A 222,793-nucleotide genomic window follows, 5' to 3' on the forward strand; every position below is an offset into this window, starting at 1 on the left:
AGCCTGAAACTGGTCCCCATGCTCCACCCTAATTCTAGGGGGAGGGGCCCGCAAAGCTGTTGGGATGGTCTGCCCAGGAGGGACAGGGGTGAGGGACCCCTGAGTCCCGCAGATTGGCACCCAGTTCACAGACTACAGTATGTTGGGTGAAAGCGAGCTCTCCCTGTGTGTCATCATAGGTTATGTGGATACAGATTCTAAACACTGCAGGCATGAATGTACAGGCATGTGTTATATATGTGGAGGTATGTGCTCTGGGCTCTAGGTACACCACATGTGTGCACATGCGTATCCAGGCATGTGCACGTTGGGTTGGTCTGCACACCACACAGGGGGTCCACGACTAAGTGCATGTCTGTGCCCAAGGTGAGCAGTAATGTACACTGAATGATCAGGCCCAGCTCCGGCTCCCTGTGCAGACCTGCCATCTCTGGGTTGTGGCCAAACCCTCAAGCACTCAGCAGAGGTTCAACTGTGGTTTTAAGCCACCACCCAGAATGGGGGAAGGGGTGCCGAGGTACCCATCAGGACACACTTAAGATAGTTTGCATCTGATTTACATTCTGTCCAGGGCCCTGAAGGTGGAGAGGGGTCCCGTGGGTCCCAAGGCAAGCTGTCCCAACAGGCTCTCAGGGCCCAGGGGACTGGGGGTGGAGCTGGCTGCACAGCCCTGCGCTGGGGCAGGAAACGAGAGCGGGGAAGGGGGAGGCCACAGCCGGTGGAGGCAAGGCGGGTGCAGGGTGTGTGGGGAGGGAGGGAGGTGCCAGCACTCCAGCCCTGAGGCCCTGCTGGCCCCTGGGCGGAGGCCCAGCTCCGGCTCCCAGGAATGGACCTCGTGGACCCCGACATATTTAATAGGGACCCTCGGGACCACTACGACCTGCTGCAGCGGCTGGGTGGTGGCACCTATGGAGAAGTCTTCAAGGTGAGGACCCCCTTCCTTCTCCATCACCCTCCAACCAGTGGCCTTTGTGGTGAAGCCCAAGAAGGGGAGGGGATGAGAGAGGGCCCCAGTCTTTGATGCTGGCTCAGGCATGCTGAAGAGGAATTCGGGGGAATGGAGACGGCCTGACTGTCAACTTCCCTTTTACAAGGCTCGAGACAAGGTGACGGGGGACCTGGTGGCATTGAAGATGGTGAAGATGGAGCCTGGTGAGGAGAGGTCCCAAGAGATCCTTCCCCACACCCCACCCCAACTTCCTAGTACACTGGGCTCGCCCGCATACTCCTTCCCTGCAGTGGGATTTTCTCTCCTGGGCCTCTTTGCAGATGATGATGTTTCCACACTGCAGAAGGAAATCCTCATCTTGAAAACTTGCCGGCACGCCAACATTGTGGCCTACCACGGGAGTTACCTCTGGTGATGAGCCTAAGACCTGCCCCCATCCCAGGACCCCCATTCCTGACCAGGGTACCCCCTACCCTCTTATCCTGGGCGCTCCTTTTAACTGAGTTACCCCTAACTTAATCCCCAGCCCAAAGTTCTACATTTCTCACTGGAACACCCCCTAATCTAACCTTCATTCAGAACTCCCATTTCTGACCAGGGGTCCCCAAATCGACCTCTTCATAGTAACCAAATCTGAAACTAAGTTCCCTAAAACTAACCTTTCATCCTGTGCTTTGGTTCCCCCAATTTCACTCTCTCCTCTTTTAATATGAACCCCTGAATTACCTGTCCCCCCACATTAATACCCCAGATGCCCCAATAATGACTCTGTCCCTCAGACCTGGCATCCTGGGCCTCTGTGTCCCCTTAACTTCCTCAACCTCTGAGATCTCTACCCTATCTCCTACGTTAGCATGGGACAGCAGAGGGTGCCCTAGGTCAGGAGCCAAAGACGTGGGTTTGAGTCCAGTTGATCTGAACATACATTTCCTCTTTGAGCCTCAACTTCCCCATCTATAAAATGGAAGTGGGATAATTTCACTCTGTGGGCAAGAAAAGTTAGAGATGACTGCTGTTACGTTAAAAGATCAGAGCCCTGGCTGGTTTGGCTCAATTGGTTCGAGCATCCTCCCGTGCACTGGTCATGGGTGCAATTCCTGGTCAGGACACATGTCTGGGTTGCGATTTAGTCCCTGGCCAGGGGTCAGGGCACATGTGGTGGTGGTGGTGGTGGGGGCAACTGATCAATGTTTCCCTCTTTCTCTCTCTCTCTCTTTCTCTCTCTCTCTCTCTCTCTCTCTCTCTATATATATATATATATATATATATATATGTCCTTTTCCCCCTCTGTAAAAGTCAGTGAATATACCCTCTGGTGAAGATTAAAAAACCCAAATATGTCAGAACAAGACAATGAGCCAGGGGCTGTCCAATAAATAATAATTTATCACTGCTATTATTATTATTACTACTGTTGAACTGTTGTAGGCTGCAAAAGCTCTGGATCTGCATGGAATTCTGTGGGGCTGGTTCTCTTCAGGACATCTACCAAGGTGAGAGCAGGGCAAGGGACCCAGGCAGCCCCTGCCCCTCCAATCCACCTCTCCTGTCTGTCTGTGTTTGTGGGTCCTGTAACTGTTTATTCTGGTCTATATTTTACATAGTGAGCCCCCCCCCCCCCGGGCCCTTGGCCCTGGGCCCTCCCCACCAGGACCTGACAGCCCCAATCTGTCTGCATGCAATGATCTCCTCTACTTCCCTCTCCCAGCTTCCTCTGTGCCTGCATTTTCTCACCAAGGTCTATTCGTGTTTGAGTATTTCTGCATTTCTGGCTCATAGGAGGTGCCCACATTTTCATTGAACGAGTGATTCTCTCATCCTGCTTTCACTCTCTTGGAGAATTTTTTTATTTTATTTTTATTTATTTGTCTATTTTTCTCTTGGAGAATTTGAGGGTAGGGTGGAGTAGCCTGTGATCACCTCTCGACTTCTGATGCCCACTTCTCTCTTTCACCATCTCCCTGTCTCCCTCCATGCCAACACCTCAAGTGTTAGAAAAGGAAGGACTCCATTAAGAAGTCCTCGGGGAGGAAACTGAGGCCCACAGAGAAGAAATGACTCAGACAGCAAGACTGTCAGACCTGGTCTCTGTCTGCCTTTCTCTGTTGCTCCCTCTCCACTCTGTGTCTCTCTTTCTCAATATGTCTGTCTTCCCACTTTTTGGTCTCTGACCATCTTTCTTTCTCTGTCTCACTTTGGATCTATTCCCGCTTCTCTGTCTGTCTGTCTGTCTCTGTCTCTCTGCCTTTCCTCATTTTGCAAAGTCCCATCACCCCCTGCTCAGAGCCCTCCCAGAGCCTCCATTTCCCTCTGAAAATCCCAAGCTCCTCATCGTGACCCATCAGTCTGACACCACTGCACCCCATGCTGAACGGCCTCATCTCGTCTCCCTGAGGCTCCACTCACTTTGCTGCTTTCTAGACCTTCCAGGCACCTCCCACCTCCGAGCTCTGCACTGGCTTTTGTCCCCCCTCCAAGCAGGACTGCTCACATCTTCATCCTGTCACCTTCACAGAGTGGCCTTTGTTGACCAGCCTGAGTAAAATGTCGTAGCCTTCCCACACGTTTCCTGTTCATTCTTTCTTGCTTTTTCTTATTATTTATTAGCATCTTGCGTACTGTATATTTTACCTCCTTATCTGGTTTACTGTTGGCCTTCCCCGCTGGAATGCTCTCTCTGTGAGGGTAGGGATCTGTGTTTCTCATCCACAGCTGTGTCCCCAGCACCTGCCACACAGTAAACACACAGTAAATGTCTGTTGAATGAATCTCTGTCTCCATCTGGTTTCTGGTTCCCTGCTGCCTCTCTCTGTTGCTGACCACCCATTGGTCTCCCCTCCCACTTGTCTCATCCTGTGCCTGTATCCCACTCCTCACATGGTACCCCCTCAGCCAGTTTGGGCGGGGACCAGGAGCTCTTGGGCCAGGTTTCCTAATTCCCAGACAACATTGTGCTGGGGTGACCTTTGCAGTGACAGGCTCCCTGTCAGAGCTCCAGATCAGCTATGTCTGCCGAGAAGTTCTCCAGGTGAGGAGAGGCCTGGGTGGGGGCAGGTCCCTGCTCCAGCCCCCAGGCTCTCACAGCCTCCTTGTTTACCCCCCTCCCCAGGGACTGGCCTATCTGCACTCACAGAAGAAGATACACCGGGACATTAAGGTGGTCTAGGGGCAAAAAGGTGGCCTTGGGAGGGGCAGGAGATGGGAGTGGTATTTGGAGGGCTTAGGGTGATATTGAGCTGTAGAGCCAAGGGGTAGAGGCTAGGGGTGGTGGTCTCTAATCTCTCCTCTGTCCCCAGGGAGCCAACATCCTCATCAATGACTCTGGGGAGGTCAGACTGGGTAAGTGTGGCTGGGGGTTAAGGAGGTGGACTGGCTAGGGGCCCGAGAGGACCCTAGGTCACTGTCTCTCCCTCTGCCTCCAGCTGACTTTGGTATCTCAGCTCAGATCGGGGCAACGCTGGCTCGACGCCTCTCTTTCATTGGGACACCTTACTGGTGAGGGGTGCCTGGCAGGCAGCTAGGGGTAGAGTGAGGGGCAGCAGTACCCCCTCCCCCCATTCCCATCTCTGAGACTCTTCTGGCTCCTTCTCCCAGCCTCTGCCTTGCTCTGTTGAATATTCTATCTTCCCTTCAGCTCTCTCTCTTGAGTTTTCCCTTTAGTTAGTGTTTGTGTTGATTTTTATCCTGATCTCTCCCTATCTGTCTTAGTGTGGCCCTGTCTCTGTTCCTATCTCTCTCACTCTGTCTCTCTCAGTCTGTTTCCCATCTGTCTCTTTCTCTCCATCTTTGATTCTCTGCACCTGGTTCTCTCTATTTTCCATTCTCCTCTCTCTTTTTGTATCTCTTCTCCCCCTGCTCCCCACACCACTCCTCCCACTCCCCTCCCCCTCCTTTATGTCACCCCTGGCTCTTGAGGGTCTCTGCCCCCAGGATGGCTCCAGAAGTGGCTGCCGTTGCCCTGAAGGGGGGATACAATGAGCTGTGTGACATCTGGTCTCTGGGCATCACAGCCATAGAACTAGCAGAGCTACAGCCACCACTCTTTGATGTGCACCCTCTCAGGTAAGCAGGTGTCACTGCCCCCCCACCCCCCAGGGCCCAGCCCTGACTCTAAGCACCCCCACCAGCCTGTTTCCCCGCATCAAGATTCCCCTATAGGAGAGCCTCCATTTCCTGCAAACCCAGTCTGAGACCCCCAAGGATCCCCTCAACTCAGAAAGCCTTTTCTTCAGTCCTCCACACCAGGAACCCCCAACTCAGGGATCCCCATCTTGAGCCTCCCTCTGCGACTCCATAGCTCTATAATGTGAACTGTGGTGTCCCCTGGAAGTGGCAACCCAGTGCATAGTCAAACCTAAGCCTCGTTCTCATTCTGCCCCTCACTTGCTCTCTGATGACTTCAGTGCTATTGAGGGTCCCACTGGCCCCCACTGGGAGTCTGAACTCCACGTACTCTCCTTATTCTTGTAGAGTTCTCTTCCTCATGACCAAGAGTGGCTATCAGCCTCCCCGGCTAAAGGAAAAAGGCAAATGGTAGGATGAGGTGATGAGAGGGAGGGCAGAGCCGGGGTTGATGGTCTGGTGGGTCTCTGGTCCCCTCACCCCAGAACTTGGCTTCTTTCTTCCAAGGTCTGCTGCCTTCCACAACTTTGTTAAAGTCTCCCTCACCAAGAACGCCAAGAAACGACCCAGCGCCACCAAGATGCTCAGTGTAAACCGCCCCTCCCCCAAACCCTCCCCAGACTCTCACCCCAGAATTCCCCAGGGCCACATGGCTCTCTAGAACATTGATGGTTTAGTTCCACAGAACCCCATGGCCCTCTCAGAGTCCCTAGTCCTTCAGAATTCCCCCACGATGCCCCCTAAGACCCTCCAACTTGTAACCAAACCCTTTTCCAAGATACCTTGAGTTGTTAAAACTCACAAATTTCCAAGAGCCTCAACACCCATTCCTGGGTGCACACTGGAATGGAATTCTCTGAGCCCCACACCAGGATCCTTGAATTATTTTAGTATCTTCAGACACCTCAGCATTCTCTGGTCTTCTGCCAGTTCCCAGAGTTTCCTGCTTTCTCCCTCTGTTCCCCTAGGCAGGCTCTCCAGCCCCGTTCCAACCTCTCCCTTCACACCAGCTGTCTGCCTGCTGACACCCTCCTCTCCTCCCCCAGCATCAACTGGTATCCCAGCCAGGGCTAAATAGAGGCCTGATCCTGGATCTTCTTGACAAACTGAGGAACCCAGGGAAGGGGACTCCTGTTGGTGAGACTGAAGATGAGGAGCCTGAGGTGAGGGGTCCTGGCAGACAGAAGCCCTGGAACCTCCCAGCCTTTGCTCAGGCCAGGCCGCCTGCCTGGAGTGACTTCCTGCTGCTGCTCTTGCAAGGACAAATGGGAGGGAGGATGGTGGGCTTGGCACAGGGCTGGGGGCACAGAGGTTATGGGAGGGTCAGGGGCTCCAGGCTGGGCCCACAGGGTGGTGGGGCTGCTGGAAGGGAGTGGCCTGACACAGCTGCCACTCTGCCCAGCCACCCCCTGCCATCCCTCGGCGGATCAAATCCACCCACCGATCCAGCTCGCTGGGGATTCCAGATGCAGATTGTTGTCGTGAGTAGAGAGGCCTCAAACTTGGGAACACTTGACCCTGTAATAGATCCAAGAGACCCCCTTCACTCCTACATCACTCATCACTTCCAAACAGACCCTCAGAGACCCCATCACCCTCTCACTCACAAGAGACCCCAGAGAACCTCATTACTACCTGACCTACAAGGTGACTCTAGAGGCCCCACTGCTCTGACCTGCAAACAGACCCCTTCAGCCTTCCCATTACCACCCTGACTCCCAAAGAGACCTCAGAAATATGGCAGACCCTGATACCCAGTGGAACCTGAAATGGAACACTCTATCACTACCTTAGCCCCTGTCTCCCTAATCCCAAACCTTGATACCCAAGTGAGACCCCTGCAAACCAAGATACTTTCCTTTAAGTAACAGCTCCAATCCCAAGGTGCCGACCCCAAACTCCACAATTTTAGTCTATTTCTGAATCCATCTCCCCAGCTCACTGTGTGTTACCTCACCTCCCACCCCCAACTTCCAGGACGGCACATGGAATTCAGGAAGCTCAGAGCAATGGAGTCCAGACCTGCAGCTGACACTGTGAGATGCCCCTTCCCCCATCTGTCTGGCCCCAAACACCCTCCCTTTCACCTAGGCCAGTGGTCGGCAAACTGCGGGCGTGCATGTACAGTGCGGTTGAAACTTCGTGGCCCATGCACAGAAGTCGGTATTTTGTGGAAGAGCCACACTCAAGGGGCCAAAGAGCCACATGTGGCTCGCGAGCGGCAGTTTGCCGACCACTGACCTAGGCTACTGCTGACCCTTTACTATTCCACAGGCTCTCTTACAGCCCCCTGAAGACTTCAGGAGCAGCAGTCCTAGGTCAGGGACCCTAAGGCTGGGAGGGGAGGGGGTTAGGATATATGTGGGAACTACCTGAGGCTTATGCCTGTCACTCCTCAGGAGGCACCTGTCGGAGTCTGATGATGACTACGATGACGTGGACATGTAAGAGAGGCTGGGCCCTCAGCTCCTCAGGCCCTCACCCAGCCCCTGCCTTCCTGCAGCCCCTGCCTTGTTTCTACTTTGACCCCTACCTCAGCCCCTACTTTCTTTCCGCCACTCACCCCTGACCCCTGACTGGGCCCTCAGTGGAGCCTCTACCTTCCTTCACTCCCAACCTATGACCCCAACCTGACTCCCAGCCCGGCCCCCACTCTCCTTCATTGATGTTTCTATCTCTCCCTAGCCCCACCCAAACTCAGCCCTTCAACTTCCTTCACCTCAGACCCTTGACTCCCAAGCCCACCTTCCTTCCAACTTTTTATAGGACTTTTGATCTGACTCCCAACTTCAGCCATCGCCTGCCCTCAACCCCAGTTCCTTCCAGAATGTCCTGCTCCAGCCTGGGCTCTTTCCCCATCTATCCGGCTCAGCCCTGGACCCTCTGCCACCTCCCAGCCCCCAGCTCCTCCCAGACGTTGCTCCAACCTCCAGATTTCAACTGCAGCCCCAACCCTCAACCACAGGCCTTCATCTTTCCTCATCTCACAAAACCTGACTGGACCTTGGCCCCTGGGAATTTTCCCCATGTTAGACTAGACCCTGGGCCCCAGATCCCAACCTCAACCCCAGCCATCAGCTCCCAGCCCACAGGCCCAGTGTCAGCCTCAGGGCTCCCATCATGTCTGTAATGGGCTCACATGTGGCACTAGGAACCATGTGGAAACCTAACCCCCAGGAGCTCAGATGATCTGTGTCGTAGGTGGCTATGAAGATTTAGACTTGATGCCTTGTCAGCACTTGATCTCCAAAGTTGCTGTTGTTATTGTCATCATGATTATTATTTAAAATATATATATATATATATGTGTGTGTGTATATATACATATATACATATATATATGTATATATATGTATATATATATATTGATTTCAGAGAGGAAGGGAGAGGAGACAGAGATATAGAAACATCAATGAGAGAGAATCATTGATCGGCTGTCTCCTGCACATCCCCTACTGGGGATTGAACTCACAACCCGGGCATGTGCCCTGACTGGAATCAAACCATGACCTCCTGGTTCATAGGTCAGTGCTCAACCACTGAGCCACACAGGCTGGGCTGTCATCATGATTATTAATTAGTCCTTTAGTCCTCAGCTCCATCACAGACCGAGTCACCCCTGACCCTTCTGACCTCAGACATGCAGCCCCAAACCACTCCATCCTTGTTTCCCACACTCCTACCTGCTTACCCTGTCTTTGTGTTTCAGCCCTACCCCTTCAGAGGACACACCTCCTCCACTACCCCCCAAGGTAAGGTCTTAGTCAAGAGCTGGGGGGCTGGGGGCCAGGAGGTTAGAGTCCTTAGATGCTGGGATACCGGGCATTCTAGGGCTGTAGCCTGGGACACCAGGTCCTTTGAAATCTGGGAGATGGGACAATGAGCATATTGGGGTATGGGAGTGGCATTCATGAATCCACAGGTGTGCCTCAAAATATTTAGCCTGATGGACACTGGTCAGTAGCTGGTTACCCAGCATTAATCCTTTAGTTGCTGGAGTGTATTGATGGGGTGGGGATGGAGGGGAAAGTTGGAGTGGTGGTAGGAAGTTGTGGGAAGGGTCAGAGCTATGACCACATTTCCATTGTAGCCTAGGCAGGGTTGGGATGGCAGGGTGCCCTCTCTCTTTGAGATCATCTAATATACTACCTGCCCCACTTTTCTGTCTCCAAAGCCCAAGTTCCGTTCTCCATCGGATGAGGGTTCGGGGGGACCTGGGGAGGAGGGGCAGCTGAGCCCGGGGGTGCTGGTCCGGTGTGCCAGTGGGCCTCCCCCACGCACCCCCCATGTTGGACCTCCCCCAGCCACCAGGAGTCCCCATCTAACTGCCCATTCAGGTAACAGGGCAGGATAGGGTGGGAGGTGGGTAGGGGTGGGGGAGCTTTGGGGACTGATTATTTCCCATCCTGTCTCAGAGCCCTCACTCTGGAACCCAACCCCTCAGCAGTCTGACCAGCCCCCACTGTTGCCCCCCAAGAAGGAAAAGATGAAGAGAAAGGTGAGGACAGCTATGCTGAGGACTCACACCTCTAGATGGGCCTGGGGATGCTGGGTGGGGTGGGGGTGGGAAGACTAATAATGATATGTGACATTTGTGGAGCAGTTCCTCTGTGCCAGATACTGACCTCATGTCTTTACATGGTGTAAACCTTAACAGATAGAGGTAGATATTGTCTCCCATTTCACAGAGGGGAAACTGAGGTAGAGAGGGTTCTGTAGCCTGCCAAGGTCATAAACCTTTGGAGAGGCAGAGAGGCAGAATCTGAACCCTGGCACTCTTGCTCCAGAGCTTTAACCATTGCACTTTCTGTCCACTCCTTCTTTTTGCTGGATCTCCTGCTCTGCTCCCCATGACCTGCCCAGGGATGTGCCCTTCTTGTAAAGTTGTTCAATGGCTGCCCCCTCCGGATCCACAGCACAGCCGCCTGGACACACCCCTCCACCAAGGGTGGGCATTCAGGAGGGTAACAGGGAACATGGCGGGATGGGGAGGGACCATAATGGAAGGTACAAAGTCAGGGACCAGGGAGGGTCTTAATAGGGTGCAGAGTGGCCAAGCTGAGGCAGAGACAGAGCCTGGAGCTACAGTGGGATTTGGGGATCAAAGATGGTTGGCTTAAAGATGAGTTTGAGAGCGAAAACTAGCAGTATTAGGGGTTGGGGACCATGAGTATTAGATACAGCAGAAAGGTCAAAGTTTGGGATACAAGATGGGGGACAGTTGGACCCCATTAACTCCATTAACCTCAGTTGGAGACTAATGGTAAAGAGACTAAGATCAGCATTTTGGGATTAGGAGTTTTGGGGATTAGATTATAGCAGAAAGGGATAGAGTTTGGGGATCAAAGATGTAGAGACAAGGTCAGTGAGAGGTTAAAGAAAAAGCATTGAGTTTGGGGAGTGTCACGCAGAACAGAAAAAGCCATATTATATTTAAGAGGGCCTGAGTTTGAGGATCAAAGCTGAGACAGGATTAGCCTTCAGGGACCAGAACTAGGGAGGAAAAAAAGAGGAACAGAATTTAGAAGGCTGTTTGGAGAGGCATGTCTAATGTTTGGTCAGCACTGAGGGGACAGAGGGTCAGGATTTGTGGGGCAGAGATGGGAGAACCACCAGAATGTGGGAAGTCAGAGGAAGGTGTGAATGAGACCAGTTAGAGGGATCGGATCGGGGTTTCAGTTCAGATTTGGGGACAGGCCGGGAGTATTGATGTGGGGGTGAGAGTTAGAGAGCTGAGGGTCAGGGCTGGGAAACAGGTGCCAGTGTTTGGGATCAGACAGGTGGGGTTTGGGAGGTCCCCCAGGATAAGGCAGGTCCCAGTGTCCTTGTGTCTTTCCCCCAAGATCAGCACCTGATCCTAGGGGCAGAGGAAGGCATTTTCATCTTGAACCGGAATGATCAGGAGGCCACGCTGGAGATGGTGAAGGACAGCTCCCAGGGTGGGCTGCGGGCGGGGCTGGAGCTGGGGATGGCTGAGGTCCAACAGGAGCGTCTCCCCCACTCTCTGCAGCTCTTTCCTAGCCGGACGACCTGGGTGTACTCCATCAACAATGTCCTCATGTCTCTCTCAGGTCTGGCTATCAGGGATCGGGGGGTAATGGGAAGGGTGGGATCAGAAGCTAAGGGGTTGAGTGTCAGTGGGTTGGGAGGTAGACGGGCACAGCTGATAAAAGCCTAGACTCCCCTTCACAGAGCCTGAGGTTCAATCCCAGTCACTCTCACTTGGGGCAGGAGACATCTGCTCCCTGAGTCTGTTTGCCCATCTCCCAGTCCCCACCTCTCAAGTCAGTTTTGAGGGAATTTCTACAATAAGTTAGTCTTTACCGTTCTTTGATGTTCAGAGGACAATTAGAACTTAGCCCACACTACTAAAATAGAGTGAGCAAGTTATAGATTAAAATTTGTTTTAATTTTATAAACACTTTGTGTAAAGAATTTCTAATTTGTGGGCTGTCATTGTTTTATAAACACTTTGTGTAAAATAATTTCTAATTTGTGGGGAATCTCCAAACCAAATAGGATTCATGAGCTAATTAATATCTGTGATGATAAACTTAAAAGTTTCTAGATAGGTTTCTTCTTAAACTTTGCAATGTGTATAACTTCATCTGGCTAGTTAAGTGTCCATAGTTCTTATGTGACTACAAGCACCAAAGGGCAAGGAACGTATTTCTTTTACTTGTCACTGTTACCAATGCCAACACAGTGCCTGACTTATAGTGGGTGTTTAAAACATGCTAGGTGAGCCCTGCTCGCATAGCTCAGTGGTTGAGCATCAACCTATGAACCAGGAGGTCATGGTTCAATTCTCGGTCAGGGTACATACTCTGGTTGCTGGCTCAATCCCCTGTGTGGGGTGTGCAGGAGGCAGCCAATCAATGATTCTCTCTCGTCATTGATGTGTGTCTCTCTCTTCTCCCTTCCTCTCTGAAATCAATAAAAAATATATGTAAAAAAAAAAACACATGTTAGGTGAAAAGTGCTTAAGGCTTCAAGGTTTGTGAATTTCAGAGAACGTGATGGGGCGAGAGCCCCTTCCCCACTCCGGAAAGGTGGGAATGTCCAGTGTCCTGTAACTGCCTGCTTCCTGTGTATACACCCACTGCAGGAAAGACCCCCCACCTGTATTCTCATAGCATCCTGGGCCTGCTGGAAAGGAAAGAGACCAGAGCAGGAAGCCCCATCTCTCACATTAGTCCTCACCGGCTACTCGCAAGGTACGAGCCCCCAGTGGCACCTCAGACCCCCATAATCCCCCCTCCCTGCCTACCTTCCATTCCCACATACCTTCTTCTGCAGGAAAAACATGGTCTCCACCAAGATCCAGGACACCAAAGGCTGCCAAGCGTGCTGTGTGGGTGAGAGAAAACCCCTGAGGGGCAGGGAGGGGCTGGACTCGGCCAGGGGCGGGGTTGGGGCCCGCACACACCCTAGGGGTTTGCAGAGTTAAGGCAGGCTGTCCAGAGCCTGGAAAAAATGTGTGGCCTTTCGGGGAGCGGAAAAGCGGGGAGAAGATGGACTCTATCATGTCCTTACCCTCCCCCACAGCGGAGGGCTCCAGCTCCGGGGGCCCCTTCCTGTGTGGGGCATTGGAGACCTCTGTGGTCCTGCTTCAGTGGTACCAGCCCATGAACAAGTTCCTGCTGATCCGGGTAGGGAGCCGTAGAGGCTGGCTTCTGCGGAGACTTCCATGAAACCCCATTTCCACTCAAGGCCTCGTCCCAGTCTCCCCCAAGGTTCTGCCCATCGGCCTGCCTGCCGTGGGTCCGGGTGCGAGTGTCTCCTTCTGAGGGCTTCCTATCCTTAAATTCTGCCCCTCACCCCTGGCCTCATTATACTTCAGGCCCAGTGCCCTTCCCCACCTCTGCCCTCAGGGGACCCCGTGCAGGTCCTTGGAACCTCTGAGACTTCGCTGCCTTTGAGGCCACGCTCCTGGGGGTGGGTGGGGTGGGGGACCCCGTCTTTCTGTCACCAGAGCACCACGCCCCCAAGCGGAAGCCACGACGACCTGAGAGTACATCCATCCATTTCTAAGGAGGCACCACCGAACCCCCTGAGACCTCGCCCCCTGACATTTCTAGATTTGGCACCTCCCAAGACAGCCCCATGTCCTTCAAGGCCCCCCCCTCGCCCCCCGCCACACGCCTCCTCTGAGCCCGTTCCCCCGCGCCCCGCAGCAGGTGCTGTTCCCGCTGCCCACGCCCTTGCCCGTGTTCGCGCTGCTGACGGGGCCGGGCTCCGAGCTGCCCGCCGTGTGCATCGGCGTGAGCCCGGGGCGGCCGCCGAAGTCCGTGCTCTTCCACACCGTGCGCTTCGGCGCGCTGTCCTGCTGGCTGGGCGAGATGAGCACCAGTGAGCGGGGCGGGGCGGGGCGGGGCGGGCGGCCGGGGCGGCGGGGCTTACAGAGCCCGCCCGGCTGGGAAGGGGACGGAGCCCGGCGGGGCGCGGGGCGCGGGGCGCGGGGCGCGGGGCGCGGGGCGCGGGGCGCGGGGCGCGGGAGGAAGGCGGTAGACGCCGCGGGGGAGACGGAGGACCGCGCCGGGCCGCTCTGGAGCGGGTTCAGCCTGCTTGCGTGGAAACGGAGCGGGTCTAAGGAGAGGCGGGTGCCACGAATGGGCCCGCGAACCTCCACCTCTCCGACAGAGCACAAGGGACCAGTCCAGGTGACCCAGGTGGAGGAAGACAAAGTTATGGTGTTGATGGACGGTAAGGGCCCCCTTTCTCCTGGCCCCCGTCTTGTTTGCTCCTCACGCTGAACTTACTGTCCAGTTCCTCGGCAACTAGCCTTCCACGCCCCGCCCTTAAAGCTCTCTTTTTATCCCTTCTAGGGTCCCTGAAGCTGGTGACTGCAGAGGGAGCCCCAGTCAGGGGGCTTCGAACCCCGGAGATCCCCATGACGGAAGCTGTGGAGGCTGTGGGTACGTGGAGGTTGGGAAGTCCGGGGTCCAGCGTGGAGGCTCAAGTGATACCCAAGAGTAACAGGCACTCTTTCCTCCCAGCGATGGTCGGAGGGCGGCTCCAGGCCTTCTGGAAGCACGGAGTGCAGGTGTGGGCTCTGGGCTCTGACCAGGTAAGCGTCTCCATCCCAAGCCCCACAGCCTTACCTCCTCTCTCACTCACCTCACTCACGAGATGGACCAGGGGATCCGAGTCAGGTGTGCAGTCCTGAGGAGAAGCGTCCTCCAGGCTCAGTTCAGACTGGTTCCCGGCTCTACCCCAGGGTCTCTGTGTCCAGAGCTCATCCCAGGCCATGTGTGACCTTGTGCAAAGGACTTTGCTTCTCTCTTAGCCTCAGCGTCCCAACTATAAAATAGGGGTCACTGTGGAGATATATGGGTGGTTAGGAGTATGGACCAGACTGCCTGGGTTGGAATCGAGCTGAGTCACCTTAGGCAAATGACTTAACCTTCCTGTGCCTTTCCTCATTTGGAAGATGGGGCAAAAATGGTGCTTAACTCATAGACCACTGTGTGTCAGAACCTGCCCATACATGTTTGTGTTTTATTTAATCTTCATGATCACTTATCAGGTAGGAACTGTGATTTCACAGGTTAGTAATCTGAGGCACAGAGAGGTTAAGTAACTTGCTTGAGGTCACACAACTGGTGAGTGATATTAGCAAGAACGATTATTTGTGGATCTGAGGCTGGGAGTTCAGAGAACTCCCTCCTGTTTTCTTTAAGGGAGAGGGAGGAGTATTCTAGATACTGACACACATCTTCTCCCCCAGCTGCTTCAGGAGCTGAGAGACCCCACCCTCACCTTCCGTCTGCTTGGCTCCCCCAGGTATGGACTTGGGGAAGGGGTTAGAGGACCTGGGAGGGGAGCTTCTGATGTGGAGAGGGCATCCTGAGGTGTTCTTGGCCACCTGAATCTTTAGCCTAGACATTCTCTCCCCTGGTCCCTGTTTCCATCTCTTCCCCCCAATAGTCCATTAATTTTTGCCTGACTATGAGGGTGTAACTTGCAGACGTGGTGCCTATTTACCCATAAATTCTTCAGTGTGTGTTTACTAAATCAAGCAAGGACCTGCGCTTACAAACCACAATGCAGCCTTCAAAATCAAGAAAATATGGAGACATCACTACCTTCTAATCCACACACCCATTAAAGTCTCACTAGTTGTACCAGTGATATTCCTAATAACCAAAAAATAATACTATTGGGGGGGGGGGGTCCCGAATACAATCCAGGATGATGAGTTGCATTATTTAGGAGTCTTCTTTCTTTTCTTTTCTTTTTCTTTTTTTTTTTTTTTTTTTTTTTGTTAATCCCACCTGAGGATATTTTTCCCATAGATTTTTAAAATATATATTTTTTTATTGATTTCAGAGAGGGAGAGAAAGATAGAAACATCAATGAGGAGAGAGAATGATGGATTGGTTGCCTCCTGCATGCCCCCCACTGGGGACCGAGCCCGCAACTCAGGCTGTGCCCTTGATCAGAATTGAACCCAGGACCCTTCAGTCTGCAGGCTGACGCTCTATCCACTGAGCAACACCAGCTAGGGCCCCAGAGATTTTTTAGAGAGTGGAAAGGACAGAGGGAGGGAGAGAGAGAAACAAACATTGATGTCAGAGAGACACATAGATTGGTTGCCTCCAGCACATGTCCAAAGGGGTCTGGGATCAAACCTGAAACCCAGGTATGTGCCCTTCAAGGATCCAGAGTCAAACCTGCGAGCCTTCGGGACTCAGGCTGACGCTCTAACCACTGAGAAACACTGGACAGGGCAGGAATCATGTTTCTTTAGTCTTTAGCCTGGAACAGTTAGTTCTTCAGACTTCCTTTGTTTTTCATGATCTTGATTGATGCTTTTGAAAAGAGTGCAGGAAAATTGTTTTACAGAATGTCCCTCAGTATCACTGAAGTGATGGTGTGCCTGTCTCACGGCGTCATATCAGGAGGCACATGTCAGTTTGTCTTATGACTGATGATGTTATCTTTGATCATTTGGTTAAGGTGTACAGTCAGCCACATTTTTCCACTATCAAGTTACTCTTTTTTTCCCTTTCTGTTAATAAGTACAGAAGTCCCCCACCCCATTACCTGTGGGGATATGTTCCAAGACCCTCAGTCCTGAAACTGTGGATATGTACTGAGCCCTATATGTATTATGTTTTTTCCTATACACACATTCCTATAACAAAGTTTAATTTATAAATTAGGCACAGTAAGAGATAACAACAATAATTAATAAACTAGAACAATTACCATAATATAGAATAATAAAAATAATGTGAATGTGGTCTCTCTCAAAATATCTTGTACTGTACTCAGCCTTTTTCTCATGATGATATGAGATGATACAATGCCTATGTGATGGGAAGAAGTGAGGTGAATGATGTAAGCATTGTGATGTAGCATTAGGCTACTGTAAGGGTTCTTTGAACATAAGCACTGAGATACCAAAACAGTCGATCTGATAACTGAGATGGCTAAGTGACTGATGGCAGGCTAGCAAATACAACTTGGGTAAGCTAGACAGAGAGAGATGACCCACTTTGGGTAGGACAGAGTGGTACAGCACCAGATTAAATCATGCTACTTAGAACAACATGCAATTTAAAACATATGAATTGTTTATTTCTGGAATTTTCCATTTAATTTTTTTGGACTGCTGTTGACCTCGGGTAACAGACCTTGGAAAGCAAAACTGTGGATGGGGGGAGGAGAGACTACTTTATCTTTTTGGGTGATGTGTTGAGACTGTGTAAATATACTCTTTCTTATTAAGACTTTCATTGACTAGTTTTAGCAGCTATTGATTTTTTTAAAGTTTTATTTATTGATTTTAGAGGAAGAGGGAGACAGCGATTTGTTGTTCCACTTGTGCATTCATTGGTTGCCTCTTTTTTTAAAAAAAAATATTTTTTAATTGATTTCAGAGAGGAAGGGAGAGGGAGAGAAAGAAACATTAATGATGAGAGAGAATCATTGATTGGCTGCCTCCTGCATGTCCTCCACTGGGGATTGAGCCTGCAACCCAGGCATGTGCCCTGACCAGGAATTGAACCATGACCTTTTGGTTCATAGGTCGATGCTCAACCACTGAGCCACCACAGCTGGGCCATTGATTGCTTCTTATATGTGCCCTGACCAGAGATTGAACCTTCAACCTTGGCCTACCAGGATGACACTCTAACCAACTGAGCTATCCGGGCAGGACTATAGATGATTTTTGCCTGAATATATTATTAGGATGGTTACTAACTGGTGATTTGTCTATTTCTATCATTCTGTCTACATTTATTTTTTTTAAAGATTTTTTAATTGATTTTTTTGAGAGAGAGGGAGAGAGAGAGAGAGAAACATCGATGTGAGAGCAATACATGGATTGGTTGTCTCCTATAAGCACACTCCTGGGAATTGAGCCAGAAACCCAGGCACATGCCTTGACCAGCAATCCACCTTTAGGTGCATGGGACAACCAACTGAGCCACACTGGCCAGGAGATTCCTTCTATACTTAGTTGGAATTCTACTGTAGGGAAAAGCTGTCCCTTCTCTGCTATTTATGTGTATGTTTGTATGTATTGCAGCATAGTCTCATGGATTTCCATTTTATTCTATGGACTAGAGGCCTGGTGCACAAATTCATGCACCAGTGGGGTCCCTCCGCCTGGCCTACAGGATCAGGCTGAAGCCAGATCTCCAAGATCTCTTGAGGGGTCCCAGATTTTGAGAGGGCACAGGCCAGGCCGAAGGACCCCACCAGTGCATGATCAGGGCCAGGGAGGGACGTGGGAGGTTGGCCAGCCATGGGAGGTTGGCTGTGGGAATGCACTGACCACCAGGGGGCAGCTCCTATGTTGAGCATCTGCCCCCTGGTGGTCAGTGTGCATCATAGTGACTGGTTGACTGGTCGTTCAGTCATTCGGTCACTTAGTCTTTTATATATAGAGATTATCATTTTTTTAAAAAAATATATTTTATTGATTTTTTACGGAGAGGAAGGGAGAGGGATAGAGAGTTAGAAACATTGATCAGCTGCCTCCTGCACACACACCCCTGGGGATGTGCCCGCAACCAAGGTACATGCCCTTGACTGGAATCGAACCTGGGACCCTTGCATCTGTAGGCCGATGCTCTATCCACTGAGCCAAACCGGTTAGGGCTAGAGATTATCATTTATTTTAAGGTACAGATACTCTCAGATGTAGCCAGTGAGAGCCTCTTCAAAGATCTTCTGTGACGTTTTTGACATGCCTGAGGGGTCTTTTAATTTCCAAACATGAATTTGTCACTCCCCCTGTCTAAAACCCTCCTGTGACACCCTAGCCACTTGGGCTCAGTGGATAGAGTGTCGGCCTGTGGACTGAAAGGTCCCAGGTTCAATTCCAGTCAAAGGCACATGCTCGGGATGTGGGCTCGATCCCCAGTGGTGGGTGTGCAGGAAGCAGCAGATCAGTGATTCTCTCACCATTGATGTTTCTGTTTCTCTCTCCCTCTCCCTTCCTCTCTGAAATCAATAAAAATATATTTTAAAAAATAAAATAAAAAATAAAATCCTCCTGTGGCTTCAAGATAAATACCCAGTTCTGGCCACAGCCCACAAGACCATGACTTCTGCAGCCAACCCCCAGGCCCTCTCCACCACAAGGCCTTTGCACAGGCTCTCTCTCCAGAACACTCTTCCCTGTCTTTTCACCAAGTTCCCTCCTAAGCTTTGGATAGGATCCCCTATCCATTCTTTGGAGGCACCTTGGCTGACCCCTGGGCTAGGTATCCCTGCTGTGTGCCATGCTTCTTTGCACTCATGTAATTCCCTGATTCATGTTGGTCTCCTGCTCTAAATTAATCTCCCCGAGTTCAGGGACCATGTCTGCTCGTTCACTGCTACCGGCCATCATTATGCAGGCACAGCCTCTATTAATTTCTCTGTGAATGAATGAATGAACGAACAAATGCCGTGCCCCAGCCGGTTTGGCTCAATGGATAGAGCATTGGCTTGCAGACCAAAGGGTCCCAGGTTCAATTCTGGTCAAGGGCATATATCTCGGTTGCAGGCTACTTCCCAGCCCAGGCCCTCGTCGGGCATGTGCAGAAGGCAGCCAATCGATGTGTTTCTCTCAAATCAGTAATTCTCTCTGTCTTTCCCTCTCTCTTCCACTCTCTCTAAAAAAAAAAAATCAATGGAAAAATATCCTCGGGTGAGAATTAAAATAACATCAACACAAAAAAACAAAACAAATGCCTGAACTGACTTCTCTCTTCCCCAGGCCTGTGGTGGTGGAGACACGCCCAGCAGATGATCCTACTGCTCCCAGCAACCTCTACATTCAGGAATGAGTCCCTGGGGGTGTTAGGAACCATTCCCTGCACCCTCCTTCCCAACAGACACTCATTAGTGGTCATGACATGCTCCTTTACCCCAATAAACATGACTTCAGCCTCTGCTGTCATTTTGTTTTTCTGGGGTTGTGGGAGGACAGAATTTCTGGATGCCCCCTTCCCAATGTCAACAATCCAGCACAAGGATGTCAGGGGTGTAGCAGAGATTTTATTTCTCCAGTACATGGTTACCCTCCCCCCAGGGGCCTTGTGGGGAGGAGCCGGTGGGCTAAGGGGCTTGCTGTGAGAGTAAGGCACTTGAGGCGGGGGTGAAGGGCCAGCTGGGGGTGACTCAGTTAAGCTGGTCCTCATACTGCTTGCGGAAACAATCGCCAGCTGGGAAGAAATCCCAGCATCTCTCTTGGTACATCTTCCACACGTAGGACTCCTAGGGTTGGGGGATAGGGAAGAGAAGGTTGGTCACATCTTCAAACACTTGATATTGATAAGAGCTTCTTACTGATACCTGCTGATTGATTTTATATTAAAACTCTCCTTGTCCTGCCATTAATACCCCCTTACCTGACCCGTGTGTTCTGTCTCATCCTTGTTTATCAGGTACATCAGGAAAAACCTGGGGACGGGAGTGCAGCAGTAGACAGGTCAGGTACATCCTTACCTTCTCCTGATTGGCTGGCTGGGAATCCACTCACATGGACACCATACCCACTTCCCTAACTGGTCAAGGCCAGTATCCCACCCCTGACAGTCAGTGACCACGCCCCATCCTTCTCATTGGCCAGTGGGTCCACACTCACATGTAATTGGCCAGGTTGTGCTCCTCTAGTGTGTGAGTCTCAAACCCGTGGGGTGTGGTATCAAAGTAATCACTGCCAATGCCACAGATGAAGCACTTGGTCTGTGGGTGGTGAGAGACAGAGTCGAGGCCCAATCAACTCTCCAGGGTCCTATAATCCCTTTGGGTCGCCCCCAGACAAGACCTACCTCCATATCTTCCTTCACTTGTTCTTGCTGGTCTCGGAGCTCACCAAAAGCATCAATGATCAGACCTGGAAGGCAGGGCGCAAGTCAGTGCCCAACCTCTGACCCAGTTCTGGCTACCCACCTCTGAATCACCCATCTCCCATTACCCTAATCTCACCCTGCTTCCTAAAAATACTAACACCTAGTGTTTATTGAGCACTTATGGGCCAGACACTTAACACCTATGAATTGACTTAATTCTCACAACAATATGAGCGTCTTATCAATAATATCTCCATTTTACAAATGGAGAAACCGATGTCCAGAGAGGTGACTTGCCCCTAATCTGACAGTAAGGAGAGGCAGAGCCAGGACATGGACCCAAGCAGATGGATTCTGGGCTGGGCACTCAAAGGAGCTAGTCTGCCTTTAGGCACCGGGCCCCACTCCCACAACCCCTACCAGCACTGACCCTGGATGATGGCCAGCAGGATGACGATGACAAAGAAGAAGAAGGTGATGTCGAAGACCACTCGGTACAGCTCGTATTCATCACCTGCTGGGTCCTCAATCTCGTCCCCAATGCCCCCACCAGCGCGGACACCCACATACATGTGAAACAAGTAACACTGCGGGGAGAGCGTGAGAGCACATTGGTCACACATCTGATCGTTCAGCATTCACCGAGCACCTACATGGCCTGGGCCAGTGGGGCAGGAGTCATGGCAACGACTGAGACAACCCTGGACTCTGCCCTCACAGGGCTCACAAACATGCCACCAGATAGTGACAGCCAAGAAATGGCTGGGCTATGATGGGGAAGCACAGGAAGAGGAGTCAGGGCTGGGATGAGGGAGACACAGTGTGATCAGAGGAGATGGGGAAGCACAGGAAGAGGAGTCAGGGCTGGGATGAGGGAGACACAGTGTGATCAGAGGAGATGGGGAAGCACAGGAAGCTTTGAAACTTGAAAGCCTGGGTGAGCAGGTGCAGCTGCCTGGAAGAGGGGCATATGTGAGCTGGGACATGAAGCAGGTGTTAGGTGGGAGACAGTGTTCCAGGCAGAGAAAACCACACGTGCTACGTCACCACTGGGGGAGAAAGAATATATTTCGCTCCTGTGAGGAACTGAAAGAGTGAACGTTCAGTGAGGCTAGAAAATAGAGATCCCGTGAGCAAGAGCAGGGAGAGAGATGAGGCTCAATCAATGGTCAGGGAGGGCTTTCTGTAGGAGGCAGCATTTAAGTGGAAAAAATAGGTGTTAAGTGAAGAGGTGTGTGTGCACATAGGGCCAGGGTGGGAGGCAGAGAGAACATCAGAAGCAAAAAGCTTCTGATGAAAACACATGGTCTTAGGGGAAGTGAAAGAAGGACCAGGCAGCCAGAGAGCAAAAGGCAAGAAAGACTGTGGTTAGACTCAGGCAACACTAGCTTTTCCCTGGCTTTGTAAGCCATAGCGAGAGGATTTGGTTTCATCCACCTGGCATTAGAAAGCCACAAGAAGATTCTGTGCAGAACCGGGAACATCATCTGTCTAGACCAGGGGTGGGCAAACTTTTTGACTCGAGGGCCACAATGGGTTCTTAAACTGGACCGGAGGGCCGGAACAAAAGCATGGATGGAGTGTTTGTGTGAACTAATATAAATTCAAAGTAAACATCATTACATAAAAGGGTACGGTCTTTTTTTTTTTTAGTTTTATTCATTTCAAACGGGCCAGATCCGGCCCGCGGGCCGTAGTTTGCCCACGGCTGGTCTAGACCTTGGGAGAGACTTCACACTTGTTATTTCTTTGTCCCCAGGAAGTGAGAGAACCTAGTTGTCTTGGGTAAAAGCTAAGGCCAGTGACTATGATGGGAACAAGGCTATGAGTGGCAAGACCGGGTCTGGTGGGGTCTCAAATGTCAGGCTGAGGAGCTGGACTGTGTCCTGAGAGCATGGTGCCAGATTATCTCAGATAAAAGCCCGAGATGATTCTTTCAACTGTGCCCCATGCCTCTGGTAGATTAAACTCAATTTAGGTTATAACCTCCATTATTATAACAGGAGAGAAAACAGAAATGGGTGGCATGCTGGTACTTTGGTGAAACTTCTAATTGTAGATAACGATGGCAGTAGCTAACACTTAAGTAATCCTTAACACACGCCAGGCACTATTCTCAGGTATTTAAATCTACGATTGTCACAGAGCACCACTGGGTCCTAAAAGCAACCCTAGGCTGTAGATACTGTTACTGTATATTCTCATTTGACAGGTGGGGACCCCAGAGCATGGGGAGGTTGAGTAGCTTGCCCATGATCACATGGCTTGGAACACTTTGCCTGAGTGCCTCTCCAATAAGAAAAGTTATAAAAACTCAAATAATAGTACACCAGAGGTTGACACCTACTGAGTATTGAGTGTGTGCCCAGTACTATTCAAAGTACCTCACAAGCATCAGCTCACTGAACCCTCACAGTGAATCTATGAGGCAGGGCCCATTTTATTATTAAACCCCTTTACAGAGGGGAAAACTAAAAGTCAGGGAAGGTTAAGTCACTGGCCCAAGAGCGTTGGAGGGAGGGGCTTACTGTCATCATGTCATCGCACTTCATGTCGGGCTCGTCCTCATCCTCGCTCTTGTTGTAGAACTTGCGGAAGAAGTTGAAGGCCACCACAGTGTACAGGTAAACCACCACTGCCAGCAGGCCGACCGTCATCACCAGCTGGGGACAGGCAGGGGCAGGTCAGCGCCATGCTCAGCTTGCCTCTCCCCATGCCCAGCCTTCCCCATTCTCACTTAGGTTCAGCCCATGTGCCCCACTCCCCGGGTCCTACTACCCACACCCACCCTGGCTTGGTGGCCTAGCCTTGCCCCTCAATCCTCCACCCCTACACAGACTGCTAAACTGGTCCCTGCCAGGATCACACGCCTCCTTCAGGTCCTCTCCACACCTGTTTCCCATTGTGGGTGACGGAGGAGAGGATGGTGCGCAGGGTCTTGACTCCCATGGCAATATCCAGGAGGTGGGCAGCAAAGAAGAAGTTGTTGTAGTGTCCCAGGAGGGACATCACCATGTACCAGCCCAGGTACAGGAAAGACTGTGGGCACACAGGATCGGGGTCAGGGAGCATGCAGGGATTTGTGGGGAGCACTCTGGGAAATAGGACACCCAGGGGGCCTGCCTGGGGACATTTAAGAGGGTTGGGAGTGTTCTGGGGGTCAGGTGCCATCTCTAGCTGGGCGGGGTCGGGGGGGGGGCGCTTGGAGGTTCAGGAGCACTCTGGTTGAGGAGCCATCCTGGGGAAAGTTGGGGATCCTTCTGCAGAAGGATATAGTCTGGAAATTAAACAGCCTCTGGGTGACAAGGAACCTTGGGAATGTCAGAGGTTCTCCTAGGATCAGAGGTGCGCAGGGGCTCAGGAGTCGGTCCCTGGCCAGGAATACCTAGGGGTGGAGCCCCCAATGCTACTAGGGCCATTTTCCTGCAGGTCCCTCCCCGGCTACTGCCCTTCCTTACATTGTCTGTAAAGATGACCCCAAACTTCCAGATCTGGTACTTGATGTCAATGGACATGAGCCTATGCAGGGTGAAGAGAAGAGGGATGGCTAGATGCCTGAGGGTCCGACCCTGGCCACCCCCCTGCATACCCCAGGCCTGCGTGGTGCTATCCCAGGCTCACCAGGTAAGCAGCCCCGGTGGTGGTTCAGGCTTGCGCTCATGGTGGACTGTGATCTCCAGCGAGGCCAGATCCATGCCCAGCAGTTCGGCGATTCGCTCCCGCCCATAGATGTCCCCGTGCTTGTCCAGGACCTGCACAGAGGAATGTGGGGCCATGCAGACACAGTTGGAGTGGGGGAGGGCCTTGGCTGGCATAGGGAGTTCTGGGGACACTCAGAACTTTGTGTGGTAAATCAGGGGTACATTTTTCTAGGGAGAAGGGCCAGAGTTTTCTTTGTATCCTCAGGGGAGGGTCCAACAGTAATAAAAGCCAGTTGATTCATTAACCAAAGTAATTAGGATAATTTTTTAAAAGATATACAGTATTTTATTTTATTTTAAATATATTTTTAATGATTTCAGAGAGGAAGGGAGAGGGAGAGAGAGATGGAAACATCAATGATGAGAGAGAATCATTGACTGGCTGCCTCCTGCATGCCCCCTACTGGGGATTGAGCCTGCAACCCAGGCATGTGCCCTTGACCAGAATCGAACCCAGGACCTTTCAGTCCACAGGCCGGCGCTCTAGTCACTGAGCCAAACCAGCTAGCGCTTTTTAAATTAGGATAATTTCTTATTTTTAGGTAGGTAGGTAGGCAGGCAAGGAGTTGTATATAATTAGGCCCCTTGTTATCTATAAACTTATCTCCTCAACTCACTCCCTCACTCTGCTGCAGATACCAGCCTCCTCACAGCTCCTCAAATGCGCCAGGCACACTCCTGCCTCAGGCCTTTGCACTGCTGCCCCCTCCTCCTGGATTCTTCCCCCAGATTACCACTTGGCTCATTCTCTCAGATCCCTATTATTAGGTGCCCTTTCCTGACCACCCTACATGAAAGAGCAACCACTTCTCTGAAAAAGAGCAACCTTTTTTCTTCTATATCACTTATCACAACTTGAATGCTATAAATGTGTTCATCAAATGTCTTTCCAACTACAGTATCAGAATTACTGTTGTGTTTACTGCTGAATTCTAGGTCTCTAAAATAGTTTTTGGTATGCAGTAGGTGAGCATTGGTATGCAGTATGAACACTTGTTAAGTGAATAAATGAGGGTAACAGCCAGATACTGCTCACATAGGTCATGTAATCTTTACAACTACTCTATGGAGTCGACCCTATTGTTACCTCACTCTGAATATGAGGGAAACTGGGGCATAGAAAGGAGTAGGGCATACAGCTAGGAGTAGAAAAAGCAGGCATCTGGCTCGAATCTGTATGCTTAAGAGCAGTTCCTCCTTTGAAAGTAACATTTATGAAGTACTTACTCTGTGCCAGGCACTATGCTATGCTCATTACCTGCATCTCATTTGTGAGAGGGAGGGGTGCTTATCATGCTCATTTCCAAATGGGCAAACTGAGGTGCTCCTTGTCCAAGGTCACATACAGAGCAAGTCCTTGATAGGGCTGGGATGGCCTGGTGGCAGCAAGGGACCCAGCCTGGAAGGCCCTGCCACGCCCCCCCCCCCCCCCCCATGCCATCTCACCTTCCGCTTGACAAACTTGTCCCAGTAGTTGCTGGGGAAAGACCTGTCAAGAGAGATAGACCACAAGGTGTCAGGGCAGGAGGGAATAGGAGCCACTAGCCAGTCTAAGGTGGTTTGGAATCCCAATGTTTTTCTTACAGGGGACCCCACACTCTCACTTGGGGTCCGGCTCTGAAGACCCAGGCCTGAAGTTTGTCTCAGGCCAACCATTACCCCCACTGGTGTCTTTTGGTGGAGCCCAAGTGAGGCCAGGAGCTGCATTCAGAGCCTAGGTGTACAAAACCCTTGTCGGCACTCAGGTGGGGAGGACTCCCAGCCAGCAACCTGGTCCTGCTCCAGCTCCGGGGAGGAGCGCTGTGCTTTCTCACACCGTTTTATGTCAAGTTATTTGATGATTCTGGCCCTATATTGACCAGTTTTCTGATGGATATGTCGATGCCCTAGCATCCTACAAAGATAACCATTTTTTGTGTGTGTGTGGTGGTGGGTGGAGGGAGCTATATCATGAATCCATGGGTTTAGACTTACTTGATGTGTTTCAATTCATGGCACTTCCTATTCTCATTGATGCTCAAATTGTCCCTAATATGTCGAGGGGAGCTCCTTCTAGCTGGTGGCAGAGTCCTTTCAGCACAGCACCTTTTTTCATCAAGTACATCCTTGCTCTCTGACACATTGTGCATTTACCTGTCCCAGCCCTGAAATCTGCCACTTCTTCGAGGAGCTTGGTTCCTTTTTGTGGGAAATGGCATTTAGAAGTCAAGGTCTTGAGCAGATACTTTTTTTAGAGTTTTTTAAAATTTATTTAATCCTCACCCGAGGATATTTTTCCCATTGATTTTTTTTAGAGAGGCGTGGAAGAGAGAGGGAAAGACAGAGAGAAACATCAATGTGAGAGAAACACATCGATTGGTTGCCTCCTGCATGCGCCCTGGAGCCTACAACCAACGCAGGCTTGACTGGAATCGAACCCGGAACTCTTGGGTCCGAATGCCAGTGCCCTATCCGCAGAGCCAAACGGGCTAGGGCGAGCAAATACTATTTTAAACAAGTGTTCCTCTGTCTTTTTGTTAAGCGTGTGTACTTGAATGTGGTTTCGATGGTGACATTGAGAGTGAAGGATGTGATTGGTGTGGCTTCCCTCCTTCCTCACACCACCCATACTAGGCAGGACCCCATAATAAAATAACTTCCCACCTTTCCCTAGAACTCACCCTGCCTCAGAAACTATATTAACTCATTTCATAGTTACAAGATTTTTTGAGGTCAATGTTATTTATCCCCACTTTACAAATGAAGAAACTGAGGCACAGAGAGGCTAAGTGACTTGACATAGAATTCCCAGCTAGGGTGTGGCCAACCCAAGGTTTAAATCCGACCTGATGTTCTTATTCTAGAGACATTTCCCCTCGCCCAAGCCCCATGTAGGCACGTGAAATGGGACTCCATTTGGGGGGAAATGGAATGGGCAGGCGTGCACATTGGGAGTCCACAGTTCCAGCACATTCCCCTCACGCACTCTCATTCCCTCTCTGAGCCCAGTTTAAAAACCAAATGACTTGCCGAAACCGGTTTGGCTCAGTGGATAGAGCGTTGGCCTGCGGACTGAAAGGTCCCAGGTTCGATTCCGGTCAAGGGCATGTACCTGGGTTGCGGGCATATCCCCAGGAGGAGATGTGCAGGAGGCAGCTGATCGATATTTCTCTCTCATCGATGTTTCTGACTATCTCTCTCCCTTCCTCTCTGTAAAAAATCAATAAAAAAATATATTAAAAAAAACAAAACAAAACAAAAACAAACAAAAAAAAACAACCAAATGACTTCACATTTCCCCCTCATAGCACCTGGGTGAGAATCCCACATGGGGGCAGGGTTTAAAATGCAAGTTCCTGGGCTCCTCTGCAGACTTCCTAAACCAGTATCTCCAAGGCCAGGGCCCAGGAGTCTCCATATGTCACCAACAGGTGCTTTAGTGCAGAGGAAATGTGTCTGCATTACAGAGAGGAAGACCAAGGCTTGGGGAGAATGAGTGAGGCTGGCAGTGACGGAAACCCTGGTCTTTTGAGGAGGCGAGGACTGGGGTAGAAACCTAGCTCTGCTCCCCCCATCCACCTGGAGGTGGGGACTGGGCCCTTACGGTGTGTTAAGCACCAGTCGGTCCCACTGCCCCTTCACATCGTCGTCCTCAGGCTGCTCAGTGATGTAGAGGCCGTCAAATTCCAGCTTCCGGGCCAGCTCCTTCTCCCGCTTAAAGATGACCAGGGGCACCTAGATTGTGCAGGGAGGCAAAGGGGCTGGTGTCAGGCACCTCAGGAGACCACAGCCTCCGCAGGTGCCAGGAGATCTGGTTGGAGCCTGTGTGAGCCCCTACACCAGAGTGAACAGGGTAGTGATGGGGAAGCGTGGGCAAAGGGGTCAGCGCTGGGACGGGAGAAAGATGGGAGAGCCCAGTTGTGGTGCCCAATGCAGCCTGCGGCTTCCCAAGGGAGGGAGGTGTGAACTCAGATCTTAAGGATGAATAAAACAGAGGCAGGTGGAAGGAGGTAGAAGTGGGGCAAAGCATTCCAGGGCAGAGGGACAGCATATGCAAAAGTTCTAAGCCAAAAGAACTCTGTTCATCCAATTATTAAAATAGATCTTATGGAATCCAAATTGAAACTCTCATAACATTGCTTATGGGGCATAGTTGATGTCAGACTCCACATTCCCACTAGCACTCATGTTACGACTGAGACCTCACAGATCTTATTTCACCAACTGACTAACATACAGAAAATATTCCAAATTTTAAAAACCTGCCTCTTGATCCAGAGATTAACACAGTCATAGTACCTGGCTTCTCAGCTATGACCTGCATTAGTTCCCAGTTTGAAGACCCCAACCCTGTACCCATCCCCCAGCCCTTACCCCAACACCAGGACCCCTCTGTCCCACCTACAGTGTAAGATCCCACGGCCTGCCCCAGGTCCTCTCAGCCAGTGTCCCCTTCCCCTCAGTACACAGCCCCTGCTCAGGAGCACGGTCATGGCCCACCTTGAGGCAGTTGTAGCCAATGATGCAGAGAAAGGCCACCAGTGTGTGCAGCAGGCTCAGGCAACGCAGGGCAGGCTCCATGTAGCCCGTGCTCTCCTCCAGGAAGTAATACACCATATTCTCATCCTCGTCGCCCTCTGCTTCTTCACCGACTCCTGAGCCCCAGCCAGAGCCACCACCAGACCCTGTGCCTGCCAGGTCCCCAGCTGCTGAGCCTTCCAAGTCATCCTCCCCTGGCGGGGAGTCTGAGACCTGAAGGGGAGCAGAGGTCAGTCACAGGCACCTGGTCTGCCATTACCAGATCCCACTAACAAAACAAACAGCCTCCATTTCTGAGATTGTATTGGGCCCCTGTCAGAGACAGTAGGGGAAAGGACTGTCAATCAAGATCAAGGGGTGGGCCCAGAACCCTAGCTAGCAAATCAAACTATGCCCTGGGAATCTCACTATTGAACCAAGTGACAGGAGGAATAAAACAGAGTGGATCATCTTGGAGCCTTAAAGAGACTGACCACTAATATTTACACTAATACTAAAATTAGTAGTAGCTGACATTTACACAGTTGTTTCTGTATGCCGGGTACTGTTCTAAGTCATGCAACTAGTGAGTGGTAGAGCCAGGATTCACTCTCACAGAAGCTGCCTGTGTGGCTCAATGTGAACCAGGAGGTCACAGTGTGATTCCCGGTCAGGGCATATGCCGCCAGGGTTGTAGGTTCGATCCCCAGTGTGGGGCATGCAAGAGGAAGCCAATCAATGATTCTCTCTCATCATCGATGTTTCTCTCTCTCTCTCCCTTCTTCTCTGAAATAAAAGTCTGACAGAAGCCATGCTCTGATCACTCTGCTAGATGCCTCTTTGTCCTGGTATGTAGATCCCTGGCAAGCCCCGGAGGATCCCTTTGTCCTTCAGGAGGCCTGGTTCTTAACCCTTTCCTTCCATTCCATGAGCTTCCCATTTCTTCCTCCTCCAAATTTCTCTCTAGGTTATGTGAAAGCCAAGAAGTTTAACTGAATCAATGGGTGTTGCAGAGACAAAGGCCTGCAGCTAGGGGCACGGGACAGACAAATGGCGGAGCTGAGCATGGGACCCCAAACTGGCTCCCTGTTCTAACTCCTACAGGCATGCAGGCACCTGTCCAGATGGACCCACACACTCACACTCACCCCCAGTGGGTCCCAAGATCCAGGTGTTCAGCCTGAACATTTCTGGGAACCCCAGGCCCAACACCTTGTTGCTGGTGAACTGCAGTGACCCTGCGAACTTGTTAGAGGCTGAGCCTCCCACCCCACAGCCCAGATCCTCCTGGCCCCTCATGACCAGCACCTTATAAAACAGCAAGATGAAGTTGATGGCAAATGCCAAGAAGAGGGCAAGGAATCGCAGGGTGTAAAAGTTCCGGGAGAGGTAGTTCTATGATGAGGAGAGAAAGAGAAAGAGAACTCACAGGCCACGCTCTTCCCATAACACAAGTACCCGAGTCCTCAACATTTGGTCCCACAACCTCTTATTTTTTGAGTGCTTACTGTGTATCAAGACCTGGGGGCTAAGAGCTTTATTTGCATGAACTTATTTAATTCTCACCACACCCTATGAAGTGGGCACTGCTGATACGCCCACTCTACAGATGAGGAAAAGGAGTCTCAGGGAGATGAGATGCCTTGCTCTAGGTCACAGCCAAGAAGTGAGATGTGGGATTTGGAACCAGGCAGTCAAGCTCCCAACCACTGCTGCTTCCCGTGTGAGGTTACCCTGTCTGCTTTACCTCAGGCAGAGCACACCTACTTCCATCTCTCCCTTTTTTCTCTCTCCACCATCCTCTCCATCCCTCATTCTTCCCACAAACCCTCACTAAACCACCTCTGTCCAGCATGTCTCCCTTAGCCCCTGATGCCAGGCTGGTCCTGGGAGAGGAGACAGGAGGTGGAGCCCTGGGCCCTCCCTACCAAATTCCCTCCCTCCTTCCTGCCTGGATGAGATGAATTGTCCCCCCATAGGAGTAGCTGGGGCTGGGATGATGGGCTCCAACCTGAAGGCTGTCAGCCAAGAAATAGGCCATGGCAGGAAGAACATTGCCTTGGTGGGATTTAGCTCCAGACAGAGGATTTAACTCCAGAATGGTGGTGGGATACCTAAGCAGGTGGCCCCAGATGAGCAACGGGGTGGAGTTTGGAATAAGGATTATGAGCAGGGCGAGGCAGAAGAGCCAAGTGGGAACCACCTAAAAATGCTGTCCTGTGCTCAGGTCCTGGCTCTATTGGGGACATCTCTGCCCTCTTGCCAGCCTGGCTTTCACTCAAGAACAAGGCGGACAGGGGAGGTGGTGTGAAGAGGAAGTTGCAGCATGCTGGGTCCTTACCAAGAACTTCACCCTCTGCACTTCCAGTTCTCCCCAGAATTCCAGGCCCCCACCTCTGGTGTCCTCCTTCTTTGAATGGGGTGGAGGAGGTGCTGTCTTCTTGGGGGGGTCTGGTGGAGGCTCGGGGACTTCTTCCTTCTCCCCGTTCTCAGCACTGCAAGGCAGGACAGAGTAAGGAGGTACCTGGGCAATTCCTTCCTTCCTTCCTTCCTTCCTTCCTTCCTTCCTTCCTTCCTAGCCATGTACTGGGGGCCCACCCCCATTCCTGGCCCAGGTTGAGATAGTATTGGGAACATTCTGATGAGACAACCTCAGGTCCTGTCCTCATGGCCTCCAGTCCAATGGAGTACAGATTTGTCACCAGACAGTGGCAACCCAGTGTGGTCGGGGCTGGCATGATGGAAGCTCAGAGGATTGTGGGAGCCCCGAGGAGACATTCCTTCAACTTAGGGATGTGACGGCAAATTAGGCTTGAGCCAAAATTCAGAAGATGAGGAAGACTGAGGTGAAGCACGCGGGAAGGTGTTCTGGGCAGAGGCCCATACCCCCAAAGGCTTGGGGGTACAAGAGGAGCATTCATTTCTCTCCTCCCTTTCACAGAGCCCCTCCTCTGGGCTGGGAGATGCTGAGGACACAGGGTAACCAGGACAGCTGCCTGGCTCGGGCCCGACCTCAGAAAGCTCTCAGCCCAGGAGGGTGGCAATGATGGAGGCTGGGCCCTTTGGGTCCAAGGCCACTCACTCAGCTTTCTCGGGCTCCGGCTCAGGTTCTGGCTCTGGTTCTGGAGGCAGCTCCTCTTCTTCTCCATCCACCTGGCAGCAGGGAAAGCATCAGAGTCCCGAGCCCCCATCCCTGAGTGCCTCTCAGTGCTGACCTGCCTGCTCACCTCTGTGGCCCTTCGTGGTCATTTCCTTGGGGCCATCTAAGTTTCACAATGCCCCCACTAGAAGTAAGAGGGATTAGGACTCCCGTTTTACGGAGGGGAAACGGAGGCTCCGAGAGGCGGGACACCTTGCTCAAGCACCCTGCAGGGTCAGGCTGACACCAGGGTCAGGCTGTCAGGAGAGAGGCAATGGTAGCGGCCCCGCGCTTTGGCCGAAGGCCCCTCACTCAGCTTTGTAGGGCTCCAGCTCTCCCCCCGCCTTTCCCATTCCCTTGACAACCACACCCAGGGGCGTCATAGCACCAAGGACTGAGGACCCCCACAACCATCTGTGTCTCTGAGGGTCTCTGCCGGTGTCCCTGACCCCATCTCGGCTGTTTGTAATTTCTGGTCCTGTTTCCCCTCAAGTTTCCTCTCGGGGGCTCTCGCTCTCTGTGGCTGCAGATATCGTTTTCTTTGTCTCTCCCAGAAACAGCACCTTTTTCCATCGGGAGCCTCTCTCCAGGCCTCCGCCTCCGAGTCCATTTCTCCGTCTCTGTGCGCGCCCCCCTCTCTCCTGCTTCTCTCTGCGCACCCCCGTGTCTGAGTCTCCCCTCCGGTCCCTCCTGACCCCCCCTCTCCCAGCCCACCCGCCCCTCCCCCGCCTGCACTCTCACCCCCAGCTTCCTCTTGATGATGGGGGAGCCCTCTGGCGTGGGTGGATCCACCGGCGTCGTGTCACCCATGTCCCCGAGGCCTCCCGGGGCCCCTTCGAGCCGGAAGGGGCCCCGTTCAGCCACGGCCCCGGCCCCGTCGGCGCCTCCCGGGCCGGCCTCGTGCGCGGCCCCTTCCTCGCCGGTGCCCTCCGCGGCGTCGCCAGCGCCCTCGCCCTCACCCTCGCCGTCGGCTTCGTCGCCAGGCCCGGCCGGCTGCTCGCCGTGCACCTCGTCGCCCGTGGGGTCGGGCATGCCGGCCAGCAGCTCGGTCACCGTCACCTTCTTGGCCCCCTCGACGAGACCGCCGCCGAAGAGCGAGCCCCAGAGCAGGCACAGCGCGCCCGCCGCCAGCCCCGCGCCCGCCGCCCCCGCGCGCGCCACCGCCGCCCAGAGCAGGGAGCCCGCCGCCGCCGCCGCCTCCCGCGCCGTCAGCCGCCGCAGCCGCCGCACGCGCCGCCGCAGGCCCCGGTAGCTGAGGCCGCGCAGGGCCCGAGACAGCGCCGCCGCCACGCGCGCCGCCGCGCCCGCCGCCGCCGGCCCCGCCGCGCCCTCGGGCCCCGCCGCGCCCTCCTCGGCGCCCTCGCCGGTCTCGGCCGCGCCCTCCTCGTCGTCCTCCTCGGGCTCGCCCTCGGGCTCCGAGATCTGCGCGGCGATCTGCATCTCGAAGATGGTGTCCTCGCAGAAGCTGACGAAGAGCTCCATCTTCTCGGACTCGCCGCCCTCGTTCACCACGTCGAAGATGAACTGGCGCTTGGACTCCTTCACCTGCGGGGCAGGTGGGGACCAGGGGTCAGCAGAGCAGCTCCGCTCTGCGCGGCCACTAAGGGCAACATTAGTGATTTTATACTTACATTTTAATAATTTAAAGCAAAGTTAATAATTTTCGTTAATAGTAAGCGCATGTAATGCTCGCTGTAGCTTCTCTTGTAAAAACTTCAACAAGGCCAGGCCCTGTTCCAAGCATCTGACATATATTATCTTATTTAATCCTCACAAACAACTCCTGGGGGCTCTTATCCCCATTTTACAGATGAGGAAATGGAGGCCCAGAAGGTCACCACGCGCTGCGGTGACAGTGACGCTGCTGAGAGGTGGCAGACGTGGGATTGGAATTCCCAACAAGCTGGCTGCGGAATCTATGACTTCAGCCTCTTTGGGAGACAGCTTAGTGCTCGAACACAAAGGTTCCACAGTCAGCCTGCCTGGCTTCAAATCCCAGTTCTGCCACCGAGTAGCTGGGTGATTTCCATGTAACTCTCTGGGCCTCAGCTTCCCCCTCTCTAACTTGGGGGACAATAGTAGGACTTACATTACAGGGTTGGTGTGATGGTTAGATGAGTTAAAGGATGCCGAAGGGTTAGAACAGCAGCTGGCGCCTCATCCATGCCACACAGTGTTCGCTATTACACTGCTGAGGAATGCCCACGCCAGCAGGGGAAAGTGCGACGGGAAGGGTGAGCAGGTGCAAGTGCATGTTCGGAGGAACACAGTAAGGGAATGCGTGTCATGGGGGGAGCATGAGACAGGCAAAGGGAAGGGCGGAGCTCCCAGAGCATGGACAGGCTATGAAGGGCCAGAGCTTCCGGTGGATGCAAGGATGTGGCCGACATCCAGGTGCAAGGATGGTGCAACCACTTTTAGCTAGACTAGTGGGGGGGGGGGGGGGGAGGGCGGGGCCGGGGGGAGCATGCAATGGTGCCTCAGAGGACATAGTGTGAAACTTTTGAGGGTTCCTGGACTGTGTGAAGGAGCTGATGTGCAAGAGCCTTGTGAGAGCACTAGGAATTAAGGGAGGAATTGGGTGTGCGGAGGGCATGGTGGCATGGAAGACTGGGAAATATGTGACCATGTGGGGTTCATTGTACATGTGGAGATGGGCACATGGGGCAGGCATGCAAGGGACTGAGGCCGAAACAGGGGTGGGGAGAGTGCTGGTGTGGGAAGGGCCTACAATTCATAGGGTCAGTGTATGTGAAGCAGGTATAAACGTGCAAGTGGGCCCCAGGAGTCAGTGTAAGGGCCCAGGACATGAAAACAGGGCTCAGTGTGGGACATGAGCCCAGCTGTGCATGAGCCAGGTGTCCACTGGGGAGACATGGAGGGCCTGGTTGTTGAGGAGGTTGTGGAGGTATAAGCTTCATGGGCTATAAGTGGGAAAGGGTGTGCAAGAGCATGTGGAGGAGTATGCAGGTGCCTCGGGGCATCTGAGGAACAAAGTGGAAGCGTGAGTTTAAGGGGCATGCAGGGGGTACGCACGCAGGCTGGTGTGCAATGTGTGTGTGAGCAGGAGGTCCACTGGGACAACAGGGCACAGCTGGGGACTGAGGGTGTGTGAGGGGCATGTGGGAGTGAGAGAGAGTGAATGATAGGAACCACATGCAAGCTAAGTGTGTCAGGTGGGCTGGAGGTGTTCTAGGGCCACGTGAGTGTACTCTTGGGGTAAGTGACATGAAAACTTTTGGGTTGGGCATAGGAGGGGCTGAGACAGGGCCAAGAAGTAGGCCTGGTCACTAAGGACATGTGGAGGCTCTTATGGGGGTTTGAAAGGGTCGTCCAAGTGTGCATGGGTGATTATGAGTGTGCCAGGCTACAGTGAGGGCATGTGGGAGGTGAATGGACAACCATATGGCATGCCAGCACTGCATCCTCCAAGTGAGTGTGTAAGAGATGTGTACCTACATGTGGGACCAGAATAACTGGGATGGGCATTGTGTGCTGGGACCTGTGGGCACATATGGTGGCTGGTGAGGGCTAGGCTAGCATATCATGGCCCCCAGAACTCCCAAAGTGAGTGTGCAAAAATGTGGGCATGGATAGAGGCCAGGGCCAAAAGAGGGCAAACTGGTGTCTGCTGGGAAGGTGAGCAAGGGAGGTGGGTTCCAGTAGATGAAGGTGTGGGCTTGGCTGCATCAGGACTAAGGGCTCCCAGGATAAGTGTGCAAATGGTATGCATAGTGTGCTAGCACCACAGTGAGGGCACACAGACTCTGCTTCACATACTAGGGGTGTGCATCTTTGTGTGCGCCAAGGCTGCAGAGAGGTGGACAAGGGGGAACTGAGGGTGTACAAGGGCACTGCAGGACCCATAAAATGTGTGCAAAAGGATGGGCATGGGCTTGTACGAGCAGAGCAAAGGCCCACCAGGGTCTTCAGACCAGATGTACAAAGCATGCATAGCCCTGCGTGGAGTCCAAGGGTGAGAGGAGCGTGACCCCCAACCCGGGGAGCCAGCACGCAGGTCCTCTGACCTGGGGCATCTCCCACTGGGTGCGGTTGGTCTCTGAGATCTCGAAGTAGATGCGCTCGATGCGGCGAGAGGCGCCCATGATCTCGATGCGGCCCAGGTAGGGCCGGAAGTACTCCAGGATGCTGTCGGCCAGCTCCAGGAAGTTGCGCAGGCGCGGGTCGTGCGGCACATGCTCTGACAGGTCGATCAGCAGCACCGCCACGTTGAAGCCGATTTCGCGGGCTGGCTCCTGGAAGCGGTTGGCGAACTCCTCACAGTTGATCATCTCGTTTTCATCGGCTTCAGAGCACGACAGCAGGAACTGGATTTCCGGACTGCTGAACTGCTTCTGGCTGTCCATGGCCTGGGTGTGGGCAGGGGTGGGGAAGAGGTCAGAGGGGTGGCCTGGGAGCCTCAATGCTCTTCTTAAAACAACTATGGACTTTTCATGAAGACAAAAGGATCCAGAATCATATCACCAGCACCCAAGGCTGGCACTCACATGTTGGCACTGGCATGGCTGTACAGCCATTAAAATATTAAAATGCTGTTTTTCCACGAAGGTGAGCCACCATCCATTGTAAGATACATCCTATTTCACAGATTGTAAGATGTGAACTGATGAAACGAAGCACATGCTGCCCCGCGCTCCCTTTGTGCTATCCTGGTGTGCCCTTCCAGGCCACTCTCCCCCCTACCTTCTCCCCCCTGCCCCTGCCTGATGGCCCCATGGCCTGCTCCGTAGGCTCTCTTGGTCCTCTGACTGTAGGTGGAGGATGGAGCTGTGGCCTTTCTTGCCCTGGCTCCCTCCCTGTGCTGGCTGTGCCCCTTGCTCCACGGTGAGTCCTACAGCCCTGTCCACACAGCTCCTCTGTCTCCAAGTTAGGTAGCTACTCGTTCCCCCAGGCCAGCCCCCTGATTAATACTTGCCTCAACCTCTGTCCCTTTCCCAAGTGCCCCTCCCACATTTCCAGCAACTAAATAATTGACACCTGATGCATGGAGGCCTCTGAATTTCACCTGGTAACAAAGAGTCATATGCCCATCACCCAGGGTTAACAAATGCTCATGAGGAGATATTTTTCAAATACTACATTTTTTTTTACATATTTTAGAACTAAAACATTACAGGTCTGATTGGAGTCCTATCTGATATCCTTCTCTGGATCCACCTTGCACCCAAGGTACGCACTATCCTAAACATGTGTCAATACTTTTACTACCTATATCCCAACATTTTTCTACAAAAAAAAATATATACAGTATCCTGTGCATTTTTTAAATTTAAAGGATCGTGTAATTTGAAACTTGCTTTTTTTCACTCAATTGTATGTTTTCTTTTCTTTTTTTCTTTTTCTTGTTAATCCTCATCTGATGATATTTTTCCATTGATTTTTAGGGAGAGTAGAAGAGAGAGGGGAAAATAAAGAGAAACATCAATGTGAGAGAAACACATCAATTGGTTGCCTCCTGCATGAGCCCTGACCAGGGCCTGGGGGGCGGGGGAGAAGCCTGCCACCAACGTACGTGCCCTTGACCAGAATTGAACTCAGGACCCTTTGGTCCGCAGGCCAATGCTCTACCCACTGAGCCAAACCAGCTAGGCCAACTATACGTTTTCTAGATCTATCCATGTTGATATCTAGATCAAATGAATTTATTTCATTGCAGTATTCCTGTGTTAGAAAAATAATACTCTTGATTCTCCTGATGACGGACATTGAGGTTGTTTCCAATGTTTTACTTTGCAGGCAACACTTAGATTGAATATTCTGGTGCTGATCTCCTATGCAAGAGGCTCTCTAAGGCAGTTTTTCAAATGTTTTGACTGCACCCACAGTAAGAACACATTTTAATAAAAAAGAGGTTTCATGACACAGTTTTGACTTTCACTGTGCAACTCACTCTGTAATGTTCTATTTTATTTCTAAAGATGTTGGTCATGACTTAACTAAACTAATTTCATGATCCACAGGTAGGTTGCCACATGCAGTTTGAGAAATGCTGCTCTGGGTATGAACAAAAGCGAAATTATCTATCTCTAAAAAGTGCTTTGTAGTCAAGAACTTTGCAAAATGCTTTCTAAATGAGTAACATGCTTTGCAAATCATGAAGGGCTCTAGAAACCGCAAAATGTGGAGACATAATCACACAGGAACTCCTCACCTTCTACCCTCACTCCACAGAACTATCTCCTCCCTTTATGATGCAGTGTGACATTGTCCCCTTAAAAGTGCCCCCCTGCCCACTGGGGGCCTGGAACTCCATCCCCTCCATTCAGTCCTGGACTCTGCTCTTGTGATTTGCTGCTCTCTCTTTGTCATCCATTTGCCCACTCCCTTCTTTTGAAATGCCTTCTTCTCTGACTATTGTCAGTTTCCTGTGTTGAAGTATTCTTCTCTTTCAGATCCCAAAAGTTGGGCGACTCCAGGCCTGGAATTTGCATCATTTTCTTTAAATATACACTCTCTATGGAGAGGTCCAAGGCTCTGGATGTCACCTCACACCACTGATGGCCAAGTCTGCATCCCAGCCCTGACTGCTCTCCAGAATCCAAACACAGCTGAAACCCTACCTGACAACTCTTTGTGGATCTGTACCCCAAATTGGAAATGGCCAAAACTGAACTTTTGATTTCAAAACCTATCCTCCCACAGTCTTACCCATCTCAGGAGTCATCCTTGATTCCTCTCTTTTATCTCACCACCCACACCTGACCCATCAGCAAATCTGTCAGCTCTGCTTTCGACAGATCTAGGATCCATACACTTTTCCCCCCTTAATGGACCTCATCCACTCCCCCTCCCCCCGCCATTGTCTTCCATTGGACCATCACAGCAACCTCCTTCCTGGTCTCCCTCTTCCCCATCTGTTCCCAAAGTCTGTCCCCTACACACAGGTGACGGGACCCTGGAAACATCTGAGTCAGGTCACATTCCCGCCCCCGCCATCCTCCCCGTCCTTCCTCTCAGAATCCTCCCTTGGCTCCACCTCATTTAACTTAATAGTCAAAGTTCTCCCTGCAGCCAACTAGGCCCTGCATATCTGCCCCCTTCACCTCTCAGACTTTATTTCTTCCTCTTTTGCCATCAACAGCTCTCTCCAGCCACAAGGCCTCCTTTGCATCCCTCTGTTCCCACCTTTCAGCTTGCTGTCTCCTTCACCTGGGATGCTACAACCTTCCCACCCCACCCCCACCCATCTTCACATGGTACCTTTCAGCTTTTGCTTCAGTATTCTCTTCTAGAAAAACCTTCCTGAACCATGCAGATTACAGGATTTACTTAGACCATACTCTCTTATGGCTGGGCATAACTGTTACAATTTTTTTTTAAATTTAAAAGTCCCTTCTAAGAATCCTGAACTTGTTTTTTAAACCATAAAGAAATGTAAGCCTGCCGAAACCGGTTTGGCTCAGTGGATAGAGCGTCGGCCTGCAGACTGAAGGGTCCCAGGTTCGATTCCGGTCAAGGGCATGTACCTGGGTTGCGGGCACATCCCCAAGGGGTGTGCAGGAGGCAGCTGATCGATGTTTCTCTCTCATTGATGTTTCTAACTCTCTATCTCTCTCCCTTCCTCTCTGTAAAAAATCAATAAAATATATTAAAAAAAAAAAAAAAAAAAAAAAGAAATGTAAGCCTGACTGGTGTGGCTCAGTGGTTGAGTGTGAACCTACGAACCAGGAGGTCACGATTTGATTTCCAGTCAGGGCACATGCCTGGGTTTCAGGCTTGATCCCAGGGTGGGGCATGTGGGAGGCAGAAGATCAATGATTCTCTCTCATCACTGATGTTTCTATCTCTCTCTCCCTCTCCCTTCCTCTCTGAAATCAACAAAAAAATCTTTAAAAAAATAAAAAAATAAACTGAAAAGCACATTGTAAAAATATGAAGATTTGTGAAGAGTTCAGAAAACCACATAAAGCTTGGTAAATGCTCAAAAGTTTAGAAATGAGAAGATGGCCATTCCGTAATCTCTAATGAACTCATGTGTCTGAGCATTGACACGAGGGCTGCTGATATCACAAAAGAGGAGGCCTGGACAGGATGTGCCTCCTGATAGGCAGATTCAGCACCACAAAAAACAAACAAAAGCAAACAGAAATAAAAATTCCACACCTAAAAGACTGATCGAGCTTCTTGATCCAAGTCCAAGTCTACAGGAAACATAGGGGACACAGGAACACAGTAAGTATCACGACAAAGTTGCATCAGCAAGATCCACACTGTGGGAAACTACACGCACAGCACTGTCTAATGGTAGCCACGAGCCACATGTAACTACTGAGCATTTGGATCGTAGCTGCAGCAAACTGAGATATGCTCAAAGTGTAAACAATATATACTGGATCTTGAAGACTTACTTTGAAAAAAAGAATGTAAAATATTTAATAATTTTCAAATTGAATATATGTTGAAATCATATTTTGGATACATTAGGTTAAAAAAACATATTGTTAAAAATAGCCTGGCCAGTGTGGCTCAGTGGTTGAGTGTAAACCCAGGAACCAAGAGATCACAGGTTGATTCCCAGTCAGGGCACATGTCCTGGTTGTGGGTTGCATCCTCGTAGGGGGCGTGCAGGAGGCAGCCAATTAAATTTTCTCATGGATGTTTCTATCCCTTTCTTTTCCTCTCTCTCTAAAAATCAATAAAACCTATTTAAAAAAATAATTTCATGTGCCCTAGCCGGTATTGAGCATTGGTTGAGTGTCAGCTCACCCACTGAAAAGTTATAGGTTCGATTTCAGTCAACGGCACATACCTAGGTTGCAGGTTTGATCCCTGGCCCCAGTCTCGGGACGCATGGGGGAGGCAACCGACCAATGTGTCTCTCTCTCATCTCCCCCCCCCCTCTCTCTCTCCCCACCTCCCTTCCACTCTCTGTAAAAATCAATGGAAAAATATTCTTGAGTGAAGATTAAAATAATAATAATTTCACAAGTTTCTTTTTCCTTTTTCTAAAGCATAGGTACTAGAAATTTTAAATTATACATATTGCTCACATTGTACTTCTGCCAGACTTCTACAGGACCTGGGTCTCCAGGAGATAAAGTGCCCAAAAAACCCCCCCAAAAAACCAAAAGTGATGGAGGGAAGCAGTAGATTTAAAGAAATGTCAACCAGCCCCGCCAGCATGACTCAGCAGTTGAGCTTTGACCTATGTACCAGGAGTCTGATTCTTAGTCAGGGTACATGCCTGGGTTGCGGGCTTGATCTCCAGTGTGAGGTGTGTGGGAGGCAGCCAGATCAGTGATTCTGTCTCATCCTTGATGTTTCTATCTCTCTCTTCTTCTCCCTTCCTCTCTGAAATCAATAAAAATATATTTACAAAAAAAAAAAAGAAGAAGAAATATCAATCAATTGCAATAGGTGGGCCTTGTTTGGATCCTGATTCAAAGAAGTTACAAAAATTATATGTGATATTTATGAGATTTGGATATTTGAACACCAACTAGATGTTTGATGATTTAAAGAATTGCAAATATTTTTTGGTTTTAGTTTTGGTTGGGGGTGATAATGACACTGTGGCTTGTTAAATTAAAAAAAAAAAAGCCTACAATTCCATTTATGTGAAGTGTCCAGAATAGGCAAATCTATAAAGACAGGAAGGAGATTAGTGGTGCCTGGGTGGGGGAAATGGGAAGTGACTGCCAAAGGGTATGGGTTTCTTTTGGAAGGTGATTAAAATGTTGTAAAATTAGAGTGTAGGGATGCTTGCACAATTCTGTGAATATACTAAAAAAAAAAAAAAATCATTGAATTGTACATTTTAAATGGGTGAATTTTATGGTGTGTGAATTATATTCCTACAAAGATACTTTTAAAAAGAAATTTTTAAATTTAGAGATACATTCAAAAATATTTGCAGATCAAAAAATAAAGAAAACCCCAAAACAGTACTGACCAAGAATAAATTAGTAGCTTTTAATGTGTTTTCAACTACCAAACAGGGCTTTCCAAACTAAAGCAAAAGTTTGGAACCTGCAAAGTGCTTATTAATGGCGATGTGTCTTGCAAACTGTCAAGAACTCCGTCAACCATGAAGAACTTGGGAAACCATAAAACAATGCTATATAGTTTTTTTTAAATATATTTTATTGATTTTTTACAGAGAGGAAGGGAGAGAGATAGAGAGTTAGAAACATCGATGAGAGAGAAACATCGATCAGTTGCTTCCTGCACTCCCTCTACTGGAGATGTGCCCACAACCAAGATACATGCCCTTGACCGGAATCAAACCTGGGACCCTTCAGTCCACAGGCCAACATTCTCTCCATTGAGCCAAACCGGTTAGGGCTGCTATATAGTTTTAATGCAGATTTATATATGAATGGAGATGCAGAAATAAAAAACTGAAGAGTGGATAATAGTGGCAGCCTTTGGAGAGGTGGGATGAGAACAGAATTGGGGACAAAGGTGACCTCAATCATAGCTGTAAGTTCTGAGTTTCTTTACAAGAGAAATGTATTCCTGTATTATCTATTTCATTAAAAATTTTAAATTATTTTCTACATAAAAGTTAAGAATTTTAAATTATTGTCTACATAAAGTTAAATATTCTGCATGACCAAAAAACAACAACAATAACATAAGCAAAGTCAAAAGACAAAGTGATGAACTTGAAAAAATAGGTGCAACTCCTATTACTAACAAAGTTATAATAAGTTAATATATAAAAGCTCCTAGAAATCAAGAATAAAAGTACCAACACCCCAAAAGAAAAATAAGCCAAGGGCATCATCATTTCACTGAACAACTAACATGAAAGAAATAACCTGAAAAGATGATTAACTGCTCCCATAACAGGAGAAATGTGAATTAAAACTGCAATGCACTACCATTTTTTACTTATCAGATTGGCAAAAATCCAAATATTTGACAATGAGGTCTGGTGGTGAGTTTGTGGGGAAACAGGCACTCTCACATGATGTTATGAGAGGGAAGATGGATGGCAAAATCTGTCCAAATGACAAATGCATTTACCCTTTAACCAAGCAATCCTGTTTTTGGAAGTTTATCCTTAGATATAGCTGCACATACAGAATGATGTGTGTACAAGGGTATGGTTGTAGCCAGCATTGCAAATGGACCGCGGGGGCCTTCCTCAGCACACTTACTTCCATCTCCTAGAAATCGACAATGTCTGTGCTATAAACTGCACCTTGGTAAAGTGCACAGCTGACTACAGAGTGTGTTGTAATAGCAAAGGCCTGCGAACAAAGCAAATGTCCATCAGCAGGGAATGACCAATAACACCTAACGCACACAAAGTGGAGTACTGGGCACCTGTAAAAAATAATAAGGGGACTCCCTGTGTCTCCAGAATACATTAAGTGACATACACTAATGGATGTAGTTCAGAAAAAGGAGGGAAATAATATTTGGAAAAATGAAGGAAGGATACAAAAGAAATTAATGCTACTTACAGCAGTGGGAGTGGGGGAAGGTCAGGTTGAGAAAGACGTGAGAATGAGACCTCCCACTTCATATCTTGTTATATTTTACATTTAAATGTTTTCAAATTTATTTCACAGAGGGGAAGGAAGAGAGGGAGTGGGGGGAGGGAGAAAGAAACACTGATCAGCATGGCTCAGTGGTTGAGCATCAATCTATGAACCAGGAGGTCATGGTCCGATTTTCCGTCAGGGCATGTGTCCAGTTTGCAGCTCGATCCCCAGTGTGGGGTGTGCAGGAGGCAGCCAATCAATGGTTCTCTCTCATCACTGATGTTTCTATCTCTCTCCTTCTCCCTTCCTCTCTGAAATCAATAAAAATATATTTAAAAAAAGAAAAGAAACACCAATCAGTTGCTTCCTATATATGCCCTGACTGGGTATCAAACCCACAATCTTTTGGTGTACCTGACGATGGCTCCAATCAATTGAGCCTCCTGGCCAGGGCATACTTGTTAGGTCAGAGCCCAGGATCGGATACATGCAGACATGTGATGAGATAATGGACCCTCCCTGGAATTTCTAACAGATCAGTGTGCCAGACACAGATACCGGCTCCTCTCTGGAATCCACACGACCCTCACACAGATACTGACTCCTTCCTGAATACCCCTGTTGGCCCCCTGTGGCGGGAGCTTCCTCAGCTCCTGTCCCCGCCCCTCACCCAACCGCAGTATAAAAAAAGCGCCCCCCTCCCTGTTGGCGCGAATCCACTGGTCCTGTCTTTGGGGTTTGTGGGTCACCCGGGGACGCAGAATAAAACCTTTCCTTTTCTTTCTTTTCTGATTGACTCGACTCTCTTTATTTCCTACACCGCCTCCTGAGCCACCTAACCTAACAATATTGACCAAGAATAAATTAGACAGAAAGTATATTTTTAATCATGTGAATATATTAGTCATTTAAAAATAAAACCAATGTACTTTTAAAGTTACAGATTATTTGTAACTTTGTGAAACAGAGGTACTGAGCTACAAAAATGTTGTGTATATGCCATCAAATCCTGTGATTTGTAAAGCCCTGAACAGTCTGGAGGGGACTTGACCCATTTTTTAAAACTCATAACTGAAAGTCTGTAAAACTAACCTCTCCCTATTCCCCGCTCCACTCACTTTTCTATTCTTGGTTTCTGTTTCTGTAAGTTTGACTTACTATTATTGTTTTTAGATTCCAAATGTGAGTGATATCATGTGGTATTTGTCTTTCTCTAACTGGCTTATTTAACTTCGTATAATGCCCTCCAGGTTCATTCTTGTTGACACAAATGACAGGACTTCCTTTTTTAAAGAAGGCTGAATAATATTCCATTGTGTGTCGGTATATGTATCTCCATTGACATTTGTCCTTCATTCACTTATCCATTGACAGATACTTAGGTTGTTTCCCTATCATGGCTATTGTGAATATGCTGCAATAAATGTAGGGTACAGGTATCTGAAATAATGGTTTCAGTTCCTTTGGATATTTACTCAGAAGTGGGATTGCTGGATCATATGATAGTTCTATTTTTAATTTTTTGAGGAACCTCCATACTGTTCTCCATAATGACTGTACCAATTTACATTCTCACCACCATGGAAAAAAGTTCCTTTTCCCCCACATTCTTGCCACACTTGTCATCTCGTCTTTTTTTTTTTTTAATACTTTCATTGATTTCAGAGAGGAAGGGAAAGAGAGAGACAGAAACATCAATGATGAGAGAAAATCATCTATCAGCTGCCTCCTGCACGCCCCCACTGGGGATGGAGCCCACAATCCGGGCGTGTGCCCTGACCGAGAATCGAACCTGATTGCCTGGTTCATTGGTCAACGCTCAACCACGAGCCGCGCTGCCCGGGCTCATCTATTGTCTTTTTGATGATAGCCATTTTGACAGGTGTGAAGAGGTTCTGATTTGCAGTCATCAGAGGATGACTAGTGATGGTGAGCACCTTATAATGTACCTATATGTCCTCTTCGGGGAAAATGTCTATTTAGGTCCTTTGCCTATTTTTAAAAAAATATATTTTATTGATTTTTTACAGAGAGGACGGGAGAGAAATAGAGAGTTAGAAACATCGATCAGCTGCCTCCTGCACACCCCCTACTGGAGATGTGCCCACAACCAAGGTACATGCCCTTGGCCGGAATTGAACCTGGGACCCTTCAGTCCGCAGTCCGATGCTCTATCCACTGAGCCAAACCGGTTAGGGTTCCTTTGCCTATTTTAAAATTGGGTTACTGGTTTTATTGCTTTTTAAATTTTTTTTTAATTTAAAAACACCATCAGTTCCTCTTTTCTCAGTATTACTTTTCTTTTTTCAGTTTTTTTTATTTCAAGAAAAATGATTTTAAATATAATAATGTAACATGCAGTAAACCTTAATATTTCTTTTTTTTTTTAGCAGAAAAATCACTTTTTAAAAATTGATTTTTTACAGAGAGGAAGGGAGAGGGATAGAGAGTTAAAAACATTGATGAGAGAGAAACATCGATCAGCTGCCTCCTGCACACACCCCACTGGGGGCATGTCCGCAACCAAGGTACATGCCCTTGACTGGAATCACACCCAGGACCCTTCAGTCCACAGGCTGACGCTCTATCCACTGAGCCAAACCGGTCAGGACAAACCTTAATATTTCAAGAAAAAATCTTAAAATATAATAATGTTACATGCAGTAAACATTGATATCTCAAGAAAAATGATTTTAAATATGATAATGTTGCATGCAATAAACACCAATTATTCAAGAAAAATGATCTTACATATAATAATATTACATGGAATAAACATTAATATTTCAAGAATAAAAGGATTTTAAGTATAATAATATTACCAAAACCATACTAACATAGTATGATATCACAAAAGTTGTAGGAAATATTAAAAATCTGCAAATAACAGGATTGTTTCTATTATACTCTAGAATATTTCCCCCTCTGGCTCTATTTTTGTTCATCAGTTTATGTTGTTCATTACATTCCACAAGTGAGTGAGGTCATATGATATTTATCTTTCTCCAACTGGCTTATTTCGCTTACAGCGGTTCTCAACCTGTGGGTCGCAACCCCTGAAAATACATCCTGCATATCAGATATTTACATTACGATTCATAACAGTAGCAAAATTACAGTTATGAAGTAGCAACAAAATAATTTTATGGTTGGGGGTCACCACAACATGAGGAACTATATTAAAGGGTCGCGGCATTAGGAAGGTTGAGAACCACTGGCTTAGCATGATGCTCTCCAGATTCATCCATGCTGTTGCAAATGGTAAGAATTCCTTCTTTTTTATAGCAGCATAGTATTCCATTGTGTAGATGTACCACAGTTTTCTAATCCACTCATCTGCGGATGGGCACTTAGGCTGTTTCCAAATCTTAGCTATTGTAAATTTTGCTGCTATGAACATAGGGGTGCATATGTCCTTTGTGATTGGTGTTTCTGGTTTCTTGGAATATATTCCTAGAAGTGGGATCACAGGGTCAAATGGGAGTTCCATTTTTAGTTTTTTGAGGAAACTCCATACTGTCTTCCTTAGTGGCTGCACCAGTCTGCATTCCCACCAGCAGTGCACGAGTGTTCCTTTTTCTCCACATCCTCTCCAGCACTTGTCGTTTGTTTTTTTTTTTTTTTTTTTTTTTTTTTTTTTTTTTTTTTTTCTTTTAAGTCCTTAGACATTCAGTCTTTATTGCTTTATAAAGTCTGCTCGGGGCACAGATGAAATGAAACTGGTGAGATTTTGCTCTGTCCATTCTGCAAATCCCATCACACAATTTGCATCTGCGATGCAACTTGCATTCAGAAGCGGCAAGTCACCCTGCAACAGGCACCGGAGGCCAGCGCTGGGAGGCACGGGAGAGGAGGTGACTGGGAGACTGGACAGAGAGCCCTCTCAGGGGCTGGTGGGAGAAGAAGGTTCTTGATTAAAGACCAGTCCAGGGAAGCAGCCGTGGCTTTCTATAACCTCCACTTGCAACCAGGAATTTTTGAAAATTATGCACAGTTCATTTCCCTCCAGCCCTGTAATAAAATCTATGCAATATGTAAATAGCAGAGTTTCTAATGTGGAAGCCATAACCGTCACCTGCTCTATTTAATTATTGGAACACAATGATTTTTCCCCCCCACAGCTGAATCGCTACACTAATAGGAATATTACCCCGATGGACAAACTCACTCCCCAGACCAATACATTTTAGGCTTTTATGCTGATTTCATGAAATAAATGTGAGTCATTTGGAGTTCACACCAGAAAGCAAGGAGTTCTGCAGTGTAGGCAGCAGTGTGACTCTGAACTTCAGGCTGGAGAAAACCCTTCCCTTGTTAAGAAAAGGAATCGGACCTCTTCAGATTGAGTTGTAAAACTAAAACAGATGGAAGTAGCACATCCCCTCGACCCCCCCCCCCCCCCCCCCCCCCCACGCACACACACACGTGCAGGCAAGCATGACTCGTTCTCTTCTCTAATGAACTCATTTATTCCTGAAGTGCAAGGGTGACTTAACTCATGCTGGCTTATATGCAAATGACAAGCGGTAGCTGGTTCCTTTTTTGTGAGGAGAGAACAGACCAGACCCCCTCATGGGGTGGCATTACCAGGTCCAACTGGGAAAAGCTGCTCCCAAGGTGCACAACCTGGTGAACTTGGCTTTCAGCTGCTGGCCTCCATGGGGGGCAGGGAGAGGGGTGGCAGCTTCAGGTTCCAGAGAGACTGGGCTAAAGGGCTGCCTCTCACTTAAGTTCCTTATGATACTGCCAGTCCTGCCAGGATGTTGTGTAGCAACTGTGTTCATAGAAAGTGGATGTAAATGGATCCGTGGGTTACTGCGTGCGCATTGCTGATCAGCATAATGGAGCTCCGTTGTGGCCGGGTCTGTACGGATGGACAGTCTACTTGTCACATGAGACCCTGCCTGCAAAAGAGCGCTGCCAACGCTGCTGCGCTTTGCAAACCATAAAACGCTACAGACACACGGGTTTGCAGCCATCAGGGGCTGTGCTGATGAATCACCGAGGGGCAGAGCGTGGACGACAGGAAAACCCAGGGTGCTCTCAGACATGGCGCGAGTTAGGCTTGAAATCAGAAATGAGCCTGAGATTTACTGATTTTATGAGAGGGAATAAATGCTTGGCGACAGAGGGGGGTCGTGGATGAGGGCTGTTAATAGCTTGCTAGGAAAATGCACATCGTGTTGCCTGCCATCTAGTGGCGGGAGACTCCCATTGCAATTCCCTCCAGACCCTGGGAAATGACTTCCAGATAGTCTCTGAGGAGGGCGGGCAGATGCAGGAGGCGCTGTCAGAGGGAGCTCACTGCGGTGAGCGAGAGAGGGCGGCTGTCATCGCGGCCTCGCTGGAGCACTTGTCGTTTGTTGATGATAACCATCTGACAGGTGTGAGATGGTACCTCATTGTTGTCTTGATTTGCATCTCTCGAATGATTAGTGATTTTGAGCATCCTATATAATAAAAGGCTAATATGCAAATAGACCAAATGGCGGAACAACCGAACAACTGGTCGCTATGATGTGCACTGACCACCAGGGGGTGTGTGTGGAACATGGTGGGCATTGGCTCCAGCAGGATGGTGGAGCAGGTGAGCAGGGGCACCAGACCAAGGTGAGGCACCAGTCGCTGTCATTGGGGCGAGCCCCTGGTGGTTACTAAAAATTTTTTGCTCCCACACACTGTGGTCCTGCTTGGTGCTTGCACCTGTTGCCGGCGCTGGCCCCACTCACACCCACTGCCAGCACCGGAGCTGCTGCTCACACCCGCTGCCGGTGCCTGACACTGGTCACGATCACTTGGCGCCATCAGCGGGTGCGAGTGGTGGCTGCTGGCTCTGATTGCCCCTGAGAGCTTCTCCACCTCCCCTGCGCCTGAGGGGTGATCAGGGCAGCAGCCACTACTTGCATCCACTGATGGCGCCGGTACCGTTTGCACTTGCTGTTGGCGCCGGTCCCCAATTGCACCGTGCTGTCAGTGGGTGCAAGCGGGGCCAGCATGGTCAGCGCATGGGAGCGGTGGCAGCCGGAGAGGGGCTGCTGGCAGACAGGAGAACGGGGGCCATGGTGGGAGGAGCTGGATAGGGCCACTGAGGATGGGCTGAGACCCGTCCCTGTGCCTACTGCAGCCTTGCAGCCCACAGTTCCTTTCAAGGTGCACAAATTTGTGCACTGGGCCTCTAGTGTTTTCATATATCTTTTGGCCTTCTTTATGTTCTCTTTTGAAAAGTGTCTATTTAGGTCCCTTGCCCATTTTTTGATTGGATTGTTTATCTTCCTTTTGTTAAGTAGTATGAGTTCCCTGTAAATGTTGGAGATTAAACCCTTATTGGAGATAACATTGGCAAATATGTTCGCCCATGCAGTAGATGTTCTTGTTGTTTTGTTGATGGTTCTTTTGCTGTGCAGAAGCTTTTTAGTTTGATGTAGTCCATTTGTTTATTTTCTCTTTAGTTTCCATTGCCCTAGGAGCTTCGACATATGTCTGCTATTTTGCTGCCTTGTAAATTTTTATGGTTTCCCATCTTACGTTTAAGTCCTTTATCCATTTTGAGTTTAATTTCTGTGTATGGTGCAAGTTGGTGGTATAGTTTCATTTTTTTTTGCATGTATCTGTCCAATTTTCCCAACACCATTTATTGAAAAGACCATCTTGACCCCATTGTATGCTCTTGCCTCCTTTGTCAAATATTAATTGAGCATAATGTCTTGGGTTGATTTCTGGGTTCTCTGTTTGGTTCCGTTGGTCTATATGTCTGTTCTTGTGCCAGTACCAGGCAATTTTGGGAACATTGGCTTTGTAATAAAGCTTGATATCTGGTATTGTGATCCCTCCAACTTTGTTCTCCTTTCTCGGGATTGCTGCAACTATTTGGGGTCTTTTTTTTTTCCAGATGAATTTTTGGAGAGTTTGTTCTAGGTCTGTGAAATATTCTGTTGGTATCTTAATGGGGATTACATTGAATCTATAGATTGCTTTAGGTTGTATGGACATTTTAATGATGTTGATTCTACTAATCCATGAACACGGTATATTCTTCCATTTGTTTATGTCTTCCTCTATCTCTTTTTTCAATGTCCTGTAGTTTTCCGAGTATACGTCTTTTACCTCCTTAGTTAAGTTTATTCCTAGGTATCTTAATTTTTTCGGTGCAATGGTAAATGGGATTGTTTTTTTTAATTTCTCTTTCTGTGAGTTCATTATTGGTGTATAAAAAAGCCATAGATTTCTGGGTGTTAATTTTGTATCCTGCTACATTGCCAAATTCATTTATTAAGTCTAGTAGTTTTTTGAGGGAGTCTTCGGGGTTTTCTATGTACAATATTATGTCATCTGCAAATAATGACAATTTTACTTCTTCTTTTCCAATTTGGATGCCTTTTATTTCTTCTTCTTGTCTAATCACTATGGCTAGCACTTCCAGTACTATGTCGAACAGGAGTGGTGAAAGTGAACATTCCTGTCTTGTTCCTGTTCTTAGGAGAAATGGTTTTAGTTTTTGCCTATTGACTATGATGTTGGCTGTAGGTTTGTCATATATGGCCTTTATCATGTTGAGATGTGCACCCTCTATACTCACTTTGCTGAGAGTTTTTATCAAAAATCGGTATTGGATTTTGTCAAATGTTTTTTCTGTATCTATAGATATGATCGTATGATTTTTGTCTTTCATTTTGTTTATGTGATGTATCACCATTATTGATCTGCAAATATTGTACCAGCCTTGCATCCCTAGAATAAACCCTTCTTGATCATGGCGTATGACCTTTTTAATATATTGCTGGATGCGTTTTGCTAATATTTTGTTGAGGATTTTAGCATCTGTGTTCATCAGGAATATTGGCCTGTAATTCTCTTCCTTTGTAGTTTATCTGGTTTTGGAATTAGGATAATGCTGGCCTCATAAAAAGAGTTTGTAAGTGTTCCTTCCTCTTGCATTTTCTGAAGTAGTTTGAAGAGTATTGGTGTTAGTTCTGCTTTGAAAGTTTGGAAAAACTCCCCTCTGTCCAGACCTGGGCTTTTGTTTGGTGGGAGTTTTTTTATTACTGCTTCTATTTCTTCATTTGTTATTGACCTATTCGGGTTTTTTATTCTTCCAGATTCAGTTTGGGGAGATTTTATTTTTCTAGGAATTTGTCTATTTTATCCACATTGTCCAGCTTGTTGGCATATAGTTGTTCATAGTATTTTTTCACAATCCTTTGTATTTCTGTGGTGTCTGTGGTTACTTTTCCACTTTCATTTCTGATTTTATTTATTTGGGTCCTCTCTCTTTGTTTCTTGATGAGTCTGGCTAATGGCTTATCAATTTTGTTTATCCTTTCAAAGAACCAGCTCTTGGTTTTCATTGATTTTTTTGTATAGTGTTCTTAGTCTCTATGTTATTTATTTCTGCTCTAATCTTTATTATTTCCTTCCTTCTACTTACTCTGGGCTTTTCTTGTTGTTCTCTTTCTAGTTCTTTATGTTGTAGGGTTAAATAGTTTATTGCTGATTTTTCTTGTTTTTTGAGGTATGCCATTAGTGCTATGAACTTCCCTCTCAGGACTGCTTTTGTGGTGCTCCAGAGATTTTGGGTTGTTGTGTGTTCATTTTCATTTGTTTCCAGGACGTTTTTTATTTCTTTCTTGATCTCGTTGGTAACCCATTCATTGTTTAATAACATGCTATTTAGCCTCCATGTATTTGAATGTTTTTGAGTGTTTTTACTGTAGTTGATTTCTAATTTCATTCCACTGTGATCTGAGAAGATGCTTGGTATGATTTCAATCTTCTTGAACTTGCAGAGACTTACAAGTTTTGTGTCCTAACATGTGGTCTATCTTTGTAAATGATCCATGTGCACTTGAGAAGAATGTATATTCTGCTGCATTGGGGTGAAATGTTCTATAAACGTCTATTAACCCTTTGCGGTCATTTGTCTACTCTCAGCCACCAAAACTTTTTTACCGTTCCGGTCGTATGTCTGCTCTCAGCCACCACAGCAAGGAACCATACGAATCTTAACTCTATTCATTCATTTATCAGTTCATAATTTCTCTGAAAGCTCTTAAGTGTCTAAGTGACCTTGTCACGAACCAAAACATTGCCCCGACAAATCGGAGATATCGAAACTCAATATAAACAAATGCGGTCGTTCCACACTCGCCATGCAAAATACCGTGGCAAGTCAGTCGCCTTTTGAGAGTGAAGAAATCGACAAGCTTCGGAGATACTTCACAGAATTTCAAATAAAGCTTTACAAATTACGTTTAACTGTAATTAGGCATTCTCACTTGTTAAGATATCTCAAAATAATACTCCAAAATGGCAAAAAGAAAGTTACCGAAAGAAAGTATACTGCGAATCTGAAAGTAACGATGAAGAGTTTTATTTTGGCACCTTAAATACTGACTCTGATGTAGAAAGTGATAACGTTTGTAGTGATTCTACTAGTAGTGACGTAGTTCCAAAAAAGAATTAATAAATCTTGTTTATCCTTCATAATCTTGCATGTTATGTATCACTGCTCTTTCAATGGAAATTAATTCCGACCAGTACAACACCCATGTCCAAATTTAATACGACTGCAAAGGGTTAAATTCATCTGATTCAGTGTGTCCTTTACAGGTAGAGTCTGTTTCCTTGTTAAGTTTTTGTATGGAAGATCTGTCCAGGGAAGTCAGAGTGGTGTTAAAGTCCCCTATCATGACTGTATTGTTGTCAACCTCTCTGTTAAAGTCCTCTAGAAGTTTTTTTAATGTATTTTTAGATGCACCTATATTGGGTGCATATATGATTATCAGGGTTATATCCTCTTGTTAGATCAATCACTTAAGTATTATGTAGTGACCTTTGTTATCTCTTCTGATAGCCTTCATTTTGAAGTCTATTTTGTTGGATATAATATTGCTACTCCAGCTTTTTTTTCTTTTCCATTTGCATGGAAAATTTTTTTCCATCCCTTCACTTTCATCCTGTGTGAGTCTTTTGTTTTGAGGTGGGTCTCTTGTAGACCGCATATAGTTGGGCCATGTTTTTGTATCCATTCAGCTACCCTACACCTTTTGATTGGAACATTTAATGCATTTATATTTAGGGTTATTATTGAGAGGTACTTATTACAGCCATTTTAATTATGTATGGCTAGATTTTTCTCTCTGTTTCTTCTTCTCAGCAATCGCTTACAGCAATTCATTTAGCCTTTCTTGTAATGCTGACTTGGTGGTGATGAACTCTTTCAGCGTTTTTGTTTTTTGTTTTTTTTGTGTGTGTTTTTTTTTTTTTTGCCTGGAAGCTCTTTATTTGACTGTCTATTTTAAATGATAACCTTGCTGGATATAGTAATCTTGGTCTCAGATCCTTGCTTTTCATTACCTTGAGTACTTCATGCCATTCCCTTCTGGCCTGTAAAGTTTCTGATGAGAAATCAAGTGTCAGCCTATGAGAACTCCTTTGTAGGTAACAATTTTCTCTTGCTGCCTTTAAGATTCTCTCTTTGTCTTTAATTTTGGGCATTTTAATTATGATGTGTCTGGGTGTGGGTCTGTTTGGGTTCTTCTTGTTTGGGGTTCTCTGTGCCTCCTGAATTTGTGTGACTTTTTGCTTTTTACCAGGTTAGGGAAGTTTTCTACCATTATTTCTTCAAACACCTCTATTCCTTTCTCCCTTTCTGCCTCTTCCAGCTCACCTGCTATTCTAATACTGTTAGGTTTCACAATGTCTCACAGCTCTCTTAAGCTGTCCTCCTATTTTTTAATTGTTTTTTCTTTTTGGTTCTCTAATTGAGTGACATTTTCAACTCTGTCTTCTAATTCACTGATTCGATCCTCAGCTTCCCCTAATCTGCTGTGTATTCCTTCCAATGTGTTATTTGTGTTATGTCATTCTTTATCTCAGACTGTTCTTTTTTCATAGTTACTATATTTTTTTTCATACTGTTGAACATTTTTACCATCATTACTCTAAACTCTGTTTTAGATACATTTCTTATCTCTGTTTCATTTATCTCTTCTTCTGGAGAATTCTCTAGTTCTTTTATTGGGGTTTGTTTCCTTGTTTCCTCATTTTGTTGTCTGTTTGGGTTTGTGACTATGTATTAGGTAGATCCTTTACACCAGTGGTCGCCAATCTTTTGGACCTCTTGGACTGCCAGTGGTCTGCGGATCACCAGTTCGTGACCACTACTCTACACCTCTTAATCTCTAGTGCAGGACAGTGTTAAAGGCTGTTTCTAAATAATTGGATCAGGCAAAGACTTAGAGGCTTCCAGAGACTGTCTCTATATACAGACTAATAGGATTCCGACTTGAATTGCACCCAGGTAATCGTCCTCAGGTGCAGTGAGAGTTTTTTCAACAGGGTGGGGCAGTTGCTTCTGTCTGGAGGCTAATTGTTACTTTTAATCTCTTAAGTGGCCTCAGGGCAAGGTGTTTTCCAATAGGGTGTGTTGACTGTCTTTCCCCCAGGCAAGGCAAATGTCTATGAGGAAAAATGTTCTCCGCTGTGTGAGGGAATGACTCAGCCCAGGAAACTTGGGGTGTCTGCCTTCTGAGCTCTACCCCCCGAATCCCCAGTACTGGGTTCTGCTCTCACAGCTCCAGTCCACTTCACCCTCCCTCTGCCAGAGCACAAGGTGGGTGGCTCCACATGGAATTTTTTTGCATTAGCCCTTCAAAAGGTGCCCGAACTTTGAGCTGCCACTCCCTGGCAGACAGCACCCCACTGCTTTTCACAGCTAGATGTTATATGCTCAGTTTGGTCTCTGCTGTGGAGCCCAGCCTCGGGATTAGATCCCAGAGTTCTCAGTGGCATCCCACCACAGCTGAGATATCTCTCCTGGACTTCAGGTGCTGTCTGTGGGTGCTAGGCCAGCTTTTTCACACCTTCGCCCCTCCTACCAGTCTATGTGGTCTCCATCTTCGGTTCTTGGGTATCAGGGTTCTCTCCTGTGAGTTTTCTGTTTATTATTGAGGAAACCTTTCCTTATTTCAGTTGTAATTCCAGCTTTTTCCTGGGAGCATGTCCATGCAGCCTGGTTTTATTGCTTTTGAGTTGTTTGAATATTTTGTATGTTAACCCTTCAACAGATCTGTTGTTTGCAAATATTTGTTCCCATTCCATACAGCTGGGATAGGTTGCCTTTTCATTTTATTGATGGTTTCCTTTGCCAAGCAGAATCCTTTTTATGTTATGAATGATTTGCACTTTAGCTTCTGCTTAGTGCTTTTTGGTTCTCTTGAGCCCCCACTGACCCTGCCAGGAACTGGCACCTGGGAGGTGCTCACTGACTATTTATCGGACTAGATCAATGGATGGATGAATCCAGAGGCAGTCAGCTCTGGAGCTAGACTTTCTAAGTTCTAATCCCAGCTTTGTCACTTATTTTCTGTGTGATCTTAAGAACATTACTTCACCCCCCCGTGCCTCAGTTTCCACTTATGCAAAATGGTAATAAAAAGAGTCCTTCCCACATAAGGTTGATATACGGGTTAAATGAACTACAGTTGACCCTTGAACAACAGAGGGATTTCAGGCCCGACCCCCCAGTTGAAAATCCATGTATAACTTTTGACCCCTCAAAAGCTTCAGTCATCCCTTGGTATCCATGGGGGATTGGTTCCAGCACCCCCTACAGAAACCAAGCTCCTTGAGTATTCACGTGCTGTATAAATGGTACAGAACAATATATACAGCTGGTCCTCAGCATCTGCAGATTCCCAGCCATAGCTGGCCGATCTGTGGCTGTGAAACCTGGGGAAAGGGAGAGCTGATTGCATATTTATTGGAAAAAACCCGCATATAAGTGGACCTGTGCAATTTAAACCTGTGTTGTGCAAGGGTTAGCTGTAATTCATTTACACACGGGACCTGGCACAGTGTGAGAACATGATAAATGTTAGCTCTTCTTCCTCCTAAAGGTAGAGAGCTCAGGGGCAGGAACATTTAAGAGGCTGTGTGGGATTGGCAGGGAAGGTGGGGGTCCCAGGAATGTGTGGCACAGATACCCAGGGAAGCAGGCAGACATTGCTGGGGGAGGAAATGGCTGACTGTGGCAAATGCTGCCACTATAAGTCAGAGTAGAGATTCAGAGGTGAAGAGGTCACTGATGATCTTGGTCAGGATAGTTTCAGAGGAGTGACAGGGACAGAAGCCAGCAAGCCCTGAATCAGGGAAGGAAGGGGAGGTGAGGAAGGAGTGAGCGAGGGCAGACAGCTCTTGGGAGGAGTGGCTGAGATGGGAGGAGAGATGCAGGGAGGTTCCAAGTGTGAGGCATTTTATTTTAACTCAGGAAACCCTGACCTTATTTATTTATTTTTAATTTTGAGCAGTCTTTTAAAATTGTTTTTTTGGTGTTTTTTTTTAGAGAGAGAGGAGGAGAGAGGGAGAGATAGAAACATCTATGTGAGAAACAATGATTGGTTGCTTCCTGTATGTACCCCAACCGAGGATGGAACCCACAGCCTGGATATGTGACCTGACCTGGAATCGAACCCGAGACCCTTCAGTCCTTGGGGTGACGCTCTGACCACTGAGCCAAACCTGCCAGGACTGATTATCTGTATTGATTGTAACGCCTAGAATAAAAGAAGCAATGATATAAGAAGATAGATACACAGGTAGATAGATAGATAGATAGATGAGTAAATAAGCAGAGAAGAAGGAAAAACTCTTCCGTATGGTAAAATGGCACCTAATAAAGGTAAAGGGTATGGTGAAATTAGAGAACCAACACATGTCAACTACCATAGTAATAATTGTTTGAGGGAAGAATCATCAATGGATGCTAACTCTAGAGGGTGAACAAGATATTTGCATAGCTTCATAGCTGGTCCTCACACGATATTGAAAGGAATGATAGTCTTTTTACAGTGGAGACCCTGGTAAACACCACCTTAACCAAGGAAGTCAAGCTAATACCACAGTAATGGGAAGGACTAATATCATGTACCTCCTGATACAATGCACTGAGAAGGACACATCATGTCTATGACATTCCTGCCAAAGATGTGTAACCTGAATTGAATTATGGTGAAAACTCAGACAAACCGACACTGAGGGACATTGTATATCACAACTAGCCTTTGTTCTTCAAAAATGTCAAGGTCATGAAAGACAAAGACAGACCGAGGATTGGTTCCAAACTGAAGGAGGCTGAAGGGACAGGATGCCTAAATGCAATCCCTGATCCTGGATTGATCCTTGACAGGGAAGAAAAATGAATGAAAACTGAATAAGCCCTGTAGGGAGCGGCGTTACACCAGTGTTAGCTGCCTGATTTGCATAATTGTTCTGTGGTTGTGTAAGGTAATGAACACGTTCTCAGGAGATACACACTAAGGTATTTAGAGGTCAAGGGGAATCATAATAGAGCAGATGTGGTAAAAAGTTAACATTTGCCTGACAGGCATGGCTCAGTGGCTGAGTGTCAATCTATGAACCAGGAGGTCACAGTTCAGTTCCTGAACAGGGCACATGCTCAGGTTGGGGGTTCGATCCTCAGCGTGCAGGAGGCAGCCAATCAATGATTCTCTCTCATCATTGATGTTTCTATCTTTCTCTTCCTTCCTCTCTGAAATCAATAAAAAACTATTTTTTAAAAAGTTAATATTTGGGCAATCTGGAGGAAGTATATTCAGGAATTCAATGTACTGTTTTTGCAACCTCTCTATAAACTTGAAATCATTTCAAAATAAAAAGTTAACAAAATGGTGATGGAAATGATTTGGCAGAAATAGTAGTACCAGTGTACCTCACTTTATTGCACTTTGCAGATACTGGTTTTTTCATAAGTTGAAGGTAAGACCTTCTACCAGCAAAAGATAATGACTTGTGCCCAGCCAGTGTGGCTCAGGGGTTGAGCTTTGACCCATGAGCCAGGAGGTCACAGTTCGGTTCCTGGTCAGGACTCGATCCCCCTCACCCCCGTGGGGGGGCATGTAGGAGGCAGCTGATTGATGATTCTCTCATCATTGATGTTTCTATATCTCTCTTCCTCTCCCTTCCTCTCTCTAAAATCAATTTTAAAAAAGAAAGATTATGACTTGCTAAAGGCTCAGATGATAGTTAGCAATGTTTTAGCAACAAAGTATTTTTAAAATAAGGTAGGTATATTGTTTTTTAGACATAATGCTACTGTACACTTGACCAACTACAGTACAGTGTAAACATAACTTTTATATGCACTGGCAAACTAAAAAAGTTGTGACTCGCTTTATTGTGATATTAAATTTATTGCTGTGGTCTATAACCAAACTGGCAATATCTCCAACATATGCCTGTAAACATAGTAGCTAACACCTTTTGAGTGCTCCTGTGTTCCAGGCACTGTCCACCCTCCCAGCAGTCCTGTCAGATAGTTAATGTTATTATCTCAGCCCCATTTCACAGAGGAGGAAACTGAGGCTCAGAGTGGACAAGTGACTTAGCTGGGTTTACATAGGGAGAGAGAGAGGATATAGCTGGGATGGAGTTGACCAGAGGGAAATGAGTGGGCTCCTGGATGAAGCTGATTTCTGCATTTCCCTCCTAATAATGGTTCTCATTTGTGTTACTATATTTCACCTTGAAAACAATCCCAAGGGTGGTTGTATCTCATTTCACAAATAAGGAAACTGAGGCTTGCAGAGAAGTCTCTTGCCCAAGGCAGGCAGCCAGGAAGGATATGACTGGCACTCGGCACCCCCACCCAGCCACTTTCCAGCACTCACCTTCTGGAAGTCCTTCTTGGAAATGAGGCCACGAGGATCCGTGACATAGTCCTGGAAGGCTTCTGAGCCCACGATGTCCTTGAGTTTCAGGAACATGTCAAAGAACTTGAGGATCATCTCCACGTTGGATGAGGATTCCACCAGCATGTCCACCATCTGCCGGGCAATCATGCCGTTCACCACGTTCCCTGTAGACAGCCCCAGGTCAGTGTGGCCCAGCAGAGCCTCCTTTCTGGAGTCCCATGGCTTGCTTCCCTCTCCAGCTCAAGAGCTCCCCGTAGCTCCCCAGGACCCACTGTGCTGGTGGAAGCTTCCTTGGCCAGCACCCAAGCCTCCCCTTCAAGGGCATGGGTCACTTCCTGATCTCAATCAGCATCATGTGCCATCAGTAATGCAAGGGAACACTCATATATTCCAGATTCAACAATTGTTTACATTTTACCACATTTGCTTTTTTGCTTTATACTCTTCCCCCTCTCTTTTCCCCCTGAACCATTTGAGAGTAAGTTGCAGGCACAAGGCCTTTCCACACTAAACATTTCAGTGGATATGTCCTAAAAGACATATATAATCATAGCACAGTAACCAAAAGCTGAAGATTTAACTGACAGAATTCAGCTTTTAATTCAGTCCAGCTAGTTTTTGCCATGTGAGACTGTGAACCCAGGGTCACCAGATCTTTCAACTTTTCAAGAAAAGCTGGAAATCTGATGTTTAAAGGAACCTGATTTTTAAAATTACTGCTTAGTTACCAAAAAACCTGCAACTCTGTAAGAGGATTAATCATTACAACATTGTAGTGAAATATTTTTTAAAACTTGAATATCTATCAATAGGAGTGTGGTTAAATGAATCACTGTAACCCACACAGTGCAGTACTGTGCAGCCATATAAATGAACGAGGACACTCTTTATGACCTCTATAGAAAACAGACTGTCTACTAGTTAAATTGTTTTATTAATCAATAATAAGTTATAGGTGTTTGTTTATTTTTTATTTTATTATCATTATTTTTAATCCTCACTGGAGGATATGCTTAGAGAGAGGGAGAGAGAGAAACATTGATATATAGAGAAATATCCATTGGTTGCCTTCTGTACGTGCCCAAATGGGGACTGAACCTGCAACCCCGATATGTGCCCTGACTGAGAATCGTGCACAGGATGATAAACAGCTGTGCCACTCTGGCTGGGCAATTATGGTTGTTTTTAAGTCTACTAAGTTGTAGAATGCTTGTTAGGCTGCAAAATATAACTGATACATTTAGAAACTAAATAAATATTAGGTACATACATTTTTGAAAAGTGTCCAGGCCACCTACTTTATTAAGATTTTTCTGGAGATTCAATAAACTAATGTATGTACAGTCAGGACCTGGCACATGGTAAGTTCTCAACAAATGTCTGCTGAGCTTGTTAATGTGACTCCTTAATCAACCCATTGATACTGACAATATCAGATGAGGTTGAAGGTTAGGGTCTCCTGGGTCTCAGAAGGCCATGCTCAGGCTGGTCTGCAGTTTTGTAGCTGCCTTCCCTGCCCCGAGTGTGTACCTTCCAGCAGTGACAGCAGCATCACCACCATGTCCTTCTGCAGGTCCAGCAGCTCCTTCAGCAGCTCGATTTGGCTCGAGTCCTAGAGACCCCACACCACAACCATATGAGGACGGGTCTCTGAAGAGACACCTCCCCCATCTCTGGCTGCTTCTGTGCCTCCTCACCACCCAGCAGGGCCTAAGACATCTTTTTCCTCCCCTCTTACCTCCGAGGGGACCCGAGTCCAGACATGTTCCTCGGAAGCAGGGGAAAGGGTAGAGAGACAAAAGTGTGGGGATGGGATTGACATTTGGGGGGAAACAGGCCCAACAGGTGATATGTAGGGGCAAGGGCTGGCAGACAAGGACTGGGAGGAGTATGGGGCTTGGAGAGCAGACACTTGGGGTTGAGACAGACAGAAACAGGCAGGGGCAAGTACTGGGTCAGAGACACAAAGAAGGGATGGGAGTATCTGAAGGGATGGGAGCTCAGCACTGCCTCTGGCTATGATGGGTGCAAGGCACATGGTTAGTGAATGAATGTGTGATGGAAAAGGTGGGACTCTGGGTTCAGGAAGAAAGCTGGAAGATACAGCCATGTGCTCTCTGGTAAGCTATTTGGGAACAATGTAAGGACATACTGCCTCCCCTGTTACAGTGCCTTATGTAAAGCCCAGAAAAGCTTCCAACATGGTCAAAGTTCTGCCTCATGGTCCATATTTGTATAGGTTGAGCTACATAAAACTGCCAATATTCGACCATTTTGACCCACAAAGTGGTAACTTCATATGGCTCTACCTAATAAAATGGAGGATGGGGAGGATAGCAGAGAAATGGGACACAAGGCTCCTTCTACCCCAATGTTAGTTCTAAAGTTGCCTATTCTAACCCTAACACATTTCCACAGTTCCAAAGCTCTGTATTCTGACTCTGAGATTATAACAATTCCAGGATCTCGAGATCCTGAGATGGGTGGGTATCTGTGGTGTGTGCCTGCTCAGAATCCAGGCCTTATTTTTCTTAATTCCACTCTCAGAGCATGTGAGGCTAACTCCATCTTCTTGGTTCTAGGGTTGAGTATAAGACCAGGTCTGGCCAATCAAAGCCTTCTTTCTCCTGACCCTGCTGATTGGTTCAGGGTGGGCATGTGACCCAATAACCCAATCAGAGAAAATTGTAGTTCTTTTCCAGGGCTCCCATGAAAAAGGGGCTCTCTTCCCTCTGGAGTTGTTAGTGGGATGCTCAGAAGCCTAGGGCACCATTTTTCCCAACCCCTGGGGAGAGCCTGCTTGAGAATGAAGCCAGACAAGAGAGACATTTCTGCTGACATCACTTTAGGCCTTGGAACTGTGATGGGAACTGATAAATTATTTTTCCCTGTAAGCCACTACTTTGCATTGGGTGTCTGGCCTTTGCAACCTGACCCTATGAATTAATTCTGCAGGGTCTAAAACTCTGCACTATGATACCATCAGTCTCTAGAATTTTAAGATTACACCAACATTCGACTTCAACTGCACCGGCACTGAGCAATTGCATTTCAAAATTTAACTCCTTTCAAAAAGTCGAATGACACCAGACAGGGTTTATGCCAGCACCTGTGGCACCTTTGAGTAGATTAGAAAAAGGCTTCCCTTCCTCAAGACTCTTCCTGGTGGGAAATTATAATATACAGAATACTTTACTGCCATCTGCTGGAAAACGATTGTAACATACACTGATGTATGTCATGGCTAGGATGTGGGTGGTGCCCCTTCAGAAGTTGAGCCCAGGTGTAGTGTTTGCCTATGGCTGCTATGAGTCTGTTTACCAGACAGAAGCAGAGCAAATGCACTGACAAGGCCGCAAAGTGGAGGGAGAGGTGGGAAAAGGGGAGCACGAAGATTCTGGAGATGGGAGATGGACATTACATCCAGGATGGCCACGATGGGCGTCATACGCCGCAGGCCGACTAAAGAAGGAAAACACTCCTCCAGCCCCAGGCCCTCATCTAGAAGCCTGCGGGTACCCTATTCCTGGGGCTGTTTGAAATGATGACCTCATCAGAGAGAAAAGAACACCAACCAATCACAAAAGAGCTCCGGCCAGAGGGGGCGGGACCAAACGTCAGACCAATGGAAGTATGGATAGGAAACCAACTGATTGGTGGTGGCAAAGGCAGAGGCGGGGTCAAGCAGAGAGCTAATCCGGGAGGAAGATGGATTTAGCCTCTGGGAGGGAACCAGCCTGGAACATGCCGGGAGCACTGGGGTGAGAAAGGGAGCCGGGATGGGGGGGCGGGGCGGCGGACTTGTAAACGGGCCAGTTGGGCTCCCTGAAGCAGTTGGAGGAAAAACTGAGGGGCGAACCTGAGCTAGCTTCATCATCATGTGGGCAAACACGTGCAGGAATCCCACCACGGCGTCCCAGAGGCGGCTGTGCGCCAGGCTCTGCTGGTTCCCGGTGCAGGGGCCCTGCAGGCAGAGGACTGCGTGAGGCCCGGCGCGGCGCGGGTCCGACTTCCCCGCCGGGTCCCAGCCGGCGGCCCTACCTGGATGTACTCAGTGAGGCTGTTGAACACCTGCTTAGCCACCGACATGGCCTTGGAAAAGTTCCTCTTGCCCTGCTCCTCAATGACATCCTTGCCAGAGTAGTACCAGTAGAAATCGCTGATGGACTCCTGGGGGGCCGACAGAGGGTGAGCGGATGCTGGGCCGACGATGGCCCCCAGTCCCCGACCCAGGTCACGCCTGGTTACCCTCACATCCTCACCTGCAGCCGCAGGAGGTAGTCCACCGTGCAGATGATGATGTTAATAGTGGTCGTGTTCCCTGTCTGCGTCCGTAGGTAGTTTTGGAAATCTAAGAAAATTAAAAGTCATTTATTTATTGAGAATCTACCATGTGCTCAGGGAAGTGGACAGTGAGTCATTAATTAATTAATTAATTAATTAATGCATAAGTGTTTAAGTAGAGTGCCTATTGTATGTTGAGGCATGTAATCACTAATAACTTTATCAAGTACCTACTGTGTGGCAGAGAAGATGGAGGATAACCTACTCATTTATGTAACAAATACTTGTTGAGGGCCTACAACATGCAAGATGTGGTAGAGGGTCGTTTATTCATTGGTTACTTTCCAAAATACGGTTCTGGAGCATCTACAGTGTAGCAGGGTAAGTGGAGATTTAGTCCTCCATTTGTTTCCAAAATGGTTTTTAAATGTCTCAATGTGCTGGGAGAGATGGAACATTGGTTATTATGTATTTATTTATCCAACGAATATTTATTGAGCACCTACAAAAGCCAGAGGAAATAAGCATCTGTAATTTCTTTGCTCATTAACTCAATATATACTTATTGAGCATCTATATATATAAAAGGCTAAGTGATCAACCGTCCGTCCGTCCGACCGACCAGCCGGCTGGCCAGTACATATGATGCACACTGGTAATTTAAAAATAAACATTGACTTGTGCATGCACGATACATATAAAGCTCTCACTGGTGCCAATCACACAAGTGTGTTTCGATCTGTCATTGTTTTTTTTTTTTTTTTTTTTTTTTTAATTCAATTTTCTTTAATAACCAAGCATTGAAAACTTTACAAAATGTCCATTAAATTTGTTAAGGTTCTTTTCCTTTTTCCCCTCTATGGGTCTAAGCATGGGTGGGACTTTTGTAGATGCATCTACTTTTACTCCAAGGGGCACATGTCGATCTGTCATTGTTGATGGTGAATTTGGTTGATACTTCTATTATAGAGAAAGGGCGAATAACGATATTAAAATATTTCTTCTAATTAATTTCCTTTTAATGTGCACAAATCTGTGCACCGGGCCACTAGTATACTATCTGCTAGTGGGAGATGAAGATTGACCACTTATTCTTCGATGCTACAAATTTACAAGCCTTTATTATGTGCCAGGCACTGTTCTAGGCCCTAGGGATATAGCAGTAAAAGAAAACAAAGGCCCTGCCCTTGTGAAGTTTAGATTCTCATGTAGTAATTTTCAGTATTTTCTCACTGCAATCTATGGTAGGAAATCCATTTTCCATTGAGACCCAGAACATGTGTTTAATCTGAAATTATATCCACATATACCTGAAACAGAAGTTTCACATACTCTTACTATGTGCTGTGCATTCTGATACTTTGTCTCGATAACTATAAGGAATTCTGATCTCAACCCACTAAATCTGTCATTTTCAACCTCTCAATCTTGGCTGCACATTAGAGTCACCCTAAGGCATTTTTAAAAATCCAAATGCTCAGGCCCCACCCTAGACCAATTAACTGAGAATGTGGGGGGAGGGGGTGAAACCTGGGCTCTAGTATTTTTTAAGGCTCCCCAGGCATACCAATGTGCAATTAGGATGAGAACCTCTATGATAAACTGATTCACAACCTCTGGTGAGTTGGTTCCCACTATTTAAAAACCTTGTTCTAAGGCAGAAACTATGTTGATAGTAACTATTAAAGCTGAGTGATGGGTACTTGGGGGTTTACTAGACCATTCTCTACTTCAGTGTGTGGTAATAATAATAATATTATTAATAATAATAATACACTGTTCATTGGTGGCAGGAGTGGTGGTGGGGAATACTGGGCAGAATGATCATGGTTGTGATGGGGAAACCCAGAGGGACAATAGGAGCCCAGAGGAGATGCCTGGCCCAGCCTGGATAATCAAAGAAGGCTGGAGGAGGGGACCTCTGAGCTGAGACCTGAAGATAAGTAGGAGTTGGTTGTATGAATTCCCAGCTGTGTGACCTCAGACAAGTTACTGAACCTCTCTGTGTGGTACAGACTTGCCCGTTTCCCATCAGTAACACGGCGGTCACATTTATTAGTCTACCTGAGCTATTGAATAGTTTTAATACTTGAGCATACATAAAGGAGTTGGATAGCACTGGTACATAAGTGCTCGATGAATGTTAAGCTGTTCTTAAAAGGCCTTAAAGAAAGTGCTGAGGCTAAGAGCTGCCCTTGGGAGTGGTGATTCTCAAAGTGTGACCCTGGACCAGTAGCATCAGCACCTCCTGGGACCCTGTTAGATATTCACATTCCTGGGCTCCACCCCAGAACTACTAACTCAGAAATCCTGGGTGAGGCCCAGAAACCTGTATTTAACAAGGCCTCCAGCTGATTCTCAGGCACGCTTAAGTTTGAGAACCACCTATTTGCCAAATGACCAAACACGGGGTTCAGTGAAGTCCTTTCAATGTTGATAGCAATGTCATGTTGCACAGGATGGCTTTAACAGCCCTTGAAAGGTATTTTTCCCCCCAAAGTCTTACTTCTCCCCTGACTTTCCTATAATCACTTCACAATCACTGTATCAGGTGAAATGTCCATTTTGCCTGGTTTCACATTATAAAGTATACTAAAATATTCAAGATTTTATAAGCAGGTTTCTCATCAACCCTGTTTGCTAACTCCTTTGTGTTCATTTACATCGGACCATATGCATAAATGGTTAGATATACAGCACTCTACACTCATAAAGAACTCTGAGAACGCTGTCATAGACATGAGCAAATAAGAGACAAACCTTTTATCTTCTTTGAATTGTACTGAATACTCAAGACATGCAACGCATCTGAGATTTCAAATACTTATTTGATTGGGCTGGTTTATGAATCCAAGAATTTAGGCGGAGGACTGGATCACAAATTTACTGGGAGAGAGAAATCCCACCCATAAGAATGTTTTCACCTCCAAAAAGTGATAGACCCAGGGAATAAAATTCATTTTTAACACCAAAGACTGATTCCACTTTAGTTGAATTTAAAGAAAGGAAATCCTAGTTGTGTGGCAGAAGAGTATTTAATAAACGTTGAAGAATAGTTGTAGCCCTAAGAGCTTTAGAGAATGTAAAGCAATAGGTCATGCTTTATCCTTTGTTGAAAAGAGTGAAGATTAGAGATATTTACAAATCAGTTACCTTAGAGAGCACTAGCCAAGTAGGGTGCAGGTTCTATGGAAGTTAGACTTATAATTACTCCCATTCTTGTCATGAAGGCTAATTTCTGGGCAGTCTGTGGTTTCATAATCACCTGTTAAGCATTACAACCACAACCTTGAGACTAAAATGACTTTGGGTGGAATGTTTGTTGAACAGAGTTTGGGCTGTCCCTTTAATGTTATAAGCTATGTGTGCCACAAGGGGTTTTATTTTCTGCCTGACTATGTGTTTAACTTGCTGGTCACCCTTGAACCAGGACAAATGTGAAAACTCTCGCTTAAGTTAGGAAAGAATCTGTAGTTATTCCTTCTGGCAAAGCATTTTTATAAGAAAAATTAATAAGCAATTATAATAGATTCATTGAAAAATGCCATGTGATTCTTCCCCTTTTACAGAGCCCAAGTATGGAAATCCATAACATTTACTCAACTTTGAAATGACTGTGGAAAAATGGCAAGTAGCTAATTGCTCATTTGGGCAAATTGATTTTTGGCCAAATTGGTTTCTGATAGATTGCTTTTGGGGACTTGGACTGGCCAGGAAGTGAATTTCTGCCTAGATTCCAGAAATTCAAGAGAGATTTAGGTAGGTGGGTGGATTGAGTGTGACCCTGGCTGAAAGTAAATGATGGACAATGGGATCAAGGATAGGTAGTGAGGCCATCACTGATAAGGGAGGAGGGAACTGGAGATTAACTCAGGCAACTCTTCCAGATTGTCCCCAAACCTCACTTCCTCTCCACTCCACCCACCCCTCCTTCTCACCATTATTATGCCCCTCACAGAGCAATTGCAGGAATCGGAATAGGTCTTGGGTGAATTCATCATCTGCCATGACCTTCTCTCCTGGGTAGAGAAAGGGGCAGGGCCCAGAAGGGGTGAGGTGCGCCAGAACATGGTACACCTGCACACGGCCCATGCACACTGCACACACATGCGCAAAGCATAGGGGGGTGGGGTGGGGAGGAGCAGCCATCACTTCAAAGACACTGTGAGGGCCATGGACACCCATGACACCAGGAGTCCTGATTTCAGAATCTGACAGCTGATGTAGACCTGATGGGCCCTGAGTCATGAAGCTGGGGCCTTGAGTGTCTTTCTACAACATCAGTGTCTCTCTGATGTCATCACTATGTGACATCCGGGGGTGTCTGCCTGATCCAGTAAAGGTTCAAGCAACTGGCACCTCCCTCAGCACTCCTCCAGGGCCAAAGGGTTAATGGATTATGGGGGTTGGGATCACTTTCACACAAAGGCTCAGAGCAGAAAGGGATAGGACTGAAACAGGCTCAGATGCCTTGAAAGCAGCCAATCCAGGAGAAGCAGGATGTGTGTGTGTGTGTGTGTGTGTGTGTGTGTGTGTGTGTGTGTGTACATGGGCCAATCAGAACAGGCATCTGAAATAAGCCCATCAAGAAGGGCTGTCTGTAGGGGAGGCCAAAGAGGGGAGGCCAGGGCCAATCAGAGCAGGCACAGAGGTTGCACACACACCAGTCAGAATGGAAGCTAGGAGCAACCAATCTGGTTGGTGGATGGGAACTGCAGGCCCCACCAATGTGGGATGGGGTCATGGTGCAGAGAGCAGGGTGGGTGGGAATGGGGATCACCCCATCCTGGGGCTGTGAATCTGGGTCAGGAAGTCTGAGAACATCCATCTGGAAAGGAACATTTGCCATCTTCTCTAGCTTCTACTTTACAGATGGGGAAACTGAGGCCAATGGAAAGTAAGTGAGTGGCTAATGTGGGACTTGAATCTTGGTCTCGGAACCCTGTTCTCAATACTTTCCCCAGGTACAGTGACCCAAGAAAGAATTCTCCCTCCCTGGATGTCCCAGATCCTCAGCCCCCAGGTGAAGGGGGTGATGGGGGTAAGAAGGGAGGGGTGGCAGAGTAGCACAGCAAGGGGAATAGGCTGGGGAAATTACCGTTCTGGCGGTTGATGACTGGGGCAGCCAACAGGATGGGAGAAGGAAGCAGGAAAAAAGAGGGAAAAAAGAGACAGAAGGAGATAGAGACAGAAAAACACACAGTGACACAAGGCCAGGGACGAAGACACAGACATGGAAAAAGAAATAACCCACGCAGAAAGAGCGATAAGGATACAGAAGGAAGCCAGGAAGAGAGTAGGAATGATGGTAAAGGCATTGGGACAGAAAGGAGAGGAAGAGAAAGAGAGATGGACAGGTAGAGGTGGAAAGTCAGGAGGCAAGGATCAGGGCAGAAAGGTTAAACACATCACAACACGGCAAAGAGGAGACTTGATTAACCCGGATTAGGGACATTAATGAGAGAACAGCAACCAGGGCGGGAGACTTGGGGCTTGTGGAAGGCAGGTCCATGTGGTGATAGGTGAGAGAACACAGGACATAAGGGCACCCAAGGGTGGAGATCATGGGGAGGGAGACCCTGGGGGGAATGGGCAGGACTGGGCACCACTGCATGGGCAGGGGAGGGGAGACCTGGGGGTGCTCTTGGAGAGGGAGTGTCTTGGAGGAAGGGAGCCCTGGGCAGTGTTGGGTGAGGGGGCAGATCCTGAAGGAAAAAGAAATTCCATGGAGAGGGAGCCCAAGAGAGGGCCTCACCAGTTCCGTCCTCGTTCACCATGCCCAGCCCTTCTGCCTTGTTCTGTCTCTCGAACGCATTGAGATCCAGGACGCTGAGGCGAAGAAAGGAAAGATGGGAAGATGTGCTTCGGTCCTCTTCCAGAGCCCTGCAGCACCCCCGCCCCCCGCCACACACACACACACACACACACACACACACACACACACACACACACAGCGGTGGGTGAAGAGCCATGGGGAACCACGAATGAGCAGAGGTCAAGAGGAAGTAGGAGCTGAGATTTGGCAGAAGCTGTGAAGTAATACGGGGTAAGGACGAAATGTGTCCCAGCTGAAGTCAGGAGGGTACAGAAACCACCAGTCAGCAAAAGCTTCAGAGGGTCAACATCAAGAGGAGAACACAGGCAGATAGTCACAGTCACGTTAATAGGGGTCATTAGTGAGAGCCCAGATTCCCGCTGTGGGTGCCCCTTGGATTCTCAACAGCCTTCCAGTTCCACCTGCCTGCATCCATGGGGTGGCGTTTTGCCTTCCTTATTGTTGCACATGAATTCTTATAATAAACTCCCTAACGTTTGAGCTAGTCTGAATGGATCTCTTCCTGGAACCAAGAGAGTGGAACTAGAACTAGAAGTGGTAGCAGGAGTAGGGGCACAGTGGCACCAAACAGTTTCACTAAAAGATAGACACTAGAGCCTACCTGCATGTCTGCATCAGCGCCTGGATACTCTGGAAGAAGCCAACTTCCTTCTTGTCCTTCAGATAATCTAGCATTTTCTGCAGAGGGGGCGGCAGGACAGGGAGAACTGGTAGTCACACAGGAACCTACTACCCTTCTTAGCCCTCCTCCCAAGTCCCTTCTCCTGCTACCTGCTGCACATCAGCATTGCCCCCATTTAGGATGGAGATGCCCAGCTTCAGGGTGGAGGACACCATGGCTCCTGTCTCTCCTGGGGGGTGAGGGGGGGGGGAACAGGGGATAAAAGATGGTCCACTTAGTTTGGGAGCAGCGTTCTCCATCCACCAGAAAACAGCCAATGCAGGGGATGTGAGAGAAAGGGTTGGGGGAGTGTGGAAGTGTGATAGTGACGGAAGATGAGCAAGAAATCACAAGGCAAGTGAAACATGCAAGGGCTGGTGTGTGTGTGCAAACCACAGGCATGCAGGGTGGGAGAGTGCCGCCGGGTCCACAGGAAGTGTGGGCTGGGGAGAGTGAAAACAGGATGACTGTGCTCAGGAGGAGCCGGATGCTTGTGGAGGGCACCTTTGCAGGCACTGATCATCTGCAGCACCATCTCCGCCGCCCCTCGGTTGTGCAGCCGTGCCTGCTGGTACAGGAGCCTCTGCTTCTCCATCTCTTTCTCCTGGGGCAGAGCCAGGCCCATGGTGCCAAGTGAGTCCAGGCTCACCAGCCTAGCCTTTCCCTCCTCCCCCCACCCCCACAGCCCTGTCCCTCACCCCTGTGCTCCCTGCTCCAGTCACTGGCTCGTTCCTTCAACTCATAACCTCCTCTATCTCTTGGGGCTGAAATCTTAGATTTGTTCCTGGCACCTAGTGCAGGCCTGGGCATGGTGCCGTCTTAACCTGGGCCCACAGGCCTTCAAGGGGTCAATGGGTAAAATCTGGGAAGTCTGGGAACTCGAATGAGGAAAAAAGTTGTATGTTTACTACCCTCTAACTGAAATGTAGCACTTCTTTCCATTATGGATGAGGCCATAAAACATAGCATAAGAATCACAGATGAGCCCTAGCCAGTTTGGCACAGTGGGTAGAGCATCGGTCTGCAGTCACGGGTTCAACTCTGGTCAAGGGCATGTACCTCAGTTGCAGGCTCGATCCCTGGCCCCCCTGTCAGGGCGAGTACAGGCGGCAACCAATCAATGTGTCTCTCTCACATTGATATTTCTCTCTGTGTCTCCCCCTCCCTTTCACTCTCTCTAAAAAATCAATGGAAAATATCCTCAGGTGAGGATTAACAACAACAAAAAGAATCACAGATGTTTCCATGTCACATTTTTGTAGACATCTCAGAATATTGTTTTATTCATCACTACTTATCACTTACAGTAGCTATTGGACCCACTGTTAGATCTTATTTGATAGATTAATAAAGAAGGGCAGATATTAGTATATCACAAATTTTTAATGTAATATTTTGATAACTACTTCCATATGCTTATTTCCTTTCTTATGAATTCATTTTCTGCATTTAAAAACCTAATTGTGAGAAAGGCTTCACCAGATGCCAAAAGGAATTCTGCCTTAGTGATGAATAGGTGGGTTAATCGCATGTTTACTAGCTCTTTCTCACCACATGGCCTTTGCAAATGCTGTTTCCTTACCTGAAACACCTTTCTCCTTTCTTCAACTGGCACACCCCTACTCAGACATCCCTTCCTCTGAGAAGCCTTCCTGCCACCCTTCAACGCTGGCGGGGGGAGCACCGTGGGTGGGCTACCACAGCCCCTGAACTCACCCCTGGGTGCTCTGCTTTCCCAGCCCTGACCCCCCTGCCTGAGCTTCCCTCTTCACCACCGTGAATACTCTGTGCTGTTACTGTCTGTGATGCACCTGTCTCCCCAGTGGACTGACTTGGTCACTCCTGTGTCCCCAGCATCACCCAGCCCAGGGCCTGGCTCATAGCATTGCTCTGTGAGTGTATGCTGAATGAATGAGGATGACTGAAGTCAGGGTCCCCCATCCCGTCCTCCAGCTCCTCCTGATCCCACCTACCTCAAATGAAACCTCAACCTCTTCTTCAGCTTCGCCGTTCTCCCCTCCCTCCTCCAGGTGACAGCTCTGAGGATGGGGCGTAAGTTAGGAATGATGGGGAACAGAGGAGATCCTCAGTCCACCCCCAGCCCTTTCAGTGGACAGGCATTGCAGCTGAGGAGAAGGGGACCTGCCCTGGATAGGGGCAGGGCCTCACCTTTGCCATGATATCAGCATACGCCATGTACAGGTAATCCTCATCCAGTTTGCTGAGGAAGTAATTGGAGAGATAGTCAGGCCCCAGTGGAGAGGACCCCCATCTTATAGCAGCTTCCAGATTTCCTTTGGAAAGCCAGCCCTCCCCATGCTCAGCCTGTGTGGTTCACTCAGGGTAAATTGGCCATTGCAGAGTGGGCCTGTGATGAAGACTGAGCCAATCAGTACTTTTTTTCTGCTTGGCCACAGTAACAGGCTAGAGATGGCCCAGTGGGACTCATTTGGGGAATTTTGCTGAAGCTATTGGTAGAGTTGTTCCCTTTCCACTGGGGTTGCTAAAATGGTGTGATGGAAGCCTGGAGTTTCTGGGTCCATCTTACCACCCTGAACAACTATGACCAGCCACTTTATCCTTGGGTCGTCTCAATACTACTACTACTACTACCACTACTACTAGCAATGGCCAAGACCTATTGTTTACCCTACGTTAATCCCTGTTCTAAGTGATATATATATATACATTCTCACAATAATCTTATTAGGTAGGTGTATTTTTCCAGTGAGGAAACTGAGGCTCAAAGATCCTTCTTGGCCAAAATCACACAGCTTCTACTAGGGCTCAAACCTGGATAGTCTAACTCCAGAGTCATCGCTTTCCCAGGACACTAAACTTCCCAGCCTCCCTTGCTGCTTTGGTAGCCTGATGCCAGATTCTGGCCAATGAGATATGTGCAGAAGCCCACCAAGGAGGGCTTCTCTCCTTGGATAAAAAGATCTTGGCCTTCCATAGAGGAAAAAAATTCTCTTCCCTTCTTTCTGCCTGGCATGTGGTCATGTCTGGAAGTTTAGCATCCATTTTGTGACCACAAGACAGAAGCTCAGAATGGCAGTCCAGAAAGCCTGAGCCAGCCTGTCAGCCTGAATGACTCTGTGACTGTCATTGTGTCACTGCCTAGCCCTGGGCTTTCTACCTCCCAACTTCCTGTTATGTGAGAAAAATAAATCTCTGTGCTGCCATTTCCTTGTCCACAAAAAGGAGTTGATAATAGTGTCTATCTTACAGTGTCAAGATAAATGAGAGAATATAGATGTCAAGTGCTTAGCATGGTGCCTACACATAAGCACTTGATAAATGTCACCTGTTAGCAGCAGCACCATTACTTTAGTCATTTATTCCCAAGACTGTCATTAGCCCATATGCAGCTTTTGTGTTAATTAGAAAAAGAACCCCCTTCCATACTTCCCTCGGTTGGAAATTTGTCATAATTTACTGATTTGTTCCTACAGTATACTGATTTTGTTTGAGCAGATACTTTCTTCTAAAAATGTCAAAATCAATATTGCCTGAGATGTGAAACCTTCAAAGATGCCCTTGTGAGTGCTCTGCCTGACAGTGGTACATGGTGGCCCTGCCTATCCTGGTAAAGTGACATTGAGAGATCAGCTCCCCCAGGACACAGAAGGTCTCTCTTGAGAAACAGGGAGGTTGCTGGGGGCAGGGAGGTAGTGGGTTCTTTTCCCAAGACCTATGAAGGGTCCTCACCTCTTTTCAGTCAAGGCGGTGCGGCTAAAGTGCAGGACCAGTTGGTGCAGGGGGTCTGGCTTCTTCTCCTCCACTTCTTCCTCTTCCTCCTCCTGCTCCCCAGCTTTCTGGGGGAAGGAGTGGGGTTGGGGAAGGGGCTTCCAGAGTCCCGTCCTGTCTCCTCCATAACCCTGACGGGCTGGATGTTTTTCTCACATGCCCCACATCCTGCACCCTTCCCTGATTCTGTTCAAGCCAGAGGCACCTTTCTCATACCTCTCAGTGTGAAGGGTGACCCCTGGAGATGTGCAACAGGCAGGGTCAGCCCCAGCCCTATCCAGCTCTGCCCCCACACTCCCAGGCAGGCCCCAGCTCACTGAAAGGTCATCTATCATGCGGTCCTCAAAACTGTGGTCTTCAGTCAGGATCCATGTGGCCTTGTACCTCTCCAGGAACATGTTGCTTGCCCGGTGCCTGCAAGGGAAGTGTGTGGAGTGACAGTGGGACCTTCTCTCCTCCGCTTCCTCTGACCTCCCACAAAGCTGCCCCACCAACCATTCCCGAAGAGCCCAACATACTGGCCCTCCATCCCCTGCCCTCTCAGCCACCCTTTCTTCGAGGTCCCTTTAGCTCCCCTCCGCCCTGGGTGTCTTACGTGGGCAGGTTGTACAGGGGGGTCATGCGGAAACAGGCAACGACCGCCCTCCGGCGCTGCTTGGACAAGAGCTTGTGCCACACAGCCTTCTTGGACTTGTAAGGGTGCTCGACCTGGGGGCAGAACAATGTCATGTCCCCAGACTCTGCCCCTGGCCTGATTCCCACTTCCAGCCTGAGTAAAACTGCCCATCTGTGCCCAGGTCCGACTAACAGGGCCGAAGAAACACTTTGGTTCCACTGACAGAGTCAAGGTTCTAACCTGGTCTCTGCTTCCAGACCAAAATTTCTCTCCTAGGCCCCACCAACAGACCGAGGGTCTCTACCCAGGCTCCGCCCCTAATTCCAAGGCCCTTCCCAGGAGTCAAGTAGTCTCCATAAGGCCCCACTACCTGAACCAAAGTTCTGTCCTGGGCCCAAGATTGAGCGCACTGATTCAAGTTTCCATTCTAAGCCTCAATTTATTTATTTATTTATTTATTTATTTATTTATTTATTTATTTATTTATTTATAATTCACCTTAACATTAGACTTAGAAAAAAAAATTAAAAAAATGTTTTTTATTGATTTCAGAAAGAGGAAGTGAGAGGGAGAGACATCAATGATGAGAGAGACTCATCCATCGGCTACTTCATGCATTTCCCCTACTGGGGATCGAGCCCTCAACTGGGACATGTGCCCTGACAGGGAATCAAACTGTGACATCCTGGTTCATGGGACCAAGATGGCAGCACTTACATATGTAAGTGCCTGTACCCACTGCTTCCCACACCCACATGAAATTACACCTAAAATACAGAACAATCATCATCCAGAACCTCCTGAAATCTGGCTGAATGAAAGTTTTACAACTAGAGAAGTAAAGAAGAAAGCACCCTGAGACTGGTAGGTGGGGTGGTGGCACGGATCAGGTTGGACCAACACCCATGTGTGTGGATTTTTTAATTGGGTGGGAGATCATCTTTGCGGAGGCTCCCCGTAAGGAGCAAGGGGTCCCAGCCCCACACCAGACTCCAAGCCCAAGCTCCCAGAGCTGGGAAAAGAAGTCCCCAAAACTATGGGCTATGAAAACCAGCAGGGATTGGGACTCAGTAACACAGAGGCTGCTGAAGACCCAGCTGATCCTCTTAAAGTGCCTGCCTGCACACGAATTGAACTTACAAGACCCTACTTCCTCTGAGCTCCAGCACCAAGATAAGTCTCTAGGGGACACAGACACATATGGGAAGGAACTGGATTGTCTGGCATCAGGGCAGGAACTCAGAGGTGGCTTTCTCCCAGTCAGAGGTGCTAACAGGGGTCATTGTTCCTGTGTTGGGACCTCCTCAGTTGCATGGCTGACTGACAGCCAAATATGTTTGCTCCATCACCCTGTTGATTCCCTGAGACCCCCACCCCATCCAAATTTCAGCCCCACCCAACCTTTGTGCAGTTGCTTTTGCATATGAATGGCCTGTCTTTGCTCAGGCTTCAGACTTTGCTAAAATCTCTCAAACAAGCTTCAATAGGGTCAGGGAGCCCCAAACATATCAGTAAAAGCCCAACACCCAGCACTAGCACCAGCCTGCCTTGCTGCACAGCTGAGCCTCGCTTGGACACTTCCAAAACGGATACAAATAGGGGGAATCTGCAGATAGGTGGCCCCAGGCAGTGGTTGACTTTGCACCTCCCTAGAGACCAAAGAGCCAGTACACCCAGTGGTCAGTGTCAGACCATACCAGATTACAACTCTGTGCATCCATAAGCGACACACTCAAGGGGCAGACTCAGTGAGCACCAAAGTCCCACTAAAGCAAGTCCTGCTCCTTAGGGGTGTCTCCTGCACAGCAGCTCTTCTATTGTAGCCATAGCTGGTCCTCACAGCCAATTGGCCTGGAGGTCTATTCCTCCCAATGACACCAACAGAAATCAAGGTTCAACTACAACAAGACTGTGCACAAGCCCACAAAGGGGCACACCTAAAGTGCCCAGCTCAGGTGACTGGGGAAGCTAAGCCACTGGGCCCTATAGGACACCTACTACACAAGACCACTCTATCAACTCAAGGAGACATAGCAGCTCTACCCAATACATAGAAACAAACACAGGGAAGCAGCCAAAATGCGGAGACAAAGAAACATGCCAACAATGAAAGAAATGGAAGGAAGCAAACTACTGGATATAGAATTCAAAGCCATGTTATAAGGTTAGTCAAGAGTTTTCTGAGACCTTCAAGGAACTTAGTGATACTTTCAAGGATCTCAGTGAGAATGCCAAAAAGCAAACAAACAAACAAAAAAAGGAAATGAACCAGTCAGAAATTGAGCATACACTGGCTGAAATAAGGAATAATATATAGGGATTCAACAGTAGAGTAGAGGATCCCGAGAATCAGATCAATGATTTGAAATATGAGGAAGCAAAAACACCCAATCAGAAGAGCAACAAGAAAAAAGAATCCAAAAATATGAAGATAGTATAAGGAGCCTCTGGGAAAATTTCAAGTGTACCAATATTTGCATTATGGGTGCTAGAAGAAGAAAGAAGCAAGATATTGAAAACCTATTTGAAGAAATAATGACAGAAAACTTCCCCTACCTGGTGAAAGAAATAGACTTACAAGTCCAGGAAGCACAGAGAATCCCAAACAAGGGAACCCAAAGAGGCCCCACCCAAGACACATCTTATTAAAATGCCAAGGGCTAAAGAGAGAATCTTAAAAGCAGCAAGAGAAAAACAGTTAACTACAAGGGAGTGCCCATAGGACTGTCAGCTGTTTTCTCAACAGAAACTAAGCAGGCTATAAGGGAGTGGCAAGAAATATTCAAAGTGATGAGTAGCAAGGACCTCCAACCAAGATTACTCTACCCAGCAAAGCTCTCATTTAGACCTGAAGGTCAGTTAAAGAGCTTCACAGATAAGAAAAAGCTAAAGGAGTTCATCACCACCAACCCAGTATTACATGAAATGTTGAAGGGTATTTTTAAACAAGAGGAAGAAGAAAAAGAAAAAGATAAAAATATGAACAATAAAAAGGCAATCCTATATAATAAAAGGCTAATATGCAAATCGACTGAACGGCAGAATGACCGGTTACTGTGACTTGCACTGACCACCAGGGGGCAGACGCTCAACACAGAGGCTGCCCCCTGGTGGTCAGTGCACTCCCACAAGGGGAGCACCGCTCGGCCAGAAGCCAGGCTCACGGCCAGAAGCCCTGTGGGGAGTGGGCCTATACCAGCAGTCAGACATCCCCTGAGGGCTCCTGAACTGCGAGAGGGTGCAGGCCCGGCTGAGGAACCCCCCACCCCAGAGCACAAATTTTGTGCACCGGGCCTCTAGTAAATACATATCTGTCAACAATTGAATCTAAAAATCAAAATAAACAAATAAGAAATCTAATGAACAGAATAAACTGATGAATAAAATAGAATCAGAGGCATGGGAATGGAACAGACTGAAGATTCTCAGAGGGAAGGCAGGAAGGGCGTGGGAAGAGATTAAACAAAGATCTTATATGCATACTAGAGGCCCGGTGCATGAATATGTGCACGGGTGGGGTCACTCAGCCTAGCTGGCGATCGGGGCCAATTGAGGCCATGAGAGGTTTGCTGGTGGGGGGAGGGGCCGAGGGAGGTTGGCTGGCTGGGGGGAGAGCTGGGGCTGCAGGAAGTTTGGCTGGTGGCCCAATCAGGGTCATTGGGGCTGGCAGGCTGGAGGGAGGGACTGCAGGAGGTTGGCTGGCCACAGGAGGTTGGTTGTAGGAGTGCACTGACCACCAGGGGGCAGCTCCTGTGTTGAGCATCTGCCCCCTGATGGTCAGTGCATGTTATATCAACTGGTCGACCGATGGTTCCGTTGCTTAGGCTTTTATATGTATAGATATGCATTACCTATGGACACAGACAATAGGGTGGTGAAGACCTGGGGCAGGGTGGGGACTGGGTGGAGGGGGGTAATGGGGGGAAAAAGAGGGACATCTATAATAATCTTAACAATAAAGATTAATTTTTAAAAAAAGGCTCAACCACTGGGCCCCTACTGGCTGTGCCTAAGCCTCGATTTAAACTCGATTCCACAGAAGCTCCACCCACAGACCCAAGACCACCCCTTGCCCCTCCTCCCCCAAAAGCCCAGGTACACCCTCAGGCCCCGCCCACAAACGTAAGGCCCGCCCCTTGTCCGGCCTGGAGATCATAGCTCGGCAACTCAGCAGTAAGACCCCGCTGGCCGCCCACCTGCTCCAGGTGGTAGAGCACCGCAGACACTTCCTGGACTCTGCGCACGATCTTTTCAGGGTCGTCCGCGTCCTCCTCGCGGCCTGGGAGGCCCCGGTACAGGGCCATCTGCCATCGCAGAGAAGGGGAGCCCTCCACCTGAGAGGAGGAAGAACAGTGGGCTGGAGTGAGCCTGTCCGCAAGGCCCTCCCTCGGCCGGCTTCTGGCTTCTGGCGGGGTGGGGCGGGGTGGGGTGGGGAATGGCCCTGCGCTACTGGGCCCCGTTCAATCCGGTGGGAAGTGAGTACAAGTTAAGGTCCCGCTTTCGATGCCTGGTACACAGTAAGTGCGCATAAGTTGGCTCTTTTTGTTGCTGGTATCCCAATGTGCAGATTAAGGAGGCCTACCTTTCCTTGAAGGTGAAGATTGTTATGCAGAAATTCCCGGACCTCCTCATCTGTGTCTTTCTGGGGGGAAACATGGCCAGACTGGGTCACTCCGGAGGGCTCAGCGCCCTCCTTGACCCGTAACCCTTCCCCTTCTAGGCCTGTCATCCCAGCAACTGGTGGGAGGCTTGTGTAGGGAGGATGGGTGAGAAACTTGAAAGGAATCAGAGATCAGGAGTGATCAGAGGGGGAGTCCTAGAGGCCACAGAGGCACCTTGAAGAGACAGTAAAGATTAGAAGGGCCTCGTGGGGGTGTGAGAGGAGGTAGAAGGTGACAGGATAGCCTCAAAGGTCAAATAAGACCACAGAGGGATTATTGGACGTCAGAGGAGGGTCCGAGTGGGACTGCAAGTAAGTGGGAAATGGATAGGGTGTATTTACTCAGATGGGGTGAAGGAGGTTATAAGGAAAATGGCTAGGTTAGTAGAGGTCATGGGAGATCAGGTATATCAACCAAGTCATGGGTAGGGTTTACACAGGCCAAAGGAGGGGTCAGTAGTGTGGGGGTTCCTTAGAGTCCCAGGAGAAGGGGGCCCTCAAGGACCAAGTTGAGGGGTCAAAGAGTTCTTTGGGGTCTTGGCAGGACTCAGCAAGGTCCTAGGAGGAGCCCGAGGTCCTGAGGGAAAGATACCAGGGGAGGTCAGTGGGGGTAGTAAGTTATAAGGTTACTTAGCAGGGTCCTGGGGGAGGTTTTAGAGGTCTCGGGATAGGATCCTCTTAGGTTCTTGTGGTGAATAGGATCAGGGGTGAGGGAGGGTGTTATTCCATACAAGCGGTAAGTGGGGTCCTGGGAGGCCTCCTTTAAGTTCCAGAGGGCTTAGAGTTCAGGGGCAGGGTCAATTGATCCTGTGGATTCTTGGAACCTCAGATTGTTCATAGACCTGGGGAAGGGGCCATTAGGATTCTGCAGGGCTACTTAGGGTCACAGGTGCTCACTGGGCCCCTGAGAGTTTTGAGGGGTTTAGCTGGGCGTCAAGAGAGTCCAGAGGGAGGGTCCAGCATCGTCCTAAGGGAAAGAGGTGATGAGCTAGAGAGCTCAATGGAGACCAAGAGGTTCAGGGGAAGGCCAGTGGGATCATGAGGGGCTCATTGCTCATTGCTCCCGAGGAGTTTAGGGAGGTCCTGGTGGGGGGCTCAGAGGAGTCTCAGGGGTGCTAATGGTATCTTGGGTGGGGTCCTCAGGGTCATAATGGGTTTGGCATGGTCCTGGGGAGGGTGTTCAGTTGGATCCCTAAAGGCTCAATGTGGTCCTTCTAGGCCTGTCAACCCAGCAGCTGGTGGAAGGCTTATGTGGGGAGGATCGGAGAGGGTCTTAGTAGTATTTCTGGATTTCAGTGGGGTCCCAGGTAGGGTCCTTAGGTCCTAGGGCTCTGGCAGTTTCTTGAGTGGGGTCCTTAACATCCTAGGGGGTCCAGTGAGTCCTCAGGGTCCTAGAGAAGGATTCAGTAGGGTCCTAACGGAGGGCTCCCAGTGGGCTCCTGGGGTCTTGGGGGCTTGGTGTAGGGTGCTGAGTGGGATCCTGGCAGGTTCCCAGAATGGGGTCCGGCAGGCACCAAAGCATAGCGGGTCTTGGCCAGTGCAATGAGGTCCTGGTCAGTGGGTGCACACATGTTCAGGCCGATAGGCAGCATCTTCTTGAGTGTGGCCACAATCAGCGATGTCTGCACAGAGTACCGGTCCCCCCTGCGCTTCTTCTTGGTGCGTTCCTGGTCTGAGCCACCTGACTGTGGGGACATGGGGCTCAGCACCAGCATGAATGCCAGCCCAGCCCCATGCTTGGTTCCCACCCCAACAGCCATTGCCCCAGTTACCACCCCAGTCCTTGCTGTTCTTTCACCAGATGCCCAGCCTTGACCCTCCTAACCCCAACCCCTATCCCAGATTCCTAACTCTGTCCCAAACCCTTACAGATTCCCCCAAATTCCAGGCCTTTCTCAACCTCTGGAGGTCTTCTCCCAAAATCCCCTGAGAACTCTCAGTACAACATCCCTCCAAAAAAACATGCACAGCCCCACACTTCATATCTCAAGACTGAGTTCCCAAGGATGAAACAAAGATGAGACAAGAGAAGTTGGAAGAAAAAGAGAGACACTGAGAGACTGAGATGGACAAGAAAACAGGAAGAGAGAAGATGCCAGAGAGATCCAAAAAGATCTGGGAACAGAAACATGGGCATGGAGTCCCATAGCCATGTTCTGAGCCTTGGTGCAGACCTATGGTCAGGACCACCCCAGTCATGCCAATGAGAAACCCGGGTGACAAGCTTTGGCCAGAGCCATATCCACACCAGCTCGAAATATGGAGGCTGTACATGCATCTGAGTCCTTGCAGAGTGCTGGGCCAGGGGCCACAGGCCAAATGCCATCAGCAGCTCAAAAGGATAAGACTGTTGACCAAGGTCACATAGCCAACTGCCAGAGTCAGGATTCTAACCCAAGTCTCTCTCATTCCAGAGCCCAAGTCTTAAACTCAGCATGCACGTGCCTGTCCCACCCTCATTCCCATTCCTCACAGCCTCAGCCCACAATGGACCTTAGCCCACAATGCTTTGATGCTTTGGGGAAAGCTGAGAGGTGGGTTTTTTCTTTTTTTTTTTTTCAACGAAAGTTAAGAAAAAAAAAAAGTAAATTTGCTCAAAGCTGAGGGTTGGGAAGGGAATGGATGATTGGGGACAGAGAGGAATGGGGAGAGAAAGAGGATGGTAGCTGGGAGCCAAGGATGAGGGGTGGGGAATAGGGACAGGGGTTTTCTGGAGGGGTGCAGATGCTGGGGTTTGTGGGGAAGAAGGTATTAGCCAAGAGTCATGCGGAAGGTTCCAGATGAGGGGCTGACCTGTACGTCTCCTGCCTGTTTCATCAGATGGCAGACAGAGACAAAAAGGGTTACCCCAGTCCCTCAGAGAACCCCAGACCTAATTCCAAGTTTACCTAACCCAAGCTCTCTGCCCACTGGACATGCATCCCCTTGTAGGGCATTCCCAGACTTTGACTCAGGGTGGGTGGGTTTGTCCTTTAGATTGAACCCTGTAGAGGGCAGTTCTGAGAGGAATAAGGGGAGAGGAGCGGGGACCTGGGATAATGGGGATAGGAGGAAGGAAATGCAAGATGAGAGGGGACAAAGCTGTGAGGGCTGCAGGGAATGTGACCAGGACAGGGCAGCCGGCTGGATGAGGAGGGGCAGGTAGGAAGCCCTTGGGTGTTCCCTCCTTCCCTGCTAAGGCCACCTCCCAGAGCAAAGCACCCACCTTGGCCATTTTGCTCTTGTTGTCGGCAGTCAGAAACGACATGTTGTTGATCTCATTCTGGACCACGAAATTCTGCTCCTCACGCTTGAAGTTCTGGTGGCAGAGGCAGTACTGGGGTCAGGCAGGGTGGGGGGAGGGCATCTCAGGGCAGCAGCTTCTCAGGTATGAAGAGGAGCAGGGAGTGAGCAGGAACTTACGTGGGACTTGCACCAGTAGATAAAGATCTCGCCCACCATCCTGAACAGCTCTTCAGCGTTGGGATTGGGCTCCGTCAGCCAGTGCGCCCTGGGCAGCAGGGAAGGGGCTGGTGAGGGATGGGGTGAGACACCCAGGAGGGGGGCTACACAAGAGATCTTAGGGGAGAGGGTCAGGGGGACCAGGAGACTCCAAAGGGAGGGGTGGAATTTTCTAGGTAATCTGGCCATTCAGATTATTTAAAGTTGATAAATGACCATTCCTTTACAAGCTTTTTTTCTTTCTCTATTGAAATGTAACATGCACAGTGCTGGTGATGCTCAGCGTAGGGAGGACAATGGCTGGGAATCCCCTTTGTTCCCTGGGTGTGAGGACAGCCCTGGAGTCACCACCACAGGGACCTTTAGCTCTGCTTTGTCCTGGAGGGAGGGAGGGATCGCAGGGAGGAGGGCAGACAGGGACATTTTTAAAGCCAGGAAAGAGCTGAGCCTTTGGGTTCGCTTTTTTACTCTTGGAGCGAAATTGTGTAAGATAATGACACATAACTTTCCCACCCTAAATTATTTCAGCTCTGTCAGTAGCTGATGCAGGATTCAGTCTGTAACTGTTTTATCCCATACTTTAGCTGTAGGTGGGAGTGTTCTCTCCTGCAGAGCAGGCACTGGGAGCAGAATAATAGGCCCATTAATTATAAATTTATGCTTTACGGTTTTTTAAATCTGGGTTTTTTATGTTCCCTCGGAAAATTTAAGAGTTTTTTTAAATGTAAACCTAAAGCAATCAAAAGTTTCTACTTAAACTTTGTTTGCAACTCCTTGAATCAGAAGATTGAATTTATAGTTAAATGCACTATCGAGATTTTTTAATGAGGCAAATAAATTTTTTCTACAGTTAAAAAAAGAAATATAACATGCATATAAAGTGTCAACTTGATGAAATATCACAAAGTGAACACACTTGTGTAACCAACCACCACCCAACTCAAGAAATAGAACATTTTCAGTCCCCAGAACTACCCTTGTGTCCCTCCCAGCCACTCCCACTTCCTTCCTCTTGAAAAAATGACCCTTATCTTGACTTACAGACCATGAATTATTTTTGTCTCTTCTTGAACGTTATATAAATAGATGATAGGATATGTAATATTTTTTATTTTATTTTCCTGGCTTCTTTTATTCAACCTGATGTTTGTGGGCTTTATCAATGTTGTGTGTTGTGACTTTATTCATTTGAATTATTGTGTAATATTCCACTGCGTGAATATACCACAATTTACTTGTTCAAACTGTTTGACCCAGCTCGCCCACTCCTAGGAATCTGCCCTATAGCAGTACCCACTGGTGATCAAAAAGGTGGATGTGCAAGGATGCATCCAGCATGCATACCACCACTTCCTTTTCTGCTCCCAGGACAACCTTAAAATCTTTCCCAACAAGGATGGAACTGGAGTTGAAACTCATTTACTATCCCTGAATTAGCCTGCACGTAGGAGTCAATAATTGTTTAAACAGTTTCTGAATTTAGAGAGACATTAGCAGTTGGTTGATACCTGCCCTTGCCCTTTTATTAAAGATCTATGTTTCTGGGGGAATGAGACTGGTCACATCTGGACTATCTTTCTTCTCCCAATGACAGAGAAAGGCCTAATGATTGGGCTTTGCTGCACAAATATCAGCCACCTCATCTACCCAAGCCTGGAGGCCTAGTGCTGGAGAGAAAAGCAGGGCTCCTTGTAGCTGACATTGCAACCTTACAGGGGCTCAGATTCAGGAGGGGCAAAGGGGCAGGAAGGGAGCAAATCCAGTGGGTTGGATTTTGTTGAGCCAGAAGCAATGGGGTTGGAGTCAGTAGGTTGGGTGAGAATGGCAAGAAGTTTGTAGCAAGTCAGAAGGGATTCAGGAAAGCCAGAGGTTAGGCTGAGGTATATGGGGGGACAATGGGGACATGCTGACCTGTTGTTGTCCACGTAGCGGATGAGCAGTGGATAGAGGGCATACAGGTCCCGGCAGAGCACAGAGAACTCATCCCGCACGAGGAGCTCACCCTCCTCGGCTTCTGCCTTGGCCTCCAGGCGCAGCTGCTCCTCCTCGGCCACCACCTTCCCCGCCCGCTTGCGCAGACGCCCAATGGTTGGGATAAAGTGTGAGTGCAGGAGCTCCGGCCGGGCCCGGCTCACAATGGGCTGGGCAAACACTGCAGGAGCAAAGTGGGGACACTCATTGCTGGCCAGCCTCTAACTCCAGAATCTGACCTATGACCTCCGTTCCCATCCCATGACTCCTCTGACCCAGCAGCTATCATTGACCCCAGCCTGACCCTGGCTTCTGACTCCAGCATTTATCTCTAATCCCACTTCTGACTTTGGGCCGTGACCTGTAACATAGTCCCTGAATCCTGATCCCAACCATCACCCGTAACCTGAACCTGTGATCCCAGCCTAACACATGTGCCTGACCTGTGACCCCAACTGATATCTTACCCTAGCCTGTAACCTCTCACCCGTCTTTAACCTCTGACCTGGTCCCTACCTAGACTCTTCCTCACTACATGATTTCTCACTATGGCTTCTTACCCCAGCCTTTGGCCTCTGATCCTGGCCTCCGATTCCAGCCCCAACCTCTGGTTTGAACCAATTTTTGACATAGAACTTCTAAACCAGGTATCCCAACCCTTTAAGGACTAATGTCTTGACCTCTTACCTATAACCCATCCTTATCAGGAACCTCATCCTCTGACCATTTGCATAAGGCTTCTGACCCTGTTCCTAAATCCTGATCTAACCCACTCCCAGGTTCCAGAAATTCAGAATCCAGCCTGGAGGACTCCCCGGACTCATCCTTTCAGCCCTGAGCCTCTCACCCCTTGTGATGACCCTTGACCTTCAATCCCGAAAAAACCTAGACTCTGACTCCTCCCAACTCCCAGGAGACCATGGAGCCTGGGATCTCCCTCTCAGACCGTTAGATCAAGGGGCCCCAGCCCTCCGAAGCTTAGTGCCCCCCAGACCCACCAGCAAGCCGTTTCATCCACGAGGCCTCGTCAATGCCCAGGTTATTGACGATGATTCGAAGGATATTCCCCAACAGGGAGTTGAGGTGGTCAGAGGTGACAGCTGTGCAGGGTGGGAGGACCCCAGCGGGCAGGGTGGGTGGGGGCACCTCAGGCCCGCGCTCCCACCAGCGGGGCAGGTAGCTGCACAGCATGGGAAGGGTGATCTCGATGACATGTGGCATCTCTGTGTAGCGGGCCCCCGACTCGGCCAGCCCCCCGATGTCTGCCATGAGCCGCTCCAGCACCGGGATGTCAGGACACATCTCCTCCACGCTGTTGGGGAGCCCCAAGACTGGGGTGCAGGGAGGGATCAGGGCATGCCAACCCATCACCCTCAGACCTCAGTGTCCACACCACATACTAGGGTCCACCATAAGCCCTGGGATTCCCCAATCTGGAGCACACCCAAGCTTGGGAATCCTCAGTCCCTCAGAGCCCAGATGGGGCCACATTGCTCCCAATGTGGACTGGAACCCTGACAGCTGCCCTAGCCCCACACAACTTACTGGCCCTCTCCCGGGGAGACTTGGTGGTGTACACTGAGTAGGCATTATACTCGTTCAGCTGAGGTTCCAGAAACGCCACAGGCATGGCCGCTGCCAGGCGGGCCAGGCACTCCCCGAGGGCTGGCCGTAGCCTGAAAGAGGATGCTCCTTAGCTCCCATGTCCTTCGCCTGGACCTAGGTCCCAGCCCCAGCCTCCACAGAAGGGACTCTCCCCAGAACCCTTTGAAGCAGAGTGCTGCTCACCGGTGGGCACAGATATGGCCTTTTTCTCAGGCTTCTTGAATGCCCTCTTGCTCCACCTGTGCTCTTGGCTCAGGAGAGCCCACATGAGCACTGCCAGGGCCCTCCCAGTGCCCCAATGTGCTATGGCTCCTGTGTGCTACCCTCGTTTCTGCAAGCCCCTTGTCAGGGCAAGCTTGTTCTTCAGCAAAGAACACCCTGGCATCTGGGCCAGCAAGAGCCTGGTCATCCCCCCACCCCACTCAGCCCCCAACCCCAGCGTGGAGGCCTCCATTTCCTTTGCTGGCCTTCACCTGAGTGCCCTCATGTGGCCTCCTTGGGGAACTGCATCTGCCACAAAGTGCGGCTGTTGAAGACTTTGAACATCTCCCCTGCTTTTCACTCACCCCCAATCTTTTCTTGCGCCCTCCCCTCTCTGAGGCCCCAGAGTGCTCATTCCAGCCCCAAACTGTGATTGTTCCTTCTTACTTTTCCACATAAGAGTTTCTGGTTGTTCCCAGAGAGTAGATGCTGCACAGTGTTCGGTAGCATGAGACCTGGACGTCATCCACTGAGAGAGAGAGAACGAGGGTGGAGGATCTGCCCACACCAGTGCCCCAAACCCCTCCCTTATATCCAAATGGTGGGTAAGAGCAGGGGCTGGAGAGCTGCCTGCCATTTACTAGTTTTGTGACTTGAGCAAATACCACTCTCTTGGCCTGTTTTCCTATCTGTAAAATGGAGATAATTATAGTATCTTCCTCATGAGGGTTATTGTGAGGATAAAACCAGTTAATACTTGGAAAGCAATTAAAACAAGGCAAACAGCAGACACTCGATAGAGGACTCATGGAGGTCTTTGATGATAGTGATGGATACTTTCCAGAAAAATGCAAACACACATGCAATCCTGGCTAGAATTTTAGGTTAGCCACCCATCCTCTTTGGATGGTCAGGTTAAGAATCTCAAATGTTCACAAATGTCACAAGGCAAAAAGCGGGCAGGGGGACTGTCCTAGATTGAAAAGAGACTATAAAGCCATGAGAGAAACATCACTGGATTCTGAACTTCTAAAAAATCAAAGGCATTTTGAGAGTAATAGGGAAACTTAGATATAGTCAGGTTAGGGGTGATTCTGATATGTGGTTATGTGAGAGAAGGTTCTTACTTAGGAGATACAAGCTGAATATTCAGGGATGGGATGTCACTATGTGTGCAACTCATAGTCGAAAGCTCAGAAAAGTCTGCAGATCCTTTCATCCGTAAAGTGAAAGGTAAAGCAAATGGGGCAAGTTCTTAACAATTCTCTTCTGTTGACGTTTCTGTATAGTATTAAAATTTCCAAGTAAAATGGAAATCCCCATCCAAGTTCTACTTTCCTTACTAGGGTTTCTAAAAAATGTTTTATTGATTTTAGAGATACAGGAATGGAGAGGGAGATAGAAGCATTGATGAGAGAAACATCAACATTGATTGATCGGCTCCCCCCTGCAGGGATCGAGGCCCTTGGTAGAATAAACATGGCAGACACTGCTAATTGACTCCCAGCACCTGTTCTTACCTACTATCTGTACTTCTCTTCTTCCTAGACCTCCAAAATGTAGCTCTACACATGGCCTCCAAGAATAAAGGCTACTTTCCCAGCCTCCTTTGCAGAAACATGGGCCACATGCTAAGTTCTGGCTGATGGGACTGATGTAAGCAGGAGTGATTCAGACCACTTGTAAGTTGTTCCTTTAAAGTAATTGAAGTGCCCTCCTCTTTGCTTTTTCTCCTCTCCTACTGGCTAGAATAAGAATGTAATGGTGTGCTATCTTGGACCATGTGGATAAAGGCAATATTTCAGAGACAGCAGAGCAACAAAATGAAGGGAACCTGGAGTCCTGACATTATGATCCACTTACAAATAGACTGTTACACAGGACAAAAATATAATTCCATCTCGCTTAAGCTATGTGATTTAGGCTCTGTTGATAGAGCTGCTGAAGTCATCCTAATTAACTCATTCTGTTACCTACTAATTTACTGACTGCACACTTTTCTTATGGCAATAAATCCACTCAATAAATACACATTTAAACACCTGATGATTCTATTGGGCACACAGGGACGGGTGATGTTGGCTGAATTGCCCCCCCTCCTCCCCACTTAGGGTCAGTAGTCCTTACGGATGACATCATCTCCAAACTGGTGCTGGGCGATGTGCTGGAAGAGGGTGGTGAGGACGGGCAGCAGGGCCACCGTGGTGTAGGTGAGGTTCTGGCCCACACCCTTCACCTGTGTGCGCGCCTGTGACACCTTGCCCAGCCTCAGGTTCTCTACCATCTTCTCGATGTCCTCTGAGGCACTCTCAAAGAAGGAACGGAGGCCAGCCTTCACGATCTCAGGGCCTGACTTCATCACCGTCCTAGGAGGGAAGTGGGGGCACCCAGTTCTAGAGTATGAGAGTTTAGATTTCAGAGAATCTAGGAGTGGGCACCATGACCTGTAGCCCTACCTGGCATCCAGGGAGCGTGCCAGGATGTGAAGACAGTTGACAACAGCTGGGGCATCCGTCCCTGAGGGATGAAGACGAGTTTGGGTGAAGGAAGGACTACAGGACAGTACCTGCATCTACATCAGTGGTTCTCAACCTGTGGGTCGCGACCCCTTTGGCGGTCGAACGACCCTTTCACAGGGGTCGCCTAAGACCATCCTGCACATTACGATTCATAACAGTAGCAACATTACAGTTATGAAGAAGCAACGAAAATAATTTTATGGTTGGGTCACAACATGAGGAACTGTATTTAAAGGGCCAGAAGGTTGAGAACCACTGATCTACATCCACCCCAAATTACATCTCCGCACCCCCACTCAGACTCCCATAGGCTTCCGTTCTTCCCTATCCAGGCCCTGACCACCCCCGTCCCCTTCCTGACCCTCCACCATCCAGGCCCTGACCCCTCAGGCCTTCACTCTCTGGTGATGAGCCTGTTTTCCCTGTCCTGGCCTGTGAGCTCCATGAGGGCAGGGCCCAGGACTGTCCCAGTCACTGCCCCCAGGTCTACCTAGTCCATGTAGGGTCGAGGGGAAGAACACAGTAAAGGTTGTTCAAATTAAGGCATGAACCTGGGCCATACTTCTTCAGGGTGGGGTTGGTAATGAGGGGAAGAGAGGGAATATTAAGAAGAAGGGCGTAGGGAGCAAAGTTACTTACCAAAGAGAGAGACGCGGTGACGAACAAGAGCAGCAAGCTTGCAGAAGAGGCTAATGATAGAGAAAGGACAGGGGAAACAGGGTGCAAAGACTCCAAGGGGACAAGGGCAGTGATGACACAGTTAGAGGAGGCAGGCATAGGGCGAGGGACAGAGACAGCCACGAGGAGATAGGATGATGGGGAAGAAAAAGAAGAAGACAGGAGGGGTGGGGAGGGGCAGAGATGAGTCAGCTTGAAAGTAACTGGCAATAACTGGCATGTTGGGGCGGAGTGGGCAACAAATTCATCCCAGTTTGCCTGAAAGCCCCATGTCCTGGGAAACACCTCGGTCTCGGGCACAACAGGACAGTTGGTCACCCTGCCCTTTAATTGCCTCTGCAGATGGAGGTAGTCAGTGCCCAGCCCCCAGGACAGAGCCCCTAAGGTCCACAGTAGGAGCATAAGGTCCAGGATTACAATGCTGTGAGGCCACGGGGCTGGGTCAGAGGTCAAAGGGCAGCCCACCTGGTGATCATTTCCTTCTCCTTATTGGAGGCATGGCCACCACTGCCCAGCACTTTGGCCGGAGTGGACAAGAAATACAGGCAGTGGTTGGTGAAATACTGGTTGATCAAAGGGAGCAGGATCTGAAGAGTGAGGGGGAAGAGATGAGTGTGACTGAGTGAAGGGCGGAGAGAGTCTATCCAGTTCCCAGCCTCCTCCAGCTTCTGAGCCCACCTCTCACCTTGGCAAAGAACTTAATCTCCTGTTCGTGCGGGGACTTTTCTACTCGTCCACTGCTGACCACAGCCTCTGAGGGGAGCAAAAAGGGGTCATGGTGGATTCAAGGCTAGTGAACTCAGGGTGTTCTGATGGGACAGAGTTTGGAGAGGATGGGAGATAAATTCTTCACATGAAGTCACCTTGTTGGCTCTGAAATAAAACTCTCTCTCCTACCTTTCATCTGCTGCCCTAACTCTTTGCTCAAACCCTTCTTGAGGCTGAGAATGGGGCAGGGCCATGGAACATCCCCCTCCTCTCCTATCACAAGCCCTTTTCTTCCTGAACATCAATACTGGCACTGAGTAAATTTGAAATAAACGAAACAAGAGGTCAATATTAAAATGGAAATCAATTTCAAATGTAATAATAATGGTGACAGTAATAATTAATACTATTAAAATAATAATGCTGACCATAATTATTATAGACTTGCTATTTCTTGGCACTGTGAGAAACATCCTTGTACCATCTCCTCCCACTTTGGAGGTCTGTGTACAGTGCGCTCTCACTTAACATCCTCCTTAGGTTCTTGGAAACTGCAACTTTAAGCAAAACAATGAATAAGGACACCGACTTGGCCATAGGCTAATTGATATAAACAAGAGTTAAGTTCCTCTGGCATATTTCTCATCACCAAACTTCTAAATAAAGACCCCGAACACTGCCAATATTAAACTTTGAACTGGATGTGAGCTCTACATACATTTAAGAAAGCACTCCATGAGCTGCCCCTGCCACCTCTCTGGCCCCATTTCCTCTCACTCTCTCCCTCAGTCACTCTGGTGCAGCCAAACAGACCTAATATTCATAGAAGGGGCCTCTCAGAGTCTTTGCCCTGGCTGTTCCCCTGCCTGGAATACTCTCCCCAGATGTCCACACGGCCCCTTCCCCAGTTCCTTCAAGGTCTTCGTGAATACTCCCCTCTGCACATGCCTTAGCTGGCTCTATTGTAGTCTTTCCCCCATCGCATTAATCACCTTCTAACACACGAAGTGATTTAGTTATTTCTGACATTAATTGTCTGAATCCAGGACAGGAATCTGTCCGTCTTGCTCACTGTTTAGTCTCAACACCTTTAACACTGTCTGGCACAGGAATTATATGAGGGAGGAAGGAGACACGCGTGACCCGGCTCCCAGGTAGGGCAGGCATCAGGGAGGGACTTCTCCGCACCCAGGTGGGCGATAAACTCCTGGGAAATGTCCATCCAGCGTAGCAACTGCTGCAGGAAGCCAAAGGCGAACCGTTTCTCAATGGAAGATGTATCCAGCTCCATGTCTTTAAGGCCTCTGCGTGGATGAGTGAAGGGAAGGGTCAGCTTAGACCCAGAACGCCCTGGTTCCCTTCTTGCGCTCCGACTCTGCTCCCGCAGGCCCTGCTTCTGCGGGTTCTGCCTCACCCCAGGTCCCTGGAGTTTCCAGCTCCTCCCTGGACTAGAGCTGCTTCTTACCCCAAGCCCCACCTTTTTAACACCCCTCCCCTCTGGCTCCACCTCATTTGTCACTCTCCACCCTCTTAGCTTTCTCCCCCTTTCTGGTCCCGCCCCCACTCTCCAGACCCCACCCTCTTAGCCTCTTCCCTTCTTTGGCCCTGTTTCCCCTACACTGGCCTCAGTTCTCCCAGCCGCTGCCCTGTGGGTTCTGCCTCTCTTCCCCACTGCTCTCAGGTCTGGCTCCCAGCCCATGTACCTGGTGACTGCATAGCCATTCATCTGCAGGAACTTCAGCAGCTCCTGGGCCTTCTCTCTATCTCGTGCTTTCTCCTTGGCAGTGAGAGTGTCGTAGGGGACCAGCAGAGGGTGGGTCCCACCACCTGGGGTGGCAAAGACCAGAAGTCAGGGGGCTGGGAGGGACCCAGGCCACTCTCATTGAAGTGGTTTCTGCAGTTGAAGGCTTATATAATTACTAGAGGCCTGACGTACGAAATTCTTGCATGGGTAGGGTCCCTATGCTTGACTAGAGATTAGGGCCAATCTGTGGGGCAACCAGCTGGCCTCTGCCTTGGTTGGCCTGGGGCCTGCGGGCTGGGGGCAGCTCCTGTATTGAGCCTCTGCCCCCTGGTGGTCAGTGTGCATCATAGCAACCGGTAGTTCAGTCGATTTGCATATTAGGCTTTAATTATATAGAATAGTAATAAAGACAGAGATAAAAATGACCAAAACATTGCTTTTGGATGTTCTTCACATCCTCACCACAAACCTAACGTAGTAAATGCTATTATCCTCGCTGCACAAAAACAGAAACAAAGGTTCAAGGGGATGAGAGCAATTGCGGCAGATGGAAGTCACACAGCCCTGACACAGGCCCTGATGTCCAGAGCCTATGACGAGGGGACGGTGGAGAAGGGGGCTCTGTGCAGGGGCGACGGGGCCTCTCACCCTTGGCTTCCAGCTCCTGCTTCTTCTTCCGCCCCCATGTGTTGTGGTAATTTTCCGCCAGCTGTTCTGCCATAGCCTGGGTGTGGATGCGAGAGTCAAGGCCCAGACTCAGAGGGTGTCCTCCCCACCCAAACAGACACCTCCACGCCCAAAAAGAAAAGATGAGGGGGTCTCACCTGCAGCTCCCGGGACAGGGTAACTCCGCTGAGGTCGGGTGGTTGGGGGTTGTAGCCTTCTCTCGGATCATAGGTCTGGGAGGACAAGGGAGAAATGGGGGGCTTGGTGGGTTAGCAGGAAGCCCATGCCCCAACCCAATCTAACCCCCCTCACCGGGCCCTAGACCCCTGCTCTGCACCCTCTTCTTAAGGCCCTGCCTCTAAGCCACCCCCTACTTTCTATTCTGCTGTCTCCTTTCCTGGGCCTTCTCCTGCACCTCATTGTGGGCCTTCCTCCTAACCCCACTCCACCTCCTGCCTGGCCTCACCCTCTCCTGGCCCTGCCCCTTATTCTAGCCACTCACCACCCCCTCAATGCCCAGCCCTCCACCCCGGTCCAGCCTCCACCTGGGCACTTTGGGAGATCTTCCTTGTTTTCTTCTTCTCCGTCTTCTCCTCCTCACCCTCCCTGGCTTTCTCTATGGTCCATTCCCAGGCAATCATGGCTTTCAAGGACTCCTTGATGGGCCATCGATAAATCTCTTTGTCCTGGGGTTGATAGGAGAAAACGGAGTTGGTGGAATGGGGTGAGAGGGAAGTGGAGGTAAGAGGCCCTGGCTTAGCTTCCCTGGCTTCCAGTGTCCCAAAAAAGGGAAAGCCCCAGCACGTGGCTAGGAAGTGGTCCAGTTGAATTTGAACGTAGGTCTCTTCCCTGCTCTGTTACAGAGCTTTCCGAACACACTCTCATTGTCCCATGTTTCACAGGAGACTCAGAGAAGTTAAGGATGGTAAAGGAATCAAACCCAGTCTCTCCGACTCTTCCAGAAGGAACACTAAGAGTCCTGGGTTTAGGGGAGGCAGCCAAGTTCAAGGAAAGGCACAGTCCATGGAGAGGGATCCAGCTAGATCCAAGCCTCTGAAGCAGACTCACTCCTTCCTGAACCCCCAAACTTAGAGGTTTCATTTTGGACCCCCGACATTGGGCCCCAAGGCTTGGTCACCTTCTCTGAAAAGGTCTTATATGGCCTCAGCATGGGGTGGGTCTTCAGCTCCTCATCTACGTTCTCCCCATACGACCAGTTATTCTGGATCTGGAGGTGAAAAGGGTTGGGTGGAGGCAGTGTTACCACACAGCTGAGGGTAGGAGCAAGATGAGGGGTAAACAGCAGCTTGGGGTACACAGAGAGGAAACCCTGGAGGGTTGTGGGTCTCAGGAAGGGTTAAGTGTCTCAGAAAAGCTGATGTTTTGGGGCAGGGGTAGGAGCTGCTGGGAAGGGGAGGACCCTGATGCCAACCTTGTCGAAGGCCCACTTCTCGTGTGTGTACTCTGCGAACTTGTTAATGAAGGAGTCCAGCTTCTCTGGGATGATCACACTATGAGGGGGACAGGGTCAGCAGGTGTTGGGGCTGGCCCTTCCTTCCACCTCTGACAGTCACATCTACTTCTCTTTGCCCCGCACCCCACCCTCTCCTCCCACCAGCCTCACTTGAGGGTTTCCACAGGCCGAGGATCAAAGTTGCCTTCAGCATCCACGGTGGCCTTTTTCTCAGCCTTGGACGAGTATGAGGCATCCACGTAGTCAGGGGGCAGGGCCCCTGCGATGGCACACAGACAAGGCATAGCTATGCGGTACAGCTCTGGGTCATACTTCTAGGGATTGCAAGGACAGGGGTGTCACTGCAGGCCTGGCTGAGCCTGCAGTTCCTGGAGTCCAAGGACCTCTAATTTATCCCTGCCATCAGTCACCCTCCTCCCTGAGCCCACAAACATGAATTACGAAACCCAAGCCTCAGTCCCATCTGGACCCGCAAGCCATCCTATGTAACCTTCTCCAAGCCCCCAAATTAGAGGCCCATCCCATCTTCCATGACACCCAAATCAGAGGTCCAACTCATGGATTCTCTTTGATCCAAAGGACCTCCCTCCCTGAACCCCACATTTGGAGATTTCATCCTGAATCTCAACTTTGGACTCCACCCCTTCCAAACAGGCTCTGTTCAGGGTCCCCAGGTGCCCAGACCTTGTGTGCCAGTGAATCAAAGATGCCCCAGAAGAGTTTCCTTGTGAGGTGCAGCTCTTCCTCTGAAGTAATGCCGAAGTTGGCCCAGCCTGTGGGTAGGCAGTAGTACTTCCAACAGCGCTCATAGTGGTTGGTAAGAAGCTGGATGGGAGAAAGGAAGAGGCAAGTGAATGAGGGGGCGGAAGAAGTTGGCAGGCAAATGAAAGTCCTGGGAGGCCCAGGGCTGCCAGTGCTTTTACATTTTGAAGGAGGTGTGGGTTATGTAAATAGTGCCAATGAGGGGAATAGTATGCTTATTGGGGAGTGGTTCTGCACAGTTTATTGTACAAATTTAGCATTCTAATTTAGAGTCAGGATGGGCATTAAAGCAGAGCTGGATTTGTCTGGTATTGTTTTACACAAATAATCCGTGAGTAGTGTTATGTATGAGTAAATGGAAACATGGATGCAGTGGTTTGCTCTTACATCAATTGTCATGTGGAATAGAAACACTAGCAGCACTCCATACAAATATATAGTAATTGTGAAGAGGGCCCCCACATTTAATATGCAAATTTGAAATAGGGGCTGATTTAGATGTATTATGCAAAATAGTCAAGACATCCGAGTTGGAGGTATCTCCTTATGAAAACTGGCATGGAGCCCCGCCGCATGGCTCAGTGGTTGAGCATCAACCTATGAACCAGGAGGTCATGATTTGATTCCTGGTCAGGGCACATGCCCAGGTTGCAGGCTCAGTCCCCAGTGTGGGGCGTGCAGGAGGCAGCTGATCAATGATTCTCTCTCATCATTGATGTTTCTCTCTCTCTCTCCCTCTTCCTTCCTCTCTGAAATCAATAAAAATATGTTTTAAAAAAAACTAGCATGGAAATAGAAAATAATAATAGGAAAGACTGCAAAGATTCAAAATAGCTGTGGAACTGTTTATTAAAATAAATGTACTCATTTGAATAGTAGAAGGCTGGTGGTCTGGGCATAAGAATAAACATGCTAATTAGGAAAAGCAGTGTGTCCCATGCAAATATATGTTAATTTATGTGAGGGTTGGCTCAATGTTAGGGAAATTAAACTTTAATTAGAGAGTGTTAGAGGCACCAATGACACAAAGTGAATATTCTGGGAACCCCAGTATGCAAATGAAAATGCTAAAGAATGGCTTCATAGCTGCAGTTTAACTGGCCTGCGGGGTGTTGATGCAAATGAGCCCCATAGTCCGAGTGCAGAGCGAGCGGTGGGCGGGGCATGGAAATGAGCGAGCTAAAGAGCGTCTGCCCTCACCTTGAGCGGCATCTTCGCGAACTCATTAAGGATGGGCACGTCGAACACCAGGCGCCGCAGCAGGTGCTGCAGCATGGACGGGCGGATGTACCTGGGAGGACATTCAGCGGGCGGTGGGCTCTCACCTGGAAGCCCACCCCACCCCACCCCACAGCCCCACCCTGCCCCGTCCCGGGCCGCCTACTTGCAGAGCGCCATGAGGCAGTCCTCGATGACGTCACGCTGCGCTTTGGTGAGGGAGCGGCCCCGGGACAGGCGGTACACGGTGTGCAGCATGGAGTCCACCATGATGGCGCGGTGCTCGGTTCCCGCAAAGAGCGGCGCACACTTGGTGATGAGCGGCAGCACCGCCAGGCACAGGTATCTGTTCAGCGCCAGCGCCATCTCAGTAGTGCTGAACGTGGCCTGGAACGCAGAGTGGGGACTTCAGTCCTCTGTGGCTCCTGGGGTTGCCCTGGCACTCGCGCTGGACAGCTCTGAGCAAATGACCCAGGCTTCTGATCTTTCCTCCAAACCTGCTCCTCCTAGTCTCTACTCTCTTACAAAAGTGGAGAAGCCAATTAATGAACACTCATTACCCAGACTTAACATATATTTGCATTCTGCAGTTTTCACCTTGGGCATGTTTATTTCTTCTAACCCCACCTTTTTTCCTGTGATATTTTCATGCAACACTCAGCCTATACCATTTTATCCCAAAATACTTAAATATGTATCTCCATTCAGACAAGAAGTTCTATTTAACACTCTATGCTGCCATTATCACACCTCACAGAATTAACAATCCTATATAATAAAAGGGTAATATGCAAATGGACCCTAATAGAGGAAGACCAGTTGCTATGATGTGCACTGACCACCAGGAAGCAGACGCTCAATGCAGGAGCTGCCCCCTAGTGGTCTGTGCGCTCCTACAGGGGGAGCTCCACTCAGCCACAAGCCAGGCTGAAGGCTGTGAGTGCAGTGGTGGTGCAGGAGCCTCTCCTGCCTCCATGGCAGCACTAAGGACATCCGACTAACAGCTTAGGCCCGCTCCCTGGGGGAAGTGGGCCCAAGCCATTAGTCGGACATCCCCTGAGAGCTCTCGGGATGCCAGAGGGATGCTTGACTGCCAGCTTAGGCCTGATTCCCTGGGGGAGCAGGCCTAAGCTGGCAGGTGGACATCCCCTGAGGGGTCCTGAACTGCGAGAGGGCAAGGCCAGGATGAAGTACCACCCCGAGTGCATGAATTTTTGTGCACTGGCCTAGTGTCTTCATATTCATTATCAGCTTTCTCCACTTGTCTCAAAAGTTGCTTTGCATTTAGCTGAGATTGTTTGGATCAGGGCTCCAGGAAGGTCAACATACTATGTTTAGCTGATGGGTCTCGGGTCTTTTCATCTGCAGCGGTCCCTTTTCCTTCCCCGCTTTAAAGCTGTTTATTTGCTGAAGTAACTGAGTCATTAGTCCAGTGGAATCTCTTACTGATCACTTTGGCTGACCACTTCCTGGTGGTGTCAGTTAACTTGTTCCTTTGCCCCAGTATTTCTGACAAGCTGATGGTTATAGATTCAAGTTCCTGTATTCCTCTTCCCAATTAATGGCCAAGAGTTATTTCTCCCATCTTAAAGAAGAGCCTTCTTTTGACCAAGGTCACCCCTCCAGCACATCGCCATTTTTCTGCCTCCTTTCTTACCAACTTGTGTAAAAACTGTCAACACTCATTGTCCCACATAATTCACCCCCCAGACTCCTTAAACTCTCTCCAGTAAGGCTTTTGCCCCACCACCTTGTTGAAACTGTCAAGATCATCAGTGACCTCCATCTGGCCAAACCAGTGGTCAGTTCTCAGTCCTCATTGTACTTGGCCTTGGTAACTGTTATTAGTACTATTGTTGTGCACAGGTCTTTGTGTCTCCATGATGCTGAACCATCTCTGAGAATGATTATTTCTTATAACCTGAGGTGTTGGAGATTTCCACCCTGCCCCTTTCCCAGAATTCAGTTTTTCTTGGTTTTGTCTTCTATCTTGATGGTGGGGGAGGGAGGGTCAGGAAAGCTACACAATTTCAGAACACACTATTCCCACTGAAGTAGGGAGGTTGGCCAGGCTGCTCACCGTGTCCAGTGAGGCAGCTGCCCTCATGTCGGGCAAGAATCCCACGTCCAGCACATGCAACAAGAAGTCCTGGTTCTCAATGCCATACACACGGTCCAGGAAGAGCACCATGGATGCCTTGTGGTCTGGCACAAAGGATGCGGACATCTTTGGCTGTACCAGAGCCCCATCTGTGGACAAGGACTTAGGGGGTCAGAGATGCCCTTCAAACCTACCCTCCCCAGCATCACTCCCTTGCTGAGTCCCACCCCCTCACACCTTTGCCCAGGGTGGGGATCTGCAGTGGGAGGCTGATGATGCCCACGAGGTCATCCAGGGGCACAAGGGAGCGCAGGATGGCACGGATCCGCAGGGCCTCACCCTTGCCGGCTTGGATTAGCTGGAGGGGAGAGAGGAGCATATCATTGGGAAACTCATGACCCATTTGGCAATACCCCACTCTATCCCTTCCTGACCCACTGGAGCAGAAATCCTTCTCATGGGGATAACTCAGGGGTCAAGAATACACAGCCCTGACCCCAGCCTGTGTGTCTCCACAGCAGCCTTGACTACCCTGTGTTCTCACTATCTGGTCTCCCCTCACTGGACAGGGAGCTCTGGGAGAGTGAAGTCTGGGGCTATCTTGGTCACTGGTGTGTCCCCAGCATTGCCTAACTCAGGACCAATGTTGAATGCCTGAATGAAGCGTTTAAGGCCATGCACGCCCCTCGGTCTTTGGTTCTCACATGCATCTCTGGTGCACAGCGTCCAAGAAGATCAATCAAGGCAGCGTAGAAGGACATGATGGCGTGTCCCAGGTGCACCCGGTTTTCCTCAGGGGGCTCCTCCCCAAAGCTGCAGGGGAAGGAGGGTGGTGTTGGGGAGGCAGCAAGGGGCACAGGAGGGCAGGTTGTTCTGTTGAGGAGGGGGCAGGAGACTCACTGCTCACGCCTCCGGTCCCTGCGGACACCGGGGCCGTCCCTCGCAGGGTCCTCAGAGATGCGGATGGCCTCTTCGATGGCAGCCAGCAGTCCCGAGCCACCCTCGCCCCGAAGGGCCGGCCCAAAGCACTCGGGCTTGCGGATGAGTAGCCGCACCACCACATTAGCGTTCTCCTCCACACTCTCACCTGGCGGCTCAGGTGGGATCAGGAGGCCTTGTGAGCCCAGGGTCCCTCCCTGGGTAGCCTTGGGCCCTGCACCTCAAGAGTTCATGCCCAGACCCTGCCTCCTGCCCATGCCAGGCTTGTAGCTCAAGATGTGAGCCACACCTGAGTGATCCCAGTCCCACCACCACCACCACCACCTGCCTCACCGTTGACGAAGACAGCAAAACGCAGAAAATCCAGGTAGCGCTCACCGCCGCAGGGGTTCCAGCCGATGTCTGGGTACCCTTTGGCCAGGAGCATGGGGCAACTCTGGAGGCCACAGCCAGCCAGGTAGGACACCACCTGGGGACAGAGGAGGGCTCAGCCAGAGGCCAGACCCACACTACCATCCTCCCCGAGGCTCAGGTCCCTGCCAATCCCTGGTGCTCTGCACTCCAATTATCTCTGGAACCCTCTGCAAACAACAACTCTCATCCTCTGCCCTAATTTCCCACCTGCCATCAGTGGGGCCTCCACCCAGGGCTCCCTGCTACCCCCAAATCTGTCCCCCACACTCATCAGAGGGACCCTGTAAACACCTGAATCAGGTCATGTCCCTCTCCTGCTCAGAATGCTCTGGTAGTGCCTTACACATGGTAAAAGCCAGAACCCTCACTGTGGCCCACAGACCCTCCACACAGCCTCCCCGCAGTGCCTCACCTCCCACCACGCACCCCTCGCTCCCTCTGCTCTAACCACCACACTGTGCTTCAAAATCATGGGGTTCGCTACTGCCTCGTGACCTTTGCACTGACTGTTCTCCTGCCTGGAATGCTCTTTCCCTTGATGTCTACATGGCTCCTCACCTGCTTCAGAGCTTTACCTGAATGTCACTACCTCACGGAGGCTTTCTCTGATCACTCTTATTTAAACTTGGACACCCTTCTGACACTGGATGATAATTTTCTCTCTTGCTTACTTTTTTCTCTCTTCAATGCTTATCACTAGCTAATGTACCATGTCTTTTATTATTCATCTTGTTTATTATCCATCCCTCCAACTAGAACAAAGACAAGGATTTCTGTCTCAGTCACTGCCATACTCCTACTGCCCTGCACATAGTAGGTGCTCAGTAAACATTTGTTAAATAATATAATAGTGGGTAACTGTTGTTGAGTATTTACTGTTTTGTAAATGCTTTCACAGGTTAATTCATTTAATCCTCTGATCCGCTCTATAACATTGTTTTAATTATATTCATTCTGCAGATGAGCAGACAGAGGCTTGGAGAGTTTAGGCCATTTGTCCAAGGCCATGCAGCAAGGGAGTGGGGAGGGTTAAATCTAAGTTTCTGAACTCGGAGCCCTTCAGTGCTACACCCAGAAGCAGGGGCACAGAGGGCCAAGAAATGTGCCAAGGCCACACAGCTGGGAAGGGTGGAGCGTGGATTTGCCCTCAGCTCCACGAGTGAGTGACTGTGGTCCTGATCTTTCCTTGAAAATTATTCTCTTTTTGATTCGATCCTGGACCATCCAAAATGGCTCCTCATAATGGGTCCTGAATCAGCAGGTGCCCCCAGGGTCCAGGCCTCCTCCCTCCACACCTTCTCCAAGTCCTGCTCCTGCAACGCCAAGGCCAGCTCATTGTTGTCAATGACAGAGGCAGCTGCCACGTCCAGGGGTGTGGAGCCCTGCATGCCTGTGGGGGCGAGAGGTTGTGAGAATGCGTTTTGGAGGTGCTTAGCCACCTGTCTCCTGCTTATCTTACCCCCTCTGGGAAGCCCTTCCTGACCACCCCTTTCCGGCCTGTGTTGGGTGCCTCTTCTGTCCTGTGCTTCCCCACCCAAAGTCTGACCACTTTGGGCTGTAGCTGTCTGGGATGGGTCTGTCTTCCATGATGTACTATGAGCCCCATGAGGGCTAGGCCCAGGGCTGTCTGGGTGTCCCCAGCACTGCTCATTACAGGATCAGACCAAGGGCAGCTGAGAGTCAGTGTTTACTGAATGAATAAGTGAGCCATTGGAGAGTGAGGGGGCCTGGATGGACTGCCAGGAGTGGGCTCTGGGAGGCATCACCAGGCTCGGAGGGTTCTCACCCAGGCCAATGCCACTGTTCTCCAGCAGGTAGCTCAGGTGGTCAAACATGGAGCGCTGGTTCTGCCTGCTAATGCGGCAGAAGTAACAGAGGAAGCGGCAGCAACTTGTCACCATCTTGGGGAAGCGGATCTCCTGGGGTGGGCGGGGTGGGCCAGTGGTCAGTGCCTGCCTTCCGTGGCTCCTGGCCTTGAGCTCCCCAGTCCATGCAGGACCCTTACCTTGGATTCGCCACCCCCAAGGACATTCACCATGACCTCCATGACTGTTTCATGCATGCCCAGTGCCCTCATCAGATTTGGGTGTTGGTAGAAAACTTTGTTGTTCATGATGTTCCTGTGGACAAATGTAGTTCTTGCGTGGGGCCCAAGTCCAGGGAGAGCCCCCAGACTCTTGGGGGAGCCGTCACCAAGTGGGCTCGCCTAGGGAGGAGACCTTTGTCATGTTGCCCATTGTATCCTCAAGTGCCTAGAAATGGCCTGGCACACAGTAGGTGCTCAATAAATATTCGCTGAGTGAGTAAATGAGGCACTTAACACTGCGTGCTCAATACTATTATTATTGTTAGAAGCAAGAGCTCACTAAAGCTACACAGGGACTCTACAAGGTAGGCATGACCCTTCCCCATTTGAGATGAGGAAACTGTAGCTCCAACAGGGTGGACTTTGTGCCAAGAGTCAGTCACAGGTGAGTAGGAGCTGTTATCCCAGGGGTAGGTGGAACGGTAAGGGGAAGGGACATTATCTAGGGCAGCGGTTCTCAACCTGTGGGTCGCGACCCCTTTGGCAGTCGAACGACCCTTTCACAGGGGTCGCCTAAGACCACCCTGCATATCAGATATTTACATTACGATTCATCACAGTAGCAACATTACAGTTATGAAGTAGCAACGAAAATAATTTTATGGTTGGGTCACAACATGAGGAACTGTATTTAAAGGGCCAGAAGGTTGAGAACCACTGATCTAGGGAGATGGGCTAGTTGCCAGAAGAATGTATCACCCTGAGGATGGGGCATGGGGCAGAGGTGGAGGAAGGAGACATTATCGTATCCAGAGGATGTGGCCCAGGGGAAAGCTCCCCTCCCTTCCCCTGGGATTTGCAAAGTCAAGGCGTGGGGGGGGGGGGGGGGGGCGGCGGGGCGCGGGGCAGTGCCTCACCCAATGCTCTGGATCATGAGGTTCTCCTCCTGGGGACCCATCTGCACAATGAGCAGCGAGCGGATCTGGCCGAGGCACTCCAGCAGGCTCATGGTATCCACCATGGAGGATGGCGAGATGGTGTATGCCCGGGGCAGGGCGCGCAGCAACTCCCCGAGCCCATCATACTGACGGTGCAGGAGGCTGAACATGGCCCGGACCAGCTCGGGGCTCTGCACAAAGTCCTCTTGGGCCCAACGCACCACTGTGTGAGACACCAGCTCCTGCAGCGACTCTAGGAAGGAGACACAGGGTCAGTACACATTCCCTGACCAGGGCTTTGAGCCCCAACAATGTAAAAGGGGCCTCTCGTTCCAGTGGCTCCTCAGTTACTCGCTGCCTGCCCCACGAGGCAGGAGTGCCCGATTCTGGCAGATTTTTTCTATTGCCCTAAGACTCTGTGTTCTCTTCACCCTAGTACTTCTTCCATAAGGGCCTCCTACACATTTCAAAAGGAAAAAAAATTAAATCGCTAGAGAACACCAGAGCACTATTATGAGCTTTCATTATGCACTTCTGAAAGCCCAAGCCTCAATTCTATGTGTTCTATAAAAATATTGGCAACTTTTCATCACAAGGGTCAATAGGGACAAAGAAAAACTGTGAACATTTCAGTATCATTTGAAAATGATGTCAAAACAACTCCTTTTGACATCTATTTTCCCTGGGGATCTCCCTAGGCCTCGCCTCTCCTATAGCCAGCATCCATTTACCTCTCTGTCCCTCTTTCTCTCCCAACCCCTTTTCTTCCCAGGATTTCTGGGAGAGAAGACAGCTGTGTTCTGTGTCTCAGGGTTAAAAGAAACCTCCAGGCACTGGCATTAAATGATGGTGTCAATTCATGACCTGGGATGTGCTAATCTTACTTTCCTTCCACACTCTGGTCCATCACTTCTGACCTCATCTCCTGCCCCTCTCCCCTTACTCATTTTGCACAAGCCACATTTGCCTCTAAACATACCAAACATGTCTCTGCCTCAGGCCCTTTGCACTGGCTGTTCTCTCTGTACCAATTAATCTTCCCAGACTTTTGCACACCTCATTCCCCCAATTCGGACCCCTCCATGTTTATCCCTCTCTCTTCTTTCACTCAACTTTATTCTTCTTCTTAAAACCCATGGCCACCTGACATTATGGCAAATATATGTATCTGTCATAATATTCTAAACTCCTTGAGGGTGGGGACTTTGACTCTTCGCCCTAATATATTCCCCAGCCCTGCCAACATTGCCTGGCCCAGAGTTGGCCAATAATAGTTTCCTGAATGTTGTAGAATAAACCCTATAAAACATCAATGATTCTGCCTTTGTGAGATGAGGTTAATACATAGTTTGCATAATGAGCCACTGGCCCAACATTTATCATAACTGCTTTTCTAATCCCTCAGCAGGTAATCATTTCACCAAAAAAAGAAAAGAAAAACAAAGCAAAGCCACAAGGACATGGAAGCCACAGTGGTGCAGGAGTTGCCATGTATGGATGTGAGTCTCTGCTCTGGGAGGGCCATATGCCACCCTGGTCCAGGACATAATGTGCAGCCCCAACATTTGGAAGTCTACATGTCCACACGCAGCCCCACTCCAGCATGCTTCCTCTCTCACCTCACCCTCCATTCCTCCTCTCTAATATCCATTTACCCTCCTCTCTAATATCCATTTACCCTTCCCTTGCGCTACTCCTCATAGCTGTCTTGAACCCAGAGGTTCCCCAAGCACAGGGCTGCCTGCCCCACCTCAGCCCTCTCCCTAATGGCCCAGTTCTCACGGGGTTTGCTCTCCTCAGCAGGCAGCTCCTCCTCAGGTTTCTCCTCCTTCTTCTTCACCAGCCGCACTTTCTCCAACAGGCTCATCAGGCGGCTCCCCAGGGTGACCTCTTCCTCTGGTTCCTCCTCCTTCCCCTCCAGCTGAATTCCTGGAGGTGGTCAAGGATGAATGGAGTGTCACTCTCTGTTTGCTATTCGTAAAGTTAACCATTCACTTTTTCATTCCTTCATCTGTTCATTTATTCATGCATGCATTCATGGTTTTTTTCATTTATTTCTTTATATGTCCACATGCTTTTTTCATTTATTCACTCTTTGAAGACTTTGTCTTTTAAACCAGCTACTGTAAATATGTTCACAGAGCTAAAGGAAACCATGTCTGAAGTTTTTATTTTTTAATATATTTTTATTGATATCAGAGAGGAAGGGAGAAAAAAAGACAGATAGAAACATCAATGAGAGAGAATCATTGATAGGCTGCCTCCTGCACGCTCCCTACTGGGGATCAAGTCTGCAACCTGGGCAGGTGCCCTTGACTGGAATCAAACCTGGGACCCTTCAGTCCTCAAGTCAATGCTCTATCCACTGAGCCAAACCGGCTAGGGCATGTTTGAAGTATCACAGAGAAGTATGATGACAATGACTCATCAAATAGAGAATATTAATAATGAGGTAGGTAATATAAAAAAATAACCACATAGAAATTCTGGAGTTGGAAAGTACAAAAACAATTTTAAAAATCACTAGAGAGGTATGACCACATTTTTTTAAAAAACAGGTTAATAGATTTTTAAAAAATATATATGTATATATTTGTTATTGATTTCAAAGAGGAAGGGAGAGGGAGAGAGAGATAGAAACATCAATGAGAGAGAGAATCATTGATCGACTGCCTCTTACATGCCCTTTACTGGGGATTGAGCCTGCAACCTGGACATGTGCCCTTGACTGGAATCGAACCTGGGACCCTTTATTCCGCAGGCCAACACTCTATCCACTGAGCCAAACCAGCTAGGATATGACCACATATTTGAGCTGGCAGGAGAAAGAATTAGTGAACTTGAAGGTAGGACAATAGAGATAGTCTAGTCTGAAAAACAGAAAAATAATGAAGAAAAACCAACAGAGGTTCAGACCTGTAGGACACCATCCAGTATATCAATATATGCATAATGGGAGTCCCAGAATAAAAGCAGAAAAAGGGGCAGAAAGAAATATTTGGAGAAATATGACCAAAAGGTTCCAAATTTGATGAAAAATATTAATCTGCACATCCAAGAAATTAAACTCCAGCCCTAGCTGGTTTGGCTCAGTGGATAGAGCATCGACCTGTGAACTGAAAGGTCCCAGGTTCGATTCTGGTCAGGGACACATGCCTCGGTTGTGGGCTGGATCCCCAGTGGGGGACTTGCAGAAGGCAGCCCATCCATGGTTCTCTCCCATCATGGATGTTTCTGTCTCTCTCTCCCTCTTCCTTCCTCTCTGAAATCAATAAAAATACATTGTTTAAAAAAGAAATTAAACTCCAAGTAGGATAAACTCAAAGAGCTCCACACCTAGACACATCATACTCAAACTGTGTAAAGGCAAAGATAAAAATAAAAATTAAAAGCCAGACAGAGAAAAACAATACATTATATGGAAATCTCAGCAAGATTGTCAGCTGACTTCTCATCAGGAACAATCCATCCATCTTTCCAGTCAGCCATCTCTCCACTCTCATCCCTCTGCCAATAGCCACCCATCCATATACACATCCACCCAAATACCTATATAAACATATGCTCCCTCTCATCATCTATCTATTCACCAATACATCTATTCATTCATTCAACCAACCAACAGTTACATAGTACAATACTCTATCAGTGGTTCTCAACCTTCTAATGCCATGACCCTTTAATACAGTTCCTCATGTTGTGGTGACCCCCAACCATAAAATTATTTTCATTGCTATTTCATAACTGTAATTTTGCTACTGTTATGAATCGTAATGTAAATATCTGATATGCAGGATGTATTTTCAGGGGTTGTGACCCACAGGTTGAGAACCGCTGCTAGATGTTTAAGATCAGGAAATCTTAGGGTAGCTTCAGGGGAGGCCTCAAGGAAAAGTTTGGGAGGAAGATTCTCTGATGCCTTCTCCTTACCACAGTGTGCCAGCAGGTCTTGATGAAATTTGAGCAAATCCTGTCGAATCTCTTCAGGGAGAGGACAATCTTCCTCTTCCTGACCATCTTTAAAGTGCACTAGCATGTTGATCTAGGAGAAGGTCAAAGGTCAGAATGAGGGTCAGAGACCCCAGAGCAGAAACACTGTGATCAAGGATAAAAGATTTGACTGTGAGTTCCTGTCTAAGGTCATGAGCCAAAGTATAAGTTAACGAAGAATATATGGGAGACTAGACGCTTGTAAAGGGTCAAGGTCAGTCTGGATGACTCAGAGGTCAAGTTCATCCAGAGATAGGTAGGACAGTAAGAGATAAGTATATCAATAGGGTCAGAGATCAAGAACAAGTTTAGAGGTCAAGTACCATTGGTGATATGAGTAGGGGAGAAGTTGAGGTTGGGGTTTAGACAGTAAGGCCAACCAGGGTCAGGGGTCAGAGGACCTGCTCCTGGGGTGGGGAACGGAATTCGCGAGTACGTCGGGCAGTCTCAGCTGCAGACATGGTGAAGGCTTTCATGAGGAGGCCATAGCGGTCCCGCTGGTTGGCCTGGAGCTTGTCCACGTAGTACTCTGCAAAGGCTGCCAGGGACTCTACTCGGTGCTGCAGCTCTCGGTCACAGAAATATTCCAGCAGGTGGCACATCTGTGGGAGAACAACCATGCATTAGGAAGGATGGTGGTCAGACCATGAGGACTTCCTTGAAACTTTTCTTGCTTTCTCTCCTCCTCTCAGGGACTCTGACCTAGTCCAGCCACCATCATCTCTTGCCTGGATCCATAAATCAGACTTCTCCATGGTCTCATTTCTCCAATTCATTTCCCACTTGGAAACCAGAGAGATAATTTCAAGCCAGCAGCACTTCACTGCTTTATGCACTTTCACAGCTCCCACTGCCTCAGAATAAATCCCACTGAAGCCTCACCACTGTGTCTCCCACCCCAGATGAATGGAGGTTGGAAAATTAAAAGAACCAGCCCACCTGTAATTTCACAGACTCCGGCAACTTCATCTGGAGAAGCCCCTCCTCCAAGCCTTCTTTTTCCTCTTCTGCTGTCTCCTCTTCCTCTTTCTCCTCATCTTCCTTCTCCTGTGACTCTTCCTCCTCGTCCTCCTCCTTCTCCTCTTCATCTTCTTCTTCCTCCTCCTCTTCCTCCTCTTCCTCTTGTTCCTCAGTGAATACTTCAGGCTCAATCATCTTCAATATCTGTTTCACATCCTCATCGCCAAAGACGCCCATCACCTACAGGACAAAGCTTGGGTCCTTCACTGTGGCCTGCAGAGCCTCCATAAGTAAGTCCCAGCATCATTTCCCAGATCTGCTTTTCCTGCATGTGGCAGGTTCATTCCTGCATTGGCTATATGGCTCCGCTCACAACCAGGAATGACATTTCTCTCCCCTGACATTCATCCTCCTTAAGATCCCCTCAAATCCTTATCCTGTGTCCCACCCACATGGCCCAGACCACATAGCTAAATATGAGCACCTTTCCCTTCCCAAGTGTCTATTCTCCCAAGCATGAGCATATGTGCCTCTGGAACAGGACACACCCTACACCTGATGGAGGCCCTTATAGCTTCCAGCATATGCCAGTTCTCAATCAACATAATGGAGATGCTAACAGATGGAAGGAAATTGGGTCGATAAAAGGGAAGAAGAAGTGAGAAAGAGAAACATGGATGAATGGGGGAAGAACTGGGTGGCTGAGTTAATGGATGGAATAGTAAGGGTTTGAAGGGGAGAAGAAAGATGGAGGGTGGATAAGGAATGGAGAGGTGAAGTTAAAAGTGAAAGAAGAGATGAGAGGTGAAAAGATGACAGAGGATAAATGACATATGGATAGGTGGGTAGGTGAATGGATTGTTTGATAGATGCATGAGCAAGTAAATGAGTGTATGGGTAAATAGATAAATAGGTAAGTAGTCATGGAATGAGGTGGTATGGATGGATGAATTTATGAATGAAAAGTTGGATGAATTTGTGGATAGGCATATGAATGAATCATTAGATGGGTATGTGAATAAAAGGGTACATGAAATAAGGGATGAATAGAAGATGGAGATTGGGTGGATGGGTGAGTAGATGAGTAAGTGTAGGTGGTTGGATGGATTCATAGGTAGGTGGATGGGTGAAAAATACTTATGGATAGACAGATATATGTATGGGTGGACAGGTAGGTGGATAATGAAGAATGGATAAATCTGTGATGGTGCATGGATGTATATATGGATGTATAGATGCACCAGTGGAAATAGGATGTATGAAAAGAAAGTTAGGTTAGTAAGTAAATGGTTGATAGATAGATGAATAAATGGCATGGTGAATGAACTGATGTATGAGTGAATAGAAGGCTACATGGAAAACTAGAATGAAAGCTGGACAGATTGACACATGGATGGATGTATATGGTTGGAGAATGGAAAAATAAATAGATGTATGAATGGTGGTTGATTGGGAGGATGAATGGAAATAAAAGCTTAATAAATATATGAATAGATGACAGATTAATGAATGGAAGGAAAAGTGAATGAAGGATGAGTAGATAATGGAGGGATAAATTGAAAGGTGGAGTTGTATAGCTGGAGAGATGAATAGGCAATTAGATGCATAAATGGAAGGGGAGTCGATGCCTGTATGGACAGATAATTTGGAATGTGGAAGACTGGGGCAGAGGAAAGCAGGAGGACGCCATTACCAGCAGCGTGGACACAAGCTTGAGCACAGGGACAAACTGGAACTCCACAGAGCCCCCGACAGGGTCGCGTGCGTGCTGCCCACCATCGCGCACTGCCTCCCCCAGCATTCTCAGTGCTTTGTCCCGCAGGGCCTCCAGCGGGATGCTGGGGCTGAGGCGGGCTGGAGCTTCTGCCATCCCAGTAGCTGTCAGGGCAGCCACGAAACAAGGCGGTGAGAAATGGTGTGGAGGTCGCAGGGAGGTGGTGATGCCCACGCCAGGCAAGCCGTGGCGGCGGGGACCATTATCCGTGCTTTTTCCAGGTGGGAAGAGGGTGATTGTTCGGGTCTCAGGCGTGAGGGGCACGATGTACTCGGAGAGCATGGAGCGACGGCTGCGGCAGGCACTCTCCAGGTGGATGCTGATGAGGAGGTCGTAGTAGCCAGCGCGCAGAGGGCCAGGCAGGTGCGCGTCTTCCAGGGCGTGCAGTAGCTGCGCCTGGTCCACGTGGCTGCACAGAGCATGCGCCACGCGGTTGTTGCCCAGGGCGCACACTGCGCGGTAGAGGCGGAGTGTGTGGGAGTGGAAGCGCTGCAGGTTCAGGCGCTCCGACAGCTCCAGGATGTCCATGCACCTGTGGCAAAGATGAGCCACAGACAGAACAGAGCAGGGAGAGGAGGTGGGAGACAGAGACACAAACCACAGAGAAGCAAAGAGGTGTGTAGGTGAGTTTTGGCGGCCCCAGCAGGGAATCCCAGTGTTCTGCTGGGCCAAGGTTCTGTGCGGTCTATGGAACTGGGTTTAGGAGTCTCTGAATGGTTCTGGAAGTCCCTAAGGGATCTGGGGCGCCCTGGGAATGTCTGTTACTCTGGGGTATCTGAGACTCTACCGAGAAGATCTTGTGACTCCGACATGTATCTGGGATCCAGAATCGAGCCTGACGCCCTCCCTCCCAGAGTAGGTCTGAGATCCTGGTTATGTGTGAGCACCACTAGAGTAAATGCTCCTAGGGGAGGCCATTTCAGTCTGTTTGGGTGTTTTTCTTTTTCTTTCTGTATTCCCCAGCACCTAAACAGGACGTAGCACATAATAGGTGTTCAATAAATATTTGTTGACTGAATAAATGGATGTGTCTGGCCCCTGGGGATGGGTGTGAGCCCACTGAGTTATACATGAGCATTAATAAAATGTTTGTTCACAGGGCTTGATGTTCTACAGCCTGGAATGCCATCAATTACATAAGAAGAGCTCGAAGCTATTTGTCGGATGAATGAATAAAGGAAAGATGAGGCATGTTGGAAGCCTCCTGGGTAAGCCTGGGATTCCTAGCCATGTTCAGAGTCCTTAAGAATATTCCTGTGATCCATGTCCACCCAGGTGTGTCTGGGCCCCCTGGAGTGGGTTCGAAGAGATCCATGGGGTGTGCCTGAGAGACCCTGCGGTGCACCCAGACCTCCCCAAGGAATGCCCAGGTCCCTCTGATGTGCACTTGAAGCCCCTTGGGGGAGTGGGCTCTTTGATATGGATCTGGGCTCCCTAAGATGGGTTTGGAGCCCTGTAAAGTGGGTCTGGGGCCCTTGGGATGTTTTCTATGGTCCCCTGGGTGGGTCTGTGGTCCCTTGAGGTGGGTCTGTGGTCCCCTGAGGTGGGTCTGTGGTCCCTTGAGGTGGGTCTGTGGTCCACTGAGAAGGACCTAGGACCTCCTGAGGTGGGTCTGGAGTTCCCTGGAGTGTATCTGGGAAGGCCTGGGTTGCATCTGGGTCCCATGAGGTGTGTCTGGAGCCCACTGAAATGGATCTAAGGTTCCCTGGGGTGTTATCTGGGGACAGTAAGGTAGGTCTGGGCCTTCTAGAGTGTTGTCTGGAGTCCCAGGGTAATGTGGGGGGGGGGCACTGAGTTAGATCCAGACCCCCGCTGCCCCCCCCCCCCCATCTTGCAGCCAGGGGACCCTGACCGGTTCTCCTCAGGGATGTGCAGCGCCATCATGATCAGTGGCTCCTGGCACTCCACGGCCCAGCCCAGTCGCTCTCCAGCACGCCGTGTGTCCACCTGCAGGAAGTGGTTGGGCATGCGGCTCCACGAGATGGGCATCAGCATCTGCACCTCGAGCCGTGGTGGGCACTGCGGGGCTGGGTTCTTGCGCTCGCTCAGAAACATGGCGGCAGACAGCGGCATGATGTTCTGGGGGCACAGTGCACTGGTCAGGATTCCCAGCCCTCCATCCTGCCACCCTGCTTCCAGGGAGACCTCCCAGATTGCCCCCTCCCCTACAGCTACTTTTCCAGCCTGGCCTCCCACACCTCCCACCTCCGCCTGTCCCGTCACTGCACTCTTACCTTCTGCTTCCCCAACTCAAATTGGATGACATTCTGGTGGGTGGGCAGGACAAAGACAGCAGGAAAGAGCTTCGTGTTGGGTTCCACCTGGCAAGGGATAACGGCAGGGCGAGGAAGAGGGTGAGCTGCAGGGGGTGTTGACTCTGGAACCCAAACTCTGGGGCTGATTGTCCCATCCTGATCCTGCTGGCACCTGCAGATCCAAACTAAGGCACTGTAGGCTCCACAATGGCCCCGAAGCCGCGCTTGGGCTGCCCTGCCCCTGATCCAGCCAGGTCAAGTTCCTCCAACTCCACCGGGGCAGTCTGTCGCCTGGGACTCTGTCCACATCATGTCCCCCACCACGAATGCCTTTCCCATTTCTCTCCCAAGCATGCGCATTCTCCCAACTCCCGAAAGCATCCTGACTCCCCCTGCCCCCAGCACTTCTGACCTTCCCGGTGGAACCCACCCAGCCTCCACCACAGACACCACCATCTGGAAACAGCCTTGCCAAAAGCAACCCTGAATCTAACCGCACCTCTGCACCACTTCCAGTTTACAGGAAATACAGAGGACAGGGGAAAATGTTCAGATGACACCACAGTGGGAACTAGGCCCACACTGTTCAGATGGCAGTGTGCAGAGTCCCCTGGGCTTTGTCAAAGTGCACATTCCAAGTCAGTGGGTCTGGGGAGAGGTTAGATTCTGCATTTTTCTTAAAACAATTTTTTTTTTCATTTACCACTGACATACAAGTAGTATACTATTTTTAGATGTACAGCATAGTGATATACCTTACAAAGTAATCACCCCAATGAGTCTAGTACTCACTTAACAACATAGTTATTATAATATTACAATATTATTGCCTATATTCCCTATGCTTTACACCCTATGACTATTTTTATAACTGACAATTTGTACTTCTGAATTCCTTCACCATTTTCATTCCAACCCCCCTCCCATCTGGCAACCATGTTTGTTCTCTGTACCTATGAATTTGTTTCTGATTTGTTTGTTTGTGTATTTTGGTTTTTAGATTCCACATATAGGTGAAACCTTATGGTATTTGTCTTTCTTGGTAGCATAATATCCTCTAGGTCAATCCATGTTGTCACAAATGCCTAGATTTCATTCTTTTTATGACTGAGTAGTATTCCATTGTATGTCTGTACCACATCTTTATCCACTTGTCTATCAGTGGACACTTAAGTTGCTTCCATATCTTGGATCATGTAAATAATGCTGCAATGAACACAGAGGTAATGTGTCTTTTCAAATTAGGGGTTTGTATTTCTTCAGATAAATACCCAGAAGTGGGATTACTGGGTCACATGATAGTTCTATCTTGAATTTTTTTGAGGAACCTCCATACTGTTTTCCACAGTGGCTGCACCAATTTGCATTCCCACCAGTAGTGCAGGAGGGTTCCCTTTTCTCCACATCCTCACCAACACTTGCTTATTTACTGAAAATAGCCATTCTGACAGGTGTGAGGTGATATCTCATTGTGGTTTGTCTGATGATTAGTTTTGCTGAGTATTTTTTGTAGAGATTCTGTATTTTAACAAACTCTCAGGTGATACAGACACTGCTGATCCAGGGACCATAATTTAGATGGATTAATGGGTGGATAGGAGAATAAATATGACATAAAGCCATTGTAGCAAAATATGGATGGCAGATTCTTGGTAGTGGGAAATGGGTATTCACTGTACAATCTCTTTAATTTTGCTGTACACTTGAAATTTTTCATAATAAAAAGTTGAAAGGAAAAGTCCACCTTAGGATTCTGGCCCATCTAGGGTGTTCCCTGATTGGTGAAAAGGTGGCCACTGGTGGCATCCATCCTAATAGGGAATACAAACCTCTCTCTCAGATCAAGGCTATGTTTTGTCTCCTTCTTTCTGGGCCTCAGTTCACTGGGTGGTTCAACTAGACTTTCCCTGTGGCCTGCCAGCTCTGGCCTGTCTTGAGGACAGAGTAGGTTCTCTTTGTTTTGTTTTGTTTTGTTTTGTTTTAGGTGCTGTTTTTGTCCTGTTTTTTAAAGGTCTGGACTCCAGGGGTATCTGGGAAGGTTGTCCCAGGATGCTGGGACATGATACTATTGCTAAGTTGAAAGGTATGGGCTCACCTGGAAAAAGGTGTTGCTCTCTTTGCCATTGGCTGTAAAGGTCATTAGGCCAGTGGCCAAGTCCACCAGGCAGCCAATGACAAGGTCTGTGTGGCTGATCCGGCCCTGCTGCCCGGAGCTCACAAAGTCTCCGCCCCACACCATGTAGCAATTGCTGCACTTGAGGCTGAAGGAGACAGGGATGGTCAGTGCATGGGTCCTCAGCCAAAGCATTCTGGACCCTGAATACCTCCTTCCCCAAGCTCCTAGAATACCGTGACCTCAGGGCTCATCCCCAAACCTCCACCACCTGCAGACCTGAGCACTAAAACCCATCACCCCAGACCCTGAGCTCCTCAGAGCTAGAATTCTTAGAAGCTGGTGGGATGTTCTGGAAGGAGAAGAAGGAAGGGGAGCAAAGAGGAGAGAACAGAGAAAGGAGGTGAGGTAGAAAGAAGAGGGCGAGATGAAAAAGGAGGAGTAAACAGAAAAGAAGAAATGGAAAAAGGAGAGGAGGAAGAAAAAAAGCAGAACAGAAGCCATTGGAAGAAAATAAACAGGAAGAGAGGAGGAAAAGTAGGAGGGAAACTTCTGAGCCAGGTGCCCAGTGCTGACGTCCCGCCTCCCACAGTCCCCGCCCCTCCCTGGCACCTGCTATGGACGTTGCCTTGTTCATCCCCCATGGTCACTGTCACTGCCCGGACCTTGGTGAGGTCGAAGTTCATGTCGTGCTGATGGTAGTCAGGGGTGACCCAGCCCACCCACACGCAGCTGGGTTCCTGGCCAGCAAAGACCCTCACGGAGTAATAGTACTGGAGAGGCAAAGGGAAGATCAGTGGTCAGTCCAAAAGAATGGTGACAGAGGGCTTCCCTGGAACTTTAAGTGGGTTTCTCTGGATTCTCAGTGTCTTCTGGGAGTTTAACCAGTTTCCAGATTTGAGACCCTTTGGGTTTATGTCCCTCTGTTTCTGTGTTTATTGATGTATTTCTAAACTCGGGAATCCTTTCGGAGTATTTTGTGATATTCCCAAGTTTGGGTCTCTCCTCAGGTTATAGCAAAGTTACACATAAACAATGGCTAACAAACAGCTCACTAATTAGCTCACAAGTTAACTCACTTAATCCTTACAATTACCATCAATTGTAATAACCTTACAATTACCATTTTACTGATGGAAAAAACCATAGAGCTTTTTGACAAGAAGACCCAAATGGCACCCAGATGACCCATGATCCTAACATGACTGTTTGTCTCAGAAAATATTCCAGATTTGGGGAATCCCAAAACTATTGGAATAATTATAAATTTTGGTTCCCAGGAATATACTAGAATAACTTAAATTTGGATATATTGAGTTTATATGGGTGAATACAAATATTGGGGCCCCAAGTTTATATTGGTTTATCCCTTGGATGTTTTTAGGTCCCTGGGAGTTATATTAGTATGCTTTATAGCTTCACAGTGATTCCCACAATTTTTAGGCTCTATGGACCTAGGAGTTCAAAGGATTAAATCAGTATGTGCTGTATTTTGAGGTCTCCAGTGTATATTGAGGTATGGTAGTTACTGGGAATCACAACATGAAATTCTAAAATCTGAGAGGTTTCTAAAGTTGAAGGTCCTTGGTTCATACCGTGGTGGTGTTGAGGATGATCTCAGGGTCATCACGGTTATCAGCAGGTACCACCTCTCGAGGGAGTCGGGGCAGAGCCGGAGTGGCTGGTGGCTGGGTCATCATGGCAGCCTTTTTGGCCTTGAATAAGAACCTGGTGGTGGGGAGGAGAAGCTGGGTAAGAACTAGCTCTCAAGCCCAGCCCTCCAATCCTCCTGACTACACATTCATGCTCCCCACATCTGTCCTAACTACATCCTGTTTCTCATACCCAAGGCCTTACCCCTAGAGGATAGAATTCCCAACTATGACAGCCTAATCCATCCTGAAAGTGCTGCACTCTGTGCTTGTGAATGCTGGTTGACCCACATTTAGAGGAGCATCTGGGAACATGGAGCTTCCCTTGGGGGCTACAGTGGTCCCCCTATGTCAGCATTTCTCATATGCATTTCTCATATGGGTGTTAAAGGAATTTGAGAAAGGACCATTCTTCTTGTGTGGCACTGTCTGGTACACTGAAAGCAAGTAGAATCGATGGAGACCCTAGGAGCAGCTTGATAACCCAAACTGTGATAATCGAAATCTTCCATCATTTCCAAACACCCCAAAAGACACAGAACTACCCATTGAAAACCACTACCATAGTAGGGGGAAAGCTGATTTCAATTCAAGTTTAATGCCTTCTGAGGGCATCCCTTGAAATAGTTTTGGGGGTATATATGAGACACAGAAATGACCCTGATTTAGAAGACCACTGGTGTTCACTGGGTTGCCTTGGGATATGGTCAACTATGCCAAGATACTGAGGTCCTCCCTATAAAGTCCATAGTTAATGAAGCCCATTGGGTGAAATGCTTTGAGGGCCACCAGGTACCCCAAGGATAGTGAAGTTCTCCATAGACATAGTGGGGCACCCCAATTTTACATCCTCAGGGAAATTAGAGTTTCCTAGGAAAATAAAGGTCTTCACTTGAGACATGATAGGATCCATCAGTAATCTGACTTACTTCACATATATGGGACACCTTGGGATACAATGGGGTTTATCAAGTTATTGAGGTTGTCTAACTGGGGCTCCCAGGACAGACCCTAGGCCTCACCTGGCCCCATCTTGACTTACCCTCTCTTCTTGTTCTTCTCTGTGGTAGCATCCTTCTCATTTTCCGCCCTGGCAGGCTGGGCCTCTGCCCCAGCCTGGAGGGTGCCCCCAGGCGTCCCCTCCTTGGCAGTTCCCTCTTTACCCCCCTCAGCTTCGCCCCAGCGCCCAGCTGAGCGGCGCAGGTTTTCATAGTCCGTGTCAGGCTCTGCTGCCCAGGCCTCATCCTCAGCAGGGGGCTGCAGGCCAGGGGATGCCAGAGGGGTGGCCCCTGCAGTGCAGCGGAAGTGCTGATGGAACTGGACTGGAAGGCTCAGGCGAAGAAAGAGCATCTCCACCAGACTGTTCTGGGAGCCCCAGGTGCGGTGGGTCAGGCGCAGGCAGGGGGGTGTATCCACAGTGCCATCCACACGGGCCACCTGCAGGGAGAGGCAGGAAGCACTGAACCTGATAGGTGGGCTAGGGCCTAGCCGCTAGGCCATTGGTCCTAAACCCAGTTACACACCGAGCCGCCATTAGGCCTTAGAGCACCTGTGTGAGAATCAGCCAAAAGTATCCCCTCCTCTGGGTGGATAAACTCCCCATGGAGCACACAGTTTGGCCATGGGGTGCAGTCAGCCCTCTATCAACCTTTGTCTGGGCATCTGGTACAGTGGCAGCCCTGGTCAGGCACTGGGATCACTTTCAAAACCTACCCATAGCCATGACAGGTTTGGCTCAGTGGTCAGAGCATCAGCCTGTGGATGGAAGAGTTCTGGATTTGATTCCCTGTCAAGGGCATGTACCTTAGTTGCAGGTTCCCCAGCCCTGGGGGGGGGGGGGGGGGGCATGTGTGGGAGGCAACCAATCGATGTGTCTCTCTCTTTCTCTCTCCCCCCCTCCTCCCTCCCTTCTGCTCTCTCTAGAAATCAGTGGAAAGAATGTCCTCCAGTGAGGATTATAAAAAACCTACCTATGCACAGGCCTTACTCCAGGCCAAGTCACCCATCCACCCATCCATCCATCCACTCATCCATCCAACCGTCCACCTGTCCACCCACTCATTCATTCGTCCATATACCTGTTCGTCTGTCTGTCTGTCCATCCACCCGTCCACTTGTCCACCGGTCCATCCATCTGTCCAACCCACAGATATTTACTGAGTACCTACTGTATATCGGGCACTATTACAGATTCTGGGAACACAGCAGTGAACAGAACAAAGGTTTTGCCATCCTAATCTCTCAGGGAGACCTCGTGGGGAGAGCAGCCCAGGGTTTTATAAAGGTGCCCCAGAAAAAATTTTGTTACACTTATGAGTGGAAATATAACACTCAGAGAAGTACACACATCATAGGGCATAGCACCTTGAGTTTTCTGAGTGAACACACCTGTGTGCCCAGCACCCAGAAGGAGAAACAACACAACCAAGCCTCCAGGAGCCCCCTAGGTGCCAGTTTAGTCACTACCCTCTCAAAGACCATGCGAGTTTCTGATGAGGGAGATAACACCTACCTGGCCTAAATAAGGGACAGAAGCAGGTAGAGGGCCGGATGCCTGTCCTGTGCGCTCCAAGTAAAGACTCTCAAAGTTTTCTGATTCAGCCCTAACCAGTTTGGCTCAGTGGATAGAGCGTTGGCCTGCGGACTGAAAGGTCCCGGGTTCCCTTCCGGTCAAGGGCACATGCCCGGGGTTGCAGGCTCGATCCCCAGTGGGGGGCGTGCAGGAGGCAGCCGATCAATGATTCTTTCTCATCATTGATGTTTCTATCTCTCTCTCCCTCTCCCTTCTCCTCTGAAATCAATAAATATATATATATATATATTTTTAAAAGTTTTCTGATTCAGTTCAAAGGGAAAGAAATACCAATCCTGCAATAAGTGTATGAAACTCCATGCTCTGGTTAATGTAATATACTCTGCTGTACTGAATACAGTGTGTAATTTTTGTCTGCGGCTAAAAACTAAAATCTGTGTCCCGGTTAATCATTTGATTGCACATGTGAGATTTGCTGCTGTTGCAGTATAAACACTAGATATCATAGGATTGAAAATTAGTTATATTATAGTTCATAAAAGCTGAAAATGAGAAATTAAACCTGCAAGCGAAATGTTTGAAATGATTATACTCATGTCTACATAAGATGTGATTGGGACATCAGACACTTATAGTGATGATTTAATTACTGATATTGAAGAAAACCAAGTTTTCTTTCTCTTTTGGTTTACTGACTTGGTTTAATTTTCATTATGCTATGTTGTATAATCAAAGCATTGTAATCTTATTTAAAAATAAATTACTTAAGAACAAAAAAAGTTTTCTGGAGACTCCATCAATAATTGGAGAGGTTTCCTTTCTTTGATGCCCCTCTCAAGTTGACCTCCTGAAGGACCAGCTGCTGAGATGGACCTCTGTGCTCCTCACCAGCCAAAGAATTCACCTCAAGCCCTGGCTGGTGTGGCTCAGTTGGTTGGAGCATTGCCCTGTACACCGAAAGGTGACGGGTTCTAATCCCAGTCAGGGCGTATACGGGGGCCAGTTGGGACCAGTGTGGGAGGATGTTTCTCTCTCTCAAATCAATTTTTAAAATTTAAAAAGAGAATTCACCCCAAACTGTGAAACAAAGATTTGCTGTCCCCAGACTGAAGGCAGGATCTTCTCTCTCTTCCCTTCCTTATAAATCCTGGACTTTGCTCCTTGACAACAGTCTACTGCCCTCTCCCTCCTGTGATTTGTGTGCAAAGTAACTAAATGTCCAAGTTATCCTTTCACAGTAACACCCTCCTGATCTATCACACCACAGAGTAGCTTTGCCTGTTCTTGAACTTCCTACAAATGGGACCCTACAGTATGTGTTCTTCTGTGCCTGGCTCTTTCGCTCAACACTATGTCTGTGAGATTTGTCCACATGTTGTGTATTTACTACTTTGCTCACTTTCACTGCTATCTAGCATTCTGGTCTTTGTGTTGTGAAGACCATTGGCAGTGGCAGGAATTGGGAAGTTCACGGCTACTCCATCACCTTCTCCTGCCCCAGCCACCTCTCTAGTCTGTCTCCACGCTCACCTTCTGCTGTCAATAGGAACTTTCCAAAACTCAAATCTAAACTGAGGAAATCTAAAATTTCCCTGTTTAAGACTCTTCAACTTTTATGTAGTCTTAAAATGCCTCCCCACAAAGACTTCGTAATTACAAATAGAAAGAGAGGGACTTTACAGTGGGGGAGCTGCCAGACTCCACCTTAACTACAGAGTCGACGTGATATAAGATACAGAGACATCGTGTGCCTCCTGACAGCCTACACAACATAAATGTTGCAGAACCCCTGCCAAGTACCCAGAACCTGAACCTAACCATGAGGAATCATCAGACAAACCTGAACTGAGGGACGTTCTGCAAAATAACTGGCTTGTACACTTCAAAATGTCAATGTCATGAAAGACAAAAAAAGGCTCAGAAACATTCTATTTTAAGACTAAAAGCATAGCAACTAAATGCCATATGTAATCCTGATTGGATCCTAAACCAGAAAAATAAAAAGGGACATTATTGCCACAATTTATAAATTTTAGATATGGGTTGTGAATTAGGTGATAGTTTATACCAGTGTTAAATTTCCTGATTTTCATAACTGCACTGCATGTAGTTTGTTCTGAAGAAATGCATATTGAAAGTTTAGGGGTAAAGAGGCATGATGTCTCCAACTTACTCAAAGGATTCAGTAAAAAAAAGAGGGGGATTGTGTGAGAGGGAGATCCGATCAATGCCATGGATGGGAAAACTTGGGCTCAGGAAGAGACAGTCATTTGCCCAGTGTAAGAGATGGGAGCTCAGCTCCAGCTCTGTCTGATTCTAAAGCTAAACCTCAGTCACATAGGATTCAAGTTCTTCCCAGGTTGAGAAACGGACTCTCACTTTGGTCAACGGTGGGTATTTATGGTAAGAGTCTGACCCTGAGTTCAACCCTGGGAAAGAAAAGACACTGGAGTCTAAAAATTAGGATACTAGCCCCAGCTGGTTTGGCTTAGTGATGGAGCGTAGGCCTGGGGACTGATTCTGGTCAAGGTCATATGCCCAAGTTGCAGGCTCAACCCCCAGTAGGGGGCGTGCAAGAGGCAGCCAATCAATAATTCTCATCATTGATGTTTCTATCTCTCTATCCCTTTCCCTTCCTCTTTGAAATCAATAAAAATATATTTTTAAAAATTAGGATACTAAAAACAAATAAATGAACAAACAGAAAAGACAAATAGCAATTGGTAAGGAGGGTGCCAAAATGTACTCAAGGTTTATATTTCTTTAAACTTTGTTCTATGATCAGATAGTTAAAAGACTGGAAATTTCCAATGGAATCATTTATCCAGCTTCTCTTTCCTCCATTCCCCATTTTATAGGCAAGCTACCTGGAGCTGAGAAAGGTTGTAGTTTGCCAAGGTTATACCCTACAAGGTGGCCCTGGGAACCCATCACCCTGACACCCCTTGTACATGGTTTGTCAGCTAACACGGAAGGAAAGGAGAAATTCAGGGAAGAGAATTGCAGGGAAAATGAGGTCTGGAAGCAGGTCAGAAGGTACTGAATGGGGTCAGTCCTCACCTCATAGTGGGGATGCTCAAGTGGCACGGCCTCAAACTGGGGCAGGCTTTTGCTGAACCAGGTGGTGACCGGGCGTTGCATGTTGATGGCGAATGGCTCAAAGCCTTCCTGAAGGCCGCAGATGGCAAAGAACCGCAGGGAGCTCACATCCTGGCCCAGGTTCAGATGACCCACCTGGCCGGGTCCCAAGCTACAGACCGGCAGGAAACCTGGTGGGAGGGAGTGAATGGGCAGAGGTGAGATAGGTGGGCAGGGCAGGGACTTGGGGGAGGGGTAGTGTGGAAGGGAAGGATGGAAGAGGGGGAGGCTGGAATGGGCAGTATAGGGTCAGGTCAGACAGAAGAAAACCAGAAAGGGGACATGAGGCCAACCCTCACCATCGCCAATCTCAATATCGCGGAAGGCTGTTTCGGAACCTGAATCAGACATGAGGATCTCGCCATTGAGGGTGAAGATAATGGTGTTCTCTGTGAGGTCAATCATGCAGCCCACAACATCACCCGACTGCCAGTGACGCCCAAATGGTTCACTGCCCAAGTGCCAGCGCTGGCCCTGTGAGGAGGCAAGGGGAAGACGTGGCATGGGAGAGGCAAACAAAGAAATGGAGACATAAGAAAGCAAGGGGAGATATGTAAATATACACATTACAAGGTGTCAGGTTCAGGGCATGTGGGACAAAGCAGTGGTCATCCCCATAGTGTCCCCATCTTTCCCCACATGTGTATCCATGACCCCTGGAATGTAAGGGACAGGCTTTTATGTTTTTGCTTCCCTTCTGCTTGGTTCTCTACTGAGTCCATGTGTGATGCAGGGAAGGAAGAAAGTATAAACAAATAGATAAATGGATGATTACATGAGTTGTTGGATGGATAAATAAATGAATTGATGGAGCCCGGCTGGCATGGCTCAGTGGTTGAGTGTCGACCTATGAACCTGGAGGTTATGGTTTGATTCCCCGTCAGGGCACATGCCCGGGTTGTGAGCTCGATCCCCAGAGTGGGGTGTGCAAGAGGCAGCCGATCAATGATTCTTTCTCATCATTGGTGTTTCTATCCCTCTCTCTCTCTTCCTTCCTCTCTGAAATAAATAATATTTTTAAATGAGTTAATGGTTCCACATACTACATTATTGAATAGATGAATGGATAGATAAATGAAATTGCAAATTGATTAAATAGGTGAGTGGCTAAATTAACAAATAAATAAGTAGGTGGAAAAGTGGGTGGTTAAGTGATTATCTGGACAGACAATTAGATGGATAGAGAGTTGGATTTGTGAATGGATAGTTGGATAGAGAGATGGGTAGATATATGTATGGACAGAGAAAGAGGGAAGGATAGATGGGTGGATGAATGGGTGAGTAGTAAGGTAGATGTAGGGATGGGTGGAGAGAGTGGAGCACGGATAGAGTATATGAGCTGTGGGAGGGACTACAGGACATGGCAGAGTAGAGCCCAGGGAACTACCCACGCGATGCCCGTTGAAGACATAGGCCAGCTCATCAGCTCCCAACTCCACGTCAGGCCGCAGCTCGGGCCTCGCCCAGCCCACTCGCATCTCGCCTGTGGTGACTGCCTCAAACTCGAAGTACCAGCGACCACTCTGCACCGCATAGGATTTCTCTGCCCGGAAGATGCGCACTCGATCCCAACGGGACTGGCTCTCTACCAGACCTACAAATGGGGCCAGGCAGAGTCAAATATGCTGGATGGGGAGTGGATACAAAGACAATGAGAGGATGGTGGGAGAAACCAGCGAAGGTAAGGCTGGGAGAAGAGGGACAAATGTTTGGTGTTAGAGGAGAAGAACTGGGGAATCTCGGACTAGACAAAGAAAGGTAGAAGGGACCTACTGAGTGAAACTTCTCCCTTACTGTCTTTAGCAGTCAGAGCTCTCAGAGAAGAGATCCTGACAGAGACATAGAGGGAGAAAGTCAGGTCAATCATGGTGATAGTCGGGGGCTAAGGATCAAGATTAAAGTTCATGTTTAGAATCAAGTGTTGAGAGCTGGATCAAGGTGTCAGGTTCAGGGCATGTGGGACAAAGCAGTGGTCATCCCCACAGTGTCCCCATCTTTCCCCACATGTGTATCCATGACCCCATGAGAGAAAGTCAGCGTCAGGGTCAGAGAGGAAATAGAAATTGGGGTTGGAACAAGGGGTTGAGAAGTTTAAGGTTGGGGACCATAAGGGTTAGAGGTCAAGGCCGCTATTAGAGGAAAGCAATGGGTCAGGGGTCAAGTTAGGGGTCTCTGAGATCTTGGTTGGGTGACTCCATGTATTAGCTATAGTCCAGAGGTTAGGGATTAAGGATCATAGCTGGGGGTCAGGGATTGGAGTCTGGGGTCAGGATCAGTGCTCACTGGGCTCCTGGTCTGGTGGCTCGGTGTTGCAGTCATAGCCCAGGCAGAGTTTGCATTAGGTCAAGGTCAGTGGTTATGATCCAGTTCAGGGTTGGGGTCAGAATAAAGGTCAGAGTTGGGGGTAGGGGTTCAGTATTGTAGACGTAGCCCATTCAGAGGTTGAGTTGGCTTAGAGATCAGGGGTCAGGGCTGGGGGCCAGAGGTCAACACTCACTGGGCTCCTGGTCAGGCGGCTCAATGTTGTAGCCATAGCCCAGCAGGGTGCGCACAGCTTGGCAGAGGCTGTCCCTGTTGCTGCGCTTGGTGGCCTCATCCAACAGGCGGTAGGGCACCAGGCGAGGGTTTCGGCGTGCAGGGATGTCCTGTACGGCACTGTAGCTCCAGCCCTGGGCCACACGGTCTCGGGCCCACACATTGTGCCCATTCTCTGCCAGCCGGTCCACCAGTGTCGTCTGTGCTGGCGTTAGCCGCACGTGGCTCAGGTCCAGCGGCGCTGGTTTGTACCCATTGCTCATCATATACCTACAAGTGTGGTGGCACTGGTATATAAGTTCAGTGCTATGGGATCCCTGACTCTGAACTGACCCTTGTCTCCAGGATCCTAGGGTGCCACGAATCTTGGAATTTCTGACCTTTGATCTTTGACATTAGGGTTCTATGACTCCCTGAATAATCTTGGAGATGCTTGACCTTTAACCCCAGGATCCTGTGACCTTAGCAAAAGCTTTGATTTCACTGACCTCTGGCTTCTCTGACTCTATCTTGATTCTGGGAGCCTCATCTCTAACCTTGGAATGCTCTGACCTCTCACCTCTAACTTTGAGGTTTCTTACCTCTAACCCCAAGACCTTCTGCTCCAGACTCCTAGCTTGGAGCCCTTGACCTCTGAACCCTGGTCTCTATCCCCAGGACCTCTCATCTATAATTTTAGGATCCCTTACAATGTCTCACCTCTTTCCATTGATTCCTGCCTCTAACTTAGAGATCTAACCTCTGCATATAACCCCTGGGGCCCGACATGCTTCTATTCTCCCTCTATAACTCCTAACTCCAAAATCCTGACACCTCCCAAGACACTCACCACTGGCTCCAGAACCCTGACCCCTGAGCCTATGATCTTCAACCCATGGCCCTTTCTTCTCTGACCCCAGTCTCCCCACAAGATCCCTCAATCATGCCAGCCCCATACTCTATTCCCCAGTGGGACCCAGGCCACCCACACTCACGTCTTCGGGAGTTTTGTCTTCTTCAGGTTGTCCTCCGCCTTCTCGTCTGCCATGCCCACGTGGCAGCCCAGAGCCAGCAGAGTCCTGGGGTGGAGGGCGGGGGTACAGGGTCACCCCACCTAGCCCCCTGCCCCGTGTCCCTCTCCTGCAGCCCCTGCTGCCTCTGTCTCTAGGTCTCCAGCTCTCTTCATACCTTTTCCCAGCTTCTTGGGTGTTTTTGTTCCCACCTCTCTGTCTTCGTCTCCGTCTCTCTGACTCCTGTCTTTCCCTGTTTCTTTCGCTGTATCTCTTGACTGTCCATTTTCCCCTCTGCCTCTTTCTGCCTCTCTCTCTCTCTGTTTCTGTCTGTCTATCTATCTCTTCTTGATTATCTTGCCTTCTGCCTCTATCTCTCTTTCTTGCCCTATGTCAGTTTCTGCCTCACAAGCCCTGCCTCTCTCTCTCTGTTTCTTTTGTCATTTTTCCCTCTCCCTCAGTCTGTCTCACTCTCCCTGTTCCCCCTTGCCCTCCACCCCACCAGTAATCAGGCCCAGCCCCTGCTCCACAGGACCCCCCTCACTTGAGTGTCTCCCCCGACATCTGCAGGTTGTAATTCCTCTCAGGCTCTGGTAGGCTGTGGAAGTTCACAAGACATGGGTGCAGCCTCTTATTGTCATCCCGAACCTGGAGAAATCCCAGGGTCAAGTTCTGGGTTCCCTCTTCCCTTCCCCCAACATTCCCAGACTGTGACCACTGGCCTCCCACCCTTAGTTCTGCCACTGGAAACCCAAGGACACCCCCCTTGCCCTATGCTGTTAAGGCCCTTCCCTCAGCCCCTGGCCCCTCCCAATAGTGAGCCATGCCCCCCCTCTGCAGCAAGTCCAGCCTGATGCTGCAGGTAGTCACTTACCGGGCCATAGGTCCAGCCCTGCTCAATGCGAGTCAGAGCCCAGAGTTCATGGATATTCTCTGCCAGCTTCTCCCGAATCCGCTCCAGATGGGGAGGCAGGACAATCTGAGGCAGAAGACATCCGTGAGCCCCTGAGTTCTCTCCAGCTTGCACTGTGACCCCTCTTCCAGACAACATGTGCAAGCTCTGTTTCCCCCAGCATGCTCTTCTGACCTTTTCTACTATTCCAAGCCCTGCTCCCCATCTCCATGACCTGACTCCAGGATTGGCACCAGCCAAGTAAGGACTTAGCATCATCAGAATTAAGGGATCGTCTGGGGATTGGTCTGTCTCTCCCATGTCCTGGAAGCTCCGTGAGGACAGAACCTGGGCTTCCTCAGTTTCTGCCATTTTCCCAGGCCTTCCCAGTCCAGAGCCAGGCCCAGAGGAGATGCTTGGGAAATGTTTGCTGAATGAATGGTCAAGTGTCTTTCTTTCTCTGTACAGTGAGGATTTGAACAATACTTAACTCAATACCTCATAAGGATTCAGTGAAATCACTTCCATAAATTATTAAATGTATGTAATTTATCTAAATGTCTGGCACATGGTAGGTGCCTAATAAATATTTATATTGTTGCTGTTCTCCGGGCAGGAGATAGTTGACCCAGGGTGGGCTGTGGGGAGGAGAGGGAAGGGGATGAGGATGTCCAGCTTGGGGAGGGAGAGATCAAGAAGGAGGCCCAGGGCTCTGGCCTGGCTGCAGGGGAATAGAAAGTTCATCCCTGAAATAATATTACTATGACTACTACTAACAGGAACTATATTGAGTACTTAATATTTACTCAGGAATGTGCTAAGCACTTTGCATTTATTAATTTATCCACTCTTCACAACAATGGGGATTGAACCTGCAACCAGGTATGTGCCCTGACCAGAGATTTAACCCACAACCTTTTGGTATATGGGGCAATGCTCCAACCAACTAAGCCACACTGGCCAGAGCATGGTGAGTCTCTTGAACACTACTTAAATCTCCTGCTACAGGGACATGCTTGGAGGGAAGGTGGGGAGTTCAGGTTGGGATAGAGTAGTGGGAGTAGTGGATAAGATCACAGGCTTGCCGAAACCGGTTTGGCTCAGTGGATAGAGCGTTGGCCTGCGGACTGAAAGATCCCAGGTTCGATTCCGGTCAAGGGCATGTACCTGGGTTGTGGGCACATCCCCAGTAGATGTGCAGGAGGCAGCTGATCGATGTTTCTAACTCTCTATCTCTCTCCCTTCCTCTCTGTAAAAAATCAATATATATACTGATTCCTCTCTGTAAAAAAAAAATATATATATATATATATGTATATATATATATATATATATATATATATATATATATATGAAGATCACAGGTTGCCGAAACCGGTTTGGCTCAGTGGATAGAGCGTCGGCCTGCGGACTGAAAGGTCCCAGGTTCGATTCCGGTCAAGGGCATGTACCTGGGTTGCGGGCATATCCCCAGTAGGAGATGTGCAGGAGGCAGCTGATCGGTGTTTCTCTCTCATCGATATTTCTAACTCTCTATCTCTCTCCCTTCCTCTCTGTAAAAAATCAATAAAATATATTTAAAAAAAAAAAAAGATCACAGGCTTTGGAATCACACTGCTTGGGTTCACATCAGCAGTGTGACTTGCACAGATTGTTTAACTTGTCTGGGCCTCTTTTTCCACATCTGTAAATTGGGGATAATAATAGTCATTTCCTTAGGGGGCTATAGTGAGGACTCCCTGAAATGGGGAGTCTGCCTTGAGAGTCCTTTGCCTCCTTCTCTCTACTTTAGTTCCCCTCTCTATTAAACAAGATTCCTAACTTCCAGCTCAGCTCCCCACCTCCCTGACTCCTAAGGGAGTTTGCCTCACTGGGAAACTCCTGCAGGACAGGCACTACCTGGACAGTGTCCACGGGGCAGGGCACAAAGTCGGTGTGTGAAAGGCAGCGGCTTGGGCCCACCAAGTGGGGCCCCCGGGGTCCTTCCCGCCGATACTCCTTGATGGGTTCCAGATGGAGTCGCTCTCTCGGCAGCACAGCCTCATGGCATGGGGCATAGCCAGGTGGGGGAAGGAACTTGAATTCACCATGTCGGCCACCAAGAAGGAACCGTACCCTGATGGGAGAGTGAGGTTACAGGGGGGAGTCTGTGCTCAGTAGCAGTAAGGGACCAATCCTAGAGTTGGTGGAAGGTTTTGGGGAGACCTGAGATCACTGGGCAGTCAAAGGATGATAAAGGTTAAAAAGGAGTCAGAAAGGATATTCTAAAGTCGAAAAGAATGTCTAAGGTCAATGGGAATCATTGGAAAATCAAAGAAGGAAAGTGTGGGGTCCTTAGAAAGTTAATGTAAGGTCACAGAACATCTTTTGGAGGCTCGTGGTCAACAGAGCATTTGGAGATATTGGAAGGTTTTTGGGAGACCAGGAAGGTCATTTGGGAGTCACTGAGAATCTGGTGTAACTATGAGATAACCATAATTGCCCCTGAATGGGAAGTCATTCACAGAGCTTGGGGATCATTGGGAAAAGGCTGACTAATTGAGAGGTCTTTGAAATATGTGGGGTCACTCCAGGGTCAGTGGGAGATTAATCAATTGAAAGGTCATTGACAGATGTTGGAGTCACTGAGAAGTTTTTAAGAGTATGGAGTCGCCCTAACCGGTTTGGCTCAGTGGACAGAGCGTCGGCCTGCGGACTGGAGGGTCCCAGGTTCGATTCCGGTCAACGGCATGTACCTTGGTTGCGGGCACGTCCCCAGTAGGGAGTGTGCAGGAGGCACCTGATCGATGTTTCTCTCTCATCGATGTTTCTAACTCTCTATCCCTCTTCCTTCCTCTCTGTAAAAAATCAATAAAATATATTTGAAAAAAAAGAGTATGGAGTCATTAGGAATGTCCAAGGTCATTGTGGATTTATTGGGAGGTTTTGGGGTCATTAAAAGATCATCATAATATTCTGGAGTCATTTGGAGGTCACTGGAATAGCATAGCATAGCATTGGGACAGTCTGAGGTAATTTAAGAGTCTGAAATTTTTAGAAGGTGATTGGGAAATTTTGGGGACACTTGAAGGTCACCAAAAGAACCTGGAGTTGGGGAGAAGCTAAGGTCATTGGGAGGACACTGAAAGTGTCCAGGGTCATGTAGAGGTCATTGGGACCTTTACCTAAGGGTCTGACAAGTCAGTCTTGAAGATGAGCTGCTGGGTGTTGACAGTTTAGGGAAGCTGTCTCAGGACAGTCCCGGGTCTGGGGGCTGACAAGGGGACAGGGGCAAGTCCTTACTTTACACCAGCTGAGAAGCTGACGACAGGGAAGAAGAGCCCATCAAGGTTGAAGGCCTCGAAGACGCCCTGTACGGGACAGCCATTGATGCGGAAGGAGATGGATGGAACACTGAGGTCCAGGCAGCAGCTGACCACATCCTCTGGGGCCAGGAGGTGCTGACCTGGGGAAGTCACTGGGCGTGCCACGTGTCCTGCACCAGGGTCACCAGGGAGGGGTCAGAAATCAGAGGCCCCATGGGACCAATGATCTCAAGAGACAAGGGGCAGATATTAGAGGATCTTATGGAGTTTGGATCCTGGAAACTCTAAAGTCAAGTGTTCCTGTAGCTCTGCAACAGGCAGAGATCAAGGCTCCCCTGAGGTTAGGACCCTTAAAGCTGTGGGGTCAGAGATTAAAGTCTTTCTGGAGTTAGGATTTGGATCCTTTGGAGTCAGAATTCAAAATCAGAGATCATAATAATCTGAGAAGTTTTCTGGGATCTCTAGGGTCACAGATCATACATCCTATGGGGTCAGAGTTCTGGAGGCTATGAAGAAATGTGTTAGGGACAGGATTCTGGAACCTCTAGGTATAGGGTCATGATAAATGAGGAGTAAAGAATCAAAAGTTGGACTGTTTTGGGGGTCAGGATTCTAAGAACTCTAAGGTGTGCAGTGAGAGGCTTGGAAACCCTAGGGTCAATGGTCAGGGTTGGTCATCCCCCAGAAGGGTTCAGATACCTGTCCAGAGATGCAGCCCATCGAAGCCGTAGGAATAGAGGTCATCGCCAACCCCGTTGCCGCCCCAGCCCTCGCCACCCCCAGGGTAAGGGCTGTAGCCCTCAGTGAGGGCCCAGCCCACCCGCAGGTGGGTGGCCTGAGCTGTCAGGAATGGAGTCACTTCGTCCACCATCACCTCAAAGTACCATTTTCCGTACTGTGTAGAGCCCTCTGCTCGGCCCACAAAGATGTTGGGGCGGATGCTGTAGGAGAGAGGGGAAAAGAGTGGGGGATGAAGGAGAGGTGGAGAGGAGAGCCAGGTTATCGCAGGGGTGGAGGGAGAGAGGCAAAGAGACAGAGACAGAAAAAGATACATATACACAGGAAAAACAGAGAAGCAGAGCCATGAAGGCAGAGAATACAAAACAGACAAAGGGAGAACAAGCAGAGACAGAAACAGACAGGGTGACACCAAAGACAGAGAGAAGAGAGAGATGGGAGAGATGGGGAAGAGATGTGGAGGAGAAATAGAGAGAGACAGAAACAGAGAGTGAAAGGAAAAGACAGATGCAGAAATGGAGAAGGGACAGAGGACAAGAGTGGAGAGCCAGGTGAGCTGGGGCAAGAGCAGACAACTGTGAGGACCAGGGGTTAAGTCCAGGGTGGGAGACAGAGGAAGGGACAGCCACATGGTGTAGAGTCTCTTATTCAGGGTGAGGTCAGGCTCTGTTCAGGTGTTAGGGGTCAGACCTGGTGACATAGTTGATGAGGTTTGTCTGCAGCAGAAGCTCACGGCCAGGGAGCAAGTTCTCGGTAATGAGATCTTGATTGGAGCGCACAGCCACGCCGTTACACACACACAGGGAACACAGCACGTCCAGCACCTGGGGGTCAAGGTCAGAGATCAGGATGTAAGGCACCAGGGCAGGAATCCAAGGGTGGTACGTCAGAATAGGTGACGGACATTTTGACTGAGAGGAAGTAGCGAAAGTGGGATATCAGGGGTCACAGAGAAACAGAAAGGTCAGGTGAGACGGTAGGGGCCATGTGAGTTGGGATAAAGCATCAGCAGTGTAAAAAATGAGTGTCTGAAGTAAGATGCTAGAAGGAAAAGGTCAGGGAAAGAGTGAAAGGGCTATATTAGTGAGAGAGTTCAGGGGTCAGGGTGAGATTTGAGATCCGCAGGGGTTGCAAACTAGTGTCTGCCTCCTCCCCGGCAAATTCTGTGAAGTGAGCAGCGGTGGTGTAGACATTTAGGCGGTCAATGCAATTCAGGACCAGGGAGAGCATCCCCTGAGGTGGGAAACTCAAGGGGGCACCGCAGGAGTCCCAGGCCCTCCCTCCCTTCCTTGCCTTTCTTGGATTTACTAATTTACATTTTTTCAACAACTATTGACTGTGAGTTCCCAGGCAGGTAATGTAAATCTGTGATGTGGTTAGAAATAATGCAGGTAGGACCTGTGGCAAAGTGGAGAGTGTGTATGCACTGCACCAAAGACTATAAAATTGAAAAATTATAAAAAATTTAAAAAGCATTTTATAGATCTAATGAAGCACATGTCTGGCCCAGAATTCATTTCAGAACCATGAGTTAGAGGCCTTATGTTAAAATGGAAGCATATGGGCCATAGCCAGTTTGTCTCAGTGGATAGAGTGTCGGCATGGGGACTGAAGGGTCCCACGTTCAATTCCAGTCAAGGGCACATGTCTGGGTTGTGGGCTCAATTCCCAGTAGGGGGTGTGCAGGAGGCAGCTGATAAATGATTTTCTTCCATCATTGATGTTTCTATCTCTCTTTCCCTCTCTCTTCTCTGAAATCAATAAAAATAAAATATATTTTTTAAAAAGATGAAAACATATGGAAGAGAATCCAGGTAAGAGATAAGATGGGGGAGGAGAGTGAGGGTAGTGGAGAGTTCTGGGGCCATGGGGCCAGGGTTCAGAGTTAAGGGGATGAGAAGTCAGGGGTGAGGGCTAACCTTGTGGTTCCTCCCATGCTTGTCCAGAAGGGAGATGATGGACTTGATGTGGTTCTCTTGGATGATATTTAAGACTTCAGGACTCTCAATCAGGACACAGTACAGCACCTCTAGGATTCCTGCACGGTTAGCAGAATGTGAGGTGAGGTGTCTGTGGCCCTTCCCTCCCCCAAACCCCTGTCTCTTCCCATGAGCTCTCCTACCAGATGAGGCTTCCAGCCTATCCAGCTTGCTGACCAACCAATCCAAATTGGTGGAGAAGAGGGCACAATTGGTACGATTGCCACGGATCAGAGAGGCTGAAGGTGGAGAGATGGGTCAGACCCAACAGTACTGGGGGCCTGTGGAGCTCTGGGGGAAGTCATAACGAGGCCCCTTTACCCAGGAGTTCGTAGAGCAGGTTCACAATCTCTTTCCAGGACTCGGCTGCCTCCTCCCCGGCAAATTCTGCGAAGTGAGCAGCGGTGGTGTAGACATTTAGGCGGTCAATGCAATTCAGGACCAGGGAGAGCATCCCCTGAGGCGGGGAAAACAAGGGTCACCACAGGAGTCCCAGGCCCTCCCTTCCTTGCCTTTCCTGGATTTACTCATTTACATTTCAACAGCTAGTGACTGTGAGCTCCCAGGTCTACACCCGCACCTGGGAGTAGCTCATGTCGCCCTTCACTCCCATCACCCCCCTCTCCTTCTTGGCTCCCCAGATCAGTCCTGTCTTCTGTCTCTGTCCCCAACACAACACAGCCTTTTAAGGACTGAATTTGTGCTTCTATTTCCCACAGTTTTCTTTCCATCCTTTTCACTTCCAAGCACCCCATTCCTGGTCCCAGTTGGCCCAGTTCACTCTCCACACTGACCATCAGAGAGACTGTGTTGTTGTTTTACATTTTAATCTTCTGTCTTTTTTATTGTGAATTATAACAGACACATAGAAAAGCAAATAAAACATATGCAGTCAATTGTTACTCATGGTATTTAGGTTCTGTAAAGTCCCTATGAACACTGAGTTAGAGAATCCCGAACCATGACTCCCAGGGGAAACACAGGCGGTTCCTCTATTTAGTCACAACAATTTCATCAATCAACCAATATACACTCCTGTTTTATGTGCATTTCTGTTTAAAAACACTGATTTAATATATATTATTGATTAATTAACATTAAGAGTCAACAATAACTCATACGTGAATGAAGCTCATCTAATATGTATTTTCTCAGTAAGGCGCCTCCCAGATTTCTTGTGCTTCAACACTACACTTAGGGCCCATTTTAAGCAGAAAAATCAACAAAAATGCAAAAAAAATATGGCACCAAATATGTGACAAAAGGACACTTGTTTATAATATGAGACGTGAAACAAGAAAACAGAGTGTGTCCTGGCCAGTGTGGCTTAGTTGGTTAGAGCAATAGATGTTTCTCTCCCTCTCTCCCTCTCTCTCTCAAAATCAGTTAAAAAAAATATATCCTGGGTGAGGATTTTTTTTAAAAGGAGATGAAAGTGGAGCATGGCCTTGTTCCACCTCAGCTGGCTACATGTGACTGAAATTTCTTACCACTCTGCACATGGCCACACGTGTGCTCTAGTATTGATTAGAGTAATACAAATAAACTTTAGCAAGTAGGCAAATTGAAAATACAGAATCTGTGAATAACAAAGACCAAAGTATATGTTTTACCAAACCAATATCAAGAATAGCTATGGCACCATGACCCAGGTCAAGAAAGAGAATATTGCCAGCCAGCCAGAAGTCGCCTGGATGCCCTTTCTGATTACACAACCCTTGCTGCTAGGAATAAACCATCATCCTGACTTTTATGAAAATCCTTTCCTTAATTTTTTAATTGACTTTTGCCTGAACTTGGAATATACAGAAAGTATTCTTTTGTACATAGATTCTTTTGCTCAATGTTATAGTTTAAGATCCAAGAACATTGTTGCATCTGACTATTGTTTGGTTTGGTCCTTTGCATTGCTGAGTGTATTCATATCCATTTTATGGATATGACACATTTGTGGATCCATTCTAATGGCGGATATTTGAGCTGTTTCTAGTTTTAGGCAGTTACAAGTAATGCTGCTATGACAACTGTTTTATCTATATCCTGGGCCCATCGCACTAGTAAAAGAGGCAGTGCATGTGGCTCAGAGCATAACCAGGCTGGAGTCCCCTAGCCTGGCTCTGCCACTGGCTCCTCCAGGTATGCACATGGCTGCCTCCCTTTGCTCAGGCCACCCTTCTTGAGCATTCTACTGAATTTTAAATTGCACCACTCCCAGCACGGCCTATTGCTGCCCTGCTTTGTTTTTCTCCTTAGCCCTTGCCACCATACCATATAAATTTTTTATTTTATGTTTATTTATTTTAGAGAGGAAGGGAGAGAGAAGGAAAAACACATCGATTTGTTGTTCCACTTATGTATTGATTGATTGATTCTTGTATGTGCCCAGCCTGGAGATTAAACCCATAACCTTGGTGTATCGGGATGATGCTCTAACCAACTGAGCTACTTGGCCAAAGAATAATTTTTTTTATTTTATTGATCATCTATCCTCCTCCCACGTCAACTCCGTAAGGACGGGCATTTTGTCTGTTTTGTTGACAGCCATATCCCCTGGCATATTTGTTGCCCTTCAGAGACCCATCTGTAATATGGGAATTACAATCCCCCATGGAGTTATTAGAGGATGTCATGTACATAGTGTTCTTAATACATAGTGAGGGCTAAATTCAAGGTAAAATAACCACTAACACTTTTATATAGCATCTACTATTTACTGGCCCTGTTCAAGGACTGCATATACTAACTCTACTCCATAAATAAGTTTTGTTGTTACTATTATCATTTCTATGTCTGCCTCCCCCATCAGACTGGGAACCCCTGGAGAGGAGGGGACCAAGTTGTCAACCTTTGAAAGAACACGCATCCCCATCACCATGTATCAGACGCCCACCGTGGTCCAGCCCCCTCCTCCAACTGTGCTCAGCCCTTCCCACGCAGACCCCACAGCTCTTCCCCTCGGGCTCCCATAACCCAAACTCCTAGCCCCGACCCCATCTGAGTTTCCGCCCTAACTGCCCTCCCAGTCTCCCAGAGACCCACCTCTGCCCCTGCTCGGCCCCCACGCCCCACCGGTTCCATCCTCTCACCCCACAGGCCGCGCCCCCGAAGACACCACCCCTGAGTCCGCAGCCTCTGGGCGTTTATCCTCGGACTCCTCAGGCCTTCCCCAGGGCCGGCCCCTCCTTCCCGGTGAGGGAACAAGGTCGGCCCCTCACTCCACGGGCTCCCTCCCGCCAGCACGGGTCCCGCCCTCGCTCCGCCCCCCGCCCTGCGCCCGCACCTCCTCTTGGAAGAGGCTCTGCCGGTTGCGCAAGCTGCGCAGCTTGCTTTGCTTCTCCTCGTGCTGCAGCTCCTCGGAGGGCGGCTCGAAGTAGCCGATGAGGTCCTGCAGGCTCAGGACCACGCCCTCGATGGGCAGCGCGGTGCCAGCCGGCGGCCCCGAGCCCCGCGGCTTCCCGCTGAAGCTGTCCAGGCCCCTGTGGGATCGCGCACTCGTTCGCCAGGGGCCCAGTGCTGACCATGGGTGCGGGAGTCCCCCCCACCCCCGCCCTGCGGGACTCCCACAGACACACCTATTAACAGAGAGGGAGACGGACATGCAGAAAGACGAGGAAGGGCCTTGGCCGAAGGTTACGCGTGGCCAAGGGCAGAGCTGGAACTAGGACTCATGCCTGTGTCGTAGGCACAGGGATAGTGGAAACAGGAGTCGGAGTTGGGAGGTCCAGGGTCAAGGGTCTGGGCGTCAGGGGTTTGAAAGGTGATGATCAGAAGTGCTCAATCAGAGTAGGGACCAAGTATATAAAGGTCAAGAGTTTAGAGGTTAGTGGTCATGTGGACGTTGGCAGGGATGTGGATGTCAGAGGTAGAGATTCATGGGGTCAGGTGCCTGAACGCCAGGAGCACGGGGGTCAAGGTATGGCCTGGCCCCGGGCAGAGCGGGCAGATCGCTCACTTGATGAACTGGTTGTACAGGCCAGCAGTGCTGTAGATCATGCGGGCAGCCTGGGACTCCTCCTGCTGGCAGCGGGTCAGTGACAGAGCGTCATCCATGTGGCCTTCCTGGTGCAGCATGGCCTGGCGGTGGGAGGACAGGGAAGTCAGGAGGGGGCCTTGCTCCCTAGATTCTAGCCCAAAGCTGCCTGCTTCCTCCACCAAATCTCTCTGCCAGTCCTCCCCTTCCATCCCTCTTTATCTCTCTCTCTCTCTCTCTCTCTCTCTCTCTCTCTCTCTCTCTCTCTCTCGATCTTATCTCTATTGCACACTTTGGTCTCATTTTCCCTGTCTCTCCTTCTCTGTCTTTCTCTGTCTCTTTCTTGTCTGTCTCCAGGCCAGACCCTCTCCACTTGTATCTACTAATGCCTTAACATTCCCCCATCAAAGCACTGTAGCAGCACCCCAAACTTCATATGTCCCAGACAGAAAGCCTGACACCTTCTGTGAATAAGGCCATCACAGTGCCAGCTTTCCCCTGCGCTGACCTCTAGTCCCGTGGCTGTGAATATCATCCTCCACTCATGCTTCCAACTACAAACCTTGTTCTTCTTGCAAACAGGTGCATCCCTCGTCTTCTCACTCAGCAAGTCTTTATTGAGTGACGCTGTTATAGACATTGGAGCTAAAACTTTATATCCCTGTCCTCCTGAGCTGACGCTTGGCTGTCCCTAACTTGGTTAATGGCACTTCCATCCTTTTGGTTGCTCAGGGTAAAAATCATTGCATCATCCCCAACCTCTATCTCTCTTGTCCCGATACCCAATCTGTCAGAAAATCCTGATGGCTCAACCCTCAAAATACAACCAGAATCCACCACGTTGCCCCACTCCAGTCCCCACCCTGTTCGGTCCTCTGTCATCTACCACCTACACCCTCCCAGCAATCTTCTCCCGGTCTTTCTACTCCAGCTCCGCACCCCAACTCCCACCACCCACAATCTGTTCCTGAAAGCAGCTAAGGAGCCAAAACACTCTGTGGCTCCATCTCATGCAAAAGCCAGGACCCCCCCATTACCGCCAGGCCTACACCGTCTGCTCCCATCTCCTCTCTGTCCTCACTTGCCCCTCTACTTGCCCCTCACTCACTCTGCTCTGGCCAAACTGGATTTTCTTTCTGTTATTGCAACAAACCAACCTCATTCCAACCTTAGGGCCTTTACACATGTTCTTCCCTCTGTGAAAAGTAGCTTTCCCACTCTTCAGTTATATAGCTCTGTACTTCATTAAAAGCATTTTATTCACCATTTCTGGGCAATGGGGTGGGGGGTGGGGGTAAGGGCTGGGAAGAAGTCTATATAGCTGGCCTATATTTCCACACACACACACACACACACACACACACACACATCCATCCAAAACAACTTGGATACTCATTAATTTGTTGAATGTCATTCTCAGTCTGCTTGTCACCCTCTGTCTTTTCCATCTCTGTCTCTCTGTCCTTCTCTATTTTTCTGTGTCCCTATTTTTTAAAATCTCTGCCTTTCCCTGTCTCTCTCTATATTTCACTCTCTCTTCTTCTCCATATGTATTAATATATATTTCTCTTCATTTTTTCCTCTTTCTCAATCTTAGTTTCTCTCTCAGCCTGCATATTTCTCTCATCCCATCTTCAAACTCCTGAAGGCTCAAGCATGACCCGCCACCCCCAGTCTCCTTCCTCTCCTTGCCAGGTGCCCACCTTCTTCTTGAGCACTCCGAGCCGCAGAGCCTTGGGGTCCGGAGCAGCATAGGTGAGCCACAGGCCTGAGGCCACATGCTGCACAAAACACAGCGACTCCCCATACTTGATCTCAGGGGGACCCATGCCTTCCACGTCCCGCTTGGGGGCCACATCCAGCTTCTCCTGCAGGGGCAGGGGACAGAGGTTAGCTCCTCTGCTGTGCAGTTAGTAGGGGAGCCCCACTGAGAGACTGCTGGGGTGGAATTTGGGGCTCCAGGTGAGGGAGGGCACTCTGACCCCACCGACCTTAGAGATTCGGAAGCAGAAGGAGGTGGCCTTGGTGTGGGCCTTGCTGGCATCAACCACCACCAGACCCTGGTCCTCAGTGAGTGCCAAGTACCGCCCCGTTGTGACATGGCGGATGCGAAGCGGCTGGCCCCAGCGAAGGTGGCTCCCACTCCAGCTGTGGAGGATGAGGGCAAGATGGTCAGAGACCAGCCCCAATCCTCCCATGGAGACCATGGTCTTAGTTCAAACCTCCTCAAGCCCCAAGCCCCCTTCCAGGATGCCCCAAACTTTCCTCAAATCTTTCTTAGGACCCCCTATCCCCCTTCAGGAACCCTAATAATCTCCTCTCGGGCCTTCACAGATTCCTCTTGGCTCCCCAGATGTCTTTAGTGGCCCCAGTTTTCCCAGACCTGTCATCTTATCCCTCTCCACTCCCCACATTTTCACTCAGAACCCTCTGACCTCTCCCTCAGCACCCCCACAACCTCCAAGGCCTCCTTTTCCTCCAGAATTCTAGGACCCTGAGGACTTCATTGCTCTCTTGGGCTCACCAGATTTCCCCTCAAAACCCTCCAGTCTCTTCCCCAGTTTTTCCCTCTTGTCCCTTCCAGACCCGCCCCCCCCAGACCCAGTCCCCTCCCCCAGCTCAACCCAATGCGCCCACCTGATTCTCAGAGGCTCCAATCTCCAGAGGGAGCGGGCGTGGGTACACACAGCTCCCCCCTCATAGTGGACAAGCCTGGGGACGTGGGAGAGAGTGAGGTCAGGGGTTCAGGTTCCAGTCCCCCAGAATCTGATCCCTAACCCTTCCCATAGGGCCCCAGCCCCACAACTGACCTTTGCACTCCTCCCTGCCCCCACCCTGAAACCCCATGCCCTCTTGTCCTCCATCCAGACCTGCGCTGGTCATCACTGTCAGCAGGGGAAATGGTCAGACACTCATCCATGTGTCCATGAAAGAGGCGGAGGACATGGCCCCCGGTCACACAGCCTGCAGATGAGCAAGGAAAGATGATCACTGTGGGGCTGGTGCTCCAGACAAACCTGGTTCCCAAAGGGGAACCCAGGGGCCTGTTTAACCCCCGTGGGAGGCTGGGGCCTGGGTTGGGGGTCTGCAGTTAAAGATCTGAGTTTCTGGGTATGAAGTGGAGTCTGAGATTTAGGCTAAGTTTGAGGTCTGAAGTGGAGGTATGTGATCTGGGGTCTCAGGTTGGGGATCTAAGATTGAGGGTCTGGATGTGCAGAGCTGGGGTCTGAGTTTGCATATTTGAGATTGGGGTTAGAGATTTGGGTCTCATGCTCCCTGATATTGGGGTCCAAGTTCCAGGGTTTGGCCTGGGGTTTGGTCTTAGAAGTTTGAGAGTTGGCTCTGAAGTTGGGATCTGAATTTTGAGTGTGATTTTGAAGGTCTGAGGCTGGTAGCTGAGGTGTAGGGTCTGAAGTTATAGTTTAGGTTTTGAAGTCTGAGCTTTGCAATTGGAAGTTGGTGAGTCTGAGATTCAAACTTCAGGCCTGAGTTTTGGAATCTGTCCTTTGAGTCTCAGCTTGAGTCTGGCTTAGGGCTCTGAGGTTTGGGGTGTGAGAGTTAGAGTCAAAGTTAGGGACCATGCTTTGGGGTCTTAGCATGGGGGGTCTGAATCTGGGAGATGATTTTGGAGATATGAAGTTAAAGTGGAGGTCTGAGGTTGGTTAGCTAAGGCTTAGAGTCTGAATGAGGGGTTTTGGTTTGGGGATCAGGGTTTGAATTTTGGGGTCTGGGTTTGGGGGTTGAGGTCACATGCTATCTGTGCTTGTCATCTGAGGCTTAGGGTTGAGAATAAGCTCCAAATTTGATGTTCTAAGCTTAGATCTGAATTTAGGGGTCTGGCCTTCAAGACCTGAGTTAGGCATGTCAGCTTTGGGGACCAATACTTTGGGTCTGAGTTTGGGAGTCTGATCCTGAGTTCTAGATTTGAGGTCAGTTGGATATCTAAGTGTGAGGGTCATAGTTTGGGGTCTGAGTTTACGAGGTTCTGTTTGGGCATATCTGAGGGTCAATGTGGGAAGCCTATGTTGGGGCTCTCAGTTTAGGGTACGGAATTATGGGAGTCCTCACCCTCTTCACAGCCAGAGGAGATGGGGTTCATGTTCCACAATGTTTGCATGAAGGAGGCATCGACTTGGAGCTCCCCACTGGCTGTTGACAAGTGCTGAAGGCAACCAGGAGGTTATGGTCAGAGACAGTGGTGATGGGCCAATAGTTCCAGAGGCAGAAGCCAAAACCCAGAGGTGGAAGCCAGGAAACCGGCAGATGGGAGACAGAACATTAGAGGTCACAGATCAGGAAACCATGATCGAGTCAGGAGATGGGGTGTCAGAAACCAGGAATTGGGAGTCAGGAAACTGGAAATTGGGAGTCAGGACCTTGGGGCCAGAGACCAGGCTAACCAGTGATAAGGAGATGGGGTGGATCCCACCTGCCTCCATCCCTGGAGGCAGTAGTAGCCACGAGGGGGGTTGGGTTGCTCACCAGGTAGCGCTCAGAGGAGACACTAACGAGGATGAGGTCATCCCCAACTCGAACCTTTTCTCCTTCGGACCTCTGCTTTGAGGCTGGGTGCATCGTCCACCAACAGGCTTCTCCTATGGGGGCAGGATTCTCAGGATGATGGCTGCCCAGAATTCTCTTCCCAAGGTCTTCCCAGTCCTGAGCCTTCCAAGCCTTCTGCCCCAAATTCTCCTACTGCTGCTACCAACTCTCTGCCTCAGTTCCCCCTTCCTGCCCTCAGACCCTCTGCCTACGATTCCCCCATGCTTGCCCAAGTCTCCCCATCCAAATTTGTCCATTTGCACCCAGAGACTCTCTGCCCTAAAGTCCTCGTTGTTACCCCTAGAGCATTTCCATGTCTACCCCTATAATTGTAGGTCTGCACCCCAACTTCCTGCCTGTCCTGTCCCTATCACACCCTGCCCCCTCCAGCTCCTCCACCTGTTGCATCCTCCTGCAGTCCCACGTCGAAGGCCAGCTTGTCGGTCATGGAGCGGGAAGTAGTGAGGCAGCTCAGATACTAGGATCATAGAGGGGGGTCAGCTCCTTCCTGGAAGCCACTGCACTCCCTGCCCCCTGCCCTTGCCCTCTTACTGGTGCACTCACCATGCTGCTGTGCGCATGTCGGAGCAGGATGGCATGGCCATACAGGAGTGTCCTGTGTCCCCCGCCCTGGGATGACTACAGAGGGTGTGGGGGAGGGAGGGCACAGAGTGAGAACAGACCCCCAATACATCTGGCCTATCCCAGGTGGGAATAGGATCCCCATAAAATACCATGCTCACGCCTGGATGCAAGGACGCCTCAGCTCAGACCAGTAGCAGATTCTCTGACTCAGTTTCCCTACCCATGGAAGTGGGGGCTCTGTCTCTGAGAAGCCTGTGGATGGAGTGTTTTATATTCCCCAAAGCCCACTCTGTCCTCCCTGCCTCCTTCACCTTGTTAACTAGGCCAAGAGTCACTCAGGGAGGCTGGACCCCTCCTCTAGGTACCGAGGACACTCCAGGAAGCCCCAGCATCTCATGTTCCATGGACCTCAGCTCCTTCTACTCTAACCTGTCGCATCATGGCTGGCAGCAGCTGGTGTGCACGGTACAGTCCTGCCAGTTGTTAAAGATTTGAACATCACCCACAGAGGCTTGCCCTGTGCTGCCACAAGGAGACTCCACTCCGCTTGAGGGGTGGCACCCCGTCATTCGATGGCACCAGGCCTTCCATCCCAGATCTTACATGCCCATGCTCTGAGGGGGCCATGTGATGGGGCCACATGATCACATGGCGGAGCCACTCCTGGACTGGAGGGGACCCACACCTGGGATAAGAGAGGTGAGGGGAGAGGTCCCATGCGGAGAAGAGCTGGGATCAGGGTCAGGGAAAGGAAGGGAAAGAGGAGGAAGTAGCAGGCAGTGGGAACAGGGGGTTCAGAAGCCCCCATTCCCTTCCTTCCTTCCTTCTTTCCTGGCCTGTTCTGGGGTCCACAGCCCCAGCCTCATATGCAGGATGTGAGCCCAGAGGCAGACCCGGGCTCAAAAGAGGTGGGAAGGACAGGTGACACCCAAGGCCAGACCTACCCACTTATCCAAATTGAGGGCCTGTGGGGGTGGGTCAGAAAGAGGAAGAAGAACAGGTGGTAAATGAATGTCCTCCCACCCATCCTGGCCACCCATCGGCTCAGGGGGAGCCTCACCTCCACACCGGCCTCCACAGTGTTGGCCAGCATCTCCTGCAGGGCTCGGACGGACAGCGACTGCTCCAGGACAAAGCAACAGATGGCCAGGTCGGGGGGCACATTCTGGAGGGGGGTGAGATGTGAGCAGAGGGCCTGCAGGCCCAAAGATCTGGCGCACCCTTTGCCCCTCTAAATACGGAGACCCAGACTCGACCCCAACCCTCCAAGAAGCCCTGCCCTCTGCCTCCTGCTTCAGACACCCTGAATCCTCACCAATATCACAGAAAACACCTCTGCTGTGCCTCCTCCCTCAAACATCTGAACCCCATCTGAACCCCACAGAAGCTTCCACACTACCCTCCTGCTCAGGCACCCCACACCCCACCTAATCTCAGAAGATGCCTCCATCCTCAGACACACTGCATCCGCCCAACTCCAGGGCTCCTCCGCTTCCCCTGCAGGTAACTCAGATCTCTCCAACCCCAGAGGGAGCCCCGCCTCCCGCTGTCACACAGCAGCCCAGTTCCTGCCTCCTGCCTGGACACTGTGAACACTGCTTCAAAATCACAGGAGGGCACCCGTAGTCACCCCCTCAGCCTCCCACCTCAACTCTTAGACACCCTCCTGCTTGGACCCAAGGCTCTCTGCCCCCTGCGGACCCTGGCCCTTTCCCCCATCAGATGCCATGTCCCCTCCCTTCCCCAGCCCTTGCCCCATCCCCCAGGTCACCTCCTCTCTCAGACCCTGAGTCCACCTCACCCTCAGACCCCAGGTACCCTCCACCTCTCAGACTCAACCCCCCCACCTCAGTTCCCTGCTAGCATCCTCCTGACCCTCCAGGCCCTGTCACATCAGATCCAAGGACCTCCACCACCTCAGACACCTGCCTTCTAAGACCCTGGTCCCTCCCTCCTCAAACCCCAGCCCCCTTTTCCTCTTAGCCCCCTCTGTTTTCTCTCCCATCAGCACCCCCTCTTCAGATTTCCAGACCACTCTTCTTTGGGCCACAGATTCTGTGCCCCTTTAGACCCCCTCTTCCCCGGCCCTGGCCCTCGCTCCCGTGCTGACCTGGGCATTGCTGGTAGGCTCCAGGAAGCAGAGGCGGTTGCCAAAGCCCTCGGCTGCCAGACAGAGCTTAAGCTGCTCCTTGAGCACGGTGGCACTGCACTGTAGGACCACCTCATCGTCCTGGGGAAAGATGGGGGTCAGGGCTCCCTGGCACCCACCCTCACCCCACAGACACTGCATAGCATGCCACTCACCCCACCCTTGTCCCCGTGAAAGAGATACCCACCTTGCAATTTATCAAGTAGGCACCTGTACTGAACGCTGCACATACTTCTAACATCCCCATGAAATAGGAGCTAGTGTCATCCCATTTTAATATGGGAAACTGAGGCTCAAAGAGGAGACATGGCCTGGCCAAGACCACATCACTAGCAGGAGGAGCTGGGATCTGAGCCTCAGTCTAGCTGGCTCCAGAGGCCTCCCAGGTGGGGTCTTCAAGGTGAGCCATTGGAGGGTGGAAAGTATGAGCACATCAAGTTCAATGGCTTTTAAGCTCAGCCTTCTTTATTTGTTTTTTGTTTATTGTCTTAACACACGAAATCGTTGCCCTGGCCAGCGTGGCTGTTGGTTGGAGCACAGTGCAGTACACCAAACGGTAATGGGTTCTCTCCTCATTAGGGCACGAACCCAGGTTGAGGGTTTAATCCCCAATTTGAGTGCAGACCAGAGGCAACTGATTGGTGTTTCTCACATCAGTGTTTCTCTCTCTCCCTTCCTCTCTCTGAAAAAAAAAAAAAATAATAATAATAATTAAAAAAAAAAAAAAGCCATCGCCCTAGCCAGTTTGGCTCAGTGGATAGAGCATTGGCCTGCAGACTGAAGGGTCCCAGGTTCAATTCCAGTCAAGGGCACATGCCTGGGTTTCAGGATCAATCCCCAGTAGGAGGCATGCAGGAGGCAGCCAATCAGTGATTCTCTCTCATCACTGATATTTCTTTCTCTCTCTCCCTCTTCGTTCCTCTCTGAAATCAATAAAAATATATATATATTTTTAAAGCTATCGTTTAAGGAGTGCTTTCTAATGACATCTGAATGTGATGCCAAAGCCTAGACTAGATCCTGGATGGAGGGGAAATGCCACAAAATATGGTGTTTCAGCAACTGGTCAAAGTTGAATAAGGACTGTGAATTAGCTAATGGTATCATCGCAATACTAATTTTCCTGATTTTGATAACTGTACTGTGATTTGTAAGTGACAGCCCTTCTGTTTTAGGAAACAGGTACTACTGTATTTAGGGGTTAAGGGTATCATGTTCACAACTTACCCTAAAACAGCTACAACAGTTCAGGAAAAAAATACGGAGAGAAGGGCCGGGGGCGGGGGGGGGGGGGGGGAGCAGATATGGCAAATCTTCACATTTAGGGAAAATGACTAAAGTCCATATGGGAATTCTTCGAACTAACTGTACAACTTTTCTCTAAGTTTGAAATGATTTCAAGATTATAAATTAAAATCTTAAGTAAAATAGACACATTTTCATGTGGTGGGTTCCATTCCAAGAAGTTAATTAATTGAATCCTCACAACAAACCCTATAAAGTAAGTCTTGTTATGTGAACCTTTGGAAACTGAGATCCAGAAGGTGAAGCAACTTGCCTGAAGTCACACAGCTGTCATATGGCATAGCTGCTCCTTGATCCCAACTCTGTATGTCACACTCTTAGAACACTAGACCACCTCTTAATACATGGCTAAGTAGCCCACATCTACCTTCATAGAGAGTACAGTGTCCATGGGGAGTGCTCAGTGTTTTCACTGATAGAGGTCTCAATCAAAAATGATGGCGACCACAGCTCTTATCTGCTGAGGAAGGCAGTGGTCATTCCATCTTGTAGCTGAAGAAATGGATTCAAGGAGTCTCCAGCCCTTCCAGCGTATCACATAAATGTGTTCCAGTCCTGGGCTTTGACCCACACAGGCAGCCCTCAGTCTGTCTATCCAGCGCAAGAGGAGTGGGGAGGGCGGACCTGTTGGCCAGGAGGCTCCACAACTTTTCCGTGCTGTAATCCCGAACCACGACATCCTGGCACTTGTGCATTCAATAGCTTGCATTATTAAGCACTGCTGTCTGGTAGGCCTTATGCTCAGGGCTTTCTGGTCATTTGATAGACAACTATTGAGCATCTGTGGTTGCCGGGCACTGATCTAGAACTGTACTAGTATACAGAGCATCAAATAAAGCAGACAGACCCCACCCTCATGGAGCTGACATCCTTTGGGGGAGTGTATAGGTTCATAATTTAAATGTCAGTGACAAGTGTAATGGAAAAAATCCCCCAGGATGATGTACGAGAGTGGCTTTTGGGGTAAGGATGACATCAGTGAGGGGATGAAGTGACAGCCTCTCCAAGGAGGTGACATTTGAGCTGAGCCTAATACTTTATTCCAAACCATAAACGTTATTCAAATAATGAGAAGGAATCAGGCCTGATGGTCGCTGGGGGAAGAAGGGGCAACCTGTTTAAAGGCCTGTGGCTGCAGGGGGCTGGGGGTGTTGAGGAAGAGCAAGGGGGATAGGATGGTGGCAGCAGCAGGAACAAAGGGAGAGTGGGAGAGATGAGATCAGAGAGAGAGCTGCACAGACCCTGGAACCCTTATGGTATGTATTTTTTGTCCCTATTGTGTGTGTGTGTGTGTGTGTGTGTGTGTGTGTGTGTGTGTGTGTGGTTTGTTTATTTGTTTTTGTTGTTGTTAATCCTCACCCTAGGATATTTTTCCATTGATTTTTAGAGTGGAAGGGAGGGGGATAGACAGAGAGAGAAAAACATCGATGTGAGAGAGACACATTGATTGATTGCCTTCCACACGCACCCCAATTTAGCCTACAACCAAGATATATACCTTCTACTGGAATCAAACCTGGAGCTGGGACCCTTCAATCTGCGGGCCGACACTCTCCATTGAGCCAAAGGCCCCATTGTTAATTTTAGTATATTTTCTGCTGAATCGATCCTTGGCCCCATTTTCAGATTAGGAAATTAAATCTTGGAGAGAAAAATAAAAATCACTTGCCCAAAGTTTGGAAGCAGGCAAATGGCAAAGGCAGACATGAACCAGAGAATGGCTACACCAGTGATTCTCTAACTTTCTCCTGCATCAGAATGAAGGGAGGGACCAGGAGGTCGTGCCCTGCTCTGGGCACATGCCTGAGATGCAGGCTCCATCCCCAGTGGGGGACATGCAGGAGGCAGCCAATCAATGATTCTCTCTCATCATTGATGTTTCTATCTCTCTCTCTCCCTCTCCCTTCCTCTGAAATCAATAAAAATATATTTTAAAAAACAAAAACAAAAAAGAATGAAGAGAGGTGGCCTGATTAAAATGCAGCTTCCTTGCTACGCCAGTCTCCCCCCCCTCCCCCAACCCTCCTCCCCCCCCCCCCCCCGCCCCCGCCCTCCCGCCCAACACCAAGAGCCTGGTTCATTGGCTCTGCCTGAGCAGGGAATCTGGGCCACTAACCACCCTCAGGAGATTCTGACATGGGCCACACTTTGAGAAAGCCAGCCCAGGAACGGGGGTGGGGTGGGGTAGGGGGTGCGGGGGGGTGGCAAGAGGCCACCACCCATGTAAAGGAAATGAAATTAGTTTGGGAGTCCATGGCCACCATACTTTAAAAGGGAAATAAGAAGAACAGAAAATACCAACTTGTCCATCATGCTCTAAGGCAGTGGTTCGCAACCTTCTGGCCCTTTAAATACAGTTCCTCATGTTGTGACCCAACCATAGAATTATTTTTGTTGCTACTTCATAACTGTAATGTTGCTACTGTTATGAATCATAATGTAAATATCTGATATGCAGGATGGTCTTAGGCGACCCCTGTAAAGGGTCGTTCGACTGCCAAAGGGGTCGCGACCCACAGGTTGAAAACCGCTGCTCTAAGGGCTACCTACAGTTTATGAAATTTCAGTAAAAATAAGTGTGTGTGTGTGTGTGTGTGTGTGTGTGTGTGTGTGTGTGTGTGAATGCACCTAATTTGTCCATAATAACATGAATAGGAGGCAGCCATCAGCAGGTGAATTGATAAACAAATTGCGCTATATTCACACAATTGAAATACTACCCAGCACCAAAAAAAGCCCTAGCTGGTTTGGCTCAATGGGTCTTGGGTTCAATTCTGGTCAGGTCAAGAGCACGTACCTTGGTTGCAGGCTTCACTTTGGTTGCAGGCTGGGCCCTCGTCGGGGCTCATGCTGGAGGCAACCAATCCATGTGTTTCTCACATCAATGTTTTTCTCTGTCTTTCCCTCTCTCTCCCACTCTCCCTAAAAATCAATGGAAAAATATCCTCAGGTGCCCTAATCGGTTTGGCTCAGTGGATAGAGCGTCGGCCTGCTGACTCAAGGGTCCCAGGTTCGATTCCGGTCAAGGGCATGTACCTTGGTTGCGGGCACATCTCCAGTTGGGGGTGTGCAGGAGGCAGCTGATCGATGTTTCTCTCTCATTGATGTTTCTAACTCTCTATCCCTCTCCCTTCCTCTCTGTAAAAATTCAATAAAATATATTTTAAAAAAAGAAAAATATCCTCAGGTGAGGATTAATCAAAAAAATTAAAAATAAATTTTAAAGAAAGAAAAGAACTTTTGCCTGGCCAGTGTGGCTCAGTGGTTGAGCATCAACTTATAAATCAGGAGATCATGTTTCAAATCCCAGTCAAGGCACATGCCAGGATTGCCGGCTCGAGCCCCAGTAGGGGGGCGTGCAGGAGGCAGCCGATCAATGATTCTCTCTCATTGATGATGTTTCTATGTCTCTCTCCCTATCCCTTTCTCTCTGAAATTAATAAAAATATATTTTTAAAAGAAATGAACTTTTGGTACATGCTACATGGGTGAATGTCAAAAATATTATACTGAGCAAAAGAAGCAAGACAAATGAGCATGAATTGTATATGAAACAGTGGAATGACTAATGGAATCTATAGTGACATAAAGTAGATGGACAGGTTGATTACTGCAAAGAGTAAGAAAACTTTCTGTGGTAAAGAAAATGTTCTGTCTTAATTATGATACTGGTTACATAACTGTACAGTTTGTCAAAATTCATTGAATTGTAACACCTAAAATGGGTGCAATTATTGCATGTCAATTATACCTCAACAAAGTTGGTTTTTAAATAATGTATGTGTATATGTACATGTACCAGGTTACAATAGAAAATATTTCTTACTGGTGAAATGAGGTATAAAAGGTTAAAGAGAACCACCACACAACATCAATAAAGTTCAGGAAAAAACACCCAGTCTGTGGCCAAGAGATGCCAGGGCAAAGCCTCTAGAACCCAACACTGGCCACCTTGGCAAGTCCGAGCCTAGTTTTCCTCTTGTGAAAGCAGGAGGACTGGGCCCCAGGGGTATCTAGAGATGATTCTTCTTGACCTTGACCTTGGGTAAGTTGTTCCACTCATACCTTGGTTTCCCTCAAATCTCCCAGAGAGATAAAGATAGGGCCCTACCTCAGAAGACAGGCAGCGAGGATATAATTAGATGCCTCAGAGGCTGAGGCCCTGGCCACGGGTCTGACATAGAGTAGCTCAGGGGCTGGTGGCCTTGGCCACCTTCTCATTAGGGCCCAAGAGGAGAGGAGAACCCATCCCAGTGGAAGAGACTGGAGCTGGGGCAAGAGTCTAGGGCAGTGATGTCGAACCTGACATGCAAACTCATTTTTTGGGTTGATTTTTCTTTGTTAAATGGTATTTAAATATATAAAATAAATATCAAAAAGATAAGTCTTTGTTTTACTATGGTTGCAAATATCAAAAAATTTCTATATGTGACACGGCACCAGAGTTAAGTTAGGGTTTTTCAAAATGCTGACACGCCGAGCTCAAAAGGTTCGCCATCACTGGTCTAGGGTGAAGCTAGGCCTCCGCCCCTGGCTGCATGCTCAGCTGTCCCCATCCTTCACTGCCAGCCCCAGTTGTCTGTTCCTCCCTCCCAGGAAACAAGACCTCATAACCATGGTCCTAGCTCAGTGAAGGCGAACCTATGACACGCGAACTCATTTTTTTGGTTAATTTTTCTTTGTTAAATGGCATTTAAATATATAAAATAAATACCAAAAATATAAGTCTTTGTTTTACTATGGTTGCAAATATCAAAAAATTTCTATGTGTGACACGGCACCAGAGTTAAGTTAGGGTTTTTCAAAATGCTGACACGCCGAGGTTCGTCAAAAGACCTAGCTGCATGCTTGTCAGCATTTCCCAGGGCCCAGAGGGGGAGGGGAGGAGCTAGTGCAGGGTCAGCAGACCTGGCCCAAAAGAGAGAACATCTCCTTCCATACTCACACCCCACATCCAGCTGAGCCACTGGGAGGGAAAGTTAGGAAGGACTCCGAGGTAGGCAGCTCCTCCCCCCATCATCTCCGTGTCACGGCCCAGCCCCCAAAGAGCGGGCTATTCTGGGAGGGACACCTGTTGTTCCAATTCCCATCCCTGCCCCCAGCAGGGGATCGGAGATGTGGGGACAGAACTAGAGAGAAGAATGAAACACAGAGGACCTGAAACCAAAAGACAAAGACAGAGACACAGAGACAACCCAAAGAGACCGATAGGGCAAGACATGACCCAGAGATTATCAACAACCACATTTTAGCCTCCTTCCCAAAACCAAGGTTGGAAAGAAAGAAGACCCAGAAGCTGAGGGACCCCCAGGAGGCCCCTAAGGGCTGGGAGTGCAAAGGACTTGGGATGTCCAGCCCACCCCAGCTCCCTTCTCAAGAATTTAAGTAGGTCAGGGTCTGGAGCAAGAAGAGAATGAGGGCTAGGTTGGGGGGGTGGGGGGGATGGCTAAATTAAGCTCAGGAATTAGAACCACCTTCCCCCAAATGCCTGCTTCCAGGGTGATGAGAGAGGGTGCTCCCAGCGGCCCCCTTTCTCCGAGACAAGCCGCTAATGGCATAAGAGGGGGCGGTCCAAGATCCCCTCCCCAAAGTCGGCTAATTCTCTGTGGTGAAACGGGGTGGGGGTGGGGCAGCGGAGACGAAAACTGAGAAAGACGGAGTGACACTCACCCAGAGGGACAGAGGAAGAGACCCCGAGTCTCAGAGACCACCCGCAATCAGGACAGAGAACTCAGAGGAACCCGAGAAATCGCCCCAGAGTCTCCCTAAAGAGATACGCACCGTCCGCAGAAACTGAACCTCATCCTCGCCCTCTCCTCCGTCCCCCATGATGTCGAGGCCCGAGGGGACGGCGCCGAGGTCTAGGAATAGGAAGAAGGGGACTCCGGCTGGGCGGGCGGCGGGCGGGCGGGGATCGGAGACCTCTGGGGACACCGGAGGGACCCGCGAGGCCGATGGAACTGCGAGGAGGACCCACGCGCTGGCGAGAGCTGGAAGGAGATCCCCGCCCCCGGGCTCCCATTGGGCCAAGGCTACTCGGGACACGCCCCGTCGCCAGTGTCCCGCCCACAGGCCCACACCTAGGCAGCGGGTACGCGTTGGGTGGGGAGGGACGCAAAGGGAGTGTCAAGTAGCCGCTCTCTCTACGCATCCTTGGTAAGGAAGGGACCATCTTTCTCCCATTTCACAGAGCAAACAGACTGAACGGGAGCCCCTGCTTGATGTCACACAGCAGAGCCGGACTGTGCACTAGGCCTCCGGACTACAGAGCGCAGCATACTTAGTGATTAAAAGCAAGGACTCTGAGCCAGTCTGGATCCGAGTCCCAGCCTTGTGACTCCCTGTGTGATCTTGGACAAGTCACTTCACCTCTCCATGCCTCAGATTCCCCAACTGGTAAGAAGGATATAAATAGTACTTATCTCACTAAGAGTTGTTGCAAGGATTAAATGAGATCATTTATTTGCAGCACCTAAAAACAAAACCAATGTAAATATTATGTAAGTGTTGCTACTACTATTATTATTATTATTAGCATCATCATTATTATAAAAACTGAGGAGGCAGGAACAATAGCCATAGCAGAGGTCTTTTGTGCACGTGCTGCATTCGAGGCCCTGGGCTTAGATCTTTTTACACATCTCATTTAGTTTTCACAACAATCCTGCTATTGTTCACATGGTTTAGAGGAGGAAATGAAATGTGTGGTCCTTAACATGTATACTTTTAAGGAAACGAATAAAATGAGGTAGTTCTCAAAACAGTATGGTGAAGCCATACTCTTACAGGGCCCATTTTACAGATAAGGAAAGTTGAGCACAGAGAAGTGGAGTGACTTGTCCCAGGTCACACAGAGACTGAGTCTGGGATTTGAACCCAAAGCCAGAAATATATATATATTAATCCTCACTTGACGATATTTTTCCATTGATTTTTAGAGAGAGTGAAAGTGAGGGAGAGAGAGAGAAACATCGATGTGAGAGAGACACATTGATTGGTTGCTTCCCACAGATGGTGCCCTGACCAGGGTCAGGGATAGAGCCTGCAACCAATGTATGTGTCCTTGATGGAATTGAACCCGGGACCCTTTAGTCCACGGGCCAGTGCTCTACCCACTGAGCCAAACTGGCTAGGGCCAAAGCCAGGATTCTTAACCATTCAAAGCATGAACAATGTCTCATGCACCAAGAGGTCACTGGTTCGATTTCCAGTCAGGGCACATGCAGGGGTTGTAGGCTCCATCCCCAGTAGGGGGCATGGAGGAGGCATCCCATTGATATTTCCCTCTCATCAATGTTTCTCTCTCTCTCCCTCTCTCCCTTCCTGTCTCTCTAAAAAAAATTAACATATTTTTTCAAAAAACACATGCAGCTGTGGGACCTGGAGGCCCAACACAGGAAGGCACACCTACTTGGGCCTCCTGCCAGACAGGCAACTTCATGCCTCTGGGCCTCAGTTTCCTCATCTGGCAATTGGGTTAATTTAGAATAGTTCCTACTTAATGGGGACAAGCAGAAAGTTCCATGAGGAAATCAACATGGTAACTGATTGATACAGGGATCTATTAAAATTATTATCATTGTTGCCGAAACCGGTTTGGCTCAGTGGATGGAGCGTTGGCCTGCGGACTGAAGGGTCCCGGGTTCGATTCCGGTCAAGGGCGTGTGCCTGGGTTGTGGGCACTTCCCCAGTGGGGGATGTGCAGGAGGCGGCTGGTCGATGTTTCTCTCTCATCGATGTTTCTAACTCTGTCTCTCTCTCTTCCTCTCTGTAAAAAATCAATAAAATATATTTAAAAAAATTATTATCATTGTTAACATGTAATGGTATCTATTAAGTTACATAAAACAATATTTTACAGTTTTATAAAATTATAAAAATCCTATATAATAAAAGCCTAATATGCAAAATTACTGGTTGTCTGGTCATCCGTTCAACCAATCGAAGTATAATATGCTAATGATATGCTAAGATCACTCAACCGCTCATTATGACATGTACTGACCACCAGGGGGCAGACACTCCAATTGGTAGGTTAGCTTGCTGCTGGGGTTTAGCCATCAGGACTGAGAGAGATAGGCCGGACAGGCCCTAGAGCCCTCCTATGGTCCCTCCCTGGCTGGCCAACCTCCCTTGTCCCTCCCTGGCCAGATCATGCAGATAACGCACCGGTGGGGTCCCTCAGCCTGGCCTGCGCACTCTTGCAATCTGGGATCCCTTGGGGGATGTGGGAGAGCAGGTTTCGGCCAGATCCTGCAAGCCACGCCAAGGGACCCCACTGGTGCATGAATTCGTGCACTGGGATGTAGTGTTAAATATATAATAGGTTGCTAGGTGTAACATAGTTAAATATTGGTATAGTGATACAATTGTAATATATAGCATATGTTTGTACCATATTGTTGAATTACATAATGGATAATTATATAATTATATATTTAGGCATATGTAATTATATAGTACAATACAGTTATGTGTTTACATATTATACATTATATAATATACATGTATATTAAATAGTAAGTTTTTCCTTAGAAGTTTATATATAACTAGAGGCCTGGTGCACAAAAATTTGTGCACTCGACGGGGGTCCCTCAGCCCGGCCTGTGCCCTCTTGCAGTCTGGAACCCCTCAGGGGATAACTACCTGCTGGCTTAGGCCTGCTCCCCGGGGGATTGAGCCTAAGCTGGCAGTCAGACATCCCTCTGGCAGCCCGGGAGCCCTAGGGGGATGCCCACTTGCCAGCGGGGAGCAGGCCTAAGCTGTAGTTGGACATACTTAGCGCTGCTGAGGAGGCAGGAGAGGCTCCCACCACCACTGCTGTACTGGCAGCCATCAGCCTGGCTTGTGACTGAGCAGAGCTCCCCTTGTGGGAGCGCACTGACCACCAGGGGGCAGTTCCTGCATTGAGCATCTGCCCCTGGTGGTCAATGTGTGTCATAGTGACCAGTGATTCCCAGTCACTCTGCTGTTAGGGTCAATTTGCATATTACCCTTTTATTATATAGGATAGAGGTCTGGTGCATGGGTGGGGGCTGGCTGGTTTGCCCTGAAGAGTGTCCCGGATCAGGGTGGGGGTCCTGCTGGGGTGACCGGCCAGCCTGGGTGGGAGGCTGAGGGCTGTTTTCAGGCTGGCCACACCCCCTTCAGGGACGGGGGTCCTGCTGGGGTGCCTGGCCAGCCTGGGTGAGGGGCTGATGGCTGTTTGCAGGCTGGCCACAGCCCCCAGCCACCCAAGCTCCCAGTGGAGGCTGGCTAGAAGCAGGTATCTGGGGTTTATTTATCTTTTATAATTGAAACTTTGTTGCCTTCAGCGGAGGCCAGAGCCAGCCAAGACAGGTGGGAAGCTTGGCTTCCTCCATTGCCAGGGCAACCAAGCCTCCTGCTTGCTCCAGCTCCATGGCTGCCGGCCACCATCTTGGTTGGGTTAATTTGCATATAGTTGCTCTGATTGGCTGGTGGGCATGGCTTGGGGCATAGCAAAGGTATGGTCAATTTGCATGTTTCTCTTTTATTAGATTAGATATAAAATTATTCTGTCATTTTACATTATATCATATGATATTAATAACTTTCTTTTTTTTCAGTCATCATTATGTGTTGAAGACCCACCCATGATAGCCCTGGCAGGGTAGCTCAGTTGGTTAGAGCATCATTTCAATACACCAAGGTTGTGGGTTCCATCCCTGGTCAGGGCACATACAAGAATCAACCAATCCACATCCCCAGTAGGGGGTGTGCAGGAGGCTGCTGATCGATGTTTCTAACTCTCTATCCCTCTCCCTTCCTCTCTGAAAAAAAAAAAAAATCAATAAAATATATTTTAAAAAAAAGAATCAACCAATGAATGCATATATAAGTGGAGCAAAGATGTTTCTCTCTCTCTCTCTCTCTCTCTCTCTCTCTCTCTCTCTCTCTCTCTCTCTCTCTCTCTCCCTCCTCTCCCCTTCTCTCCTCCCTCCCTCCCTTCCACTCTCTCTAAAAATCAATGGAAAAAATATTCTCAGGTGAGGATTAACAACAACAACAAAAAAGTCTCATTGATTTTAGACATTGGAAATAGCTTTCCCTGTTGTAGCATCTAACATTTGTCCCATGGTGTCCTCATTAAACAAAATCCTTATTTGAGTGTTACCAAATGCATCCTTTTTCTGCCATATGAATTTTGTGGTTTGCTTCAGAAATCTGTCCCTTTCTGGTTGTCCATGTCATTGTTATATTAACCATCCCTGAGGGCTTTGAGGGAGGTGCCAATACACCAGTGCCAGGGCCTTTTCCTCCTTCCACCCTCCCTGAGGCTGAGTCGGCTCAGCCAGGAGCATTACATCACCTCCGGAGATGCAGGTGCTGAGGAGATGGGCTGAAAGACAGCACATCATGGAGAGCACAATCTTGAGACTGGGGAAGAAAGAGAGGAAAAGAAGTAGGAAGAGGAAGAGATGCCAAAGGAGGGTCTGAAACTCTATGTTTTGTTATGTCATGGAAAAGCTAAAGAGAATGGGCTCTGAACTTGTCTAAATGTTCTGGTGTGAAAAAAAAACAACTTCATTTAGTCTAAAAAAAAAAAAAGCAAAAATGGACTTCTAGCCCTAGCCAGTTTGGCTCAGTGGATAGAGCCTCAGCCTGTGGACTGAAGGATCTCAGGTTCGATTCTAGTCAAGGGCACATGCCCGGGTTGCAGGCTCAATCCCCAAAGGCAGCTGATCAATTATTTTTTCTTCATCATTGATGTTTCCATCTCTCTCTCCCTCTCCCTTCCTCTCTGAAATCAATTTATATATATATATATATATATATATATTTCTTTTTTTTAAATATATTTTATTGATTTTTTTACAGAGAGGAAGAGAGAGGGACAGAGAGTTAGAAACATCGATGAGAGAGAACCATCAATCAGCTGCCTCCTGCACATCTCCCACCGGGAATGTGCACGCAACCCAGGTACATGCCCTTGACCGGAATCGAACCTGGGACCCTTCAGTCCACAGACCGACACTTTATCCACTAAGCCACACCGGTTAGGGCAATATATACACACTTCTAAGAGAGCTTTGGTTGAATTAACTAACACACTAGGTTTGGCACAAGCATATTAATTACTATGACCCATTTAGTCTACTCCTGGGTATGTACCCCACAGAACTGTACACTTTAATGTTCATCAAAAGATAGGTATGAGAATGTTTACAGCAGCAATATTCACAACAGCCCCAAACTGAGAACTCAAATGCCCATCACAGGAAAATCAATTGATCATTATAGAATAGTCACACAATAAAAAATTATTTGGCTAAAAATAAGGATGGGAATGTTATTTCTTGATTGGTGTGATTGTCACAATTCACCAACCTAAACACTTAGGATTTGTGCTCTTTATTCGTATGTCAATTAAAAAATATGTCAAGCATGGCACATTTAGGTAGAAGAAAAACACACACATACTCAAAAGAAAAGTCTGTCTTTCTATGAGTATGTATTCATATACCCAGATAAACACAGCCAACAGAGCAGATGAGACCCAACAACATGTGACATTGGTCACGCCTGCCTAGGGGGGCAATGGGAGGGGGAGGGTTTACCTCCATCTCTAATGCTTTCTTCATAATAAGATAACAGTCTTGTCCTAGCTGGTTGAGTGTTAGCCTGTGGACCAAAGGGTCCTAGGTCTGATTCTGGTCAAGGGCATCTACCTTGGTTGTAGGATCCTCCAGGCCTGGGTCCTGGTCAGGTTCATGCAGGAGGCAACCAATCGATGTGTTTTTCTCCCATGGATGTTTCTCTCTGTCCTTCCCTCTTTCTTCCACTCTCCCTAAAAGTCAATGGAAAAATATCCTTGGGTGAGGATTAACAAAAAAAAATACAAAGCAAACAAACAAAAAAGATAGCAGTCTTTAACGTTGTGTAAGAATTAAATGAGTTAATATTTTTAAAGCCTTAAGAACAGTGTGTGGTATACAGTAGACACTACATAAGGCTTTGTTACAATGAAGGTAATAAAGCCAAGACTAAACTAGGAATAAAAAAAACTTAAGAAGAAATACACGAAATATTATGTCTGTAACTTTCCATTTAAAGCTTTGTACATTCTGTACATGAATATGTCCTTATCCTATCTAATAAAAGAGAAACATGGTAATTAGCCGTACATCTGCTACCCTTCCCATTGGCTAATCAGGGTGATATGCAAATTAACTGCCAGCCAAGATGGCGGCCGGCAGCCAGGCAGCTTGAAGCAAACATGAGGCTTGCTTGCTTCAGTGACGGAGGACTCCAACGTTCCCCATTCCCCGCCTGCCTTGCCGGCCTCTGAGCTTGCAGTTTGAAACATTGTTACAAATATAGAATCTAAACAAACTCCAGAAACCTGCTTTCAGCCAGCCGGGATCTCAGAGCTGGAGTTGAAACAGTGTTTCCATTATAGAACCCAAACAAACCAGATACCTGCTTTCAGCAGCAGAGACTTTAGAGCTGGGGCCAAGCCTCAGAGCTAAAGCTGGCCAGAATAAAAAAAAAAAAAAGAAAAAAAGGAGCAGTTGGGAGCTTCAGTCACCCGCCAGCCTGAAAACAGCCCTCAGCCCCTCACCCAGACTGGCCAGGCACCCCAGTGGGGACCACCACCCTGAAGGGTGTGTGACCAGCTGCAAACAGACATCATCCCCTCATCCAGGCTGGCCAGGCACCCAAGCGGGACCCCCACCCTGATCCAGGACACCCTTCAGGGCCCCCACCCATGCACCAGGCCTCTATCCTATATAGTAAAAGGGTAATATGCCTCCCAGCACCGGGACCAGCGTGACAGGGGGCAGTGCCCAAATCCCCTGATCACCCTGCGGCTCTGTGTGTGACAGGGGGCGGGGCCACAACCTCCCTATCCGCCCTACTCTGTTCGTGACAGGGGAAGGTGCCCCAACCCCCTGATCAGCCTTGCTCTGTGCCTGATAGGGGGGAGCTCCCCAACCCCCTGATCGGCCCTGCTCTGTGTGTGACAGGGTGCAGCACCCCAACTCCCCCCCACCCCCACGGGCCCTGCTCTGTGTGTGACGGGGTAGAGCCATAACCTCCCCATTGGCCCTGCCCTGAGTGTGACAGTGGCGGCGCCACAACCCCCTGATCGGCCCTGCTCCATGGGTGATAGAGGGCGGTGCCCCAAACCCCCACCCCCCCACAGGCCCTGCTCTGTGTGTGACAGGGAACAGGGCCCCAATCCCCCAATTGGCCCTACCCTGAGCGTGACTGAGGGTGGCATCACAACCTCCTGATCAGCCCTGCTCTGTGCATGACAGGGGGGAGCTCCCCAACCCCCTGATCGGCCCTGCTCTGTGTGTCACAGGGTACAGACCCCCAACCCCCCTGATGGGCCCTGCTCTGTGCGTGACAGGGGGCAGCGCCCCAACCCCATGATCTGCCCTGCTCTGTGCATGATAGGGGGTGGCACCGCAACCTCCCCATTGACCCTGCCTTGAGTGTGACAGGGGGCAGCCCCCAACCCCCCGATCGGCCCTACCCTGAGTGTGACTGAGGGTGGCATCGAAACCTCCTGATCCGCCCTGCTCTGTGCATGACAGGGGGCGGTGCCCCAACTCCCCAGTCAGCCCTGCTCTGAGCCCTACCAGGAGCTGCGGGGCAGGCACCTAGGGATTGGGCCTGCCCTCTGCCACCTGGGAGTGGGCCTAAGCCAGCAGGTCATTATCTCCCGAGCGGTCCCAGACTGTGAGAGGACACAAGTGGGGCTGAGGGACACCCCCCCCCCCCCCGGCCAGTGCACAAATTTTTGTGCACCGGGCCTCTAGTCCTATATAATAAAAGGGTAATATGCAAATGATATGCTAAGGTTGCTCAACCGCTCACTATGACAAGCACTGACTACCGTTGGGGGGGGGGGGGGGTCTCTCAGCCTGGCCTGCACCCTCTCGCAATCCAGGACCCCTTGGGGGATGTCAGAGAGCCAGTTTTAGCCCAATCCTGCAGACCACTCCCCTTGGGAGGGCGCCAGATGCAGGGCTCATGGCTGGTGAGCGCTGCTGTGGCAGCGCCAGCCTCTCCTGATAGGGACTGAATGGGCACAGTGGGGCCAGGATGAGCGGGAGCGGCAAGTAGGAGCTGCAGGTGGCGTTGGATTGTGGGTTTCAGCCCGATCCCTGCAGACCACCCAGAGGGACCCCACCCGTGCATGAATTCGTGCACCGGGCCTCTAGTAGAAATATAAATTTTTATTTTGAGTGTATTTTTACATGAATGTGTCATATAAGGCATACTTTAAAAAATGCTTTTATTGAAGTATGAAGATGACAGAACAGAGTATCACGGGTCTAAAGACAGAAAGATGAGGGAGATAGAAAGCCCACTGGGTGATTGGGGGTGGGGGCCAGCAGCACCGGAAACCTCAGCCTGAAGGGATCCCCACGTGGGGGGAGGGGGAACCTTTGGTCTCTCCCCAGCCTCTTCCTTCCCCCTGGCCTGGGCCTGGGTGGGGAGGGGCAGTTCCTCTTTCCTTCCCAAGCACTGAGGAGGCCCCAGCTCCCAAGGGGCTAAGAAGCTGGAGCATTGGTGAAAGGGGAGAAGCTGAGCCAGATCCTTGCAAGACCCCCTCCAACCCCACCCCCAGGAAGCATGAACAGGAAAGACAGCAAGAGGTGAGAGACCCTCGAGGAAACTGGGCCACCCACAGCCCCTGAGCCTCCCATTGTGTGGGAAGGTTGGGAGGCACTAACCAGTTAGCAGGGTGAGGGGTCCTCTGGGAGCAGGAGCAGGAGCAGGGGGCACCAGATGGAAAGATGCTTTAGGGCAGCAGTTCTCAACCTGTGGGTCGCGACCCCTTTGGCAGTTGAACGACCCTTTCACAGGGGTGGCCTAAGACCATCCTGCATATCAGATATTTACCTTATGATTCATAACAGTAGCAACATTACAGTTATGAAGTAGCAACGAAAATAATTTTATGGTTGGGTCACAACATGAGGAACTGTATTTAAAGGGCTAGAAGGTTGAGAACCATTGCTTTAGGGCAGGGGTCCTCAAACTACGGCCCGGGGCCACATGCAAATACAAATATTGTATTTGTTCCCGTTTTGTTTTTTTACTTCAAAATAAGATATGTGCAGTGTGCATAGGAATTTGTTCATAGTTTTTTTTTAAACTATAGTCCGGCCCTCTAACGGTCTGAGGGACAGTGAACTGGCCCCCTGTTTAAAAAGTTTGAGGACCCCTGCTTTAGGGAGTTCAAAGCCACCAAGGCTGGGGCTCTTTGTATGAGCTCTATGCCTTGTCCTCGCTCTCTCTGGAGCTGGACCTGCTCTGTTTCCCCTTCTCCCCACCTCCACCCTCTGTCCTCCCTGGGGTCTTCCTGGTTCCCTATAACAGTCGCTTGCTGACCCCCTGAACTGGAAACTCCAGGCGCCTGCAGGGACCTGCCCCGGGGGAGAGGATGTGACACAGGGCAAAGGGATTCCCTTGCCTCTTAAACCACTCCTGGCTGCTTCAGATACTACAGGGGTCAGACAGTCCACAGGTAAGGGCCTAGCTAGCAGCTGGTTCTGGCAGCAGGTTCTGGCATGGACCTCTATCGCCTGGGCAAGCTGGCCCTCGTGTCCTCACAAGGCCATGGTAATTGGGTTCCTAGCCTGGGCAGCTCCTCCAGCATGTCTCTGATGTGCAGAAGGGTCCCTTCCCCATAATATCCAGCAATTTAGTGGTTGAGACCTAGTTGCCGCATTTTCTGCCTGCATGACATATATATATTTGTTGATTTCAGAGAGGAAGGAAAGGGAGAGAGAGAAACATCAATGATGAGAGAGAATCATTGCTTGGCTGCCTCCAGCACGCCCCCTACTGAGGATCAAGCCTGCAACCCAGGCATGTGCCCTGGCTGGGAATTGAATCATGACCTCCTAGTTTATAGATCAATGATCAACCACTGATCAGCCACACCAGCCAGGCTTACTTAGCACTTTTGAAGAGCGAGGCATTGAATGTTCAGAGCAGATTCCTAGGGAAGGTCCCAGGGTGACTCTCATTTTTTATATGAGGCCCATAGAAATTAAGTGACTAATAGCCACATGGCCAGCATACATTTCTCCAACCTCAATTTGTCTGACTTGTGGAAACCAAGGCTATTCTGCCTGGATTCTCCTCACTGCTTCCTCCACCATTCCAGTCTCTCCATTACCCTCTTTCCCCAACTGGAACACCAGCCTCCAGCCTTGAGGAGGCACAAAGCAGAGTGAGGGTTATTTTTAAACTTCCCTTGAAACTGTATCAGCCCCACGGACCCCACCCACTCTGAAGAGCACCCACACTTTCTCTCTAGGCTCCAAATCTAGGGACTAAAGTGAGTGGCTAAGACTCAAGTCCTGCAGAAGGGCTGGCCTGATGAAGGTGTCAAGGTAGGGGAGAGGGAGATAGAATCTCAGTGTTTACTGCTCTCATGAGGGCTGGGAAAAGAAGGCACAGCATTGGAGAACAAAAGGGAATTCTGTGGAGTCTCCCTGAAGGCAGAATCTCCTGATTTCCCTGGGATGACAGGATTATGGTAGTCTTCCCCCATAATTCCCTTTAAGATCTGGAGTAATTCCAGGGATCTGCCAACAGGAAATATTTCCCATGGTGCCTAGGGACTGTATAGTCAAGGGGAATTTGGAGGCAATGCCTGGAGGAGAAATTTCTTATAACTAGAGGGTCATCTCCCATGATTCTCTGGGGGGCGGTGGGTGTTTCAGGGTAGTTTTGAGGGTCTTATCCTGATTCCCTGGGGATGGTAGTAACCTTTGGAGTTTACTTGTTTAGCCTTTGAAGGCTCCCATGATCTGGAATACACTGGGGATTTTCTCCCATGAGTCCATGGGAGGTCAGGGGTAACCCTGAGGCTTTGCCTTTAGGGCTTTAAGGTCAAGAAGGATTCTGGGGGCCTGCCTGAAGAAAGGGGCTCCCATGATCCCCTGGGGGAAATGCCCACAGGAAGTCCCACCAGGAATGCCCAGGAAAGACAGGAGGGCGGGGCCGGCCCCGACAGGCCCGCCGCCACAAGACGTGCCCCAGCCCCAGGGAAATCAGCAAGGTCATGGCTTCCATGGCTCTGGACATGCTGAAAGAGGGCGGCTGCAGTGAAGATGAGCTGCTGGAGAAATGCATTCAGTCCTTTGGTGAGTGTCTCCCTCCCTGGCCAGCCTCCCAAATACTAAGGTTGGGCCAAGTGCTCTCCTCTCTCTAGGCCTCATTTGGGGGGTGGGGTGAGGTGGGGGGTTATAACATAGGATGTGTGGAATCACTACATTATATGAGAGACACCTGTGTTTCTCTTTCCTGAGATGTGGAGAAGGAGGAAGTCTGATAATATTTCCATCTTCAACATGACTTGCCAGGCACTGTTCTGATTCATGCATAGTACAGACCAGGAAACAGATTCAAGGATGCCAACTTGCTCGCCCAAGTTCATGCAGGGAGTCAGGAGTAGAGGTGGGGTTTGAACCAGGAGGTCCAACTGGCTCTGGAGACTGCAGTTCATTGCCTGGGGGCCATTCTGACACAGAGTCCCCTTCTTCTGTCCACAGACTCGGCTGGCAGCCTGCGCCGTGGGGACCACATTCTCAACATGGTACTGGCCATGCACAGCTGGGTGCTGCCTTCTGACCACCTTGCTGCCCGTCTGCTGACCTTATATCCTCCCAGGGCCATGAGCAGTGGTGGAGGGCAGAGGGCAGAGATGTGAGTCTGAGAGATAGGGACAAAGTGAACAGGCAGGTTTGGGATGCTGGCTATCAGAGCCTTAACCAGAACCCAAGTATCAGGAGGCCACAGGGAACACGCAGGAGCTGAGGCGGCTGCAGATCTGTCACCTGGTCAGGTAGGACTGGGCCAAGACCTCCATACCTATGACCCCAAACCCTCACCCTGCTGACCCCTAAAACACCTCCTAGAGACTCCCCAGCCCAATTCCCCATAGACCCACCCAGCTCTGCTCCTCCAAATCCCACTTTCAGACACCTGGTTTGATTGCTAAGATTCTCCCAGTTATGCTCCTTAGAATTCTCACCTCTTAGAGACCCCTAACCAGATCCTATAGACCCTCTCACAGCTGGTACCCAGACATCTCTAGCTCTGATCCCCAAACCCCTGCCTCCCACATACTCCAGCCTAGCTTCTAAGACCCCCTTCATCCTACTCTCCCAAAATCTCACCCCTGAGACCTCCTCACTAGCCTACCTAGCAATGTCACTTCCAAGAGATCCCCCCAGTTTATATCCTATTGATCCACTAACCTGTGCTAAGAGGCCCCCAATCCTAATCCCAGAGATTGCACTAGCCTGGTGCCTCTCTGAACCCTGACCTTTCAGAGATCCCCCACCAGCACCTAGAGATTCCTCAGAGAACTTCCCTACCCTCACCCACCATCCCACCATCCAGCCTCATCTCACCATCTCTAAACCGTCCTCAGGTACTGGCTGAACCAACACCCTGAGACAGTGCACCAGGAGCCCCAGTTAGAGGAGGTTATAGGTCGTTTCTGGGCCACTGTGGAGCAGGAAGGCAACTCAGCCCAGAGGAGCCTGGGAGATTCCTCCAACCTGTGAGTCAGCCCTTTCCCATTCGGTCCCTACCCCCACTCTGCCATCTCTCTCCATACCCCCCACATTCTCCACCCTAAGCCCCTATAATCCCCTGCCCCTCTTTACCCCCAGTCTGAGCCCTGGTGGCCCTGGCCCCCCACCCTCCATAAGCAGCCCAGGCCTGGGCAAAAAGTGCAAAGTGTCCTTGCTTTTCGACCACCTGGAGGCAGGAGAGCTGGCTCAGCACCTCACTTACCTGGAGTTCCGGTCCTTTCAGGCTATCAAGGTGAGAACCCCCTTCCTCCAGCTAGGGAGGACTTGTAATGGGGCGGGGCCTGGCTGGGGCCAGGTAGGAGGACACCTCCCCACCCTGGCCTGGACTCTGGGCAGGGATCTCTCTCTCAAGCTTGGTGCTAGAAGGGCCAGGAAAATGAGTTAAGCTGGTTGAGCACAGAACCCCTGGGGTTCAAATCCATCAGCCCCTTGTTACCTGTGTAACTTTGAACTAATCCCCTCTCTGGGACTCAGTGTTTTTAAATGGAGGTCATAACACTTCATTGGATGGTTGGGAGAGTTAAATTAATATGTCCATTTGAAAATGCTTGTCCCAATGCCTGGCACATAGTAAGTGCTAAAGATAGGGTCAGTGCCTAGTCCAGAGTAAATGCTGTCATATTTTATCTGCCCAAATGGTAATTACATGTTTCAATCTAGTAAGTGTTCATTATTGCCATCCTAATTTCAAGGGAAGGTGGGGATCTAATTTTTGTGTGCATGTGTTTGTTTTATACTTTTGTTTTGTTAAATTTATTTTTAAATTACAGTTAACATACTTATGTTTCAGGTGTACAACATAGTGATTAGACATTTACATACCTTACAAAGTAATCATCCTGATGGGATCTGGTTTTTTTTGTTTGTTTTTTTTTTTTGTTTTTTTTATTAAAAATTTTTTTTTTATGTTTTATTGATTTTTTACAGAGAGGAAGGGAGAGAGAGAGAGAGTTAGAAACATCGATGAGAAAGAAACATCGATCAGCTGCCTCCTGCACATCTCCCACTGGGGATGTGCCCGCAACCCAGGTACATGCCCTTGACCGGAATCGAACCCGGGACCCTTGAGTCCGCAGGCCGATGCTCTATCCACTGAGCCAAACCGGTTTCGGCATGGGATCTGGTTTTTTAATGCGAACATTTCCTGATCGTGCGAGCGCGCGCGCACACACACACACACACACACACACATGCAGCACACACGCAGCACACACGCAGCCAGGGCATGTGAATATGGAATGCTGACCCCTGAGCAGAACAAATAGAAATCGGTTTCTTGTCCTCTTCGTCATTCTTCCCTTTGCTGACTGTATAGCAGACAGATAAACAGTTAAGAGCAACAGACTTGGTTCCCACCCTGACTCAAGAATGTGTGATCCTGGACAAATTACTTATCCTCTCGGCACCTCTTTGGCCTCATCTCTAAAATGGGAATAATATAGTAGTCACTCCATAGAGTTGATGTGAGGATTAAATCAGGTAACATGACAAAAGGTTCAGAAGAGTGCCTGGCTTTCTGTAAACATTTCTCTGGCCCTGGCTAGTGCGGCTCGGTTGGTTGTGACATCGGTTCTCAGGTAGGGCACACACCTGGGCTGAGATGGATGCTTGGTCAGAGTGAGTATGGGAGGCAACCATTGATGTTTCTCTCTCTGTCTCCCTTCCTCTCTCTAAAATCAGTAAACATATCCTCAAGTGAGAATTTTAAAAAATAATAAATACATAAACATTTCTCCTCAGATGGGAAAGAGCCATGGGACATGACAGCCAGGCTAGGACTTAGGACAGCGGTTCTCAACCTGTGGGTCGCGACCCCTCTGGAGGTCGAACGACCCTTTCACAGGGGTCGCCTAAGACCATCGGAAAACACATATATAATTACATATTGTTTTGTGATTAATCACTATGCTTTAATTATGTTCAATTTGTAACAATAAAAATACATCCTGCATATCAGATATTTACATTACGATTCATAACAGTAGCAAAATTACAGTTATGAAGTAGCAATGAAAATAATTTTATGGTTGGGGGTCACCACAACATGAGGAACTGTATTAAAGGGTCGTGGCATTAGGAAGTTGAGAACCACTGACTTAGGAGGTCATGCTTGCAAGGGGGATGGACGTGTGAGGGGCAGAGCCTGAACGCCACGCCCACCCTGGTGCCCATTCATCCCCAGCCCCAGGACCTGCGAGACTACGTTTTACAGGGCTCGGTGCGAGGCTGCTCGGCCCTGGAGGGATCCGTAGGTCTCAGCAACAGCGTGTCCCGCTGGGTGCAGGTCATGGTGCTGAGCCGGCCCGGGCCCACACAGCGCGCACAGGTGCTGGACAAGTTCATCCATGTGGCACAGGTGAGGCCAGCTCCGCCCTCTGCTCGCTTTGTGGGCGCTCGCACCCCTTCGGTTCCAGTTGTCGTCCCGGGTAATGACAACACCGTGTCCTGGTCGCGCCCCGTGCCTTCGCGCCCCATCCTGGCCACGCCCGCCCCAGGTCTCAGTCCGGTGGTTCTTACCCGGACTGTGACAGCCCTGGTTCCGTGGCCTTGCTATCACCGCATCCACCCCTCCCTGGCCCCACCCCGTGGTCCTAAACTTGGCAGTTGACAACATCCCTCCTGGCCCCGTCTTCCAAGCCCTATACCCGAATATTGTCTCCAAGGCAATAAAAGCGTCTCTTTCATGCCCTCCATCCCTGCGTCATCCTCCATCCAGTCCCTAGAATCATTCCAGCCGCCTCTTCGGGAATAGTAACAACCTTTCCCCTCGAGTCAACTCTCTCCCTGCCCCGCCCCATGCCACGCTCCTCCCCTGCAGACACGTTCCCGCCCTTCTAGAGAAAAGGGAAGCCCTCCTTCCCCTAGCGTGGCCACGCCCCTTGCGTACTTCCTGCAGCCACACCCTTCCTCTGGCTTCTCCCTGCGCCTTTGCTTCCCTTGCTGGGCCGCGCAGACCTGCGGTTCTGGGTTTGCCAGCGGGTTTCCTCCTGGTTCCACTTTCTCCTCGCAGCGACCTGCGCCCTTCAAACTTGGAAAAGGGGAGGGCGAGGCAATTCTCCCTGATGGCCAGCTGACCCCACACCTGTCTCTACCTGACCCCTCTATATCACTCTGACTCCATTCACTTCTGCCCTGTTTAGGAACAGGGGCCGACCTTCTTTCTCCCCACATCTAACTCGCAGAGCAGTGAAGACCTCCAGGTTCCTGACACCCTGATATCTGTCTGAATCACCTACACCTGTCGGACACACACCTGTCTGGTCCAACACCCCATACTTGACTGAGTCCCTCCACTTTTTTTCTGACCTCACATTAGTCCGTTACATACCTGCTTGTGGCCCACGCCTGCCTGACACATCTCACCTGTCTGATGCCCATACTGGTCCACACCCACACATGCCTGGGACGTCAACTTCAACTGGGCACTTGCAATTGGGATGCTGTCATCTGAACCCCGAACTTATCCGTGCTCCGTGTGACCCCCATCACTTCTGCATCGCCCTCCCTAGAGTCTCCACCAGCTGCAGAATTTCAACACACTGATGGCAGTCACTGGGGGCCTGTGTCACAGTGCCATCTCCAGGCTCAAGGACTCCCATGCCCACCTGAGTCCTGACAGCACCAAGGTGAGGCCCCACTACCCTCCCCAAAATTCTAGTGGTCCTGAACTCCCACTTTTCTCCAACCCCCTTTATCCCTGGGGCTCTGGAGACCTTGCTCATCCAAATCCAACAGACCCGCAGGCTCTGTTCTCCTCTGCCATTCTTCCTCCCTCTTCACCCATCCACCTGTCATGCTGACATCTCTTACTGTGTGTCCAGTCCTGAGCAGGACTGGCGAGAGACAGATGAGAAAGGTGCTAGTGGAGAACTTGCAGTCCAGGTGCAGAGTAAAACAATGCCCCCAAGAATGCCAACATTTGGGCCACCCATGGGAGGAGCATGGGATGGGATCCTGGTAATGTCTGGGGAAAGTGAGTCATTCATGAGTCTGGTGTGTGGCTGAGGTCAGGTGGTGGCAGATGATGTTCAGAGGAAGATCCAGGTGAACCTTGCAAGCTCAATTAAGGTGTCTGGGCTTTATCCAGAGGGCACTGGGGAGTTAGGGAACATTTGAGAATGATGCAACATCCATGATCAGACTTAGGTGTTGGAAGAATCACTCTAGCCTGGGGACCCAAGGAAGAGCAAGTTTGAGAAGATGTTGATGCCAATGTGGGACACAGAGGGGTTTGGGGAAGTGTCCAAAAATGGCATTGGGCCCCTGGGGGTCAGGGGCCCACACAGGGGGCTGCTAGGATACACCCCTCCAGGGGGCTAAGGGAGCAGAACCTGGTTTCCCCGATAACATGATGCCCTCTCCCCAACATGGCCTCCCACATAGGCCCTGCTGGAGCTGACTGAGCTGCTCGCTGCCCACAACAACTATGCCTGTTATCGCCGAGCCTGGGCTGGCTGTATGGGCTTCCGGCTGCCTGTGCTGGGTGTGCACCTCAAGGACCTGGTGTCCCTGCATGAGGCACAGCCAGACAGGTTACCTGATGGCCGCCTGCACCTTCCCAAGCTCAACAGCCTCTACTTACGGCTGCAGGAACTGGCAGCCCTTCAGAAGCAGCATCCCCCCTGCAGTGCCAATGAGGACCTGCTGCATCTGCTTACAGTGAGCTGCCCTGCCCCAGCTGAGGGGCTGAGCCTGGGGTCCTGGGTGGGTGAAGGGCTGTGTGCCAGGAGAGAATAGTGTTGGGATGTTTGGGCTTTGAAACCAGAGCTTCTAGGTGTTTTGTTTTGTTTTGTTTTGTTTTTCCTAGCTGTGTGGCCTTGGGCAAGTCACTTAGCCCCTTGGCTTCAGTTTCCTTATCTGCAAAATGGGAATAATAGGACCCACTTCAAAGAGTAGTTGAGAAGAACCAGTCAATAATATAATTCACAGAAAGTGCTTAAGTTAGTACCTGGAACACAGTGAGCTCCACATAAATTATGCATTTTCCTCCCATTACCCCAGCAACTCAAGTATCCATTGATCTGAGCTCCAGAATTACCTTGGGCTTTCACACTTCTGAACTCCAAGGTTCTGAGCTTCTCATGTCATTAGTCCAAAATTCCAAGCTTTAACATACTATGAATCTAAGCAAAAAGCTAGTAATAATGATTGATCACTTACTCTGGGCCAGGCACCATGTAAAACACTCTACAACTCCAAGGTGGGGACCCTTATCACGCTTTCTACAGATTAGGAAACAGGACCACAGAGGGGAGGTCACTTGCCCACTCTCCCATAGCAGTAAAACCTGGATCTGAACCCGGGCAGGCCAGCTTCAGAACCCACGTGTGTAACATATGTGAACTACTACACTATGTCCTAAGGTTGGAAGTGTGGGATTCTGGAGATTCATATATACAGGGGTGGGCAAAAGGAAGTTTACAGTTGCAATACAAATAAATAATAAAGAGCTCCTTGTTCCAAATTCTTCAGACTTTCAAGACTGGTGACAGGGCACTAAACAAAATGGGGGCCCTTCTAAGTGTGTGGCTTGCCCATGAAGCTGGCCCCACCCTAATATGAGTGGTGCCAAAGGTTCTAAGCTTTGCTGACTCTAAAAGGCCATCAGCCCAAATATTTATTGCATACCCACTGTGAGCCAGGCACTACTTTAGGCACTTAAGTTTACAGCAGTGAGCAAGTCAGAAAAAAAAGGGGGGGCTGTTCTTATGGGGCCGACATCCTAGTGGGGGAGACAGCCCATAAAACAAAGCAAATAAGTAAATCATATGGTCTTTTAGATAAGTATGATAGAGTAAATTAAGGCAGAAAATGGCATGGAAAGGAGCAGGGGTTTGCACTTTTAAATAGGATCCAAAAAAGCCTTGGTGAGAAAGTAGCATACCTGTACTAGGGGACAGATGCTGTGAAGAACAAATAGGTCTCAGTGGGAAAGACCTTCCAGGTCCCCAGAGAAGAGGGAGTTTTGGGGAAGAGGAGGAGAAGGGAGGCCCAGGCAAGGCAATGGCTGTAGGTAGGAGGATGGAGACAAAGGGTCTATAACACCCTGCCCACCCCCAGCTTTCCCTGGATCTCTTCTACACGGAGGACGAGATCTATGAGCTTTCTTACACCCGGGAGCCTCGCTGTCCCAAGAGTCTGGTGAGACCCGAACCCTGATCTCTGACCTCCAGCCCAAGCCTATGCACTGACTAACTATGCCCCTCTGTCCCTGCCCCAGCCACCCTCCCCCTTCAAAGCACCCCTGGTGGTGGAGTGGGCCCCTGGTGTGATGCCCAAGCCCGACAGGGCCACCCTGGGTCTGCATGTGGAGCAGCTGGTAGAGGTAAGGAGGGGACTGTGACCCGGATACTGGGGGCCAAGAAGGAAGCTACTTGGATAGTCCTGACCCTAAGACTGAAGGGATCATGACTTGGCCTTACTCTCCCCTTCCCATGTTCCTCTGAAGTCCGTGTTCAAGAATTATGACCCTGAAGGCCGAGGAACCATCTCTCTTGAGGACTTTGAGCGACTCTCAGGCAACTTCCCCTTTGCCTGCCATGGGCTTCACCCACCCCCCCGCCAAGAGTAAGTGCTCTGATTCCTAAGGCCCCCACAGATGAGGATACCCGGGTTTCCAGGATCCCGGGGTCTGGGAGAAAGGGGCAAGTCATACTGAAGTGAGGTCTCTGCCCCCAGGAGTGGCTCCTTCAGCCGAGAGGAGCTGACGGGATACCTTCTCCGGGCCAGTGCCATCTGCTCCAAGCTAGGCCTGGCCTTCTTGCACACCTTCCATGAGGTCACCTTCCGCAAGCCCACCTTCTGTGACAGCTGCAGTGGTTTCGTGAGCACTTAGCCCACTATCATCCTTGGGGCCCATCTTCTGAGTGTCCTAGCTCCACAGTCTGGGCTCAGAAGCCAGACCTTCCTTGGAGTACTCAGTCCCCAAGCCCTGAACAATCTGCGAATTCCAGAAAATTGTTCAACCTCAAATAATCCCCACATTTCATATACACCCTAAAGATTGCATGTTCTCTATATCCGGATGTTTCCAAAGTCTAGCTACTGCCCAAATCCCAGCTGACCTCCATCCTGGATAACTGCCAAGGCATGGATAACACCTAAAATCCTATTTAACCTACATGCCTGGATAGATTATTTCTAAACAATCAATCTCCAAGTTTCTAGACTCTAGATTATTCAAATCCTGGGTAATTTCCAAAAGTACACTCAAACTCTGGATAATGGACAAATCGCTCAATCTCACAGGCTAATTTACAAACCTTGGCCTTCCAAAATTTGCTTTTCATTCACTAAATATTTATTAAGTACCTCCTGTGTGTCAGTACAGTTCTAGGCTCAAGGTGTATGTGTAGGGGGGTGGGGGAGGAGGCAAGCAGGAAACACATCAAACACAATCCCTGCCCACAGAATTCCAAATTTGACCCAGTTTTAATAGCCTAGAACAGTGATGGCGAACCTATGACACACGTGTCAGAGGTGACACTTGAACTCATTTTTTTGGTTGATTTTTCGTTGTTAAATGGCATTTAAATATATAAAATAAATATCAAAAATATAAATCTTTGTTTTACTATGGTTGCAAATATCAAAAAATTTCTATATGTGACACGGCACCAGAGTTAAGTTAGGGTTTTTTGTTTTTTTTAAGTATATATTTTATTGATTTTTTTACAGAGAGGAAGGGAGAGGGATAGAGAGTTAGAAACATCGATGAGAGAGAAACACCAATCAGCCGCCTCCTGCACACTCCCCACTGGGGATGTGCCTGCAACCAAGGTACGTGCCCTTTACCAGAATCGAACCCGGGACCCTTGAGTCTGCAGGCTGATGCTCCATCCACTGAGCCAAACTGGGTAGGGCAAGTTAGGGTTTTTCAAAATGCTGACACGCCGAGTTCAAAAGGTTCGCCATCACTGGCCTAGAATCTAGGCCCTAGATGATTCCCCAAACTTGAGTAAATCTCCAAATTCCTTTAATCCTCATCCCACATAAACCTCTACCTAGCCTTGAGAATTTCCAAAACCTGGATGGTTTCCACACTTCCAAAGAGCCACGCCCCATCCACAGCCCTGCCTCTCCTAGCCTTGATAACCTATTCTGCTTTCTCTTCCCAGCTCTGGGGTGTTACCAAGCAAGGCTACCGCTGTCGGGGTAAGTGGGACATCAGTGAGGGGGGAGGGAGTTCAGGACTTGCAGCCCAGAAGAATGGGGGCATGGACTGGGCCTTTGGCCACTAACTACTGCCTTCCCCCAGACTGTGGACTGTGTTGCCATAAACACTGCAGAGACCGAGTAAAGGAGGAGTGTAGGAAGCCAGGGCCCAAGGGCGACATGAGCCCCTCAGGAGCCCCTGTCCCACCCACACCAACACCCCATGCCAGCTGTGGTAAGATCCGGGGTGTACAGTCCTGGGAAGGGGGCTTGGTACATAGGGATTAATCCCAGGGTCATGAAGCTCTTCCCAACATACCCACATTCCTCCCACCCACACCCTCAAAACAGGCTCTGCGGACAGTCTTTCCTACACATACGCCCTGGAACCTGAGACAGAGTGCCACCTTCACCATGCTTGGACCCAGACAGAGCCCCCACACCCTTCCTGGGAACCAGACACGGTGAGGAGAAACTGCCCCTAACCCCCAAGTGGATACAGGGAAGACCAACCCACTTGCCTGGGGAAACCAAACAGATTTGGGGAAGCACGGGAAAGTAAAACTGTGCAAAAATCCTCAATTACTTGGGTAGGAGATTCTGGTAAATTTTTAATGTTGTTAGAAAAACAGAAATTTCAGTATGTTGATGGGGAAAAGGGGTAGCCACTAGCAGAACAGGAAAAGGATTTTAGGGAGAAAAAAATAAAGAAAATAATAAGATGGCAATAATAAGGCCAAATATATCAGGAGCTACAATAAATGTCATGGAGTAAATTCTACTATTCAAAGGCAGAGACTCTGAGATTGGGTTAAAAAATGTCTACAGGGGACATTCATTCATCCACTTAACAAAAGTCTGGAGAGATGCTCACTTTGGCAGCACATATACTAAAACCGGAACGATACAGAGAAGATTAGCATGGCCCTGCGCAAGGATGACACGCAAATTCGTGAAGCGTTCCATATTTTTAAAAAAAGAGAGAGAGAAAAGCCTGGTGAGGTACTGCTGGCAGTGAAACATCTCCTGGACATCATACACCACCACCCCCATGTCACCCAATGTCTTCTTCCTTCCAGGTTCCCCTCCCAACGATGGCCTCGCCACCCATCCACTCCTCCAAGCCAAATGCCTAGACATCGGGAAGTTTTCTTCTTCTTTTGCATCCGAGTAGCTATTAATTGTACTCCCTTTTCCTGCACTTAGTTAACTGTGCCGCTCCAGGTTGGATACATTTAATCTCACTATTATTTTACCAACTCCTTAAGTCTTCACTTCAGATGAAGGAACTGAGGCTCAGTGAGGGTAAGCTGCTCACCCAAGGTGGCGGAGTTCCTAAGTGTTGGAGGCAGGACTCAAACCCAAGTCTTCTGTCTGCCTCGAAATCAGAAGCTTCTGATCAACGTGCTACACTGACAGTCAGCGTGGGTCAGGAGGGGGACGGGAGAGAAGGGCAGAGTCCCAAACGCTGGGGTTCTAGAGACAGGAGAGAAGCTAGAGAAGGGATAGAAAGGGGAGCCAGTGAACGCTCGAGTCTGATCATGTGGCTCCATTTCACTCAGGTTGAAAGCCACAGTCCTCCCTGTAGCCCACTCCACACAGTCTGCCCCTATTGCTTCCTACCACTTACCCGCTCCCATCCTGCTTCAGCTACACTGGCCTCAATGGTCCCTGAGTATAACAAAAATGCTCCTACCTCAGGGCCTTTGCACTGGCTGTTCCCTCTGTTTAGAACACTTCCCCAGAGGCCCACATGACTCCCTCTTTGGGACTTAGCTCAAGTGTCACCTCAGTGAGGCCACCCCGCATCGTTCTCAAAGTTTCAATCTCCCCATGGTCCCGGATCCCACCTTCCTGCTTTATTTTTCTCCAAAATCCTTTCCTCATCTGGCAACTATACATTTTACCTTTTTCTCTTGTTGAATATCTGCCCATCCTTACTAGAAATGTCAGCTCCAGCAAGACAGGGGCTGCACTTTTCACTGCTTTATCCCAAGAGCCTAGAACAGAGCTGCGAACAGAGCTGCCACATATTGGGTACCTGATAAATGTTTGTTCAATGCCTGCATGCTCTTTCCCCATGCCCACAGGAAGGGAAAAATGTGTTGCTGAAGAACAAAGGACTTTGAGGGTCAAAGCATCAGGAGCCTATTTAGATCCAAGGATTGAGACCCCCTCCCTCCTCCTCAAACCTGTGTACCCTCTCCCCCTCCCCCACCTCCAGCGATAGGTCCACAGCTGTCATAAATTAAATTTATTTTCCAGAGAACATGGTCCTTGATGTTAAATGGTGGATGGGGGAGAGGGGGGGAAATTAGGGCCTCAGGAATAGGAGATGTGGCGCCTGGGTGCCAGGTGCCAAGAAACACCCTCAAATTGACTTCCCAGAGGTTACCAATGGCATCAGCATCTCATAGAGGACCCAGTCCCCCTTTATTTCTTCTTCCTCTTCTTCTTATCGCCCCAGCAGTGGCGGCCTGCCTTCCATCCGCCTCCATTCTCTCTTCTGCTCTGCCAGCTGGGCATAGGAGCCTCCAGCTCATTTGGACGTCCCCCTCGGTCTGGCACATTGCCCATAAGCACCTGAGAGTTGATTAGACTTTAGTTTCAGAGAAGAAAAATATCTTGAACAAGGGGGCCAGAGAGCCAAGGGAACAGCATGAATTTAAAAAAGGAAGGGCAGATGTTGACTATTTAGGTATAATGGGTGGGAGTGTCTAGGGGGCTGGATTGGTGGGAGATACAGACCTGGAGCTTCCAAACTGGGTTCCAGGGGCCTCAGGAAGAGGGAAATAAAGCAGAGTGATGGCAGAGGTCCAAGTCCACACCAGTAGTCATAAGGACACCTCAATTTATGTTTATCTTATATTTGGTCTTTGCCTAACATTTCCAGAAAAGCAGCATGTGCTTTTCTAAATATCCATCACTTGTGCATCACCTATAATATTATTTACTTACTATATTTCCTTAAAGCAAATAACTTTCTTAAATTTTACCTCTTTGCTGTGCTAGACTTTATTCCCTAGTATTTTTTCACATAAGTATAAGACTATTTAAACAGAGGTATGAGGCCAAATACATAATCATTTAAACAGAGGGTATTTTTGCTTTTAAAATGGCTGAAAATTAATATAATAGAGTGAGGTGTTGGGGGAGGAGTTTAAGCCAAAGCTAGAGAGGTGGGCAGGGGGCTCAGATGGACTGTTTGAAAGGTACTGGGGAGCCATAGGAGGGTTTTTAACGAGGTGGGGACATGGCCAGATTTCTGAGTTAGAAATATCCTTCCAACTGCTATGTGGAGAGGGTGGATTAGAGGTGATGAATCCAGAGGCTAGGAAACCAGGCAGAGGAGAGGACGAAGCTGGGCCAAGGTAGAGGTTGATAGGCTAGTTTGAAGGCCAAAGATGCTAGTGCCCTTCCCCAACCCCAGATGCCCACCTTGTTGATGGCACAGATGGTCCCTCGGCGGGCAGCCTTGCTTGTGGCTGGAACAAGACGAGACAGATCCGCTCGGGCAGCCAGGATGTGTGCAATGGAGACATCCGATTCTGGAGTCATAGTCTCTCGAATTGGGATCAGCACTGCCTTCATGGCCTCCCCTTGGGCCTGGGGGTTGTGAGGGAACATGGAGAAGGTACCTAAGAGCCAATCAAGGTGGGAATCTCTCATTTTGGAAACATTTCTTTCTCACTCAGGGTCTCACTTCCCACCTCTCTAAATAAGGGGTATAGCTCTGAAGACACTCCCAACTCAGAGCTGGGAATTCTAGAATGCCCTGGAGGCCCTGAGATTCTAGGACCCCAACCTCACAAGATTCTACATTGTCCTGGACCTCAGAACATGCAAGAGGGTAACATTCCCAGCCCTTGTTCCTCTTCCCTGTAGGGGTAGCTCCCACCATTGGGCCTCCTTGATCTTTCCAGGGTCCTATGCCCATACCTCTGCCCGATCACTCCAGTGGAATGCAGATATCGTGAGGTCCAGGCGCTTCAGGAGGAGGCTACGGCGGCAGCAGTACTGATCGCCCAGGCTTTGGCACAGGGACTCCAATGCTTCCTGGGGAGAAAGGTCTTGGTCATACCAGGAGGTCCCCCTCACCCCATCTCTGAATGAGGACACTATTTGCATACAGCCATAGTCTTACCCATCTGGGTGCGTCTAATGGGTGGCTTAGAAGGGGCTGCAGGGATCCTGAGGGCAGGGAAGGCAGAAGCTCTGAGACCTGATGGGAGAAGGAGTCAAGAGGCTGACTGACTGTAAGAAACTGTGGGAATTCTCTGTGGACCCTAGTTTCCTAAAGCCCAGAGGACCCAGACCACGGTGGCTCGGGTAAGGAGAGGACTCTTGCTTTCTACCTTGGCATGCAACTCCCACAGCAGCCTGCTGGCGAGGGTCCCCAGCGAAGGTCTGAGCAGCCCCAGGGCTTGGAGGATAAGGATCAGTTCCTGAACCATGCCAGCTCCCTCCTCTGCCCCTTCCCCATGGGATGGGGACACCGCTGGGGTGGGATCCAGCTGGTGGTGCAGGCGGAGGAGGCGGGCAGCCTGGAGTTCTGTGCAGAGAAAGCCTAAAAGTAGGGAAGGGGAGTGGCGCAATCTAGGTGTGCTGCCAGCCACCCACCTGGGCCAAAAGCTTTTCCTGTGAGGAGGGGGGGATATGGGGGAGAGGGACGAAGCTCCTGCAGCTTCAAATCCTCCCTCTTTCTAGGCCCTGGCTCTAGCTCCAGAATAATCTCCACCCACTTTGAGACCCAGTCCCCTGCGGACTTTGAACCTCGCCCGCCTGAGAACCAACGGCCAGGCTACAGTAACACAACTCACTTGAGCTCCAAGACCTTTCCATCAAAATTCGAATCCCGCCCAACTCAAAGTCCTACCAGCGGTTCTCAACCTGTGGGTCGCGACCCCGTTGGCGGTGGAACGACCCTTTCAAAGGGGTCGCCTAAGACCATCCTGCATATTGGATATTTACATGACGAGTCATAACAGTAGCAACATTACAGTGATGAAGTAGCAACGAAAATAATTTTATGGTTGGGTCACAACACGAGCAACTGTATTTAAAGGGCCAGAAGGTTGAGAACCACTGCACCCACCCGCAAGGTCCTGACTCCACCCCCACCGGAGCCCTCCGCAGCCCCGTACACTCTGACCGCGCCCCCGCGGGAAAACCTGGGCTCTAGCTCCGCGCCGGCCCGCCCCTCGAGGGGCTGAAGCCTCGCCCACTGCCGCGTCCCCGCCCGCCCGGCTCACGCAGAAGGCGCCGGCCAGCGCCCGGCTCCCGCAGCGCGGACGCGCAGTCTCCGCCGCAGAGCGCGCGGTCAGGGCAGTGCAGCTCCTCCAGCAGGCGGGGCAGCTGTCGCAGGAATTCCTCCTCCGCGCCGGGGCCTGCGAGAGGCGGGAGGCCTCAGGGCGCGGCGGTGGCACCGGGCCCCAGCCCTCCGGGCCGGCCGCTCCGCACGTACCGTCGCCGGCACTCAGTGCCTCCGCGCCCTCCTCTCGCTCCCGCTCCAAGGCGCCCAGAGTCGCCAGCTCAGCCGCCAGCCGCGCGCACAGCGCCCTGAAGTCTGGGCACGAGGGGCTCAGCGCCGCCGCCCCCAGGAAGTTCTCATACCTGTGGCGGCGCCAGGGCGAGAGGGAGCCGAGGAGGCCTTCAGGATTTCTGAAGGCAAACCTGCCCCTTCCAGCGCCGCCCTCAGCCACACCCGCGCCCCTTACCCCAGGGCCTGCAGGTCCTGGGCTACAGCGGCGCCCTCCCGGGCCTCGGCCTCCGCCCCCTCCATGGAACCGTGGCCTCGTCGCGGGCGGGCGCCCCCTGCCGGGAGAACCCGCCCAGCAGTGGCGTGCGCACTGGCCGCGGCGTAACCGACCAACAGCCGCTCTCGCCGAGGGCCTTTTGCGTCCTGGTTGCAGCGGAGACAGAGCCCGCCCCCAGGCCCGCCCTCGCCGTTTTTAGGCGCGCCGCGCTTTGGGTAGCTAATGAGGGCCCGGGACACGCTCCTGGCTCGGGAAGTCGGAGCGTGAATCCAGGATCCTGGCTGTCGCGACCAGCCAGCGGGTGTCGCCACTGCTGTAACGTAGAAGCACCTTCGGCTTATTCCTCGGCCTCCCTCAGCTCTAGACCAAGTGTTCTTCCAACTCCGCTCCAAATCCAGAAACTCACTTACTCCTTCCCTGCTTAAGATTGGAGTTAAGTCAGGAACTCAGAAAGCCCGTCTTAACCCCATCCCCAACAGAGGCCCTCCTCATGGGTCCCAGTGTGCCTGTCTCGCTTCATCCCTCCGCCTCCCAAGCCTTGGAGAGAGGGAGCAGGTGCAGCCTACGCCCGTGATTGGGATGATGGGAGTCAGGCCAACAAGGGTTAGGATTTGACTCCACTGCTCACATGTTTCCCTGCCAGATTCCTTTCTCACCTATAAGGGGATATTACCTTTTACAGTTGTGAGGGTTAGAGTCCTGTATGTAAATGCTTAGTAGAATAACATATATTGAGCATTTTCTGTGTGTCATTGGGCCAAGTACCTGAGGTTCAGAGAGGGTTTCAATTGAATGTGTGGTGGTGTCAGAACTCAAATTCAGATCATTCTAAAGTCCATGCTTTTAACTCTTTAACCCACTACTACTATTATTACTGCTACTGTTTTTGTTACTGTTGTTAAAATTGTTCCAGATTTAATCTTTTACCAACTCTTTTTTCTGATCTCCAGCAGTTCCTAGTTTAATTCTGCTGGAAGCAGGGGTGGGCTAGGTGTTGAGCCTCAGGCAAGAACAAAGGCCAGAATTTCCTCCTCAAGGGCAGAGCCTATCCTTAATCTTGTTCCACCTTAGTCCTGTCTACCTCAAGAATGGGTATTCAGGAGGCCTTCTGTTAACCCTAATAAAACATTAAAAATTGCCCAAGCCAAAATCCTGGAGTCATAACTTTGACTTCTCTCTTTATAGCAAACCCCATATCCAAATTTGTGGACTCTACCTTCAAAACACTTCTCTCCACCTCCACTGCTGTCACCCTGGTCCTATGCACCGTCGTCTCCCCAGGACCATCACATCAGCCTCCTCCTTAGGTCCCTCCCCAGTGCCCAGTGTCTGTTCCCCAGAGGCAGTCAGAGGGAACCTGTGAACAACTAAGTCAGGTCACAGCCCTCCCATGTTTGGAGCCTTCCTATAGCTCCCTCTCACCCAGGGTGACCACCAAAGTCCTTGCAATGGCTTGCAAGTCCCCACAGATCTGCCCTCATCTCCTAAGTAACCTCTTCCTTGCTTCCTCCCCTCCAGATACTCCAGCTCCCTTAATGTCCCTGACTTACCAGACATGCTCCTCCCTCAGGGCTTTCCATTGATCCTTCTTTAACTTGCAGAGCTCTTCTTCCAGAGGACATCCACATAACTCCTCGGGGCTCTATTCAAATGCTCAACAGTGAGGCCTAACCTAATTACAATGGCTAAAACTGACTTCATCCCTCATCTCCACTTTTTCTCTACAGTACATATATCTTTCTTACATGTCAGTTATTTGTGTCATTCCCTATAAAGTTCATAAGCAGCTTGTGGGAAATTTTTGTGTTCTGTTCACTGCTTTCTCTCCAGAGCCTAAAACAGGACTTGGCATATAATGAGTGTTCAATAACTGCATTTGGTGGAATGTATAAACTCAGCTGAAGAGGCTGCTTGGGACTAAAGGATATGGAGAAGAGAATTGGGTAGGAGACTGGTTTGACAGTTCAGGAAGGTGAGTGGATGGGGCACATCAATGCAAATAAAGAACACAGGCTGAGACTTTGTCGAAGACATTTCTTGGAGTGAATATCTCATGCCCCCTCCTCCGATGACAAGGCTGGGTCTTTGGCTCCCTCACCACTTCAGCTGCACTGACAGTAACAATATTGAGGTCACAGACTGGCTTGGAATCAAGATCAGGAAGATAAATGTCAGGGTGCCTCCTCTAAATCTGGGAGATGAAGTATTCAATCTGAGGGGCAAGCAGCTGGGAAATTAGGCCTGGGGGCTCCAGGGTGTGAGGTCTTCCTGGCTCCCAAGATCAGCCCTCCATGCACCCAATTTTGGGGTGATGAAGAGAATTCATGGATCAGAGGTGGGTATCATCAGGGCGCAGGACTGGGAGACCTTGTCGAGGTGGTGTTGGGGGAACTTTTCCCCAGCCCCCACCGCTTCATTTGCAGATCCCACAGCACCTTACAGCATTCTGGTCCCCTGTCCCACCCCTCCCCAAAACGAGGTAGGTTAAGAATGGAGCTTTCCCTTGTCCACCACAGGAGGGAGGAGACTGGAGGCACAGAGAGGGGGATGGGGACCCAGGGTGCCCCAGCCCCGAGTCCCTCTGTCTCAGCTATGGTGGTGCTAACAGTGATGAGAGCTGGGCAGAGTGGGGATGAGAGGGACACCCCCTTTTTCTCTTACCCATCCCAGGGTCTGGTTGGGAGAGCTGAAACTCACAGGTTCAGATGTAAGAAATAGTTAATCATTTAAAGTGACAGAAAGCTCTCTCTCTCTAGCCCCCCTGACTCAGTCCTTGAACCATGCCACCCAAGTCTGGGTATTGAAGGAAGGTAAGTGCACAATTCCAGATGCTTGGGACCAGATGCAGGCTCCAAGCCCATAAACTGAGTTAAGATGGTGTTGCTCCAAGACCTTGATCCCCTCATCCCTATTCAGGGCATCAGATCTGAGGGACCCTGAAGTCCATTCCACGCAAGGGAAAGAATCTTTGGCATCCTCTTTCCCCTGAACAGGAGTCTTAGGGGGGCATGAAACAAGCTTTCAAACTTTCTGAAGCAACCCTCAACTCTGAGATGCAAGAGAAGGGGCTAATGGAGGGTGAAGCATAAAAAGCTTGGACTAGGACCAGGATTCAAGACTGGGCTTGGGAAAGAGCCTGGATGGCTGGAGAGAGTATGTGTGTACGCCAGCAGAGCCACAGCTAGCCCCAAAGGTGCCTTTGTGCAACGTAGAAAAAGGCACACCTTCCTCTGAGAGTAGTGTGGTCAGCAGTGTGGTGTGAATTCCAGCCCACTCACCACCTTAGCCAGGTGCCTTTGGTTAGTGAGTAGTCTGCACAATCATCTATGGAAATGTTGAGAGTGAAGGAACTCAGTGGTCCTAGAATCCAAAAACCTAAGCTCACAACGGTGGTTTTTTCCCCTCTAAGGTAAAGAGATAATTATGTGGTATGCTGGGGACATGCGGGGGGAGGGAGGGAGAGGGGAAAGGGAGAATGACTCTGGAACGAGAATTCCAGAGTCTGGGATCTTGGGGTCTCAGGGGCCTATGGATAGAAGAATTCAAGGGGCAGCAGATCACAGGGAATATCACACTAGAGAGATCTGAGTTCAAAGAAATCAGAATTGAGGATGCTGGGGTCCTGGGGCACTTTCAAATCTCACTGTGGTATGAAGGGACCAAGATCTCAGGTCTGGGATAATCCCATGCTGTGTAGACTTTAGCCTTGAATTTGAAAGGTCAGTGGCACCTTGGGATCACTCTAGGCTAGGGAGCAAGTGGACAGAGGTCAGGGTTGTCATGAACAACCCATCCTCTGTCTGTGGGTACAAAGAAGCTGAAGATTCCAGGACATTCTGGGACTTACAATCTAAGTCCAAGAGGGCTGAGGATATGGTACCAGTGTCTTGGGTCCTGAGGTGTTGGTGACCTTCAGTCCTAATCTGAAAGTAATAGGCACCTCAGCGTCCTATATATGAGATTCAAAGCTCCTGGAAACATTGGCTGGGGAGGTTGCAGTGAGGGATGGGATGTCTTCAGCGGTCTTTGATCTCTGGCTCCCAGAGTATCTTGGAATCTGATGTCTGGATTGGGGGACGGGTGTGGGATGTGGGGAAGAAGTGAGGCTATGAGGTGGGTCTCCCAAGCCATTTTGGTCAGAGAACATCTGTTTGAGCATATCCTAGAACCCAGGGCATCTTAAGAGGGCTTGGTGTCTTAGTGGTCCTAGGGCTAGAACACCTCAGATATGGGTGCCTCAGGTTTTAGATGAGCATTCAGGAACATTTGGGGTGATTCTGGGTCCTGTGATCTCTAGATCTGGGAGTAATTGTATACAGGCAGGGTCAGGTATTCGAAACTCCTGACTAGTTCTGGGTATGTAATCTGCAGGTTGTCAGGGTTCAGGACCCTGACTCTGTCAGGGACCTGTGTGCCCTGAGGTGTAGAGCCTGGGGATGACTGGAGTCGCCTCAGTCTAGGTCATGGGGGGAGGGGCACAGCAGGATGAGGATGCCAGAACTCAGGACGCCTGGGACCTCTTAGGTAGACAGCTCAATGAAGCTGGGCCTGGGATCCCTCAATCCTAGATTTGGAGTCCAAGTTCCAGGTCTGGGGGGTCTCAGTCTAAACTCGAGCTTCAAGTTCCAGGTGTGCCTAAATTTAGATTTGGGTTCCGAACAGAGCCCGGGGGTCCTGGACCCTCAATTCTGGGCCCACCAGGCCAGCCTCACCGCACTGCCTCCTCGTGGCGACCTCCGCAGCCCGCGCAGCCGCATCGCGCTGCAACCCAGTGGCAGGCGCGCAGAGGCGCATAGCAGCAAAGGCAGGGCACCGCCAGGGAGAGTGCGGCCAGCGCAGCCCAGCGTGCAGCAGGGCGTGGGTGGCCCGGCTCGCAGGCACACGGGTCCGAGAAGTCGCCCTCGGCATCCGACAGGCAGTGGTAGAGCAAGCTCTCTGCGCACCACAGGCAGCTGAGACGGCGCACCAGCAGGTGACCTGGGTCCGGGGCCTCCGCACAGCGGCCACCACGCCCATCTGCTCGGCGGCGGAAGAGTGCGCGGCAATGCACGCAGCGTGCAGCCTCCTCTGCCTCGGGGGAGGACTTGGCTGGTGCGGGAGGTCCAGCCTCTGGGAGAGGGGCAGGTAGAGCGGTTGGGGGCCCCAGGGCTGCACCCCTCAACGCGCCAGTCTTGGCAAAGCGAACAACGCAGGTGGACAGAGTGCGGGGCGAGGGCAGCCCGGTGCGCCTGTAATCCTCATAGCCACGGCTGCCCCAGCCCAGTCCCCCTGCCCCGGCCAGGGGCTCTGAGGGCTCCGGAAATCCTGTGAACGGTAGGAGCGGAGGATAGCTCTGTGGGATGAAGAGACAGGAGAACCCATCAGTGGGGTTTGTGATCCCTGACATCCCATCACAATCACAATCCAGCCTAGTCTCAGAAAACCCGAGAATTCAAAGACCTCGCCACAGGCCTCATTCACCCTGTGGCCTGAGTCCAGGAGTCTTCCAAACCCCTAGCCCACTCCTCTCCCAGGGACAGAGGAAATCTAGGGTCAGACAGAAGAATCCAGGCACCAAGCCCACACCTTAAGGACCCAGTAGTCCAGGCTCCCGTCCTGTGTCTCTCAAAATCCAAGAGCAACCCCCTAAGACTAGAAGGATTCATTGCCCAAGTCATCCACCAAACCCCTCTGGAATTCAGAATTAATTTCCAGGAGCACAGGAGACACGAGAAACCCTCACCCAATCCTCCAAGGATCCCAGACTTCCAAATTCCACCCCTATCCCACCATTAACTCCAGTCATCCATCCCTAGAGTGTTTGTGGTTTCTTCTCCCTCTGCAGCCTCAGTTCCTGCCCACTTCGGGTCTCCGGGTCTCCGGCGCCCCATGAGGTGCCCCAGACTTCTGCTGGGGATTGAAGGGCACACCTGAGTGGAGGAGCATCGGTGCTGGGGGGGCGTGGCTGGCCCGAAGCTGGAAGCTGACTCTTCGTTGACCTGGGGGGCCGCTGCAGTGGTGGTGGGAGGGGTCTCCTGGCGGCTGTGACTGGAGGAGGAGTCGCTGTCCACGTGGGACTGGGGGAGATTGGCAGCCTCAGAGACAGATCGGCACAGCCCAGCTGATGCCCTCACATAGACCCCCTCCCCTCCAGGGAGGGCTCTGTGGCCAGCCAGGCCTGGGTTCAAACCACCCCACCCCTCTCTGACTGGTTGTGTGGCCTCCAGCAAATGAACTAATCTCTTTGAGCCTCAGTTTCTTCCTCTGTAAAATGGGGGTTATAATAGTGTCTATTCATAAGGCTGTGGTTAGGTGCCACTATAAAGGGCATAACACATGCCTGAAGTTCAGGAAGAGCTAGAAATGGTTATCGTTATTGTTATTTAACCCCCACTTCTTACCTGCTCAGCTACTAACCTACATAACATCAAATCATCGTTCTCCCTTCTCAGAAGCCTTCTCCCTTGGCCAGCCAGCTGCCTTTCTGCCTCGTGCTCACCACCACACCTTTATTGGGGCAGTTTCACCCACCTAGAATTCCTTCTTCCCCACCCAGACCAAGCTCTGTCCTTTACAAGCTGAAACATCACTTCTCGGACCCTCAGTTTCCTTTCTGTAACTTGGGAATCATTCCTATGTCATCTGTTTACTATCTTCAATAGTCATTCATTGAACACCCACAACATGCCAGGCTCACAGAGGCTCTTGTAAGGATGTGAGATGGAGCATGAAAGGCACATCATCTTTCCTGAGTAAGCGCTCAATAATCGAGAACTGTCTATGTTTTTTGTAGACCCACTGGAATCTCCCATTATACTGGGAGTTCCCCTGGTCTGCCCAGAGAACCAGTTTTGTTCCTTAGTGTTCTCAAACAACTCCCACTGTTGCATTGGACATTCTGGGCATTTATTGATTCAATACATTTATTTGACACATCTTTACTGCACACTTACTATATCCCTACCAGGCCCTGTTTTAAGCCTTGGAGATGCTGTAAGAAAGCAACAAAAGATCCTTGCCCTCCAGGAGCTGACATTCTAACATGGGAGAATGACAGTAAATTAAAAGATAAGAAAATTGTCTCTTGGAAAAGAAAATAAGGACAATATCTTAGAAGCTGAGGAAAAATTAGAACAGAATAAGGAGCATTAGGATATTGCAATTTAAACAGGTTCTTCAGGGAGGGCCTCAGTGAGAAGGTGATGTGTGTAAAGCCCTGAAAAATATAAGGAAACGAGCCATGTGGAAATTTAGGAGTGCCCCAAGACAGATGGATCAGCCAGTGCAAAGGCCCTGAGACAGAAATGTGCCTGCCCATTTGGAGCAATAGTGAGGCAATCAGTGTGGCTGAAGCAGAGTGAGGAAGAGGGGGGAAAGAGGGGGCCAGATGGTGTGGGATTTTATGTACCACTGTAAGGACTTTGTCCTTTACCCTGAGTGAGATGGAGCCCAGGGGAGGGTTGTGAGTGGAGGGCGGCCATAATCTGACTTAGATATCAATAGGGTCCCTCTGGCTGTGTTCAGGAAGAAGTAGTGGGGTGTGTGGGGGGGTGGGGGCGGGGGTGGGGGGTGGAGTAAAGGTGTTGACAATGAGAAGCTGGTGGGATAGTCTAGTTGGGAGATGAGGTTGGGCAGTTACCAGATTGGAGGCAGAGTCTGATCATTTTGAAAGTGAAGCCAATATTTGCTGACAGAGAGGCATAAAAAAAGAGAGGAGTCAAGGTTGACTCCAAGGTTTGTACCCTGAGACACTAAAAGGATGGACTTGTCATTAATTTGTTCATCCATTTACTTTTAATATTTATTCATTTTTTAGTTTATCTTTTTTGGGGGGGAAATCTGCCTTTCCACTCTAGAAAAGAAGCTCCATGAGGAAAAGGACTTTGTTTTGTTCAATGATTTATCCCCAGTGCCTAAAACACTGCTAATTAAAGTTGCTCAATAAATACCCTTGAATGAATGTGTGAATATGTTCTATCGTGATAGAACAGAAACTAGAATAACTGGGATAGAATTGACTTGATAGTTTGGGCCCAAATTGCTGTCCCTAGCTTGTGGCATGATACCTGATACACAGTAGGTGCTCAATAATGGTTGGAGAGCAAAAATAAACCTCTGCCTTTCCAGGAGAGCTGGTCCTGGAAACTCACCGTCAGAGGGCAGGGGGTCTCTGCAGTGTCCTGGGAAGGGGAGGAAGAAGAGGAGGAGGAGGGAGTGAGTGAACCTGGGACAGGGAGAGAAGCAGAGAATGAGTTCCATGTACCCAAGCTTCTCCCACCCCTCCACCCCAGCCCCCAGTGCCCACCACCTGTACCACTCACCTTGACCCAGTGCCGCCAGTGCTGCCAACAGGCTCCTCTGGAACTCATCAGCTTCTGCAGGACTCTGAAATGTCAGCCCAAACTTGCAGTCACCCAAGCTCCAGTGATGAAAGATAGGGTTCACCTTGTTGTAAATCAAGCCTGGCCTCAGGGTACACTCCAAGGTGGTCTGAGGGCAGGAGAAGCAGGTCAGACACCTCTATCCAGCCATGCGGAGGACTTCTCCTTTTCCCCCAGCCTCTCTGCAAACCCCTAAACCTCATTTCTCTATCCTAGGTGTACTCCTGAACCCTGACCAATATCATTCCCCGATTTTATTGAGCAGACACCTGATACTCCAATATTTACCCCAAACACCCTGATTCCTACTTTTTCCAGTATCCTGCCTCTGATAAACCAATAGGAATCCCAAATCTTATTGAATGCCTCAAAAAACTAATCAGTCCACTTCTGATAATCAAATATCCATCCTTCTGACTCAATAGTATTCCCTAAACTTTATTAAACTCCTCAAAATATTACTGTTAATCCCCTCTCAATGTCCCAACAATCTCCCAAAACACTACCCCCCCAATTCTTATCAAACTCCCACAGATTCCCTAACACATGCTGGTCAACACCCTAGATCAGTGATGGAGAACCTTTTGAGCTTGGCGTGTCAGCATTTTGAAAAACCCTAACTTAACTCTGGTGCTATGTCACATATAGAAATTTTTTTACATTTGCAACCATAGTAAAACAAAGACATATTTTTGATATTTATTTTATATATTTAAATGCCATTTAACAAAGAAAAATCAACCAAAAAAATGAGTTCGCGGGTCACCTCTGACATGCGTGTCATAGGTTCGCCATCACTGCCCTAGATAATCCCTTATATCCTTGCCCAACATCATTATATTCCTTCACACCATTTCAAATTCCCATGCATTGTTCCTTCTGACCACTCCTCTGAAATGCAACCCTTCCCCCAAGACTTTGCAAACCATCCAGATCTTTTTACTACACCCCCAACTGAAACTTTAACACTGTTCCTCCCTATCATGCCAGACAGACCAGAATATGCCTGCTGAACCCAAATATAGGGTTGTAAGTCCTATTTGACATTTCCAGATAGTCCTCCACCAAATGCCTCCATATATTTATGGCAGATAGGGGCCAAGAGTGTAAGGCACTGCGGTGAGGACTCTGGACAAGATGGAGCCAGGAGAGGTTCTAAGCAGAGGAGGGATGTGATCTGAGTCATGTGTTAGCAGAGCCCCTGTGGTACACAATGAGGTGGGGGAGGAAGCAGGGCAGGGAGAGCAGTGAGGAGGCTGCTATGATAGTCCATCAGGTGATGGCAGTGGACAAGACCTGCCTAATAATCCAAATGTTCCCGAAACTCCCAACTTTTATCCATAGGACAGATATCCACTTCCAAACTCCATCCCACACTCAGGTTTGATTCCCAGGCTTGGAGATGACCTGACTTCACCTCTGCACTCCCAGGCCCATTTCCCTATTTTCCCAGGCCCCCACCCTAGTCCCGTGCCCCAGGGTGGCTCACTTTCTGGTCCCGGAGTCGCTCCCCGTGGATGACGTAGTGCCCCTGGCGGGCCCCCCCCTCGGGCCTGGCCCCTTGGACCCGACATAAGCTCACCTGGCTGAGGCCCCCGCCCCCCACAGGCAGCCAGCCCCCACTGGAGTCATCTCGGGCCATCACCACAGCTCGGACCCGAACCATGTACCTGGAGGTGGGGGGACAGGGACAACATGGTCAGTGAACTCCAATCCTGTTCTCACATTTGATGTTCACGAACCCTTCATCTCCCCTCTTCATTTCTCACATCTGGATCCATTGCAACTTTCACCTTTGATACTCAGCTTACCGTCCATTTCTACCTTCTTCCCAGTACCCATCTTCTCTCCCTACCCCCTTCTTCCAGCATGGCTTCTTTCTTCCTCATGCCATCTCTTTTCTCTCATGCCTATACATCCCTACCTTCTACATATCTACCTTTTATTTCCATACCCCTTTTCTCTCTCTCTCCATCTTTCCCATCTGAACCCCCACAGCCTTGGCTTTCCACTTCCCTTCCCCCTCCTGCTCATACCCATCAACCCCATCTCCTCCCTTCTCTCCTCTCCTACTCATACCCACAGCCCCACCCATCCTTCCCCCTCGCAGCTGGGTGCTTGCGCATATGTATTTTCTTAGAGCCCATCAAGTCAGCTCCAGTCCCCCCTTCACTGCCTCTGCACCCTGTCGCTCAGGCCACTGGGCTCTCTTCCCCCCAACTCCTTCCCGCATTTATGAATGAGACCGGATGTAAAGCTCACTGAGTCACCCAGCAACGGAGATGGTCAGGGAGAGAACCAGAAACTACCAGAAAGAGGCCCACAGGGAGATGGAGGCAGAGGAAGCCAGAAACCGGCGACAGAAACACATCCAGAGAGCATTTCATTCACAAAACACACACACACACACACACACACACACACACACACACACACACACACACTCAAGCCTGCACCCTCAGGCCCCAGCCAGGAAGGTGAAGGGGAGAAATTGGAGGGGGAAAGGGGTGGGGGTTGATCCCTCCTACTCCCCGCCCCAGCATCCTTCAAAACCATCTTACCCCGCCCCCAGCTCAGGAGACCTAGCCCTCCGCCCAGTATTAGGGCCGTCGTCCAGCCCCTCACTACCGCCTAGTGCAGGGACCCTGGCGTCCCAGACTTAGGGACCCATGCAACGAACTCTGGCCCTTTCCCCCGCTAGCAGGCTACCGGTTTCCTCGGCCCTTCTATAGGGGAAGGGGAGGCCGCAGAGCCGCTAGCGCCCCCAGCCCCCTTTTCTCAATGGGATGGGATTTTGTGAATGAGCAGTCACGTGACACTGCTTCCTTTGTCCGCCCGCCTCCCCGGACAACAGGTGAAGCAGAGAAAAAGGGCAGGGGTCCCTGCAGGGCCTCCTTTTGAAGGGACGCCGGGATTTCTGGGTGCTCTGTGCTCTCCACACATCTGTTTCCCGGAAGGAGTGGTCCCCACAGCTTCTCAATGGTGAGGGTCCTGTACAGAATTTTATGAATGGAGCATCCTCTGAGGAAGTCCAGGCCCCCCAAATGGAGACTGCTACCCCAAATGGCTGCCGCGCAGTTTAGGAGCCCCCACCCCCTTGTTCTTCCAGCTGGGATTTGGGGACGCCCAGGTGGGCAGGGGACGCCCCGGTGGGCAGGAGACGCAACGCGGTGCAGGTCGTCCCCACACCAGGACAGCCCTCGCCCCCTCACCCGCCTCGGCACCTGCCTGGGAGGCTCCGGCCGGGCTCCGAGCGGCAGCGACGTGGCCTCCTCCTCCTCCTTCTTTTCGCTCCGGCTCCCTCGCTTGCTCCGGCGGCGCTAGAGACGGGCTCCCGGAGCCGGGGGGGGGGGGGGGGGGGGGGGGGGGGGGTAGGGAGGGGGAGCTTGGAAGATGGGAAGGGGAGGGAGAGGCTTGGGGTGGTGTAAACGCGAGGCGGGAGTACTTGCCCGCTGGGTCCTAGAGCCCGGCACCAGCTCCAGGGAACAGCCCCTCAGCCCCCATTTTCTCAGGATCCAGAAAGGATACCCTACTTTCCCATCCATGAGCGCCTAAGCATTGGGGAGGGGGTCCGGGACATGGCCTGGTCTCAGCGTTCTAAAGAGGCGAGAGTCTGCGCTTTGGGTACTGGACGGAAGGGGCTCAGTGCCTGCTGGGTTCGAAAGGCATGGGCGAGAAGGGAGCATTCACTAGGGGGCGAGGTCTGAGGGCCCGGGAAAGGAGAGACAGGACGCCCAAGACGCACACCAGTGAGTGCGTCCTGGAGAAGGGCCGGTCCATGGTGGATGGGCCTTCTGGGCGGGCGATGGACAGAGAGGGTCTTGGGAGTTTAGGAGTAAATTGTTTTGGGGGAGGGGCGCATGAGAGATCCCAGAGAGGAGCTCCGTGCCAGAGTTCCTAATGGGCGGGGCTTAGGGAGAGGGCCTAATGGCGGGCGGGGCGTTGTAAAGGGGCGGGGCTAAGGAGGCCGTTCTAAAGGGGTGGGGCTTAGAACTCCGAGGCCTAGCAGTAGGGAAGACCCCGGAGTACTTCAAAGGGAGATCCAGGTTCGTTAGAGGCCAGTTTCAAGCTGTCTGACAGGAGGGCGTGGCCTCGAGCCAGGGGGCGTGGCCTAGATCTCGGGGTCCGCCCTAGGTGTCTCGCCCACTCGCCTTCACCCGCACCCCCGTTCTTTTCGGTTATTTTCTTCTACGGCCGTTCCCCGCCCCGCCCTGGGCCCAGGGGGCCGTGGTGTGAACTTTGGTGGGCAGGAGAAATCGGTGAGTGGGAACCCCTGGGCGGAGGAGCCAAGGGCGGAACTCGAGGGGAAGGGTGGAGCCTGAGGGTTGAGGCCTGCGGTAGAACCGAGAAGGGAAGAGTTAGGATTGAGCCTGAAGCTCCGCCGCTGCTCGGGTAGAAGGCAGGCCCCAAATGATCGACATAGAGAGAGATCAGAGGGTTGGAGGTGAGGACAGAGGGCTTAGCATGACTGGAACACCTGGAGTTTGTTAGGTGGAGGCGGGGCCAGGCCTGAGTAGGTGTGGAGGAGGCCCTGTTTCCTGACAGTTGGGGCGGGACTAGAGAGCGGGGGTGGGGTTACAGTGCGGGGAGAGAAGCTTGAACTTCTTGTAGACCTTATAGGCTACTGAGCACACCCCTCATGAATGTGGCCTGAGCGAGAGGAAAACGGGCAAGACCTGTGTCTTGGAGCCTGAAGACCTGGGAGGTGGCCAAAGTGTAGGAATGTGGTGTGAGGGACCAGCCAGGGCACTGGGGATAGAACCTCATTAAACTAAGAGGATGGAGCCGTGTGTAACCAGCAGCCCTGTGGGGCCCTGGGGAAGGAGTCAGGGAACACGAGTGCGTCTAGAAGAGACTGGTGCCTGAGTGGACCAAGTACAGCCAGTCTCGTCGGGTCCCCACAGACCTGGCAGACTGACTGGTGCAAGTTTTTCTGACCACAGTCTCCGACCTCCGTCAGAAATGGGGAACGTGCAGTCGGAGCCGTCCGCGGGCGGGGGCTCCCGAAAAGAGCAGGCCTCGGACCGCTCTTCCGCCTCCCGCCGGACATCCTTGGCGGAGCCCGAGGTGACCCCCTCCTCCCCTGCCATACGCCTGGCTCGCGGGCTGGGCGTCTGGTTCCCCAGCAGCTCAGCGTCCCAGGGACTCCTGGTACCCCCGGAGCCCCAGGCCTCACCCTCGCCCCTGCCCTTAGAACTGCCCTCGCCAATGATGCCCCCTTCAGAGGAGACGGCTGCGGCCGCGGTCTCCACACCATCCCCACCCCCCGTGGGGACCGTGTTGCCCACACCGTCTAAGTGGCGAAAACCCACGGGCACTCCGGTGCCTCGGATCCGTGGTCTACTGGAGGCAAGCCATCGCGGCCAGGGCGACCCCCCGAGCCTCCGCCCACTGCCGCCGCCGCCGCCGCCGCCGCCGCCGCCGCCGCCGCCGCCCCCGCCGCTGCCGCCGCCGCCACCCCCGCTCCTGACACAAGCCGAAGAGGACCCCGACCCTGTCCAGAGGGCCCCATCCCTGACTCCGCCATCCTTGGAGCCGCGAAAGCCGTCACCACCGCCGCCTTCCGACCAGCAGACCCCGGACCGCAGAATAAGTCCTGCTCTGGCCACACTTGCCGCAACCCCCATAGAAAACCAGGTCCCTCGCGGCAGCGAGCGCCAGGCAGCCGGCAGGGCCGGAGGAGGAGCGCCTGCCCAAGCAGGCGAGGGTGAAATGGCCCGGCCTGTGGCTTCCGAGTCCGGCCTGAGTCTGCTGTGTAAAGTCACCTTCAAGTCGGGGCCTCCTTTGCCCCCTGCAGCAGCATCGAGTTCCTTAGTCGCCAAAGTCTCGCTAGGGGGCGGCGGAGGCAGGGGACTCTTCTCCACTGCCTCGGGCGCCATCTCTTATGCCGAGGTCCTGAAGCAAGGGCCCCTGACTCCTGGGGCCGCTCGCTCCCCTGGAGAGGTCCCTCGGGTGACCCAGGAAGCAGAGGGCGGTAATGGAGACGGCGAGGGGTGTTCTGGACCCCCCTCCGTGCCTGCGTCCCACGCCCGGGCCCTTCCGCCACCACCCTACACCACCTTCCCAGGCTCGAAACCCAAATTTGACTGGGTGAGCCCTCCCGATGGCCCTGAACGCCACTTCCGCTTCAACGGAGCTGGCGGAGGCATCGGGGCCCCCAGACGGCGCGCGGCCGCGTTCTCAGGTCCCTGGGGCTCCTTGCAGCCTCCGCCCGGGCAGACGCACCCAGCTCCCGGGCCCCGGAGGCCCGCACCCGCCTTGCTTGCGCCGCCTATGTTCATCTTCCCAGCGCCCACCAATGGAGAGCCGGTGCGCCCCAGGCCTCCCGGCCAACCCGAGTTGCTACCGCCCACGCCACCACCCACGCCGCCTCTGGCGCCGCAGCCCATACCGCAGCCACCAGTTCTCCAGCCAACGCCACTGTTCGCAGCGCTCCCACCAAACCCAGGCTCAGGTCACTTGGAGTCCGCCCAGGCTCCCGCCCCGCCCCTCGCCTTGGCTGCAGACCAGGCCCCAGCCCCATCCCCGGCTCCAGCTCCCACCAAAGCCGAGCCATCACCACCTGCGCCCACGCCCGCGCCCATCAAAACCCGAACACGCAGAAACAAGGGCCCACGCGCTGCCCGGGGCGCGACCCGTGAGGATGGTGCACCTGGAGAAGGTCCTCGTGAACGGACTGCAGCTACCATGACTGACAGCGGTGGTGGAGGTGGTGGTGGCGGAGCTCCATCAGCGGGGACGGCTAACACTGGTGCCCGACGCCACTGGCCGCCCTTCCAGGTGCTTAACTCTTGCCCCTGCAAGTGTTACTGCCGCCACCAGCCACGCCATCGCCGCCTGCCACGCAACGTGTCTGCCTGGTGAGGGGAGGCCGGGGGTTAGGGAGGGAAAGTGGGGAGTTATGGAGAGAAGGGCATACCCCTTTTAAGTCCCAAACCCAACTTCCTTGGGTAGAGTCCCACTTAGTCCTTTTGCTCATGATCCCAGGTTACCCTTGACCTTTTCCTCGGCTGCAACTCAAACCCAACTGGGCTCCAAGAAGGAACACGTTGGCCTAGCCCTTTGGTATCCAACCCTTCAAGCTGACTCCTGGCCCTGTTACTTTCATTACTCTCTGGAGCCATCAGGGAGGGAAGCTGGTCCCAGCTGACAGTCTTCACAGCCTTGACACTGTCCTTGGGAGTACCAAGAGGGGCCATGTTCCAAGCCCTTCAGGGATGGGAAGGGAGATGACTATCTTCTGGAACCAAAGGGATATAAATGCAGGACTCCAAAGTCCCTGGTCTAGCCCCTCAAACTGCCACGCCTCCTTCTAGCCTCTGGCAACTTTTGACTCTGGGACCCAAGGTTTTGACTGCCAGCAGGTACTGATGTTCCAGTCAGTGCTGCAGAGACTACTACTGAGTCTTCAGATCCAGGGGAGACACTATAATCCAATTACCCTCACACTGAATTTCAGGATCGGTCACCCTGGCTCCTGGGAATCCTGAATCACTAGGAGACCTGCTGCCCTGGACCCCTTGGAGCTCCGATTAGGGGGAGTGGGGGATATCACACTATCACCAAATCTCAGCCCCCTTTTCCTACTTAGTTTAACTGGATACAGCCCTGCCCAAACTACCTATAGTATATTCAGACATGGTCCCTCATGTAGATGGAGAAAGTGAAGCCTAGAAGGGGTAAAGGCCTCACCACGCAGCCAGACCCTGCTGAATCTACTTTCCTCCTAGGCTGAGCACGCCCACCAACCACCTGAGCGAGCCCTCCTGGGTTGCCACCATCAAGTTGGCCGGCTCCCTGGTAGCCGGGCTGGAGCACTTCGACTTGCAGGCCACCCATTCCAACTGAGTGTAGTCTATTCAATGGCTTCTACCTTCCCCTCCTTGACAATAAAATAACCAACATCCAGATGCCTAGCTGCCTGTTCAAGTCACCTGCTAAGGGTTGAAGGAGTGGGGTGGGGCATGGCAGAAGTCTCCATGCAGGCACCACATCCTAGAAACAGGTTGGACCCAGAGCAACAGTAATGGAAGTTCCATTCATCCACCATCCAGACTGATGGGGCCCAGTGAGATGGTCTCATTCCCCATAATACCATCAGCTCCATTTCTGAGCTGATCTCGTGCCAAACTCAAGGGTTCAGCATAAATCACTCTGGAAAGCAGGAATGGTCACTCCCATTTTACAGCTGGGGAAACTGACTGTGGAAGGCTTGAAAATGCCACATATGGCCCAGCTAGATTTGGACTCAGCCTTAAACACCTCAAGAATTTCAAGGCAGGAAACATAGGCTGGGGGTATAGGAGTTCGTAAGTTACATTTTCTAGATTGGGAAACCAAGGCCTAGGAAAGGTAAGTAACCATTACTTGAATTCCCATCTTCTTTCCTTCCTTTTTCCCTTTCCATTCTTTCTTGTCAGCTGGTTCTGCTGGAGCTCAACTTCCTGCCTCAGGAAGGTCGGAAACCAAGACAAGCCCATGGCAGGGTCCATGCCTTTTGTTCCAAGGGGTCTCAAAGTGGTATCCCCCACAAGGGTTCCATTTTACATATTATTGAAAAAACTGGTTTCATTGCAATTTTTTTAAATTGGGATACTTCATCCCCTTCACTAAAAAAAACTGGTACCTTAGACTGGCCCTCCTATGTCCACAGCTTGGTGCAACAGTTCCTCTACCCAAGGCCTGTGCTCCTACAGGCCACACTGCCACAAGGACCCTGCAGTGGGCATTTGTTTTGATACCTTCTGCAAAGGCCACTGGACAAAGACTGACCCTGAGGGTCCTCAAACTTCCAAGTTTTTCAGAGACAAGGACTTGACTCCCCACCATTCCACCTAGGGAGACAAGGACTTAGGAGAGAGAATGTCCATTCACCTTTATTAGAGGAAACCCTGCACTGCAACTGCTTTCAATAATGTAAGCTCTGCCCCACTCAGTGCCTGCTGGGCTCAGACGATCATTTCCAGCTGCCGGGCATACTCGATGACCTGTTTGGCCAGCTCCGTGGAGGGGATGGTGGTATCTTCTGGTTTCTGCTGCTGGCTGGCAAAGCTGTAGTAGTTGTTGAGGCCCAGGACCCACCCTCGCTGCAGAAAGGGAGGGGTGAGAGATGGGTGGGGTGATCACATAGGCTCCCTCCCCACCCCATAGAGCCAGCACTTACCCATGTAGGCCCTGGCTTGCTTTACTAATCATAATTTACCCGCACAACTCTAGGCAAGTAACTTCACCTCTCTGTGCCTCAGTTTCTCCATGGTTGAGACTAGGACCCTAATCACACTCCTCTTCAAGTCTGCTATGAGAATTCAATCAACACTTGCAAAGTGCTAAGAATAGTGTTTGGCCCACTAAATATCAACCGCTACCATCACTCAAGGTCAATTTCATCTCTTCTAGCCAGGGTCACTGCACCCCATGCACCAGCATGTCCAGGGGCACTGCTCCTGCACAAATACCCCAAACCAAATGAAGCAAAGTTGTGTGGGGAAAAGCGACAACCTCCAAGGAATTCTGTTAAGGACAACAGCCAACATGTGCTGAGTTTTCACCTCCACCTCATGCCAGATGCTATGCTAAGCTCATCCCACAGGTTAAATTCTAGCCTCATTCTACAGATAGGGAAACTGAAGTTCAGAGAAGTTTGGTGACTTGCCTGAGGAAACACACCTGGATTTTTAAACCTGGGCAGTCTTGCTCCAGGTCCCTCCAGGCCACCCTCATAGCTATTAGTAAGTGCACCCCTTGGCCCCATAACCCCTTGCACCCCAGCCACCTTTTTGGCATAGTCTGTCATCTTTTTGGGTGTGTTGAAGAAGAGGATCCGGGTGGCCTCAGTAAAGAGGATTTTCTCGTAGGCCTTCTCGATGCATCCAGCAATCTCATCTCTGGGGGAAGATGAAGTTCTCACTATTGAATACAGACAGCACTCCAGGCTCTGTCCTCCCTGGTCTGACATGGGTAAATTCTGACCCTTCAATTCAGTACCAACTACTGGAATATGTTTGTTACCTGTCTTGTTTATCCAATGGAGGCTTAGGGAGAGAGGGAGAAGCTTGACCAGCTTGCAAAGCCAGGGCCACACTCAGGTCTCTCTGACTTCCTGGCCCAAACTCTGAATTCCACTCCCAGCCACAAGGACTTCAGGCTATCTGAAAGCCAGCCTGGGGTTCCCACGTAGGGGGTCTTTTCACATAACCCACCCCCTTACAGGGTGCTGCACTCCATTTCTAGATCCAATCCTGAGGGGGTTCCTTGTACCCTTGCCAAGAGGTATCATGATCAACACTGAGTAGAAAAACTGCAAGGCATGGAGTCACTGAAACAGAAGGGGTTAGCTTGGGGGGAGTTGTGGGGGTGGCGGGGGGATGACGGGGAGGGTGCATCTGTTCTGAAGTATTTTATTTCTTAGGCCAAGCAGTATATGGACACTCACTTTTCACTCCTTTAATTTTGGAGTCAAAATATAACCCAAATCCACAAAACTGCCATCCTCACTCCCACCACCTCTCTGGGCTTGGGGGAATGGAAACCCATCTCAATCTGATACTCTGCCTCCACCTGGACATTCTTTTACTTCTCAAAGGACTTGTAAATGTCATGCCCAACTTCCTCTGTGATGTCACTTGTGCAGAGAGCAACCCCCAAAGGGTTAGTGGGATTTGAAGGCCCCATTTTAAAGAAGTGGAAACTAAAGGCTTCACAGTTTAGGTGATCTGAGGTGAGGTCGCAGGACTCATGGAACACCTCTAAGAAAGGCAGCATGGTCCCTGGTTGCTGAGCACTGTCTGGCTGCTAAATCAATGCTCTGGGTCTGGAATGTATAGGCACACTGGTAAACAGCCCAGAGCAAGATGAAGACTGTTTTCCACAATCTCATGACCAGTTCCAGTGCATAGAAAAAGAAAACTGATGTGCCCAGTCTCCCCAGATCACAAGTGGCCAGAATGGGATTCAGTTAAGGGCTGCCTGACTCCAGATTCCAAGCTCTTTCTGAACACCACAGAGGCCCTGGTTCCCCATGAACCTGATAGTGTCAAGCAGGATGTCGATGAAGAAGGTATAACTCTCGGCAGGGATGTTGCCTTTGGCCAGGAACACCTTGTTGTAGCTGCCCTCCATTAGGTACTGTGGAGAACGAGGGAAGGGTGGGGAAGATGAGAAGATGAGAAGATGAGGTAGAGACAGCATAGTGGCCTACCCTCTGAGGCTTCACCATACTCCCAGTGCTACCATAAGCCCCACTCTGCTGGAACGCCCATTCCCCATGCAGAATGGGCACCTGCTCTACCAGAAAGGTCTCTTTGGTTTACTTACACACACACACACACACACACACACTCCCAGCCTGCCCTGCGCTGATATGTACTGATATCATCTATTATCCAATCACAGGAGGAGACAGAGCTGGCTGTACCACATGCCTATTCCTCCTTTGCCCAAGCTGTGCCGCCTGCCTTAACTGTCCTCTCTCCCAGCCTCTCCCCACAGCCAAATCCTCCCATGAGACCTCAGCTCTAGGAATTACTTCCTAACCCTGGGTACTAAGGCTCTTCTCTCACCCTGCTGACCTTGTTCTAGAAACACTGTCTTCTTTGCTACCCCTCAGCCAGGCTACCAGGCATGTTTCTGCCTTGGGACCTTAGGCAGAAGGTCCAGGCTACCTGGACCACTCTTCCCCTAGATGTCCACATAATTGGGTTCTTTACTCCTCTCAAGTCTTTTTTCAAATTTCACCTTTTCAGCAAGACCTTCCCTGACCACCCTTATGTCATGCTCCCAAGATCAGGGATTTTATTTGTTTTGTTCACTGTACAGTCTGAAAACCAACCACAGTGCCTGGCACATGGCTGGTGCTCAATATTTGTTGGACAAATAAATAAATGAGTCTATGGACTAAAAGATGGGTGAACCCTATCCACTTCTCCAGGAAACCCTCCCTAATGTCTGTCCTTGCACCACCCTCCTTAGCCAGGCCCTTCCTTTCCCTTTCTCCAGACTCACCTGCTCAAGGGACACAGGATGCTTGATGTATACGTTGGTCTGGATGTCCTTGGCAGGCAGCCGCTCCAACTCCGTGTGGAACTCAGCCACCCGGTTCTGAGACAGCAGGAAGAGGAGGTTAAGGCCCAAGAGCTGGTGCATGTACGCGGACTCAGGGAGCTGTTCCCTGTGAACCAGGTTGAGGGAACCAAGGTAAGAACTTAGGTACCTACTGTGCCTCCCACTCCAGGTTTCAGGGATCCCTGATGACTGTCTTATGCTGTCTCCTTGGAGAGGTATTGAGCCCTGGGTTTTCAGATGAAACTAATGTCCAGAGAGGTATGAAGAAGTCACAAATCATATGGGCCCAAGTGAGTGACCTCACTTCAGTAAAGTGACTCAGCCTCAATTTCCCCAACTGTAAAATGGGTATCACCACAGCACTCATATCACAAGAGGAGGGTAAATGAAGAAGGGTTAAGTGAATTAAGTGATTTAACCTAGATTAAAGTGATTAGAACAGTACTTGGCCCAAATAAGTACTATACAAGTATTAGTTATGATTATGATATTAAGAATCATCACCTTTATTTTAAGGGGGAAGTGAGGCTTAGGGAGGTAAGGTCATTTGCCCAAGACCACATAATCGGGAATTGACAAAATCAGTTTCAAACTCCGGTTTGTCTGACTTTTGATGTCAAATACTTAATCATTAACCGATGCAGGCACCACTGAGCTATAAAACCATTCAGTTTTATATTCAACACATATTCACTGAATCCATGTCCTGGGCCTGGCCCCATGCTAGACAAAGTTGGGACACAGCAGTGACCAAGACCCCTCTGCCTTTAGGAGGCTCATAGTCCAGCAGGAGAGACAGGCCTGGGATAGGAGAAGCACAGGCGGAAGGGTCAGGGCTGGGATGGGGGCAGCTAGGAAGAGTGTTGATACTGCATTGGAGACCACAGGAAAGAATGAGGCCTGGAACCTGAGGGTTATGGAGAGCCATGACAGGTTCTAAGCAGGGGATCAACATAGTCCAAGTTTAGTGTCACAAAGATCCTACTGGCTGCCATGGGGTGAGGGTGGGTGGAGGAGGAATGATCCAAGGGGTTAAGGCTGGGGCCAGGGCATATGAAAGGTAATGGTGGCTACACTGGGAAGTGGAAATGTAGTGTGGGAATGTGGAGGGGGAGAAAGAATGGAGGCCAACAGAGACTCAGGGCCTCAAGGCCAACCTCCTGAGCCTACAGTCTCTGGGGATGGAGCTCGGCAGAGAGGAAGTTCCCAGGCTAGAGCACCAGGGATCAGAGAGCTGCCACGTAACCCCTCCAACCCCAATCAGGCAGAGTCCATCCTCACTTGTAATCGAAGTAGTAACATTTGAGCTGGGCCATGTAGCGCTCGAAAGAGGGGATGTCCTTGCGGAGGATACTCCACTGGGCGCCAATCTCCAGTATATCACCTGTGGGTGTCAGGGCAGACTCTCAGTTGAATGAGTCCCTCTCTTGACCACCACAGTACTATTCCTGCCACGACCCCCAACACATTTCTGCCCACCAACTCCAGTGACACTCACGGGCCAGAATGAGCTGCTGTTTGGTCAGTTTGGTCCCTGTGGTTGGCAGGAAGTTGAGCTCCAGCAGAACCAGCTGACAAGAAAGAATGGAAAGGGAAAAAGGAAGGAAAGAAGATGGGAATTCAAGTAATGGTTACTTACCTTTCCTAGGCCTTGGTTTCCCAATCTAGAGAATGTAACTCATCATCATCGCTTACTCATTAGGTTGTTATGAGCATTAAAGGAGTCAGTCCTCATAAATCCTGAGTGCTCATTCAGGATTGCCTCACATTACAATTACTAATAGCCTTACTGGGGAATCAGGAGACAAAATCCATGCCTGGCCCAATGGAATCAAGGTGGTGGTGGGAGGGACGGGGACACTAGCACCTTCAGTTCTTGCAGACCTTTCCCATACTCTATTGCAGCGGTTCTCAACCTGTGGGTCGCGACCTCGAACGACCTTTCACAGGGGTCGCCTAAGACCATCGGAAAACATATATATAATTACATATTGTTTTTGTGATTAATCACTATGCTTTAATTATGTTCAGTTTGTAACAATGAAATTGGGGGTCACACAACATGAGGAACTGTATTAAAGGGTCGCGGCTTTAGGAGGGTTGAGAACCACTGCTCTTTTGGGTTGAGCCCAGCTTACTCCCCCAACCCCAATCCACACAGCGAGGGCGGGAGGATGCTAACCCCTCCCCCCTACAGTCCAGCCCACACCTCACTTCTTATCTGGCAACACCCCCACTCAAACTTGGTCCAGCTCGCAGTACTTCTACTTCCCCATAAACACTTGGTCTGAAGCACCGTGAACCCCACTCTAGTCCTCTACTATAAGACATTTTTTTGTAGGTTTAGTCCAGCCTTCACAACTTGGCTGGCCTCCCACTCCCTACAGATGCATCCCTAACCCCAAGTATCTCAGAACCAAACTTGGTCCGGTCTAGACTACACAGCCCATTACCTCAGCCTTCTTTCATCACCGTACGCAGTCCTCGTTTCCCACTTGGTCTTACCCAGAACCCGCCACCAGAAAAACCCCGTCCTGCCACTCCAGCCAGGTAGGCCCCCAAGCACCGAAACTCTGCCCGCTCACTGGTTGTGCCCAAACCACTCTTTCCACCACCCCTCCACCGTGGGGCTGCATTTGGTCGGTTCCGGGCCCCTCTCACTTCTTCACCCCCCGTCCGCACTTTGGCTGTTCCGAATCCTTCACTGTTTGATCCCCGACGTGGTCCGGTTAACCCCGCGTCGGGAAACTCCGCTTGGTCTAGAGCCAGTGATTCTCAACCTTCCTAATGCCGCGACCCTTTAATACAGTTCCTCTTGTTGTGGTGACCCCCAATTTCGCTGTTACAAATTGAACATAATTAAAGCATAGTGATTAATCACAAAAACAATATGTAATTATATATGTGTTTTCCGATGGCGATCCCTGTGAAAAGGTCGTCCGACCCCCAAGTTGAGAAGCGCTGGTAGACCCTCGTGGCGCCCCCGGCCACCCCTACCTTGAGACGGCCCAGCTCTTCCCCACACTTGCTGAGGTTGGGGCTTTTACGGTTCCACTCGCCCTTGAGCTGCTCGTACATGCCGGCCGCGGCCTGCAGGACCGCGCTCGAGGCCGCCGAAGGCCCCGAGGTAGAGGAGCCCACGCCGGCGTTCAACGCTGCAGCCGCCATCTTCCGTGATGCGGCAAACCGCCGGCGCGAGTTCCGGCAGCGACGCCTAGCGACCTCACCCAGCGGAAGTGGGGCCGGGAGGTGGAGCCCAGCCTGGGGGCGGGACTACGACTGCGCGCCTCCGCCCCGAGGTGCCTTCGGCCCGCCCTTCATGAGGACGTCGCTCCGAGCTCGTCTGCTGTCTCTCAAGATGGTGACTGGAAGTCGCCTCCCGCCTTAACTGAAAATGGCTGGGTCGCAACCCTTCTCGAAGCCAAGAGGTGGCAATGGTGGAGCCATTTGGAAAGCTGTGTTATTCTTTCATTTTACTCACGGGCTTTAAGAGCCTGCCGTCATCTTCCAAGAGACTAACAGCTGAGATTTGAACCTCAGGCTTTCTCTCTAGTCCAGTGGTTCTCAACCTTCCTAATGCTGCGACCCTTTAATACAGTTCCTCATGTTGTGGTGACCCCCAATTTCATTGGTACAAACTGAACATAAAGCATAGTGATTAATCACAAAAACAATATGTAATTATATATGTGTTTTCTAATGGTCTTAGGCGACCCCTGTGAAAGGGTCGTCAGAACCCCAAAGGGGTCGCGACCCACAGGTCGAGAACCGCTGCTCTAGTCTTTCAGTGCATCCTTCCACATTTTCTCCAAGTTTTTGCAAATTTGCACAAACTTTACAAAAAAGCATCCAGTCTTACGGCTTTAAATGGCTCAAATAGGTGGAAGATTCCCAACTTTTTCCCCTACTCCCAATTCCTCCATATGTATCACACCTGCATATTCAACATTTCCACTTTTTCTCAAACCCAACTCTCTTGTCACTGAAACAGGAATTTTAGGGGAAATAGGAAGGCTTAGGGAATTTTTAGAATTGGGGTCCATGGAAAAACATAGGACTACAGACTGCGAAAATATACATTTCCATAACACGAGGAAGCCAGGAGCAGTTACATTTCCCTAAGACAAGGGAGCAGCAACATATATATTTCCATAAAACAAGGGAACTGGAAAGAGCCAAAAAGGTCTATATTTACAAAATAAAGGAGGAATAAAGCCCAGAGGGAATAGGTCACACTGATGGCGAACCTATGACACCTCTGACATGCAAACTCATTTTTTTGGTTGATTTTTCTTTGTTAAATAGCATTTAAATATATAAAATAAATATCAAAAATATAAATATTTGTTTTATTATGGTTGCAAATATAAAAAAATGTCTATATGTGACACGGCACTAGAGTTAAGTTAGGGTTTTTCAAAATGCTGGCACTCTGAGCTCAAAAGGTTCGCCATCACTGGAATAGGACAATGAGGGAGGAGGGCCTCAGGAGTCACTATAGTAACCAATTAGAAAGGGAATATTGACCAATCCGAGGGGATATCAGGGCACAGGAACTGCAGCCTTTATAAACCATGGAAACAGGAAGTGGGTGGGACCCTTTCCCCACCCCACATGGGAGTCTGTACTTGTTCTTCAATAAATCTCCACCTTTGCTATACTATCCTCTGTCCCTGGATTCATTATTTGACTCTGGTGGACAAAAAATCCAGGTTCCAGTCCAAAAATTCCGTTTCATCACCAACACTTAGAATATGAACTCGAGAAACCAAGATGGTGGCATAGGTTAACGCCGGAGATTGCTGCCTCAAACAACCACTTCAAAAAACAATTAAGAGGTGGAACAGACATCATCCAGAACCACAGGAAGGCTGGCTGAGTGGAAATTCTACAACTAGGAGGAAAGAGAATATCATACCCAGACTCAGAGGAGGCGCAGTGCTGAAGTGAAATACTAAGGTGCGGAGTGCGCAAGGAGCGGGCTGGCGGCGGAGGGCACGGTTGTTGTTTTCAATCGGGAGGGAGTTTCAGACTCTGAGCTCCAGATCTGGGCGAGTCTCTAGGGACCCAGACTCAAATGGGAGAAGCGGGACTGTCTGGCTTCGGTCGGAACTTGAAGGCAGCTTTCTCTCCGAGGTTTGCAGCGGTTGCTGGGACTCTGTGAGGCAGAGCCCCTAGGGACAGAACTGAGAGCAGCCATAACTGCTTGCTCCGCCTGCCCTGTAGATCCCCGGGGACCCGCCCCGCCCAAGCCCTGTGCAGAGCCATTTGCCAGATAGCCTCAGGCAAATGCTAGATTAGCATCGCCCTAGAGATCCAGCACAGAAGCTCTCCCACTGCAGACACAGCGGACTCTCATAGCCAGTTAGCCTGGAGGTCAAATCACCCCCGGTATTGCCGACAACATTCAAGGCTTAACTACAACAAGACTGCGCACAAAGACCACTAGGGGGTGCACCAAGAAAAGATAAAAAAATGTGGAGACAAAGAAACAGGACGCAAATGTCAGAAATGGAAGATATAGAGCTCAAAACCACACTTTTAAGGTCTCTCCAGAACTGTCTAGAAGCTGCCGATAAATGTAGTGAGATCCTCAAGAAATCTAATGAGACCCTCGATGTTGTGATAAAGAACCAACTAGAAATTAAGCATACACTGACTGAAATAAAGAATATTATACAGACACCCAACAGCAGACCAGAGGAGCGCAAGAATCAAGTAAAAGATTTGAAATGTGAAGAAGCAAAAAACACCCAACTGGAAAAGCAAAATGAAAAAAGAATCCGAAAATACGAAGATAGTGTAAGGAGCCTCTGGGACAGCTTCAAGCATACCAACATCAGAATTATAGGGGTGCCAGCAGATGGGAGAGAGCAAGATATTCAAAACCTATTTGAAGAAATAATGACAGAAAACTTCCCCCACCTGGTGAAAGAAATAGACTTACAAGTCCAGGAAGCGCAGAGAACCCCAAACAAAAGGAATCCGAAGAGGACCACACCAAGACACATCAAAATTAAAATGCCAAGAGCAAAAGACAAAGAGAGAATCTTAAAAGCAGCAAGAGAAAGAAACTCAGTTACCTACAAGGGAATACCCATACGACTGTCAGCTGATTTCTCAACAGAAACTTTGCAGGCCAGAAGGAGTGGCAAGAAATATTCAAAGTGATGAATAGCAAGAACCTACAACCAAGATTACTTTATCCAGCAAAGCTATCATTCAGAACTGAAGGTCAGATAAAGAGCTTCACAGATAAGGAAAAGCTAAAGGAGTTCATCACCACCAAACCAGTATTATATGAAATGTTGAAAGGTATCCTTTAAGAAGAGGAGGAAGAAGAAAAAGGTAAAGATACAAATTATGAACAACAAACATGCATCTATCAACAAGTGAATCTAAGAATCAAGTGAATAAATAATCTGGTGATCATAATAGAATCAGGGACATAGAAAGGGAATGGACTGACTATTCTTGGGGGGGAAAGGGGTGTGGGAGATGCGGGAAGAGACTGGACAAAAATCGTGCACCTATGGATGAGGACAGTGGGTGGGGAGTGAGGGCGGAGGGTGGGGCGGGAACTGGGAGGAGGGGAGTTATGGGGGGAAAAAAGAGGAACAAATATAATAATCTGAACAATAAAGATTTAATTAAAAAAAAGAATATGAACTCCATGCGAGCAGGGATATTTATCAATTTTCTTTATAGATGCAAAAAGACAGATAGGCTCAGTTAAGGTAAAAGTTGATCTTGTCAGTGAAGATACTGGCTTAGGATGTAACTACCCACCATAACTGCTTTTAGTTAAAGTTTAATTTCAGACCATCCTTTGTGGTTACTTTAGGTCTCTGAGTTTGCAAGACCGCCATGCAGGCCTTCCCTGAGCTTGTCAGGTTAGCATGTGGCCCCTTTCATCCACAGTATTATCAGCCCAGTTAGTTTCTGAGAGCGGTTGGCTGCTGTTTTGCCTGTTATAGCTGAATATTCCACATGTCATGTCACTGACTCCTGTACACTGAGAATCCCTCTCAGGTCCCAGTAGCATGAGGCACCTGCCAAAGTGGGGTTACTGGGTCAAATGGAAGTTCCATATTTATTTTTTATTTTTAAATATATTTTTATTGATTTCAGAGAGGAAGGGAGAGGGATAGAGATGAAGAAACATCAATGATGAGAGAGAATCATTGATCGACTGCCTCCTACATACCTTTCACTGGGGATTGAGCCTGAAACCTGGGCATGTGCCCTAACCAGGAATCAGGCATGTACCATGAACCATGACCTCCTGGTTCATAGGTCGACCCTAAACCACTGAGTGACGCTAGCTGGGCCATATTTAATTTTTTTGAGGAAACCCCATACTGCTTTTCATAGTGGCTGCACCAATCTGCATTCCCACCAGCAGTGTACTAGGGTCCCCTTCCCCAACCCACCCCCATCCTTGCCAGCACTTGTCATTTGTTGATTTGTTGATGGTAGCCATTCTGATAGGCTTGAAGTTGTTTTAATTCGCATCACTGATGATTAGTGACTTTGAGCATTTTTTCATATGTCTCTTGGCCATCTGTATGTCCACTCTGGGTAAGTGTCTATTTAGGTCCTTTGCCCATCCTATATAATAAAAGCCTAATATGCATCCATTCAACAGTCACTATGAGGTGCACTGACCACCAGGGGGCAGACACTCCAACTAGTATGTTAGCTTGCTGCTGGGGTCTGGCCAATCAGGACTGGGCAAGACAGGCCGGACATGCCCTGGAACCCCCCTACAGTCCCTCCCCGACCCGATCATGCACCTGTGGGGTCCTTTGGCCTGGCCTGTGCCCTCTCACAATCTGGGACCCCTTGGGGGATGTCTGCAGGCCAGGCCGAGGGACCCCACAGGTGCACGAATCCATGCACCAGGCCTCTAGTTTTTCTATAATCTTGAATCAGTTTTGGTAGTTTGTATATTTCCAAAAATTGTTGTATTTCATCTAGGTTATCCCATTTGTGGGTACAGTTATTCATGATAGATCCTCCCTTCCCCCAACTGGTGGGCAGAGTATGACATAACCTGCAGCCCGGAAATACCTGAGTGACTAACCAGGTACCTTATATGGACTATACATTGGACCACCAATCCACACCTACCAAATACCCTAAGCCCTTGTCCTATATGGACCATACAGTAAGCCACCAATCAGTGTGCGCCAAGTACACTAAGCCCCCACCCCTTCCCATTCCGCCCCTTCCCATTCCGCCCCTCAAAAGGCGTGCTCACCCCTGCACGTGCTGCTGTTCTCCCCTTGTGAGACAGCCCGGCGGGTCCTTCTCCTCTAATAAAGCCTGTAGTCCTGGTTTTCGCCCTCTGTCTGACCTTTCAGTTCATAGCATTCTCTTATAATCCTTTTTATTTCTATCAAATAGGTACTTACATCTCCACTTTCATTTCCAATTTTAGTTGAGTCTCCTATCTTTTGTTCATAGTCAGTCTAGCCTAAAAGTGTCAATTTTGTTGACCTTTTCAAAGAACTAACATTTGTTTTCATTGATTTTTCTCTGTTGCTTTTTCTATTCTCTATTTCATCTATTCCACTATAATTTTTATTATTTCCTTCCTTCTGCTAGTTTTGGGTGTAGTTTACTCTTCTTTTTCTAGTTCCTTGGGGTGTACAGGTAGGTTATTGACTTGAGATCATTTTTGTTTTCAATACATGGTTTTTATTGCATCTTTAAAATACTGCAAATAAATCTGAGGAGTCTTTTGGCATCTTACTGTTCCTATAGCTGGACAACTTAGATATTATTCATCAGCCTGCTGAACTGTTTCTTTTTCAGAAATATAGATACCATCGAAAAAATTTCTGACAGTCTTATTTTTAACTTGTGTCTTGCTGAATCAAAATAGCTGAATTTAATACAAGTTCAATGTTGTTTCCTTCAATAATCAACTCATCTTTCTGCGCTTGAGGTATTGTACAAGCAATACCTGACCTCATCTGAACCCTGTGGGTGGATGTATTTTTCACCCAACAAATTTCTTTCTATTTTTTTTCACTTCTCACCTGAGTTTATGTTTTTATTGATTGTAGAGAGATGGAAAGGGGGAGGGAGAGAGAAAGAGAGAGAGAGAGAGAGAGAGAGAGAGAGAGAGAGAGAGAGAGAGAGAAGAGAAACATCGAAGTCAGACATACATTGATTGGTTGCTTCCTGTATGCACCTCAACAGGGGATCAAAACTGCAACCTTTTTTGGTGTATGGGTCAATGCTCCAAGCAATGGAGCCACCAGGCCAGGGCCACCCAAGTAATTTCTGATTTCAACAAGAGAACCATTTTTCTGAATATGGATGTTGGGGAAGCAAGTATACATAGACCTCATCTTGTAACAGAAACCCAATGTAATACCCTTGATCATGTTCTGTACATGACTGCAGATAGTATGAATGGTAACCAGTTCCTATTTCCCCACCATTTGTCAATCTTTTTCTTTCCAAGAAGACTGAGTTCTACATTGATGTGGTTGAAGTCCCTCTGCAGGGTGCCTCTGGGGCCCTTCATAATAACTGTACATCCACTCAGAGTGATATTGACAATTCTGGAATATCAACAGTCTGATTGCTGAGGAAGATATTCATCCTTGCAGTAGATGTGGGAAAGTGACTTGAATCTTTCTTTTCTTTCAATGTAAGTGTTTATAGTTACAAATTTCCCTCTTAGCACTGCTTTTGCTGCATCCAATAATTTTGGTATGGTGTGATTGAGTCTTAATTTTTTTTCAAGGTGCTTTCTAATTTCCTCTTGTGATTTCTTCTTGGACACACTGGCTGTTTAAGAATGTATTGCTGCCCTAACCAGTTTGGCTCAGTGGATAGAGTGTCGGCCTGAAGGGTCTCAGGTTCGATTCCGGTCAAGGGCACGTACCTTGGTTGTGGGCACATCCCCAGTAGGGGGTATGCAGGAGGCAGCTGATTGATGTTTCTCTCTCATTGATGTTTCTAACTCTCTATTCGTTTCCTTTCTTCTCTGTAAAAAATCAATTATATATATATATTTTAAAGAATGTATTGCTTATGCCCTAGCCAGTTTGGCTCAGTGGGAGCATCTGTCTGTGGACTGAAGGGTCCCAGGTTTGATACCAGTCAAGGGCATGTGCCTGGGTTGCAGGCTTAATCCCCAGTGTGGGGGTTGCAGGAGGCAGCCAATCAATAATTCTCTCTCATCATTGATGTTTCTATCTCTCTCTCCTCCTCCATTCCTTTCTGAAATACATAAAAATATATATTTTTAAAAATAATGTATTGCTTATTAATAACTAAAAAAAGAGTATATTACTTAATTTCCAGATATTTATGAATTTTCCAGTTTTCCGTCTATTAATTTCTCATTTTATTGTCATCATAAAAGATACATTATATAATTTCAATATTTTTAATTTTATTAAGACATATTTTGAGGTCTAACTTATGTATCCTGAATGTTCTATGTGCACTTGAAAAGAATGTATATTCTGCTGTTGTTGAATAGTGTTCTTTTTTTTATGTATATATATTTTTTTATTTCAGAAAGGTAGGGAAAGGGAGAGAGAGATAGAAACATCAATGATGAGAGAGAATCATTGATTGGCTACCTCCTGCATGCCCCACATTGGGGTTCAAATCCCTAACCTGGGCATGTGCCCCTACTGGGAATCAAACCATGACTTCCTGATTCATAGGTCAATGCTCAAACGTTGAGCCACACCAGCCAGGCAAATGGAGTGTTTTTTATGTCTGTAAGTCTAGTGAGTTTAGAGAGTTTAGAAAGTTGTTAAAGTATGCTATTTCCTTACATGTTGATATTCTGTCTGGTGGTTCTACCCATTATAGAAAGTGGAGTATTATTTTTCCTTTCAATTCTGTTAATTTTTGCTTCATATATTTTGGGGCTCTGCATATATATATATATATATTTCTATATTCTTTTTGGATTGAACCTTTTATCAATTTATAACCTCCTTTGTCTCATATCCTTTTTTGACTTAAAACTTATTTTACCTGATAATATATCCACTTCAGCTCTCTTTTAGTTACTATTTGCATGGAATATCTTTTTCCATCCATTTACTTTTAACCTCTTTGGGTCTATAAAATGAGTCTCTTGCAGACAATAGAAGACATAGATCATTTATTAAAAATTCAATCTGCCACCCATGTGGTGTGGCTCAGTGGTTGAGCATCAGCCCATGAACTAGGAGGTCACGGTTCAGTTCCCAGTTGGTCGGGGCACATGCCCAGGTTTCGGGCTCCATTTCCAGTGGGGGCCATGCAGGAGACAGCCAACTGATGATTTTCTCTCATTATTGATGTTTCTATCTCTCTATCTCTCTATCTCTCTCCCTTCCTCTCTAAAAAAAATCTATAAAAATATTTTTAATAATAAAAATAATAAAAAATAAATTGAAATAATAAAAATAATCAATCTGCCAATCTCTGCCTTTAAATGGGTCACTTTAACACATTTACATTTAAAGTAATTATTAATAAGGAAGAATTTATTTCTGTTGTTTAGCTATTTGTTTTGTTTTTTTCTTCCTCAATTTCTCCATTTTTATTTTTATTTTTTTTATTATTATTTTTTAAAATATATTTTATTGATTTTTTACAGAGAGGAAGGGAGAGAGATAGAGAGTTAGAAACATCGATGAGAGAGAAACATCGATCAGCTGCCTCCTGCACATCTCCTACTGGGGATATGCCCGCAACCCAGGTACATGCCCTTGACCAGAATTGAACCTGGGACCTTTCAGTCCGCAGGCCGACGCTCTATCCACTGAGCCAAACCGGTTTCGGCAATTTCTCCATTTTTAAGAGAAATCTACTTGATTATTTGTAGTGTACCATTTTCATCCCCTTCTTACTTCCTGTCTGTGTATTTTTTAGTTATTTTCTTAGTGGTTACCTTGGGGATTACGATTAACATCATGAACTTATAACAACCTAGTTTAATAATATCACATTAGCCCAGCCAGCATGGCTCAGTGGTTGAGCATCAACCTATGAACCTAGAAGTCGCGGTTAGATTGCTGATTGGGGCACATGTCCGGGTTGCAGGCTCGATCCCCAGCGGGGGACTGGCTTGTGGTGCCGGCAGCCGGTCCATCCTTGCTGTTTCAAGGGACCTGGCATATATGGCATACTGTTCTTAATATGTTTGCTCACCTTCTTGGCACTATGTTTTTTAACCAAGGTCACCTCTCTGAGAAAGGTTGTTTCCCCAGGTAGGGATTTTCCCCTGAAGTTAGGGAGGGAATAAAACCGCTTAACTAAGTGCCAGGCGGGTAATTAATCACTTTACGAACAATCATGCTTAAGCTACATAATCTTTACTCCCTGGAATGGAGATAAGAAACGCCCTAACCTTTGGAATAGAGATTGATAGGATTGGAATCAACTGGTATAAATACAGATGTAACAAGACAACAGGACACAGAACCTAGACACAGAACCTACACAGAACCTAGAGACAGAAGAACTTCGCTGGAGAGAACATGGCAAAAGATCCTGGACAGAACCTGGCTGAAGAACCTAGAGACAGAACCTGGCTACAGAACCTGGATAGAACATGGCAAGAGAACCTGACTAGAACCTAGTGACTGAACCTGGCTGGAGAACCTGGACAGAACCTGACTGGAGAACCTAGCGAGGGAACATGGCTATAGAACCTGGCTGGAGAACCTGGAGAACCTGGCTGGAGAACCTAGCAAGAGAACATGGACACAGAACCTGGCTGGAGATCCTAACCAGAACTTCGCTGGAGATCCTGACCAGAACTTTGCTGGAGATCTTGACCAGAACTTTGCTGGAGATCCTGAACAGAACTTGGCTGGAGATCCAGACCAGAACTTGGCTGGAGATCCTGGCTAGGCTGCTGATCAACTGAACGCTGTCTCCGTGTCATTCCTTCTTCGCCAACTCCGTCTAAACCTTTGGGAACCCCTGGACCTGCTGGGGTTGGACCCCAGCATTGTGGGAAGCAGCAGATCGATGATTCTCTCTCATCATTCATGTTTCTATCTCTCTCCCTTCCCCTCTGAAATCAATAAAAATATATTTTTAAAAATTTCATATTTTTTTCAGTAGTATTCAGATACTCAGCTACTAAATATATCCACCCTTCCACCTTTATATTATTATTGTCACAAATTACATGGTTAGACATTGTGTGCTCATTAACATTCTATATAATAAAAGTGTCCATTCGTCCATTCAACCAATCAAAGCGTAATATGCTAATGATATGCTAAGGCTGCTCAACCTCTTGTTATGACGTGCACTGACCACCAGAGAGCACACAACCAGTCAACCAGTTGCTATGACGTGCACTGAACACCAGGGGACAGATGCTCCAATTGGTAGGGTTCCGGCTGATCCGGACTGAGTGAGATGGGCCCGACATGCCCTGGAGCCCTCCTACAGTCCCTCCCTGGCTGGCCAACATTTCGTGTCCCTCCCCGGCCCTGATCGTGCACCAGTGTGGTCCCTCGGCCTGGCCTGTGCCCTCTCACAATCTGGGACCCCTCATGGGATGTTGGAGAGCCAGTTTTGGCTCAATCCCACAGGCCAGACCAATGGACTCCACTGGTGCACGAATTCGTGCACTGGGTCTCTAGTAATTTTATAATTATTGTTTTATGCAATTGCCTGTAAAATAATATAAAAGAGTTGTAAACCAAAAGCACAATAGTATTGACTTTTATATTTACCTATGTAATTACTTTTAACATTGTTCTTTATTTATTTTTATGGCTTAGAGTTACTACTATCTAGTGTTTTTTTTTATTTTAGCCTGAATAACTCCCTTTAACATTTCTTTCCTTTTTTTTCCTTTTTTTTTCTATTTTATTGATTTTTTTACAGAGGAAGGGAGAGGGATAGAGGGTTAGAAACATCGATGAGAGAGAAACATCGATCAGCCACCTCTTGCACACCCTCCACTGGGGATGTGCCCGCAACCAAGGTACATGCCCTTGACCAGAATCAAACCTGGGACCTTTCAGTCTGCAGGGCAACACTCTATCCACTGAGCCAAACTGGTTAGGGTGTGCCATTGGTATTTTAATAGGAATTGCATTGAATCTGTATATTGTTTCGGTGGTATGGACATTTTAATTATGTTGATTTTACCAATCCATGAACACAGTATATTCTCCTACTTGTTTCTATCTTCTTGTCTTTTTTCAATGTCCTGTAGTTTTCCAAGTACAGGTCTTTTGCTTCCTTGATTAAGGTTATTCCTAAGTATCTCATTTTTGTTGTTGTTATTGCAATGGCAAATGGGATTGCTTGTTTAGTTTCTCTTTCTGAGAATTCATTATGAGTATATAACAAAGCCATTGATTTTTGGGTGCTGATTTTGTATCCTGCTACATTGCCAAATTCATTTATTAAATCTAGTAGTTTTTCGGTGAGTCTTTAGGGTTTTCTATGTACAATATAATGTCATCAGCAAATAATGAGAGTTTTACTTCCTTCTTTCCAATTTGGATGCCTTTTATTTCATCTTCTTGTCTGATCACTGTGGCTAGAACTTCCAGTACTATGTTGAATAAGAGTAGTGAAAGTGGACATTCCTGTCTTGTTCCTATTCTTAAGGGAAATGCTTTTAGTTTATACCCATTGAGTATGATGTTGCCTGTAGGTTTGTCATATGTGATCTTTGTCATGTTGAAATATGCTCCCTCTACTCCCACTTTGCTGAGAGTTTTTATAAAAAATGTGTGTTGGATTTTGTCAAATGCTTTTTCTGCATCAGTTGATTGATCATGTGAATTTTTTTGATCATTTGATTTTTGTCTTTCAATTTGTTTATTGATTTGAGAATATTGTACAAGCCTTGCATCCCTGGAATAAATCCCACTTGGTCATGGTGTATGATCTTTTAAATATATTGCTGGATGCATTTGCTAATATTTTGTTGAGGATTTTAGCATCCATATTCATCAGGAATATTGGCCTGTAATTCTCTTTCTTTGTAGTGACTTTATCTAGTTTTGGAATTAGGATAGTGCTGGCCTCATAAAAAGAGCTTGGAAGTGTTCCTTTCTCTTGGATTTTTTGGAATAGTTTGAGGAGTATAGGTGTTAGTTCTTCTTTAAATGTTTAGTAAAACTGCCCTGTGAAGCTGTCCAGACCTGGGCTTTTGTTTGCTGGGAGTTTTTTTTTATTTTTTATTTTTTTATTACTGCTTCTATTTCATCAGTTGTTATGGGCCTATTCAGGTTTTCTGATTCTTCCTAATTGAGTTTTGGGGGATTCTATTTTTCTAGGAATTTGTCCATTTTATCAACATTGTCTAGCTTGTTGGCATATAGTTGCTCATAGTATTTTCTTACAATCCTTTGTATTTCTGTGGTGTCAGTGGTTACTTCTCCACCTTTGTTTCTGATTATATTTATTTGGGTCCTCTCTCTTTGTTTCTTGATGTATCTGGCTAATGGTTTATCAATCTTTTTTTTTTTTAAAAAAAATATATATATATTTATTTATTTATTTTTATTGCTTAAAGTATTACAAAGAGTATTATATATGTCTCCTTTTTTCCCCGCCCTTGACAATCCCCTGGCCTCCCCTACCCCCCAGTGTCTTATGTCCATTGGTTATGCTTATATGCATGCATACAAGTCCTTCAGTTGATCTCTTACCGCCCCCTCTCCCCCCGCCAACCCTTCCCGGACTTCCCGCTGTAGTTTGACAGTCTGTTGAGGCTGCTCTGCCTCTGTATCTATTTTTGTTCATAAGTTTATAATGGTCTTTATTATCTATAAATGAGTGAGATCATGTGGTATTTTTCCTTCATTGACTGGCTTATTTCACTTAGCATAATGCTTTCCAGTTCCATCCATGCTGTTGCAAATGGTAAGAATTCCTTCTTTTTTACAGCAGCATAGTATTCCATCGTGTAGATGTACCACAGTTTTCTAATCCATTCATCTACTGATTGGCGCTTAGGCTGTTTCCAGATCTTAGCTATGGTGAATTGTGCTGCTATGAACATAGAGGTGCATATATCCTTTCTGATTGGTGTTTCTGTTTTCTTGGGATATATTCCTAGAAGTGGGATCACGGGGTCAAATGGGAGTTCCATTTTTAGTTTTTTGAGGAAACTCCATACTGTCTTCCTTAGTGGCTGCACCAGTCTGCATTCCCACCAGCAGTGCACAAGTGTTCCATTTTCTCCACTTCCTCCCCAGTACTTGTCATTTGTTGATTTGCTGATGATAGCCATTCTGACAGGTGTGAGATGGTACCTCATTGTTGTTTTGATTTGCATTTCTCGGATGATTAGTGACTTTGAGCATGTTTTCATATGTCTCTTGGTTTTCTGAATGTCCTCTTTTGAAAAGTGTCTATTTAGGTCCTTTGCCCATTTTTTGATTGGATTGTTTATCTTCCTTTTGTTAAGTTGTAAGAGCTCCCTATAAATGTTGGAGATTAAACCCTTATTGGTGATAACATTGGCAAATATGTTCTCCCATGTAGTGGGCTTTCTTGTTGTTTTGTTGATGGTTCCTTTTGCTGTGCAGAAGCTTTTTATTTTGATGTAGTCCCATTTGTTTATTTTCTCTTTAGTTTCCAATGCCCTAGGAGCTGTATCGGTGAAGAAATTGCTTCGGTATATGTCTGAGATTTTGTTGCCTTTGGATTCTTCTAGTATTTTTATGGTTTCCCGTCGTACATTTAAGTCCTTTATCCATTTTGAGTTTATTTTTGTGTATGGTGTAAGTTGGTGGTCTAGTTTCATTTTCTTGCATGTATCTGTCCAAATTTCCCAACACCATTTATTGAAGAGACTATCGTGACTCCATTGTATGTTCTTGCCTCCTTTGTCAAATATTAATTGAGCATATTGGTTCAGGCTGATTTCTGGGCTCTCTATTCTATTCCATTGATCTATATGTCTGTTCTTGTGCCAGTACCAGGCAGTTTTGAGAACAGTGGCTTTGTAATACAGCTTGATATCTGGTATTGAGATCCCACCTACTTTGTTCTTTCTCAGGATCGCTGCAGCTATTCCGGGTCCTTTTTTTATTCCAGATGAATTTTTGGAGAGTTCGTTCTAGGTCTGTGAAATATGCCATTGGTATTTTAATGGGAAGTGCATTGAATTTATAGATTGCTTTGGGTAGTATGGACATTTTAATGATGTTGATTCTACCAATCCAAGAACATGGTATGTTCTTCCATCTGTTTATGTCTTCCTCTATCTCTTTTATCACTGTCCTGTAGTCTTCTGAGTAGAGGTCTTTTACTTCTTTAGTTAAGTTTATTCCACGGTATCTTAATTTTTTTGGTGCAATGGTAAATGGGATTGTTTTTTTAGTCTCTCTTTCTGTAAGTTCACTATTGGTGTATAGAAATGCCATAGATTTCTTGGAGTTAATTTTGTATCCTGCTACATTGCCAAATTCATTTATTAAGCCTAATACTTTTTTGATCGAGTCTTTAGGGTTTTTTATGTATAATATCATGTCATCTGCAAATAAGGACAGTTTTACTTCTTCTTTTCCAATTTGGATGCCTTTTATTTCTTCTTCCTAATTGCAATGGCTAATACTTCCAGTACTATGTCGAACAGGAGTGGTGAGAGTGGGCATCCCTGTCTTGCTCCTGTTCTTAGGGGAAATGGTGTTAGTTTTTGTCCATTGAGTATGATGTTGGCTATGGGCTTGTCATATATGGCTTTTATTATGTTGAGGTATGATCCTTCTATTCCCACCTTGCTGAGAGTTTTTATCAAAAATGGGTGTTGGATTTTGTCGAATGCCTTTTCTGCATCAATTGATATAAGTATGCGGTTTTTTTCTTTCAATTTGTTTATGTGATGTATCACGTTTATTGATTTGCAGATATTTTACCATCCTTGCATCCCTGGGATGAATCCTACTTGGTCATGGTGTATGATATTTCTGATGTATTGCTGGATCTGATTTGCTAGAATTTTGTTGAGTATTTTGATGCCTATGTTCATGAGGGATACTGGCCTGTAATTCTCTTTCATTGTGCTGTCTTTACCTGGTTTTGGTATTAGGGTGATGCTGGCTTCATAGAATGAGCTTGGAAGTGTTCCTTCCTCTTGAATTTTCTGTAGTAGTCTGAGGAGGATGGGTTTTAGTTCTTCCTTGAATGTTTGGTAAAACTCCCCCGTGAAGCCGTCTGGCCCTGGTCTTTTGTTTGCTGTAAGCTTTTTGATGACTTCTTCAATTTCTTCCATAGTTATTGGCCTATTGAGATTTTTAGATTCTTCCTGATTAAGTTTTGGAATGTTGTATTTTTCTAGGAATAAGTCCATTTCCTCCAGGTTGTCTAGTTTGTTGGAGTAGAGTTGTCTATAGTATTTTTTAACAATCATTTGTATTTCTGTGAGGTCTGTTGTTATTTCGCCTCTATCATTTCTGATTTTGTTTATTTGGGTCCTCTCTCTTTGCTTCTTGGTGAGCCTGGCTAGAGGTTCATCAATCTTGTTCATCCTTTCAAAGAACCAGATCTTGGTTTCATTGATTTTATGTATTGTTTTTTTGGTCTCTGTGTCATTTATTTCTGCTCTAATCTTTATTATCTCCTTCCTTCTGCTCACTCTGGGCTTTTCTTGTTGCTCTCTTTCTAATTCTTTGAGATGTAGAAACAGATCATTTACTACCATTTTTTCTTGTTTTTTGAGGTAGAGCTATAAACCTCCCTCTCAGGACTGCTTTCATTGTGTCCCATAGGTTTTGGATTGTTGTGTTTTCATTGTCATTAGTTTCCAGGATGTTTTTAATTTCTTCTTTGATCTCATAGGTAACCCAATCAATATTTAATAACATGCTATTCAGCTTCCAATTGTTTGAGTATTTTGGGTTGTTTTATTGTAGTTTATTTCTAATATTATGCCATTATGGTCTGAGAAGATGCTTGGTATGATTTCAATCTTCTTGAATTTGGGGAGACTTTGTTTGTGACCCAATATGTGGTCTATTTTTGAAAATGTCCCATGGGCACTTGAGAAGAATGTATATTCCGTGGCTTTGGGGTGAAATGTTCTGAAGATGTCAATTAAGTCCATCTGATCTAGTGAGTCATTTAGGATTGCTGTTTCTTTGCCGATTTTTTGTCTAGAGGATTTATCCAGTGATGTCAGTCGTGTATTAAAGTCCTCTACTATGATTGTATTGTTGGCGATCTCTCCCTTGATATCTTCCAGGAGTTTTTTTATGTATTTGGGTGCTCCTGCATTGGGTGCATATATGTTTATCAGGGTTATATCCTCTTGTTGTATTGATCCCTTTAGTATTATGAAGTGGCCTTCTTTATCTCTTGTTATGGCCTTCACTTTGAGGTCTATTTTGTCAGATATAAGTATTGCTACCCCAGTTTTTTTTTCATTTCCATTTGCCTGAATGATATTTTTCCATCCCTTCACTTTCAGTCTGTGTGAGTCCCTTTTTCTGAGGTGGGTCTCTTGTAGACAGCAAATATATGGGTCATGTCTTTTTATCCATTCAGCCACTCGATGTCTTTTGATTGGAGCATTTAGTCCATTTACGTTTAAAGTTATTATTGAAAGGTACTTTTTTGTAGCCATTTCTATTTTTGGGGCCTGTTTTCTTTCTGAGCTTTTTATTTCTTCTTTTTACACCAGTCCCTTTAGCATTTCTTGCATTGCTAGCTTGGTGGTGATAAACTCCCTTAGCTTTTTTTTTTGTCTGTGAAGCTTCTTATTTCCCCTTCAATTTTGAATGTTAGCCTTGCTGGATAGAGTATTCTTGGATTCAGTCCTTTGCTTTGCATCACTTTGTAAATTTCCATCCATTCTTTTCTGGCCTGATGTGTTTCTGTTGAGAAATCATTTGATAATCTAATGGGAGATCCCTTGTATGTAACTTTCCATCTCTCCCTTGCAGCCTTTAAGATTCTCTCTTTGTCCTGAACATTTTCCATATTAATTATGATGTGTCTTGGTGTGGGTCTTTTCGGCTTCACCTTTTTTGGGACTCTCTGTGCTTGTGTGACTTTTTTCTTCCCCACCTCAGGGAAGTTTTCTGATATTATTTCTTCCAATAGGTTTTCTAACCCTTGTTCCTCTTTCTGTTGTTCTGGCACCCTATTATTCGTATGTTGTTTCGTTTCATGTTGTCCCATAGCTCCCTTAGGCTCTCCTCCTGTCTTTTAATTTTTTTCTCCAATTTCAGTTCAGTTTGAGTGTGTTTTGCTCCCTGTCTTCTAATTCGCTAATTCGGTCCTCCACTTCTCCTAGTCTACTGTTGAAACTTTCAATGGTGTTTTTTATTGCAGCTATATCACTCTTCATTTCTTCTTGGTTCTTACATAAGATATTGAATTTTTCATCCATTTCTTTTTGTTTCTTACATAAGTTGTTGATTTTTTCTTCCATCCGGTTTATGCATTCAAGGACCCTTAATTTGAATTTTTTTATATGTATTTTATTGATTTTTTACAGAGAGGAAGGGAGAAGGATAGAGAGTTAGAAACATCGATGAGAGAGAAACATCGATCAGCTGCCTCCTGCACACCCCCTACTGGGAATGTGCCCGCAACCAAGGTACATGCCCTTGGCCAGAATCGAACCTGGGACCCTTCAGTCCACAGGCTGACGCTCTATCCACGGAGCCAAACCGGCCAGGGCTGAATTTTTTTTATGTCATGCTGCATGCCTCTGTTTCACTTAGCTGCTTTTCTGGTGAGTCCTCCTTTTCTTTCCTTTGGGGGTTTCTTTGTCTACCCATGTTTGATCTCACCGACATATCTAGATGTTGAGTCATTCACGCGCTGCTCCTTAGGTGGCAGTGGGTCCTCGGGCTGTGGTTGCTCCTCAGGCGGTTGTGGCAGCAGCTGCTCCTCAGTTGGCAGCAGCTCCTTTGGTGGGTGCTGTTCACAGCTGTGGTGGCTCCTCTGGCTGGTGGGGGGAGGCTTCACACACAGCTGCTGTTCCTCAGACAGAGGGTGTGCTGATCATGAGGCTGCTGTTCTTTGGATGGGGGTGGGCTACACACGCAGCTGCTACTCCTTGAACTGGGGCGGACTGCTCACGTGGTTGCTGTTCCTTGAATGGGGCTGCCTGCACACTGCTGTTGTTCCTCTGATGTGGTGGGCTGCTTGTGGGGCTACTGCTCCTTGGACTTGGACAGGTTGATTGAAAGTCTTCTGCTCCTCAGACGGGGGTGGGCTGCTTGCGAGGTTGCTGCTCTTTGGATGGGAGTGAGCTGCACACATGGCTGCTCCTCCTCAGACAAGGAAGTGACATTCACCTGGCTGCTGCTCATCGGACAGGTGCAGGCTGTTGTGGCTCTGCTCCTCGGACCTGTGCGTGCTGCGCAGGGCTGCCGCTCCTCGGATGTGGTGGTCTGCTCATGTGGCTGCTGCTCCTCAGACCAGGGTGGGCTGCTGCTGCTCCTCAAATGGGGACGGGCTGCTTGCAGAACTGCTGCTCCTTGGATGGGGGTGGGCTGCTCACACAGCTGCTGTTCCTCGGATTGGGCAGGCTGCTCGTGCGGCTGCTGCTGCTTGGACGAGGGCAAGATGCTTGCGCAGCTGCTGCTCCTCGGAGTAGTGCAGGGTGCGGGCTGTGCAGGGCTGCTGCTCCTCAGACGTAGGTAGACTGCTCGTGCAGCTGCTGCTCCTCAGACAAGTCAGACTGCTCACGTGTTTGCTGCTCCTTGGACGGGGAAGCGGGCCGCTTACACAGCCGCTGCTCCTTGGACAGGAGCAGGCGACATGAGGCTGCTGCTCTTAGGCCTGAGGCAGGCTGCTCACAGGGCTAAGGCTCCCTGGACAAGAGCACACTCACTGCTCACGTGTCTGCTGCTCATGTGGTTGAAAAAATAATGTGAAAAGAAGTAGGAAATAAAGGAACAAACAAAAAAAAAGGGAAAACAAAAAAGCAAAAAAAAAAAAAAGCTAATAAAAAAGCAAAAAAAGCTAACAAAATAATAATAAAAAAATAAAAATGAAAAATTGAAATGTCATTCCTTTGGCTGGCTTAAGATCCCAGTTTTCTGGAATGTCTGTGATTTTTTTTTTAATATATTTTTATTTATTTCAGAGAGGAAGAGAGAGGGGGAGATAGAAACATCAATGATGAGAGAGAATCATTGATCGGCTGCCTCCTGCACGCCCCCTACTGGGGATTGAGCCCGCAACCCTGGGCATGTGCCCTTGACCGGAATCGAACCCAGGACCCTTTGGTCCACAGGCCGACCCTCCATCCACTGGGCCAAACCAGCCAGGGTGTTGATTTATCAATCTTATTCATTCTTTCAAAGAACCAGCTCTTGGTTTCATTGATTTTTTTGGTATTGTTCTTTTAGTCTCTATGTTATTTACTTCTGCTCTAATCTTTATTATTTCCTCCCTTCTACTTCTCTGGGCTTTTCTTGTTGTTCTCTTTCTAGTTTTTTAAGTTGTAGGGTTAAATAGTTTATTGCTGATTTTTCTTGTTTTTTGAGGTAAGCTTGCAGTGCTATGAACTTCCCTCTCAGGACTACTTTTGCTGTGTTCCAGATATTTGGGTTTGTTGTGTGTTCATTTTCATTTGTTTCCAGGAAGTTTTTGATTTATTTCTTGATCTTGTTGGTAACCCATTTATTATTTAATAACATGCTATTTAGCCTCCATGTGTTTGAATGGTTTGAGGTGTTTACTGTAGTTGATTTCTAATTTCATTCCACTGTGATCTGAGAAGATGCTATATTGATATGATTTCAATCTTCTTGAGTTTGTAGAGACTTGTTTTGTGTCCTAACATGTGGTCTATCTTTATGAATGATCCATGTGCACTCTACAGCTTTGAGGTGAAATGTTGTATAAATGTCAATTAAATCCATCTGATCCAGTGTGTCCTGTAGAGTCTCTGTTTTCTTGTTAAGTTTTTGTCTAGAAGATCTATCCAGTGAAGTCAGCAGGGTGTTAAATCCCCCTACTATGACTGTACTGTTATCTATCTCTCCCTTAAAGTCCTCTAGAAGATTTTTTTATATAGTTAGGTGCCCCTACATAAGGGTACATAAATGTTTACCAGGGTTATATCCTCTTGTTGGGTTGATCCCTTTAGTGTTATGTAGTGACCTTTGTTGTCTCTTATAATGGCCTTCATTTTGAAGTCTATTTTTTTTTTGTATATGAGTATTGCTGTTCCAGCATTTTTTTTTCTTTTCCATTTGCATGGAAATTTTTTACCATCCCTAACTCTCTTGCTGTGTGTGTCTTTTGTTCTGAGTTGGGTCTCTTGTAGACAGCATATAGTTGGGTCATGTTTTTGTATACATTTAGCTACCCTATACCTTTTGATTAGATCATTTAATCCATTTAGTAGTATACTTAGGGTTATTATTTATTTTTTAAATATGTTTTTATTGATTTCAGAGAGGAAGGGAGAGGAAGAGAGAAACATCAATGATGAGAGGAAATCATTGATTGGCTGCCTCCTGCACGTTGGACCGACCCCAAAACCCAGGCATGTGGCCTTGACCAGAATTGAACCTGGGACCTTTGGGTCCACAGGCTGACACTCTATTCACTGAGCCAAACCAGTTAGGGCTAGGGTTATTATTGAGAAGTACTTATTGCCACTTTAATTATGTATGGTGAGGTGTCTCCCTCTGTTTCTTCTCATTACAGCAGTTTTGTTTTGTTTTTTAGCATTTTCTGTAATGCTGGCCTGGTGGTGATGTACTCCATTAGCCTTTTTTGTGTCTAGGAAGCTCTTTATTTGACCATATTGCCGGGAGCCGGTCCATCCTTGCTGTTTCAAGGGACCTGGCATATATGGCATACTGTTCTTAATATGTTTGCTCACCTTCTTGGCACTATGTGTTTTAACCAAGGTCACCTCTCTGAGAAAGGTTTTTTCCCCAGGTAGGGATTTTCCCCTGAAGTTAGGGAGGGAATAAAACCCCTTAACTAAGTGCCAGGCAGGTAATTAATCACTTTAACTACGAACAATCATGCTTAAGCTACATAATCTTTACTCCCTGGAATGGAGATAAGAAACGCCCTAACCTTTGGAATAGAGATTGATAGGATTGGAATCAACTGGTATAAATACAGATGTAACAAGACAACAGGACACAGAACCTAGACACAGAGCCTACACAGAACCTAGAGACAGAAGAACTTCGCTGGAGAGAACATGGCAAAAGATCCTGGACAGAAACTGGCTATAGAACCTAGAGACAGAACCTAGCGAGAGAACCTGGCTGAAGAACCTAGAGACAGAACCTGGCTACAGAACCTGGATAGAACATGGCAAGAGAACCTGACTAGAACCTGGTGACAGAACCTGGCTGGAGAACCTAGCGAGAGAACATGGCTACAGAACCTGTCTGGAGAACCTAACGAGAGAACATGGCTACAGAACCTGGCTGGAGATCCTGACCAGAACTTGGCTAGAGAACCCAACCATGCTGATCAACTGAACGCTGCCTCTGAGTCTTTCCCTCTTCGCTGACTCCATCCACACCTTTGGGGACCCCTGGACCTGCTGGGGTGGGACCCCAGCACCATATATTTTGAATGATAACCTTGCTGCATATAGTAATCTTGATTTCAGATCCTTGCTTTCCATAACCGTGAGTACTTGATGCCATTCCCTCTGGTCTGTATAGTTTCTGATGAAAAATCTGGTGTCAGCCTATGGGAGCTCCTTTGTAAGCAACAGTTTGCTTTTCTCTTGCTGTCTTTTAAGATTCTCTCTTTGTCTTTTATTTTTGGCATTTTCATTATAGACCTGTTTGGGTTCTTCTTGCGTGAGGTTCTCTGTGCCTCCTGAACTTGTGTTACTTTTTCCTTTACTAGAAGTTTTCTGCCATTATTTCTTCAAATACATTCTCTACTCCTTTCTCCCTTTCTGCCTCTTCTGACATGCCTGCTATTTGAATATTGTTATGTTTCAGGTTGTTCCACAGCTCTCTTAAGCTGTACTCCTGTTTTTTAATTTTTCTTTTTGGTTCTCCGATTCAGTGATATTTTCAACTCTGTCTTCTAATTCACTGATTCAATCCCCAGCTTCCCTTAATCTGTTGTGTATTCCTTCTAATGTGTTCTTAATTTGTGTTATGTCATTCTTTATTTCAGACTGTTCTTTTTTCATAGTCACTATATCATTTTTTATGTTGTTGAGCATCTTTACCATCATTACTCTGAACTCTGTTTCAGATAAATTTCTTATATCTGCTTTACTTATTTCTTCTTCTGGAGAGTTCTCTAGTTCTTTCATTTGGGTTTTTTTTTTGTTTTTTGTCTCCTCATTTTGGCTATCTGTTTGGGTTTGTGACTATGTATTTGATAGGCCCTCTACACTTCTCAGTCTCTAGTGCAGGACAGTGTTAAACACTGTTTCTTACTAATTAGATCAGGCAAAGACTCAATGGCTCTAGAGACTGCCTCTGCCCACAGACTGATAGGATTGTGACTTGAATTGCCCGCCCTCCCCTAGGCAATCATTCTCAGGTGTTACAAGAGTTTTTTTCAACAGGGTGGGGCAGTTGCTTCTGCCTGGAGGCTAATTGTTATTTTTAGTCTCTTAAGTGGTCTCAGAGCAAGGTGTTTTCCAATGGGATGTGTCAACTGTCTTCCCCCCAAGCAAGGCAACTGTCTATGTGGGGAAAATGCCCTCTGCTGCATGAGGGAATGACTCAGCCCAGGAAACTGAGGGTTTCTGCCTCCTGAGCTCTAACCCCTGAGTCCCCAGTTTCTGCTCACACAGCTCCAGTTCACTTCACTCTCCCTCTGCCGGAGTATAAGGAAGGTGGCTACACAGGGAATTTTGTGTGTTGGCCCTTTAAGTGGGTGTCTTAATTTTCAGCCATCACTTCCTGGCAGACAGCAGCCCCACTGCTTTTCACAGTGAGATGTTATGTGGGGACCCTTTTAAGTTGTGGTGCTCTCTGCTGAGTGGTCCCGCTTGGGGATTAGACCCCAGAGTTCTCAGTGGCAACTCCCCACAGCTGATATATCTCTCTGGGACTTCGGTTTCTGTCTTTGGGTGCCCAGCCAGCCCTTCTATGCCTCTGCCCCTCCTTCCAGTCTCTATGTGGTCTCCACTTTCAGTCCTCGGGTATCAGGGTTCTCTCCTGTGAGTTTTCTATTGAATATTCAGGAAGTTTTTCTGTATTTTAGTTGTACTTGCAGTTTGTTCCTGGGAGCATGTCCGTGCAGCATCTACTTACCCTGCTGCCATTTTTAATCTCTTTAGCCTTTGTTTGTTGTTGTTTTTTAAAAAATATATTTCTTTATTGATTTCAGAGAGGAAGGGAGAGGGAGAGAGAGATAGAAACATCAATGATGAGAATCATTGATCGGCTGCCTCCTGCATGCCCACCACCGGGGATCGAGCCTGTAACCCAGGTATGTGCCCCTGGCTG

The 222,793-nt window shown here is 48.9% G+C and overlaps 7 protein-coding genes, 1 non-coding gene and 1 pseudogene across 20 annotated transcripts; 4 read left to right on the plus strand and 5 right to left on the minus strand.

The window, feature by feature from the left end:
• The first annotated feature begins 711 nt into the window (after positions 1–711).
• On the plus strand, positions 712–19,470 carry MAP4K1 (mitogen-activated protein kinase kinase kinase kinase 1). 2 transcript variants are annotated; one of them, XM_036345701.1, is made up of 31 exons: positions 712–925; positions 1,095–1,152; positions 1,270–1,360; positions 2,378–2,442; positions 3,922–3,977; positions 4,059–4,106; positions 4,246–4,288; positions 4,372–4,444; positions 4,880–5,011; positions 5,420–5,482; positions 5,579–5,660; positions 6,118–6,234; positions 6,474–6,552; positions 7,049–7,107; positions 7,346–7,389; positions 7,471–7,515; positions 8,781–8,823; positions 9,246–9,408; positions 9,487–9,569; positions 9,935–10,019; positions 10,915–10,991; positions 11,082–11,142; positions 12,180–12,288; positions 12,371–12,429; positions 12,620–12,723; positions 13,252–13,423; positions 13,715–13,777; positions 13,900–13,989; positions 14,071–14,141; positions 14,802–14,857; positions 19,293–19,470. In XM_036345701.1, exons 1-31 carry the CDS (start codon positions 827–829, stop codon positions 19,360–19,362), a joined length of 2,460 nt encoding a protein of 819 aa, XP_036201594.1. In that variant the 5' UTR covers positions 712–826; the 3' UTR covers positions 19,363–19,470. The 2 variants fall into 2 exon arrangements, with proteins under 2 accessions (XP_036201594.1, XP_036201593.1); XM_036345700.1 differs by having other exon boundaries at positions 717–925; positions 13,249–13,423.
• Positions 19,471–19,553: 83 nt separating this feature from the next.
• On the minus strand, positions 19,554–149,437 carry RYR1 (ryanodine receptor 1). Of its 5 annotated transcripts, XM_036345695.1 has the most exons (106): positions 149,271–149,437; positions 142,146–142,265; positions 141,096–141,200; positions 140,015–140,089; positions 139,850–139,928; positions 139,391–139,503; positions 138,977–139,070; positions 137,779–137,872; positions 137,546–137,620; positions 136,900–137,056; positions 136,612–136,776; positions 134,891–135,012; positions 134,219–134,414; positions 131,260–131,395; positions 131,082–131,177; positions 130,879–130,997; positions 129,650–129,783; positions 128,921–129,162; positions 128,199–128,391; positions 126,816–127,032; positions 124,899–125,003; positions 124,569–124,672; positions 124,010–124,093; positions 122,998–123,305; positions 121,892–122,094; positions 120,800–120,974; positions 120,423–120,631; positions 115,872–116,266; positions 114,773–114,905; positions 113,790–113,950; positions 113,160–113,325; positions 111,044–111,130; positions 110,662–110,888; positions 108,729–109,341; positions 107,015–107,275; positions 106,477–106,677; positions 106,016–106,127; positions 103,868–104,014; positions 102,065–102,338; positions 101,127–101,241; positions 100,908–101,040; positions 100,417–100,511; positions 99,041–99,176; positions 98,669–98,855; positions 98,473–98,581; positions 98,006–98,126; positions 97,748–97,917; positions 95,834–96,054; positions 95,650–95,740; positions 94,372–94,512; positions 93,838–94,001; positions 93,646–93,724; positions 93,352–93,441; positions 92,759–92,899; positions 92,372–92,446; positions 92,196–92,271; positions 91,507–91,630; positions 90,992–91,107; positions 89,781–89,848; positions 89,561–89,682; positions 89,057–89,106; positions 88,355–88,415; positions 88,026–88,264; positions 86,346–86,427; positions 85,638–85,768; positions 85,091–85,423; positions 84,033–84,273; positions 82,083–82,170; positions 81,886–81,978; positions 81,474–81,488; positions 80,195–80,365; positions 78,603–78,662; positions 78,217–78,354; positions 74,000–74,112; positions 73,722–73,818; positions 73,366–73,472; positions 71,824–71,875; positions 71,628–71,693; positions 70,159–70,258; positions 69,765–69,844; positions 69,595–69,671; positions 68,913–68,986; positions 68,256–68,273; positions 67,096–67,176; positions 63,136–63,224; positions 62,915–63,043; positions 62,733–62,837; positions 60,404–60,485; positions 58,850–59,037; positions 35,736–36,077; positions 32,449–33,252; positions 31,651–31,721; positions 30,910–31,063; positions 29,877–29,963; positions 28,551–28,802; positions 27,655–27,785; positions 25,518–25,560; positions 23,992–24,122; positions 23,829–23,889; positions 23,263–23,409; positions 22,899–23,033; positions 20,801–20,957; positions 20,350–20,414; positions 20,163–20,263; positions 19,927–19,978; positions 19,554–19,792 (listed from the first exon to the last, which is right to left on the minus strand). In XM_036345695.1, exons 1-106 carry the CDS (start codon positions 149,316–149,318, stop codon positions 19,697–19,699), a joined length of 15,108 nt encoding a protein of 5,035 aa, XP_036201588.1. In that variant the 5' UTR covers positions 149,319–149,437; the 3' UTR covers positions 19,554–19,696. The 5 variants fall into 5 exon arrangements, with proteins under 5 accessions (XP_036201588.1, XP_036201589.1, XP_036201590.1 ...); XM_036345696.1 differs by lacking the exon at positions 81,474–81,488 and having other exon boundaries at positions 149,271–149,318; XM_036345697.1 differs by lacking the exon at positions 68,256–68,273 and having other exon boundaries at positions 149,271–149,318.
• An 8,544-nt stretch (positions 149,438–157,981) lies between these two features.
• On the plus strand, positions 157,982–172,360 carry RASGRP4 (RAS guanyl releasing protein 4). 2 transcript variants are annotated; one of them, XM_036345329.1, is made up of 17 exons: positions 157,982–158,122; positions 160,443–160,627; positions 161,036–161,141; positions 161,266–161,328; positions 161,920–162,051; positions 162,164–162,317; positions 164,268–164,441; positions 165,595–165,711; positions 166,469–166,744; positions 168,146–168,226; positions 168,306–168,410; positions 168,534–168,652; positions 168,764–168,908; positions 170,203–170,239; positions 170,343–170,474; positions 170,591–170,703; positions 171,319–172,360. In XM_036345329.1, the coding sequence occupies exons 1-17, from the start codon at positions 158,100–158,102 to the stop codon at positions 171,373–171,375; spliced, it is 2,019 nt and encodes a 672-aa protein (XP_036201222.1). In that variant the 5' UTR covers positions 157,982–158,099; the 3' UTR covers positions 171,376–172,360. The 2 variants fall into 2 exon arrangements, with proteins under 2 accessions (XP_036201222.1, XP_036201223.1); XM_036345330.1 differs by lacking the exon at positions 160,443–160,627 and having other exon boundaries at positions 157,989–158,122.
• Positions 171,106–171,211, plus strand: LOC118674899. The gene has a single exon (XR_004973745.1). It is a non-coding gene; the product is annotated as a U6 spliceosomal RNA (small nuclear RNA).
• A 118-nt stretch (positions 172,361–172,478) lies between the features above and the next one.
• Positions 172,479–176,154, minus strand: FAM98C (family with sequence similarity 98 member C). 2 transcript variants are annotated; one of them, XM_036345339.1, is made up of 8 exons: positions 175,957–176,153; positions 175,704–175,852; positions 175,492–175,626; positions 174,595–174,806; positions 174,384–174,461; positions 174,179–174,295; positions 173,678–173,845; positions 172,479–172,822 (listed from the first exon to the last, which is right to left on the minus strand). In XM_036345339.1, exons 1-8 carry the CDS (start codon positions 176,019–176,021, stop codon positions 172,673–172,675), a joined length of 1,074 nt encoding a protein of 357 aa, XP_036201232.1. In that variant the 5' UTR covers positions 176,022–176,153; the 3' UTR covers positions 172,479–172,672. The 2 variants fall into 2 exon arrangements, with proteins under 2 accessions (XP_036201232.1, XP_036201233.1); XM_036345340.1 differs by lacking the exon at positions 175,492–175,626 and having other exon boundaries at positions 175,957–176,154.
• Positions 176,155–179,395: 3,241 nt separating this feature from the next.
• SPRED3 (sprouty related EVH1 domain containing 3) lies at positions 179,396–187,700 on the minus strand. Of its 6 annotated transcripts, none has more exons than XM_036345336.1 (6): positions 187,584–187,700; positions 185,938–186,025; positions 184,296–184,464; positions 184,125–184,198; positions 181,905–182,051; positions 179,396–181,327 (listed from the first exon to the last, which is right to left on the minus strand). In XM_036345336.1, the coding sequence occupies exons 2-6, from the start codon at positions 186,019–186,021 to the stop codon at positions 180,704–180,706; spliced, it is 1,098 nt and encodes a 365-aa protein (XP_036201229.1). In that variant the 5' UTR covers positions 186,022–186,025; positions 187,584–187,700; the 3' UTR covers positions 179,396–180,703. The 6 variants fall into 6 exon arrangements, with proteins under 6 accessions (XP_036201229.1, XP_036201225.1, XP_036201230.1 ...); XM_036345332.1 differs by having other exon boundaries at positions 185,845–186,025; XM_036345337.1 differs by having other exon boundaries at positions 187,580–187,636.
• Positions 187,701–188,382: 682 nt separating this feature from the next.
• GGN (gametogenetin) lies at positions 188,383–192,249 on the plus strand. The gene is made up of 2 exons (XM_036345331.1): positions 188,383–188,614; positions 189,299–192,249. The coding sequence occupies exon 2, from the start codon at positions 189,318–189,320 to the stop codon at positions 191,217–191,219; it is 1,902 nt and encodes a 633-aa protein (XP_036201224.1). The 5' UTR covers positions 188,383–188,614; positions 189,299–189,317; the 3' UTR covers positions 191,220–192,249.
• A 964-nt stretch (positions 192,250–193,213) lies between these two features.
• PSMD8 (proteasome 26S subunit, non-ATPase 8) lies at positions 193,214–199,628 on the minus strand. The gene is made up of 7 exons (XM_036345341.1): positions 199,413–199,628; positions 197,914–197,986; positions 197,697–197,799; positions 196,356–196,521; positions 195,379–195,479; positions 194,128–194,239; positions 193,214–193,441 (listed from the first exon to the last, which is right to left on the minus strand). Exons 1-7 carry the CDS (start codon positions 199,581–199,583, stop codon positions 193,304–193,306), a joined length of 864 nt encoding a protein of 287 aa, XP_036201234.1. The 5' UTR covers positions 199,584–199,628; the 3' UTR covers positions 193,214–193,303.
• Positions 199,629–205,200: 5,572 nt separating this feature from the next.
• Positions 205,201–206,039, minus strand: LOC118674865 (annotated as a pseudogene).
• Between the last annotated feature and the right edge of the window lie 16,754 nt (positions 206,040–222,793).

This window comes from Myotis myotis, unplaced genomic scaffold, assembly GCF_014108235.1.
Source record: "Myotis myotis isolate mMyoMyo1 unplaced genomic scaffold, mMyoMyo1.p scaffold_m19_p_19, whole genome shotgun sequence".
NCBI lineage: Eukaryota > Metazoa > Chordata > Mammalia > Chiroptera > Vespertilionidae > Myotis > Myotis myotis.

Excerpts from the sequence above, each read along its gene's own strand:
- MAP4K1 (XM_036345700.1), top strand. The coding sequence starts at position 827 with ATGGACCTCGTGGACCCCGACATATTTAATAGGGACCCTCGGGACCAC. Across the intron at positions 4,107-4,245 it reads AGATACACCGGGACATTAAG|GGAGCCAACATCCTCATCAA; the intron begins GTGGTCTAGGGG and ends CTCTGTCCCCAG. Across the intron at positions 12,430-12,619 it reads CTGCCAAGCGTGCTGTGTGG|CGGAGGGCTCCAGCTCCGGG; the intron begins GTGAGAGAAAAC and ends CCTCCCCCACAG.
- RYR1 (XM_036345695.1), bottom strand. The coding sequence starts at position 149,318 with ATGGGGGACGGAGGAGAGGGCGAGGATGAGGTTCAGTTTCTGCGGACG. Across the intron at positions 111,131-113,159 it reads AGAGCAACACCTTTTTCCAG|GTGGAACCCAACACGAAGCT; the intron begins GTGAGCCCATAC and ends ATCCCTTGCCAG. Across the intron at positions 101,041-101,126 it reads TTGGGGGTGGCGAATCCAAG|GAGATCCGCTTCCCCAAGAT; the intron begins GTAAGGGTCCTG and ends CGCCCACCCCAG.
- RASGRP4 (XM_036345329.1), top strand. The coding sequence starts at position 158,100 with ATGAACAGGAAAGACAGCAAGAG. Across the intron at positions 170,240-170,342 it reads GCAAGGCTACCGCTGTCGGG|ACTGTGGACTGTGTTGCCAT; the intron begins GTAAGTGGGACA and ends GCCTTCCCCCAG. Across the intron at positions 170,704-171,318 it reads CTTCCTGGGAACCAGACACG|GTTCCCCTCCCAACGATGGC; the intron begins GTGAGGAGAAAC and ends TCTTCCTTCCAG.
- FAM98C (XM_036345339.1), bottom strand. The coding sequence starts at position 176,021 with ATGGAGGGGGCGGAGGCCGAGGCCCGGGAGGGCGCCGCTGTAGCCCAG. Across the intron at positions 175,627-175,703 it reads GGCACTGAGTGCCGGCGACG|GCCCCGGCGCGGAGGAGGAA; the intron begins GTACGTGCGGAG and ends CGCCTCTCGCAG. Across the intron at positions 172,823-173,677 it reads CCATCTGTGCCATCAACAAG|GTGCTTATGGGCAATGTGCC; the intron begins GTGGGCATCTGG and ends ATCAACTCTCAG.
- SPRED3 (XM_036345332.1), bottom strand. The coding sequence starts at position 186,021 with ATGGTTCGGGTCCGAGCTGTGGTGATGGCCCGAGATGACTCCAGTGGG. Across the intron at positions 184,199-184,295 it reads ACTGGCGGCACTGGGTCAAG|GTTCACTCACTCCCTCCTCC; the intron begins GTGAGTGGTACA and ends TCCCTGTCCCAG. Across the intron at positions 182,052-184,124 it reads AGACCCCCTGCCCTCTGACG|TCCCACGTGGACAGCGACTC; the intron begins GTGAGTTTCCAG and ends AATCTCCCCCAG.
- GGN (XM_036345331.1), top strand. The coding sequence starts at position 189,318 with ATGGGGAACGTGCAGTCGGAGCCGTCCGCGGGCGGGGGCTCCCGAAAA.
- PSMD8 (XM_036345341.1), bottom strand. The coding sequence starts at position 199,583 with ATGGCGGCTGCAGCGTTGAACGCCGGCGTGGGCTCCTCTACCTCGGGG. Across the intron at positions 194,240-195,378 it reads ATCCTGCTTGACACTATCAG|AGATGAGATTGCTGGATGCA; the intron begins GTTCATGGGGAA and ends ATCTTCCCCCAG. Across the intron at positions 193,442-194,127 it reads TGACAGACTATGCCAAAAAG|CGAGGGTGGGTCCTGGGCCT; the intron begins GTGGCTGGGGTG and ends CCCTTTCTGCAG.